The sequence below is a fragment of the Epinephelus fuscoguttatus genome, linkage group LG2 (genome assembly GCF_011397635.1).
Source record: "Epinephelus fuscoguttatus linkage group LG2, E.fuscoguttatus.final_Chr_v1".
NCBI lineage: Eukaryota > Metazoa > Chordata > Actinopteri > Perciformes > Serranidae > Epinephelus > Epinephelus fuscoguttatus.
The window spans coordinates 42,225,604-42,504,243 of record NC_064753.1 but is presented as its reverse complement, the minus strand read 5'-3'; the positions used below and the strand labels follow the sequence as shown (position 1 = coordinate 42,504,243).

The 278,640-nt window shown below is 41.5% G+C and overlaps 8 protein-coding genes across 10 annotated transcripts; 3 read left to right on the top strand and 5 right to left on the bottom strand.

The window, feature by feature from the left end:
* Positions 1-7,550: 7,550 nt before the first annotated feature.
* Positions 7,551-55,648, top strand: LOC125900908 (plakophilin-3-like). Its single transcript, XM_049596187.1, has 13 exons — positions 7,551-7,887; positions 25,776-25,864; positions 28,923-29,542; positions 29,641-29,764; positions 29,938-30,142; positions 30,327-30,486; positions 32,390-32,498; positions 34,732-34,896; positions 40,249-40,428; positions 40,593-40,746; positions 42,029-42,224; positions 42,632-42,719; positions 52,899-55,648. The coding sequence occupies exons 1-13, from the start codon at positions 7,683-7,685 to the stop codon at positions 52,938-52,940; spliced, it is 2,337 nt and encodes a 778-aa protein (XP_049452144.1). The 5' UTR covers positions 7,551-7,682; the 3' UTR covers positions 52,941-55,648.
* A 7,177-nt stretch (positions 55,649-62,825) lies between these two features.
* Positions 62,826-71,476, bottom strand: LOC125900999 (apoptosis regulator BAX-like). Its single transcript, XM_049596354.1, has 6 exons — positions 70,313-71,476; positions 69,214-69,262; positions 68,296-68,457; positions 67,345-67,477; positions 65,559-65,663; positions 62,826-65,428 (listed from the first exon to the last, which is right to left on the bottom strand). The coding sequence occupies exons 1-6, from the start codon at positions 70,383-70,385 to the stop codon at positions 65,330-65,332; spliced, it is 621 nt and encodes a 206-aa protein (XP_049452311.1). The 5' UTR covers positions 70,386-71,476; the 3' UTR covers positions 62,826-65,329.
* Positions 71,477-75,091: 3,615 nt separating this feature from the next.
* Positions 75,092-94,890, bottom strand: zgc:153993 (uncharacterized protein LOC767645 homolog). The gene is made up of 6 exons (XM_049596358.1): positions 94,665-94,890; positions 86,252-86,300; positions 84,466-84,627; positions 82,673-82,805; positions 79,644-79,748; positions 75,092-79,526 (listed from the first exon to the last, which is right to left on the bottom strand). Exons 1-6 carry the CDS (start codon positions 94,732-94,734, stop codon positions 79,428-79,430), a joined length of 618 nt encoding a protein of 205 aa, XP_049452315.1. The 5' UTR covers positions 94,735-94,890; the 3' UTR covers positions 75,092-79,427.
* Positions 94,891-125,827: 30,937 nt separating this feature from the next.
* ano1a (anoctamin 1, calcium activated chloride channel a) lies at positions 125,828-244,770 on the top strand. 2 transcript variants are annotated; one of them, XM_049595212.1, is made up of 25 exons: positions 125,828-125,929; positions 139,873-140,027; positions 157,545-157,886; positions 167,355-167,453; positions 172,526-172,677; positions 185,098-185,152; positions 185,729-185,780; positions 188,637-188,692; positions 189,041-189,082; positions 197,523-197,587; positions 198,108-198,242; positions 204,362-204,522; positions 205,788-205,873; positions 214,473-214,544; positions 217,585-217,659; positions 220,185-220,386; positions 223,710-223,821; positions 224,038-224,095; positions 227,629-227,729; positions 228,709-228,851; positions 233,978-234,130; positions 235,725-235,777; positions 235,987-236,171; positions 236,375-236,480; positions 239,264-244,770. In XM_049595212.1, the coding sequence occupies exons 2-25, from the start codon at positions 139,932-139,934 to the stop codon at positions 239,492-239,494; spliced, it is 2,832 nt and encodes a 943-aa protein (XP_049451169.1). In that variant the 5' UTR covers positions 125,828-125,929; positions 139,873-139,931; the 3' UTR covers positions 239,495-244,770. The 2 variants fall into 2 exon arrangements, with proteins under 2 accessions (XP_049451169.1, XP_049451168.1); XM_049595211.1 differs by lacking the exon at positions 125,828-125,929 and adding an exon at positions 129,263-129,667.
* A 1,398-nt stretch (positions 244,771-246,168) lies between these two features.
* fadd (Fas (tnfrsf6)-associated via death domain) lies at positions 246,169-252,902 on the top strand. The gene is made up of 2 exons (XM_049595534.1): positions 246,169-246,687; positions 250,573-252,902. The coding sequence occupies exons 1-2, from the start codon at positions 246,387-246,389 to the stop codon at positions 250,842-250,844; spliced, it is 573 nt and encodes a 190-aa protein (XP_049451491.1). The 5' UTR covers positions 246,169-246,386; the 3' UTR covers positions 250,845-252,902.
* On the bottom strand, positions 252,789-259,545 carry LOC125900519 (hatching enzyme 1.2-like). Its single transcript, XM_049595568.1, has 10 exons — positions 259,525-259,545; positions 259,268-259,340; positions 258,463-258,466; positions 258,134-258,211; positions 256,964-257,119; positions 256,357-256,477; positions 255,941-256,119; positions 254,749-254,830; positions 254,314-254,438; positions 252,789-253,106 (listed from the first exon to the last, which is right to left on the bottom strand). Coding segments are annotated over exons 2-10 (807 nt in total). The 5' UTR covers positions 259,328-259,340; positions 259,525-259,545; the 3' UTR covers positions 252,789-253,104.
* A 6,112-nt stretch (positions 259,546-265,657) lies between these two features.
* On the bottom strand, positions 265,658-269,131 carry LOC125900510 (hatching enzyme 1.2-like). The gene is made up of 9 exons (XM_049595556.1): positions 268,273-269,131; positions 267,843-267,846; positions 267,667-267,738; positions 267,393-267,548; positions 266,816-266,936; positions 266,550-266,728; positions 266,103-266,184; positions 265,868-265,992; positions 265,658-265,766 (listed from the first exon to the last, which is right to left on the bottom strand). Coding segments are annotated over exons 1-9 (846 nt in total). The 5' UTR covers positions 268,378-269,131; the 3' UTR covers positions 265,658-265,764.
* Positions 269,132-270,167: 1,036 nt separating this feature from the next.
* On the bottom strand, positions 270,168-275,886 carry LOC125900442 (low choriolytic enzyme-like). 2 transcript variants are annotated; one of them, XM_049595440.1, is made up of 10 exons: positions 275,744-275,886; positions 275,569-275,599; positions 275,408-275,473; positions 274,991-275,143; positions 272,902-273,019; positions 272,636-272,814; positions 272,222-272,303; positions 271,372-271,496; positions 271,055-271,116; positions 270,168-270,449 (listed from the first exon to the last, which is right to left on the bottom strand). In XM_049595440.1, exons 1-9 carry the CDS (start codon positions 275,804-275,806, stop codon positions 271,061-271,063), a joined length of 873 nt encoding a protein of 290 aa, XP_049451397.1. In that variant the 5' UTR covers positions 275,807-275,886; the 3' UTR covers positions 270,168-270,449; positions 271,055-271,060. The 2 variants fall into 2 exon arrangements, with proteins under 2 accessions (XP_049451397.1, XP_049451388.1); XM_049595431.1 differs by having other exon boundaries at positions 270,168-270,430.
* Between the last annotated feature and the right edge of the window lie 2,754 nt (positions 275,887-278,640).

Here is a 278,640-nt window from a genome sequence, read left to right as displayed (position 1 = left end):
AGCATTGTTGAAAGTTTTAAATTATCTACATATTCGTGGTACAAATGTACACCAAGTGTATTTTGTGGTGATTGTGCTAGGTTTAGAGTACACTGAAATTTATTTGTCAATGTAGTTTTAATTTAAATTCTGATTTGCGAATAATTATGAAGAATTTTTAAATGAAATTTTTTTTTGTGACTTTTTTTTTCATATATCATGCACACACTAACAGAATTAAAACTGTATTTGATTAAATCATGTAATTTCTACACTGGCAGCCACAAACTTCCAAAGTAGAAACATAAAGAACAAAAATGAAAAGCTGCGTTTGATGTATGTTTCAGAGCTGTTTGCCCCGTGGACGACAAACAACGGTAACATTTATGCTGGCACAAATTGTGGTAACTGAATTACATTCCTTCACCTGCTCTGGGACTGTCCAGCTGAGACCAGACAGTAATGTTGGAGTCACTCTAAACTGCCTGTGGACGTTGGGTTGTTTATCTACTTAAGACTAATTCTTTACAACTGGAAGGAACATAAACCAGACTGCCTCTTTAAAGGTTCATGACTGGAGGAGGACCTGGACTTGCTGAACACTGAATGTGCAGCCTGTCTGTTGCAAGACTTTGATAAGGGCCTGGGAGACCAGTGGGACTCTGTCTGTACACTTCTCAATTCTGAACTTGTCAAACACTGCCACCATATCAGTGATTTTGGCATCAGACACCGGCGCAAAAAGGCACCTCTCTTGGTGCCAGACGGGCTGGTCTGAGTATTTACGGGGATTTTCACACACAACCATCTCTAGGGTTTACAGAGGATGTTCTGAACAAGAGAAAATATCCAGTGAGCCAAAATGCCTTGTTGATGCCAGAGGTCAGAGGAGAATGGCCAGACTGGTTCAAGATGATAGAAAGGCAACAGTAACTCAAATAACCACTGGTTACAACCAAGGTGTGCAGAAGACCATCTCTGAAGCAACAACACGTCCAACCTTGAAGCAGATGGGCTACAGCAGCAGAAGACCACACCAGGTGCCACTCCTGTCAGCTAACAACAGGAAACTGAGGCTACAGTTCACACAGGCTCACCAAAACTGGACAATAGAAGACTGGTAAAACGTTGCCTGGTCTGATGAGTCTGGATTTCTGCTGCCACATTCAGATGGTAGGGTCAGAATTTGGTGTAAACAACATGAAAGCATGGATCCATCCTGCCTTGTATCAACGGTTCAGGCTGCTGGTGGTGGTGTAATGGTGTGGGGGAGATTTTCTTAGTACCAACTGAGCATGGTTTAAACACCACAGCCTACCTGAGTATTGTTGCTGACCGTGTCCATCCCTTTATGACCACAGTGTACCCATCTTCTGATGGCTACTTCCAGCAGGATAACGCACCATGTCACAAAGCTCACGTAATTTCAAACTGGTTTCTTGAACATGACAATGAGTTCACTGTACTCCGATGGCCTCCATAGTCACCAGATCTCAGTCCAATAGAGCACCTTTGGGATGTGGTGGAACGGGAGATTCACATCATGGATCAACTGTGTGATGTCATCATGTCAATATGAACCAAAATCTCTGAGGAATGTTTCCAGCACCTTGTTGAAACTATGCCATCAAGAATTAAGACAGTTCTGGAGGCAAAAGGGGTCCAACCCAGTACTAGCAAGGTGTACCTAATAAAGTGGCAGTCTTTATTGAGAACCAGTATTGTACGGAAATCAAATTCACAGTTCAAATGTATGTTCCGGTGTTTTTTTCTCCCTCCCCACCATATTTTTGGTGTGGTAGAACAGAAAAACAAAACACCTCTTTATCCTAACACTCACATACCCACCTCAAACCCCAAAGTAATTAAAAGAAAAATAACAAAAAATAAAGACTATATTTTAAAAAAAAAAAACAGCAGGGAGATGTACACCATAGGAAAGACAGTCAATATGTTTACTCCAGGAAATTAGCTGCAGTGAGAATCAGACGAGGTCCAGAGATGTGAGAGTATTTAGAGAGGAAATGATTGGCTGCAACACGAAAACTCTTAATATGAAATTTGAAAAAAAAAACAAACCCAAAACAAACAAACTGTTTACTCATAAATACTCCTTTTTAGACACACACAAAGTAAACACTTTAAGAGCACAGCCACATATTAAAGCTGTAATTAGTGGGATAGTGATGATTAAAATGCAGCCTGACCAGCACGTAATTAACCCAAAATGTCAAAAAAAAATTCAGCTGGAATGAATTTATTTCACATTTTTGAGCAGCTTTTTAAACAAGAACAGAGTAATGTGAGTGAGCACACATTCCTGTGTTTATGTTAGTAAAGCAAGAGGTCGTGACCCCTCTGTGAGTGAGCATGTGTGTTGTTTCTAAGAATGTCACTGAGACACACTCCTCATTACATCCACACCCAAACGGAGTCAGTGGTTTCTCTGTAGGTCTGTGTGAAAGCCTCAGGGTCTCTGCAGGATTGTTCCGAGCTGCAGCAATCCCTCCCTGAGCCTCTCTGCTCCTGACTTATTGCTTCTCGTCAGACTCAGACTGAGCTCCCAGACCTCCCTCAAGAATTCTCATGTTAGCTTTAGGAGATGAGGTTATTTCCACATTCCTGGGCTCTTACAAAAAACACGCCATCAACAAGAAAACTGCTTATTTCGCAATCATACTCTCGTTTATTCTCATCTTAAATGTTGGTGAAAGTTGGAGTCAGAGAGGAACCTAACTTCGCTATATTATTAATATATACAAGGACACGTCTCTGCTTCTCCTGAGCTTGCATCACATCGTGCTTCACCTCAGTGACCTCTGGGCGGATTTTGAGATGACGTCAGGTTGTGGTTGTTTCTCTGAAATGTCACTTCAGCTCAGCACGTTAACCCTCTGACCCCGACTCCACCCTGTCCCTCCTGATGGATCCAGTCATCAGTTAGGTTTGGACAAGAATGAAGTTGTCAAGATCTTACATAACATAAACACATGTGACATGATTTCAAAGTTTCCTCCTACTTGGTGACAGATTTTGTTACAGTGAGCGTGACTATTAGTCATGTTTGTGTGACATCATTGAAGACTCAAAAAAGACTCTGGAGGAGTGAAATGGAACATTACTCAGCAGATTCTCGCTCACCTGGAGGCGAATTCTTTCTATTGTAGAGACTCCATGGTGAAACGTTGTCGGCTCTGTGGGTGGTAATGCTGGTCTCTCAGTCAGCCCAAATGTCTACAACTTTTGAAGTAATTGCCTTAAATTTGGAGAGAGTGGGATCGGTTGGGACAAGGGGACGGTGCCTGTGCCATTCACACACCCTCTGTACTTTGGACTCTGAGCCAATTTTGTCCATTTCTGAATACTTTAGATTTTTCCTTTATATACCACATACATTTTTTTTTACCCTACCCATGTTTGGTGTCATTTTTTTCAGCACAACTTCACCTATATGATCTGACAATTACTTTTTCACTTTAACCTACTTTGTTAACATACTGGGCCCAAAAACACCAAAATCATCAAAGCCATATTAAAAAAATATGCTATTTATTACAATAAAAACCACAAACATGCTCAATGAACTGTTTTAGAAGTTTTAAAAGTGAACATGGGTTGCAAATATGAACATGTAAAGGTAAAACTGAAATATAGTAAAACTATATACAAATATTTCCCATAGTATATTTATAGGCATTTTTTTTTTTACCTTGTCAGCTGCAACTCTTCAGTACAAACTATGTGCAATATTACACCCTGTCTTCCTCCTACTTAAACACTCTTACCACTAGCTTCCGCTGCTAGCTCCCGCAGTTGACTTCAGGTGTGGCGATTTTGGCCACGCCCCAATCCACATTAGACCTCTCTACTATATTCACCACTTAGATTAGAATCAGCTGATTCAACCACTTTTTTTCTGTTTTGTAATCTGACAAAAAAAATGACGAATATATCGAAAGAAATGCAACACCTGCCCATCCCGTCCTAATTTTATGCGCGGATAAATATTTATGTACTATCGAATTAAAACTATCATAACTGTATCGGTTTTACATGGTCTATCAACATCAAACGCCGGCGTGATCATAAACCCGACTATTCCTCTCATTTTATTCACAGTTTTTAAATCTAAAGCATGTAAATAACTTTTTGGCTCTTTTGTTGTTTTTCATCTGCCGCACTGTTTTTAGTTATGCCACATACAAACAACATATAGTTGGAAAGATGACCTTCTGGCCTGATCAGCTGATGCTCATGTTAGCAGTCTGAATTTTTGTTGGGTGCCAGCACAAGAGTCCAAAGTGTGTCTGCTCTCCCTGGGAGTTTTCATAATTCATATCTTGTTACAAATTAACAAAAAGTAGACAGAAGCAAGTCAGAGGCTTTCACTGTGAGACCCTCTGTGAAGTAAGGTAAATGTTTACAACATGAACTTTATAATGGCCTACATTTGACCCCTGAGCCAACACATTCTCACTCCCACCTCGTCACATATCAACGTTTGGTCATTGGCTTTTCATGTCAGGATATGACGTGCAAGGTTCCCTGGGTGTGTTGATTGTTGATACTCTGGGACGCTGTGTCAAGTTCAGCCTGTTACATGCATTGTCTGATTTCAAAATACACTTATTTTCTCACAGGAAATTACAGTTTGCATACAGTCTATTTCAAAATAAAAGCACTATGTCAGTGAAACACAGTGAGTTGACTTTTTTTTTTCTTTCAACAATAAAAGCATGTGGTTGGGTTTAGGAAAAAAACAGGGTTTGGTTTTATAGTCTTACGGGAAGTAAACAAAGGCCTCCAGGGTGAAAGTCCGTGGTTGCTGGACCCATCCAGCCACCCTACTTCTCCCTGACGCTGCTGGGTACCGTTACACAGTAATGGCGACCAGCAGTGTATCATGCTGACGTGAAAGGACAGCATTTTCGTCTGTATCTGACGCCAGAAGTCACTGCCCAAGCATTGGATTTTGACGACTTCAGAGTGAGACCGGGTTTTGAATGTGCAGGGTTCAACTATTTAACTTTGTTTAAACTCTCAAGTTGTTTGTTATTGACTTTCTTTTTCTTTTTTTTAAAGTGAAACAAACTCAACATAAATCTTTAGGCTGCAAATAGCCACTGAAATGAAGACTTGGAAGATGACAAAATCCATATCTAGTGATGTATGAAAATATGGTAATTTCACTGTTTTCTTTTTCTCAAATAAAGTGACACTGGAAATGTAAGGTGTTGACATTTACAATTTAGATATATATATTTTATAGCCCAGCACAAGGTGTCCCAGCTGACCCTATCCACTCTCCCAACTGTCCCAGCAAGGGTGAGTTTTGGGAAAATGTACTCCTTGTGCATTTTACAAAATTACACCTTTCATGTTTGGGTTTGACTCCAAAAACTTGTCAAATAAATCGTAAGCAGACACCTTTTATCTGTTCAGGAATCAAATTATTCTCATTACTGTTCTAGTAACCTGTGAGTAATGTCAGGTTAGTTCATGATGATATAAAAATGTCCCCTGCTCTCCCTTACAGACAAACCTGATGCACAGATATGTGACTTTTAATCTATCTTAATCTTAATGTCTTAGAAAAGACAAAACCAAGTCCAGTTGCGTTCGATTCAATTGCCTTGAGATAACTATGACCTGGATGAATGAGAATATCCACAGGTATCTTAATTATCATGTCAAAGACTCTTAAATGAGTATTAAACTGCTATTAAGATAAAACTGGGCTGTCAATGCAGCAGAAAGACTCCACTGGTTTTGAAATTGGTGCTACATGACCAGAGAAAACCGGCTGTGGAACTTACTTTCACTCAAGAGGTGAAAAACCTACACTTACCAGAATGCATTGCACCGCACCGGATGTTATGCGTGATTGGACGTTTTTCTACCCGGAAACAAAATGGCAGCCGAGAAACGGTCCGGAATTATAGTGAAACGGTAAGATAAAATATGTTTCTAAAGACATTTTAAGTGACAAATGAGCAACACAGAAACAGAAACGTGGTTCATATTTGATCAACACAGTTTAATCTTAGTTTTACCGTTTAATCTCAGTATTGTCAGCTTATTTTTCACAATAGAGGAAACAGTATGGTAACCAACTGTTCACAAATTCTGGTGTTACAGCCACAAATAACACTAAAATATTTGAGCTTAGAGGTGAGCAGGGAGATGTGACCTCTGCCAAGATGGCGTCATGTTTACCACAGTTCATGTACTCATACTGCCCACGCTGTTAGGATATAAAGCTGGTTAAAAATGTTTTAGGCTGTTAATAGATATTTCTGTGCACACTGAAACACCTGCCAAATCTCATAGTCTGACGATTCAACATAAACTAATCCTGGCATTATTGCAGTGTATCCTACAGTGTATTTGTTAATATACCACTGGGAGTCACTACAGTCACACATCCTCCAGACACACACAGGGCTTAAGCAGCTTAGCTGTCAGCCTCAGGCGAACATCACAGCACCATGAACATGTCAGTGATCATGTCAGACGATAATAAGTCCCAACAATCAGTGTTTTCACCTAAAGCATCTGAAGTCCATCAGTCCTGCCTGTAGGCTGTCCAACTGTGTGGAACATCAACATAAAGTATGACTAACTTTACACAGTTTACATGAGGTGTTTTCTTACAGGGCACACACTGACTTTCCACCCATGGCCTGTGTAGACACACATGTTACAAACCATAAATATGAGATAAGATAGGCGATAAGAGAACTTTTTTTTTTTTTTACGCTGAGGGAAATTGTTGTGCAGCAGTTGCAAAACAAAGTCAGAGGAGGACTGCAAGGATTGAAATAACTAGCAAATAAAAACTAACTATTAGGGATGCACAGTCATATCAGCACATCATCTGTATTGGCCGATATTGGCTTTAAAATGAACTATGAGAATCGCCGACATGCTGTTTCTTATTTTGCATAATGAATGAATAGGACCTAGGCTACATTAAAAAGTATTGTATTTCAGCCTTGATGATCACTAAATTTAGGAAGATAAAAAAGTGGATATATCGATATCAGTATCAGTTATCGGCCAAATAAGTTGTTATATATCAGCATATCAGATATCGGCAAAAAATCCAATATCATGCATCCCGTCTGACTATAAAACTAACATTAAGGTTCAAAATATAAAAACGAGTGAACAGTAAGGTGCACACAGGTGCAAACAGCATATAGAATAACACAAACAGGTTAACAGTATGGATGGTGAAGTGTGGCTGCTTATGAATATATTTGTGTGCATGGTTAATACAGAATGTTCATGATTAAGTCTATGATATTTGATATTGGTAAAATATGTAATATGGTTGAATAAATAAAATAATAAATAAATGAATAAGATTAAAATCACAACGGCCAGTTGGACACAAGCATTTATACAACATTCACATGTGTATAGTCTTCCTCTTTTCCTGTTGCACATTAGTTGTAGTTTTATAAAACCAACATTTGTAGGAGACATGTTTGTCCTGTCGGTCACTAGGTGGATCCTAGTGGCCCCCCAGCCTCGCAGGTCCCGCCCACAGACAGCAGGGCTGCTGACAGATCTCCATTTCATAGCGGACACACGGACAACGGACCCAGTCACCGGACGAACCGCACCCGCTGTAGGACCTCCTGCTCCCCGACTTTTCTCCCTCTGCCCGGCTGAAGTTTGCTCTCCCCGCTGTGAGGATGAGTGTGGCGGTGGCGGAGGGCTGTTTTCTGTCCGCCCTGCAGCCCAACTCCTCCTGCACCGCTTATGTGCTGCCCTCGGACGGTCCGTCTCCGGACCCGGTGGCCAAAGCAAGGAGGGTCCGAGAGCAGGTCCGGATGCGACTGGCTGAGAAGAAGTCCTCCTCCCTGACCAGACTGGACGACTCGATGATCGGATCAACAGGTGAGACACATCTCGTTGAATAAGTTGGCCTTGAATGAGCTCCGGCTGCTGGTACAGGTTGTTTTCCAGTAAATACACAAGAGGTTGAAGAACCGACTGCTGCAACATTAAATCAACATTATGCAATGGCATGGTCAGGGTCACCAGGACAAACTAACTGAGAGGGGATTAAAGGGATTAAAGTGCTGGAATATAACTAACTACTTTTAAAATCGAGGCAGGATACTTATTCTTGACTATTTCACTTAAATGCATCTTTTTACTCCACTACATTTGTCTGTTACTTATCAGATTACAACTTTTCCTACTCTTCCTCTCTAGTGAAAACAAAACAGGATTTGTTTCTGATAAAACCGAAGGATAAAGTGTTCATTTATTTGTGGAGTAAACTCTCCAAAGCTGAATAAAATCTTTAAAATCCCTTTTGGATCAGATGTAAAATGCATCATCATGAAGCTAAGAACTGTGCTGTTTTTCCTGACACCATGACAAGTCGACTTTTTCCAGATACCAGCCATGCTACAAACATGATGATCTTATAGAATATGATGCACTGCTGTAGATTAAACCACGCAACAGCATATACAGGAGTTAAAATGAGCACAATCTTAAACATCTACCGCGGTAAAATGCAACATACACAATTTTCCAGCAGTAACATTAATCCAAAAACATCAGGAAAACACTGTCAGGAAGTTTTGCTGATATGGGGCGGCACGGTGGGGCAGTGGTTACTATTGTTGCTTCACAGCAAGAGGTTTCCTGGTTTGAACCCAGGGTGGGGGAGCCTTTCTGTATGGAGTTTGCATGTTCTCCCTGTGTCAGCGTGGGTTTTCTCAGGGTACTCCAGCTTCCTCCCACAGTCCAAAGACATGCAGGCTAATTGGTGACACTAAATTGTCCGTAGGTGTGAATGTGAGTGTGAATGGTTGTCTGTCTCTATGTGTCAGCCCTGTGATAGTCTGGCGACCTGTCCAGGGTGTACCCTGCCTCTCGCCTAATGTCAGCTGGGATAGGCTCCAGCCCCCCTGCGACCCCTAACAGGTTAAGCGGTTACGGAAAATGAATATATTTGCTAATACATACTTTTACTCAGGTAAAGTTTCAAATGCAGGACTTTTGCCTGTCGTGGAGTGTTGTCAGTATTGTGGTGTTACTACTTCTACTTAAGTAAAGGATCTAAATACTTCCACCACTGACCTAAATGTAGGCTGAAAATGGTTGCTATATTTTGGTGAATCAATAGGCTTTGAGCTGCATTGATTAGCCTAATTGTTTGGACCACTTGGGCTGTGGAAGACAGAAACACAACAGCAACATATATCGTCTAATTAAGTTGTTGCAGTTAGTGTTAGCAAACAGTTGTCTACATCAGAGGCTCCCAACTGGTGGGTCACGGTCCAAAAGTGCAATGTGTGAAGTTTGTACAAAAACACAGTTTATTTTGAGGCACAGTGAATTTCTGGCACAAGCTTTTATTTGAAGTGCTGTTTCCTGCTGTAGAGTGAGTGACTAACAGACAGCTATGTGACAGAGACAGCAAACTAGCTAGACGACATGGCCAAATGCACGTATGACACTGATTATATTAAACTGTGTGGACCTTGAACTAATGACTAAGGAGAAATCTGGACGCCGTGGCTGGACCAGTTGGGAACCACTGGTCTACGTGATATGATTGTTAAATATTCTGTGGTTTTGGCTCTTGTTCTTATCATATTCCAATCTGAGCACACATTAGTGTATAACACTGTCTGTGGGATCATAACAGGTACATACTTATATGATAATCTGTGTGGTGCTTTTATTCTGAAGGGACTTTGTCTGTGTGCTCAGTAATGGGTTGACAGTGTTGTACATCGTGGTGTTACTATACAGTGTTGTGGAATTTGTTATCATAATATTATTTTCATGTAGGGCTGGGCAACATATTGATATTGTATTGATGTCATGTTATGAGACTAGATAGCGTCTTTTGCTGCCTTTAAAGGCTCCGTAACTGTAAAGTGTAGGGATGCATGATATGCACAGATCAGTTTTGGCCAGTATGTCTGCCATTTTTCTGTTTCTGAAAACAATCATCTGAGTGGTAACCATATCCCCACATGCTGCGGTCTTACTCCACTTTCCAAATGTAATTGTACACCGTCTGAGCACAGAGGGGGCTTCTGGGTTTTGCTGCGGAGGCTGAAGGTTTTGGGATTATGACTCAGTTAGTTGTCAGTAAATAGAACCATTAAACAGTTGCTCACTCTTACTGTGAAAGATCTGGTGTGCCACTGAAATGTTGTCATACAGACCGTAAAAAAGAAAGTAAGAAAAGGTGAATAAGTCAGGAATGTTTCATTATTATTGCACATAACACTCCAACTCCTATGATTTCCAAAATTAGACAACCCTGGTGATGTCATCAGAGGGTTAACGTGACTAAAAGCAGCGTTACAAACTGGAGGTGGAAGAAACTGTGAGGGAGGTGGTCATTCAGGAGGCAGGGAGGGATGAGGCTATCCAGTTGCATTACGGGAAACAGACCATTCCTAACTGGACAGAATCAAACTAATCTTAAATTAACAGTAATTATTTTGTTCTTGGGGCACACTGAAATGAGGAGAGTTGTATACCAAATTAAATATCATGTACCAAACTGTCTGGAATGAATACACACGCCATTTTTTTATTTATTTATTTCCATGTCATGCACACAAGCATGTGCCCAACCCTCATGGGTTACAAGACTCCATTACAAAAACAGCAGGGGGCTGTGGCTCAGAGGTAGAGCGGGTCCTCTACCGATCGGAAGATCAGGAGTTTGATCCCCAGTTCTTCCAGTCTGGAAGCATCCGTGGGCAAGATAATGAACCCAAGTGTATATGAATGCTAGCACGTGGCACCATGTATGGTAGCCTCAGCCATCAGTGTGTGAATGGGTGAATGTGACGTAGTGTAAAAGCACTTTGAGTGGTCAGAAGACTAGAAAGCAGCTATACAAGTGTAGTACATTTAATGATCCAGTGAACAATCCAAAACCTGTGCTATCCCACTGCTCATTATAACGATCATTGTAAGCTCTTTGCTACTAATACTGCTACTGCTGCTCCTTCTTCTTCTTCTGGTTAGTGGCAACTGGTGTTTAGGTGCACCTCTACAGGTGTATGGGGGATTTAATTTAATGGAGAGTTTATCGAACATTTAATATCTCTATTGAAGAAATTTACAAGTATGTGTAGCATACTATGCTAGTGATGTATGTCAAGTGATGTAACATTATGTTATTAACTAATGTAGTTATTTTAAGCCAAACCATGATGTTTTTTTCCAAACCTAACCATGTGCTTTTGTTGCCTAAACCAGTGGCTCCTAACTGGTCCAGCTATGGGGTCCAGATTTCTTCTTAATAATGAGTTGGAGCTCCACACAGTTTAATATAATCAGTGTCATACTTGTGTTTGACCATGTCGTCAAGCTAGTTTGCTGTCTCTGTCAAGTTAGTCTGAGTGGGCGGAAGTTCGCTGCATAGATCAGCCTCTCATTGGGCGGAACGAGCCACTCGCTGAAGTCCCGCCCTACCACCTCCGGTTGTGTAGCAGTTTTCAACCGTTTACTAACTTTTGCGGTGTTTGATCTTGCGGGGATGTAGCCATTTTTCTGCCATTGTTTGCGCCCTGTAGGCGATATTTTTGTGGGCGTGTTACACCAAAACTGTTTCCCCCCGGCAATATTTTTGCCAGTGCACCGTTGCTGTGGCACCGCCCAGAACGATTGTGATTGGTTGAAAGAAATACAAGCAGGCGGGACATTTTTTTCTCCAATCTTAAAGTGAGAGTCGGCCCAGCCAGACCTTTCTTTTTTTGAGAAAGGTCTGGTGAGCGAGACTACTGTCAAGTAGCTGCCTGTTAGTCATTCGTCTCCAGCAGGAATCCATCCATCCATCTATCCATGGGTTGCAGGGGCAGCAGGCTAAACGGAACGAATAAAACCTAAAAACAAAGTATTTTTGCCAACGTTGTGAGTTTATTTTGAAAAGAGACTGCATACATTTATTCAGAGGAAACTGCATTTCCTGTGAAAACAGGAACTTCCAAAAACAATGTTGGAGGGGTAACTAGAGTATCATAGTTTGACTTTTAGGGTCACTGACCAAGCGTTGGTATTTGAAGTGTTGGGAGTGAGTTATGTTGGTTTTCAAGGCTGCTGTAAACTGATGTGATTTTCTGAACTTACCAGACTGTCCTAGCTGTTGTATTATTTGCCTTTACCCACTTAGTCATTATATCCACATTAATGATGATTATTTATCAAAAATATCATTGTGTGAATTTCTGTTAAGCACCAATAGTCAACCCTACAATATCATCACAATATTGATATCAAAGTATTTAGTCAAAGCTATTGTGATATTTTTTGCCCAGCCCTGGTTACAGCACTTGTATCGAAGTACAATCTCATGATGATGTTGAATTTTGAAATTCCAATTCCTCCCTGTTTTTTATCTTTATAAAACCTTGCTCTGATGGTCACTTGCTCCAGTGCTACAGACTTGTGTTCAGAGCTGTGTTGGGCTAACTTTTGCTCTGACACATCACGGCAGGGACACAATAAGAGAGCTGTAGCATCCTCGTGTTGAAACAAGCACATACTTGTTATTGTGGTCCAGTTCATCCCGAGGCTATTCAGAGGATTAATGTCACTTTGGTGGAAAGACAGCTCAGTTTATTCAGGGATGATTACTGTGTCAGTTTGTTTACAAAGCCATCACTTTTGATTGTTTCACAGTTTTCTGACAGGAGATGATGAATGTATGAAAACATATATAAATTAGGTCAGAACAGTTTTTTATTCTCGTATATTGTACACAGGTTTGTCATTGTGGTCTATGAGAATTGATCTACGAGTGTGACTTCCTGGTGGTTTCCTGTTTTTTCCTCTCTGTGGAAACTTTTATTATGACATCACAGGTTCCAGTCAGGACGCAGTAGAGAATATTAAGCACACAGCTCATGGTCTTTATCTTGACATGTGCAGCTTTATAATAGTGGCCACTGGCCAGTCAGCCTCGGAAGTTCGGATGATCCAAATCCGTCTCATCGCCAGCTGAACTGTGACCGCTCATTAGTCTTTTCAAAAGGAAAATAGAGGAGAGGAAGGAAAAATTCCTCCTCCATACAACTGCTACTCCTTCTGTCTGATAAGACAACAGCACCTTAGTTTGACCCAACAGGCAGTCAGGATGTTGTGTGAAAGCTGCATCTGTGAAAACTGATCTTATTTCATTAGTAAAATGACTAACTGCACCACCAAGCCAACACAGATCACTTTTCATGAGAGGTTTCCATCACACACATACACAGTTTTAGTTGGAAAAAGTGGTGGGTCAACAAGAACTTTGGGCAGATGTAACATTACAGAATTACACAATTGTACAAAATGACGTTGCGTGTGTGAGGCTTTTCCCGCAAAGTGGCATCTCGAGCTGCTTGGCATTTAAAACACCATTTTAATTTGATCCAGACACTGACCTTAAATTGTAGAATAATGATAAATAATGGCACCAACTAAGGATGTGTCATGCTACGCACTGGAACGACGCTCTGCCACGTTTTTTTTTCCCAGGTGAGGAAATAAAATAAATGCAGTTAACATAATCTGGTTGAAATGCATATACATTTTTTAAATGTTTAAAGATCTAATCATCACTTAAGCGTATGTCACATTAACATATAAGGTGGCGCACCAGATCTTTCACATGTCTCAATTCATGCTCTAACATGCAAGAAAAAATTCCACCTTAAAAGTTTCTGGTATCTGCCAGGAGTAGCCTTTGAATAGCAGGGTGAAGTTAAGTTATTTTTACTCAGTCTACAGCTGCTGCGAGAGGCAGCAAAACATCCTTTCATTTTATAGTTATAGTTTACTAATATATGAAAAACTCTCCACGGTATTAACAGTCATATAACCTTCAAAACCAGCCACAACCCTGAAAAAGAGTGATGGTTCTCCGTTGACCAGCTCCACATTTTAGTGTGCTAGGTACTCCAGCAGAGGAGTGAACAAGAATGAAAACGATTCTATTGATACCATTGGTCCATCTACACCTTTCACAATTGAAATGGAAAAATAAACGTTCTAATGTGTACCGAACTAAACTGAACTGAACTGGACTGCTTGGTGGAAACGAGGCTTGTTTGTTGTACGTTTTTTTTCCCCTGTTAAAGGGTTTTTTAGGGAGTTTTTCCGTATCCTCTGTGCGGGTCGAAGGACAGAGGGATGTTGTATACTGTAAAGCCCTCTGAGGCAAATTGTTGTTTTTGGGAAAATCCTGCATAGTATATCTTTCAGTTTATGGTGGCTCTCGTCTTCATTTAGCCCAAATAAGCAAAATTCCACCATGAGATCAAAGTTGCCCGTTGTGACCTAAGTTTGGAGTTTGTTTTGTGTGACATCTGAAGTTGAATAGAAGTGAATGAGCCAAAGAGGTTTGGCAAATCGGATAAAGTTTACACATTGTGGTCTGAATTCAGCGTGGTCTGGATTGAGTCCAGCCACGATGAGAATGAAAGGAAGGGAAACAGATGGAGAGGGCGAGTGAAGCAAAATAATGCAGACTGAGACAGAAATGATTGCCGTCTCAAGAGGTGCTTGTATGGATGAGAGTGATTAAAGAGGGGTTCAAGTGTTTGATTCTGAGAGACTCCAGGCTTTAAATTGTGATGTTAAAAAACACGAGAAATTCAAGTTAGCTGACGTCTGGTTCAACGCCCTCCTGAGCTCACTGACCACCTTGTGTGTGGAACATTCCTTTCCAATCTCCTTTTCACAGCATGTTATCAGAGTCTATTTTAGACGGGTCTTTACTTCAGCCAGTGAGGTCAGGCCTGCTGTCATTCTGAGTGTTTGATATTTTCACTGCACTAAAACCACAGGGGTTAAACATCAGAGAAAATTGTTTATACTTAGATTGGATGACATTTGATGGTTCAGAAAAGACTGTTTTCTCAGTTGTGGCACTTCTGGCCTTGGAGGTTTGTAATTGTATTGTCCTGAGATCTGAAATAAAGCATGCTGGATCTGCTGTCAGGAACTCAGAGCCTTGTCTTTTAACCTTGGTTTTTCTTTTAACCACGTCCAAGTGATAGTGAAAAACATCTCAGGAGGAACATCTGAGGTAATACAGAGTTTCTACCGAGAAAAACATCCTTATCCACAACTGTTCGATTTTAAGTTAAGTGAGATAAAAAGCAAAGGGCATAATGACACGAGCAAGGAATGTAACTGTCCTGACTACCAAGGTCAAGCTTTCAATCAGTGTAAGCCAATTCTATACACAGTCTTGTCCCAGTTGTTTTACTTACGGTACGTATGAGCTGTGATGAGAGGAGATGGGAGTGGACATTTCTCGTGTTCACTTGACTTGGCCTGGGTATTTCTTAAAAGTCACAGAATACTGTTAGGTACAAGCTTTTTACGCAACACTTGGTTGGCTGGTTGGTTCTGTCTTTCCAGAGCAAGACACTTCAACAAGTGTTGGTCAGGTTGGTTATAATAGATTTGGTGACCTCCTTACCTTTGGTCTAGTGGTATCTTGGTATCTTGAAATCTCTTAGACAGATTAGGGCTGCAGCCATCGATTCTTTAATTTGTTGAGTATTCTACCGATTATTATTAATTGAGTAATCGGATAAGAAATACTGCTTGTTTTTATTAATAACTTTAGCTTTATTCAAGGGCAATAGTAATATATGAAAGAGAAAATTGTTTCCTTTTTGAAAATTCGACATTTTTATTGCTTTAATTGCAAAATCATTTGTCAGCAGTGCGCACTTTAACGGCTGTAACAGATCAAATGACGCATCTGCAGCAAAAATAACCCCAAAACATTTCACACGCTTAGCGTTTTCTGACTGAACTGGCATCACTCAAACAAAAAGTGCATTTAAAGTGCCACTGGCATATTATCTGTCAGTATTACAGGTTCATGCAATTTAATGCACATTCACTCACCCTACAGGATTAACTTTTACAATTTTTGCTGTTTTTTCAACACTCGGGTCAGAACGTTACAGCATTCATTAGACATTTTGGGAAATATGCTTATTCACTTTCTTACTGACAGTTAGATGAGAAGGTTCATACCACTCTCATGTCTGCACACCAATTATAAAGCCGCAGCCAGCAGCCAATGTGGCCACAAAAGTTCCCAGTTGTGTATCTGTCTATTTTGATCATATGACCCTCTTTTAGTGCAAACCTTTACAACCTTTTAACCTCAAGCAGTGGCACCCCCAAGGGATGGCAAGGGGGCCAAAGTCATCCCGATATAATTGCTGGCCCCCAAAGCAGACACTCCTGTGGATTCAGTGAGCCCGGTTTTATTCATGTGTGATGATGTCAGTCTCCATAGCAGCCATTTCATTGTAGTGAGACCATTTTTTGGAAATGAACATCACTGTATAAATTCACTTATTGTGGCCTCATGAAACTTTACAGCTACAAATTAGAGACCTTGTGCATTCAGAGGATGTGTGGCCTGTATAGGTGTATTAACTAAAAGGGGGTTTTTCAGCAGTTTTCAGAAGTGCTCGTCAGTCTTTAGACGCTTTGCTTAACTAAAGACTGATGTCTTTCTCCGTGATTTTGTGTTTAGATGGGCGGATACAATTTCAAAGTTTAAAAAAACTCCCTACGTTGCAGAACCAATAGTAAATCTGCAGGGCGGTCCTTTGGTGGCTCGCTGAACTCTTGTGCTTGTAAACATAGTCCGACTGCGTTAAAAGTTTTAAACAAAGTTGCTGTAAGTCCTTCATTTCCACAATCTTGTGGACTGAGCACATGTTTGATAAAACGTAGGTAAATATCTTGGCATCCATTTTCAAGCTCTCTGTAGCTGGGTTTCCATCCAAATGTATTGCAAATTTTAAGCGAATTTTGTGAAAATGCGCAAAAGAAAATGCGAATTTATGCACGTTTCCATTCATTATTGTTTTGCGAGTATTGGGAGTCAACAGGTCGAGCAGAAGGTGGCGCTTCTCATGAAAAATAAAATGCAAAAGAAGACCTGTAGAAGAAGAGGGCGCCGTGAGATGACGTCATTGAGAGCGTCTCATGTCCACAACTGATGTAAACAATTACCGGCACATCCATGACTACGGCGAGATGGAGAGATTCCTTGGGAACTTCTTGGCTATTGCGAGAGCTCTCATCACACTCATATCAGCGTTGTCAGCCTACATAATGCCGTGATGTCTGTGTTGGTACACCAGGCAGCGCACATGATGCAGCGGTATTCAACACATCCAGTCTATTCAGGTAAGCTGTGAAATAGCCTACACTCACCTGACACTGGAGTAATTACCTCTCTCTAAGTTCACACAGGTGTGTGTGTGAAGTAGAAGTAGGATTCGGTAGCCTACGTCATTGTTTATTCGCTAAATCTGTTTCCATTGCCAAAAGTCGCATTTTCCTAATATCGATACGCTGACATTTCCACCCCCTCCAAGCGTAAAAACTTTTTTGCGATATTTCGGCCCTTTTTCGAATTTCTGGCGTTTCCATTCAAGTTTCTTTTCGCAATTGTTGAAAATGCGAATAAAAATAGGTGGATGGAAACCCACCTTGTGTGTTTGGGGGAGCGCACATTTCCGGGAGGGCGTGTCCTTTTCAAAAATGCAAGAGGCGTTGCTTTGTTGCCGGCCGTTTTCTCCGGTGTATTAAACACACTTTAGAAAGGAGTGTCCCCAGACTATCAGAAGGCGGAGATCTCTGATTGTCTGGTGGCGAGACTATCCAATTGCTAAAAAATTTTTTAAAAATCTTACAGAAATCTCCAAATGCCACAAGTTTTTGATACCATATCACAGCGTGGATTTTATGTGGTGCTCCTCAAGGTCTTAATCTCCTTTCCCACTGCACAAAAAAGAATGCTAACATCCGCTAACATCTGGCCTTTTAGGTCAAATGACTCTTCAGTAGTCACAGGTATTTATCGGCTTCTGATCATTTTTAATGGAAACACAACATCCGGGTGAATGCGCTAATTATAGCCCCTTAACGAGTGAGATGCAATGACATGCCACCACAAAATACCATCCCTCTCTGCCCTAGCAGTGCTTAAACATCGATCCAAATTAGTCTGAGTTTGAAAGAGAGACTGAATAAGTAACAGATAAATAAAAAGACCACCATATAGTTTTCACAGGCCTCCATGCTGCTTTCTACTGTTTACTAACCTGTTTTCTGGCCTGTCCGTGATGTTGAACATGACACACTAAAGAAAAAACCCAACACACAGAACAGCATACACATCTGCTGCAGAGCCGTGTGCACAGCTCTGGTCTACTGGCAATAGGAAAGGAGTCCATAGCCTATTTTTAGTGGTTTAGAAAACCTGTGCACCAAATTTTGCTGGAAAAGGGGTATTAGTATCCTAATGTTTGACCATTTTAATCAGTTCTCAAGGGTTAAACATTAAGCACCAAATCTGTGTAACAAATACCATCAACCCAAAATTTGCTGCAACAACTTGAGGCATAATTAGGCATGGGAATGGCCATGATATACTACCATCATAATGTTCCGAGTTCTGTACACTCCAAATTTTAAAAGTTTGAATAGGTGCCCTACTCAAACACAATGTTTACAGATTTATGACTAGAAACACTTAACACACAGTGCTGAGCTGCACCTTAAATTAATCTTCAGGGTCCCTGCTTTCACACAGTGTAGACAACTTCTGTGTGGCATTTACTGTTGACCTGCTAATGATCCCTAAAGATCCCCCCAAAAACAGACACCAGTAGGTCTATGGTAGGAGTCTAAGAGTTAAACTTGAGAGGGATTGTTCCCAGTAAATGCTTTGTTCCTTACAATCATTCAATTTAAAGCTGCATTTTAAAGGAACAGGGCAATTAGTCCTCTCCTATTGTCATGGTTTTCAAATAGCCTATATACTAAAACAGCATAATAGACTTCCTGAGGTTCAGTTATAGCTTTTGGTTTTGGTTGCCACCCAAAGATTTCCAGGGGCACCATCTGGCCACCCCTGTGAAAATGATTGTCATTATGTTGTTTGTTTCACCCCACATGTGGAGAGTAATTAATGTTATAAGACTCTGGTTACTTTCTGTGGAGTTTAGACTAATGTTGGAGACCAAGGTGTTGGAGGACAGATTGATTTTTGGATATCATGAGACAAGGACTGGAGCTTTAGTAGAAGATGAGTTTGCGAGAAGTCGTGGTGTTGTGAAAGGCTTGGCTGGGGACCATGACCCAGTAATGGCTCATGGTGAATTAGAGGTCCTGCACACATTCCATACACAATGAATACATAAATCTCTGAGAGGCTTCTTGTTTTGCAGAAGCGAAAGAGAAAACAGTCTCATCTGGGCTTAATCACAGTCATAAGACTTGGAAAGAGGGTTTGATTAAAAACATATGGACACTTCAGATAGCAACACTCCCATATTTTGGATTTCTCATGGCATGTTAGTGTGTGCTTTCTTCACACGCAGCAACTGTGTTAGTAAGATATTAGACTTGTAACCATTTGAATATGTCTTTCAGTCTTTTAGTTGAGATATAAAATGGATATTTGATTCACAGGCCACCAGTGAAAAGCTAACGGGGTAGAATGGAGACAACAGCAGACACCCTGATGGAGGAGTCTGTATATTTGTTAGGCCGTGGGATCAAGGCTAGGGGAGTCCAAACAGACACACAGGAGACACTCCCACTCTCCTGGATCATTGCCAAGATAGATAGCTGCTCCAGAAACATACACAGTAACACTCATGTTATGCTCAATTACAGCTAGTTTGTTTGACATGTTGTCTGACCATGTCTGAAATTAGGAATGTTTATAGTTTGTCCAAACGGACACATTTGAAGGCAGGGTAAAAAAAAAAGGACCACCATAAGGAGGGGGGAATGCATTTAAATATGGAGATAACAGTTTGCCTTTTTAGAAATATCCCCTCAGAAGCATTCATAGTGTTGTACTCATTTGTTCACAGGCAAATGACATGAGGGATGAGAAATAGCTGTGTCAAGAACTAAAAGCGTTGGACAATCACGGTGTGAAGTGGTTGTGAATATTGGTTTTAAAAAGTTACAGAAATCGTCACACACAGCCTCCTTTAATCCAACATCGGAGAGCTGCGAGAGGGTTTCCGAAACTATTCCAAAGCTAGACGGTCAGTTTAAAACTCTACTGTGTAGGATTTAGTGGCGTGTAGCGACAACGTTGCAGATTACAACCATCTGAACTTCTCCTGTGTGCCAAGCGTGAAGGAACGAAACATGAAAATGCAAAAATGTCAATGGCTCTATAGAGCTAGTGCCTGGTTTGTCCATTCTGGGCTACTGTAGAAACAACATGGTGGACTCCTTGGAAGAGGATCTGCTCCATATGTAGATATAAATAGCTAATTTTAAGGTCACAGAAGCACATAAATTCTTACTTTCAGGTGATTACAAATTAATGAAAACAGATATATCGATGCTAAATCCTACATATTGGAGCTTTATGTATTCAGCTGGGATCTATTTGCAAGACTTTTTATCACACCCTCCACCTCTGACAGTGAGGACAACAGAAATAGACAATATATGACTGTAGTCTGGGAGAAGACTCCCAGCTGGAGTTGAGAGGTTGGTCGACTGATTGCCCTTCCATAATGAACTTTATGACAGTCACCACAGTCGGCTGCCCAGGGGGGTCTTAATAGTTCCAGCTGCTGGTACTGATGATTAACTGGTTAGATTAGGCAGTGATGAAGGCTGAAAGATGAACCAAATGTAACCAATATGAGGAAGAGAGCAGTGTATGAGACGAACAAACTGGACGGTTTCTCAGGTTCTGGAAATATTCTTCCCTATGAATATTTGAGTGAACAATTAAAGATATTTAACCTCAAAGTTCTTCAACATAGATAGTTTTTTCATCAAATTACTCACTTTGCTATTCTTAGAATATCTCTGTAAGGCTACACTGTGAAAACTCTAATTAAATAGCTGCCTCTTCGTCTCCGTTTTAGCTCTCCGACGAGGACTAAGGTGCCATCGTATCCCTTTCAGAGCCTTTGTAATCCAACATGGAACAGCAGTGTCTCTTTGAAGACTTTGCAAAACTTTATTTATCTTTATGTTTTATGGATTTTGTACAAAACTTTGGAACAAACTCAAGGCTGTCATACAACATAATTTAACCTTTCCTATTATTTACTTTTAGCTTATCATTAAAATATCATATTAAACTAACATAAAAGTCCAGTCCAAAAAAAAGTCCAGACCTCACAGTGTCTGCTAAGAAAGATTCTGGCCCTCGGACAGATGTCGTTGATGACCCCTGAGGGCCAGGGAAGCACAGGGCCCGGCTGTTCATGCTCTGACCTGACTGAGATTTTAGATAAGCAGCAGTACTTTCTTGTTAGAGCATGCTGTGTTGGCCTCACCTGTTCAAGTGACAGTGGAGAGAGCTGTGTACCTCTAGATGTTGATGAAAATGTCACTGCGTGGATATTGTAGGGTGCTCTTGATTTCTTGTTTCAGCAACAGAAACGGACTTTAAGCCATGTATTAATAATTACTCAAGCTGTTGAATGAGATGGAGATAAGGTTTAAAAACAGTAGAGCATTCCTGATAAAAAGTGATAAAATGGCTGTGCAAATAAATCTGGATCACTACAGCTGATAAGAGGCCCTATATGTAAAGGCATCTCTGTGGTTCTGTTGCAGTGTAAGAAGAGATCCAGGTTACGTGGACTACATTGTTGGTTTTACTTGTCTTACTGTGGTGGTCGTATATGAGCATACCTTCCTCGACCCCTGAACTGGTGATGCAGATGTTGAGGCATGCAGGCCAGGTCCCCTCCCAGCAGCATCTCCTCCCTCCTTCCTTCCGTCCTGCGTGTTGTTTTTCTCCAAGCCATTTACTCCAGGCCCCTTCCTCTCTCCGTGGCAGCTCACTTGTATAATGATTTACAGTATAACATGCTCTTGAGTCTGAGAGTCTTCATACATGTAGTTACAGTGTGCACTAGTCTATATAAAGCCCCTTCACTCACATGTCTTCATGTCTGTGTACATTATTCCCATCTGTGCAGTGAAGTGAATCCATCTGTGTTCTACTGCAGGTCGGTCCAACATAAACAAAGAGCTTTAACGTAGAGACTGTCTTGTTAATGATTTGTGTTTAGGCCATTAACTGAGTATTAGCATGCTTACATGTGGCCTTCATTTGTTTCCTTTGGGTCATTCTTGTGTCTTGCAGAGTCTTGCAGGGCATTGACCTGGTTGGTGTGTAAACAGGGTACACTGTAAATAGTTTGTGTCACTTGTTGTTTCAGGAATTTGGCTTGTGGGCAACACTGTCATCTCACAGGGTCTCTTAAAGAGTTACCTCATACATGTGGAATATGTAACCAGGGGCAAAAAAAGCAGCCCGGAAATTGGCTGTCAAGCAGCCCCAAGTTGATGCACCAGATTCAAACTGACACAACGTGTTTGTCGATCAGCGAATCATTCATTAAGGTTTTGCTTTTCCTTAGCTGAGGGAATTACTTAAGGGTGTTGCTCAGAGTCTCTTGGGTTTCCGTGGTGAAGGAAACATAAATTACTGCACTGAAAGAGCTTTTACAACAGTAAAATTCTACTGTTTCCATTTGTTTGCTTGCACTTGCCAACCCCTTATCGCTAACTATTACATTTAATGAATTCTGATTTAAGGTCAAGCATGTGCTGCTTCACCGCAGTGTTCAGCAGATGGGTGAGGGCATTTTAAACCCGGAGAATGATGTGGCACACCATTTTTTTGTGTACATGAAATACCTCGTCAATATCTGAATTGGAAAGATCCCGTTGCATAAAACCGCAGAGCAATCGTTAGTTGTAACATGGCTGGAAGAGAGCAGCTTAAAAAAGTTGAGTGATCCAACTCCAGACGTTGAGACAAATCATAAATTGACCTTCAGTCAAATTTACAGTACAAAACTAATCGCTTATCATTAAGGGTGTTCATCTGGTTCTCCCAGTCGCAGAACACTCTTCTTAGGATGCCTTCATTGTCCTCATGTATTGCATGTTGCAGTTAACATGCAGCCAGAGGTACCTTATGTGTATGATGTTATCAGTTATCTTATGCGTTAGAGCAGGGGTAGACAACCTGAAGCTCTCTAGCCCCCCTCCAGTGGCTCCCTGTGACTTTGACAAAAAGTTATATGGAAATAAATAAAGGTTATTTTTTTAACGTTTTAAGTTGTATTTATCATTGTTGGCCCTGCCCATATTGATTCTTATATTCTTCAACTGTTAAAATGTGTAGCCTACACTTGGATCAAAGAAATTTTTAACAATCAATCGACTAAAATTTGTCATATGCCTATAACCTGGTGCTTTTTACACTAAATTTTTTGTCAAACCTCATTAGCAGTGGCTACTTGAGTCCCCCTAGCGAGGCTAGGTATGGATTCCAAATCCAAAAGAGGAAAAGTCTCAGAGGAAAATAGAAAATTTAATAGTGCTTGGAGAAATTTGTTTGCTTCCACCGCCAACGCTGCATGTTTTAGAACCAAATGATCATAAATAGCCCACTGATGAGTAGTCAACTTGTGGTCAAACACATCAATGAATGCACATTTAGACCTATTAGTAATGTTAATAAGCTAAATAAGACTTAATATACTGTGTTACCTTTGCTATAAGGCTCAAATATGTGTTGCGGCTCCAGACAGATATTTTTGTTTGTTAACTTTGGGCCAAAAATGTCTCTTTTGATAGTAAAGGTTGCCGAGCCCTGCCTTAGGAAGCCGACATGGAGCCAATGAGTTGCCACAGGGCACATTTTGAAAATAATTGTGGTCAAGCCAGCTGTCATTCACAACTCTAATGAAATCATTACAACTACATTGCATCTGAATACTGACACTCATTGTCCAGAGCCAGTGACAGACTTGGCGAAGTTAGCACAAGGATACACGTGTGACTACATCCGGTTTTCAAAAGGAGGTGTTAACAAAGGGTACATAATGCCGTGTTGGCGGGGAAAAGACCGGCCCACCAGGGAAATTCCCAAACTTCCTGATGGCCAGTCTACGCCTGTATCTAACATAGTGGCGAGATAGTTTTGATATGATAGAGACAGGCATCGTTGCATTGTTCTCTTCAGCTTTGAGGCTGCTTGGAAACAGGTTTGGTCAAACCATCATTGATTCCACGCAAGCACAGATGTTTTATAGATTAACTGTAGTGTGTGAGTGGGAAAACCGTTGTGTCTTAAAAATACCCTTACTTAAAATGTCACCTTTTGTTTTGTTCTGCTGACTCATTTGGATCCTTTTCTCACACATACACACACACACACACACACACACACTCTGGCTCTGGATAAGGTGACTGGAGGTGAATGGAGTGGAGGAGGGCGCTACAATTCTACCTGAAATGACAGCTGATGGGAGCAGAGACGAGAACAGATTTAAATTTGGCGGCAGCAACATGAATGAGTGAAGGAGATGTGCAAAGTTTGACTGGCTAACCGGGAGAGGGAACACCTATAGTCAGCTGATTGGGCCAAAATATACCTGGACAGGTCTGATTCTTGCAATAGGTGTAAAAGTTCACCCACTGATTATGTACACATGTTCCTGCCATGCCCTCAATTATCAGAGTTTTGGCTATGTTCGAGACAATTAGTAATGTAATGGGTAAAACAGTAGAACTTGACCCCCTCGCTGCCCTCTTTGGAATCTCCTCTGCGCCAAGTATGCCCAAGACTGCACAACAAATCCTTTCTTTTACCACCTGACTGAGTATGAGACTCATTCTCCTTAAATGGACACACTCCTCCCCCTGTTCTCCTGATAGATGGATTCATGAGATACTGCAATGCACCAGGCCCGAGAGGATCAGATTCTCTTTTAGGGGATCCCTTAAGGCGTTCTACAGAAATTTGGCAACTGTTTTTGATATATATTGACTCATTAACTCTCAGTAAAGTATCTTGGATTTTGATTTTGTAATCCAGTCCAGAAAAACGTCAGTGACCCTCACTCATTATTGAACCACAACGCTGCAACAGGGCTGTAAACATTTAGTCTGTCTGTTTGTTTAGGGTCCTGCAGTCGACTCAGTGGTTAGATTGAAGAGGTTTAAACTGATTATGTTCAGCTGATACTCCAGTAGTGCTAACCCTAGACTGACCTTTGGAGTTTAAAGAACGGCTTCGCTAAAGCAACACATTTGCTGTAATTCCAGTTTGTTCTAGACATAATTGGGCACTTGACACTGAAAAAAGGAACCTGTTCCTGTTCAAATCTGCACACATCTTGATGCTAAGCTCCCAGCTTCTTTTAGCAATGACTGCTGATTTCTTCTATTCTTGTTCAGTTGTTGCTCAGAACGAGTTGTTGTCTCTTTCAGTTGTCAGTCTGGTTGAACCATTTTACAGCATTTTGTTCTGCGTGTACAAAACAAACCCTTGATACAAAATAATATCTATTTGTAAAGAAGACTTTTTACAATCTTAAAGAATGAAAGACAGTTCAGAAATCTAGAGTAGCCATCTGACTGGACCCAAACTAGCTTTGTAGCAGGAGATTCCTATCTTTTAAACAGTAGCTTATGTACTGTATATATGTTGCTTCTCTGACTGTTACTGTAAATCCCCAATTGTGTTTAAGAGTCATGAGTTTAGGTTAGAAATAAATCACCTTTGCACCACTAAAGGTTTCGTCAAAGTGTCTCTCTGTGAGTCATTTTTCATCTGAACTGCACTCCCCTATCCATCATTGCAGCTCAGGAAAACATGAGGTAGCATTCTGCACATGAAAATTATATATGTTTTGTCTCAGTGACACAAAGATCAGAAACACTAACATTTTATCTTCCTTCTTTTTGTCCAGACTACAGCTATCCCGAAGTGAAGAGCTTAACCCACACCCTTGGTTACAGCTCCAGATCCATGATAAACACACCCACCCGCGTCATGGCTGTGAGTATCGCCTGCCAGTACTGCATTACACCATAACACATGCAAGAAGACATTTCAAAGAGCTGTCCAGTACAGATCAGAGCAAAGATACTGTGGGTTTGGGATAGGTTTAGTGTAGCTAAGGTCAAAGACTGGAAACACAACAACTTAAAACTTAAAACTAGAACATTTAAAGTTTCCTGTAGGTTAGTTGATATTACTGCAAGGATTGGTGGTTTGTTCTTGTATTTTATACTGTGTGAACTGAGCAGGCCCTATGACTCTATCGTGGAATTTGACAATAAAAATGGAATCAGCTGTAAAAGCGGGATGTTATGGAATGTGCCAAAATGTGGATATAATTTATAAAAATTCAGCTTTTACCTACCATTATAAGCGTTTTTTCACAGCAGCTAAGCCAAATGAACAGAAAAAAAACTATGCTTCTATGTTTCGGTGTCATTTAGAGGCGTCTGTCCTCTGCTCTTTGTGTTGATATCATGGAATCTTAAGAAATTAAAAATTGATTTCATAGGGCCATACATAAAAAGGTGGCTTTGCAAATTCTTCATTTGAAATCTTACAAAAACGCACGTACAATAATTGGTATATAATGAATTAGCGCCCAAGGAATTAGTGTCCCTACCAGTAAGGTTCGGGTAAAGAATCATGGTTGGGCATCGTCACTCTATGTACTTAACGTAAAGTTATGTAGGTCAGGTTTAGGAAAGTAAAGTTACATAAGTTATGTGAATTAGGATAAGAAAAGTAATGTTACGTAGGTTAGGTTTAGATAAAGAAGAAGAGAAACATCTTTCGGCATCATAATGTTACATATTCAATATACCTTATAATATAATATAATGATAATGATAATGTACCTTGAAATAACTCAAAGTTCAGTTATTTCAAGGTACATAGAAATAACTCAAAGTTCAGTTGCTTGCACACAGGACACAAACACAAGTATCCCAGGGAAAAGTCCTGCATTTGTTTGACCCAGCTACCACCCCAACATACCTCCATACGTGGATTTTTGCTCTTTGTACTACTTTGTTCTTTACCCCCATCAGTGCGTTCATCACGTGATCGCAGCCGATGACATGGGTTATATACAAATTCTGGCACATTAGTTTTCATTTCAAACAGCCTGTGCCCTGTGAGGATTCACTGTTGTCTCCCAGCCAGAAACTTATCAGTTTGACTGTTGGTCTTCTATGTGGAGTTTACTCTTGTGGTACAAAGATAAAGTACACATGCAATTTGGTTTGAAGGTTGTACTCACTAAGTTATTCACCAAGATCTGCTCCTGAGCCTGAATTTTAGAAATACCAGGGTCATGAGCTGAAGTGCTTCCAATACCTCTCGATAATTAATTTCAGTTTGTAGCATTGGGTGTTGAAAAATTTTAAGTATTGAATTCTTGGCGAAGTTTCTTAGATGTTTCTCATTAGGTATATTTAAATCATGTTAAGACACACCTCAGGGTTTTTTATGCCCAGGGTTTATTTGTTACATGTAGTGAACTGTTTAAATCACAAATATCCGGCTTTGCATAAGTTTTAAATTTATGAATCGTATCTACATTGATTGATCGGCTCCCAGTCTGTCTGTGAGCAGCAGATTCCTCTCAGTAGCTACAGTGGGCTGGGAGATAAAGTCAATGAATCAATAATTAAAACCACTGCTGATTTCTACCTGTGTTGCTGACATGAAAAATGTTTTGGTTCTGTAAATATCTGCTGTCAGTCAGCCTGGTGAAGGCAGGTCAGAGTCGATGTGGGTGAAAACTAATCACATTGTGTGATAAAATACAGGGGTGCCCACAACAAAACAAAGAGTAGAGTGTCAAGTGACACTTTTTTCAGTCATAAATAAATCATCTCTGTTGACCGACACTAATCAAGTGTCGAGCGCTCTACCATGAATCAGACCTAATGCACTGAGCAGTTCCATATATGAAAAAAAGGGGCCAAATATTTCTGTATGACTCAAAGTAAAGTGTCGTACAGTATCAATATTGATACGCAGCCCAGTCCCTGCATAGATTTGTTTTGTTGTGTATGTTGTTGCCCTAACACGACCTCAGTGTCCTTGGTGTTAGCTACAGCCCAGATATGTGAGCAGCTACATCGCTAATGCTTAAAGAACAAGAGCAATCAGACTATCAGACACACCCAGGGTAGCTAAAATGAGTTGGAACAGAAAATAAAGTCAAAAGGTAAAATGTCACCCAACCTGTTGTAAATGTCACCCAACAGTTTACAGACAGACTGGATTCAACTTTGACCTACTGGGCTGCATTGTGAGTGCCGATTTCCTGAAGGTTTCCTGTGCAATGAGGGATTATCAGCAACTTCTCTCTTTCAGTTTTACCTTCAGATAAAGTGGTTTTGATAATCTGGATAGACTGATGGCTTGTTTACAACACGTCTGAGTCACATTTCATGTCTTTTGCTCCCATTTATACAAATTTCCGTTTGTTCCAAGATGTCAAAACTCAGACAAAACTTTAAAAAATAAAACCAAAGTTTAACTAACTTTAACTGTAGCAATGTAAAATGTAACTTTTTCCTGTAAGCAGAGTACAGCAGCATTCATCACTATTCATTCTTAACTGGAGACCTGTGAGTCAAGCACACTGGACAGCACTGAGCCAGTGTTGTGTATGAATCACGTTTCCTCTGAGGTCTAATTGTCTACCACTGCTGACCGAGTTCAGAACAATGCAAAGACGGGAAAAAAAATATAAACAGGACGTTTGTCTGCTGCTTTTATCTGGCCCGTCTAACAATGCAGAGGCTGCAGGGAGCTTCCTGTAGCGTACAGTAGCCAGCCTTTAATGAAGGAGAGGTGAAAAGCAGTGGAACCTTTTTGCTGTCCGGTACAGTTTCCCAAGTCCTAAGCACTGTCCCTGTCCCTGTTTTGTTTCCCTGCCTGTACAGTAAGCTCTTCTCTATAATTATTTCTTGCACTGGTGAGGAAGTTATATTGAGATTTGCCTTTTCAGATCATAAATTCAGAAAAGGTATTTGTGTCTGCTAACCTTTTATTTCTCCCCACACCACCCACCCTGCAGGTGCCCACAGCGCCTCTCCGCTCCTCTGGTTTCTCCTCTCGCTCTGCAGTGGAAACCAGTTCCAAGGTGAGCCAAAGAGGAGCCAGCGTAGCCCACAGCAGCTTCCAGTCCTCACAGACACACAGGAGAAGCAGACGCTCCAAGTCACTGTGCCAAACAGACCAGGAGGCACTTCCTCTCACTGTGTTGGTTCCTCCAGAGACCACTACCTGCCCGATCCCTGTGCCGGCCCCCGGCACCCTAAGGCGCAGCCTCAGTGGGACGCTGGCCCAGGATAGACGCTTCTGGCAGGAGGAGGAGCTGCCGTATCAGTACACCTACAAAGGCCCCTCCCACCGCACCATCAGCCGCATCGCCAACCGACAGCAGCACTACCAGCAGCAGAGTACTGGCTTCGGCCAGGAGGGCTGGGTGGGGACTACCAGAGGGGTCCCCATGGCAGGGGACGGCTGGGGGACACAGTGGCAGCAGCATGTGTCCAGAGGCAACCATGTCATGGGGACAGGGCAGTATCAAGCCTCCCTCCAGCGGGCGGCCTCGCTTCGCAGTTTGAGGAGTGTCGGGAAAGGAGTGGATGTGTTGGACGGAGCATCGATACACAGCAACGACCCACTGGAAAAGTGAGACGTGTTATCCATTCATTTATCTTTATTTGTTGATTTTACTTATTATTTATTTGTGTGTGTGTGTGTGTGTGTGTGTGTGTGTGTGTGTGTAGTATACAGAGTCTGGACATGGCCACAGCTGTCAGATATCTCTCTGAGTCAGACACTGCCTTGCAAGTTCTTGGAGCTGCATACATCCAACACCAGTGTTACCATAGCAACGATGCCAAGAACCAGGTAACGTGTAACCTTGTTCTGTTTGGTCGCATTTCTCTTATTTGCTATATGTGCTTCTTTATCTATTTAATTGTCCATTATTCTTTTCATTTAGTCTGTCATGTGTTCATCACCAGCACCTCTCCTCCATATGTGTGTATTTACCATGTATGGTGTTCCTCCCTCTTCCTCAGGTCCGTGCTCTGCATGGCGTTCCAGCTCTCGTTCAGCTTTTCTCCAGTGACAACTTAGACGTGCAGCGTTACGCCACTGGCGCCACACGGAACCTCATCTACGAGAACGCTGACAACAAGGTGGCGCTCATAGATGCCGGTGGAGTGATGCATCTCGTCAGCATCCTGAGCAAACCTGACGAGGAGCTTCGAAAGACCATCACAGGTAGTCATGGTCTTTGCTTTCAGGCTGGTTTGTCCCCTGCTTTTGTCCAAGCACTGATATTTACCTGTTGTTTAGTCACATAATCCAGGTGTTGTTACTGTCATATCTTTATTATTTATATATTACTGATGAATTACTCAGTTATTCAGACAACAGAGTAAAAACCTGTTTGTCGTGGCTGCAGGTGTCCTGTGGAATCTGTCCTCCAGAGACAACCTGAAGGAGAAACTGTCTAAAGAAGCTTTACCAGAGCTGACAGAGAAGGTGCTGGTTCCTCTGTGCAGCAACTTCCCACTGAGCCCATCTGAGAGAGACATCTTCTACAACACTAGCGGCTGCCTCAGGTGACTCCACAGAACAGGCAGCTCAACACATTACCCTGCACCTCTGTTAAACACAGATTTTATTTATTTATTTAACCTTTATTTAACTAAAAAAACCTCGTGTGTCCTGGCCGAGACTGGCAGCAACATAAGTTACAGACAGACAACATAGAACAAAAATACAGAATAAAAATGTATAGCTCTAAAACAAGCAGTAAGATTTTTACAAAGAAAAGCCAGAAAGTATCTTAATATATACTAGAAGTCAACCATAAAAACACAAATAAGGGCAGCTACACATGCTTACAAAGGGCAGCTATGACACACTGTGACATTGGCATATAGAAGATTGTGTACAAAAATCCTGCAACAGTGCTTTGAAACGGCAGAGAAGAGCCAAGAGTGCAACTTCAAGTCCTTCTGCAGAAGATCCCACACATAAGAATAATGTTTCACATATATAATTAATGTTCTGTGGGTCAGACACTGTCATCATTCACACAGTACAGCTGACGCTGATGGGAAAGTCAATAGTTGTGCAGGTATCGGACAACTCAAAAGTTTTTATGTGATGACGCTAGATAAAAGGTCAAAGGTTTGACTGACTGAAGTTATTTCAGTTCATCCTGAGGGGGCGTGAACATTTGTTCCAAATTTCATGGCTGTCCATCCAAAGTTGTGGAGAGATTTTACTCCAAACCAGAAACGTCAACCAGCTAGTGGCACAAGAGTTTAAGTCGAGAGAGCGCCAAAGTCATTAGGATTCATCTGCTATATTTCATGATAAGCCATCCAGTAGCTGTTGAGACATTTCAGTCTGCACTAAAGGCATGAACCAACCGACTGAGCAATCAGCTGGCACTGCCATGGCTTGAGACCTGCTGCTGGCACAGATTAAAGATTAACAATCATACTCCCAAACCAAATCTCTGTGATGCGGGACACCTACTAGTCAGTGTGAAGTGGTGGACTGATCATTCTTTTGGATGCTTTTTGGTGCCAGGGTATGTGTCTGTTATTCAGAGACCTCATCCGCATTAATATATTTTAGATAACACTAAGCTAAGCATTCTATACTCCAACACAGCACACTGTTCCCTCTCACTTGTGGTTTCAGCTACATCTCATTTCAGGAGATTTCAGGATGAGACTTCTGTTTGAGTGAGACTTAGACACATTAAGAAATAGATAAGATCATGTGAAAGATAAAGAGACTTCAGACACTTACAATAACAATCTGAGCCCCTTAGCGACAAAAACGCCACTTTCAATGACCGTACAGTGACGTGCACAGTTGCCCCATCTGGTTACATTGCAGGCTTTGTGCTGCTGCCAGCTGCAGCCCTCTCTCTCAACACTGGACCAGCTTCAATAAATGTGGTTCACATCAGTAACCCAGACACAAAAACGTTGAAAAATATGGTCCAGGTTGAAAAAGGCCCAAGTTACCTTTTAAGAATAAGGGCAGCACTTTGTTGCGTCTATTGGAAACAAAACACCAGCGTGATTTAATGAACCAGTCCTTAATCCATTAAAGCATATCACTCACAGGTACATTTACATGGATGATCTTTTTATGCTGACTTTACAGAATGCTGCTTTCACGCACACGTAGCATAAATTTCAAGTGCTGCTGTTATCTCAACTTAGATTAGATTGGATTTGATCACATAAGAGATCGTATAAACCTAAGACTTCATTCCCATGGCATGGAACTGAAGTTACCTTCAGGTTGCACCTTATAAAGCAGTGTCTGAGTCTCTGAGGAATGTCCTGACAGAGATAAAAGAACATGTGAGCTCCAAAAATACCTGATTTTTCCATAGTGGTGATGGTGCTACTGAAGGGGCTTAAGAGAGCTTCATAAATTTTGTGCGTTCTAATAATCTAGCGTGGATTTAAATATCTCTATCTGTGTGTGAAGGAACCTGAGTTCAGTGAACGAGAGGACGAGACAGAAGATGAGAGACATGCGAGGCCTGGTGGACTCTTTGGTGTCCTACATTCAACAAGAGGACAGGGCAGATGACAAGGTGAGTCTGACCTGCACTGTAATCACCTGTGACATTTTTATACACTCTAAATAACAACGTCTGATCTGAAAATCACTGTGGTCATAATGGCTACAGCGCATCACACTGGCAGGTCCTTTGAACATCAGTAGCTACGAACACTAACCACCAAAATAAAGACAGAAAAATTAAAGACTTGACTGCATCTTATGTATTCAAGTTTAAGGTAGAGGCCTGTGTTTCTCTACATTTTTCTGTCAACAAATCCCATAACCCAAGACCAAAACCACTGCTGTGTTGTGAGATCCCGATCCAAGTCCTAAAATATTGACAACCTGATGAGTCCAAGCAGATAGTAACCTAAATGTTTAATAAATATATCTGACCCATTAAAAATGACAGCTGTAGCTACTAAATGTGTCACACTGTATTTTTCAAGTGTTTCAGAGAAGGAGAGGAAATGTTGCTAACAGTTTAGCCTGCTAACTGGAGTCAGAGGTTCACAGTTGTGGCTTTAAGTTCATGTTTATGCAGCTAACGTTGTCTAGACTCTCGAATCACAGTGTGTCTCCGCCTCACTCCCCACCGCTACAGACCACCTCACCAGAAGGAGAGCGGGCAGCAGCTTACAAGACTGACCCACGGTCAGCAGCCACAGCAGCCCAGACCCAGCCAGTGCTGCAGGCACAACGTGATTTATCCATGTAGGACATGTTCAGCGCAAACCAGCTCTGGGGTTTGAGCCGCTACGCAAGCTGCTGCCTGCACTCCTCAAGGGAAGCAGTCCACAGTGGTGGGGAGCGAGGCGGAGGGACTGAGGGGTGGCTAGTTTGCTAATCTTTTCTCATTTGTGGTCTAATAAACAGAGAGAGAGAGAGCAGGGCTGGTCCAGCCATGGGGTCCAGATTTGTCCGTAGTCATTAGTTCAAGGTCCACACAATTTAATATATTCTGCGTCAGACTTACATTTGGCCATGTCGTCGAGCTAGTTTGCTGTCTCTGTCAAGTAGCTGTCTGTTAGTCACTCACTCTACAGCAGGAAAAGTCAAACCTCAAAATAAAAACTCTTGTCAAGTAAAATGTTTTTTACAAACTTGACACGTTTGCAAGTCACTTGAGGTCAGGGTTGGAAATGAACTTTTTTGTCCACCTGCCACTGTGGCTAGTGGATTCTAAAGTCTACCAGCCACTCATCAGATTATCATTATTTTTTAGGTTAATGAGTGAAGTAAATTTAGCAGCCACTTGCATATGTTATCAAGATTTGGCCGGTAGCTGGTGCTGATTTGCGATCCTGCTTGATGTCCATTCAGAATGGACCGGTGACCCACCAATTGGGAACCACTGCTATAGTGATCATTGAAAGCAACACGACTGTGTTGGTGGGATTGAGTCAGAATAAACTAGTTTGTATGTTCATGGTAATGAAGGAACATGTCACTCAGTGCAAAAGTGTGGCTAATAGATGTGTTTAAAGGCACAGAGAAAGACGATATATCAGACTTTAACCACTTGGGTTTGGGTCATTTCACTCTTTGTCGTAACTGAAAAACAGAATATCACCACCAGTATTCTTTAAACGTGCTACACGTGGGTTGTTTCTTCAGCTCGCAGCTCCACTTGGAATGCGTACAGCTAAGGAATGTTAGCTTGTTGCTCAATTCTTTATCTGTCAATGCTTCATACTTTCTGTGGCTCATTACGAGGTCCAGGGACCTGCATGACTTGTTACAGACCGTTCTGCTTACATTCTTCTTCGCTCGTTGTGGTTTGGCACGTTTCACCAAGCGTTGACTTTGGTTAGGAGCGGAGACCAAAATTACTTTGCAGACATGTTGATAAATCTTTAACCAGCTGGCAGATGATTGATAAACACACTGCTTCCATTAGACGTCAACCTGAATCCTTCCTGCATCTGACTTGACGAATATTCCACAGGGGATGTCCTCGGTACAAGGAGATTAAATCCAGATCCTGACGTCCCCAATGTGTTGCTTACTGCCATGTTTAATATTAAAAAGTCCTCATAATGCTGTGTTGGTTCAAAGTTGACAAACCTATAGTGACAGCAGGAAGATGTGTCTACGCCTCAGTGACCTGTTACACATTAGAGGACATCAGATTTCATATGATCAGAGCTTACAGGTTTATTCTACCAGCTGACATGTGTCAGCATCTACTCAGGTTACTTAGTTGTCCACCACAGCCCTCCTCTTGTCAAACCCTCATTCATCTCCTCTCTGTCTGTGTTCAGGGTTTGGAGAATTCATTGTGTGTGATGAGGAATCTGTCCTACCAGCTGTACACGGAGCTTCCTCCCTCAGTCCGACTCCGTCTGGAGGGCCAAACGAGAGCCTCTGCCTCCAAGGAAAGTGATGCCATCGGCTGTTTTACTCTGTATAACAAGAAAAACAATGAGGTAAAAGTCACACTTGCAGAATTACACACCGGAAACACGACTCCAAGCTAATGCTAATGTTGCTCTGTGTCTGCAAGTGTGTCAGAGACAACAGTTAACTAACATGTTCTGTATACTATAAGGACTCTTATATATGAATAGCATACTGACATACTAACTATAATAAGCTTGTTTATACCTGGTTTGAACATGAATGTCAGGTGATCTGATCACAAGTGGACAGCTCTAAATACAGGTGTGAAAGACCACCAAGACGCATTGTGATCCGATTGCTTAGACCACAGTCAGAGGTGGTCTGCTGGGCCACGTATGGCCATATTCTTTGAGCAGTGTGACGGCTAATGTGTCCATGGCCTCCACCTAGTCACCTGATGTCCTTACCTGACCATATAAGAAAACTTTTGCTGGTACAGTTACACAGATGCAGAGCTGAAGCACTATCTCTGGAGAAACTCTACTCGATGTGATTGGTCAGTTAGGGCCTACATCATGTTTTTCCTCAGCAGAAAAGCGGTGGCAGGGCGCCATGGAGCCCATCATCCCAGCTCTTCAGAAAAAAGCACTCCCAGCGCTTTGTGTTTTTTATTGATGCGCTGCACATGGGTTTTGTTTCTTTGACAGCAATATCTTGACATCACCGTTAGCTTGGTTGCTCGCACAATGCTACATTAACAAAGGGTTGACTACACAGTTATCAACAAGCTACAACGCACACGGTGATGAAAGCACAACACTCGCCAGCAACATCCAATATCTGCTGGTCGATCTGCTCCCACAGACGGGCTCTTCTGTCTTTGTTGTGACAGTAGTCTCGCCAAAGGATTTTTGAAAATGCTCAGAGTGGCCGAACAAAAAAGGGGCAATGCTCTGAAAAAAGACGTAGGGCACGGCTCTTTTTCTCGAGGTGGCTACATACGTTCTCTACTCATTGGATACAGTTTAAAAAAGTTGCAGGTGCTGAGAAAGAACACTGTGTGGACACAGGCCCTTAAAAGTCTGCCAGGTTAGCACGAGCTATCAGCAGCAGCAGCAGCTGTTAAAAGGTCCCAACAAATTCACTTTCATTAGTCTTTCATTAAATAACCATTGCGTAATGATAACAGTGTGATGCTAGTCTTCTAGTGGCACTTGTCTCATGATGAACAGAGAGAGAGAGAGAGGCACAGAGGGGCTGTCAAAAGATTTTACTCATTTTAAATAGTAAAGGCTGTATGTTCAATTCAATTTTATTTATAAAACCCAATATCATAAATCACAATTTGCCTCAGAGGGCTTCACAGCACACAACATCCCTCTGTCTTTGGACCCTCACATAATAGCACCGAATAGCATGATAAACCTGTTGCCAGTTAAAAACAACAACACATTTGGTCTTTGCAAACAGAAATGATTCACACGTCTCTTTGCGTGTAGAGCGGCTATGTGAGGTCAGGTTACAAGTCGTCACCTGAGATGCATTCTGAGGTCAGATGTGAACAGACAGTCTGAGAGCTGTCCACGTGTGATCAGATCACCCAAGACGCATGATATTACCACGTGTAGACAGGCTCAAATACTAGTATGTATGGTTAGGCGATGTATAGTTCTTCAAGTAGGCTGGTTGTCCTTTTCCTTAAAAAGACAAATATACTGCTTCAATTTGAATGAGTACATTGATTGGGTCCTCCAATTTTTTTCAATTATTTTCGCGAGGGGAGGTAGCGGGCCAGCAGCTGCATCTGGATGGCCTTGCCCTCCCGCCACCTTTCGAGGATGCCGCTGTCTTTATGTATCTGTTTATTTTTATTTATGCGTATCCACATTCTAGATCCAAAGTTTATATAATCAGAAACATGTTGGATATTGTGTCAGCCTGCGAGCTCGTCTGCGGCAGCCACACCCGTCACGTCCCTCTGTGAGGCATAAAGCTGTCACGCTCTCATTCACTTGGTGCTCTGTCACTGCTATTCCTGCCGCTTAGCAAAAAGCTGTGTGCCAGTGTTTTTCATCTGAATACTCTTTGGGCAACAAAATCTGCTCGTATATTTTAATGAAGACGTTAGTTGTCAATAGTAGAGATTAAAAACATTCAGAGAAAATGCAGCTCTACTGTTTTCTGCTGATTTACTTCTTATTCTCTTCTGGAGACTTACAGGCACCTCAGCACTATTTTTTATCCCGCTCTGCGGTGCAGGCTCAGTAACATACTCATTGTTAACATATCAGGGGACCATCTGATTTTGCCACCGGGGAGCTGCCTGCATTGTATACAGGTTGCATGTATCCAGGTCATATAACTGCCCGTCTGGTATAAATGATGCAGCCAGATCAACTTCGGACCACATTATTCATGCATCTTACCTCACAGGTGCGCCATCATTATCAGATCCATTATCATGATGCATTCAGCATTACATCGTCATGTTACTGAGTCATTTTTGTACAAGTGATTTTAAAGGTATCTCCGTTATGGAGCTTCAAAAAGTCAGGCGCTGACATCAAGCAGGTATCTCAGTAATGGCCAGATAATAAGTGGCCCAGCAGATAGAAACTCTAGAAGTGGCCTCAGGTCCACGGGGAGGATCAGCTTCCAATACAACACACACAACCAGCAGATCACATTACTCATTTCAATAGGGAGCAGTAGAGGCTCATGGAGAGTAAACCTCAGGCCCACTGTTACATGTATGTTCTCATAGTCACCCCAGAGTGAGGAGAAAACGACCTCTTTAACTATATATAACCTGTTTTTTTCCATGTGAGATATCCTCGCTCAGAGCAGATCATTATCCAGGTTACATGGAGGGTGAACAGGGAGGATTTTTATCCTGCTTAGTGAAGCCTGAGGATACTGGTCTGTCCGTCTGTGTGTTCATCTAGCTAACACTTCAGTCAGGAGATAGATATCTTGACAGCTCCTGGCTGGACTGCTGTGAAACTTGGTATGAATATTCAGCGTCTCCAAAGAACGAAACCTTATTGTTCTGGTTGGAGTTTTTCCCTCGATCTGTCTTTGGTCCATGACAAAACATCTTTAAAGCCAATGGCCGCACTGACTGTATGTTAAACCCCTCCTCTGAGCAGTAATCATAGCTTAGCAACAGTAAGTGGCACTGCAACCATGTCAAGCTTTGTATTTCCCCCATGCAGTAAAGCAGTGTGAATGGGGCTGTGCTAAGAGTGATAACCTACTCTGCATTTAAAGAGTTTGGAGGGCGGTGTCTTTTTAAGCCTTTCTTCAACCAATAACACAAGAGCAAAAGTGAGAGCAGTGGATTAAACAGTGTGTTTGTGTGTTTATCTGCTAATGGCCGAAGTCAAAAGCAAGGTTTATGAAACAGTTCACTCCAAAATGAAAAGTTCATATTACTCTTATTACTTGTAGAGCTGTTTATCAGTCTAGATTGTTTTGGTGTGAGTTGCAGAGTGTTAGAAATATCGATCGTAGAGATAACTAGATGGCACTCAGTTTGTGGTGCTCAGAGCAGCAAAAAAGACGTTTGAAAAACTCAACATTAATGTCTCTTTTCAGAAATCACAACCCGGTTACTCAAGATAATCCACAGACTTTGTTGTGAGCAGTTTCATGTAGGAACTATTTTCTTTGTACCAAACTACACCCACCAACTGTAAAGCCCCTGACACACAAGGCCGACGGTCGGCCATCAGCCAAAGTCGGGCCGTCGGTGAGCGTCTGTCTCCCTAGTTTTTGCAGTGTGTCCCGCACTGTCGGCACTTTGGCGTCGGCGGCTTTTTGACTGACTGAGCATGTTGAATCGGCGGTGGAGCTTGTCGGTGAGAGAGATCACTTCGATTGGCTGTTCAGGTTTTACTTCCTCGCCCCTGTAGCGAGTGAATCTGCCTGTAGTGAAACCGGTGCTTCCTCCTCAGGCTCCACTTCACTTAGCAGCCTGACAGATCCGCTGCTTCTTCCCACTTTAACCTGAATAACAAACCGGGGCTAGCTGGGAGGCTAGCAGAGTGTTAGCCACAGCATGACCGGAAGCACAGCCAGTTAGCCCCGGCTCTCCGTTTGGATCCAACTGGAGCACCGAGCCCCGGTTTGTTATTCAGGTTAAAGTGGGAAGAAGCAGCGGGTTTATCGGGCAGCTGAGTGAAGTGGAGCCTGCGGAGGAAACACCGGGACCGTCTGGATGTAATAGTCCGTGGAGGTGCTGCGGTGCTCGGCTGCACAGATAGGAAACCCCTCAGCTGACAGGATGTACCACTCTCTCACTCCGCTACTTTGTTTATCTCATGCATTCCTCTGACTTCCGTTTTCCCTTTTTGCGTTATTTCCTCACACGCAGGCGCAGAACATACGTGCCACTTGGCCGTCGGATGTAGTCCGTGTAGTGTGTTCAAATGCAACTGACACAGGGCGACATGAGGCGACGTAGATGACACAACAGTTGGATTTCATCGCCACTAGTTCTTTGATGTTGGTTTGGTGTGTCAGCCCCTTAACACTGTAGGAAGGAAGTGTGTGTCCACGGCTAGCTCACCCAGCACCACTGCCCTGGCTAATGTTAAAGCACAGCTGAGGCGTTTACATCTCTTCATGAGCCTCTCGTCCATGAGTAGATGCACACTTCCTTCTGTGCAGTGATACAGTTGGCAGGTGTAGTTCAGTAGAGAGAAAATAGTTCCCATATGAAACTGCTCACAACAAGGTCTGTGGATTATCTTGAGTAACTGGGTCATGATTTCTGGAAAGTGACATTGCTCTTGATTCAATGTATTTTTTGGCTCTTTGAGCACCACAAGCTGAGTGCCATCTAGTTCCATTGTATCAGAGAGAAAGCCAACACTCTGCTGCTCACACCAAAACAGTTTAGACTGATAAATAGCACATCAGGTTAAGACCAAAAATATGTATTTTGGGGTGAACTGTCCCTTCAAAGCTAACCTCAGCCTTTTGTCCAAATATGTAAGCTACGTCGTGTTAGAATGACATAAGTATATTTTGCCTGATCTTATAATACCAGGACTAAGTAGCTGTACACTGCAATACAAGTACAAAGCTGAACGTGAGCAACAGCTGATGAGGAGGCTGACTAGTTTCTGCCAGGGACATGTAGATTTAGCATCAAACCTTCAAGCACAATATCATGTATGTAGCCATCAAGTGCATATTTAAGACCCCGACTGACTCAGTTGAAACATTAAATAAGTCAGACAGTTGTTCCAGCCAACTAATGGAGCTAACATTAGCTTAGTTAGTTAGCTACAACGGATAAAAGCTGAAACATGAGAATAAATTGTATCAGAAAACTGATGTGAGTAAAATATAATAAAAAATCTCACAGTTGTGTAGCTACTGTACAATAAATGGAAGTGTTCTTTCTCTGTCTTTCTTCTCTTCCACGACAGCGCAACCAGACTCTGTCCATACTGTCGGAGGTGTCACGACAACCTAAGGGTGCTGAGTGGCTGTGGCACCCTCATGTGGTGGGGCTGTACAAGCTTGTTCTGCAGAACAGTGACTGCAGCTCCACCAGCCGCGAGGCTGCCATCGGAGCCCTGCAAAATATCACTGCAGGAGACGCCAGAGTAAGATCTCATAAGTTATAGGAATATGAAATGTGCATGTATATTCCAAAATTAACTGATTTTTTTGTTGCTTTGGAGTTTGATTCTTCAGCAGTTATACCAACAATAGCACACAATTGAACAGAACTCAGTGCATGTTCATGTTTCTCTGCCCCTCTCATCAGTGGTCGTCAGTGATGAGTAATGTGGTGATCGAGCAGGAGAGGATGCTGCCCACCCTGCTGGATCTGTTGGACACCAACAATGACATGGAGCTGAGGCCTCTGACTGGCCTGCTGAGGAATCTGGCCAGACACGCCACCAACAAAGACCACATCGGTGAGATGCAAACTATGGAAACTGTGTGTGTGTGTGTGTGTGTGTGTGTGTGTGTGTGTGACACTAACAATAGCTCATAATTACACTTAAGTTCCAGCAGCTACAGAGGCAGTTTATCAGTTAGGAGGCTGACGTTGCTTAGTCCTACAAGCACTCCATAGATTCCTTGGTGACTTCATATGTAACTCTGTGTCGTGATATGAGTATGGTGCACTGGGCTGAGGCGGTAAAAGAACAAAACACTCCAGTGTGTTTCCATGTATAATGTTGAACCAACCGTAAACGATAAATACCGCCTGGAGACAATCAGTACTAAGTTAGCAAGGCTAATTAGCTTCCACTTTCCTAGTCAAATACAAAGTTAACAGTATAGTTGACCCTTCGCTAAGTCCTGTCCTTGGACGCAGACTGGCCAATCATAACGTAGCATACGGCCATCTCAGAACAGGGTCCAACAACAACACAGCTGTGCTCCATTGACTCTAATGCAGTCGTTTCAGATTTCCTTCATTTGCAGGCTGGTTTTGTGGATTTGGAGCTAAATGTTGTGCCTGGGGCACGTCATGTATTAATGATACTTGTTACCTGCAGAGGTTGGAAAAAGATATACCTTTCTTCCCTGTTCCAAAACCAAAATCAAACCCTGAAAAGTGTAGGGTTAGCTAGCTAGCTACTGAAGATATAGCCTACTGAATGTATACACATGCTGCTTTTGCTTTTTAATGATTAGAATAGTGAAACAAAGACCGACCCTGCTGTACAGGAACCAGTGAAGGGAAACAGTTAGTTCCAGTGTGGGCTTCATGCTTACTCCGACAGCTCACAAAAGGGCGAGACTTAGTTAAAGGTCAGTTAGCTTCCTCTTTTCTAGTCGAATACAAAGTTAAAAGTTAATTGGTCTTCCCAAATGCTGAGTGTTATAAAGGAACAGAGGGCTGTGTTGGATATCTAACACTATGTTGATCGTTTTGTCCTTTTATGAAAGATTGCTGTATGAATGTGCTTTGAAACACCAAATCGACAGAGGCTGATCTTGCAAAGGTCAGAGCAGTGGCAGACTCACACTGTCAGATAGGCAAGGGCAAAAAAATAAGAAGGTAACAGCTGCAGAAAGTTTTCTAGCATATAGGGTAGCGCATATGGTATTACATCTGGTTTTCTCCATTTGAAGGGCACCCTGGAGGAAACTTTATGTTTTATCTACCGAAGCGTCCAGAGGGCACTCTTGCATTATTTACAAACAGTCTTAAAAGAGAGCCAACCTCTCTCTTTGTCCCTGCAGCTAAGAACATGGTGAATGTTCTGGTGTCCAAGCTGCCCAGTGACGGCCATCAGAAAACTCCATCTAGTGAAGTGGTGGTCAACATCTGTGGAGCCCTCAATCACCTGGTCACCTGCAGCTCCTTGGCAGCCCGTGACATCTCATACTTCAACGGCCTGCAGAAACTGATGGGCATCAAGACATCCCATGATAGCAGGTAGGACTGCCTTCTGTCACCCTCGTTTATCAGTGTCGCACAGTGAGAAAACAGAGCTGCTGCTTCAGAATGCAGGGGGAGTAGAAGTTATTAACTCACCAGTAATTTTTTATCCAATGCAACACTAACAGTTCATATCATGCTGCTTGTAATTGGTTAATACTTTTTAGCTCCTACATTCTTTCACTTTGCAAACTGTGACCTCTGTTTGGTGTTAATGACTTAAGTGTTCTGGAACTGTTACTGCGCTCCCCTCTGACAAAAAATAACCTCTGACAAATATGCAGGTCATTTTAGAGTGTTTATCACTGGACTTCTCCCCTCTGTTTATGCTGTGGTATTTCCTCCTTGTTAGTTCTTTTCGTTTGTTTTTGTCTCTAACCATCAGTCACTGTGTCTTGCTTTAGTTCCGGGAGTCTGAAAGCTGCCAGAGCGGCCTCGACTGTCCTCTGCAACATGTTCCAGTACAACAAACTGCACAAAGACTACAAACTGGTGAGACTCACAGATGCTGATGCCAAAAAACTTTGTACAAAATCCTCCAAATATTGTGTACACAGCTGCAAATGTCACAAAGCACATGACAGCAACAAGTACTTGAAATCTAGGTTCAGGGCACAAGACAAAGAAAATTATCGGGGCTGCAACTGTCTTATTTTTCTTTATTGAATCATGATTTTTTTTTAAATTCATTGTTAAGTCTATAAAATGCTTTCCATAAACTCCCAGATCCTAAAATGATGTCCTTAGATTACTTGTTTTGTGAGTCCAGAACCCAAAGATACTTTATTTTTAGTGATATAAAAAAAAAGCGCAGTTTCGTCACTATACTCGAATAACCTTGAAAGATATTCAATACCACTTTTGATACCCAGGGAAAAACTGATGTTGGAGGGCATACAGTTTTACATTTTCATTACATGATAAATACAAAAAGGTTATAACATAACAACAACTTTTCTTTTCTTGAGAACAGCAGAATGACCGCAGCTGACGTTACTATAAAGAGAGAGCGAAAAAGCTGGTATCTGTGTGTTGATGCTGCGGAAAATGAGCATTGAAACTGTTTCAAATATTCGGAATTGATATGAATCTAGAATTCGGAAGAGGCAGATACTGTCTTACAATCTTTCATACATTCAAATTAAAAAGAAAAAATGTCATACACATAAAAAACAGCACAATTGAATAAACTGATAAAAACTGGTAGAACTGGGCTTTTGCACAAGTCTTACTCTCACTGTCCTTTTTCCTCTCTTTTGGTCTCCACCAGCTCTTGAGAAATATCTGGCTCTTTAAATGCTCCGCTTTGTTTACCAGCTAGCTAGGTGGTAACTTTGTCTGGCACACACAACAACCATCGGGGGATGTTTTTACTAGCGTTGAAGTGGTGGAAGTGGAGCTGTGTGGATAAATGAAAAATGAAAACAATGAGCAGTTTATTACGGATAGTAACACGTTGCTTTACATTATAATTGTAATAATATTACCTGAATCCTGTTGGTAACGCATTATATTACTTTGTTACTGCTAAAAGTAATACATTACTGTACTGCTTTACTTTCTTATACCCCCAGCACTGGTCCTAGGCAGTGGGGATCAGCCTGTCTATGTTTGGCTGTACTATCTAATAAAAAAAAGGCAAAAAGCCCTCAAACAAACAAAGAATAAAAACATAGAAAATGAAAGGGATAAACTGAAATCACAGCTCCTTATTACCAACAGCATTAAAGGCTGTAAGCAGAGGGCTGACAAGCTTTAACTTGACAATACAAACTGAGATGTCAGCTGGTATCTGGAGATAAGGCTCCGTGCCACAGAGCACCTGCAGGTCCACGGGACGTCACAATGCCGTAGATTTTTGTGCACTGGAACTAAGTGTTTTATCTCTTGCTGACAGAGGAGAAGCCACAGGAATGAAGCATAGCAGAGTTTGCTTGGAAGAGCTCAAATGCTCCAGTTTGTTTAAACTGCAACAGCTGAAGAGTTTCTGTTGGGCGGCAGCAGCGGGGGGGTGTTATTCCTCTCAGTGCTTCTGGATCCTCGCACCAGTGATTTGACCGTGGTCTTCTCTTTTACAATGTTTTGAGAGAAGGACCACATTTTTAAGCACATCCATCATAAGAAAGAGGGATTACAGTAAATCAAAGGCCTTTGGCTTCGGTCCTGAGTGTTGGAGGAAACCAGGACATCACTAACTGTAGAGATCATTGTCAGTGATCTCTACAGGACTGTTTCTGACCTGTGAGCTGACAGCCTCCCCTCTGAGTGGTTCTGGGTAAACTCAAGAGGCTCAGAAACTAGATCACAAAAGTCTTCATTAAAATAGTTGATCCTCAGCGTTGTAAGACTCAGGACATTTACTTCAGCCAATACGCCCCCAGTTAGTCCTGTTTACTCCTGTTTACTCTCTGGTCCGTGACACGGTGCCCTTCTGCTGGGCTGGACAGTATGGGAAAACATTTTATCAAGACTGTTTTGTCACATCAGTTGCTATTAATATGCAGCATGTTGTAAATTGAAGCACATAGTAGTGTTACAGCAGGGGTCTGTGGCTCACACCCTGTCCCAGGGGATCAGTCTGTTTTCTAGTATTTGAGAGTGTAAACATTTTAATACTGCATGCTTATCTCTTCTTTCTCCTGAAAAGATTTTTTCACATAGATATCATTGTGAAAGAGACATCTGTAAATCAGTGGATTAAGTCTAGAACCAGGGTTTCCCACACATTCATTTATGTGTCAGCCGGCCATGATTCATCAGCTGCTGCCTTTTGATTTTCTATTTTTGAAGCTGAACAGGTCATAAGAAGCGCTGTTGGAATATATGTACCACTCAATTATTCATTGCTCCTGCAGTGAAAGTGAATCTTAAAGGGAAATTTCGGTTTATTTCAACCTGTCTCCTGTCGTCCTAAATTTGTTTCAAGTGACTAGTGACATAAAAATAATAGTTAGCATGTTAGCCGTTAGCCTAGATACAGCCAGCGCGCGTAGTAGCATCACACCTGTTAAAACGTAAGTGAACGGGCATACTTCAAGTGCAAAGTCCACTAAACAAGCTTTTTTTCCACAAAGACCGCCTCATATCGTTAGGATAAATGTCAGAGAACATATAGAAAACGACATGTAAACGTGTTGTCTTACCTTACCGGTGTGCTGCCATGTTTGTTTACCATTTAGCTCTGCTTTCCCAAGTGCGGCTGAAATGTATCTCGTGAGCTCTAGATAAAGCCCAGCTGGATACTACTCCAGGTGGAGGTGTCTTGTCCTCGGTCACATCCAGACCTTGAAAATAAGGCTGCAACCGGTCCCATTCCTTGCAACAGAGGTATTCCTCTTCTGTGGGCACTGGGGTACAGCATTCACAGGTACACCACCAATCTCCAGAGCTACGCAGCCTTGCAGCAGCCATTCCTCCCCTCTCGTCCTCTACCTGTTGTGCCTCTCTCCTCCTCCGTTCTTCAATTTCACGAAGCTCTTCGTCAGTGTATTCTGGCTCAAATAAATAAGGGCGGCCATCAAACTCTGCAAAATCAAATTCCTCCTCCACAAAGTCGAAGTCTGGCAAAAAGTTAGCCATTATTCTATAAATCTTTCATAAAATAAATGAATGAACTTTTCAGGCTACTGTCCGGTCCTGCCTTCCAGCTGTTGCTGCTTGTTCTCGCGATATTTCGGCCACACTTTGGAAAGCAGAGCTAAATGGTAAACAAACATGGCAGCACACCGGTAAGGTAAGACAACACGTTTACATGTCGTTTCCTATATGTTCTCTGACATTTATCCTAACGATATGAGGCGGTCTTTGTGGGAAAAAAGCTTGTTTAGTGGACTAACTTGGCACTTGAAGGTTGCCCATTCACTTACGTTTTAACAGGTCAGACGCTACTATGCGCCCCGGCTGTATCTAGGCTAACGGCTAACATGCTAACTATTATTTTTATGTCACTAGTCACTTGAAACAAATTTAGGACGATAGGAGACAGGTTGAAATAAACCGAAATTTCCCTTAAGTGTTCATGCCTCTGGAGCAGCTGCTCCTCTCATCCATCAATCTGATCTGATCAGCTCTGATTGATCGATTAATTATCCACCTCGCAACTCAAAACCCACAAGGAGTTCCGCCTTCTCTGTGTTCAAAGACACACAAAACAAAAACGTGTCAGCGAACGCCACACATAAATTCTAATTCTGTGGGAAACAGTGACAGATGAGGCGCAAGATTTAATCATTTTATCCCCATTCAAATTAGCAAGGGCATACTGGAGGAAGTCTCTAGTGTGCTTGCTCAGTTTTATACCCGGGAAGTTGAACTTTTTTGGCTTCATGTGCCATTGAGCAACATTTATAGGATGAACAGGGCTCTGCCTTCAGTGCTGACACACTGCAATGAAACCACTTGGGGCAATATACACCCTCAATGGACGTCCACTAGAAGTGCTTGTTTTTGCCACTGACAAGTTCAGATTGTTTTTGTAAGTGTCTGACAACATTATGGAAAGGATCCCTACAGAGACAGAACTTTTTTTTTTAAAGTGTAAGTTACATTTTAACCAGAAACAGCCCTGAAATCACCAAACCCACCACACTCCATTAGAATAAACCGTTATTTTAGCACCGTAACACACATCATTCAGAGTCGACAGAAAAAAATAAAACTCAGAAAAACTGTCTTGATTCATCTTTTCACTGTTCCATGAATCACCAGCTCAGGTTTGGTTGAAGTAATCCCTTAACTCACCCAGTTAGATGTGTAAATATGCTGCCCCTGTGCACGCTAAAATAACTGTTTATTTAAATGGTGTCTGGTGGGTTTGGCTAATGGATTTCAGGGCTGTCTCTGGCTAAACAAAAAGGATCTTACTCTTTAACAAAGAGGTCTATCTCTGTATGGATCCTTTCCATAAATTGTCAGACACTTAAAATAACAATCTGAGCCTGTCAGTGGCAAAACCAAGATCTTTTAGTGGACGTATATTGACGGTGCCGAGTGATTATATTGCAGCCTGTTTAGCTGTAGCTGCAGCCCTCTTTTTTAACACTGGATCAGGTTCAAAAATTGTTGTTCCCATTCATCAATTAGACACAAAAACATGGGAAAATAGGACTGCAGGCTTAAAAGAAAACAATGCTACTCTTTAAGTGTATTAAGCTATTGTATTGATTTTGATACAAATATCTTGGAGCATCCAAAATGGTCTCATATGATGGTTGTTGTGTAAAATTGTTACTGACTGACAACCCTGTTTAACCCCAGCAGACCCCCTGTGCTCTGTTGCAGTAAAACTGTCAATACATAATCATCTTTTAAAAGTGATACAAATACATTTCAGTCACAGATCTATAAACAGTGTTGCACTGTTGATGTGATATGTGACATTGCTGCGTGTGTGAATGAAGACATGATGAGCCTGAAGTCAAAATGGAGAGCAGAATGTGTGGGTGTTGTCTGACATTGTGCTCCAACTTTTGTCTCGCACCAGATGGTTTTTTTGTCTACGTCTGCACACATCTGTTTTTTTATTTTTTATTCCATTTGACCTCCACTCGTCTCCTCCCATTGGTCTTCTACTTCCCTCCTTCATTCTGTTCTGAAAGCCTCTTGTTCACGTCTTATCTGAGGATACTTGGCACTGCAAATGCAAATATTTTCTCTGTAGCTGATAGCAATTAGATTGCAGAGTTACAAAAGTTCTTCTCTGGGTCGGGGTGGCTCTCAATCTGCCATCCCACACATTGGGAAACCAGCAGTGATGCAATTTTTACTTTAAACATTCAGTTTTAAATCTTGTGATTCATGACTTTCATTTCTATTAAAAATACAGACAGGATAACTCTCAGCAGGATTCAGAGAAACCACACTGCATTAACGGCAGATCTAAAATGTCCAGAAAATATCTAGTGAAATTATTTTGATGCCAAATCAGTCAACCTTTTGTTAAAGTAGGCAGTAACTGATTCATAAGTTTAAGCACTTGCTCAACATAAGCTACAAATTTAAAATAATTTAAAACAGTATGAACTGAGCTATGAACGCAACACTGACATATTATTACAATATAAAGTTAATATGACACATATATTAGCCCAGTCACCAGATGAAAATGTTGTCATTGAACATTTCTGCAAACCAAAAGCGTTACATTTGCACACCTCATGCGTATCATATTAACGTTTCTAATGTGATGTAGTATATGAGCTGACTTTGTCATGGGGGGATTGAGGGGATGGTGGATGGCGTCACCTCAGCAAGACGCCTGCCAAGCTACAGGCCACTGTTTGAGACCAGCAAACAACAAAACCAGTACTTTTTTGCAAGTCATTGCTGTGTTTCCAGTGCAGACTGCACCCCCCACACGGGGTTTTTTAAGCCAAAACGATATTTTCCTAACCATAATCAAGTGTTATTTGTGCCTAAACCGAACCACACGTTAACCACAGCATTGATGAAACATCAAGTTTCAGCATATCTGCAACAAGAGGGGTCCTCAACGTTTTTCAGGCCAAGAACTCCTGAGCTGAAAGAGAGACAGAGCAGGGACCCTGAGTTGCATATAAAACAGGGTCTACAATAATTTATAAGGCGACCTAAAGTATCATGTATTAACATACCTATATTTATAAATCATGGATTCATTTGACAAAGGATTTTGGCATTTGCCCCCCCAGCAGAAAAATGAGCCATGCCACACTGCAGAAACTGCTCAGGAACATGACAAAAAACTCAAGGCATCGACCTGGCCTCCAAATTCACCAGATCCAAATCTGATCGAGCATCCATGGGACGTGCTGGTACCTTAGAGGTACACCTAATCCACGGTGGGCCTCCCTGGATCGGATTTGGCTCTGACATGTCAAGGCATGGACACATGATCTCTGGAGGGTGTCCTGTGGTGTCTGGCACCAGGGTGCTGGCTTCTGATCATTTGAGACCTGTCAGTTGTGAGGTGGGGTACCAACACTTCCCAAGATGCTCAATCAGATTGGGGTGTGGGAGATTTGGAGGCCAGGTCGACACCTTGAGCTTTTTGGTCATTCCTGAGCAGTTTATGTGATGTGGAAGCAGCGATGTTTGGGTGGGTGGAGGGCGTCAACCAAAGGTCTCCCAGCAGAACATTGCACTGTAACAAAACAATCAATGTTAGTCACTTCACCCCCCTCTGGTTTGAATGTTTAGGCTGATCGGTGTACAAAGAGATCACAGTTAACACAAAGACATGTGGTTAAAGCTCGGGAAAAGAACAAGTACTTCACTTTTTTCCACCTGCTGTTGCCAGAAACACTGAGAGCTGTGAGAATCAAAGCTGTGGGCCATTAACCAAAACAATGCTGAAACACTCTGTTTAATCCCAGTCTAAATATAAAAATATTTCTCAGATCAGCTTTAAAATTGCTTCCTTGTTGCAGTCTGTTGTTGCTTTTCCAGCAACTGTGCCAGATAAGGAACAGTTCAGTTTAAAACATCAGCTGCTCAGCGAATGAAGAAGGAAAACTACAGGCAATGCTTGCAAGTAGTGAAAATGAAAGTATGTTAAAATACAGTGAGGAACAAGCTGGTTTTCCGCGGCTTATGATTTGATAAAGATCCAAAGTGAGTGGCTAATAGGATTACAGCAGCCTGGGCACGAACAAGAGAAGCAGCTCCTTTTATAGAAGGATGTTTTACCAATCTCCTGTGGAATGCTTCGCTGATTTTATTAGATAACACAACCTCTAATGGCTGCTGCTCAGGGTTTGTGATTGAGATAACACAAGAACAAACTAAACTCCACAAATATAACTGAAGGAAACTAACAATCCTAAATCCCTATATTTATTGTCTAACACAGTGACAACACTCCTCCTCTCTCCACTCTTGTGAGGACCCCTGCTTTATCTCCTGAATACTCTACTTGTGTCTATCTCTGCCGGTGTCTGGCCTGGGTTTTGTTGAGCTTTAGTTTCTTAGTGACTGCTCGCAGCAGGAATGCAGAGAATCTGGCTCAGATATTTTGGGTTTGTCTCTTTTGTGCCTTCTGGGGTGAATAAAAGAAGAGTTTGGTTAGGTGGACTTGGCAGTCTCTGAACACTGTTACGTTTCTCCTGTACGCTTCCTCCCCCTCCACGCACACGCACACACACACACAACAGTCCCCGCCGATCGGAGCCTCACACAGCAAACAAAAGCCATGTGTTTATCTGACTGCTGGGTGGCCATGGTGAAGTTATTACATTTGATAGATATCCTGTTGTGTTTCTGTCCTCAGCCTAGTCTCATGCAGTTCACACAGAGCTCTCTGGGCTGTCTTCACAAGTCACAGTACAAACAAACTCAACCAAAACGATATATCTGGAAAACGGCTGCACAGAATGTCACGAAATTTGCTGCTTTTTGTGGTTGCATGGTTTCATGGTTCCCAGAGGACAAATCCAGTTTAACTACCAGGGAGTTTTTGTCTAGAGCCACCCTCCGGAAAAAAATAGTGTGGACAAACATTTCCTCGTCTAAAACACACCGACCTAACATTTCCTGAGCTACCCTGAGAGGAAGAGCATAATGATTGGATGGGGCAGGTGTGGGCTGTTGTAGGCTTGTCGCTGTTACCGGTGTTACACGATACTTGGGCACACTCCAATTACATTACTCTCCCACCACCCCACCAACGTTTTGCTTTTTTATCAATCAGTTAGTTGGACGCAACAATTACAAACTGAAATTGTGCTCCGTGCAGCAGCAGCAGAGTCGCAGCAGTCAGGTTTACCTCATGAAGATAGCGGAGGATTTGGTGTCAAAGGGAAAAGCAAAAGTGCCTATTCTGCATTATTTTTTTATTTAAACCCCGATGCTAATAGGGAAGCTGATAATATTCATGAGGGAAGAGGAGTTGGTTACATAGCTAAGAAGCTGGAGGTGTGCAGCTCTTTATCTAACAGCTCACTGTGGCTTCTACCTCTTTCATCACTCCCTGCAATATTTCAAACTGATCTGCAGTCAACAAATGTCGAAAACGACCAAATGATAGCCACACTGCTATTCTCACTGAGGAACAGTGCATTTCCTGACTGTTTCATAATCAAAGTCAACTCATGTTGTACCAGTTAAATGCTTTAATGTGAAGCTGCAGCAGTAGGAAGTGTTACGTTCGCATTAGCAGTAACGTAATACAGCACTCTACAGATACTGAGCATCATCTGCAAATATCTTTCCTTAAAAAATGTCCAGTGTTTTCTGTAACACCAGAATTTTCAAGAGTTTATTTAGTGATGGGAAATCTTCCTCACCGTGGCATTCCTAGGCTGCTGCACTCGGCATTTAGTCACTAGTGCAAAAAGGATTTTCAGCCTTGGTGCGGTCTCTCTTTAAAGTCGTAATCATCAGTATTTTGACTATTTCTCACACAAAAGCTCTGATAGACCGATTATATGCTACTGACTCAGCATCAAACAGCAGACAGACACAGTCAGAGACAAGCTGGTGAATGTAGTGGGTTCACAAGTGCCTTGTCATGCACTGCTCATCAGCAGTCACCTGGCTGTTCACAACAGAAGCTCATATTTCCGCGTCGGTTAGCAAGCGATTCTGCTCTCTGCTGTGTGTGTGTGGGTGTGTGTGTGTGGGTGTGTGTGTGGCTCTGCTCGTCTCTCTTGCTCACTGTTCAGACACAGCTGACAAATATGTGGATGCATGGAATGAATATTTTATAATTTATAATTTGATAATTATATAATTTCTATAATATCTAATATACGCTTTATGTCTTTCAAAGAAAGATGTGTGTTTTCCTGCCAGATTTGCTCGCAGCTTGTGTAAAAAAATAGACCAGACACCGCAAGTATCACGGCGATTCGTGAGCCAGTCAGGGAGCTTGGCGCCAAGCTGTGTCCAGTGTAAGGAGACCAATCGGTTAACGTCAGTGCCAAAAGCAAGCGGGCAGCACTCTAATGGAGAATCTGAGTGCTTCGCTGGGCCTCTGCATCCAGTTTAAACCCGGTATCAAGCAGCTAAAGAACCAGATCTTTCTGTCAGGCGTTGGTGGAGACCAAAAATGGAGCTAAAAGAAAGTGACTATTAAACTTAGATGTATCAGGTATCTGAAAAAGTGGTTCCAAATAAGTGCTCATGTTGCTCCGTGTCTGTTACACAACTGATTGCAAACACATCGGCTAAAACGACTTTATATGGTGACAATACCAGAACTGATCTAATGAAAGAAGAAGTAGATAAACAAAAGTAGTATTTGTAACTGTTAAGTAGGTGTGAGTGTTAGAACAAGAGGCCGACACAAGTCCTTAAATGATCAAACCACATATATGGTAAGCTGCTGCAGGGCCTTTACATTTGAGGAAAGTTTAGTTTGTGGGAAAACTTGAAGGTACTGGTGTGATGACTCAACATTTAGCATGGATTTCACCAATTAATGCCTTGTAGAGGACTCTAACAGAGAGTGTTAACAAGTATAATGATGTTATAATCAGAGCAGTGTAGCAGCAGAGTTTTGAACAAGATGTAGGTGATGGTAGAGTCAGACATGCAGGTGAAAAGCACATTACAATAAATGTAGCTGGAAAGTTAGAAAGGTAACTATGTTGACGTGCTGCACTGCACAGAGTGTGGACGGAGCGTGCAGCCAATAGTGGATGGCAGCTTTCACATCGTTTGTCAGTATTTATATTGTGTCTCTCTGTTTTTCAGAAAGGATTTGCCCGACGAGACTTCACAGATTTAACCATCTAGGCTGCAGCGTCCGAGCGTCTGACCTCAGGATCAAGGTTGCTGTGAGGAAGACGAGGAACATCAGAGGGATTTAATGAGCAGATTTTCTAACTGTGGCGGAGCGACGGGAAGAGGAATGGACTGGAGCCAATGAAACCATGGACTTAACGTTTGTCCCCTTTAGTGTCTGACTTGGCTCAGCTTGCAGCAGAGAGCCTTTGATGACAGGAACCTGATGGCATCCACACTCAGTGGACTTTACCCGCAAAACTACCATGCTCTGTGTGTAAGAGGGTTTGACTGATGACTAATGTTGCTGATAGCTGATATATGATGCTCACATTAGAGCGACAGACAGACAGTAGTGCCTGGTAATGTGTTGTTCCTGGTTAGATGGATATGGGCTGAAGGGATCGCAGTGTCAATCCGTCGGCTGGACTGGAATGTCTCGACAGCTATTGGATGGATCGCCAGATTCCCGGCTTGAATCATTATCCCAGCGCCCTGACTTTGGTGATGATCAGCTGATAATTCTCATTCATCCAATACTTTGATTGATGACCAAATACCTGCAAAACTAATAACTTTTCCATCAGCCTCAGCAAATGTTAGCATACTAACACGCTAAACTAAGAAGATGAGCATGGTAAACTTCATCTGATAAATTGCGCCATGATAGCATTGTCATTGTGAGCATGTTTGCATGCTGACATTAGCATGTAGCTCGAAGCACCAGTGTAGCTAAATACAGCTTCTCAGAGTAGCTAGCATGGCTGTTTGTAGTCGTTTTAACCAACAGATTGAGATGTGTTTTTCTTTCAGATGTTAACCGACAAACTTCCTGTGTAGAAAACTTCATTAAAGAAGCATTTCACCGCTGGAAAGGTGGTCTTTTCATAAACGGGGCAGTCTGTGCTGTAGAAAGATGCAAATACCTTTTGAAATTGGTGCTACATGACCAGAGAAGACAGAGAAAAGGGGCTGTGGCATTTGCTTTTACTCAGGAGGTAGAAAATCTACAGCTGCCAGAATGCGGAGAGTGCTGATCATGTGGGTAATTTTATAGGCTTCATGAGCAACTTGAATGAATGGGTCTGTATCCAGCTCTCTTTATACATCCATGGTTTTGACACAGAAGACAATATGTCAGCCAGCTAGTAACAAACAAACTTGAATTACAGTTAAGAGAAAATTTTAGGTGAGAAACAGGCAACGCAGCAACAGAATCTTGGTTCGTATTTGATCGGCACTGCTTAGTTTTACAGTTTGATCTAAGTTTTGGAGCCAGAAGGGCGGCTCTCTCTGTAGATGTGCTCTATACTCTTAATGTCTGTGGTGTCAGGCACACAAAAGTGGGAAGTACAATACGTAATTCGAGTAACAGCCCAACAGCCAGCAGAAAGTTGGCGGATTAGAGCTGGGAGATGATGGTTACAAATTGGCATATTTTCCCTTTAAAAGTCCAAGAAGTGAGCTAATAAGCAGTTAGATGAGTTTAGATGAGATTAGTTAGATGATTAGATGAGTTTATCAGCAGGAAGCAGCAGTTTAGATGTCAGTGATTCATATCTTGTTCATCTGAGGTCTTGCATTTGTTTATCTACTTATTTTTACTTGCATGTCTCCTGGAATTGGGGATGTTCTTATGCACGGGAATACATACTTTTAATTATTAGTTTGAGAAAAGAATAACCGAGGAGACAACACGAGGGGCCGCCATGGCTGTCTGAGAAAGGATATCAAATTATTGGCCAAACAACTTCTTGTTCAGTGTTTGATCTCAGGAGAACTGAGCAGAAACGCCACTTGCACTGAATGTGGAGTCAAAAACAAATAAACCAAAACAAGGCAATTGTCCTGTCTTCACAATGTAGTATCTTCTACTCATAATGAGGTAAATTATGACCTTGAAAATATACTGTGTGTGCAGTGGAATAAGATCAAAGACCTGAGAAAATAGTGTGTTACTTAAATAAATCAGATACTCCTGCTGTTGTCTGTATAATCAATCCTGTCAAACAAAATGTGATTAAAAGGAGAAGCCTTACAGTAACGTCTGCTGAGAGGCCGGCAGGAGCCAGTGAGGGGATTTCTCTGGAAGGACATGTGGGAGAGAAGTGTAACCTTCAGACCTGGAGTTTATCTGAGAGAGGAAACTGCAGATGAGCAGCAGCCTCATAGCAAATAGAGGAAGGGAGGGGCTCAGCCTGACCGGGAAATGAAAGGCTGAGATTTGCAGTGGGGAAACCTGGAGGGACGGGCTTCAACATAAAGAATGTGTGAATGCAAGAGTTCTATAAAGGGAAATGATTTACGTTATACTGCTGAACTTTCACACCCAGTCTTGGCAGAGTTCAGGGCATCGAGCATGAGTTGGAGAGAAGAGCGTCATGGTTTATGGAGTTTGAAGTTGTTTTAAATGTGTTTCCCTTTTTTTTCTGTTATGAATTGTATCCCCTGAATTGCGCGGTTGGGGTTGGGAGAGAGTTTCTGCTGCAAGTGAAGGAGTTCAAGTATCTTAGAGTCTTGTTCAGGAAGCAGGTTTAACAAACTGGGTTCAAACCTGAACTCTGAATTGCTGAATTTCGAATTCATTAACATTGTATACACACAAAATGAGTCCTGAAAGAGGTGTACGCCACTTCCCACGCAAAAGTTGTGATCTACAAAAATGGAGTTGATGGGTAAAAATTAGGGGTGCCTTGATGCTCTGTGATTATTTGAGGGGGTGCGTTCAAAGAAATGACTGACAGTGCAAAAAAGATATATATATATATATAGTTCAGAATAAAAAAACTAATATCCAATTTTGATTCTGACAGACAGTAAATCACTAAGCACTCAGAGTTTGTTGAAGAAGACCTGCCAGCGAGAAGGTTTAGTGCACAGTAACCACAGTAACTGACCCAAAGTTTAAATTACCTCAAAAAACCCGATTTCTGAAACATGGCTCAGATTATATACTGCTGTTGCTCTCTATACTCACAAGGCTGTGTTCTCTCACTGCCCCCAGGTGGTGGTGTGTTTGCCACTTGTACGGACCCCACAAAGTGGCCGAAGAAAATGATAGAATGCTTTAAGTCGTGTGTATGGTGTAACAATATTGTAATAATCCTAATAAATATTTGCATTGTTAATACTTTGCTGATTAAGATAACTGACAGCGACTTTGTTCATGTGGAAGCTGACGGGGACATTGTTTATACAGTGGTGGACAGGAACTTAGCACATGACAACCAAGATAAAGTACAAGTATCAGAACTGTACTGTGAGTGTTTCAATTTTAGATTTCTAATCTACACAGTAAATATATTATCTGTTGGGAATAAAAGTACAATAAAGTTGTACCTACATTAAATAAACAAAGTCATAGTATAGCATGTCGTCAAGAATCAAATGCAAAAAAAGTCAGAAGAGAATGTTGTCAAAAATCATGACAAATCGTAAAGTATATCATGTCAAAAATCATGAAAAAAAGTCATAGTATAGCATGTTGTAAAAAATCATGAAAAAAAGTCAGTGTAGCATGTCGTCAAAAATCATGAAAAAAAGTCATAGTATAGTATGTCGTCAAAAATTATGTAAAAAAGTCAGTATAGTATGTCGTCAAAAATCATGAAAAAAGTCATAATATAGTATGTCGTCAAAAATCATGAAAAAAAGTCATAGTGTAGCATGTCGTCAAAAATCATGAAAAAAAGTCATAGTATAGTATGTCGTCAAAAATTATGTAAAAAAGTCAGTATAGTATGTCGTCAAAAATCATGAAAAAAGTCATAATATAGTATGTCGTCAAAAATCATGAAAAAAGTCATAATATAGTATGTCGTCAAAAATCATGAAAAAAGTCATAATATAGTATGTCGTCAAAAATTATGTAAAAAAGTCATAGTATAGTATGTCGTCAAAAATCATGAAAAAACATAGTATAGCATGTCGTCAAAAATCATGAAAAAAAATCATAGTATAGTATGTCGTCAGAAATCATGAAAAAAAGTCATAGTATAGCATGTCGTCTATAAGTCAAAAATCATGAAAAAAAGTCATAGTATAGTATGTCATCAAAAATCATGAAAAAAGTCATAGTATAGCATGTCGTCAAAAATCATGAAAAAAACGTCATAGTATAAGATGTCGTCAAAAATCAAGAAAAAAAAGTCATAGTGTAGCATGTCGTCAGAAATCATGAAAAAAAAGTCATAGTGTAGCATGTCGTCAGAAATCATGAAAAAAAGTCATAGTATAGTATGTTGTCAAAAATCATGAAAAAAACGTCATATAGTTTGTTGTCAAAAAACATGAAAAAAAGTCATAGTATAGTATGTCATCAAAAATCATGAAAAAAAGGTCATAGTATAGTATGTCGTCAAAAATCATTTAAAAAAGTCAGTATAGTATGTCGTCAAAAATCATGAAAAAAAGTCATAGTATAGTATGTTGTCAAAAATCATGAAAAAAAGGTCATAGTATAGTATGTCGTCAAAAATCATTTAAAAAAGTCAGTATAGTATGTCGTCAAAAATCATGAAAAAAAGGTCATAGTATAGTATGTCGTCAAAATCATTTAAAAAAGTCATAGTATAGTATGTCGTCAAAAATCATGAAAAAAAAGTCATAGTATAGTATGTCGTCAAAATCATTTAAAAAAAGTCATAGTATAGTATGTCATCAAAAATCATGAAAAAAACGTCATAGTATGTCGTCAAAATCATTTAAAAAAGTCATAGTATAGTATGTCGTCAAAAATCATGAAAAAAAAGTCATAGTATAAGATGTCATCAAAAATCATGAAAAAAGTCATAGTATAGTATGTCGTCAAAAACCATGAAAAAAGTCATAGTATAGTATGTCGTCAAAAATCATGAAAAAAGTCATAGTATAGTATGTCATCAAAAATCATGAAAAAAACGTCGTAGTATAGTATGTCGTCAGAAATCATGAAAAAAAGTCATAGTATAGTATGTCGCCAAAATCATTTAAAAAAGTCATAGTATAGTATGTCGTCAGAAATCATGAAAAAAAGTCATAGTATAGTATGTCGTCAAAAACCATGAAAAAAGTCATAGTATATAGTATGTCGTCAAAAATCATGAAAAAAGTCATAGTATAGTATGTCGTCAAAAAAACATGAAAAAAAGTCATAGTATAGTATGTCATCAAAAATCATGAAAAAAACGTCGTAGTATAGTATGTCGTCAGAAATCATGAAAAAAAGTCATAGTATAGTATGTCGCCAAAATCATTTAAAAAAGTCATAGTATAGTATGTCGTCAGAAATCATGAAAAAAAGTCATAGTATAGTATGTCGTCAAAAATCATGAAAAAAGTCATAATATAGTATGTCGTCAAAAATCATGAAAAAAAGTCATAGTGTAGCATGTCGTCAAAAATCATGAAAAAAAGTCATAGTATAGTATGTCGCCAAAATCATTTAAAAAAGTCATAGTATAGTATGTCGTCAAAAATCATGAAAAAAAATCATAGTGTAGCATGTCGTCAAAAATCATGAAAAAAACGTCATAGTATAAGATGTCGTCAGAAATCATGAAAAAACGTCATAGTATAAGATGTCGTCAGAAATCATGAAAAAAACATCATAGTATAGTATGTCGTCAAAAATCATGAAAAAAAAATGTCATAGTATAGTATGTTGAAAAATGTGTAAAGAATTCATAGGACAGTATGTCAAAAAATGTTTAAAGTCATTGTGTAGCATTTCAAAAAATGTCATAGTATAGAATGTCGAGAAAGTGTGTCAACAAAGGTCATGTATAGTATGTCATAGAAGAGTAAAAAAAGTCATAGCATAATGCATTGAAACAATGTTAAAAAAAAAAGGTCATATAATAGTCTGTCAAAAAGTGTGTAAAACAAAGGTCATAGTAGAGGATGTTGGAAAAAGTGTAAAAAAAACAAAAGTCATAGTATAGTATGCCGGAAAAAGTGAGTATTGTACTTCAAAAGACATAGTACAGTTTGTCATAAAAACGTAACAGTATAGTCCATCAAAAAAATGATCGTATAGTACCTTAGTATGTCATAAAAATGTAATAGTATATATAGTATGTCATAAGTAACGGCATCATATGGTATTTCAAAAGGCATACTATAGTACATCATTAAAAAAGTAATGGTATAATGTGTCATATAGAAAAAAAACAATAGTATAGTTTGTCATAAAATAGTAATAGTGTAGTATGTCAAAAGTCAAACTATAGTATATCATGAAACAGTAATAGTATGTTATGTCAGAAAGTAAAAGTATTGTACGTCAAAAATCATACCACAGTATTTCGTAAAAAGGTGAGAGTATAGTATGTGAAAAAAGTTACACTATAGTATACAGTATAGTAGATAACAATACATGCTATAGTACGTATGTATGTATTAGTGTATCAAGTCATAGTATGGAGTGTCATAGATAAAATGCACAGTATAATATGTCATGAAAAGGCATAGTATTATATGTAATAAGAAAGTAATTGTGTAGTATATCATAAAAAATAATAGTATAGAATGTCTTAAAATGTCTAGAGTATAGTCTGTCATGAAAAAGGAATGGTCGTCATATATCAATCAATCAATTTTATTTATAAAGCCCAATATCACAAATCACAATTTGCCTCACAGGGCTTTACAGCATACGACATCCCTCTGTCCTTTGGACCCTCGCAGCGGATAAGGAAAAACTCCCCAAAAGGACGGACAGACGTGCAATAGATGTCGTACAGAACAGATCAACATGATAAATTAACAGTAATCCGTATGACACAATGAGACAGAAAGAGAGACAGAAAGAGAGAGACAGAGAGAGAGAGAGATGCAGGACAGACGGTAATGACAGTAGCTTACAACAACATTAATGAAAGTAATTATAGTTCTGGCTACTGTGGTACAATATGTTGAAAGTATATATTAATATCTGATAGTAAACATGTGTGACAATAATCATATGTGTATAATAACAGTAGAAGTATGACTAATGATAACAGCAGCAGCAGGAGGCATCTGGCAGGACCACGGCAGCAACACAACCACACACGTCACGCTGTCCAGGCAGCACTGCAATATGAGTTAATCTGAGAGACAGTGGAGCACAAAGGCTCCGGAGAAGAAGCCGAGTTAGTGACATCCAGAATGGCCGAGTTAGCAAGATGCAGTAATAGGATACGAGAGAGAGAGAGAGAGAGAGAAGGAGAGAAGGTGCCCGGTGTATTATAGGGGGGTCCTCTGGCAGACTAGGCCTAAGTCAGCCTAACTAGGGGCTGGTACAGGGCAAGCCTGAGCCAGCCCTAACTATAAGCTTTATCAAAGAGGAAAGTCTTAAGTCTAGTCTTAAATGTGGAGATGGTGTCTGCCTCCCGGACCGTAACAGGAAGATGATTCCACAGGAGAGGAGCCTGATAGCTGAAGGCTCTGGCTCCTGATCTACTTTTGGAGACTTTAGGGACCACGAGTAACCCTGCGTTCTCAGAGCACAGTGTTCTGGTGGGATAATAAGGCACTATGAGCTCTCTAAGATATGATGGAGCTTGACCATTTAGAGCTTTATAAGTTAACAGTAGGATTTTAAATTCAATTCTGGATTTTACAGGGAGCCAGTGCAGAGAAGCTAAAACAGGACAAATATGATCACGTTTCTTAGTTCCTGTTAGTACACGTGCTGCTGCATTCTGAATTAGCTGGAGAGTTTTTAAGGACTTACTAGAGCTACCTGATAATAGAGAGTTACAGTAATCCGGCCTTGAGGTAACAAAAGCGTGGACCAATTTTTCTGCATCTTTTCGGGTCAGGATAGGCCTAATTTTCGCAATATTACACAGATGAAAAAATGCAGTCCGTGAGGTTTGTTTTAAATGAGAATTAAAAGACAAATCTTGATCAAATGTTACTCCGAGGTTTCTTACGGTAGTGCTAGAGGCCAGAGCAATGCCATCTAGAGAAACTATGTCATCAGATAAAGACTCTCTGAGTTGTTTGGGGCCAAGAACAATAACTTCAGTTTTGTCTGAATTTAACATCAGGAAATTGGTGCTCATCCAGGTTTTTATGTCTTTAAGGCAGTTATGGCATTATAATTTATTTTATTTATAATTTATATAAAAGGCATATAGTATGGTATAGTGCGTCATAAAAAGTAAATGTACATTATGTCACAAAAACGCATGGCACAGAATGTCATAAAAGTCATAGTATAGTATATCATAAAATAGTAATAGTATAGTATTTCATTAAGAAAAAAAAGGTCAGAGTATAGTGTGTCATATAAAGTTTTTATTTCTACATAAGATGATGAAAGGCTTCTGCAGCCTGCGGGATTTGTGGTTGGATCTTTCCTGCCCTCTTGTGGCAGTACTGCTGACCCGACAGTCAAGGATGCTCCACAAGGTTGTCATGGGGTTTCCATATCACCCCATAAACATCCCAGAGCTTGAGTAAGACATAGTAACGGACTAGATTTTCCATGACCAAGATGACTCAGAACATTCACACAACAAGCAATGAGTGGTATAACACATTTTTTTATTTATTCAGAAATGGAGTCCAATGAGATTCTTTTTGAGCAATGAAATAATCATTAGCAGATAACTACAGATAAACAGCATGTAAACAGTGTTATTACACATTGCAATAAGCACAAAGCATTAGTTTAAATGATAATTATTTCTTTATCTATTAACTTCAGAACTATGAAGAAAGATTTCTTGTGCTAAACAGTCTGGTCCTCTCCTCATGTGTTCACCTTATGAATCTAAATTAAGATCATTACAAATTTAGGAAGGACATAGAGTTTTTTGCTAACACTCACTGAGGTTTTACATGTTTAAAAATCTACCAGGATCTGTTCATTAAAAAAATCCATTCTAGAAGTACATTAATATGAAATAATGCACATAGCAACCAAGCTAAAAATAAAAGATAACTCGACAGTGATGTTAGGCGGGTTGGCCTGTAATATCATGAGCAAAAGCAAAAAACTTTAGATGGTTAAATGATGAAATGCAGCTGATTTCTCTGCGCCCAAGTTCATCTCAAACCGACTGACATGAAGTGGAGAAGTGTCCTGCAGTCTGTCGAGTCCATATTTCAGACTGTTCATGGAAATCATGGATATTGTGTCTTCCAGGCTAAAGAGGAAAAGGACCATCCAGATTGGCATCATAGCTAACTTACACATCTGTCAAGGCACCATGAATACTGAAAGGTACATAACAGGTTTTGGAGCAACACATGCTGCCATCCAGACGATGTCTTTTTCAGGGACGTCTCTACTTATACAGGCAATACAGCAGCTGTGTCTCGATTCAGGGGCTGCTGCCTTCAAGGGCTGCATTGGAAGACCAATTGTGTCGCATTGGCACGACCAAGGCTGTCCCATTTCGTAGACTCCTTCAAATGCTGCCAAGAAATCCAGCCTTCGTGGCCCAGCCTATTCCAAGATTCATTGTGCGCCGGTGATGATTATATATTAAGTTAAGTTAACTAACAGCCAGCAACAACCAAAAATGAAAATTCAGCCATTATCTACTCACCCATATGCTGATGGAGGCTCAGGTGAAGTTTTAGAGGCCTCACATCACTTGCAGAGATCCAAGGGGAGAGGGGGTAGCAACACAACTCCACTAATGGAGGCTGACGGCGCCCCAGATTCAAATGTCTAAAAACACATAATTGAAACCAGAAAAATATCTCCATAGTGCTCGTCCATAGTGATCCAAGTGTCCTGAAGCCCTGACATAAAAAGTTGTTTGGAAAAACGTCATTTGAATCTGGGGCACCGAGCATCCATTAGGTGGAGTTGTGTTGCTACCCCCTCTCCCCTTGGATCTCCGGATGTGTTGTCAGGACTCTAAAACTTCACCTGAGCCTGCCTCGGCATATGGATGAGTAGATAATGGCTGAATTTTCATTTTTGGGTGCACTATCCCTTTAACTAGCTAAACGTTAACTGTTGCTAACATTACTAATAGTTACAAGCACACAGCTTAAACATTCTTAATTTAATAACTTTACCTGAAAACGGTCCATCAGCCTGAAATATATCAAACAGCAATGTCTCCGGTGGTGAATAATCTCCTCAAGTATTAAATTAAAAAAAATATATAATAACAATCTCTGGGTCCATGATTTGGGGCTAACTAACTTACTAGCTTACTCCTTTTTTCGTCAAGCGCAGGTAACAGGAACGCCAATGGGTCGGAGTGAGAATAACTGGTGAACCAGGAAATCCTCTGTCTACCAAACCGTCCCATTTCGGAGACCATTCGGTTTGGCTGACACGGTCTTGAAAGGACGTGGCCGACGTCCACTGCAAAGGCCACGTCTTTCAAAGGCTGCAGCTCCAGAATTGAGACACAGCTAATGACACACATTCTGCATGTGTTACAACAGCGTGGCATGGTAGTAGAAGAGTCTGGATACCAGACTCGCTTGCCTTAGGTCTAGACCTGACTCTCATAGAAAATGTGTGGCACATTATGAAGCGCAAAATACCCCGGACTGTTGAGTAACTGAAGTCGTATATCAAGCAAAAATTGGAATGAATTTCACTTCAAAAATTCAACAAACCCTTACTGAGTGTCTTTAAAAGAAAAGGTGATGTAATACAGTGGTACACATGCTCCTGTCAAAACTTTTTTGGAACTTATTAAAGTTAAAGTTTATGAATCTGGACATTAACTTTCTTGTGTTCGTACTGTATTCAACTGAATAGAGGTTTGCTGATCATTGCATTCTTTTTTTTTTTTGCTTACATTTTACACAGCTTGCCAACATTTTATGGAATTGTGGTTAAACCTCTTCCACTTTACAGCTCTTTTGGATTCTGTTGAGATAGCTACATATATGTCTTCTCAAGACCAAAGACTGTTCTGGAAAGGGCCTGTGACTCTGTTTGTCTATCAGATATGTCCAGACACCGTGGTACACATGAATTTGATTCACAATGATGTATAGCACTTGCCTTTGTTACTTTATCCAGCTTTATATATACGTACAGTGGCATGCAAAAGTTGGGCACCCATGGTCAAAAGTAAGCAGATGAACTGATTTCCAGAAGGCATGAAGTTAAAGATGAAACATTCCTTCAATATTTTAAGCAAGATCACGTTTCAATTCGATATTTTCCAGTTTCAAAGTAACAAAAAAACAAAAAGGGCCTGAAGCAAAAGTTTGGGCACCCTGCATGGTCAGTGCTCAGTAGCGCCCCCTTTGGCAAGTATCACAGCTTCTAAACACTCCTTGTATCCAGCTAAGACTCTTTCAGTTCTTGTTTGGAGGATTTTCGCACATTCTTCCTGAAAAAAGCTTCTAGCTCTGTGAGATTCTTGGGGCATCTTAATGCACTGCTCTTTTGAGGTCTATTCAAAGATTTTTAGTGATGTTTAGGTCGGGGGACTGTGAGGGCCATGGCCATGATTTGCCTTTCTAGACATTCCAGGAGCAGCTCGCTCAGAAAGTTTTCTTGGTCTTCAAGACCTCAACTTGACCGCCATAGTTCCTGTTAACTGCCATGTCTTAATGACATTACGAACTGAGGAAACAGCTTCCTGAAAACACTTTGCTATCTTCTTATTGTCTTCTCATACTTTATGGGCATCAGTTATTTTATTTATGGGAGAGAAAAAGTTCATCACCTGGCCTTTCCTAACGATGGCTGTGAACAAGCCAGAGCCCTAGCAAGTTAATTAAGGTCTGAGACCCTGGTAAATGTTGTCCGAGAGCTCAAATGTCTTGGGTGCCCAAACGTTTGCAGGGTGTTCCTTTCATTTTTTCACTCTAAAATTGTACAAAACCAAAATAATACACTAATCTTGCTTAAAATGCATGTTTCATCTTTAACTTCATGCCTTTTGGAGATCAGTTTATCTTCTACTAACTTAACTATTCACAGTAAACCAGGGGCAGACTGGGACTAAAAAACAGCCCTGGACTTTGACTCGGCTCAGCCCACAACAACCGGTGCGCATACGGTACGCTTCCTTCTTCTTCAATTTGACTGGCGGCCGGCTGGCTCATAGATATCTATGGGCCGGCTGGCATCCAATTTAAAGGCTGCCACCTAGCGGACTGGACGTGGAACAGTAGATTGTCGGGGAGAAAAAGATAAAAAAAACATTAAAAAAAAAAACGGTGATGACTGCGTGGCGGCCGCCGGCCGTTCTGTGATTCTCCAGAATCTCCAGATGGCCAGTCCGCCCCTGCAGTAAACAAAATTTTGACTATGGGTGCCCAAATTTTGCATGCCACTGTAGTTGGAGGAAACCATAATGGTTTTAAAATCTTGCAATCTTGCAGCCATGCACATGTCTAAAAAACAGTACAGGCCTGGTTAACAACTATTAATGTCCAGCGTTTATCCAGGAGACGGGACTGCAGCCCTGGTTGTGAGGTTGTAAGGTCCGGTGCTCTCAGCGCGTCCCTCTGTAGTAAACAATAGCTACTACCATTGCTAATGATGCTACTAAGGCTGCTGTCCTCCACCAAGGAACACGAATGATCACACCAACCTGAAAAGATCAAGACAGCAAGATTAGGAGCTTTGGATCCTACTGACAAGTCGTTACATTAGACCATAATTTAATTGTAGACGAATAGAGCACACAACTGGCAGATCCTTGTGGAAAATGCATCACTCACCCAGCCTCCCTGCTGTACGAGCCAAGAGTAGAGATGCTCTCTGATGAACTGGCGAAACCACCTTATAATTGGCCTGATGTTCTCTGGATGGTTGGTGATCAGTTCCTTTAAAACAAAAGCCCTAAGACCTTAAGAATATCCTGAAACTCTGGGCTACTAGCGACAGATTTCTGTGCGTACCCAATGTAAGAATTAAATCTTACACCCGTCTTCCACCAAAATTAACATGTAATCTATATGTTTTTGAGTTTTTTAAACACAGGAAAACTTGCTAAAAATAGGCAATAGACCTTTCTTACTGCTGGAAGACGAGTATACATTTCTGTTTTTTTGTGTGTCACATTTGATATCATGACATGCCAGTAAACAGGGTAAGTAAACCATATAAAAGAGCATGGAGGCCAGTGAAAATGTTACGGTAGTTACTTGTGTTTTATATTTTTTATATCTGTTACTGATCTCTTTCAAAGTTGGTACCGACTAATTTGGCACAATGTTGGAGTGCTAGTTGGACAGAAACTGATGGAATTTGTGGCGGCTTGTCATTGAAATGCGCCGGAAAAGGAATGAACATTGATGTGTCCACCCAGGAGTCATGTTTCCATCACTGTCAATTGAAGCTGGATCTAATAAATACTCGTGACTACAGCAGAGTCAATTCTCCTGGAACTGAATGCTGACTGTAACCTTTACCACTAAAGACAAAAGCCAGATGGTAGTTGGTGTTAGTGTTGTTTTTTTATTTATATATTTGTCCAGTAGGGAAGAGACTTTAAAGTGGCAGTGGGGCTGGGCAACACATCTAAAGCATCTGACGGGGACAGACTAAAATTAGAATTACTGCCTCGTGGTAAGCTATCAGTTAAAGTTTACATCCATGTCTGTCCAGACTCATATGTGGCAAGGACAGTTAACAATGCTTCAAATATGGATGTTGTTGCAAAGAAGATACATATTTGTATTTCATCATACTTAGGTTATGGCCAAAAACATTTTTTGTGAGGTCACAATGACCTTGACCTTTAACCACCAAATTCTAATCAGTTCATTCTTGAGTCCAAGTGGACGTTTCTGCCACATTTGAGGGAATTCCCCAGAGGCCTTCTTGAGATGTCATATTCACGAGAATGACATGGACATAAGGTCACAGTGACCCTGACCTTTGACTACCAAAATCTAATCAGTTCATGGTTGGGTCCAAATGGACATTTGTGCCAAATTTTAAGAAATGAATTCAAGGTGTACTTGAGATATTGTGTTCATGAGATTGAGATTGACGTAAGGTCACAGTGACCTTGACCTTTGACCACAAAATTCGAATCAGTTCAACATATTTGAATCAGTGGACGCTTGTGCCAAATGGCGGGATTTTTATGCCTCTGCCACTGCTGTCGCTGGCCCAGAGGCATAAAAATCCCACGTGATCTTTTGGGAGCTCCGCAGCACCCAACCCTGAAAAAAATCAAAACTATATTCAGGCCATTAAGTCCAGCGCTAAGTGACAGTGGAGTAAGATATTTTTCTATGAAAAACAAAAAAGTTCTTTTCACTTCTGAACTGCACTGTTTGACTCAAAGTGCTCATGTGAGGTGGAGGAGCACTGCATGTTGCATGTCACACCGTGGAAAACAGCTCTGCTTATGAAAACATGATGTTAAGATCATCAGTTGAACCCAAAGGGGTATCAACATCTTAAAAAATGGTACCTGACTTTAAAAATCTAGAATCTAGAATGCAGCCCTGTTAATAAGCGCTGCTCTGTGAAGTATCTGTTTCTGTGTGTTACCTTGTGAATGAGTCTGTAGGCCAGATGGAAGAGAGCCGCCACTCGACCCCAGTTGATGCCATCAGTAAAGATGCTCCTGGCCACCTTTATGAAGATGTCCTGAGCACAGTTGCTTGGAACCTGGTTGATCAGTCTGACAAGAAGAAATGGACAGAATCAAATGTGCTGATGTTTGGATTGGATTTCACTTGCATCATGAGTAGTGTTCACAGTAGATAAGTTCTGGTACAGCAGTTTTACGATATATTATAGGGTAGTCAATTAATTGAAGGTAAAACTTGCCAAAACACCAATCATTTCCATTATTACCATAGCTGTCATTGTTTTAGATGGCAATGTGAACAAAGCACAGCACTCCTTCCTTTATAGCATTTTGATTTTGATTTTTTTTTAAAGTATTTTTAATTTTGGTTATTTCAGAGAGTCCAACAAAGTTGCTATAAAATCCAGTGTAAACATGGAACATTTTACTTTTCATTTTACGTTTCATTGAAATTGTTACACTTCAGAAATTCTGATATTGGCACATCCCTAGTTCTCAGATGACTTTGAAATGGATGTGGTCGGTCGTCATGAAGAATGTCTCAATGCCCATATTTCTGTTCAGAGACCGGGGCGGGTCTGATTAATAAAGGAGGAAAACTGGCGGATGAAAACACATTTACAGATAGATCTGCATTTGAGTGTTGGTGTGAACAAAGGTCATTCCTCCTCAGTCAAGCAAACAAGGCTTGTGTATTATTTAAACATCTGCTTTACATAATATGCAGTCAAAACTGTGACCAAACCAGAGACTGAGGATTTTCAGTCTGCAATCTGCCTACGGCTGCTGCGTAAAAACTATGAAAGAGCTTCTGTTGACTGACAGTACTGTCAGGTACTGTGACTTATCAATAAACAACGGATCTGTTGACCGATGGGGTCTTTGTGTTTGTATGATGCACAGCTTACCGTCGGAGCTCAATGTTCTTGTCCATGTCATTTGTCATCTTGATCAACTGTTGCACCACTTCTTTGATTTGTGGATCCTGTTGTTCATTTGGCTTTCCTCCCAGAAGCTCAGAGGAAATGTGTCGACCAGGCTCCTCCGCTTTACAACATTCAATCACATACCTAGGACAGAGAAAACTGCTTCACTAAGGAAACACCACATATTTGAGCAGGAATTTAATATGAAATTACTAACTACGACTTTTCTGATGTACATAAAGACATGTTAGTGTTGCTGGACTTGGAAAATGGGAGCCTAAAGTATCCTATTCTTTAAGGTACCTACGTGAAGGCTGGTGGCAGGTGACATAAATGATCTGCACCCAGAGCGGCATCAATTTGAAAAAGGGCACAAAAACACCAGGGGGACCCTCAGAAAGTCGAGCTAAGCTAAGTTTTCCAAATTGAAGTTAGTACAACTGAACAAAATCCTCAGTAACATTAAACTATACAATTTTTGTTCAGTTGTATTAGCTTCAATTTGGTAAACTTAGCTTAGCTCTGAAGAAGCGCAAAGAAATTTTGAAAGTAGCACAGGAGCAGCATACTGATGATGTCAGAGGGCTGTGATTGGTTGATTGCAATGTTGGTCCAGGAATGCGGTGTGGTAAGTTGATCTGGGAGCATGTCCTACATGGCAAAATCACGTTGTGCAAGGTGCTACATGTTCTCATATCATATCAGTTAGATTTGTATTCTAATTCAGTGTTATCCCTGGGTCAAACATGTGAAGCATTTTGTTACTTTGTTTTGAAAAGTGCTGTATAAATTAAAAATAAATATAAATTATATAAGTATATATACATATATTATATATAAATATAATAGATTATTAATATTATTCATATTGTTGTTGTTGTTGTTGTTGTTGAGACTTACCCTCTAAAAATAACTTCTGCTCGCTCCAGGATGCGGTCAACAATGACATCTGGAACAATGAGAAGACTGATAAATACCCACAGTCATTTCATTCATCTGCACTGTTTGTTTAAATGCATAGAAAAAATGTATTATATTCCTTCCATACTCAAAATGGCAGAAGGTGGCATATCCTTTGAGTGCTGTGGGTTGTGTAGGGTACCGACACGTCCCATGGATGCTTAAACGAATTGGGATCTGTGGAATTTGGAGGCCAAGTCTGATGATTGATCCTTGAGGGGGCACTTTTTGCAATAAACTTAACTGAGTGACAATTTTTGCTAGCATGACACTTTTTTATATTATATTTTTTTTTACAAAGTAATGTTAGTTTGAGCTACTAAGTAGCTTCAGGGACTGTTCATTATTTATGAGAAGGGGAGAGGGTTGTGCAAAAAGGGGGAGGCATGTCAAATAATTTTTTAAGCACTGAGGAGGGACTTGCGTATTTTTATTTTGGCGTAAGGGAGGGGCAAAGAAACTTAAGTGGTTGTATTTTGTATTTATTGATTTTTAAAGAAAACAAGTCTTCCAAATACAGCAGGTTTGGAGGGCAACAAAAGTACACCATTTATCACAGCGAGAAACTGTAAAAACAGAAATACTCTTGGAATTTCAAATTTCAGATGGTTCTTGGACACATCATGCTGACGAACACTTCCATCAAAAAGAATTCAAATAACACATCACCCAATCTGAGCTTAAAATTGTGATATTTCATCAAAACTTTACTTTACTATCATCACTTTATTTTATGTCTGTTCTAAAATCAGGCTTTTTTCAACTCCGGGATTACATCTTTAACTTTAAACTTTCAAATGCAAAAGGGTACGTTTTATAAGTCGAATAACTTACTAACTAACTATAAGATTTTCTGCCAGTCACTCAGGGAGGCTCATGATAAAAAATATTTTTAGCTTCCACCCCCTCCTCTGGTAAAGGAAGAACAGTCCCTTAGTTGGACAAATACATTTTTTAGTTAGATATTTAAAAAGTTATTTAGTTATTTAGTTAGTTATTGAAAAAGGCTGCTCTGTACACCTAACATGGGTTCACATACCTTTCCCACCCATGGTGCCCTGGGGCTGCTGGTTTCCTTCTTCTCTGTCCACTCCCTGTCGGCTGTCAGCCATAACTTCAAGCTTCTTGTCAGCTCAGAGTGATGAATGAAAAATTAGGCTAGATATTTGGTTCCAAGATATAATGCTACTTTGGCCGAAAATAACGTCACCAGTCCGAACGTGTCTCTTCTGTGAGAAACTTTTTACCTTCCACAGTGGAAACAGGAAGTGACACTAGTAACACATATCAGGAATGAAAGAAAACTTGTTTATAAAAAACAAGGACATGCTCAGACATTTTGCGGGGAAGGTGCCAAGCAATACAAGGACACACCTCGGAATTATTCAGTAGCACAGCTTTTACTTACACATGTATATATTGCTGAATGTGCTCTAGTGATCTGCTCCAAAACATACAAGCAATCAGCATTACTGAAGGCCTCTTCTTCCCTGCCACGCCCAAATGCTCAAATGAAGGCTCGGTATTCAAGAGGAATCCCATCAAATACTGGAATGTCTAGCTGGCATAGATACTGAACGTGGCTGTTGAACAAGTGCTGCTGTGATCTCTTTCTGCCTTTGCATTATGTTGTAGCCACATCCAAATGCTTCCTCTTTGATTTGTATTTGTTCTGTTACTTCCTTGTTCCTCTTTGGAAGGCATCAGCACCAGTAACCTGGCCACTTTATAAGGTAGTGATTGTGTATTTCATATTGCATTTTGTACTGTGCAGTGTGTTCTCACCTGCACTGGCAACCTGGTCACTTTTATATATGAAAATCAACATTTCAGTAAATCTGGTGTCAGGTTGGGTTTTCTTCGGGTACTCCAGCTTCCTCCCACAGTCCAAAGACATACAGGTTAATTGGTGACTCCAAATTGTCCGTAGGTGTGAATATCTGTGTGAATGGTTGTCTGTGACCTCCTGAAAGAGGTTTACACTTGTTTGTAATGGGATTGAGCAGTGGCGTTGTTAGGCCTGGGCGTCCAAGGCTTCAGCCTCAAATGTTTTAATGGTCCCGGATCTAAATGTAATAAAAACAAAAAGCTCCCGATCTAAAAAGCTGTCATTCCGTTCATGCATTAAAGGATAACTTTGGTATTTTTCAACCTGGGCCCTATTTCCCCATGTGTATGTGTGCGTATGATTCATAGGTACAACTCGTTCTAAAATTGGTTCAGTATTGAGGGAGGCCGATGCAGCTGCGAAAGAAGCTAAAACGGTAACGGGGGCAAATGCGTCCCGTATAAGTTTGCGCATTAAAAGTGCTTTTTTTCGCCACTGACCGGTTCAGATCGCCAGTGTTATCTCTGTAGATAGCATACTAAGCATTTCCCTTACCTCTGGGCTGTGATGTCATCTCGCGAGAGCTTTGCTTGTTGCCGGAAGAAAACAGAGGAGCCAGTTGTCCCGGAGTACAGCTGAGAGTTTTACTGCATCGATTGAAAACAATGGTTCGTGTTTGTGCTTATCCGAATTGCAAGAACAGGATGTTGCGCAACACCCTGTACAGCTTTCATAGGCTGCCTTTGTCAGATGGTGAGTTGCTGAAGTTGTGGCTAGTTGTGCTACAAATGGATGCTAACACTCCTCTCCAGACACTGCGCCTTGCAGACCATCGGGTCTGCAGTGCTCACTTCTCCCAAGATGACTACTGCCAGCCGAAGAAGAGAAGACATCCAATCCCGAAACACCTCTTCCTCAAGAAAACGGCTGTCCCACGAGTAGAGAGAGCTACAGACACAGTGGAGCAAAGCTCTTGCGAGATGACATCACACAGCCCAGAGGTAAGGGAAATGCTTAGTATGCTATTTACAGAGATAACACTGGCGATCTGAACCGGTCAGTGGCGAAAAAAAGCACTTTTAATGCGCAAACTTATACGGGACGCATTTGCCCCCGTTACCGTTTTAGCTCATTTCGCAGCTCCCGGCTGCATCCGCCTCCCTCAATACTGAACCAGTTTTAGAATGAGTTGTACCTATGAATCATACGCACACATACACATGGGCTCCCCCATGTGTATGTGTGAGAACATGAGAACACACATGAGAACACACTGCACACAAGCTCCCGTAACGCAAGTTTTGGATCCTCTGTGTCATTTAAGCAGCACATTTCATGTGAGTGCACAACAGTTATCACTTTAATATTAAAAGCTGCCGTCAGAAAGAAGCAACATCCGTTTCTGATGACAGTACCAGATCAGGGTTTGACTCCTTATCCGGTATGTACCCATAGGCAAGGCTCTTAATGCTACCAGCCTACCTCGGGATGAGTGAAACCGCAAACGCCAAGAGTAATACTGGCTCAGATGTTGCCTGGGTCAACAAGGTCAGCGTCAGGCGTTGAGAAACCAGTGCAACCTGATGAGAAATGAGCTATTGGAAGAAGACATAGATGGACAAGAGCAGAGAATATGGACCTGTTGGAATGTTACTATACAAGTACAGTTGTGTTCAAAATAATAGCAGTCCAACATCACTAACCAGATCAGCCACTGTTTTGGGTAGAAATTATATTCCTACATGGCAAATAATTTACTAGTGGGTGTAGTGTAATAGAAAACTACAGTCATGACATGCATGCTGCTGATTCTGTGTAACTGAATCATTAATTGAAAGGAGTGTGTTCAAAATAACAGCAGTATGGAGTTCAATTAGCGAGTAATTCATTATGTAAAAAACAGGTGTCAAACAAGTGGCCCTTATTTAAAGATGAAGGCAGCAAATGTTGTTCCTGCTGGTTATAGTGAATTTCTTTCTAAAATTTGAGCAAAATGGGTCGTTCCAGACATTGTTCAGAAGAACAGTGTACTTTGATTACAAAATTGATTGGAGAGGGGAAAACATATAAAGAAGTGATGAAAATGATAGGCTGCTCAGCTAAAATGATCTCAAACGCTTTGAAATGGCAACCAAAACCAGAAAGACGTGGAAGAAAACAGAAAACTACCATTCGAATGGATTGAAGAATAGCCAAAATGGCAAAGACTCAACAAATGATCAGCTCCAGGGAGATCAAAGAAGGTCTAAAGTTACCTGTGAATACTGTAACAATTAGAAGACGCCTATGTGAAGCCAAGCTATTGGCAAGAAGCCCCGGCAAAGTCCCATTGTTGCAAACACGCCGTGATGAAGAGGTTACAATTTGCCAAAGAACACTTTGACTGGCCTAGACGTAGGCGACGGAACCGTCGGCTTCATCGCCGCTAGTTCTTTTGCCGTTGGCTTGGTGTGTCAGGGCCTTAAAGAGAAATGGCACAACATTTCGTGGACTGATGAAAGTGACACTGAATTCAAGCCACAGTACACTGTGAAGACAGTGAAGCATGGCGGCGGAAGCATCATGATATGGGGATGTTTTTCATACTGTGGTGTCGGGCCTATTTTCAGTATCGCATACCAGGGATCATGGATCAGTTTTAATACATCAAAATACTTGAAGAGGTCAAGTTGCCTTTTGTTGAAGAAGAAATGCCCTTGAAATGGGTGTTTCAACAAGACGACCCCAAACACGCCAACAAGATTGACTTTATGAAGTGGCCAGCCCAATCCCCAAACCTTAATCCTATAGAAAACTTGTGGGGTGACATCAAAAATGCTGTTTCTGGGGCAAAACCAAGAAATGCAGAGGAATTGTGGAATGTAGTCCAATCGTCCTGGGCTGGAACACCTGTTCACAGGTGCCAGAAGTTGGTCAACTCCATGCAACACAGATGTGAAACAGTTCTCAGAAACAGCAGTCATACAACTAAATATTAGCTCAGTGATTCACAGGAAATATAAATCTTAGAGAATTTTTCAGTTTATATAGTAAATGTTTGAGTTTGTAAAGAAAAATGCTGACACTGCTATTTTTTGAACAGCCTATTATTCCTTCTTTCTTCACTTTCTGTGAAGTAACAACAAATTTGATAAATTTCTCTTCATATATTAATTTGGGATTGAATGTGCGGTGTTCCCAATGCATTTGCGTGTATGGAAATAAAAGCTATTGTAAGGACTTTGGGTTTTACTCACTTTTTTAAAACACACTGCTATTATTTTGAACACAACTGTAACCCCAGCGAGAGGGGCTATGTGCAGAGGTTGACATCTAGGCTGACAAAGAAACAACTCCTAGCCCAGTGTTCTGACATCCACAAACGGCAACTGCTATCACAAGTAGAGACTGATGAAGTACAACAAACATGCTACAGTGCTACGGCAAGGGGGAGCCAGGTCAAAGTGGGGATGTCATCATACCCACACTCTGAGAACAAGCCTTAATGACGCAGATTCCCTTACAACCACTACGAATGATCCTTGAATTGAAACTCATGGATAAGCTGGTAACCCGGCACCCTGTAGCCGATAACCAAGTACCCTCTGAAAGTCCGCTAGATGATGTGAATGCAGTACTTAGTACTATCCCTGCTAGGACCATAACTGAGACCAATCAGCTGTCTGTAAAAGACTTCCGCGAAGGCTGCACTTGAGTATCCTTGCTTCCAACTCCTCTGAAAGCCTGCTCTCCTCTCGACTCCTCCAACTTTGGACGTCCTACAAGACCGATGGATTACCATGTCAAACGATGGAGGACAGAGGATAGAGTAGTTGAGGAGGGACATGGGGATGAACCCCTGTATGCTTCCCCTGGCCTGCAACATGTGGCTGTATTTACCCGTCTGTATAAATGCAATTCCACTGTAGGCTACTGCCACCTAGTGCACAAAAGTGTGTTACAACAACATAAAGGCAGCTGACTCGTAACATCCACACAGCAGGCGATGAGTGTTATAACATGTTTTTAATTTATTCACAGAAATGAAGTCCAATGAGATTGTTAATCTAACAATAAAATAATCATTACATTAAAAAAAAAACACACACCACAGAACAGCAGATAAATAGTGTGATATCCCTCTCAAAAGTACACGATCAATCTGGAAGCAAAAATACCTGACAAAAGCAAATGTGGCACTAGGTAACAGCACTGAGGTCCGCTACAAGCCACTGACTGTTCCCCTAGAAATCATCCATAAAATCATCTGACCCTTATAAACTGCAATAAGCACAAAGCATTACTTTAAATAATTATTTCTTTATCTATTAACTACAGAACTGTGAAGAAAGATTTCATGTACTTAGAGAAACTGGTCCTGCTCCTCATATGTTAAGACTCTAATTAAAGATTATTACAAGTTTCGAAACTAAAAGGCATAGTTCTTTTAGTCTTACAGTCACAGAGGTTTTACAGGTTTAAAAAACTACCCACATCTGTTCATTATAAAAATCCGTTGGAGAAGTGTGAGATGATAAAGTTGAAATACTGCAACAAGCAACCAGGCTGGAAAATGATAATCAGACCGTGAAGTTGGAGCTCCTGTCATATTCTAAGTAAAAGCAACTCTTACAATGAGCTTCATGTCTTTACATGCAGATAGTTAACTATCTCAATCTGAGAAGTCAACTGTCGTCCACTTAAGCATTTTATGATTGTTCCTTAAACATCACCAAATGGAAAAGAAAGATAGAAAAAAGTCTCTACTTCCATCTCTTGTGCAATTTAGTGACAGGACAACATTCTGACCAACAGCTGCTGTAGGTTGTTGCTCAGTTTGCCATTAGCAGGTTAGAGTTTGAACATTTGTTCTGCTGCCTTTGCCTCTCTTAGTCGTCTGTACTTGGTGCCGTAAATAGCATCTTCCTGTTTTGGTGGTCAGACTGATTTGACAGTGGGTCCTAAATCTGCATCCAAGGCTAACAGTAGTTTCCAGGCTGCTGAATTCCTCAGTCAAATGACTATCATGCAGTACTTGGACAGTATCACAGTATTACAGTATACCAGGGTATTCAGAAATCCTAATGGTATGATTTCCAATACCGTCAAAAATACAGACACTCCTTAAATAAACTGATAAGGAGATGCTGTATTGAGGATGTATTGTATGTAGTGCACGGCATGCGCCACTAGAGGTCAGTGTCTTTCGGTGGAACAGGCAGCTGACTGCAAGTGGTGGGGATAACGCAAGGCCAAAGGAAGTGCGCTGGGCTTTGAGGCCAATTTTAGAAGTGGCAAAACAGTGGAATGACATTAAGCGTCCCGTCACGTGACGCCATTGGGCCTAAGAGACTAAGATAGAGAAGATACATTTCTTGAGCGTGAAAACCCCCACGAAACTACTCTTTTGACTATCAGGATTTAATCTGATTGGTCCGATAACCTTTGGAAAGTCTAAAAGCCTCAAGAATAAATTATTTTTCATCCGCACTGAAGTTAGCAAAGCACTAAACCGGAAGTAGCCAGCTTGGCCGGTGGAAGTCTCTAGTGTGCTTGCTCCTAGGGCCCAATGATGCGGAAGAGGTGCTGATCAGCCAGGTTATTTCATACAGCAGTTATACAGCTTTTTTGGCTTAACGCACCACTGAGACAGAAGCAGCAGAAATGAGCTTTCTAACCGCTGGTACAGAGGATTACACGACCTCGGCTGTAAATGCTCCAACAGTGTTTTTAACAGCCAGTGTGCAACTGAGGTGTGTTCACAGCACAGTGATGGTCAGCTGATCACAGTTCATTAGCTACTAGATTGAATGTAAACACAATATCAACACCAGCAATAAAGTGACTCACCCTCTAAAAGAACTTCACCACACTAGTTGTAGGAGTTGTGTGGTGGGAGAACTTATTCCCAGTGCCATGGCTTCTGGAAGTCCCATTTATTTTCTGCTTAAACAACATTAGATGGTTGAATGATGGACATGAAATTCTCTCATTCAATTATCAGTAGAAAAGTTAGCAACCATGATAGAAAATATCTGTATTTTTTATAGATAGTCAAAGGCAAATAAAAAGAGAGCGCACATTTCCATTCAAATCAACATAGCTGGAAAGACTGGCAGCCATTATTATGTGTACTGTTGCCTATTCAACCATTGTAGCGAGCTAACTTCCGTAAAACCAAACCAATGTGCAGCAAGTCGTGAACTCACTGAGGTGAGGTTTTGCAGTAACGAGCAGTGGAGTACGTTTTCAAATAAGCAATCTGCTACCTTTAAAATAATATTGTATTTCCCTTTTTTTTTTTTTAAATTTTGTTGCTCATGTTTGTTGAAACATGATTTACTTTGGTTGCCTCTGAAGACTGAGTAAGAGGCGCTGCTCAGTCAGCAGCTGCTGAATTGACAGCTGAGTGACAGAGAGAGACAGCAGAGATAAACAGTGTGCTGATCTGCAAATTTTCATATCTAACTTGGTAAATAAACATTTTATTTTGACCAAACCTGAGTTGGTGATTGTTGAAACAGTGGAAAGACTGCTAACAAAATCAGTTTGGGTGAGTTGCGTTTAGTTTCTCTTGAGTTTGAATGAAGGGTGTTTAATAGTGAGTTGGGGGCCATGTCCACCAAAGCGTTTTTTTTCTGAGCCCGGTGAATTTTTTTAATGCTTTGCAATGGGGGCGCATTGTACTTATGCTACCTTACAAACGCCAGAAGCATGCTGAGGCACTGAGCGCTGAATGTTGAAAAATTTAGGTAACTTAAGGTAAAACGCTGCATTCGTCACTGTCACTTTTTACCCAGCTGTTCCATCACAGTGAAGGGGAGACAAATACCACGAAGACAAACCGAACAACAACAATGGAGGAGGAATATGTTAATATGCTGAATAGATATTAATAAATGTTTCCTCTCATGAACCCACACAGGCTGGTGGGTCCTGGTGGGCTTCACCTTTCCCCTCATCCAGAGCAAGTTCTCCACCTTGTGCCGACGTGTATACTTCTGCGGATATTTTGTATCATAGCACCCAGACGCAACCGCGCTCCCAAACAATCCCAGCTAGGCATTTCCTGAAGAGTGCCTGGCATTTTCGACTTGGAAAAAAACGTTGTGGTGAACACATGGCCTTAACAACTAATGTGTGCTGTCAGCATGGCTACTAACAACAATCGCCATTTTCTTTTGAACTAGTCAAATTACCACAGCAAATAGATCGATGTCCTTTCTGCTTATTATATTTATATGATAACTGAAGGAGGCAAGTCGACAACATCCCTGAAGAAATATTTCAGTAAGAAATGCCCAATAACTGAGCTTGAATTTAAGATTACGTTTTGTAAAAAAAATCTGATAATACCGTAAGCAGTTAAAATTATTTCACTCTCAGATTCAGGCTACTCAGACGCTGTGTTTTGTTGGCAATGGAGCTTTTTGTGTGCAAATCATTTCATTAACAATGTAATTAAATGATGCAAGGGCCCTGGAATGAGCAAATGGTGTGCAGCCATTGTTAATGTGGCACCAGTGCTTTTTGTGCTATGACATGCCAAAGAGTGTGCTGTTAAAAAGGTCTGCTGCAACAATGAAGCGCTCTGAATTCACCACATCTCTGATTTGTGCCTTTTGGCTTTCTTTTCACAGCCACAGTGACTGAGGTTCATCTACTAACCGATGGAAAAACATGGTTTCTTAAAAACAAAGCTGATATAATTATAGCTGATGGCCACAATATAAACCTATGGTATCTTTACATTAGCTGGGACATTCATGTGGTTTCATGTGAGGGATAGTATAACAAGAAAAATTTAAAATGCGAATTATTATACTTCTTTTACCAGTGTGTTTTTCCACTTTACAAGTCGTTTGGATTCTGTTGAGACAGCTCATTTGAGGTCTTCCGAAGACTGATAATTTGTATCTGATCTAAAAAAGGCTGTTGTTATCAAACTATTTTTCAGGTATATTTATGTCTTCTCAGGTCTAGTTCAAATTTTGCTTAGACCAAAGACCCAGAGAAATTTTTACGCCGAACCCCACCCAGAGCTCCAATGTGGCTGCTAGAAGGTGTGCTGCAGCAGCTCTTGTACTTCCATACAGTTGCTGGTGAAGGATGATGGAGATCCCAGTAGACCGCTAGTTGTAAAGGCACTTTTTTGTTCTTGGAATCCTGAGAAGAGAAGAGGTTTCCCCCTCTGAGCACAGTACTTGACCTCCTCTGGTTGAAGAGATCATGGTTGAGGAGTGGTTGTAATTAATATCCAAAAACTCTTTAGTCTTTATCAATGAGCTGCGTTTATCCAGTAGACGGGACTGTAGCCCTGGTTGTGAGGTGGTAAGGTCCGGTGCTCTCAGCGTGTCTTTCTGTAGTAAACAATAGCTACTACCAATGCTACTGATGCTACTAAGGCTGCTGTCCTCCACCGAGAAACACCACTGATCACACCCGCCTGGAAAGATCAAGAAAACAAGATTAAGGGCTTTGGATCCTACTGACAAGTCCTTACATTAGACCATAATACCATCTTGGAAGAATGATAGATCTTTATGGACAATGCATCACTTACCCAGCCTCCCTGCTGTACGAGCCAGGGGTAGATGTTCTCTCTGATGAACTGGAGAACCCAGCTGATAATTGTTCTGATGTTCTCTAGATGGTTGGTGGTCAGTGCCTTTAAAACAAAAACCAGACGACCTGTAATTTTAACTCAGGAGGTAATAGCTACTGAAGCCAGACTTCTGTGTATAATGTGAGGAAGACAAATAAAGAGGCACAGGGACTAAATCCATTTAATCAGATTTTTTCTCTCACAGAGTTTACGACTGTTGTGACTCCAAGTGGCGAGCTGCTCAGGCTATCTCACAGTGAATTTAGTACATCTAAAGTATCTGAAGGGAACAGACTGCACACTGGTCTGAGGCCTCAGTCTGTTTGTTGACTAGGCTCTAGGCACTAGGCTTGGGCGGTATGTATGTTTTGGCTGGACCGCAGAGGCAAGGCCAGTGAGTGAGTGAGTGAGTGAGTGATGAAGCTACACCATTGGTTGGAGTGAATGATGACGTGAGAGTTGGTGTTTCCCCATTGGCCATTGCTCTTTTGAAATAAATAGGCGCTGACAAAGTCGTGGATGCCGACAGTCCTGTGCTGGGGACTGTAAACACGCCGTGTCGAACTGCCTGGAAAATGCGAAGTCCGGCGCTGGGTGTTGCTCTTGTGCTTACTTTGTGCCAATCTTCAAGAGGGCAGAGGCACGTTACGTCTGAGTTTGCTAAGCAATGATAACTAGCATTGAATCATAGCTTACTTACCAGAAATACCCTTACCATTTTTGAGGGCACAAAAAACATGGCATGTGTACAGCCCCTTACTGTATTCCTCATTTTCTGTAACCTGTGTGGCTCGATATCATGGTGGAATTAGTGAGCTAGCTAACTAGCCAGCTGCTGCAGGAGTAACATCAACTTAATGTTTCATTCACACACTCTTGTCACAGCATAGGGAAGGACAGGTGAATGACAACTTTGTTCAGCTCATCTTCTGTAACAAGCCCTTTGAAGCCCATTTCCTTGAATTAAGTGCTGCGTTCCCCCTGATTCATGGGAACAGTTGATGTTTTGGTCCAGTTATAATACAGTTTAAGAGTTTAGGGAAAATCTTTGCAGATCCTACAGAAAGCAGAGATGATATGACACTTTACATGATGCATTTATCGGTCCTTCCTGCTTTCAAAACACCGAGCTCTGACAGTATACAGCTGCTCTGTCTGGCTGTGCTGGTTAAACCTTGAAAAATATCAAAGGTAAACTTTGCCGATTTCAATCAGATGAATGCTATTCGGCTTCGCCCGTGCAGCAAGCGCCATGAGCTCATTTGCTAAGTCCGTACACACACACCAACCCTAGCACCATACCAAAAAGTCAGTGTTTGTAGTTTTACCCTCCAACAACTTCATCCTCCATTATGTTTATCCATTAAAAACCACCTGACTCCCAGGCCATCCATCCTTGAAGCCGAAGCCAAGCTTGTCTATTAGACCCAAGGGGCATCACTTGGTTTTTATTTTGTTAGCCACATTTTATGTTAAGTCTCAAACTAAGTAATTTAGGGCTACTCCTATAAAGGTACTATAATTTGATATGTACTTTCTTGTGTGTGACAGGGGTTAATTACTTCTTAAAATTGTATTAAATGTTCTTTCATATTTCAATTTTAATATCTGAATATTCAAAAGAATTAAAAGGTCATTACTCTTGATAATACACACTTCCATTGTCATGCCATTATATTACCATGATATCAGAGGCATAATGGTCTGTCAATATCGTTTATTGCAATTATTTCTGGGACATTATATCGTCCAACAAAAGTAGTTACTCTGACCTAAAAAAAACATAGCTCCACTTATGAAAACATTAGGGATGCACCGAATATTCGGTAACCGAATATATTCGGCTGAATATTGCAAAAAAAACCCACACATTCGGTATTCAGTGGAATAAGTTTAAAGCAAGGCCGAATAATAGTTTTTGAATGAATAGTTTAGAATTTTGATAACGCAATCAAACAGCGTGCTGTGACCGGTGGAGTAAAATGTCGGCAGTGTGGCAATCCGTCCATCACCGCACTTGCATTTGCGACTAAAAATAGTTTTGAGCGAGCAAAATAGGCTTAAATCATTCAGCACGCTGTGCGAGCAGCCTACCGATTTCAACAACCAGCAGAAACGAAAGGTGAATCCCATCGGTTGTGGGTTGAACGGGGGTCACAGACACAGACAGTAATGTATTCCTGTCAAATACGGTGGCCATAGGCTTACTGGCGATGGAGGAGTTGGCTCCAATAATATCCTCTTCTTGGCGTGTGGACTGCCCAAAAGTACCTGAACAGCCGAGCCAGCTGAACACAGGTATGTGACGTGTCAGAGGAGAAACGAGCCGTTCACAGCCCACAAACCTCACCGCACTTTAGGGACTGTTCGTTACTTATGAAGGGACTTGTCAGGGGAGGAGGGTGGCTGGTTGATTCTTATTTTATTTATTTATTTTATTTTGATCCCCCCTATGTTCATCACTTATTGATGCTGTTTTTGAAGTATGAATAAGTCAATAAGTAATTTATTCCATTGAAATATCATTGATGTATTATAGAAAAGTGATTTATCTTTTTATAAATGACAAAAGGCACATCTGCCTCATTTTCGCTGTGGTATCGTGATACTACTCAGAATCATGATATTTTCATTGGTATCGTACAGTGGGATCCAATTTTTGTACCGTGACAACACTAATCTGGAGGGGGTTCATCTGCAAAGACTAATGAAAAACTAAACAACAATATTCAGTATTCGGTACTCGGTATTCGGCCAAGCATTTAATATTATTCGGCTTTGGCTTCGGCCACAAATTTTCATTTTGGTGCATCCCTAGAAAACATGCAGTGAAGATCATCAGTTGAACCCCAATAGGTAACCATCGGCATACCACTGGGTAATAGCATCTAAATAAAAAAACGGTACCTTACTTTAAAAATCTAGAATCTAGAATGCAGCCCTGTTACTAAGCGCTGCTCTGTGAGGTATCTGTTTCCGTGTGTTACCTTGTGTATGAGTCTGTAGGCCAGATGGAAGAGAGCCACCACTCGACCCCAATTGATGCCATCAGTGAAGATGCTCCTGGCCACCTTCATGAAGATGTCCTGAGCACAGTTGCTCGGAACCTGGTTGATCAGTCTGACAAGAAGAAATGGAGAGAGTTGGATAGAAAAATGCATTCAATTTCACCTGTTGGCAGATTTCTCTGAAATTTGTTCTGCATCACAAGTAGTGTTTATTGTAGATGTGTTCTGGCACAGCTGTTTCACTGTACAACAGATAGGTATTCAGTTAAAATACAAAGAGGTCCAGTTACTTGAATTCCCTCCTAGCAAAGGTCCGAACCTCATAAATTGCGTCCTATAACCTATCTCCACGTCCATCTAACTATAAGGCAACAAAGAAAGGTAGGTGGGACTGTCCTTTGCACATATCGAGAACCGGTCATCCAGTCTACTTCACACTTGGCAGGTTTGTTGTTGGGGACCCAAGGGCATGCAGTACAGATGTGCCGTATCATCTCATTCACAATAATACCAGTATAATTTTTAATAGGATATGAAAAATTCATCTCATGATACTCGTAATATTTCGAATTATTGACATATTGACGTCATACTGTTACCCATGGCAACAACAGCGAAATTATTACGGACTCCTTGGTGGTTCCAAAAAGAGGAGCAGCTTCAGTAGTGTGGAATAAACTGTGGCGTCCTGAATGTTTTATGAACAGCCCCGGACCTCTCAGACTCTTAGTGAGTTACCGCTCAGAGGGAACTCATTCAGCAGCTTCTCTGGCAGCAGCACAGCGTCTCTCCCTCTCCTCTCTCACCATGCGCACATGGGAGTCGGTGTCATCGGCCGGTTTGAACAGGTGGGTTTCGAGATGGGATTTGAAGAATGTTATGTCTAAGCAAGTGACTAATATGCCTATTTAGAATGAATGCCCCCACTAAGTGTACTTCACCTGTGCTTCTGAACAGGTAGCCGGTCAGTGGACTTGAGTGTTTTCCAGTGGTGGATTTAGTGATTTTGGGTCCCCAGGCATCTCGCTTTACTTTTCACATTTCACTAACTCAATGTTGGTATCAGGCAGAGTTAGAAGTGATCAAAAAGTTTTGTCCTGAAACTATGATAATAACAATTATAGAAATACAATAAAACTATTTAAAACCACACTATAAAAGTCCTGCATTTGAATTTTTACTTAAAGTGAAAGAAAAGGTAAATGTTTTCCTCTGAAGCAGCAGTACAAGTACACAGTAAGTAAGCATTATACTGCTGAACTGCATACTTTGGGAACCTTCTGCACATTATTTCAAAATACAATGAAATAGAAACATTATTCATTACTTTTCATAGATAAACATCACAGTTAATGTGCAGCTGTTTAGGGCCCGGTTGTGTTCCATACTATTTCAACAATACTGTCAATTTTCAAAGTAAGATACTTTAATCATACAAAAAAACTGAACTCGAGAGATTAATCCTGACAGTGACTGATAGATTTCAAGTAAAGACATCTTGAAAGACTCAGAATTCAGTATTTTTACTGTTTAAATTTAGAGGTCCTATATTGGCACCTTGAAACAACTATATTTCTAACACTTTAGATGTTATTAACATTGGTAAGCTCCGCCATGTTCCCAGCTAACACCAGCAAACTTGCCCCTCCACTCCACAACATTAAATTGCCCTTAGTTTCCCTGAGACTCTGTGTGTATGTTTTGTCTTGTTTAAAACTATTTAACAGCTTTTGAAGTGTCCACCAGTTGTGTCTGTATGATGCGGAGCTTACCGTTGGAGTTCAACGTTCCTGTTAATGTCATCTGCAATCTTGATTAACTGTTTCACCACTTCTTTGATTTGTGGATCCTGTTGTTCATTTGGCCTTCCTCCCAGATGCTCAGCGGACACGTGTCGACCAGGCTCCTCTGCGTTTATGCGTTGAGTCACATACCTAGGACAGAGCAAAAAAAAAAAAAAACTGACTTTGACAGATTCCCACTTGATTTATGTAATTCAAACTGTTACGGACTCATTTTCGCTTCAGAATGCCTTTAACTCTGAATGAGGACTGTGGATTTGGTCCTCCATCACTAACACGGAAATCACTTTAGTAAGGGGTCTCTCTACAGTCAACGTAAACAAACGAAGTGACTACAGAAACCAATAAATCTTTGAAGTACAGATGGACATGTTAATATTTAGGACTTGGAAAAATGTAAACTTTCAGTCTCATGTCCTTTGAGACACAAGCATACTTATTGATTACAGTGAAAGTCTGAGACTGGAGGGGCATCCAATATCTGGGTGAAGGCTGGCAGCATGAGAAGCACATTATCTGAACCCAGATCAGCCTAAACTTGAAAATTGTTGCAAAACATTCCTGCAACCAGTGCTTCAACCCTGTAGAAGCAGTAAGTAGGCACTCACGGGAGTGGAGCCTATCAGCTAACATTGGGTGAGAGGCAGGGTACACCCTGGACAGGTCGCCAGACTACCGCAGGGCTGACACATAGAGACAGACAACCATTCACACTCACATTCACACCTACGGACAATTTAGAGTCACCAGTTAACCTGCATGTCTTTGGACTGTGGGAGGAAACTGAGGTGGCTCCTCGACCCCAGGGTTCAAACGCCCCACCCCAGGTTCAAACCAGGAACCCTCTTGCTGTGACCCAACCCAACCCAAGTGCTGTATAAATAAAGTTTATTATCATTATTAAATACTACTACTACCAATATAGATAATTAGGGCTGTCCCCTAACAGTCAACCAAATGTTAGTCGACCAGAAAGGTCATTAGTTAATAAGATTTCATTAGTCGCTCAGTCGCAGGGAAAAAAAAAAAAAAAAAAAAAAGAAAAAAAAAAAGTGCCTTGCCAAAATAAGCCAAAACCTATATGACTGGACCATGTGAGAGGTCAGGTTACAAACCAGTCACAGACAACAGATATCTTTCCCTTCTTCTGTAAATATTCAGTCTGATAAGTACGGAAAAGTTGATCATGTTAGTGCAGGGCTACCCAGAGCTTTACATCTGCCCCCCCAGACGACAGGCCTACACACTTATAAACAGCTCCTGGAAGAAGATCAGCTCTGCACTAGGGATTTCAGGTAAATAGGCTATAGGATGCTTGTTAAGGTTGCTTAGCAACCTCTGACACAACCTGCCGCAGCGCTCTTGAAAGCTGCCACAAAAGAGCCACGAGAGTAGCACCCAGAGCCTGACCTCGCGTTTTCTAGGCAGTTTAAGACGCAGCATGTGTATGGCCCCTAATTTCCAGGGCTGGTACCTGCGGTTATTCCACAGGCTAGTTAATAACATGTCGGGCAGGAAATCCAAAGTGTGGGATCATTTTGAGAAGGCGAAGGACGAACCCAAGGTGATATGTAAACTCATCTTCATTGGTCGACTACAAACATGACGTATCATCTGAAACATGGAAGTAGCTACATGCCCATTAGCCCACAGCGTCATTAACAGGCGGCTCGCTCAGTGTGTGATGTGCACTTGGAGATAAAATATAGGCCTATATGTAATACAATTATAATAAAGTTATTATGATGAGACTTACCCTCTGAGGACCACTGCTCCTTGCTCCAGGATGGGATCATCAATAACATCTGAAACAATGAGAGGATGGGTTAATTTCCTGCAATCATTTCAATCACCATTTAACTGATGTTTAAATGTATACAAAAGTTTTACTTTGTGCAACAACTTTAATAAGTCTGCTAAAATATTGTTTAGGCTATAATTTAACAACATTTTACAAACAGTTTGCTATTAAAATTACTGACGCTGAATATGATTTTTTCAGATCTGTATCAACAAAACTATGTACATCATTTATACACTGAAATTATTTTAAAAAAAAAAAATTATTCAACACAGATAAAACGAAAGTTATGTCTACAACTAAAATACCATAAGAATACAGACTTAATGTAACATTTGGCAGTGCAATTTCCATGTGATTTAAATGCTCTTTACCACAACTTTACCAACTTTTTCCAAAAATGGCAAAATGAAACATGTCTTTTGATTACAAGTACATAACAATGTCCGATAGTTGGGGAAATAGTAACGTGTTATTAAAAGGTTTGGAGTCTGGTCTGCCAAACATTCTCTCAACAATTTAAGCTGTCTTTGTTGCCTTTATTGGCAACTCTTTTTTCAAATTATGAGTGAAAATTCACAACTGCAACAGCTGCTTTCAAAAGTTTCTCTTTTTGATTTAGGCTATTGTTAAAAAGTTTTCCACAAATGTCTCAGTGTGACGTCGCTGTCCCAATTATATCATCGGCAAATCACGTGCCGTCATGAGTCCAGTCTTTAACCCCATAGACTCACAAGTCAGTCTTTCGACACTTTGCTTCACTAAAGACTAATGACTTTCTCCGTGATTTTGTGTTTAGATGGGCGGATACAATTTCAGAATTTAAAAAAACTCCCTACGTTGCAGAACCAATAGTAAATCTGCAGGGCGGTCCTTTGGTGGCTCGCTGAACTCTTGTGCTCGTAAACATAGTCCGACTAGAGACACATGTAGCGGTACAAAATGGCTCAAGTCGCGCTCGCAGAAAACGGCATCAAAGTTAGTGGATGTTTGTCGCGTTTGCGGCAATCTCACATTTTTCACATCACTGTATCACCGTTTAGACTAATCCGATGTTTGTAAAGTCTATAAACACAATGATTGAACAAACATTACTATTTCTGTGTGCACGTTTAGCTGGGCTAACCGTTAGCTGTTAGCCCTGTTAGCTGTTAGCGATGTCTGTAATAGGTAATAACTCATTACACGGTCCGTGAAAAAAAAATCTTGTCCAGCGGATATCATAGTTACAACATGATTGAGCTAGCAAAGAAGTTTTGTGTTGCTATGTGTGGTATTTATTCAGTTTTGGGAAATCACGATGTCTAGAAAGCATCAGTGGCTGCAGCGGACAGGGACAGCTAACACTAGCAGCAAAGCTAACATCAGGACGTCATCTGTTAAAAGCCTCCCGTTGTCAGATACGACATGAGACTACTGCAGTTAGCTCAATCATGTTATAACTAAGACATCCGCTGGAAAAAATATTTTCTTCACGGATGAGCACACGTTTGATAAAACGGAGTTTAATCTCTCGGCATCCATTTTCAAGCTCTCTGTGTGTTTGTTTCCTTGCGGACGAGAAAAGGGGGATTGCACATTTCCGAGAAGGCGTGTCCTTTTCAAAAATGCAAGAGGCGTTGCTTTGTTGCCGACCGTTTTCGCCGGTGTGTTAAACACACTTTAGAAAGGAGTGTTCCCAGACTATCAGAAGGCGGAGATCTCTGATTGTCTGGTGGTGAGACTATTAACCCCATAATTAAGCCGTTTTCATTACTTGAGAATCACACATTTGTTTTGTGTATTGAAAGGAAAAGGTTTTGTTGCAGTTGTACCTTAAATAAATTCTGAAACCTCGTCCAGACTTAAGCGGGCAGCTCTCTCAGCTCCAGCAGACCTACAGACTCACACTGTCCTGACTCAGGCAAATATCTGCCTGTTTTATTGCTTTGTTTGTCACCAGCTGCACTTTAATTACCGGGTAGAGCAGACAAAAGGCCTTTAAGGCTCTTTATAATGCTCACGTTCAATCGACATATATTCAAGAGCTAATCTGAAAACCTGACGACAGTAAGTTAGACCAGCAGCACTGAACCAGCTCTAAGACACAGCATCTTGTGTGATGTTCTCTAACAATGTATTTTTTTTGGCAAGTATATGAGATGTTTTGAGCAGAATAATGCACAGATGTAGGGGTAGTCATGTGGTGCCTGACAGATAGGACACACACTGCATTGCTGGTGTCCAAGTGGCAGTGCAGCCATAGGTTGCAGGTCCACCTTACTTGTTGTTTCAACAGAACAAAATGAGGCTTGGGATTACTTATTTGCCATCAAGAGTAAAAAGGTCCAAAAACCTTTTGGTTTATGATCCTTGGGGAAGCTAACATCATCAACCACCCTGACGTTATTAACAGATTCTGTCACTGAGGAGGGAGTGTTTTTTTTTTACCGTGTTTAACCTAAGAGCCAGCGAGATCTCTGTGGTGTCTCCACATCAGGGAGAACATTTGATTATTTACACAGAGCATAGACTGTAAAAATAATGGACATATCATCCACAATTTTTCAAGATGAAAATGGCAAACAAACAATTTAATGTGTACCAAACTGAACAGAACGGGACTCCTGATGAAAACAAGGCTTTGCCACTCTTTGGGGTCTGGTGGATCACAAGAAGGGCCTGCTGCAGGCATCATCCTTATGTGGGGCTCTGCTGTGTGGCAGTCAATTAGACGTGGCTGCTCTTTACAGCGCTACCAAACTGGGAGCAAGATAATATTGTGCTCAATAAAGACTGTAAAAATAATGGACATAGCTACTGTAATGTCACCCATTGGTTTGTGGACTCTATCAGAAAGACAGCCTGTCAGTCAAAGGGGCCCGCCCTTAATTATGCGCAACTTAATATGTCACGATGTCAACCAATGATAGGCAAATGTTTGTCTGCAGAGTTTACATATCACCTTTGGTTCGTCCTTCACCTTTTCAAAATGATCCCACACTTTGTATTTACTGCCTGACCCGACTCCTGTCTGACTGCTGAGCGTGGCCACTTCTTGTGTCTGTCCTTTCAAATTTAACTCCCACTAGGGGTGAGTCCGTGTACACGTTTACACGTGTTTGAGATCATAAACGGTTATGAAAAATTAGTACACGAAAAACATTTTTTTTAGTTGACTAACTGTGATAGACTGTGAAAATGACAAGAAATGGTGTGAGACCGCGTTTAGCAACAGGCGTAGCGTACGTGCTCCGTTCTATTAAAAAGGCGCAGTTGTTAAGGGGGTCGTTTGCCAGTGGGCTACAATGAGTACCGGGCCATCAAATCACAGCATCGGCGGTGAGAGGACACGGAATTGTTTGCGCTTATACGCACAAGTTGGTGGTGAAGTGGCGCACATGACTACGGACAGTCGGACGGACGAGCCACGTATCTCGGTGCCGCTTAAAAACAGCTAATAAATCTGGCTACATCTTTCCCACATCAAATATCCGTAATCGCCTTGACCCGTGTGCGTAAAAGCGCACACAATTCCGTGTCCTCTCACCACAGATGCTGTGATTTAATGGCCAGGTACTCATTGTAGCCCACTCTTATAAGACCCAATAATAATAACAATAATAATAATAATAATAATAATAATAATAAGTTACTGTGGACCTATATGCCATGCCTTTTAATACAATTACCAGAGGAGTTCACTGAAAAACAGGTAATGTCAGCCTGAATTACTCGCGTGCATCCCCGGGGAAAATCGCTGACATGCATGGGAAATACTGCTTCTACAGGCTCGCCATAGCTTACTGTCAGGACTCAGGGACCAGAATTTGGGATGGCGGACCGTCAGAATGGCGATATTTCGGTGTGGCGGCCTGTAACCGTTGGCTAAATGGCCCGTTCGATTGGTGTTCGGATAACTGGAGCTTTACTGGTATAATGCAATAGCACCACCCAGCGGTGAAACCCGTGTACACGTGTACATGAAAAAATGACCCACTCTAAACGTTAAAAGATTTTTGTACACGAACTCACCCCTAATTCCCACATGGTCCAGTCACATAGGTTTTGATTTATTTTGACAAGGTGCAGCTCCTAATAGAGTTTTACGTTTTTTTTTCCTGGGACTAAGTGACCATTGGAATTTAGCCGACTAGTGACCTTTCTAGTTGACTAACATTTGGTCTACTATTAGGAGGCAGCCCTAAGCAAATGGCACTGCTTTTAATTTAACGAGAGTTCTTCTTTGAACACAGGTATATTTTCAAGGTGGCAATCTCTCATAAGGGCCCATTCTCCACCCAAAACATTGGCTGTGTCTGAAATCATTCACTCATTCCCTACTGACTATGTAGGGAGTTCAGTAGAGGACTATATAGTGAGCTCATCTGTAACATGAAAAAACACTATTTTTCTACAGTTGATAAATAACATTACAAAGTACTTTGGCTGCTTGTGTTGTGTTGCGAGATGTGCTGCTCTGCTCACATTTAACATATTACTAACATAACAGTGGCAGAGAGACAGGTGGAGACAGAGCAGCATGTCCTACTAATGTCAGTAAATTTTCCGTTTAACCTTTAATGTGTTGAAGTTTGTTTTAAGAGTCACTTGAGAAAATCAACTGCCAATTTATTTTAATTTTTTCAGGGACCGACAACTACACGTTAAACAGACAGTTTATTACACGGCAATGAAAAACTGGTAAAACAAACTTAAACGTCATTGTAAGTTAAACATGTACAACAGGTTGTAACGGGTTGCTCTCTCTCCCCTCGTCCATCCTTAGTCCGTCTTAGTGTCCGTCCCATATAGTCCGTTCATTCCTATGACGCAATGCATGATGGGATATACTGCCTGGTTAGTAACCACTGGTTGTACACTACTTTTCACGGTGGATTGTGGGATACTTTGAGTCCACTATATAGTAGGGGTGTAACGATCCATCGATGTAGATCGATATATCGATTCAATGATCAATGTTTCAGTATAACCGATGCAAAGTGAAAACATAGATCCATATTGTCATCTTTAGGATACGCTTTTATTTTGAAAGTCTGTGTCACAATCAAACAAGAGTGGGCAGATTGATGAGGTTAGCGTATTTTTACTTGGGAATATATCAGCAGCGTGGAAATAATTTGGATTTCAGAGAACATACAGGACAACAGACAGAGCATGTTGTACATAAACAAAGTCGTTATGAGAATAAACACGTCGTAACGTTACCCGCCTGCACGGCTGTCTCACTCCGCTAACTTCTCACTACAGCAACATTAGCTGCTCTGTTTTAACAGTGATCACCTGAAAAAAGAAGGAGTAGTTTGCCTTCAGGGTTTTAAGCCAGATAGACCTGAAGTTTAAGGAAAAAGATGATGGTTTGGGTTGAAACGCTTTGAAAGCCGAAAGCAGAAAGCCCTGAAGGCTAACTCATCCCATGTGCTGTTTACTGTGTTAGCTGGAGTCACTATAAAGTAAACCTTACTGCACTTAAGTGGTTGCAATTATTTACATTATTTATGTGTTGTTTTTTATCTTTTATGGCCAAAAGCAAAAAAGTAGTGATGGGTCGTACCATGCTGGTGCTTCAAAGCGTGTGTCGGGAAATCCTGGAAGTGTTTAGTGAACGCGTATCAATGCTTGTGTCACTGATGACGTTTGAAGCCTCGCTGGTTCAGGAAGTGGTTCGAGTATTGGCGCGATTTATGAACATATTTAAACCACTATGGATCCGTTCACACTTTGTGGGTTAGTGTTGGCGATTTGTTGGTTTGTGTGTGACACAGAGGTGCATTTTGTTATACTGCTGCTTATTTTGATGTGAGAAAGAGAAAGTGTGGGAACATTTTGATCTAACCTCTCCCAATAAGGTAAGTACACTTTCAGTAACATTATGACATGTGTTTTATGTTTGTTATGCAATGTACTATACTATAGTTTTCACCAAAGCAGGAGAAATTGTTTCTAAAAGGAGGAATCATCTGGACCCCAGCACAGTTGAATATATTTTGTTTCTGAATAAAAGGAATAAAGTCCCTAAGTTGCACAAACAAATGCACTGCCTTCTTCATGTTCACGAGCACATTCACCGCCCCATACCTTGTTTAAACACTGCAACAGTTTGAAAACAATTGTTCCCCTATCATGAGTTATTCAAAAGTTGACAAAACTATTTATTGATAAAAAAAATTGACACGTAATATTAGATTCCATTGTATTGTCATGTTACAGACCCATAATTCACTAAACAAAAATAGAAATTTCATTTATATGAATGAATACATGAAGGATACATGAAATGCATTTATTAAGATGAACTGATTTCTTTTATTTGTCATTCACATGGCTGCACTGTTGAAGGACAGTCTTGAGTGTCTCAATATTATGGATAGATTAGTGGAGCCCTGTAATCATTTCAACTTTTCCTACTTTATATTTTTGAATATTGAGACTGGTGTGTGTTAGGTTCTGACTATTCAGCTGGGGTTCTCTTAGTCCCTAGTTGAGTTATGTCCAGTGACTTAAAAGCTTTTTTCAGCCTTTTTTTCAGTCACTTTAATTCTCCCCTTTTCCCATTCAACTAGTCAGAGTCTGTATAACTTGTATGTTCTTATGTTTTCAGTGTATTTGCATGTTTCTATTAATGGACTGACTCAGGTGCAACAGCCTTGACAATTGTTCTGTGTCAGCCTGTCATTGGCTGCAGCTGCAACACAGATGGTTTCTATTGCCTCTCATTATACCTTGCATTGTGATTGGTGCTAGAACTTTACCAGTGTATATAGCAGGCTTTCAGTGTCTTTGTCTCTGTTTGATACACTGAAGAAGGCTTAGGCCGAACTTTTTTTGTCTTTTGTGAGTGCTGTTGCCCACAAGTTTTTTTTTAGTCTTGAGTGTTACAGATTGATAAAATTACCTATAATATATCTGGCTGTTTCACATGCTGTGTCTCGAATCGCATACTTCTGTACATACACTTAATATTTTGAGTGCATAAGTGCGTTCACACTGAGAAGTATGGAAAAATGCAGCGCACTGTGAGTACCCAGATGGCGCACTCAAAATGGTCAAGAAGTTGAGTGTGGAACTATGGACACTTCTCGCACTCAATGGTCGCCATCTTGGCTACGTAGCGAAAGGGGAGGGACCACTTTTCAAACTGCAAATAGGACTGTGCGACCGTGAACCCCGCTTCATTGTACAAATACATGTGTTTTTTGTACTAAGCACCACTATACTGTTGTCGGGTATAAGCCAGCAGTATGTTTATTAGGTTCATTTAGCAGTCTGTAATGATTTGGTACCGCGAACGATAACGTTAATGCTAGTTTGCTAACTAGCTAATTTGCGGTCGTCATTTCCGGTGAGTGCACAACGGCAGTGTTTGGTTTGAGACAACACTACCCTGTTGAAATCTGCGTACAACCTACGCCAATGAATACATAGTGCACATAGTATACTACATGGAAGTATACTAACGGAGGTATGTGATTTGAGACACACCAACAGTCTTTGATCAGCAGGGGGGTTTGTGTGCACATGAAGCCTTGAGAAATGAACCTTTTTGTGAACCATTCGGCTGAAAGGCTTCAAGAAGCTTCATCTCGCCATCACTACAAAAAATAAACAGATGGCGGCTTCGTCTGTGACAGGCTGTGTTAAATGGTCAGATGGTATTGTCTCATATCGATCGCAGGCCCCTTAATCGCATCAAATCATATCATGGCAGACTTTGTAATATCAGCAAATATCATATCGTTGTCCAAAGAGTCAATATAATATTGTATTGTGATGTAACTGGTGATTTACACCCCGGCTACAACTACTGCACCTCCCCCGGGGCCCCAGTGCAACCTTACTGCCTGCACTGGTTATACTTACTTACTTACACCCCTGACTGCTATGTCATAAGATACACATCAAAAGAACCACAGTCATATTGTTCAGTGTTTGATCTCCATTTTGGGGGTGGGGGTAACCACAGGAACTGCAGTAAAGCTGTCTCTCTCACCAGGTAACGTGATAAATGTCAGGTAGTCTTACACAACACAGCTGACGCTAGCTCAAGGTTCAAATACACCTCAGATACAGCCCTGTTCCTCCTCAGATACTGCGGTTTCCTTCTGTATGCACGGTGGTTAGGTTTTGGGTAGCTGTGGCACAGATACCTGATTGACGTTAGGGTGAGGTTTGGGCCAGGGGTGAAAGTGAGGGTGACGAGAGGAAGCAAACTTCGACACAAACGTCTCTCCGTCCTTGATAAGATAACATGACGTCACCAGGAAGTTAAATTAGACACTAACGTTCAGAGGAAATCCAACAAAGTTCGGTTTTAGTGAAAAAATGGTCGCTTCAGCTGGTCTGTTACACCTGACATGGCTTCACATACCTTCCCCACCCACGGCGCCCTGAGGCTCCTGGTGTCCTTCTCGGTCCTCTTCTTCTCGGCTGTCAGCCATAACTTCTAACTCTGTGTCGGCTCGGAGCGAGCTCGGAGCAATGAAGGAGGAATTAGATGTTTGGTTACAACATTTAACGCTGGCTTCACCGAAAACAAAGTGGCTACCCCGGACGTCTCGGACCCGTGAAAAGTTTTCGCCTTCCACTGAAGAACAAGGAAGTGACGCGGAAGCGCGCAGCGGCCACCGGGTGGCACGCCTCGTTTTCCCCCGGTGGGAATCAAGCTTCGAGGAAATCACACAGAAAACAAACAATCCCCATGAGTACCGTCCACATTAAAACCACACTGTCTCTGCTGTTATCTAATCTGTTTGAAGTAATAACTTTGCGGACATACCGGATGTCCATGTTGGCCCATATGGTGTCAGGGAGATGCAATGAAATGTGAAAATACTGCATTCCTACACTGTTTATTCCTAATGGGAGTGACGTCATCATTGTTTTTGTGAATGAAACTGTTTAATATGTTTAAGTTATTTGAAGGTTTTTATGTGTCTGTCTTTATCAGTGGTGCACCCAAGGGATGGCCAGAGGGGGACATGGCCCCCTTGATACAACAGACCCTTTCAGTGCCGGAGTCACGATGATGTCATTTCATTAAAGACAAAACACGACTCTCCAGCACAGGGCTGTAGGCTACACAGGAGTCTCAAAATGTCGTCTTGCTGTGTTACTGAGAGCCAGAATAGAAGGAGTCATGGCTCAAAACTTAAATTTTATCGCAAACCAGCTGCCTGTCATAAACAATCACAGCTAACATGCGATAAGATGTAAGGGCTGGACGTTCATATCAGGTTGGGGGAAAGTATTTCCTGTTGTGGGGATGAATAACGTTATGTGTATTCAGGGTTATCATGTCCACCTCATCAGAAACTGGGGAGGTATTAACCCTGTAAGACCCAGATATAGAAAAAAAATGAGCAGATATTGTTTTAGGAGGCCTCTGATGTAGAAATTAGAGAGTTTTCAAATTTTTTACATTTTAGTAAGTTTTTAGGGAAATGTTGTAAATTTGCAACGTTGGGCACAGTTGGGAGCAGAACTTCTGTGTTTGTACTCACTATGTTTGAACATTTAAGTATTCATTTGCAGGGTTGATTGCTTACTAAGCCCCATAACAGTATATATCATGAGTAATAATCACACAACAATCATAGTTTTATGAATAAGCATTTATTAATAAAAATATTGGAGAAAACAATGTATTTACAAAACTTTTTCCTCCGTCACTTTCAATGGGGTTTGAATGAAGTCTGTGTTCACTTGCAGTGACAGTCCCTAAAACTGTTCTTTTCATCTGTGAAGCACAGGCGAACATTGCACTTGCTACACAGTGTGTTTGTGTATCCATTATTAGAAAGAATAGACAGGGTGGTAGACCATGTGTCGAGGGTAGAGATCTAAGTATTACCATTAGTATGTCCATAAGTATTATCATTTCAATACAAATGCTTATCAAAATTCCACTACATTCAAAAAATACTGTCTGGCTGGCCTATTATGCTCTCTGCTTATCATACTAAAAGAAACAAATGCATCCCCCCAGAGCACTTACAGGTTCACATTCAAGACCATTCGCACCTGTCCCTGAACAATGCAACAGGCATCCCCCCAACAAATCCAGAAAATTCAGAACCTGTTTTTCTATCTCCTAATGCTACAAACTGCTGCTTGGGCAACACTGAGAAAAATAGCTCAGGATCATTTAGAAGTTAAAAAAAAAAAAAAACTACAAAGATACAGGGAGTTTCAAATACTGCTATAGATGCTGGAGTTTCAAATACCCCATACAATTTATTCATGTGTTTAATTATGGTCTAAGCTAAACTAAGTAAAAATTTAACAGAAAAGCACATTTAGAGCTTAGTTACAATGAATCATCTAATACTTCAAATTTCTACTACATTTTTTTTCAATTTGTGACCATGTGAGAAGTGCAGTGACCTTATGTAATGTGTAAGGAAGCACAGGCTATTTTGACTACCACACTGACCCAACGTTGTAGAATTACAACACAGGCATAACAAGCTATAAATCAAATTTGATGAATGTTTTCCAAAATAACTAAATATGTACATGTTCTAGTCATTGTAAGAAACACACAAAAAAATATTTAATGAATTTTACTTACTTTAATCCTGACAAATCCAGTCATGCAAAAAAAGGAGATGAGCTCAACGGGAAGTTTGCAGGTAGAGTGAGTTCATGGCCAGATGACCAGACCTATAAACACTTTTTCTATCCAATAGCATTGTGAGGACAAACAATAGGACCCATTAACTATGTAAATGTGGTCTTGAGAAAAAAAAAATATTTGCAGGCCTTTTTTTTTAGAATTGTTAAAAGTGATGTTGTAAATTTGCAACAGTGGGTTTTACAGGGTATTAAGAGGAATATTGGATTTATCCGTAACGCTTTTTTAGCGCATTAGCGAACGTCAGCTTCAATAGCAAAACAAACTGGAGGAAAGTGTGGTCCTCCTTTGTGAGATTGGCGTAGTAATCAACCACAAAGCTTCCTGTGACATCACCCATCCACTGAGTGAGAGCATACGGGTCGTTCAGTCTGGTCCTGTTGGTCTGTGTTTACATTTTAAAGTAACACTCACGATCCCTGAGAGTGAATGACCTGACATGGTGCGTTCGTAAAATCAGTGTGATGCTCTATACACTAAAATGAGAGCCCTGTTGGTCGAAGAAACGGAGCGTTATATTTCTACATCAATTAATGAATGGTTAATTTAATCATACATTCACTCTGCTCAGCTTTCTGCTGCTCCGTCTTCATAGACTGAATTAGCTTTGAATTTACGAACGGTCCAGTTTGTGCCAGAACGGAATGAATAAATGAACATTTCCTAACGTACCCCATTCAGAGAGGCTTGTGTCATCTTCCTCCAGTGTTGAAATCAAGCCAACAGAACAATGTCTGTGGAGAATTGTTTTGTCTCCAGCTAAGCCCCGCCCACCCAAAAACACCATACTGTTCATTAACAGTACAAGGGTCTTATCGTTGGTTGAAGTCTCACTTCAGGATATCTGAATCAAAATGAGTTGTAAAGCCCTGTTTTCACCAAACACTTCTGGTGTGGTTCCTTTGGACCCAACAATAACCCTTCAGACATGGTACCTAGACCCAAGCGTTTCCACCGTAAACAATACTGTTAAACGTGGGCGGGGTTGTTGTCCAGCACTCACTGTGTTTCCTCATCACTGGTGACACAGCACCTCATTTATCGTCCACTGAATAATGTTGCACCCTGATGTTTTCAGAACAAAACAGAACAGGCTGGGATATGTAAAAATAGCAGGAGTGTGCATTTAGTCCTTCTCAGGCAAGCTCAGGGGTTTAGTGTTGCCGTAGCCCACAGGAACAACACCCTGCAACACTTCTTCAAATGAGGATTAGAATATATACAGTTTGCGTAATCCGGTCGAACCTGTGTGCTAGGTACCCCAACGGGGGGGGGGGTCCACCCCTATGGGGTCCACCCCTATGAAACATTTCTGGGGGTACCACTGATTGTTTTCTGTTCATCTGTTTATGTCTGTGTCACCACTATAAAGATACAGTGGTGAGTCACATGACACTGGTGTCTAAATATGGGCAGTAGGTTGACCCCTGATAGGACTTTGTGTTGTTGCATGAACCCCTACAGCGCTGAAGTGAGTTTAGAGCTTTATAAATGGGCAGCAACTAGGTGCAAGACTGTAAGCAACAGGTATCCAAGAAACACAGCACTGAAAAAACACAAATATAGTGAAGCAAAACACCAGACAAGTGAATGTTTTGAACCCATTTATTCAAAAAAAGAGATGCTCAGTGGGGGCATATACATCAAAAAAACTTTTTCAGTGTTTCTATGTTTTGGGGCCATAGTGCACATGCATTAGAAAGCTCCTCTGACTGTGGCTGGAGCTTTCAACCTTTTATTAGATATTTTTTCTCAAATTTAAATAAATGTCTTAGTCTTTGTAATGGAATTGCCATCATGTACATTTGGGCTCAACACAGGATACTAGACGTTAAGGATGACTGGCAACCCAAATAGGACCCATACAAAGACCATATATGTTGCTCTAAAGCCATAGTGGGCTACAAGGACATGAACACAGGCTCTTTTTTAATCTCAAAAGTGGCATAAGCAGTGAGAGTCATTAGTAGTTGTCGTATTGCAATTTTGGTGTCAAAATTTAAGTTTTGCGCCACCCACATCCTGCACAGGCTTATCAACACACCCGTGGTCTGGACTACTTTCGCCACAATTTGTGGAGGCACACCCACACAGACCCATTTTATTTCTCTTTTTCTTGTCGGTTTCACTTTCAGTATAAATTCCTCAACCCAGTACGCACCTTCTAATCTCACATGATGAAAACAGTTTGACTGAGATTACACAGTGGTGTCAGGATGGCAGTGTAAAGTTTAATGTCTGAATCTGTCCAGCGTTTGTCATCCACAGCAGCTGGCATGTATTGTTCTTTACTTTCAGCTCACTAACTTCCTTCACAGTCGTCTGAAGCCAGCAGGTGCAGTATGTGTCCCCTCTGCTGTGCGTCATTGGACTGACTCACATTGTCAAAGTGTGATTATGTGGTCCAGATCCACTGGTCACTTTGATGAAATCAGATTCATGGCTGTTCATTATGAGTATGAATGGCAGCATTAATTCATTTTTTACTATTTTCTGTAACTGCTTATTCTGTTAGGGGTCGCAGAGGGGCTGGAGCCTATCCCAGCTGACACTGGGTAAGAGGCGAGGACCCGCTCCCTATTTAGATATAAACATATACACTGAAGAAAATATACTTATGATATTATATTCCATTTCTGCCAATATATCCCCCTAAATCCTACACACTGGACCTTTAAAATTAAAAATGTGACCCCCCTGTAAAGCTCTGGCGACCCCTGTAGTGCAGGTCAGGCCCCCCAGGTTGAGATTCCTCTAATGGAGGAACAAGCAATAGATGTATCATGTAGTGTCACATCATACCTGTCTGTATGGATCTGCAAAGATAACCACTGCCAGTTTCGGAAAACTATTACAGAGAGGAGAGATGATGATATTGGGCTTTATAAATAAAATTGATTGATTGACTGATGATGTGACACTTTACATGATACATTTATTGCTCATTACTCTTTTCAAAAGGCCGAGCTCTGACAGTGCAGCCACTGACAGCTGCTGCTCTGCCCCAACACTTCACCAAAGTGCCTGCTTAGGGCCTCTGTGGCCAGCAGAGGGCCCCCAAGAGTGCTTGAAATGACCTGCAGACAGAGCTGGGTGTCCCTCCATGGGCCCATCAAGGGCCCTGTCTACCCCTCGTCTTATGGGTGTTAATGTGTACAACTTCATGAGAGGATGAAGTGGACTATCCTTTAGGTCACAAAAAGAGAAGACAAAAAAACACCATAAGAGGAACAGCAAGTTTGATGTCAGCAAATAACAGTAACGTTAAGTTGATGTGCTGCGTTGCAGTGCAGCTCTCTCTGGTCTGTGCAGTGCAGCTCTGTTCCTTTTTGGTCACCAACCATTCCCAGAATAGAATAGAACAGATAAACTAGGGCTGCTCTGTGTCTTTGTGACTGACAAAGGGTTGAGGTTGGATAAGCTGCAGCTTGGAAAGGATTCCCTCGTCACGCATGAACATGCCTTCATATGTATGCGGGCACAAAAAATGAATCTCACTCTTTCCAGTATCAGCAGCCTGTTGGGACCAGCCCAGACAATATATGAGTGATATGGCACTCCTCATTGGCACTCATGGTTTAGAAAAAGTCAAGGTCAAGGTTCAGTTACAACTTTGGACTAATGCAAGATGAAAAGCAATGGATTCACATCGTGTGTTGATTAAATGTTAAATTTAAACTGACCCTACTGTTTGTGTATAAAGCACTTTCAAAATTAAGTTTGGAAATGCTTTACATGGTTGAACCAGGTTTTAAAACATTGCAGGATTTAGGCAGATACAATCAGACAATACATAGAGTTAATTAGAAAGAAAGATAAATACCAACAATAAAACAAATAAATGATGTTGGCAATTAACCACCCTGGAGACTGCACTGAGGCACAAAAAAAATCAGACAATTATAATAATACAAAAATAAAAGAGTAGAATACCCAGAGACAAAATAAAATCAAAACAATAACAAGTATAATGAACGAATAATATAGTAGTAATAGTATTGTTATGGATAATTTACAGGTATATTTGTCAGTAGAAAAGATGCTGGATCATAAGCCTGAACTAACACTGACCCAGCACAGCTGTCTTCAGCAAATACCAACACTATTAACATATTTTACCTGACAGTAAGCAGCCAAACGAAGGGTCACCAAACAGTTTCTGAGTTGTCGGACATATTTTATTTGATGAACATGGATGATGTCTGCCATAGAGTGTTGTTCCAAGCAATTAAAACCAAATTTAATAGATACTAGTCCATACCTATTGAGTGCACAGTTGCCCACGTACAGTTTCACATGGTGTGTGTTTGGGATACAGGTCATAGGAAATTGCGGATTAAATAGTCAACTGAACCCATTAAGAAGAGCAATGTATTCAGACAGAGTTTTTGTGAATTTGATAGTACGATTGCTTTATTGAAAGTACAGTAGTACCATTGCCAATAGTGGGATAGTTAGTGGGCTAAAACTGTACATTAGTAGTTGAGGTAGCACGTTGAAAGGCAGATAGTTAAAGTGTTTGTATTGACTTAAAATTGGGGCGCACTGGTAGAATGACTGACTGACAGAATGACACACTGACAGTTTCCGTGATTATGTACAGCATGCCATACCATGACTTAGTCATACCAAACATTAGAAAAAACCCAAGCATTGGTCCACAGGGGGAGCCACAACGATCAGTCGCATTTTAGCCATTTTTAAGTATTTTTCTGTTGTTATAGCGCCACCCAGTTGCCAATTAGAGTTAAATTTCTCCAGTCACCTTGAGGCGTCCTGTTCTACACGTCTACCAAGTTTAGTAAAAATCCATATGGCGGTTAGGCCTACATAAGAAATTAGCTCTCTAGCGCCCCCATTGTGTTTGATGGGGTCAATAATGGAGGGGTCCCCTCAGATTATGTGTGGTCATATGCCTACAAAGTTGCGTGGTGATGGGTGAAACCCTTGAGATGTTATACACCTTTATGTGATGAGCCACGCCCTCCGCAATATTCATTGCCTTATAGAAGCTCAGTTTTAGTAAGTTTTCCAACTTTTGCCAAGAGGGAACTTTAGATATTGGTCCCTAGATTATGTTCACCGAGTTTCATGCAGATCGCTCAAACTTCCTAGGAAGAAATCGATTTGAAGTGTTTTTCAAAAAATTCAAAATGGCGGAAAATCTATATAACCGGGAGTTATGGGTTCTTGAGGCAAATGTGTTCCTCACGAGGAGAGGCATCTCTGTGCAAAGTTTCATGTCTCTACGACATACGGGGCATGAGATATGCCCATTCAAAGTTTGCAATTTCAATCGGTTGCTATAGCGACCCCCTTTGGCCAATTGATGTAATATTGCTGCATTTGGTGACCTTGGTGCTGGTGCTGCAGGAGGATGAGAATGTAATGAAAAAATGATACCAAATGAAGACAAAGGAAAAACTGAGGAGTTTTAAGCAGAGAGCTCAGTGAGATAGCTCTTAGTCCTGTTCTCCGCAGCCTTAGAGAATCAGACATTGATGCCATTCTTACTGTTTTGGAGAAAAAAAGATAATCCAGACAATTTTAAGAAACTATTCAGCTCTGCTGCTGTCTGTTCAGCTTGATGAATGTGCAGACGTAGAGAGGAATGGTGAGGAGAGCTCAGTGCTCACATCCTCTGAAAGGAATTAGATGTATCCTTTAAGGCTCATTTTCACACTGCTGGGTTTGTACTCTCGACCCTGAAGACAGAAATCCACTCATCGCTGCAAAGAATGAAAACAGTGTCTGTTAGGGATGCACGATATTGGATTTTTTGCCAATATCTGATGTAATGATATGTAACAACTCATTTGGCCAATAACCAATACCAATATCAATATATCCACTTTTTCCCCACCTAATTTAAATGATCATCAAGTCTCTTCTGTAGTGGAATTAACATACTGGTGATGTGCATCACTAGTGTGTGAGTCACAGGGTTCATAGACCTGTTTCCTATTCTTAAGACTTCCAAGCTAAATGGTTCATTCCCTGCAAAGATAACACAAGCCTCATGCTGGACACAACATGCGACTTTTAAGGGGTTGAGAATGTTAGTTTCATTTAAGTTTTCTGATGAGTTGCAATACTGTCTGTCTGGACATAGAAATGAAGAAGCTATTGTCTGGATGCGTCCGCAGAGGGGTTCAGGTTCACTGAAGCTGCAGTGTTTCACTGTTGGCAGTGGCTGAAGGTAACAATGTAAATTTACTCTAGTGCTATAGTATATCCATTTTATGCTACTTTTTACTTCCACTCCATGTCATTTTAATTGTTAAAACTGTTAATTGCAACAGGTTTGTTTCTTGCCTGACTCAAAAATCTATCAATCGACTCCAGATTTCAGCTGCCAGGCTTTTAACCAAAACAAAGAGACGCGAGCCTCTTTACACTGGCTCCCAGTATGTTTTAGAATAGATTTTACTGATTACTTTTAAGGCTCTTCATGGTCTCTCTCCCAGCTATATCTCTGACCTCTTAGCACTGTACGCACCAGGACATACGTTAACACCCTCAGGCAGAGGTCTTTTGTCTGTTTCAGAGTCCTGGCTGAAAACTAAAGGGGACAGAGTTTGCTGTCAGGGCCCCAAGACATGGAAACAGTCTGCCTGGGTAAATCAGGTATGCTGGGTCAGTGATCTCTTTGAAGTCCCTTATTAAAACAAACTTTTATCAGAGAGCCTTTCCTGATTTTACTTAAAACAACTCTGCTTAGGGAGTCTGGCGCCCCCCGCCCCAAAAAATAAAAAAAATAGAAATGTGAAAACTTATTTCCTACTTATCATAAGCAAGCACAGCTACACAATACACTATATGGATATACAATAAATGAAATGAAATAAATAAATTACTGACACTTTACTCAGACTTCACATGGGCTAACTGACAAAAATAAAGTAATTAAGACATTAATGTTGAATATGCCTGTGAGCCGTGTTCTGGTGGGTTACAGTAACACCACTTGGACAAACCATATGCAGAACTGCAGCGCACCACAATATTATGTTGTTGTTGTTTTTTGGCGTATTTGACTATCCCCCAATATATATGATAATTACTGCCTTGATACAAAATATAGATAAACTAATAAATTATGTCATAGGGTTAGCTACATGACAGTATGTAAAATACATGAAATTAGCTCCATCTTCGTCAACATTAAATTTTTAGATTTTTTTAGATTTTTATACATAAATGCATCATATATTAATATCCAGTAATTTAATGCACATTATTCTGAAATTAGCCACTCTGCATAATGAGTACTTTTACTTTGGGTACTTAAAGTATATTTTGATGCCAATACTAGTGCTTTGGTTCTGTTGCTTACATAACATTTTGAATGCAGGACTTGTACTTGTAACAGAGTATTTTTACACTGTAGTATTCTACTTTTACTTCAGTAGAGGATCAAAGTACGTCTTCCACCACTGACTGCAGGACTGAATATGATGATTCTGCATTTGTGGAGTTGCCCCAACCCCAAATATACTATGATCACATAAGAATTTAAAATAAAATGTTGGTTAGCTGATTTAATTAGAGCAACTTCTCTCTCTCACGGGAAGTCAATGGTCTACCAACCTTTAGAAATGTACAGAGCACACTTAAAAAACTTGGGGATACTTAACACTGTTTCAACCAAGCTGCTTTTTCCATGATACTTTGACTTCACCAATTACTATAATATTTTAAATGTGACAGTAAAACAAGTCTGGTTCAGTGGGTTTGAATTTAACATCTGTTTTAGTAGCCACCACATGATGGCGACAATGAACCACATATATACCTCTGTCCTGCTGTCACTTCTGCACCCTGCAGACTGCAAACACTTTGTTTTGACGGAATGAATAGCCAGAGGGTGAGTAATAGGTGGAGCAGTGTAATGTGGTGTTGTAATGAGCCCTCTTCCCACCACACCCACCACCATCCCCACCTCCACCTCCACCTGCAACACACAACTAAAACCTGCCTGTCAGGTTTCTGCTCAGCCACATCCCAGTGAATGGACTGATAAAGAAGTGTGTGGTCATGACAGGCTGGTAGTTTTCCACTGACACACTGATACCAAAACAAACTGTCAGAGTCACAATGACTCTTAAATGTAAATAATGGGTGGGAGTAACAGGTGACATCAGTTATTACCGTGTAAAATGTCAGACTTTAGTTCAAGAACAAAACTAACAAGTCCCCATTTCAGTACCTTTTCTTTACTGAAATGAATTCCATTGTGATTCTAATGGGTGCTGTTCTTCTACATTTGTCTACTTTAGTCTAAATTTTGAATTAATAATTCAACATTTTAGATAACCACTATTTTTCTGCCCGTGTGTTAAGAGCAAAGCTGGAGTCAGGACATGCTGTGTATAAACCCAGCTTAACTTAAAGGTCCAGTGTGTAGGATTTAGGGCGGGATGTACTGGCAGAAATGGACTATGATATAATAATGTGTTTTCTTTAGCATATAATCACCTGAAAATGTTTTTGTGATTTTGTTACTTAAAATGAGCCGTTTGTATCACACAGGGAACAGGTCCTCATTTATGGAGCTCGCCGTGTTGCACTGCCATGTTTCTACAGTAGCCTAGAACTGACAAACTAAACACCTGCTCTGCAAAGGCATCTGTAGTTAGACACCTCTCCACAACGAAGTGTCGGAAAAACAAATTTTTTAACATAAAACTGCTTTATTCTGTCTTTTTACAATTACTCGTTGGCAAAATCACTGTGTCCATTTGTTTTGGAGATGAAAAGACTTCTGTGGATAATTTGGCTCCCGGTGAAAACCTCCCGAACATCTGGATCTTAAGGCATCAGAGAAAAACGGTGAGCACACATGAGCAGGTGTTGGGGTAACGGGCTGTCTCCAACAGGCCGAACAACATCAGAGAAACACTGATTTGTAACGTGAAACTGCTTTATTTAGTGTTTTTACCGGTTTAAATCCCCAAGTTGATTCAGCAGTGATTCAGCTCCCAGTAAAAATCTCCTGAACATCTAGATCAGAAGTAGATGAACACACATTAAGTTATCAGAGCAAATAGGTGAGCACACATTAGCAGGCGCATGGCTAGCAACTTATCTGCGACGTGCCAAACAGTGAAAAAGAAACACTGATGTAATGTGAACCTGTTGTTTTGATTACCTGGTCCGTTTGTTTTGGAGAGGAGGAGACCTCTGGGGATAATTTGGCTCCTGTTAACAAACCTCCCAAATAATGAACGCTTAAGAAACTGGAAGAAGTTTCAGCTGGTTGCAATCTGAAATCCTCACCACATGACGCCACAGAATTCCTCTAAATCTTACACACTATTAACAGAAATGTAATGGAGACAGTTTGGTGGTGAAAATATTTCCTCACTGATAATAGATGGGTGCCACTTCCTATTTGTCAGAGTGAGGTTGCCAGGTTTAGCTTCATGTGCCTGTACAGATACAAGAACCAAACCCGCACTATAAGCAGACGGAGTGTGCAGAAGTAGTGGGCATATGGGTGAATTGTTGTTTAAGGAAAAAAACTTCAGCATGAATAACTTCTCCTTAAACTATATTGTTTTCCAACAATTGTAAAAGGTGTTTAAGCATTTTCCATCTCCAGCTCTGCACAAAATCTCATGTGACTGATATCAATGATTTCCTCATCTCTTGCAAAAAGACGCAAGTAAGCATATTAACCCAAATGAGGAACCGTTCAAGCCACAGATCGAGACTTTAAAAAGTCCAGTGTGTAGGATTTAGGGGCATCTATTGGCAGAAATAGTGTATAATATTCATAACTATAATTAGTTTATGATCACCTGAAAATAAGAATAATGTTTCTGTTACCTCAGAATGAGCTGTTTATATCCACATATGAGGCAGGATCTCTTCCACAGACTCCACCATGTTGTTTCTACAGTAGCCCAGAAAGGACAAATCAAGATAGGGCCATTTGTGTTTTCGCATCGGCAACTGTAGTTCTCCTACATGCATGGCACAGCTAATGAAAAGTTTCTGCCTTCATAAAAAAATAAAAGATTACCACTATTGGATAAAGTTCACAGTTTATGTACTGTAGTTTTGTATGACCTGTATCTGGACCTCCTGTATCCTCTGTCTGCACACACTGTTTACTTTTTACATACATCTACTGGATGGTCAAGTTAACTCCTTCACTCACAGTACATTCACTGTTATTACAGGTAAACTAATACAGGCCAAATGCAGTGCATGTTTGTAACCTTACCCGTGGGATATCTTTTTCTGCTCTTTCGTGTGTTGAAGTCAGCTGTATTTCTTAAAACATACCTGAGAGCACAAACAGCCTGGCAACGGCGGACTCTGCAACTTGAAAACTGTGGGAGGGGTCCAGAAAGATGACCCCACTGACCCCACTGTCTCACTGAAAACTGATGCCTGTCTTAATGTTTTCATTTGCTTTAACAGTACTTGTAATCCTCTAATCACCACGCGTGGCTCTGCAACCATGTAAGCTCTTGAAGTCATGTGTGAAGCCAAGTAATATCATTCTTAGCCCAGGTAGTGCTGGACTACAGCAACTCCTTAATATCTGCACCGAGTATGGAGTAAAACATGATATTAAATATAATGCTAGCAAGAGTGCTGTGTTAATATGTGGAACCAAGCAAGGTAATAAGTTCACTTTTCCTGGGTTCAAACTGTCTGGCAATAATCTTGAGGTCTATAGAAGGATTAAATACCTTGGACATTTTATAACTGATCAATTGAATGATGATGATGATGTATATAGACAATGCTGTAAATTATACGCCCAGGCAAACACCATTGCACACAAGTTCAGCTTCTGTTCACAACAGGTGAAGGTGGCCCTGTTCAAAGCATATTGCACACCGCTTTACTTCAACCATTTGAGGTCAAGCTACAAAAAATCTAGCATGCAGAGGCTGCAAGTTGCGTACAATGATGCTATGCTCATTCTTTTAAAAATACCCAGAGGGGGGAGCTCCAGCCAGATGTTTGTCACTGCAGGAGTGAGCACATTCAGTGCACTTTTAAGAAACCTAATGTTTAAATTTATGCAATGACTGGAAGAATCTGGGAATGGTATCATAATGGTACTTGTAAATCCCACTCTGAGCTGTGCCCGCTATACCTCCAGTCTGAGGGTGCACTGGCTGAAATGTTTATATATAAACTGACTTTTTATATTTTCTGTATTTTTTTTTTTAATTTTCTGTATTGTACTTGTCTTGTGTATTTATGGACTTGAGTCTGGAAATAAAAGTTTCAATCAATCTCATCCAGACTTGATTACTGTAATTCTCCGTTCACCTGCCTCAACAAATCATCTGTCAGCTAACTTCATCTAGTTCAAAACGCCGCTGCTAGACTGCTCACCGGGTCCAAGAAATCATGTCACATCACCCCCATCCTTGCTGCTCTGCACTGACTTTCAGTCCAATTCAGAATTCATTTCAAGGTCATGTTATTTACCCACAGAGCAATCCACGGTCACGCCCCCTCCTACATATCTGATCTCATCCTCCCATATTCCTCCAGCCGATCACTAAAGACCAAAGGGGGCCGAGCCTTTGGGGTAGTGGCCTCAAGGCTCTGGAATGCCCTCCCTGTGGCCCTGTGTTCAGTCCCATCTGAGAGCACTTTTAAACAGCAGCTGAAGACTCACCTGGACAGGCAGGCTTTCGCCCACTTACAGCCAACCACCGTCTTCTTCTCTTCATATTTGTTGTCTTATTCTACGCTTTTACCTTGTTAATTTCTGAGTCTTTATTTCATTTTATTATCTTGTATTTTATTGTATTATTTATTGATGTAAAGCACTCGTGCATTCGTGCTGGGAAGGGCGCTATATAAATAAAGTTTTACTTACTTACCTACTTAAAATTACACATAACTCAGAGCTGCCCCTCGCTCCTCGCCCAAATATGGTCACTTCTGCCCCCCCCCAAAAAAACAAGTTGGTGATGGCCAAAATGCTGAACTTGAGGATTCAAAACAAGAGTCCACAAACCAACTGGTGATGTCACAGTAGCTACATCCACTATTTTAAACAGTCTATAGATGAGAGACACCTTTTACATCACGCATCAGTTTGACCTATTGATATAAAATATTGATGAGAGCTTTAAACCCAAGATTACTCCCAGATTGTATTTTATGTATTTTATCTGTATTGTATTTCTGCATTGCCTCAAGCCTGCCTGAGACATTCCAACATAATGTCAGCCAATGAAGCCTGTTGTAAACTAATAGGTCACCATATTGCACCAGTCTATGGACCACTGTCAGGTCCTGACATGCTCCCACTGCTGACAAGAGCTCCCGTGAACCCTGACTGCTGAGTAGTTGCACCCCCTTCACACACCCACAAACACATACACATGCTTAAACAAGTCTTTGTTTGATTTTCGTCCACTTACTTTACCTTCAGGGCATGAGTATGAGAAACCCCCCACAACAAGCCTTTATAACCTGGCAACTGGACTTAGTTTAGCTTTAAATTGAGCCTGCTGCAAGAATTGACTTTTACGCAATTATGTCATGATCCCTGTTATTTTTATCATTGTATGTGACAAACCACACACTCATATCAGCCAAGTTGTATCCCATCACACCAGTCCGCCACTGTCTGTCCACTAAGACTGTGAGAAAATGCCCCTAATCTCACTGTCGGCTTCTGGAGGGGTCCAAACTAACAGCCTGTTTTAATTTCAGCCTTGTCATGACAGGAAGTATGTGTGTACGTGTGTATATGTACGTGTGTGAGAGAGACAACGAGCTGGAGAGTGTGTGTTTGGAGGCGTGGGGGGACAACAGGAAGCGGAGAGGATGGTGCATGGGAAACAGTTAATGGAGTTATTTTTGCTGGGGACACTGGTGTGAGGAGGACTGCTTGACCTAGGTCCTGCTCACACTGATGCTAAATATAGCAACCAGGACTAATATTAGTGTTAGCAGTCATCTGTCACTGGATGTTGATAGTTCAGTTAGAGATGAAGATGAATGCAAGATAAGGGCACAAATAAGTTATAAAATACGACATTAAATCAGTAGGACAGACCTCATTTATTATTGCATGCTTAAGGGCTAATGCAACAATATAATTGAATCAGATTACAGGAACTGGGATTCATCAGAAAAATACAGAACTATCCTGAGCCAGTTTTTCTTTCCTCTTTCAGTATTTGTACTTGAGTGTACACAGTGAACAGAAAGCCAAAGGGGAAACTGTACAGTTCTAATTACAGCGAATGCGTGTAACATATACTTTTTGCAGAGTCACTGTAGTTTGTTATCGGTGTCAAAAATAAGGAAGACTGGAACCATGTATTAATGTGTGTGTTGCTTGGCTGGAACAGAAGTACAGTACAGACATGGACAGAGCTTTTCTTCCTCTTCTTCTTGTTTATTATACAAGATAGTTTTTTGGCTCTTATGTAAAGAAAGAAAATAGTGAGATGAACATGTTTCTTACATGTAGGTTACTTTAATTTCATGTCTCCAATTCATGCCACATTATACAGTGGCATACAGTGGCAGTTTTCGCACCCCTGGTCAAAATTCTGTTTTCTGTGAGTAGTTAAATAAGCAGAAGATGAACTGATCTCCAAAAGGCATGAAGTTAAAGATAGTGCATTTCTTCAATATTTTAAGCAAGATTACTGTTTTCAATCTCTTAGAACAAAAGTTTGGGCACCCTGCATGGTCAGTGCTCAGTAGCGCCCCCTGTGGCAAGTATCACAGCTTCTAAACACTTTTTGTATCCAGCTAAGACTCTTTCAGTTCTTATTTGGGGGATTTTCACCCATTCTTCCTGCAAAAGGCCTCTAGCTCTTGGGCCGTCTTCATGCACTGCTCTTTTGAGGTCTATCCACAGATCGTTAATAATGTTTAGGTCGGGGGACTGTGAAGGCCATGGCGAAACCTCCAGCTTGCTCCTTTTGGGATAGTCCACTGTGAATTTGTTGAGGTGTGTTTAGGATCATTGTTCTGTTGTAGAAGCTGTCCTCTCTTCATTTTCAGCTTTTTTACAGATACTGTGATGTTTGCTTCCAGAGTTTAATTAATTCTTCCCTCAACCTGTGACATGTCCCCTGTGCCACTGGCTGCAACACAAGCCCAAAGCATGATCCATCCACCCCTGTGTTTACCAGTTGGACAGGTGTTCCTTTTTCCTCCAAGCATACCTCAAAGTTCTATTTTAACTTCATCAGTCCACAGGACTTGTTTCCAAAAAGCATCAGGCTTGTTTCGATGGTCCTTTCAAAACTTCTGCAGGTCTTTTGCAGTCAAAAGGCGATTTTGATTTGCCTTTGCTCAGAAAGTTTTCTTGGTCTTCCAGACCTCAGCTTGACCTCCACAGTTCCTGTTAACTGCCATTTCTTAATGACATTACAAACTGAGGAAACAGCTTCCTGAAAACACTTTGCTATCTTCTTATAGTCTTCTCCTGCTTTGTGGGCATCAGTTATTTTAGTTTTCAGAGTGCTCGGCAGCTGTTTAGAGGAGCCCATGGCTGCTGATTGTTGGGACAAGGTTTCAAGAGTCAGAGAATTTATAAAGCTTTGATATTTGCATCACCTGGCCTTTCCTAACAATGACTGTGAGCAAGCTAGAGCCCTAACAAGCTGATTAAAGTCTGAGACCGTGGTTAAAGTTGTCTGAGAGCTCAAATGTCTTGGGGTGCCCAAAGGTTTGCGTGGTACTCCTTTTGTTTTTTCACTCTAAAATTGTACAAAACAAAAATAAAACACTGATCTTGCTTGAAATGTTGAAAAGTATGTTTCATCCTGCACGTCGTTTTTGCCAGGATAATTTTCCTAAGTCACAGTTTTCATGTGTAAAAGATGAAAAGAAAGAAAGATGATAAAATGCTTTGTAGAACTGAAGGAAACTACAGGGCTGAGTGTTACTTCTGTGTGGGTTTGTCACTATGAATGAGCCATTTCACACATTTTTAATATGAACACATGAAGAAGTATACCTTCATATTGAAATGCAAACAAGTAAGACTTTTTTATGATCTCCTTAACACTTACAATACAAACACAGATTTTACTGTTAAGTGTCAAAGAAAAACCACAGGTAATGTCTGTGGAAAGTGGACAGCAGCAGGAAATGTTGGAGGGTTTTAGGGAGCGCAGCAACAGGAAGTATATGTTAATAGTTGTCTTGCTCTCCCTCTTGTCTCCTGCCACTTATCTTCAGTTGATGCAGCTGAGAAAATAAACAAATGTTGGAAAAGACCATCTTCAGAAACAAAACAACACTGGCAGCGATCAGTGTGTCCTCGAATGGTCTTTTCTTACCTCACATGGCTGAGCTCTTACACCACACCTCCATGCCTGTAGAAATTGTATATACCCCACAGCATTGCAACATCACTGGAAAAGCCGGTCTCATGTAAACAGGGATTTGGGCATGAACATACAGGACCCCAGACAGATTTTGTTGCAGCATTGCAGCTTTGAGACAGTTTGTTCTGTGGAGTCACATCAGGAAATGGTAGTTATAGATCATCAGAAGCAGGGTTAGGGGTCCCCCCTTTTCTCACCACCCTCACTGTGTCTCTCAGTGTGTGGCTGCTGTTTCGAAGCTTTTCTAAAGACCTCACACACACATATACCCTCAGATGACTGGCTTTCACTTGTATTGATTAGGAGCAGGGAATCATTAGAATTTAATTTTATAAATTCATATTAAATAACCTAATAAATATAGTTTCATCAGCCCTGCCATAAAACATTCACTAATATGCATTTAGGCCACGATTTCTAGGTTTCATTCAAAGATCCATATGACACTAGTGAGAGGTGGCTCTGCTCACATGGTTTCTTATTTTCAGTACTCCATTTAAAGGGATAGTGCACCCAAAAATGAAAATTCAGCCATAATCTACTCACCCATATGCCGAGGGAGGCTCAGGTGAAGTTTTAGAGTCCTCACAACACTTCTGGAGATCCCAGGGGAGAGGGGGTAGCAACACAACTCCACCTAATGCAGGCTGGGCGCCCCAGATTCAAAAGTCCAAAAACACATGAAACCACAAAATATCTCCATACTGCTCGTCTGCAGTGATCCAAGTGTCCTGAAGCCCGAGACCGTGAGACATGGGCACCGTGTTCATGTGTGTCCACGTGCTTTCGCTGGTCTCGCGTGCAAGCGCGAACACGTGAGCACGGTGAACAGAGACACAGTTAGAGCTACAGGCTACAGTGAGGCAAAAAACGGAGTTCAAATGACATTTTACCAAACAACTTTTTATGCCGGGGCTTCAGGACACTTGGATCACTACGGACGAGCAGTATGGAGATATTTTGTGGTTTCAATTCTGTGTTTTTGGACGTTTGAATCTGGGACGCCGTCAGCCTGCATTAGGTAGAGGATGCTGCAACTCTGTATTAAAGGTCTACTGTTTAAAATATAAGGAGATTTTGTGGTTTCTAGGTGAAGATTACAGATTGCAATCACCTAAAACGTTTCCCGGTTAGAATATTTTCAGTGTTCAGGAGGTTTTTTTTTTTTACTGGGAACTGAATTATCCACAGAGGTCTCTTCCTCTCCGACACTAACGGCCTAGGTGATTTAAACCGGTAAAAACACTGAATAAATCAGTTTCATGTTATACAATCTGTGTTTTCCCCATGCTGCTTATCACAGAGAGGCTTTCTAACTATGGTGGCTGGCCCGAAAACGCAAATGGCCCTATCCACAGCCAGCATTTGGTTTGTCCATTCTGGGCTACTGTAGAAACATGGCAGTGCAACATGGTGATCTCCATAGGCCAGTCCCATTTCCATTGTAGATAAATGGCTCATTCTAAGGTAACAAAATCACAACATTTCATATTTTCAGGTGATTAAACACCAAAGAAAACACACTTAATATATTCAATTTCACATGTGCATACTGATGTAATCCAAGTGCAAATGTTACACTTAATGTATTCAGTTTCACAAAACATGTGCATATTGATGTAATCTGAGTGCAAATGTTATCCTTGATCCTTCAAGAAGGATCATCATAAATATGTATTCATGTGTTTATGCAGAGCATGTCCTGCACATCTGCTTTGCACTGATGATCACAGTCATTTGAGGAATTCTGCAAATGAACAGGTGCAAACAATTATTGCATGAAGCTTTTTATGGCACTGGAATCCATAATTTTTTTCACCCATATATAAATACAAAACATGAACATTATGAACTCCCAATAAAATTACTTTCTCAGAGAATTTTGATGAACAGGGTCTATTCAGACGAGCACCACACAGCGATGTGCTGTTTTGTTTTTTCCATTTACACAAAGAAAATGACCGCCCACAGCGACAATGTCAAGCTGTTCAGCTATACGGATGATACGGCTTGTAAACTGAAATTTATGTGGCCAAAATAAAACAACTTATAATACAAACAAAACCAAATGGAACCAGTTACATCCTCCGTGGTATCCTCAATAACCATCTTGTAGGAAGAGTCAAACATTTTAAGTACTTGAGCACAGTTACTGATCAGACCCGAACATTTAATGGAAACTCAGAGAGCGTTTTAAGAGAGCCAGTTAACCGGGAAGCTGAGGAGCTCTGGTGTCAGCCAACACATACTTGGCATACAGAAGCCTGGTTGAAATTATTTTATCATTTTATCAGGGCAAAAAGCAAAAACAAGTTCGCCAAGATTGTCAACATTGCAGGGGAGGTGATTGGTAAGTCACAGAAACAACTTTACAATTCAGTATTTCACAGTAATGTACACAGGAAGGTTAAGGATATAACTGCCGATACGTCACATTACACATTACACTCAGAGTTTGAGCTGCTCCCATCTGACTTCCTGTCTGGACGCAGGGTCCCAAAGACCAGCCAGAACATATTTAAAAAGTCTTTTATTTCCTAAGCCATACAGGCATTGAACACAGAATGACCCCAGCTGGCACTGGATGTCAATATGACATCAGAAAGATGTTGGACTCTTACGTCGAGTAGACGTTAAATTTTGTTTGGAATGAAAATCAGGATCAAGATATTTTTTAATTGTCCAACGACATTTCACATATGGTAATGGGAGAGCATGAGGGAGGCAGACAGGAGGTGATGTAAGAGGAGCATGGGGTCCATTACCAGGTGAACACACAAGGGAAGGCAAAACACCTGTGTGGAGCCGACTGTAGGTTGATCAGAGATCGCACACACAAAGGCAGAATGTGCAGCCACGTGGCGAGGTAATACACAGTAGTGTTCGCGAACAAATCACTCAAAAGAACAAATCTGTTGAGTGAACGTGAGCCATGTATTCTTTTTGCATTTGGGTTGGAAGCCCTACCCGAATAGAAATGCTCACTGTAAACACCTCAACCCGATTGAAAACAGCCAACCCGATAGACAATCTAATCGGGTGCACAGGGGTGGAATATTCCTTTTCAGAACCCAAATGGAAGAATTTTTCTGTCTTGTATACACCTCCTACCCGATTCCAGCCATTGCGTTCTTTCTGCACATGCTCGTTTCCTTGCCCTTCTGGCACGATGACGTATACAGCATGCATAGCAACGGGCTGAGATAGAGGAGTCGGACTCATTGCACTCACCGGTTTCCATTCGCCACAACACAGTTTTCTATCTCCCTTCTTCAACCTTCTACCTCTCTTCTCCTCCTCAACAAACAAAGTATTAGCAGAACAAGGTTGTTGTCGTACTGCTGCTTCAAGAATATAAGCGAAACTAGCCCGAAAAAGGCAAGAACGGCGGCGTCAAGCATCTTGTTATCTGGAGCGAGGACCACAGTGTTTTCTTCCAGTACACGTAGTATCCGCCCTGCCCCCTATCCAATCAGAAACCTTCCCTGCCCCAAACCTTGCGCAGACCTAGCCTCGCGTCACCAGGCTCTTCACGTACGGGGAAGAGCCTGGTTTCCATTCACTCTGAATTTTGTCTGGATTCTGGTTCTGGTATAGAGAGCAGATCCGGAATTCACCAAATTCACCAAAGTAAAACTTAAATTCTGACGCACCATCGATTTACAGTAAAGGCAAAAGGTTAACTTAATGGCTTGGGGCTCTTCTTGTAAATTCTATTCTTTAAATTAAAAAGTTTCACCGCATTTTTATTAGCTTGGTGCTTTTATTTTGACGGAAAGGTGCATCCATCGAATTCCGGATCCTGTCTCTCTTGCCCTAGTTACAGCTCCTTACCAAAATGGCCACTAGCGTAGACCCAAATAAATTTAATAAATTTATATAAATTTAATTTAATTCCGAATGATTTCATTCAGATTTATTTCATTCCGAATGAGAAGCCATCATGTAACCGTAGCCAATGAGAACATGTTGGAATTTTATGCCAAACCACGTTTTATTCTAAACCTAACCACACACCTTTGTTGCCTTAAAGTAAACCTAAATATGAAGGGTTTTACCTATGTTTTACTTTTATTTTGACAAAGACTGTATGCACGTGATGAAACTGTAGAAACTGTACGTTTCCTGTAAAAACCAATGTATATAAAAGCCCTGTGCTGTGACTGAATCTAATCTTGGCTTTGGCAGAATTGTCCAACTTTGATGTTTCTGTCTGGTGGTTGGCAACAGTTCCTCAAAATTCTCTTGTCTTTGACTTGCCCATCCAACCTCAGTTTCACTCAAGGTCTCTCTGAACAAATTTCCCAGCCAAACAAAGACAGTAGTGAGCACTAAACCCAAAGCCAATTTTTTTTTACAAAGTACAGTAGAATCTCCATGGAAAAATAAACCACTTTCTGTGCTGTAGGTAAATCAAGATGATTCAGAGGTGCACATACTGTATCACCCTAAAGATTTAAACATTCCTGGCAGTGTGCGTGTCCGTGTGTCTTTTCACAGTGTACAAAAACAGGCACAAACAATGATCTTCTGTTCCAGTGGGTGACAGCCGGGAATCTCCGAAGCACTGATGTCATTAAAAAGTAAAAATGAATGCACCTCACTGACAAGCACATTGAATTAAAGTAGTAAAAAGGTTCATTTGAGATTCAGAAGACTCTGGCAGGATCAGAGCACACACACTGTGTTGAGGTCAGCAGCACAATATCGCTGTGTTACCGGTCCAACAATTCCTCTTCACATTTGTACCAAAGGTCCAGAGCACAATTTGTTCTGTGGTGAGAAGATGTAAGCGCACAGAGGTGAGAGACACTCACATTTTCGTCCTGTGAGAGTCGACCAAATCTTCAAGTATGTGTGTGCATGTTTGTACAGGAAGCAGCCTCATGGTCTTAATCAAAGATTTGGAGTGGTTTTTTTTGGCAGTTGATGCTGCAAGTTTGGTGGGAAAGTTTTACACCAAGCGCGTCACTTCTATGTTACCTGTTCCAGATGTTTTTAGGCTATGAGGCAAATGAAAACAATAATTGATGATAACACTTGGCTTGCATCTACGGTGCCAGGACAACCTGCAGTTGTGGTTAGAATAAAGTCATGTTGAAATTAGTGTCAAGAGGAAACTGAAAACAATCTGTGGCCTCCAGACTCTTCGCACGCATTACCAACCACTCACCCCAACATTGACTCTAAGGGATTTTTGGACACTTTCACTTCTGTCTTTACCTCCAAGACATAATTCACATGGCTGTAAAGGCTCATTCATGCTCAACTTAGATAAGGAGATGGAGATGGACAGAGCCCTCTACATTAATTTCGTCCATATTTGTGCATGTTTTCTGAGAGCTTAAGGCTCATTCATATTCTCTTTAAGTGCGAAAATAGATTCATTCGTCAAACGTAAATGTCACTACCTCATACTTCCACATGTCCTTTATGATGGCACAGATACAGCATCTCCATCTCCGTCTCTGTATCTAGCACTGAGCATAAATTAAATCGCTGTATATGGATGAAAGGGAGCAGTACCACTGCAGATAGTGGAGGCAGTGTACCATAGATTAAGCGAGATACGACCGTAGAAATTAAAAAGAAGGAATTTAAATAATGGCAGAATGGAACCAATCAGTAATATAGTGAAAGAATTATCCGTCCACATGCTGGGATGTATCTAATGGCCTCTCAGAACACCACTTCTTCAGTGCTGCCTATGCTTAAAGGTTCAATATTATGACCTCCTCCATCGTTGCCTCCAGTTTTTGAACAAATGACCAGTGCTGTTGTTTTTCTCGTGGGAGCAGTCTCAGAAAGAAGCAGGACAGTTTTGGGGATATACTGTGTGGATTCACAGAAGTGGTGCTGCGTAATCTGCAGCAATCATTAATATGTATTCCAGTTGTGTGGTCCTTGAAGTGTTTCACAGCCTCCTTGTGCTATTGACATATATCTGTCCATGTCTATTAAGAATTCTTGATTTTTATGTTTTATATTTGCATGTTTACCTTAAGGTTCTGACACACCAAGCCATTTGCCAGCCATTTGTCAATTTCAGGCCATCGTTGGGTGTCCATTGCCCTAGTTTCTGGATCTAGCTGGCCTCTAGGCTGCTTTTTTTTTTGGCCAATTTAGCATGTTGAATCAGCGTTGGAGACAATGGAGCCTGTTGGTGAATAAACTCTAATGGCCACTCAGTTCAATGCACAAGAAGAGAAATGGAAGTGAGGAAAGTAAACAAAAGCTAAAGTCAAGAGGTCGTGAGATCGAAACAAACTTGTTATAGTAGGAAAGATTATGTTTTTAGTCAATGAGCTCTTTAACAGAAACAGTTCATAACAGTTTGTGTAACTTTTTGCCAGCGCATGATAAACATGATTAGTTCTTTCAACATGAGATTGTGTTGTTTATGTGCTAACTGGCTAACTAGTGACTATTAGCTTCAATACAAATTAGCTGCTGGTCAGCTGAAAAGGAAACACATCTTGCAGTGAAATCTACCCTGTGGCGATGCTGAGCAGTTCTGTGGAAACAGGACTTGAAGCGTTCCCACCTTGTTTCACCAGAACTGGTTTGAATGCTACAACTCTTGGCTCATTGTCACTCTAACTCTTAGACGTGTTAGCAAACATGTGAACAGCTATGACTCATAGGGTGGAATATACTCTACATACCTATAGTGACAACAGGACCAAAGACTTTCCTTGGAAATATGCATGTGTGGGATGATGTATACACTCGCAGGTAAACATGAGAGTGCTTATGTTGAGTGAAGAGCTGTGCAGAGCTGTGACCTCATCTAAGTGAGCTATTGGAAACCCCACGTAGAAGCACATTTATGATCTTTTCAGAGTTTATATTTCAACTTTTCTTGCATATTTTTGACAACTTTGTTTCTATTGTTAGCCATCTTCTGTAAATTTGAGCTGAATAAAATAAACTGCATTAACCAAATGTTTTGTTCTTTTAAATATAGAGCTACACAGTGTAATTAAACTTTACATGCTGTGGCCATTTTGCCAAACCAGTGATGCAGCCCTCGCTCCTGCTCTGCATGGAGTCTTCTGCAAGGTTCGGGTGTGGTGTGTAAAACAACACCCAGGGCTATGCAAGTCTTGGTATTAGTGGAAACATAATAGGTGCTCTAAGCCCATGCAAATGCCCAAATCCCTCCCCTCAGACCATAACCTGCTCCAGCCTTTACCTGCAGCACAGAGGAGGCTTAAATTTCAGTCTCCCGGAACACTGTCCACACTGACACCTATTTGGGAAATATTTTGCAAACAGCACTCCCTGGTTTTGATTTGCCACTGTGTGTGAAAACACACAGAGAGCAGGTAACAAAACCTGAGAAGCTGCAGACTGACAGCAAACTTTTTTAACTGTTGATTTAAACCACGAGCAGGTTTGGTTGCATTCTGAAATGCACTCTTTCATATGAATTATAGATTTGCCAGGACTGTATAGATGACTCTATAGGTCTGCATGAGTTTGCTCTGAACACAGAGATGCAAGCAGCAAACCTTACCCACTCACCCCCGACCCTTCCCCTGCATAACCCCCCAGCTTGTTTTCTTTTTTATTTGACTGTAAGTTCATGTAAAATTCCACACCAGATTCTAACTTCGACTCCAACTGAAGATGTCTTTCATGACCTGACGAGAGAAACTCTTTTGGCTGTGTGAGGACAGTTGAACCGCTATCAGCTTCTATACACAGTGGTCCTGCCGAGGGGTGGCCAGGGGGGTCACCCTGGATGACTGGGGGACTCAGCATGTAAACTGTACCGGTATCACTCTATGCATATCAGTAACATTAACTTTAATAAAAGAAACCAACATATATCAGTGTGATTCTTTAACTCTCATATTAACATAACTAGTGAACGTTACAAGCATAATAGAACATTATTATTAGGATTTGTTCCACCAGAACTACAACTATCTTACTATATCTTGTCTTATCTTATCTTACTACTGTATATAATGACGAAAACTTGTCTGTGTGTGTGTGTGTGTGTCTGTTCCACGTTTTTCTCCTCACTGACTTGGTCAATCCATGTGAAATTTGGCACAGTGGTAGAGGGTCATGGGAGGATGCGAATGCAGCAATATTACATCAATTGGCCAAAGGGGGGCGCTATAGCAACCGATTGAAATTGCAAACTTTGAATGGGCATATCTCATGCCCCGTATGTCGTAGAGACATGAAACTTTGCACAGAGATGCCTCTCCTCATGAGGAACAAATTTGCCTCAAGAACCCATAACTTACAGTTATACAGATTTTCTGCCATTTTGAATTTTTTGAAAAACACTTCAAATCGATCTCTTCCTAGGAAGTTTGAGCGATCTGCATGAAACTGGGTGAACATAATCTAGGGACCAATATCTAAAGTTCCCTCTTGGCAAAAAAAAAACTTACTAAAACTGAGCTTCTATAAGGCAATGAATATTGCGGAGGGCGTGGCTCATCACATAAAGGTGTATAACATCTCAAGGGTTTCACCCATCACCACGCAACTTTGTAGGCATATGACCACACATAATCTGAGGGAACCCCTCCATTATTGACCCCATCAAACAAAATGGGGGCGCTAGAGAGCTAATTTCTTACTTAGGCCTAACTGCCATATGGATTTTTACTAAACTTGGTAGATATGTAGAACAGGACGCCTCAAGGTGACTGGAGAAATTTAACTCTAATTGGCAACTGGGTGGCGCTATAACAACAGAAAAATGCTTAAAAATGGCTCAAATGCGACCGATTCACAATTCACAAAAACTCTGTCTGAATACATTGCTCTTCTTAATGGGTTCAGCTGAGTATTTAATCTGCATTTTCCTATGACCTGTATCCCAAACACACACCATGTGAAACTGTTTCTGGGCAACTGTGCGCTCAGTGGGTATGGACTAGTCAACTACAACGAACCAGTCGCCAGAACAAATGTTGGCATTACATGTTTCTGCAAACCAGTACATTACATGTTAGATCTTATACAGTGGATACCTTAAAATTTATGTTTCTGTACATTTCAGCAACTCTGTGGTTATTGTGTGATAAGGTTTAGGCATAAAACACACTTAGTCATGGTTAGGAAAAGATCCTTTCTCTGCACAAATGTAGGGATGTTTTGGTAAAGATCAACTGCTTTTTATCCCCGCTAGATATACAGTGACGGGTCGCTATGATATACCCATGTCTGGTGGCTAAAAAGTTGCCCGAAACACAGCAATGACTTGCTAAATCACAACTGGTTTTGTTGTTTGTTGGTCTTGAACAATGTTCTGCAGCTTGGCAGGTGTCTCATCTAGGTGACATGTCATCTCTTCCCACCAACTGATGACAAAGACAGCTCATTCATTATGTTGATATGATACGTATGAAACATTTCAACATTTTCTTCTGGTGACTGGGCTGGAAATAGAAACAGTAGTATCAGTATTAGCAACAGTAGCAGCAGTGGTAGTAGTAGTACAGCTGCTTCTGCTTCAGTTGCAATTACCACAGCTACTGCTACTGTACTGCTACTGTTGCTGCCACCACTGTTACTGCTACTGCAAGTACTAATACTACTGCTGCCACTGCTGTCACACATACCAGTAATTCCCTGTTACTGCTGCTGCTACTACCACAGCTGTTATTACCACAACCACAAATAACTGAACATAATAAAATGAGCATAATAATCATACAGGCATACAGGCCCCTCTGTGTAGAGTTCACCTGTTCTCCAAGTGTCAGCTTGGGTTCTCCGGTTTCTTCCACAGTCAGAGACATGCAGGTCAGGTTAACTGGGGACTCTAGAAATTGCCTGCAGGTCTGATTGGTTGTCTTTTTCTAGTTGTCAACCCTGATATTTTCTAGCGCTCTGTCTAGGTGTACCCACCTCTCACCTAATAGCCTCTTACACTAGCTGTTCAAGGCAGGAATATCATGCTGCCTCGCCCCGCTGTGTATAATGAAGTCAATATGACTCAGGTGCAGAAACAAGACCATGCTCCTCTCTCCCACTAATTCTAATGACCTACAACTCACTAATTCAGCCACTTGCCGTAACCTATGTAGTTTTGTCCAACACTTTCTCCTCTGTTTGTCCCAGTTCTCACAAACCCTCCCCCTCAAAACCTGTTCTTCTCCTCTCTTCCTTCCCAGCAGGACAGCAAAGTGGCTCAGCCACTAGCAGCAATGCCTCACAACAAGATGGTCCGTGATAACCTCGGGTCCACATCCACAGCACTGAGCTCATTGAGATGTATCCCCCACCCTGAGTCGAGACCCCCGGGTTCATAAATGCTCCAGCCTCATCACTACTCCATCTTTCTCCATCCATTCATCCCCCTCCTCTACCCCCTTTTATCCCTCCACTTGATCCCCGTCATCTTATCATCCCATCAGACTTGACCCTCTCCCTGTCATCCCTGATCCGCAGAGTTGTCTCACCTTTAAGCCACCAAGGGAGGTAGTAACAGCACCAAAAAGGTGTCTGTATAAACAGGACAGCCGGCAGAGCTGGACCATGAACAGGACAGATGTGACATTTTGACAAAGTGTTATGCGTGCAACCCACCACAGGAGATTTAAAAAGTAGCTGCTAGCAGTTAGCAGCTAACTCAAAGAAGAAGAACAGCTGTAAATGTCTGAAAATTGGGAAAACAATGAGATTCGGGAGCTCCTTGCTCTTCGAACAGAGGGTGAGATCAGCTGCCATATAGCAGAGACAGTAAATGATTGTAATCACCATTTTAATGCCATTGTTATTGTTTGTAAAGTGCTGCTGATGCATATGTTTTATGTCTAAAATCACAGACTGGAGTAGGCTATGCTGCCATCGTTTGGTTCTGTGTAAAAATTTGACGAGGCATAAAGTAGGGACTTTGGATTTTGTGCGATTGCTGTATAAAAGGCCTTATGTTTTAGTACTGTGACAGTCTGGTGACCTGTCTTAGGTGTATCCTGGTTCTCGTCCACGTCATCTGGGACAGGCTCCAGTCCTGAGGGGACCCTGTACCAAGATAAGTGGTCACAGATAATGACTGAATGAATCATAATCACACATTTTAGTCCATCATTCCCCAATAAGAATGCTGATCCAGTATCATAATCCCTCTGAATCTGATGCCTGAGGGTTCCAGATTACTCTTTCCAAACCAGCATGGTAATAAAGGGAACAGACTGATGTCTAAAAGTCCCACATTTTGTCCTCAGATGACAGCTCTGCAGACACAGCCAAACTTTGAATATGCAAATATGAATGCTGTGAAAGGATTTGGTAGGAAACACTCACGGGGTCTGCCATATTGTTGTTTGATTGGTTTGCTCAGACACATTCTGCTCTGCCACGTACACCAGATGCTCACAAGCAAAGTTTACAAGAGTGAGCACATCCAGACGATAATTACTACACTGTAGTTACTGGACAGAAGAACAGGTGAAAGATGGAAAAGAGAGCCTGCACACTAGACAGTGCTCCCATGAACATACACTCACCGATCACTTTATTAGGTACGCCTGTTCAACTGCCCATTAACACAAATAGCTAATCAGCCAATCACGTGGCAGCAACTCAATACATTTAGGCATTGTCAAGACGACCTGCTGAAGTTCAAACCGAGCATCAGAATGGCGAAGAAAGGTAATTTAAGTGACTTTGAACGTGGCATGGTTGTTGGTGCCAGACGGGCTGGTCTGAGTATTTACTGGGTTTTTCCGCACACAACCATCTCTAGTTTACAGAGGATGGTCCGAAATTGAGAAAATATCCAGTGAGCCAAAATGCCTTGTTGATGCCAGAGGTCAGAGGAGAATGGCCAGACTGGTTCAAGATGTTAGAAAGGCAACAGTAACTCAAAAAACCACTGGTTACAACCAAGGTCTGCAGAAGAGCATCTCTGAAGCAACAACACGTCCAACCTTGAAGCAGATGGGCTACAGCAGCAGAAGACCACACCAGGTGCCACTCCTGTCAGCTAACAACAGGAAACTGAGGCTACAGTTCACACAGGCTCACCAAAACTGGACAATAGAAGACTGGAAAAACGTTGCCTGGTCTGATGAGTCTGGATTTCTGCTGCCACATTCAGATGGTAGGGTCATAATTTGGTGTAAACAACATGAAAGCATGGATCCATCCTGCCTTGTATCAACGGTTCAGGCTGCTGCTGGTGGTGTAATGGTGTGGGGGAGATTTTCTTAGTACCAACTGAGCATGGTTTAAACACCACAGCCTACCTGAGTATTGTTGCTGACCGTGTCCATCCCTTTATGACCACAGTGTACCCATCTTCTGATGGCTACTTCCAGCAGGATAACGCACCATGTCACAAAGTTCAAATCATCTCAAACTGGTTTCTTGAACATGACAATGAGTTCACTGTACTCCAATGGCCTCCACAGTCACCAGATCTCAGTCCGATAGAGCACCTTTGGGATGTGGTGGAACGGGAGATTCTCATCATGGATGTGCAGCCGACAAATCTGCAGCAACTGTGCGATGTCATCATGTCACTATGGACCAAAATCTCTGAGGAATGTTTCCAGCACCTTGTTGAATCTGTGACACCAAGGATTAAGGCAGTTCTGGAGGCAAATGGGGTCCAACCCGGTACTAGCAAGGTGTACCTAATAAAGTCAGTCGGTGTATATTTACCAGCAACAGCATAAGGTAATTACAATGGGCCACAGTGCATGCTATTATGACAGGCCCTAGTCACTAGTTATGAAGCGCACACATACACACACACACACACACACACACACAGACTTTTAGGCAGATATGTATTTTACTAATAGTGTGTTTTGCCGCTACCTAAACTAGCTGCTGTGAATTGTATCATCTTGTTACATGATTAAACAGAGACTTGATATGGGACAATATCAACATACATATCACCCAGCACCCACCACGCAGCATCATTACCTATCTGTGTATGACAAAAACTACAAAAGAAAATAAATCATTTTGTTATAGACTGATACTATTTTACAAAAACAGGCCCCTCCACCCCACGGACCCCACTGCATCTGCACTGCCTGCACTATCTATATATTTACGTCCCTGTTTACCTGCACGTTTTGAGTTTCAAGCCTCAGACAAAACAAAATTATTTCCGATGTTTGACATATGTTATTTTGTGAGTTCTGTGTCATTCTGGATGATCACTCCTTTCCTCAGGGTTCAGAGAGAGGTAGGGGGTCTGAAAATTCCTCAGCAGTCTCCAGCAAGTCCTCACATGCCTACATGGGAATGTCTGCCTCACCTGAGGAGACTCTCTGACTGGCTGAAGTCATGTCGTCTGAGTGCATTAACAAAACATAAAGAAAAGAATTCACTGCAGATGTCAGATCTGCTCCTAAAATAAAAGATAAACAGGTCCGGAACTGACAGGATGCACGTTGTGGGTTTTTTGTATGTTGTCTTTGGGCTCCTGGCCAATCAGCACTCTCGTGTCTTTACATTGTCACGTTGCATAACCCACCAATGACTTCACGTTCTCCCGGAGCTGCTGTGTGGGAGGAGAGACTTTACCTGAGGAGGCCAGAAGCACTTCCTCCTCCGCCCCATCTGCACACAGGTGAGTGGGAAGTGTTACCTGGCCAATACCTGCATTTATTCCTTTTTGCCTTCTACCCAAACGGCTTCTGTTTAACTCCGGAGAAAAAGGTAAATATTATTTTTATATGTTAATCATTGCGCTCCCTTTAATTAATCTGAAACCTGCGTCTGTTTGCTCTTCTTTCATTCATTTGCTCTGATGCGTGTAGATGGCAAGGAACAGGTTTTTCCCCTCAAGCAGTGATCTTAATGTGTCGTTACTTCAGCTGCACATTAATTAAAGCTGACAGTAATTTAACTGCAAGTTTTCCACTGATATGTGTTTTAAAAAGAGGGAAATATTTGGTTTGAGTTTCTCCTTTACGCGCCCGGTAAGCCTGACTGACGCGCTGTGTCCTGAGGCGCAGTTTGAACGAGGAGGTTTCCAAGTGTGTTTTTATTACACCAGACGATGTCTATTCATCGGCTGATCAATGAGTACACGCAGGAAGTGCTCTAGATATTACGTGGCACCTGCCATCAACAAGATTTAAGTTCTCATTATTTATTTTACGCCTGGCTGGTTTGAAATATGAAAGCAATGTGCTCTCCGTATCTCTCACAGTAAGCTCCGGCTCCGGCTGAGGAGCGCGTCCTCGCGTCTAGCAGCCGGCAGACACACAGTGGAACAGATAGTTGTCAAAATAAAGGAAAAGGAACCACCTACTTAAGAAAACACTCCCTTGTTGTCGTTGTAGTGTTGGGAAATATGTCTGCAGATATTTTGGACATTTTGCGGCCATGCAAACTGTTCCCTAATGCAGCTTCATTCATTTATCCGAGCTGAGAGATTTGCTCCACACCGATCACTCAGTGTTGCTAATCAAAATCTGTAAAGTGATATTTGAGCAGGTGTATATGTGTGTTTTATTCTCCCTTTGCTGTGATGTTGTTTTTACGCGACACCGCTTCAGTATTCGCTCGTGCGCTCTGATCACCTCGCGCCTTCTGGAGGACCCCAGCGCGAGTGGGCGGCACCAGCTGGCGCAGTGATGCTGGAGCACAATGCTGCATTCACGTCCCATAGGAAAGGACAATTTTTACATGTTGGATACGTGGAGCACCTGGAAGAGTGCGCTCCCCACAGTTTTGTCAGATTCCAACGCTTAAAATGATCCCGTCACTTGTCACTTGTCACTTGTGTGAGTAGAGATGTCAGCAACCTCCATCATGCTTGAAAAAACAGGGATGGTGTAGATCAGTGATTCCCAACTGGTCCAGCCATGGGTCCAGATTTCTCCTTGGTCTTTAGTTCAAGGTTCACACAGTTTAATATATTCAGCATCATACTTGTGTTTGGCCATGTCTTTGAGTTAGTTTGCTGTCTCTGTCACGCAGCTGTCCATGCTTCACTCACACTACAGCAGGAAATGGCACTTTTGAAAGACAAACTGTGCCAGAAATTCGCTGTACATAAAAATAAAGTGTGTTTTTTACAAACTTGACATGTTTGTGAGACTCTTGCGGTCCATTCAGGTCGCAGACCCCCATATGATGTCATTTCAGGGACCTTAATCTGAATAACATTTTGGGTGTTACATACAATTAAGACTAGAACTCTGTCAGCCACAGGTGATACCTGTGGAGGAGGTGAGGTCAAAGATCAGAATAGTCACTCTTACTCACATTGAGCTCACTTCTGTAGTGAATTAAACACAATGCATTCTCATTCCGACCTCGTTTTGTCATGGACTTTCCACGTCCCATGTGCAAGGTACCCTGGGTATGTTGGTTGTTGACATTTTGGGACACAGTGTCAAGTTAAGCCTGTTACATGCATTGTCTTCTTTCAAAATACACAGGAAATTTATGTCAGTACAACACCGCAAATAAACGTGGTTAGGTTTAGGAAAAAGAACTGAGTTTGGTTTTAGAATCTTGCGGGACGTGAACACCTCTCTCTTGGGGGAAAGTCAGTGTTTGTTGGACCCATCCACCGCCCCTCCCGCCTGCCCCACTCAGACTTTCGTCGCCTTAACTTTCATCCTGTACGTACATCCTGTAAATGTATATTTGTAATATTAAGTAATATCATCTCGCAAAATTAGTCTCAGTTGTTATTACCTGACACGCTCAGGCCTCTGTAGTCAATAGGTGGAACGTCTGATACTCAGTTTCTGTACCCCTACGTTCACCTTTGGGGGCACCCCACCTATAAAGGGGTGTCTCCCACCTTACCTCAAACCTTTTGCTGTTGTGCTCCATGGGAGAGGAGCTCAAGTTATGTGGTTGTTATTGACAGAGGATTTTGTTTTACCTCTTGCTGTCAGAGTTGTCAGGATGAACGCAGATCACCTCCAAAGATATCCACGATCTGGACCTCTTCATATCAACAACACTAGAGTCCACCAGTTACATGAGCATTGTTCCAAATCCATCCATCTCTTTGTCTTCTAAACTGCAGTTTATTCTTTATTCTCAATCAGTGGAGGCTGTTGCTTACAGGCTTTACTGCTACAGAAAAAGACAATTTTACAAATTTGTTATACACCAAATCTCTTGTTGTGGTCTTCTGAACTTTAATAGATTAGAAAAATTGGGAATGTAAAACAGCTGAGATGAATAAAGCACATAGAACGACAATAAGGGCATGGATGGATGTCATAGCTGCTCTTAATAATCTGTAGATTTTAACGCTTTAACCTCAGCTGCCCTCACCTCTTAATATGGTGATTAACTTTGTCGGTACACTTTGGCAACATAAAACACTTCCTGTTGGTCTGACGGTATTTCCAGAATCCTCATCCAACCATCTGGATGAACCAGTTCCCCAAGTTAGGCTGTAGTTTGTAATTCATGCCCATGATGACATAATTTTCTTGCTTATTTTTTGTGAAACATAAGCCACTATGAATGCCAGTATCTTCTGACTCCTGACTTCTCAAAGATCTTAGTGTCTGTTATTTATCAGAAAATTACACTTGAAATGAATGGTGATGAATGAGAAGTCCAAACTGGGGCGACCCTCCTCTCTAACCCTGACAAGAACGGCCTAATTTATGATTATGCAAAACAATTTACCAAGATTGTATCAGTTTTATTCTAACTAGGCAGCAAATAGATGACAAAGTAATGCCACAGGCAAACATAAAAGTTGATATAAGTCTACAAAATGCCTGTGCTTTTCAATTAAATTTATAAGAACAGTTAATTAAATTAAACTTGCTTGCTATAAAAAATGTAAGACCAATCCTCAGCTCTTGTAGGAACAACTGGTAGAGAGCTGAGGAGAACGGTCTCACTTCATCACCTCAAAACTGAGCTGAGCTGTGGCCAGGTAAGGCAGAAATCCACATTTCCCTGTTTTCCTATGGGACTTGAATGCAGCATCATTCTCCACCGTTTTGGCACGATTTTCGCTCAGCTCCTCTGCGCGTTATCACTCCTGCTGTGTGTGAGTGGATCATCTCATTTAGACAGAGAGCGTCCTCACACACGGACGAGATGTTTTAGGATCTGAACAGTCTCATTCTGACAGATAATGTCATTTAATCAGGATTTATTCAGACCTGAAATATCTTTGGAGGAGTAGCTTCTTTTGGACAGATTCTGCAGGGAAGCAGTTTGACATTAGTCTCTCAGCTTTCCAAAAAGAATGAATAAGTGGTAGCTCTCCGGCCAGCGTTTCTATGCAACAGCGCAGGCGGCTGTGAAGCCACGGAGCACACGGAGGGATAGATGCTGTAGCAGAGAGCGGCTGCACTGTAGATCTGGACTCAGAGCGCCTTTTAAAGCCAATGGAGCGACGAGATGATGGAGACGAGCTGGTCGGGAGCGTAGATCACCATGATAGCGCAGAGGAGCCCGGTAAGAGCGCGCTGTATCCAACATTTTGCAGGAATCGCAGGAATATGACGATGATGATGGTATTTTGCGCGCCCTGGCTGCGACGTAGAAAATAAAGCAGTGTGTGTGTCTGCTCTCAATTTTCTATTTGTCAGAGATGTCCTTAAATTCCCCATGGTTAGTTCAGGGTTGGTTCAGGTGGATTGTTGCTGCTGATAACGCACATGGGCGCACTGATACTACCAGATGTTTGTGTGGGGGAGCCCTCACATCAGTGGTACTCACCACTGTCCATGAGATTATCTTTAAACATCAAGATGCTGATGGGTTTTACTGCTGCAGACAAGATCTTAACATGCATGCTGGTACATGATATCCTGCAGCTTTACATACCATAAAGGGACAGTTCAGTTCAAACCTGACCACAACCAAAACACTTAAAGTGATGGAAACAGTTTACCCTTAACCTTAAAGGTGCACTTGAGATTTGTTTTCACAAAGGTTAGTATAACTCCATGTTTTGCTCTACCCAAAAGACTCGTAAGAGGCTAAATGCTCCACTGTTATCACCTGCTGTAGTTTGTAACTTTGTCTGTGCTGGGCTGGTAGTGCACAGTCAGTTTTGGCTGAAATCAGCTGCCTGCTGCTGGAAACATGATGGATTAGGATGCTTTCACATCTGTAGTTTGGTTCATTTGGTCGGCACCAGAGGGAAAAAATAATACACTGTTGCATTTTAGTTTTTGGTGCAATTCCTTATGAATAGTGACGAACACAAAGACAGGATGAAAAGAAGGCATCTTGCACAGTAGTGATTCAGGGCTTAATACTGTGGGGTCACCGTCACACACTTTTTAATGGACTTGATGAACAGACAGAGTGCACGAGTCGGATACGATGATGGCAGTCTTATCAGTTCTTTGCAGGGAAAATAACCTCACTGTGTATGTGTTACCATGGTTACATGTATGCATCAGCAAAAATAGGTTATGTGATATATGTGACCTTTGTCAAGATCAGTTATGAGATCGTGAACAGATTTCAGGATCAGCAGATGGATTTATTATTGGATTTATTCAAATCCTGTGGTTGGTTCGTTTTCTTTCACACCACAAACGAAATGCACCAGAGTCTGTTTGGAAGCAGACTGAGACCCACCTTTTCAAGCGGTCTCAACCGGTTAGGCATACGTGTAGATTTTAGGGGGCAGCACAGGGGACACGTCCCCCTCGATATTTAGAACAAGTGCATTTGACCCTCTGTGTCATACGTGCCCACCCCCCAGTGCTGCAATGAAACCTACGCCCTTGGAGTTTGGTAGTAAATATTTGTGGGTGTGTCACTACAAGCCACACCTTTTACATTTAGTCAGTTGATCCATTGTTTGTGTTTGTGCAGCTATAAACACAAGATAACCATTTGAATCAGTGTGTCACAAACATGAACTTTGGCAATTAATAAACGTGTCCATCCCCCCGCACTGCCATAGCCTCACCGATGATAACTGTAAACCCCACACTTGTGCTCTAACATGTTCTGACTGTGTTGATCACTCACTGACGAAGACATGAAGGTGAGCTGCCAAGGCGAGAGGTGGTACCCCTGCTACTGACCAACCGTTAGCGTAATCATTGTTGGATCATTTTACCTTTATGTTTGATCTACCCAGACGGCAGCACCCTCAACAGCTGCCTATGTCGCCTATAGGAAGATCCACCTCTGACCCACTTAATCATTGTGTCCACATTACTGATGATTATTTATCAGAAATATCATTATGTAAATATTATGTGAGAGCACCAGTGGTCAATTCTAAAATATCAATGCTGAGGTATTAGAAAATACTGTGATATTTGATTTTCTCCATGTCACCCAGCCCTGGCTGAAATGCTCATTCTTACAGTAGAATCATGTGGCAGTATCACTTTCCCATGAACAAAAGAGTGTCAGTGTTTTGGCACACATAGTGTGAATATTTGTTGTCAATTGATACAAGCTAGAAGTTGTCAGTTCACCTCACCCTGAGAGCCACTACTGTCAGCAGGTGCCACTACATACTGTTTGATTATTTTTATAATTCAGAGTGAACCACACCTCTGTAACAATGGACATGACAGGTTAAACACCAGGTGACTTCAGCTGGTTGGTTAATTATCTTTGTGGGTATTGAGATTCCTTACTTTCAAATCATTATTGCATGATCCCAGTCCCTGTTCTCAACCCAACATGCAAATGATATTCCAGTTATTTGCATGGAGATATTATCTCCTCACTGCATGTCTCTGGTTACGCTCTGCTCTAATTAGCCTGCACAGTAGAAACTGATGATTATTCTTTGATCTGTGGAGCATTGTTTTTGCTAAGCTGTTAACCAAACTTACACTGATTTTGCATATTATATAAAGTAGACATAAATAATAAAAACACAGCCCTGTGTGTGCATAGTCAGGAACAGTCAGGTAGACTGATCGTCGTGGTGAATGTTGATTTAGAGTAAAAACATTTCTTGTTGCTATAGCAAATCCAAGAACCACACTGGGTGCCGCCTGTCTAGGCTTTTTGCCAAGACTTTTGGCAGATGCTGTTAAATCTTGGGCAGGGTTGTGCTGTCATGGAATACCTGTGCCTACATATAAAACACCCCAAATCTGCTTTATATTATTGTACATTACATAGAAAATATGTATCCTGATATCTGAACACTTAGAGGATTTCCTGTGGCAGTACCAAGCAACTATCTCAGAGCACCATTAACCTACAAATGCTTTATTAATGCAGTGAGATAAACATGAAATATAAAATACAAAAACAGACACAGACGACACATTTGGTAAAGAACGCATGCTTGGGTTTATCTGAAGCAGTGCAATATGGCTGCACTACAGTACTGTACAAAGTCAAACTTGCCATGTCACATCAAGTTCACTTCAGGTATTTGAATCTGCAGATGCAAAACAAGCCTGCATGTTTACAGTACGCCTCACCTGAGGTGCTGTCGCATCTGAGCCAATATTCCCTGAGAGCTGGGAGGTCAAGGATTCATGTAGCTACAACAATTCTGGGATGAAGAAACAAGGCGAAGATTTTCTTAGTGCTTCTTTAAAAAAGGCCACATAAAAACCTAAAAACCCCATCGCTGTCTGACTTCCCAGCTTGTTACAACTTTGGTGCAACAGGTCATCTTACCTACGGTGTGAACGGCATATACATTTTGTGTGCCCAACCTTTGCAACAGTTTAACAGTAGCACGCTACCCTGCAAGCTGCAACCACTCGAGGCAATAGTGCACCATCAATTTACATCTACTAGAAGTGCTTGTTTTTTTCCACTGACAGGCTGAGATTGTTTTCCTATTTATCTAAAGGATCTCTACAGAGAGAACAAAAGTTTGTCTTTACCTTCTGCTTAATCTGGTTTGTTTTTTATTGTGTCTTTATTGTATCAGTGAGAGTTGGAGAGAGGAGTGTTGGAAAGAGTTTGTACAGAAATTGTAGCTCAGTGTTATCTGAAAGATTTTCAATGTCATGACTGAACATTGAGCCGATTCTGATGATGTGAAAATGAATGACACCTCTCTTTGAGTGACACTTGATTACACACAATACCAAACAGCCACCTCGAGAAAACGTGCTGCACCCAGCACCCTTTTTTCACAGCGCTTTGCCTTTTTTGTGCGGCTGCTCCGAGCTCTTCTAGTTAAAAATCTCTGAACTCTTTAACCAGGAAGTCCCACTGAGATTGAAAATGTCTTACAAGAGAGACCTGGCCGTGGTGGCAGCCAATTTAAAACCAATTTAAAATGCAACAAATACAACATATAATACAAAAATTCACAATAAAACAACAACTATTCAAACAAAGTGGCCTCTCAAGAAAAAAAAGCACGTCTCTGTTACGACGTTCTTCATCTTCTTCTTAGATCTTTTTGAAGATTGTCCCATGTCCATGTTGCGGAGTAGGGGAATGCAGTTTTCCCTAGATCTGTTAAAACCCAGGGTACTTTAAAAAGCAACCACTTGGGGGAGTATAGCTGGAAACTACGAGAGCTGACACACAGAAGGGTCTGTGCTAGCTTTAGCTGGCTCACTATCACAACAAAGAGAGCAGTGAGAGCAGATCGGTCGGTGAACAATGTTGCAGATTGTTGCTAAGGAGTGTTGTGCTTTATCATGGTACAGTTATAAGCTTCTTGTTAACTGTGTAGTCAACCCTCTGTTAATGTGGCATTGCATTAACTTCCTAGCTAACGTTAATATCAAGATATTGTTGTCATAGAAACAAACCCATACATAGCATGTCATTAAAAAAGCGCTGGGAGTGCTTTGTTATGAAGCACTCGTCAGTTTCCTGCCACCACTTTACAGCTGAAGATGAGCACTATGTGGAGACAGACCCTTATAACAACAATTTGGAGTCTGTCAGTGGCAAAATCAAGCACTTTTAGTGGCTGTACATCGATGGTGCATAATTGCCCCAAGTGGTTATATTGCAGCCGGCTGCATTGCTCCCTTTCAGTACTGGACCACTTTCAAAAACTGTCATCTCCATTAGTCATTTAGACACGAAAATGGGAAAATAAGGTCCAGGTTGAAAAACAACAAAGTTTTCCTTTAAGGGAAGTTGTTTTTCTTGTGGTTTAATTGAAGGCTTTTGCTTCTTCCACCACTCTGAAGCTCTAAATGGCTTTCTGTGTTATAAGGAAACCCAGCCACAGTTACCCACTGGAAGGCAGCAGGCTATAGAAGCCATTAAAGGCTGCAAATACTGGAAACTCAGCTATGGTGTCATGTACTTTAGACAGCTTTATCACAGTAACAGGACTCAACATACAAGGTTGGTCTGGATGAAACTCTTTCTAACTCTTTCTGCTGGGCCGTATGAGCGGACACTTTCAAAATCCACTTTTCAGTTATGCTAATTCATTGTGGAAGGTATATTAAATTGTGGATAACCATAGAAACAATACTCAAGCTTGGTCATGTGATGGTGAGCCAGTGAGGGATTTCGTCTCACTGCAGTAGCTCTTACTGTCCATCAGCAGAGTTATCAGTAACAAGAACTGCAGTTCAGAGGAAACTGAGCATTTAAAATTCACTCTGTCGACAGGATGCAATGTGTTGTGCCCTCAGATTTAAAAAAAAAAGTCCATTTGTAATTAGCGCAACATCATATCCTTTGTATCTTGCATTAATGTCACCTAGTTTTTGCTCATTCAGTACGTTTACATGCACAGCTTAATCGAGCTATGCTCAAAATTCGATTCTGGCGTCTAATCGGACTTCTGTCCTTGTCCCAGTTTACATGCAACTGAGAAAATCGAATTACTGACGGGAACTTGTCCTCCTCAACACTAGGTGGCGATATGCTTCGTTTCAGCGGGTTAATACGGCCCCCTTTCCAGTTGACCTATTACGTCACTTAATAATAAACAGCTGGAGTCAGGCAGCAGAACGGCATTTTCGAACAACAACAAGATCGATAATCGTACGGCTTTGTTCATCTCGTATGTAATGTACGCATTACTGATTGTGCAGATAAGGTGCACGCTATCCCTCGTGGTCACGTTGATTTCGAGAGGCAGACAAGAACGCAGTATGCTGTTGGAGGGCTACAACAAGAGCATGTCTTGTCTGTTCCGGGGTCATACGCCAGCGCGGGGGGTGTGGAGCATGCGCACATGCATTGTCTAGTTTAACTCCAATTAAGGCGTATACATGCTGGAGAAAATCGAATTCCAATCGTATTATCTGGGTGTCTTAATCGGAGTTGGAGAACTCTGATATTAGTCTGAGTAACGCGTTTACATGCACTTCAGTTGTCCAGTTATAGTCGGATTAAGGCAATAATTCGTTTTTTTCAAGTGTCATGTAAACGTACTGATCGACGGTGTCAACAGCGAGGGAACAAACCACACAACAAGCTGCTGTAATGAGGGACCAACGTGCGCAGACTTTAGCATCAAAGTAAGACGTCACTTCTTATGACTTTTGAAATTCTTCAAAAGACACATTTGTAGCCATAAGCACGTGAAGCTGTCTAGTGCAGCTTTAAAGAACCACACATCACTGATGGAGTTGTGTTTTCGCCCATTATCTACAAACCACTTCACTGGCAACACTTGAGATTCACAAAGTCATCACCAGATTACCACTGAAACAGTTACATCCACTGACATGAAGTTGTCAAGTGCAGCTTTAATGACCACAGTGGTGGTTTTGTGTATTTGAGCCCATTAACGAGTAGCTCATACTTTACGTTATTGCCATAGGGGAGACCGGGGATGGTTGTAACAACACCACTTTCACCATGAAGGGATGACCCATGAGTCATGCATTTAATATATGACCCCTTCCTTCCTGACCTTGCATGTGAAATTCCATAGCTGTGCGAAGACGTGTGCAGATTTGACAGCCAAAATACTGAGTTGCCGCTCAACTCTGCAGTTACCCTCAGGTCTATGAAGCTTTTTAGTGTCTTTAATATAATTGTTTTGGTTTCAGGGCAAACAGCTTTAGTATTTTGGTTCAGTCTCACAGCTCTCATCAGTGTTGTTTCCAGCAGCAGCAACTGTGCTTCAGATAATCTGTGTTAAAGCCATTGTGCAGTGCACTACCTGCCCAGCACCAAACAGTGATAATTCAAAGTTAGCATCTAGCTGGTGAACATAGTGGAGCATGTAGCTGCTAAAGAGTCAGATTTTTACGGGGTGTCGGTAGTGTAGTGGATAGTGCCGGCGCCCCATGTACAGAGGCGATGCCTCGCTGCAGCCATTGCAGGTCTGACTCCGACTTGCGACCATTTCTGCATGTCACCCCCCCGCTCTCTCTCTCACCCCCTTTCACTCTGTCCTATACAATAAAGGCAAAAAAGGCCAAAAAATAATCTTAAAAAAAATAAGTGAGTCAGATTTTTCCCACAGGAGTTGGTGGAGAAACACTAAGCCAGCTTATCTTTTTCCTTGAGAGAGGAACAGAAGACTGCCCTAGAAGCCTTTGTTTCCAGGAAGGACGTTTTTGATGTTTTGCTGACGGGATAAGGCAAAAGCATAACAGTTAGCCCCACTGTTCGGCAAACCAATGGGGCTTATTGCAATGAATATGTCACCATGTCTTTTGTTCTGATTGGCAATCATGCTATACAATTGCGTGCAGCGGCATTTGAAATGCCTCAGTTAGTGCCACCCCTTGGGTAGGAAGGGTGTATCGGTGAGGGCCAGACTCAAAATCTTTCTAGATTTGAGTCTGGATTTCCAAGCTAACATACAGTACATGTCAGTTGGCACACACCCAGTTTGGAGAAGTAGGCACGGGTGCCACCGTAGAAGCTCTTGTGCTGCTGTGGACAGGGTCAGTCACAAACATATTTAAGCCACTTAAAAAATCAATTTCAGTTTCAGTGTACAATATATTTAGAATGTTTTCACTGCTTTTACCATTGCTTTGCTTCCGTGTCGGACTCCAGCCTGCTTCTCCAAACTGGGGTAGTGCCAGCCGCCATCTACTGTATGTCATACACTGACTATGGATAAGTACCAACCACACTTCAAAAAATCAGAGCTATCCCATTAATCTCTCCTCTGTTGCTTTCTGAGGTTTCTTCCCTTTTTCCCATTAGGAGTGTTTTTGGGGAGTTTTCCCTTATCTGGATCACAAGGACAGAGGGTGTGCTGTGCAGATTGTGAAGCCCCTTTAGTCAAATTTGTCATCTGTGGTGTACATATTTGAATAAAACTGGCTTTTGGCTTTTGTGGTGTTGAAGGGAAAATCCATTTTGCTGCTTTGACTTTGCTGCAACACTCTTGCTTCTGTCATTAGATACTCCCTCCGGTGTGACACAGATATAACACCTGCTCTCCAAACATTAAATCACAGAAACGTTCTTGTGCTGCAGCAGTAACTTATATGATAAATCCATTTCAGCAGTTATTTGTGTACATTTCAACTCAGTTTTCCCACATGTTTCAGTCCTATAGAGGAACATCCAAATGTAAACACACAATATTTATTTGTGCTGGGAGAAAAGGGTCACAACCTCTAAATCAACCCAAATGTCAGAACAGGCGAAGGCAGCCGCCGCACTGATCACAAGCTTAAACATTAGGATGGTCTTAAAGATCACTTAATGTCATCTTATGACTGGTCGTGTGACCTTCTGTGCCGTCAGACACACACCACACACAGCGACATTCACACGCATTCATAAATATAGTGGCCACGTCTGGAGGTTGTGACTGTAGTATGGTCTTCATTCAGCATTTGAGAGGTCAGGTTTCCCTGTAATTTGAAGTTTGATGAGATTTTGATATAGCATACACTTAAATTGATATTGGTTTATTTAGATGGGACTTTTTAAGGTGGCTAAAATACGCTTTGTTGCAGCCCCCATTCACAGCAGTACATTGCTTAGCTTCCATGTCGGACTCCAGCCTATTTCTCCAAACTGGGGTAGTGCCAACCGCCATCTACTGTATGTAATGTACTTCCTATGTAAAAGAACCCCATATGACTCTAATCTGAACTATCCCTTTAAGGGACAAGGACTTACATCTGAAGTGACAATTGAAGTGACTGTTTTTATTGGACCCAAATTGGTCGCTCTGCCCATGCATGCTGCCATCTTGGTAAATATCAGATAAATGAGATATCTATTCCCACTTTAAACGTTGAAAACATCAGGTAATGCAATCAGGGCTGTGTCTTGCAGTGTGTAATAAGCAGTCATCCAGTGATGCTGACTCTCATTACAAAGACCCAGGAGATGCACATTAAACTGTGCTTACTATAATGGTTCCTCCTGAGCTTTTATTAATTAACAATATCCATCAGAGCTGTTGTGAAATTTGATTATTAGACTGTGGCCCAGGTAGAAGTAACTGTGTGTTTCAGCTTATTGCTGATAAATTCGTTATTTGGTCAGAGCTTCATTACACTGAGGAAGGTGTGGTGGAAAATGTCCGTGCCATTTGTGCTCCCTAAAGAGGGAACTAACTTCATAAATCCTCTCTCTGCTGCGATTGTACAATAATGACACCAAACAAATCGCATGTCAGCTGCATCAATGCACAAAAGGCACATGTTCATTTTTGGGACATTATAGGGGGACAGCTTGTAACATAACTGAGGCGTCTGTCAGCGTCTATGGTGACAGCTGTTTCCTGTAAGTGGAGGAGAGTGGCGAGTGCATCCCGCAGTTTATCTGTTTATGTCTACCCTTCCTCAGTGCACAGAGACGTTCCATAGTGTACTGTGATGTGTTTACTGCCATCACATCAAGTCTGTGAGGGCTGCTATCGGGGATAAAATGTGCTGCAAGATTAGATTTAAGAACCAAATTGTTTCCATGGGAACAAAAACTTGTACTCCATCTCAAAGTGCATTCTGAAAGGTTCTTAATGGTACTTATATTGGCAGTTTATGGAGGGTATGTGGAGAGGCTGCTGCTTTACATGATATAACAGGAATGTAACATTTTTACTTTATGTGCTGCTGATATTCACGTCAAAGCCTCAACTTAAGATTCTCACGCCGCACATGGACAAAAAACTATCTTTGCCTCTCTAACTTTGCAGATTATCATACACAAATGATATCCAAATGTGTGCAATATAAATCCTCCCTGCATCAATAAACATATGACTCAGAGCCTCTGTTTGAAGTGACTGCTAATATTTTTGTTTGAAAGCCACAGAGCTCACTGGGGATGTCTTTTAAAATAATACTTTGCAGATTATTTTAACCAGCTTTGTATCATGAGGGTAACATGTTCATTTGCTAGAGGGACTAACTGAAGAATCAATGAGCTTTGTATGCTGGGAATATTGAGCACCTGTTTTGTGGTCGATTTATTTAACCGTTACTTTTGTTCCACACCTATGTTCCTTTTGTCTCAATTGAAAGAAGCAAAAGTAGCAATGCACAATGTCATTTCCCGGTCTGACTGCGTCTGAGTCATTCATCCAAAATTTGAAAAGATGCTTGGTATGGTAGAGGACATACGTATGTTGCTCACATTAAAACATGGTTACTCTAAATAAATGCATCTCTGTGCAAAGAGTGAAATCCTAACATTTTATACCTTTGTCCCCGTTTTACCCCAATAATGAAAAAATCTAGAAGAAACAGGATTCTTATCAGGCAGTAATTAAAATGAAATGGCTTGAAATGCATCATGGGCAGAGCTACGATACTTAATCACATGGCGAATCCATCTCTCTGTGCCTCTGCCAGGTTCTCCTCCCCTAGCTCGTGAGCACTCAGGCAGCCCACAGCAGGAGGAGCCCGCCACAATGAACCGGAACAGCAGCTACCTGCCAGTCCCTGGCGATGAGAACAACCTGGATGTGGACTTTGAAAACACCAAGCCCAGGAGCAACGAGTCCATAGTAAGACATTACATTCAATCAGTGTGTGTGTGGAGAGGTGCCGAGTTTCATTCACTTTGCAGGTCACTACAAGCACAGAGAGTTTCTTTGTGGGTACCTATGTTTTAGGTCTGCTGTTTATTGTGGTAAAGTTGACACAACTGTTCTTAAGCCCTAATATAAGGGATGCATGGTATTGGAATTATTTTGAAGATATCCGATACGCTGAAATATAACAACTCATTTGGACGATAACCAATACCAATATCGATCTACATCCTCTTTATTCTGCACCTAATTTTATTGATCATCACATCTCTTCTGTAGTGGAATCAACATCATATTATACATGCATACTCTTATCATGACGGCCCACCAGCAGATGGAGACATGAAATATACTACTTTTCAATATATGTAACATTCACTCGTTGTGCATAGTAAGAAATAGCATGTTGGCCAATTCTGATGACGTGCCGATAGAAGCACGGAATATAGCAGAGCGACATATCCTCATACAATGGTTTGTATATTCATTCATCCATTGCCAACCGCTTATCTGAAGTTGGGTCACAGGTGCAGCAGGCTGAGAAAAGTATAGTATCCTACAAAATGACATTACGTACTTAACGTAAAGTTACTGAGGTAAGGTTTAGGAAAAGGAATGGTATGTGGACTTGCACTTGTACAGCACCTTTCTAGTCTTCCAATCACTCAAAGCGCTTTTTACACTACAATCAAACTAACAAACACAAACTGCTGATCTTCTGTTAGTAGACGATCCGCTCTACCTTCTGAGCCAAAGCCATCCAAAACATGGCGACAACGTTCCTTAAAATGACTCAAAGTTCACTCCAAGTTCGCACAATGTCGCATCCTCGTCTCCCGAGGGAAAGTCCTGTGTTTTGTGACCCATCCACCACCCCAACCTCCAACCGTACTGGAACGCTTCCTTCTTTGCTCACATCACTACAGTAATCTCAGCCTTCCCAAATATGGGGTTTTACATGAATTATTAGCTCATGATCACATAGGATATGTTCAACTTTTGGGGCATTACTTTTTGTAAGAAAACAGTACACGAGAGCAGACTGACCAGAGTCAAGAACAGGACTGTGAGTTGTGTTTACAGCCACCAAAGAGAGAAAGATCTTCTGTTAATGTACAGTGGTGCCCCTCTTCCTGTGACTGTGAAGGCTCATTAACATTTGCAGATCGTTAATATCACAAGGCTGAATTAGAACCAGAGGTCCAGAGTCACCGTCTTGACAATAAGACTGGAGACTAATCTGTTGATACATGCAGTATATTAAAGTTATAGATAGTACGAAGGTCCAGTGTGTAGAACAGAAGGTGATGAAGCTTTTATCATGAGAAATACATTAATTTCCCTGTTTGGACTGATAGTCTCATAAGAAGTAGTTAGGAGCCAATGGAGTCTGTTAAGGCACATTTTAATTTAAATCTAGTGTCTGTGAGGGAAAAGTATTCATTAAAATCTTGTTGCCACATACTGTACACACAGTCAATGTGCTGATGCAACATTTACACACAACAGTTTGTGTATCTGCCTACACAGCAATGCGGCAAACAATAAAAATCGAACCATTTCCTGAAGAAAATTCCTACTGATAGCAATGTATCTTCAAGTCCATCAAATCATTGTTCACCCTGAAAAAGAGCATTGTGTTAGGACTGATACAAGGTCAAGAGCACACAGGTGGGCCAACATACATACTCTATGTCACCCCTGCTATGTGAGTGTGTTTTATGATCAGGCTCCACACAGTCACCATGGAAACAAGTGATGCTCTGGAGCTCAGGTCAGTGCAGTAGCCAGGAGAAAATGCTGGTATTGTACAAATGCATTACATTTGCACGTTTCATATGTATCATATTAGTGTGATAGTGACAGTTTATGAGCTGACTTTGTCACCTGGAGGTGGAGGGGATGGTGAATGGCTTCACCTTGGCGAGATGCCTGCCAAGCTGCAGATCACTTTTTGAGACCAACAGATAACAAACGCGGCTATAATTTAGTGAGTCATTGCTGTGTTTCCAGCAGCTTGTTAGACACCAAACATTCGTGTTTTGGAGCAACCCATCACTGTTTCCGGTGGCTTTCTAGGCACCAAATACAGGTGTTTTGTAACAATTGCCGTGTTTCCAGTGGCTTTTCAGGCACCAAATCAGGTGTTTTGTAGCAACCTGTCACTGTTTCCAGGGACTTTTTAGGCACCAAACATAGATGTTTTGTAGTGAGCTGTTGCTGTGTTTCCAGTGGCTTTTTAGGCACCAAAAATGGGTATTTTATAGTAACTTGTCACTGTTTCCAGGGACTTTTCAAGCACCAAACATAGATGTTTTGTTGTGACCTGTTGCTATGTTTCAAGCAGATTTTTAGGCACCAAACATGTTTTTTTTGTAGCAACTTGTCACTGTTTCCAGGGACTTTTTAGGCACCAAACATGGTTATTTTATAGCAACCTGTCACTGTTTCCAGGGACTTTTCAAGCACCAAACATGGATGTTTTGTCGTGACCTGTTGGCTGTGTTTCAAGTAGATTTTTAGGCACCAAACATGGGTTTTTTGTAGCAACTTGTCACTGTTTCTAGGAGCTTTTTAGGCACCAAACATGGGTGTTTTGTAATGAGCTGTCGCTGTGTTTCCAGTGGCTTTTTAGGCAACAAATATGGGTATTTTGTAGCAGCTTGTCACTGTTTCCAGGGACTTTTCAAGCACCAAACATGGATGTTTTATTGTGACCTGTTGCTATGTTTCAAGCAGATTTTTAGGCACCAAACATGTTTTTTTTTTTGTAGCAACTTGTCACTGTTTCTAGGAGCTTTTCAGGCACCATGGGTGTAACATGGGTGTTATATAGTGACCTGTTGCTGTGTTTCTAGTGGATTTTTAGGCACCAAATACCGGTGTTTTGTGATGATCTGTTGCCGTGTTATCAGTTGCTGTTAGGCACCAAATCAGGGGTCCGTTTCACAAAGCAGGTTTAGTGAAAACTCAGAGTCTGTTAACCCTGAAATGAGGGAAACTCTGAGTTTTCCGTTTCAAAAAGGGAGGTAACTCAAACCAGAGAAAGAGGGGTACCTCTAGCCTGTTTCAGAGAGAGAGGTAACTTAAGCTTCCGGTCAGTTGCCGTAGTAACAGACTCTATGAACCTAACCTGGTCGAGACCAGGTTTTTCTGAAAGAACCTCGAGTTTCTCTCTGTCTCCGCCCTCTTTCAGAGCCACACACTCCATTTGATTTCCTCATTCATTCAGTCAGCAGGCGAGTTTTGGCGTAGCCTAGTTCTGCCGTCTGTCTTTTAAAAAAATCATTTAAAAAATCCGAGTCAGTATATTATAAGTCCATTAGGCACAGTAGGTGGCGACTTTTTTCACTAACATGGCATCTCCTTTTGAAAACGATCCCGTGGATGAAGGTGCAGCATTACTGCGCAGAGAATTAAATGTTCGTCAGGAGATGGTTATCAGGCCGTGCATAGATGTTTTAGCATTTCCAGACAATTATCTTTTTGAGCGGTACCATTTCACGTCACAGTCCATCATCTACATACACAACCTAATCCGTCCTTACATTTGCAACATTACCAGTTGTAGTCATGCTCTCACATCCCAGCAGATATTGTGTGTTGCGCTGCGTTTCTTTGCAAATGGAAGTTTTTTTGTACAATGTCGGAGATGCTGAGCACTTGAGTAAGGCAACTGTATGCAGGGCGGTCAGAAAAGTGTGCTCGTTTTACAGGCATCTGCCTTCTTTCTGTTGGCTGAGTAGAAGTCTGTGTTAGTTTAAATAGGCTTAATTATTTAACAGAACATGATATAGATAAGAAGACATTTATGTGTGTGAAAACAGCATTATGTTGGGGGTAAAACAACTGCACAGTCAAACAGCCACTTAATATTTACTTTACAATGTAAAACATGATCAAAATGAGGTACCCATATGAGATTATGCCGAGGTCTTACCTGTTTGAACAATGTTTTTATATTTAATCCTAAACTGCTGCCAAGTGCGCTTCTCCCCCGCGGGATTGCGCCCAAATGAAATAAATGAATAGGCTACCATTCAAGCAGTTTTCCCTGTAATATTATTGTGATTGCAAAGGACTACATTTAAATTTACGCATTGACCCGAGCAGCAATGTTTTCCCACGCCGTCTCCCTCTCTTTTGCAGCTGCAGCGATGTTTCACTTCTTTTTGAAAACGTGTGCAAACTCACCGTACCGGTGAGTCGTCGAATTGAGGCTCCATTGATGCTGGCTTTTTATAGTCGTGGTGCATGCGCTTAACTCCAGGTGAAACTACTCCGAGTTGATTAAACTGATTCAAATCAGCTGTTCTGGAACCGGAAACTCAGAGTTTCCTATCTCAGAGTAGATCAACTCAGAGTTCAGGATTAGACTCAGATTTTGTTGAACCTGCTTTGTGAAACGGACCCCAGGTGTTTTGTAGCTAACTGTCACTGTTTCCAGCGGTTCTTTAGGCACCAAATGCAGATGTTTTATAGTGGCCTGTTGCTGTGTTTCTAGTGGATTTTTAGGCACCAAATACAGGTGTTTGTGGTGAGCTGTTGTGGTGTTATCAGCTGCTTTTAGATTAGCTTTTACATGAGTGTTTTATACCAACTCGTCACTGTTTTCATTGGCTTTTTAGGCACCAGTCGTCTGTGTTTTGTAGTGACTCGTTGCTGTGTTTTCAGTGGCTTTTTAGGCACCAGATGTTGGTGTTTTGTAGCGATCCATCACTGTTTCCAGTGACTTTGGGTGTATTTCAGTGGCTTCATGGCTGATTTTCTTGCTGGGATTATGGCACAAAAAGAAAAAAACATTGCTGTGTAAACTTTCAGTGTCTCCACAATGTGATCGGGTTGCTCAGGTATGTTGTGCACAGTTCAGTTAGGCATGTGAGATTGCTGCTGCAGGGAAATGCTGTTCATACACATGGCGACCACTGGGAATTACTCAGCGATGTGGTGCACAAATCGTTTGAAACAGCCAACAAACAACCATCAGTAATTTCATGCGGACAGTCTTTGGACTCATCCCTTGTTAGTGTTTCTTTAGTGCACTCATAAAATTAATTTGTTGATCCAGTGCCTATATAAATGTGCAGTTTTTTGCTCTGTTTGATAACACAGCAGTGATTTGGACAACAGTCAACTCCATAGTTTTCACATTTGCTTTTCTAATCATCCAGTGTCAGGGGAACAGGAAGTGTTACATATTAAATGATTAAAATACAACATAGCTCTTGGATATTGAGCTTAAGCAGCAGTGCACAGCCTGTGAAGAGAACAACACTTTAAGTGCCACTTGAGCTGAAGGATATTCTTCCAGCTCAGCACCTCTCTTTAATAAACCTGCATATTCAATGTCACGGCAACCAGCACTACAGAAATCATTCATACCGGAGAACAAAGATCTAAATGAAACAACACTAGAGAATATTCATTAAACCTCACAGTGCATCTGTTTTAGATTTTTTTTACGTGAAAAAGGTTGCCTGAAGGGGTTGAGAACGGCTCTATGAGAGATTTGAACCAAGGTGCAGCCAGACAGCTAAACAATGAGCTTGACATGAAGACGTAATGAAGGCTTAGTCTTGGAATATGAATTTGATAAATATGAATTTGATATCATTTAAAACATAAATATGAGCACAGAAATGCAAAATTTGTAAGTAAAGAAGATAATTCAGATTAATCAATACAAGGAAAATGTACATATAGCACATTTCATACCCAAACTGCAATACATATTTCACAGATCAAAGCACAAGAAACACATGCTAAAAACAATAATAGCAAGCAATCAAAAGCATACAGAGTACAACAACAAACAACAAAATTCAAAAAAAAAAAAAAAAAAAAAAAAGTTTTCTTTGTCCAAAAACAAGATAATTAAATGGTAATCTTGGGATGATGGGCTGGAAAAAATAATCTATAACTAGGACTGAATATTACTTAAATCCTAAATTGAAAAGCAGCCGCGGCCAGTCTCAGTGGATATGAAAATAGGGCTTGAAGGTTCATTTGCATAATTGATTGTACATGTGGTCGAGCTCAGAGGAAGTTTTGGTCCCAAATGGACTTCTGCTTTGCAGCAAAATGAAAATTGCTTCTCTTTTCCACTGGTGCGATGAAGTATTTTAAAAGGTCTATTTTTTGCTTACCTCTTGTGGTATTAAGCTGTGGAAATACTTTCAGTTAAAAACTTTGAAAACACTGATGTCTGCGGAGTCAGGAGTAACAAGGACACGGTTTATGGACAGATGTGTTCCACTGACATTTTTTTAATGTTGTGAGCCCCACAAATTAAATTTACTGTGTAATGGTGTAAAGATATCTCAAAATTTGGAAACAGTTTATGTGCATCAAAAAGCGTCAGAGGGAATCATTCCCATACAAACACAAAATTTTCTTTCAGTGATCAAGTAGTTCGCTTACAGTATCCATTGGTGAATTTAAGGGCATCATAAAGAATGTGGTGACAGAGACATGTGCTTGTTTTCCTTGAGAGGCCTTTATGTTTGAATAGCTGTTGTTTGATTGTGGATTTCTGTATTATATGTTGTATTTGTTGCATTTTAATGTGTTTTGATTGGCTGGTACCTCGGCCAGGTCTCTCTTGTATGAGATTTTCAATCTCAATGGGACTTCCTGGGTCTTTTCATACATGACAACATGTGAAAAACCAATTTAAAACTATTTTAACTGTATTTTTTTTTTTTAACTTTACTTCCATGATACTTTGCCTCAAGATAACCTGTCTGCTTGCAGCTGGTGAGCTGAGGCTGCTGCTGCGTGCACATTCAAATCAAATAAGGAAAAATTAAGTCAATTTATCTTCATGAATAACGCAGTCTCGAAGTTTATGACAAACTGCCAAAAATGAGCCAGTGAGATGCAGCAGTGAAACTTTTCATATGGCTGCTAGTGATGGAGACAGAAAATGTGTATAGGGATCATGTGGATTGAGTACTGTGCTGTAGTGTACTTGGATAATACACAGTACAGTAGCCTAATTTGATTTGTGCTGTAATTTGAAACAGTCAATAAAATTCGGTGAATTGCAGAGCTTTCCATTTCATTACTTAATACATAAATGTCAGTTAGATAGTAATCTGCATGAGAAATAAAGAGATATTAATGATTATCCACTTATAGTGAACAGTTTCACCCCAACAGATGTGATCACTATAAAAACAAACTTATCTGCATGGACACTAGGGGTGAGCGATATGGCCCTAAAATAACAATAATATCATGATATGTTCATGTCATATGACAAATTATTCTCCTCTAATCATCACGCTGTAACGTGTGACAGGCTGTTATGATACCACAATTATCACACATTTACATATAGGTAGTTTTTGTCAAGCCGTGAGTGTCATGTAGGTTTACATTACCAATGTGACAAAAGGTGAGAGAGGAGAGGGAGAGACGCTGTGCTGCTGCCAGAGGAGCAGCTGAATGAGTTCCCTCTGAGCGGTAAGGGGGCGATCACACAGAAATGAGATGCTAGAGACACGGACGCTTCAAAGATGCTTGAAACGCTGGGAGCGCTTATTCAATGCACGCTAGCTACTGGCGTCTGACGCTCAAAAAGTTGAAAATATTTTAACTTTTCAGCGTCTACGCGCGTCTAAACACGTGCGTTTAAAAAGAAGCATCTACAAAAACGCCCGTCTAAAAAGATGCTTGAACGCCGGTCAGATGCGCCGTATCATAGGAAAACAATGGTTTTACTGGCGTCGCGTTTCTGGCGTTTCATCTCGGTGTGATCGCTCCCTTAGTCACTAAAAGAGTCCGAGGCTGTTCTTAAAACATTCAGGACGCCACAGTTTATTCCACACTACTGAAGCTGCTCCTCTTTTCTGAACCACTGCAGAGTCTGTAACAATTTCGCTTTCAGCCATGCCTGTTGCCGTGGGTAACAGTATGACGTCAATATGTCAACAGGTCAAAATATCGCAAGCATAAGTAAAAATTATACTGGTGTTATCGTGAAAGTGATGATGTGGCACACTCCTAATGGACACCACTAGAAGTAAATGTGTTTTTGTTCATTTAGGTGAAACGACCCTTTAAATAATCTCAGCTATGCCAGATGCATTATTGGTACTGGGGCCCGACAGTTTACTGAAATAAAAATGATTTAAAGCCCTGAACATCGAAAACCTGACTCCTCCAGCTGCTACATGGAGCCTTACTGCTGCTGTGAAAAACATTATTGACTTGAAAACTGCTGGTTTGTCTCGGCCTTGAGCTTATTATGGCTCAGATATGTGTGTGTGTGTGTGTGTGTGTGTGTGTATGTGTATGTGTGTGGGTGGCTGTGTTCATGTGGAAGCCCAGAGGAGAGGAGAACCTCATTTCCCGGTGGCTTAGTGAGAAAACAGTTCCTATTGGTGAATGATGCGTACACCACCACATCCTCATGCGCCCTCTGAGAAATGACCTCTGACTTTTGTAGCTATGACTACTTCCTGTTGAGAGACGGCAAAGGATGAGTGTGTATGTGTGTGTGTGTGTGTGTGTGTGTGTGTGTGTGTGTCTGTGTGTGTGTGTGGTGGGGATGAGGCAGGGGGCTATATGCAGTATACACATTCACGCACATACCAGCTCCTCATGATACGTCTTATCACACACAGAACACACACACTGATGTGTACACTGGGTCGGTGGCTGTAAAGAGAGAAAGCTGTTCCTGCTGTGTCAATATTAGTGTTCTGATTCATTGTTGATCTATGACCATGAAGGCAATTCACCTTCATTTAGCCGGAGTTTATGACTTTTTTATTGACTCATTGAGTCTGATCTTCAACATGTTATTGTCCTGTAATCGCCTCTTTATCACATGTAAACATCAGTGTTGTATACCAGCTGCTTTTATTGTGGTCACAAATTCCCATGCAGGAAGTGCTGTCTCCAGACTCCCATGTCTGTCATTGTTACATACTGCATACTCTCTAGTCACTTTATTAGGTACACCTGCATGTAGTCTGTTTTATTGAGTCATTACTGATGACTGATAATGAAACAAATGCACAGAACAGTGAAAATGCTATGATCAGATTACCCTCTGCAATGTGAGACCAGTATTTGTATTTAGGGATCATACATTGGAGAATCTAATGTCCTTATCAAAACTGTATTTCCCCTGAGTTCAAGTTGAGACCCTAATGCAAACACAACCAGGAAACTGAATGGTTAAAGGCAGGTTATTACGATGGCTGTTGTGGGCAGGGAATGGTGAAGCAGAGCAGTCTGAATCAAGAGGCAGAAGACGAGAACAAAGCTGGACGTGGCGGGTACTGGTTGAGGCTGGCGTGGTGAACCTGAGACACAGCACAGTGTGAACTGATGTCCAAAAGCACAAAATGACAAAGTGTCAAAAAACTAGAAGTTGGTCGTGATGTCTGTGTTGCAGAGGAGACTGACCACTCTGGCAGAGTCTGGATGTCTGGGCCGGGGTTTTATACTGCAGTGGCTTGATTGTACAAGAGGTTCAGGTGTGCAGGTTCAGCAGCTGCTAGCCCTCAGGAAGATTGGCAGGAGGAGGGAACCAGGAGGCCACATCCAGCAAATACACATAGAGAGACTACAAACAAACATGAGACACTAGTGGAAACAGGAAACACAAGGGAGAGGGAAAGTGGACACTCTAACACCTTGTTGGTTCTGCACACTGCCTGTTGTAGCGCCATACCAACCTGGCCTGTTATGAAAGCCCTGCTCGAAGAAGTGCATATTTAATGGATTCAGAGTGGACAGAGACAGACTTGTTTGCTGTTCAGACATGATGTTACACCCACATATTCTCATAGGGAAATATTTTGACTCGACACAATAACCAGAGAGATTTAAACAAGTTGGACTTGAACAGGTGTCATTTTCCTGGTTAAAAAAAGGATTACACAGGAGGGGAAGAGAAGGTGGAAGGTGGACTATTACACAATGTTTCTGTAAGTTATTAATTACTTACTCAGAAGGCTGTTTTGTCACTAAGTGATCCATCCGCCCAAACTCGCTTTATTTTCTAGCAAGCTTACTTGAACTGCCAACATAAGGCAACCTAAGGGTTTTACATGTGTATCTTAAAGGTACAGGAGGTCTTTATCATGAGCTGAATTATCGGCAGAGGTCTCTTCCTCTCCAAAACAAATGGACCGGGTGATTATAGCTGGTAAACACACAGAATGAAGCTGTTAAACATTAAAATGGAGGAGGTGCTAACTATAGTGGTACAAACACAAAAGGTCCTATCGAGAGTCGGTGTTTGATTTTTGTCCATCTGGGGCCAAACCTCTGTAGACGAGCACCCACAACTGTAGTTCAGAGGCAGAGCAGGTCATCCACTTATCGGAATATTGGTAGTTCGTTCCCTGGCTCCTCAGCTCCACATGTTGAAGTATCCTTGGGCAAGATACTGAACCCAAATTGCTCCTGATGGCCTCTCCATCAGTGTGTGAATGGGTACTGAGCAGGTGGCAACATGTACGGTAGCCTCGGCCACCAGTGTGTGACTGTGTGTGTGTGTGAATGGGTGAATGTGACATGTTGTATAAAAGTGCTTTGAGTGGTCAGAAGATTAGAAAAGTGCTATATAAGTGCAGTCCATTTACCATTTACCATCCCCATGTCGATATAACGGCTCATTCTAAGGTAACAGACAGAGTATGTTTCTTATTTCTGGGTGATTATACTCTAAAGAAAACATACTTATGTGTGTCCCCCTAAATCCTACACGCTGGACCTTTAAGTTACGTACCAAATGTAGTTATTTGAACCCAAAGCATGATCTTTTCCTAAAACTAACCAAATAAACTGCGACTGCTTCACAACATGAGTGCATGTGTCTGTCACTTGTACGCTCTAACAGTCAATTATGTGTTTAAGGAGTCATTGGCAACCAGCCTATTCTGTCATTTAGGTATGAGGACATGTTGGAAGTTTCAAGCCATAAAACCAAAACAATGAGCTTAAAGATGCTTAATCATCAGCAAGCTACTCCTTTTACATTAAGGCTCAGACATACCTCCTGCACAGTCACTGCATAGTTGCGGTCATGTAGACATGCAGGTGGTTTTATTCATAGTACAATTGACGGTTCGCTTCAGACCTCAGCAGTAAATGGGAGGTGAGCTTACTATCTTCCTGCCAACATCAGGTGAACGTGAAACTAAAAGGTGCAGTTGTGTCTGGAGTGAATGGCTGTCAAATATCCAATTTAAAACTAACTCCACCGTTGTGAGGCGGCTGCGGCTGGCTTGATAGCAACATTTTGGACTGGACTGCAGTGTGAAACAAGAGACTGGAACATGTGCAGTCAGCATGCTTGCTTTGCCTACAGCCCACGTGGTCTGTGCTAGGGGTGACCCCGAATAGTCGATGATTCGGTGATTCGATTCGGAGAAGTCTGATTCGACTGCCAGTCTCGCCGTTGAATCGTTGTAAAATGTGGTTATGAAACAAGACCGTACCATTCTGACTATATGGGGGTGCTCACTGCTGCCGAACATCTTGATTTGACATAGAATGTATTTGTTTTCTAGTAATTCATGATATATAGCCTATTTTGATACAAACATCAGCCTAATTTCTGTTAATAAAACACTGAAAATGACGCGTGTGTTTAATCAGTAGGCATAATCATTACTACGCATGAATAAATCACCCAGTTGCTCGATCCAAATAAGCTGAGGTGAGCGAGTGCGCTGCAGGACCATCAGAGCAGCATCGAGGCCTGCGGTGATTTACAGTGGCGGAGCGCATAAACAAACACTTTGGAGGAGGTATGTGCTTTCAAATCAAACTTTTTGAAGGATTATTCGTTTACCTGAAGTGTCTTGAGACAAATTTCTCCGCTGATTGTTTTCTTGATAGACTCTGATTTTTTATTTGGTTACTTTTTGTCCGACATGCACCTCACGGCACAGGCAGACTTCACATGGTGGCTTTATTATATGTCCCTAGATGCTCCTCTGCTGGAATATTACCAGCCACAGGTTTATTTCTGGTCTTTCCGTTAAACTGAATGTAAAACTAAATTTTGACATAAACTCCCTAAAGACAAGAAAAGGCTGTTTATCCTGTCAGTTAATTAAGCACTTTAGTGGTGCACACTATCCAAAAAATCTCAATCAATCAAATTACCACAAACTAATTGCCACGTAGTGAACATGGGGCCCTCGAGGCCCCTGTGGGCTGGCGGCTTTGCACAGATAGAGATCCAGCTGTCTCCATGTGTTTGATTAGGAAATACACAGCTCCAGGGATTTCTTTGTGCAGATTTAAATGATCTACTAAAACCATTTCCAAACTATATTCTGATTGGTCAACCTCTTTGGTCCAGACTGAAATATTTCGTAAAATATTCAACAAATTGTTATGAACTTTGGTACAGATGCTCAAGGTCCCCTGATGATGTATCCTACCGACTGAGGCGATCCCCTGACTGACTAGCATCACCAGTCGGTTGATATTTGTGGTTCAGGATGAAAAGTCTCAACAACTATTGGATGAATTGCCCTGAAATTTGGCACAGACAATCATTTTCCCAACAGGATCAATTACTATAGCTGGTGAGTCCTTAACCATCGATGAAAGCAATCATCAATTAAGTTCTTCATTTATCCAGTGCTTTGGTTTGTGACCAAAAACCTGAACTGAATTCCATCTGCACCAGCTGTACTTTGTTTTAGCACTGATTAGCATGTGCTTTGTCCACAAATTATAGCATGCAGAACTAAGATAGTGAACATGGGAAACATACCCTCCAAAACATCAAATCTATTTCTGCATTGACTTCCTCATAACTGCTCAAATAAACAAACTTTAGACCTCAGCTTGTCTCTGTCTTTCAGTTTGGTTTACTTTACACTGGAGCTGCTGTAAACTCTTAGTCTTGTTTTATTTTGTTTAGACACAAATTAAGTGAAAGACTTTATATGAAGCACATATTTAATTTTAAGATTAAGTGTTTATAAGCCCACAGTTGTTTATACTTTATTTTTATGTCTGTGTTCTATTTTTTCCCTCTTGTGTCCTTCAGTGTTTTGGTACCTCATTGACATAATTTCCCCAAAGCGTCGTAAATTCCCATGTAATGTAATCAAAATAAAGATTTATCTGTTAGAGTTTACCCAGTGTGATAAACAGCGAGCCTTCTGGACTGCATGTCAGCTCGCTGGGGGTCAGCGGCAGCAGCTGAGGATCTGCGTGTGTTTGACCGATGTGTGCCTTGTGGTTTTGTTAGATAGCCCGCAGAAGTGTGTTACCATAACCTCAGCCAGCGCGCACACTCGCAGGGTTACAAGTACAAACAGCCTGGAGTTCAATTCATCAAGTGGCAGGATACTACACTCAGCTGTAATCAGGCAGATAAGACACGACAAGGTCAAACAGACGGGTTATTTTTAGACTTACACTAGATCACATCTGAACATAAATATGGAAATCAAAAATTCAACGTTGCTGGTTGTGCTTTAGTGTGTTGTAGGCATGTAACAGAAATGAGAATAATAAATGTAGTCAAATTTCCATATTAGAGGTCATCTTCCACAGTGCTCTTTTGTTGGGCTGTAGTGGTCGAGTCCTAATGGTAGTCTAAATCCTGCTGGAGCTGTTTTCAGTGTTAACAGTGCTGGAGTACAGTACACTCTGTGCTTTGAGCCTGTTCTACATGTAATTACCCCACAGTCAGTGGGCCAGACACATGAGCAATCAAATAGAAAAAATGGTCCTGATATATGAAAATAATAAGAGAAGTTAAGCTGAAGCCAAACTGGCGCCACATATTACTGTGTTGTATGGGTTTCAAGTTTGTAGACCTAATCTTTCTGTCGCTGAAACACAGAGTGATGTTTTTACTCTAAAGGCTGATTAAAAAAGATAGACTTAAATTGAAGATTTAGATTCAAGACTGGAGATGAATCTGCGGTTTGGTGCAGCTCCTGCAGTGATGCGGGTGTTGCGCCGGACAGTCGAACTGAACTTGAAGGCAAAGCTTTGGATTTACTGGTCCATCCACGTCCCAACTCTCACCTACGGCTATGAGCTCTAGGTAGTGACCAAAAGAATGAAATTGTGGATCCAAGTGGCCGAAATGAGTTTCCTCGGTGGGGTGGCTGAGCCCAGCCTTAGAGATAGAGTGAGAAGCTCGGACATCCAGAGGGAGCTCGGATGCTCCTTCGCATCGAAAGCGGTCACTTGAGGTGGTTCGGTCATCTGATCAGGATGCCTCCTGGCCGCTTCCTGTTAGAGGTGTTCTGCGGACATGCTGGAGGGATTACGTATCCCATCTGGACTGGGAACGCCTTGAGGTTGCCCAGGAGGAGCTGGAAAGTGTTGCTGGGGAGAGGGACGTCTGGGTGCTTTGCTTGGTCTGCTGTCACCGGGACCCAGCCCTGGATAAGCGGTTGAAGATGGATGGATGGATGGATGGATGGACTTCAGACAAGACAATAGCCAAGAAAACTGTTTGCAGAAAACATTCTAGTTCTTTATTTTCTTAGGGCCTTGACACACTAAGCCGAGGGTTGACCGTTCGTCAATATCAGGCCGTCAGTGATCATCTGTTGCCTCAGTTTTAACATTGTGTCCCTTACTGTTGGCACTAGTTTTTCTTTTTTTTTTGGCCAATTCCAATGTTGAATCTGTGGCAGAGCCCGCAGAGCCTATTAGGGAGTGACATCACTGATTGGCAGTTTAGCTCAGTGCAAGAGCAATTGAAGTGAGGAAAGCAAACAAACAACTTAAGTGAAGAGGACGAGATCAAAACAATCAACCAAGTAACCTCAGAGGGGCAAAATAACATCAACATGAAGCTACTGTTTCAGTGTCAAATAATACTTAATTAGTGCACATAAAATTAAAGCACTAGCAAAGCGCTTAATATGCTTTCAATTATGAACGATTCTCTGCCAAAATCAGCAGGTGGAAGTGTGTACGAACATTTGTTTGTGGCATGAATCTCTCTCTGTCCTGTCACTTCCCTGTTGTTCCTTTTTTTTAAAGCATCTGCCTCTTTGAATAAGGTCTGCCTGTCTGTTTATGTACTGTTTAAGTCAAGCTGTTACCTTAGAAGCACTGCCCTCCTTGAACATTTTAAAGGTCTTTTAAAAACTGCGTTGAAGTAAACATGTTGCTGCTCTATACAGTTTTTGGCCGAGGTGGATTGTGTATGGACGTCATTGGTTTGGTCTGTATACTACTCTTCTCTTACGAGTTTTTCTCTTGTGTTTTAATACATGACATGGGTTACTTTTTATACTTTTGAGACTGATTGTGCTGCAGTCTTGACCAGGACTCTCAGGAAGACGAGATCTTGCATCTCAATGGGATCTTCCTGGCTCAATAAAGGATGAATAAATAAAAGAATAGGAGAATAGTGATTGCCCATTCCTCTTATATTATTGATACTGTGTGTGTGTGGAACAATCTAAATCAGTGAACTGTAGTGGCGGACGTGGGGCAGTACATGCTTGTGTATTGAGCTACACTCTGTGGACTCATGTTTTGATATTGTTGCCGCTGGCCCAAGAAAGTATTGTTGTAATCATGTAGTGTAATCCCAGTATAATAGAAGATATCCACAGGTGTTAATATAAATATAATTATAATATTGTCCTTCAGGTTGTGATCACATGCTTTCGTCGATGCGTGTAAATCCTGCATAAGCTACAGGTGTTCCCAACAGGTAGTATGCTTGACTAATAACCTGTAACAGTAGAGTGAGATGACAGGATTACAGGATTACAGGCAGCTCCAACATGTTGTGGCCTGAGGCCTCTGCATTCTTAATCCGTGCCTGTTTGATGTATCATCAGAATTGCCTTTTGATTGTGTGCACACAGCCTGTTTAGGGCCTGTCGGTGTACTGCAGAGTTTAATCTTCAGCTCCCTGGTTTATGGTTTCTTATTCCGTGTTACATGCATAACCAAAATGCAGAAGATGTATGTGACATCTGTGCAGAGATACTGCCTATCAACATGTTTTAGGGCTTTTTAATCCACAATGGGACAAGGACAACATGACCTTTCATTTAATGCAGCTGGGAATTGTACAACATAAATAGACCATGCAACATGCGCATCACTCTGTGGACCCTACGTGCTATGTAAATTAAATATTTCATGAAATAGCGAACGTGATTCAGCTGGAGAGGCACATGTTTGTTGTTTTTTTGCTTCTTGTTGAACATCATGTGGTGCACGAACGGCACTATGTTGTCTCTGCTGGCCTTCTCCACTGAATGCCTCTGGGGACAGTAAATGGTGTTACACTGCAAGTGTTCAAATGTATGGTGCCCAAGACTGCATTAGCCCAGTGAACCATCAGGTGTGCACTGCAGAGAATGAATAGCCTGAAGCGCTTATACAACCTCCAACTATGTTATCCATCTCCCCGCTCTTATTCGGCCTGTCAGTCTCAATCTTTGTTTGAAATGTTTTTATTATTTCACAGATATTTCCACAAGTACAGGCCACTTTATCTTCACATTGTGTGTAGATATTTACTGACGATAAACCCCAATGTCTCTGATGCACCCCTGACTTTTCTGTTCTGCACATAACACATGTAAATAAGAACGTAACAGGCATTGGATTGGGATTTCAGTGATATTTAGACAGCATATTTGGGCTCCTCAGAGGATTAACCCCTAACACTGTGGGCTTCTCTAACACCACCCGAAGGACACTCATAGTCCCAGTGCTGGTGAGGCTTTTAAACCAGCACTGTGTGGCTGCTCTGTCGCTGCTGCTGTATGAGAATGGCTGAATTAGAGGCAAATTGCAAAGAGCTTTGTCTTTTGATGTAGAAAAGCACTATTTAAATGCAGCCAGTTTATCAATTACCATTTCTCTGCCAGCTGCCCACACTAGCTAACGGTCAAGTGCATTTTAAAATGATGGGAATGGGATTTAACAAGTCATGCCAAATCTTCTGTAATTGGATAAATTTATGTAACGGCTAAGTTGAGTCATCAAAAATATTTTTAGACTGTACAAGAAGAGAAAAGAAAGAGTTTCATATAAAAATACTTAAAAATAACACAATGACACACAATTAGAACTTGGAAAATATATTTCTCAATTTAAGCCGACAGGTTACCAACAGGTTTCCTTAATTGGGGAAAAGGTATTGAATAAAATCAGAGTGGCAGTGTAGCTGGAATAGTGTTTCATGCTTCACGGTGTGTGTGTGTGAGTGTGTGTGAGAGTTCAAGGAAGTTATGCTTGCGTGATGGAGGATCGCTCTCAAAGTGAATTCCTTTCAAGGTGACTGCCGGCCAAGTGATCGCCAAGAATGATTGCATGTAAGAGATGATCCCAATCTGCAAAACCTCAATACAACCGACCCATCTCACTACATACAGTCAAAATACTGTAGAGACTGTCGACCTTGTAGTGTTTGGTCAAAATGATCTTTGTTCTTAAGGAGTGAGAAATGTTTCTGTACATACACTAATCTGTGATATTTTGTCTCTGTGCTTGTCTTGCTTCTAGCCGATGAAAAATCTTTATTCGGATGACGGCTCGCCTCTGAGGTTAGGCCCATTCTTCTCTGATGGCCGGCGACGGGTGGACTACGTGCTCACTTACCAGATCCAGAAGCCCGGCGGCATCCGGCGCCAGTCCTCCAAGTTTTCAGGAGACAATTTCATCCGCCGGCTTCGGCGCAGCCTGAGCTCGAGAAGCAGCCGTGCCCCACTGCAGCCAAAGGAGGACCCGGAGATCGCCGCCCAGGAGCAACGGAGTGACTATCATGAGGATGACAAGCGCTTCAAGCGGGATGAGTTTGAGGAAAAGCTCCTGGAGACAGGGCTGGAGCTGGAAAGGGATGAACGGGTAAGAGATGACTATGATGTGGTATTGTGATAACTGACCTTTTACCCACTGTTGCTACACTTGTCAAGCTTTCGGTTCTAGCACTGAGCAGATAAAGTGTACGATGATAACAGTGGTAAATTTATCACTTGGAATTCTTAGTCTTTCTTTTTAAACAAAGGCTGCATGTGTAGAGACTGATGCAGAGCATTAAAATAGCAGCGAACCACTGTATGCTTTATGAAGATAGTGGAGTAATGGCGTCCTGAGCAGAGAATGAAGTCACGCTCCCTCTGTGCGTGTTGTAATCTGAGCTTCCTTGTACTTTGTTACAGTCGGCCCTGTCACAAGTACATGCTATTGTGTGTGTGTATCCCACTGGCTAGCTCATCACTGGCACTTTGCACTGTGTTCATACAGTGGCTCCACTGATATTGGGACGGTGTGGTCGCAGAGAGTCATGCCCACCCTTTGGTTCCCCCCTGGTTAGCAATGTTAGCTCTGTCAGCACTGTTGCTGTTGTTTAGCACTGTTTATAGTGTTAGCACCGTTAGCTACCACCTCCATGTTGAGAACCGTGTCCAGAACAGGCCCACAGGAAGTGTGGTGTGCTTTGAAACCAGTTTTCACGACAATCAGTGGAAGCAAACAAATCCAACAGAGATGAGGCAGAGTCAGAGTCAATCAATAGGACACTGGGAAACAAAAGGCTGGAACATTAGACACAAGGAGTTAAGATGAACTGGCAGAAGAGAAAACAGACACACACTAAATACTCTGGTGAGGGGAAGGATAACGAGACACAGGTGAGGCTAATCAGGGAGTGACAGACAATCAGACGCAGGTGAAGTCATCAAAAGGGAGGAAAAACACTCAGGGGGTTTAAAAGGAAATCAGAAAACAACATGACTAAATGAAATAAAAAACATAACCTATGAAACTTGAGCTGTGACCTGCACGATTAGACCCCATTGTGATGTCAAATATTCCAGGAGAGGTAAAGACGTAGTAGAATAGGGAATAAATAAGGGAGCCCCTGTAACACAGCCCCATATAGAAGAACCTGAGAGTGACAGGATTGGATCTCCTGAGAATTTGAATGTCTGTGAGAGATACATTTGAATCCCATTTCCATCTCTTTCTCTCTTTTGTTTCGATCTCTCTGGAGTTCAACTCTATTACCTTTTAAACCCAGCTGTCACCCTGCTACTATCAGTGTAATGACTTTCCCTGATTATCTCGCGCCTCAGAAGAGGGGCGACCTGCTGTAAAAGAGCTGTTGTCATCCGTTATTCATGAGCTCATGCTTCAGGTACATTTAGGATCAACAGGGATGGGTATTGATTTTTATTGGTACTGCTGCTCTTACTGATACTGCTTATTGTTACGGTATGTTTACTGGTTCTTTTCTTTCTTTTTTTTTTTTTTTAAAGAAAAATGAAACAAACTAAAAACAGAATTAAATGTTAATTAGATGACATGTTTACTTCACACACTCATCGTAGCGTCGTAACCTAGCAGTACACGGCTGGAATGTAATTGATAGCCAATTAGCTAACAATCTGTCCAGCTCTGAAACTTGGTCTCAGAATTTCTGAATGACAGTTCAGATGATGCTTTGAGCATTTTCAGATTGAATCATAATCACACCAATATTTATAGCTAAACAAACAGCTGGCTAATGGTCACATTTAATCAGTAACCCATGCTCACAACATTTAGTTAACTCTGTGTGGGCTCTAGGCTGCTAGCAGGGAACTGCCCATTGGTCCCGACAGCCCATTGTTCCGACCATATTAAACCCATTGTTCCGAAGTCCGTTCCGAAATCATCATGATGCCCTGTGGTTAAGGTCTGGTTAGGTTTAGGCACAAAAACCACTTGGTTAGGGTCAGGAAAAGATCATGGTGTGGGTTAAAATGAAAAAGAAAGTGGCAAACACATAAGCCGTGAGCCTGCTTCGCCTCAAGCCTTTCCCAGCTGACCCAGAGCCGGTCGCAGCGCACCATCAAGGCAGAAATACGCCCGCCGGGAGCCATTTAGCACCGCGGACCGTCGGACTAATGGGATGTCGGACCAATGGGCTGTCAGACCAATGACATGGACCCTTGCTAGCATACTAACATCCCTGAGGTGTATGGGACACCAAGAGATGAATTACTAGCATATCCCTGCCTGTATGTGATGCATTTTTGCTTGATGTTTTTAAAGATTGCTCATGTTTCTGCTAGACGTCAACTGATTTATCAGTTTGGCTGATTAATTGGTGCCGATAGGATGTTCTGCAAACCAGCATTATTGGTGGAACTTGCCTACAATAGTGGCTAATGGCTGTGCAGCCTCCACTAGTCGTGCAGATGTGCATTACCGACTGGAGCTGAGGAGGAGAGGGTTGTGTTGAATGGAGCAAAAAGGTGCTGATTAGTGGGTACAGGTCCCTTCTGCTGTGTGAGTGTGTCTCAGTGTATTGTTCAGGCAATTGATTAATCGGCTATCGTTTTTTTCCTGTTCCACTCCAAATCCAATATCGGTTGAGCTCTAGTTTGCACCCTTACATAAAACAGGCTTGTTGCACTTGTGTCAATGAGCATTGTCAGTATTGACTTAAGTGAAGTGTAACCAGAGTGTTTATTTCTATTTCACTTTGTCACTAATTGTCATTGTCACTAAGAGAAAGGCAGAGAGCCTTGCAGATACAACAGGCTCTGAGAAAGAGATCTTTCTTCAGGAATAGCAAAAATGCATCGTAGACAAAAATGTGTTATCTTATTGCAAATGAGAAATGGAGCCGATACGGCAAAAGGTGCATTATAACTTTAAATGAAGTCTATATCGGAAATCTATTATCTTATATCTCCAATACCGAAAGCAGAACCGAAATCACAGGAGCTTATCAATACTACAATTTTTAATAATTCAGCGCACCGGCCTGATTAATACTGGGTGTCTGTACACATCCCTGTATTGATCAAGCACTGAATTTACTATTCTATTGTGGTTACCTCTGTGGTTTGAATCAATAGATGTGTCCGCTTAAATGAATGGAGGTTAAGCTGTATAAAAGGAGGTGAGAATAGTTCATTATGTTGTACATATGGGCTCAGCTTGAGGACCAGTCTGTGATGCTGTGCACAGTGAGCAACAGAAGGTGCTCAGTGTGTTACATGAGTCTTTGTGTGTGAGTGTGCGTGCATCTGTGTGTGTAGGACAGCATATAATTATACATCAAAGGAAAATAAAGGAATTAGGGAGATATGAATTAACTATGTGTAACCAGAAGCAATCATTTAATCACTAAAACAATGGTTAGACTTGAGCTAAATTCTCACATTAGCACGCTAATGTGTACAGTAGTAAAAGCTAGCATGTTGATGTTTAGCAGGTATAGCATACCATGTTCATCATGTTGGTTTAGCATGTCAGTATGTGCAGTGACTTCCGGTGTCAGACACCGACGAAAAAAGCTGTCCTTCCACATTAGCATGGTATGTGGCCAGTCGCCGTTATTGTGTGATGGCATCCGGCAGCGACAGGTGGAAATGCAGCGGGACAATAACATAAGTTAAGTGGGCGAAAAGTCCAAGTGGTGGTGGATGGGTCCAGGAACCTTCGACTTTCACCCAGGAGGCCTCGCTTCCCGTAAGATTAAACAGCCAAACCTTGTTCTTTTGTCCTAAACACAACCACGTGCGTGAGTTGGCTAAATGTAACCATGTGTGTTTGTTGTCAAAATGTGGTCTGTTTATTTTGAAAGAAACTATATGCAAACTGTACATTTCCTGTGAAAGCGGCAGTGAAACCCTGTAACACACAAGATTAGCTACAGTCCATGAATGGAAAGCTCTCTGGATCACCAGATTGTGGGCAAACATCTCCTCCTGAGCTCCTCATTTCAGATGGCTATTGCTGGCTGAAATAATGTAAACGTTAGGTTGCAGCGGTGCTACTTCCTGCTGAGAGCCACCGCTAATGATTGGCTGTCTTAATATGATCTTTTATATCAGTATTTCCACTGTGCAACCAAAAATGTGGTCTTGTAGTCTGTGGAGCTACATGAGGGTCAAATGTTCTGTACTTGAAAAAATAAAATTTGAAACTGAAAATTCATGTGTTGATCTTGAATTTTGAAAAATACAACAATGTATTCAAAATAAAAATAAGTGTATGAAATGTTTTTTCAGGTTAAATATAATTTTGATTCACTTTGGTAATTCTTTTGAATGAATAATTTATTTTCACTTTTCACTTCCATATATATTTTAACATTTGAGGTCTTATTTTTCATTTGCATGTTTTATCTTTTCAGATTCCGATCTTATTTTTTCACTTTCAAATCTTTTTTTCACTTTCAGATCTTTTTTTTTCAGTTTCAAATCTGTTTTTTGAGTTTCAGACTTTTGACCCTGATGTGGCGTGGGGGGTGTAGCATCAACTGAGAGGGGTGTGGAATCATGAGTGACAGTGCCTTCAGTGAACGTAGGAACTAAAAAAATTCTGACTCAACACTTACATACACCATATTCATGTGACTGGCAGTGTAAAAATTGATGCCAGTGACAAACTTCCATTTAGAAATCTGTTTTAGACAGTACTGAGCACCAATTGCGGTATAAGAGCGATAAATTATGCCAGATTTTGCAGATCAACAGCCACATTTTAAGTGCTGATATGTCCGATTTCCACATAGCACTGTGAACGCAGCGTAGTGTCCACTTCGCTTGCGATGATGGCGGTCGGTCATGAGTGAGGGTAGAATGGAGCGTAGGATGGATCGATGGTTTGCACCGGAGCGTTGTGGTGAAGAGAGAGCTGAGCCAGAGGGCAAAGCTTTTGATTTACTCGTCCATCTACGTCCCAACCCTCACCTATGGTCATGAACTCTGGGTAGTGACCAAAAGAATGAGGTCACAGATACAAGCGGCCAAAATGAGTTTCCTCTGAAGGGTGGCTGGGCTCAGCCTTGCTCAGCTGCTGCCCCCGCGATCCGGCTTTGGATAAGCGGCTGAAAATGGATGGACGGAGTTGCTCAGAAGTTCTAGCCACTCATATTCAGTGTTTGCAATAAATTACTGTGAGAAAAAGAAAAGAGAAGAAAAGAAAAGAAAGAATCAATTTTCCACTTAATGTTAGTGCATATCCAATGTGTCAGTTTTATTTGCATTGTACTAAATGAGACAAATTCTGTTTTCATGTTGCCTCCAGAGTCAAGTAATCCAGGCAGTTTGGTTTATCTACTTAATAACCTCCTAAGTGGATGCTTACATTTTAATAATATAATAAAATAAAAATACATTCAGATTTTATTTAAAAAAAAAGAAAGAAAGAACTGGCTGATCTAAGTCAGATCTGTTGACACTCAGATGATTGTTTTTTTAGTTGATCCACATCTTTGAACTGACTCCAGAGAATTACTTTGAAGTTTATTTTTTAATCTTATCTCATTTTAACATGGAAGTTTGGGAGTGTATATTCCTGGTAGTTCTTATGTATTTGCTACGTGAGTGGACCCATGAGCACAAGGAGATTTCTTTTTATTATTGGAGAACCAGAGCTTTTGGTCATTTCTCAGCCATTTTTCCGTGGAAAAAACAAATGGGGATAAATTGACTCCTCACACAGTGAATCATCCGTTAAAACCTCTATGAGCGAACCTGTGACAAAACATATCTTGTTTCTTATTATGTTCTGAAAAAGGCTTTTACCAGCTGGCAGTGTTATAAGTAAGATGTCACTCTAAGTGACTTGAAATGTGTGGGCAAACTTCAGAGACAGTATAATATTAACAGCTGTGGAGGTTCGAGACTGTCTGGATGATTATCACAGACTTTCTCAGTGGGTGAATGTACAGGATGTGGTGGCCTTATTATGGTTATAATTAAGGCCTAGTCCACAGGTACATGGGTATATTTTGACGCCACTTTTTGGCAATGGGGAACGCGTCCAAAATAATGCTGACTTTGAACTGGCTAACAAGACCTTTGACATGTTTATACACAAATGTACATTTACTCTATGCCACCACTGTGGCATCTCAGTTGAAAAAAAACAAGTCTGGACTAATGATCTCAGGCAGTTTATTCCATTCTCAGTTAACTCCGTCAACCTGAACAAAAATTAGGTAGAACAGAAGACAAAACATTATATTAAACTTAGCTCATGAAGTAAGCAATTATATCAAATTATTAGACACATAGAAATACAGATAATACCTTGTTGCCCTCTCGACTGGTGCTAAACACCGTTAAACTCTCTCCATTCGTCCGTATTTCTTCTTTATTTCAGTGTTTATCGCCATTTTACTAACGTTACTGCACTGTTTACCTTTCCTCAATTTCTGTCTTTCCTCTGTGTCTATAGTCTCTCTAAAATAAAAGCACTCTCTGGTTCACGGGAAATAAAAAAATAAAGGCAACAAATTAGAACTGCTAACTTAACACATCGACTACTGAACATTGGGGTCATTTACAATGACTGTAGAGGAGCAGAGCTACTGTGGAGGTCACTGCTCCAGGAAGCCTTCCGGTAATAATGGACCGTAAAACTTCAATTAAATGCTCAGTCCCTTTTACTAGCCCGGTGTGGCCACACATTTTGACAAATAAATTCCTGTCTCAATTAGAGGCCTGGTCTGGTCGCCAAGCAGTTCATTTTTCTTTTATAGAAGTTCTTCAGATGTATAAAAGAAGCTTGTTAGCTACCTCAAATTATGTGTCCATTCCTCGATTACCCTGTGTTATTCAATCATCAATCAAAAGGGTTTTTCATGAAAATTAATCCAAGTTGTGAGGATTTTTTTAACAGGATAATGTGGTGTTGTGTTGTTTCGCCGGGTGCTGTAACGCTCTTTCTTTGTGATACGCCGTCTATCGGAGCTACAACAAATAAATGATTCATAATTAATAAATGAAGGTGCCACCTGATACTCAGCAGCCATTCTCATGCACTCACACTGACGGAACAGGCATTGGGAGAAATTGGGGGTTCAGTATCTTGCCCAAGGATACTTTGACATGCGGACTGGAGGAGTCGTGGATCGAACCGCTGATCTTCTGGTTAGTGGATGATGCGCTCTACCTCTGAGCACAGTCACCCCTTTTGACAGCACCTCCATTGTGTTTTCACATTGGCAGAGATTTTTTATAACGGTGCTTTTGTGGACAGGATTTGTTTTTTTGAGAGTGATGGAGGGAAAAAACTCCCCGTCAAAAATATCAATGTACATGTGGACTTGACCTAAGTGTCCTCCGTAGAGTCTAATATTTTCTCATGTCAGTGCAGCTTGACCATCACAAAATAACATGGTCACTCAATACCAAAGGAAACTAAAAGCAGGAAGCTGTATTTCCATTTTGTACTTTCATGGTTGAGAACATTTAACAAGCTGCTTGTGTTTGTTTTGTTTGTGTGGACTTAAGCATCTACCAAGGGAATCAACACCATACTTACTAGTATAATATTGTAATTTAATAATAAATTATGAATATGCTGGGTGATATTAAAGTAATAATGAAGTCTGATAAAGAGCCGCTGGCTCGAAACATTATGCAGCAATAAAATCCTTCTAATGTGAGCTACTTGGTGCGGGGATCTATTTGTTGCTACTCTGCCAGATACTGTATGTCATCGATCCAGCACCCACTCCTGGGCACACTGGGATGTGTGTGTCTTTTTTTTTTTTAACTCTTTTTTTTAATAACCCTAATAACCCAGAAAAACTAATGACTACTCAAAAAAGAAATTGTAATCTTATCAGTCTGATGTTGTCCTTCTGCACAAATTCAGCAAATATAGCAGAGATTGTTCAGTGAAAGTTCAACATTTGGGTAAAGTTAAAGTCCTTTTCTTCTGCATAGCACTAAAATAAACACAAAATTACATCTCAGGTAACAGAATAGTCAAATAATGAAGAATATTTGAATTTAGAGTGCTTGGTGTTCATGCAACTTCTCCAACAACAAGCTAACATTATATTTAGGGGTTTTATCCATTACAGTATTATTTTATCAGATTTTATCATTTCCACAGTTACAAACTTTATTTACTGAACACCATGGCTTCATCACACCGTGACCTCCAGCATGCACTGGGGCGGTTTGCAGCTGAGTGTGAAGCGGTCAGGATGAGAGTCAGCACTTCTGAGCAAATCTGAGTTCATGGTTCTCAGGGTCTTGTTCACGAATGAGAGTAGAATGGAGCGCGAGGCGGATTGGTGGTTTGGTGCAGTGTCTGCAGTGATGTGGGTGCTGTGTCGGACCGTCGTGGTGAAGAGAGAGCTGAGCCAGAAGACAAAGCTTTCGATTTACTGGTCCATCTACGTCCCAGCCCTCACCTCTGGTCATGAGCTCTGGGTAATGACCGAAAGAAAGAGGTCAAGGATACAAGCGGCCAAAATGAGTTTTCTCCAAAGGGTGGCTGGGCTCAGCCTCAGAGATAGGGTAAGGAGCTCAGACATCTGAAGGGAGCTCGAAGTAGAGACACTGCTTCTTCCCATCAAAGGGGTCAGTTGAGGTGGTTCGGGCATCTGATCAGGATCCTCCTGGGTGCCTCCCGTTAGAAGTGTTTTGGGCATGTCTCACTGGTAGGAGGCCCCAGGGCAGACCCAGAACATGCTGGAGGGATTACATAACTCATCTGTCCTGGGGATGCCTTGGGGTCCCCCAGGAGGAGCTGGAAAGCATTGCTAAGGAGAGGGACGTCTGGGGTGCTTTGCTTGGCCTGCTGTCCCCGCGACCCGGCCCTGGATAAGCGTATGAAAATGGACGGAGGGATGGATGGCAAGTGTTTTAGACATAGACACACAGCTAGTTTTCCCACAATATCAGTTCAGAGCAATAACAGATCAATAACACACATTCTCATTAGTAGTTCAGTTAATGAATCATGAATTTATTGAACACCAAATGAATGAATAATTGACCCACACCTGTAGTGGCTGTTTTCAAAATGCATATGCATATACCCTGTTGGTCATACACCTATTAACAGTATATTCACCTTGGCTGTATCATTCCTGCTGCAGCACTTTATATCACAACAGTTAACAAGTCTTACTATCAGCAGACAGGAAAAAACATTTTGATTTTATACTGAAATACACAGAATCTCTGTGATGCACAGTTAGTCAGCTAGTTTGAATTGGCTGTTATGTATTTCTGTATCCAGACAGGTCAGTGTGCCGAGCTGGAGGGTGTGAAATGAGTCTGGCAGTGTATGAGTGGTTTTACATAACCGCAGAGGCTGCAGAAACAATCCCGTATGCAGCAATAAAGATGGGAGTTTGTGCTGAAATGGATGCTGAGGATTCTCTACCAGACAGTAGAGATATCAATCTGACAGAAGAGCTACATGCTGCTCTGCAAGCTGGGATGTTTGTTCCTATTATTTGTCAACCAGATATGTACTGTTTATAGATGTAGTTCATACATTATGGAATGAATTGACCCATGTTTGTCCCAGTGTTTAAATATCCAAACCTTGTTTTTATTTCAGACTAAGATCCCAGGAATCGGCTTCTTGAAGATCCATGCTCCTTGGAACGTTCTGTGTCGGGAGGCTGAGTTCATGAAGCTCAAGATGCCGACAAAGAAGGTACCATTTGTCAGATTTATATTTACTGTATTTTTTTCGTGTCCTGAGGCTGATTGAACTCAGAGCTGCAGTGCTGACTGCTGACAGGTGTGAAGATAAATGTTTCCTGTTCTTCTGTGCTTTGCATTCATGTAACATTATAGCTCCTGATGAGGCCAAGTTGTGGTGACAGCTCAAATGAGCCTTGTGATGAGATTTTGATAAAAATCTAATGGGAATGCAAAATGCACGAATAACCATCAGCCACTTGTTAATTGCTATAATGTACAATTTCTTCTGTATTTACAAGGGAAGACTGTGCGGCCAAAAACGTCACTGTAATCTAGTTTGTAGTTAACTGTCAAAAATCAGAGGTATCAGGTATTGGCACGACATCAGCTGACTCAGTCCAAAAATACCAACCACATTGTTTGAACCCTTCCCTGGAGTCATTAAGGAACTGTGTGCATTTCTGGAGACAAATAACTGATGGCAACCTCAGCAGTCAGGATTTAAACCATGTCATAGCACACTGTCTTTTTTAGGACTAGATTAATACATTAAAAAGTTTGAAGTGTTTGAGTTTCTAGTGGTTCCAAGTCACATGCTGTTAAGCCCAGTTCAGACCAAAGCTTCATGACGAGACAAAACCATTGCAGGGAAAAGTTGCAGTGGTGTTAACTGTGCGCTGTTCATATGTATACCTGTGCACTAGAATTTGTATTTAACCCATGTAGTGTTGTCACGGTACCAAAATTGGGACCCACGGTACAATACCAGTGAAAGTATCACAGTTCTGAGTAGTATCATGATACTACAGCGAAAATGAGGCAGATGTGCCTTTTGTCATTTATAAAAAGATAAATCACTTTTCTATAATACATCAATGATATTTCAATGGAATAAATTACTTATTGACTCATTCATACTTCAAAACAGCATCAATAAGTGATTAACATAGGGGGATCAAAATAAAATAAATAAAAAACTTCAGCCGAAGTCCCTAATAAAATAAAAATCAACCAAAAATCAACCAGCCATCCTCCTCCCCTGACACGTTAAGAACAGTCCGGTGAGGTTTGTGGAAATGTGAACGGCTAGTTTCTCTTCTGACACGTCACATACCTGTGTGCCGCCACAGCTCGGCTGTTCAGGTACTACTGGGCAGTCATGACACCAACTTATTCACCTGGAGCCGGGCTTCTCGGTCACTGGTAAACTGTGTTATCTTGCGGTGGCCATAGTGCTCCGCCATATTCCTGTCTGTGACCCCCGTTCAACCCACAACTGGTTGAAATCTGTACTCGCACGTAATGATTTCTTTTGCTCGCACAAAACTATTTTTAGTCGCAAATGCGAGTAAAATGCTCGCACCAGCTCTGTGGAAAACAAATCACTGTAGCATATATAAACAAATCTATCCTACAAGTAAAAATAAATAAATAATAACTTTCACTGCTCAAAGATACTCAATAGCTCAGCTAATACCTGAAATGTCACTAGAAAACAAACCACTGCAGCAGCATACTGAGTGCCAGGTGGCCAGCACGCGCCGTTATTGGACGGCGCATGGACACTCACCCTCTTGCGATTGCACTTTGAACTTATCCCACAGTAGTGGTGCCGTGAGGTACCATAGTACTACGGTACTCCAACATTATGGTATCATATGTCCCGTGGTGTTTAAGTACCGCGGTCTACCGTTGGTACCAGTATATTGTGCAACACTAATGTAAGTGTGAAGGCTGCAATCATGTGATGAATGTGCTGAAGAGAATAAAGAAGGAAATAGTATAAGGGGCAAAAGTCCAAGATCTGTGTGGGTACATGAGACCAAAAAAGAGGGTGGATCATGGGGAGTACCACCAGTTGGTCCAGGAGCTTCACCTCCATGATGGTCGTTTCAAGTACTGCTCTTATATGCTTCCACACGTGCAGTTTTCTATTGAGATATTGAGACTGGTAACTGCAGTTTGTAAAGTCATACAGCTCTGGCTATCCAGCAACTGCTACCACCAGTTTCTCCTCCATTGTTTACCAACTGTAAACTTGTTGTCGTGACCACCACAGAAGGCCCGCCTCTCAAATCATCTGATTGGACAATGGGAAGAAAGCAGAGATGATGTGGGGTGCTTTTCTGCTCTGAGTTGAAGTTTTTCAGAGCACTCTGGCAAAAACGCTAGGCTCCTAGAGCACTGAGACACGAGGCACGTTGCAACATGAAAACAGCGAGCAAAAAGCTTCATTCCCATTAAAACAATTACGGAAAGCTGCCTCCAGCTGCTAAAGTGCTTTCTGTGTAATCTGGGCCTGAGGACACAGGTTGGGGTGGTGGATGGGTTCAACAAACACACGTCTTTCCCCCAGGACACCAGTGATTGTGTCCCATGTGAAACCAGGTGAACTTTGTTATTTGGTTTTTACATATATATATATATATATATATATATATATATATATATATATATGTATGTATATCTCATGTGATAACTTGATTTCTGTTGCTTACTTTATGTTTGCTTATTGACTCTTTGGTTCACTTTTTTGTTTCTTTTTCTTGATTACATTACTTTTGTATTTCCCTCTTATGCTTTGTGAGGTGAGATCCCTCAGAAGCCCTTAGGGGTTTCTTAAATCTCACCTGCACAACTTGTTCTTCTCGTTGCTGTATTTCTGTTGTTTTTTTTGTTTTGTGCAAATAAACCTAACCCTAATTTACCCAACCATTTTCTTTTCCTAAACCTAACCTATGAACTTTACCTTAGTAAAGTAAGTATGTAACTTTTTATTAAGTATGTAATGTAACGATGGCCCAGTTTGGATTCTTTTCTTACACCTAAAGTAATTGGTAGGGGTGCTTATTCGATGGCCACCAATTTGTTAGATAACATATATTGTATGTGCATTTTTGCATTTTTGTAAGATAACATATGGACCGTTTTATAAGGATATGCTGCACAAGCCGGATGGTGGTGTCGCCTTCAATTCAGCTTGTCCAGCACACTCAAGTTGTCACATATTACCACATATTGTCGGTGGCCTTTCACATCTACAAATGAGGCACTGGGTATCCTCCTGCATTTGCTGTTGACGTTCTGGGACACCGCTACATTTGCCAGGACGTCAGCACAAGCACATGGTTAGGTTGAGGCAATAAAAGCATGTGGTCAGGTTTAGAAAAAAATATCATGGTTTGGCTCTATATTCATACGGGAAACAAACACCTGGCTCCCAGGGGAAAGTCCCGAGTTTGTTGGACCCATCCACCACCCTACCCACCTGCCCTGTAGGGACTTTTAAGCTCCTTTTCCGTTGTTACAGGCAGTGTTTTAACCTAACGCTGTCCTGTGGCGTATCATACCAACACGACAGTGCCATCTGACTGCATTATGGAATGACGCCACCTGTCCACCTATCATACTGCTGCAAAGGGTGCCGTCCGGCTGTCCGGTGGCATATCATAATGCTGCCGAAGGTTATGTCCAATTACATTACAAACTGATGCCTCCTGGTGGCATATCATACCACCCCAAAAGGTGGACAAAATCTAGGACAACGCTGCGGTTTTCAACAACTTTGGAATGAGAACAGACTGGCTTGTAAAGTCACCAGCAGCTGGTTTTGGCAAAAGGCATGTCGCCTTTTTCCACATCCAATCAGCCTGTAGCAAAGTCAGATAGTCACATTTGTCACAAACTGTCAGCAGATGGCATTTTCACTTGCTGTGGCATTCTCCAACAACAGCCCTCGGCCCCCACCGAGCTCATCTCATTTACATTCCCATGGCTTTTGACATGTGTCACCGTCGTACAGTCAGGTGAACCCAAGTGCAGAGGCTACAAGCAAGCGACAGGAACTTTGAGAGATATTTTTTATCAGATTCTGGGAACACACAAACAAAGGCAAAACAGAACTGGTTTGCTTCTAACATGGGGAGCCAGGACGACAGGCAGAAACAAGAATTGCAACACCAGGACACACTGACCACAAACAACAACAACAAAAGGAAACACACAGGTATATACACAGAAAACTAATCACAAGAACAAGACACAGCTGGAGTAAGTAGGCACTGGCGAAAGGAGGGAAACACAGGGATTGATTAACAGTGGAGACACGGGTGTGGTAGATAACAGAGTAGGGCAGAGTGAACAGGACTAATGGACCTTTTTCACAGCGGACATTTTGACTTGTGTCCATTCAGTGTCCCAGTAAGCTAGTAACATTTAGCTAACATGGACAATACCAGGGTCTCCCCTAAGTGGAACGCAGCTGTCATTAGTGTCATTGAACACACCTGTGTTGCTCCTACTCTGACGTGTCAAAATGTCTGCTGTGAAAAAGGTCCATACAAGACAGGTGTGCTAGGAAGACTCTGGAACAGAAGGACTGAGAAGACTGATACAAAGCAAGTGTGTAAGAAAACAGGCTGGAAACAGACAAAGTAAGGAAGTAAAACAAGACATGACACATGAGGAGACTGACTCTCAAAACAAAAGCAAGAAACAACCAACACCCAGGATCATGAGAGACGCTCATGTCGGTCGGTATCGCACGCACCGCATTGCATTGTATCGTATCGTTTTAACTCATCTCATTGTCAATCTATTGTCAGGCCTTTAGCTTAGGTGTCCCTCAGGGGGTCTAGTTTAGGTCCTCTTCTGTTCATTATATACATAACCAATATCTCTTCTCCGAATTTGGCCATAGCAAACCTACACTTTGCTTTTGATGCATTTCAAGTCACTCTTATCAAACATATCTTTGTTTTAAATGCAGACAAAACAGAATATGTTATTTTCAAGAACACAGAAGAGAATCCTACCTACAGTACTGCCCACATTCGAACCCTTCAGGGCTCTCAAAGTGAGTAAGCAGAGCCTTATAGATATAAGCTCTATCAGAAAAACGGACAACTTACCTCTGATCACATCTAAATACAGCAGTTGTTGGATTATAGGACTTTATAACCTGAGCGCTTGAAAAAGGAATTCTGATGTCATTGAGACCACCTGTTTAAATATAAGGGGCAGAGGAACAACATGTAGTCCTCTAATTTGCATTTAAATGCATTTCTTTTGCTTCCTCTGCAGGTTTATGAAGTGAAACAAGGCAGTAATGTGGTGGAAAAGATTCGACTGTTCATCCACAAAGTCACAGCTCCTCTACACCCAAATGTAGATGGCAACCGGCCACAAAACGTCAAATCCCTCTCTCACCCTTTCTCCAGAGAGAAGCAGCATCTGTGAGTAAAATCTCTTCTAACTCTCCGCTTGCTGTTGTGAAGACAGTTAGTCAAACTGACTGCAATGTTTCTCACATGTGTGGCTTTGTGCGTCTTTGCTTAGTCATGTGCAGCACAAGCAGTAGAATCTGCTTGCCAAAGACATTTTACACATCTGAGCTGTTCACCCTCTGAAATCTGTAGACAGAATGTTTACATGGAAACTAATGTTTTAACTCTAATTCTATTAAGGTGCTCATTTTATGATATGAGTTGTCAAGTGGCTGGTTATCTATAATGGACTGCAGTCATAATATTAACACAAGTATCTCAGGGTCTTGTTCACAAGTGAGGGTAGAATGGAGCGTGAGATGGATTGCAGTTTGGCGCAGCGTCTGTAGTGATGCAGGCACTGTGCCAGACTGTTGTTGTGAAGAGGGAGCTGAGCCAAAAGGCGAAGCTTTCAACTTACTGGTCCATCTATGTCCCAACCCTCACCTATGGTTATGAGCTATGGGTAATGATGGAAAGAATTAGGTCATGGATAATGAGTTTCCTCAATGAGGTGGCTGGGTTCAGCCTTAGAGATAGGGGAAGGAGTCCCAAGTAGAGCCACTGCTCCTTAGTGTCGAAAGGGGCCAGTTGAGGTGGTTAGGGCATCTGACCAGGATGCTTCCTGTGCACCTCCCGTTAGAGGTGCACAGGCATGTCCAACTGGTAGGAGGCCCCAGGGCAGACCCAGAACATGCAGGAGGGATTACGTATCTTGTCCAGCCTGAGAACGCCTCGAGGTCCCCCAGGAGGAGCTGGAAAGCGCTGATAGGGAGAGAAGGATGCCTGGAATACTTTCCATAAATGGATGGGTTAACACAACCTGGTTATCTGTCAATCCGTCCTTTTATTGAAAGTGTAGGGTTCAGAGCCAAAGCTTTCCCACAGTTTGGTACACTTTACATTTGCAAGTAGCAGTATTTGATATTTCAAATATATTTGCTAAACATGAAAATTGGCAAGAACAGATCAATTAAAAATGCTTTGATCAGCTCTGATTTCAGTCCTGCAAATCGGTTCCGGACATCTCTATTTACTGATGTGTTTCATGATGTATGCTGTGACGTCTGTAGGGGTGTGCGATATGGACAAAAAATAATATCTCGATATTTTGGGGGATTTTGAAGGTAACGGTAATTAGACGATATTCTTTTAAATATGTGTTTTTAACAGCCTGAGTTATAGCTCATTAATTGTTTCTCATAGATGATATTAATGGAAAAATGTTCTTAACATTTCTTGCTGCTTTTTTACCTGCTTTCTCTGTTTGACTCTGGTGACGGCCTTTTGTAGTGTCAATTCCGGGTCCATTTGCAACTGTTCAGATAGGCGTTTGTCGCGCAGACTCACCACAAGCCTGTCCCTCACCATCTCATCATGTAGAGCCCCATAACCGCAGTGCTCCGCCAGGCAGCGCCGTAATGAAACTGTCGGCCGTCTCGCCCGTTTCTTGAAGCCACTGATTAAACTCTGCTCTCTGAAAGATCACATTCCTGCGATTCTCTTCTGCTTCGGTCTCCAGCCTTCAGCCTTGAAGGTGAACTTTTCCGGCAGGGAGACTTGAAACTGTGCCATATTGCCGCTTCGTTCAGCTAACTGTGGCTAGGCTAGGTTGCTCCGTAGACGGTCTTCCGGTACTGTGAACTTTAGCCTGACAGGCTGGGACCTATCACTACAGTTGACCCACGTCTTCTGAAGCTGCTGGAGCATCCGTGGGCGGTGTTGCTATGTTGTCTCACTAATGTTTGTTTAGCAACAGGCTGACCTGCTGGGAAGGTGCCAGTGAGAGATCATGTGACCACCTAGGCATACTGCGGCGTGCTGCTGCACGCAAGTTACGTAACTCTTGTTCAGTGAATGTGTGGGGTTTCAACCTTTCAACGTGTGTTTTCAGTTTTTGTGAAGTCATTTGCATACTCGATAACGTAAATTTGCACATCGTTAAAACAACAATGACGATATTATCGTTAACGATATATATCGCCCACCCCTAGACATCTGTACACAGTACTAATGCTGCAGAGTTAAATAACATGGATCACATACAGTGGACCAACACAATCACACTCTGCAGTCAACATATTGATTATTGTACCATTACAGCTCAATACATGCCCAAGTCACAATTCTCTTTTCTTCTTTAAAGCTGCACTAATCAGTATTCTTATGTCAACAATGGGCCAAATGACAGTGAGTGATGTGGAAGGATTTAATGTGAGGATAAACCCTCAGAGAATTATCACTCCATCCTACAGCTCCCCTCAACTCTATGGAGTTTTTTAGCTGAATTTAGCTTGTTCTTTTGGTTTTACTGTGCTTTCATCGACCACGTTTCCAGCAGCAGGCAGTACAAAAACTCACTGAACACGATCTGCTCAGCAACAAACAGCGCAAAGACACCGTTTCAGCTAGCCTGTGAACGTAGTGGAACATTTTGCTGCTAAAGAGCCAGTTTTTCTCAGGAGTTGTTGGAGAGCAAAGCTGAGAGGAGGGTGAATATTGGAATTAAATTCATCAGTTGGCCAGAGGCATAGTTTGACATGAATGCTAATGTTGCTCTGTGTTTGATGGATGTGTAAATAGGCAACTGTTTACTAACACAGTAGGCCATAACTACTCTTTACAGCTTGTTCCACTGCCTAGTGATGGGCAGACAGATTGTTTTTACGGACTCGGTTTATTTGAGTTGATATATGTACCAAACCTTTTGAGTGTTTACAAAATATTGAGCATTTTTTTCTGTGACACTGTGTGACATTATCAGTTTTGAATAAATAAAGATAAAATATTCATTTTAATGCATTGATTCAGCATCCCATTTGTATGTAGGTAGGCTATGTAAGCTCAATACGATGTAACAGAAATCTGATTTGGTAGCATCGATTTGTCGTTCTTCCTGGGCAAGAAGCAGACATCTCACTTCAAGAGAATGCTTCATTCGGACTCTTTCAGTGAGTGTAGCTGCCTCGTCATCTGGACTTGAGTCTGATTCAGTTGCTTCTTGTTCACTCACTGTAGGAGGCAGCATGAGCAGTAGGCTTGGGTGGTATGGCAGTATTACATTATACCAGGGTAATAAGAAATCCTAAAGAAAACACAGATGCTCATTATTTCTATTAAACTAATACGGAGGGGCTGTATTGAGGATGCATTGTATGTAGTGCACATCAAGCACCACCAGAGGTCAGTCTCTACTGGTGGAACAAGCAGTGCAGCTGACAAACATGCGGACTATGAGCAGTGGGGATAATGTTACAGGACTGTAAACAGTCAGGCAGCAATGGCAAAGAGAGACCAAGGGAAAAAAACATGCATGTTTTCACATTTAACCATGTGAATTAAAGGTTTAATTCAACAAACCAGAGTTGGTGATTGTTGGAGGAGTGGACTAACTAATTAGATGACTAACAAGACTAACCCTGAGACTTCTGGTGAGTTTTATTTTGTTTCTGTTGAATTTGAAAGAAGTGTTAACTGGGCAATTAAGCCAATGTAAATCTTAGTTTGATGAGAGAGAGAGACACTTGAATTTAGAAGGTGCACTATTGTATCTCTCTGAAATAAGTAAGAATATTGCCTTTCTTGACAATTAAGGCCAAAACACACGAACAGCAAACACTGCATGTCAAAAAATACAACCCTATTATTTTAAGTAACCCCACACTGGCGGCTGCGAAACATGCATTGCCACTCCTAAACGTGCCACCCCGTGGCACTTCACGACACTGTTCTACTTCCAGCCTCACCACCCCCAGAATGAAATGCTCACTCTCTGCTTGTACATACCAGCTTCCATCGCAGCTCTTTTTCTCTGCTCCTGTGGCAGCTCAACTCCTCTCCTCACCACTGATGTATGTATAAAGAGAACGCTGTGTCTTGTGTGCAGACGTTGTGTTAGACGTTTTCGTCGCCAGTCATTTTGACCGACAGGGTCATAAAAATCCGGTCATAATCTATTTTTACCGGTCATTTTAATTTTCGTTTTTAAATGATAATAAAGATATTCAAAGACATTTAGTTATCAGTCATTCATTCGATTTTAATAAATCCAACAAGCAAGTTATAAAGTGTGCATTAATAAGGACATGAACGAAAAGATGAACAGACATCCACACACCCGTGCCATTAGGCTTCGCCCTGGATACACCGGACGGCACTAACACGTCACTAACGCGTCCGGTGTATCCAGGGCGCTATGTAGTTATGCCTGTAGGCTCGATGACACAAAATTAAAATTGTAATGAAGTGATTATGGTGTTGAAAAATGTGTTCGATTATGCACTGTTGTGTTATTTTAAATTATAAACACGGTATTTTCTCCTCACGTTCCTCACTCAGTGCGTGCTGTTGTTATTTTATTTTGAAAATTGGCCGGATTCTATCATCTTTTCTGTGTCCGACATCCTGTTTGGTACGATCCGCTCAATCCAGCTTGACAGAAGCGCTCGCAGCTCCCGTGAAAAATAGACCAGACGCCAAACTGAAGCGCTGCCTCTGCGGGCGCTCCGCTCTGCTCAGCAGCCTGTGTGGACAGTCAGATAGGTTAACATGGGCGCTGACTGAAAACTGTCTCCACTGCTAGGCGCCATGCTTCGGTTCCGCGTCCGGTGTGTCCAGGGTGTTATGTCAACATCGCTACATGAAGCAGATGAATGACTTTTTCTCTGCAGTGTGAAAAAGGCAGCCACTTAAACCACTGACTGTGCACTCCGCCGCCAAGTGGGCAGGGGTGGTAATTGCAGCCGGTCAAAATGACGGACGGCCTTCAGATTTTCCGGTCATTATTGTAAAAAAAACGGTCAATGACCGAGAATATCCGGTTAACGCGACCCCTGCTTGTGTGTGACAACGAATAGTTGGGGAGAGACTTGTTGTTGAGGTTGAGAACTAAACAACCCACAGTCCCGTCAGTATAGAGACAATGGCAAAAAAGATGTTGCCTGGCAAGTCATGGCTCTGGAGATCAGCTCTTCAGAAAAATCAAGTTTAAGTAGGGACTGTCCACACATGATTTTAAGCTAATGCAGAGGTGGAGGAGGTACAGATCTTTCAGTAAAAATAGTAATAACTTTGCATGGTCATCTGTTGATGAGCAGCAGCATGAAGCGTCCACTGTGTGCTAGGGGCAGCACTTGAAGCACATTGCATGATGCGGCAGTGCCAGTGTGTTTTCAACTTAAGGCAGCTTCAGGAACAAAGTGAACTTGACACTCAAGGGGTGTGGGAGATTCACACACAAATACAGTCATATAACAAATACCACAGTGAATTTTCAGGCAGGTATAAAGGTATCAAAAAAAATAGATAACATCCAAGCCGAGTGAGCAGTACCATACGACAGCCAGTGGGGTTGTCAGGCTGACTTGGTACATACCAGACACTGAAAAGAGTAATAGAAATTTTGGTTTGTTCCTTTCCCCATCAATACTGCTGCACCCATGTGGCTAAAAGTATGTTTAGCTTTAAAACTTGGATCAAAGAAAGAAGTCACCATGTGGCGAAACAGACACCTGAAGTCTCCACATGGATGGCTAAATTATTCAGTGTTATCAAGGCTGGTCGAGAATCAACGTCTCTCTGTGGATGTAAACATTCTCATAAATAAATGTTGCTTCAAGCAAATGTATGCTCACAGTCAGGGACTTTAATGAAAGAGACATGTCAGTGGTGTTAAAGATCAATAAGCAGAGACTATACAGCACACTGCAAAGGTGCTGTATAGCAACTGAACCAAATTCAGCATTTTCAATGAAAAAAATATCCCATAACTACCATAATAATCTCACAGTGCAGTTAGATGTCCTGAAGCAAGAGATCGTGATCATAAAAATATTCTATTAGATGCAAGATATTTTTCTGTGATTGAGTCTTTTACAAAGAGCAAATTAGATAACCAGCAACTCTTAAACTTTTTAATTTCCAAAATGTTCTTCCATGTATCATGTTGTTTCACCTCTGAGTAAAAGCCAAGCAGTTTTACCCACACAGACAGTGTGACGAGGTAACAACCACAGAGGTGTAAATTGGACCGAGAAATCCCTCAGCAGCATGGCAGGGAGGCTGAAGCGTGACGCTCTCCTGCTGCATTCTGCTGGAGCTCCTATCCTTCAGCTTTCTCTCCCGCGAGGAAACAAACACAGCGAGCCTGAATCACAAAAGTCATTTACATTTTCTCAACACTGTGTTGGAGGATATGGAAAATAGCAAAAGAAAGCATTTAGACTGACTTATGGGATTAACTACAGACAGAAGTCATGACTTCATCGACACTTCCGGCTCAGTCCCAGCAAGTAAAACCACCTTCAAAGGCGGTGATCAGAGAAGAAGAATGTCTTAGCATAAGCATCAGCTTGCTGGGATGTATGGAGGAGAGAGTGGGCAGTGGGCAGCTATATTTACAGCTCTGACTAACAGCTAGCAGGAGATCTCCCTCCACATCTTCTCTGTCACTTAATCTTCATCAGTTCTGCGAACACTCCAGGCCTGTTCCCTGAGATTAAACCTTGATATAGATTACAGTGGGAAGTGGCTTTCAAACCACATTAATTCAATCTGGCTTCATCAGACATAGTGTTCAAGAAAGGTCTTAAATATAATTATGTCCTTTCAGAGAATGTTCAAGTTTCTCCAGGACTAAATAAATGATTAAGTGAAACCCCCAAATTGCAGATTTAACTTCAGATCAATGCTGCCTGTCAGCAGAGGCACAAGCACCATTTGGACTGTTTCAGTGAAGGCCAACAAGCACCACCAGCAACACAAGTACTGACTGAGTGACAGGAGCTGCCCACTCAGTCAATTTGATGAAATGCTTTCAGAGCACGCATTTCTAAGTGCTTTTCTTCGAAGAGTTACGTTCACATGAGTCGGACTGGTGGTTTTAAAGAAGTACTTCACTGATGGAAAGATGGTCTTTTCATAAAACTGTGCTGTCTGTGCAGTAGACAGATGGAAGTACTTTAGAAATTGGTGCTACATGACCAGAGAAAAGAGAGAAAAAGGGCTGTCACGTTCACAACCTACAACTACCAGAATGCACTGTGCACTGCACCAATACAAGCCCCTGTTGGTGGATGACATAATGTCAGTTGCCAGCACGCTCTCGTCCTGAGTCGTCACATATTGACACTTTGTCTGTGGCCTTTCATCACATTCTCACTCCGACCTCGTCACATGTTGATGTTTGCTCATGGACTTTCCACGTCCACATACGATGTGTAAGGTACCTTGGGTATGGGACACCTAGTCAACTGCCAACTTCTGCCGCGTATCATGCTGACATGAAAGGATGCCTTTTTTCGTTGGTTTCTGACATTGCAAATCACTGCCCAAGCACTTGATTTTGACGACTTTGGAGTGAGACCGGGCTCAGCCTTTCATGTCTACATATCACATGCTAGGTGTCCTCCTGCGTCTGCTGTTGATATTCCAGGACACTGCTACCAATGCCGGGACGTCAGCACAAGCACATGGTTTGGCTCTACATTCATACAGGAAGTGAACAGCAGCTTCCAGGTCAAAGTCCGGGGTTTGTTGGACCCATCCACCACCCCTCCTGCCCTAAAGGGAATTTCTAGCTCCCCATTTTATGATATTACGTCGTTACTAGGGATGCACTGAAATGAAAATTTGTGGCCGAAGCCGAATAATATTAAACGCTGTCTGTGTCTGTGACCCCCGTTCAACCCACAACCAATGGGATTCGCCTTTTGTTTCTGCTGGTGGTTGAAATCTGTAGGCTGCTCGCACAGCGTGCTGAATGATTTAAGCCTATTTTGCTCACTCAAAACTATTTTTAGTCGCAAATGCGAGTGCGGTGATGGACGGATCGCCACACTGCCGAGATTTTACTCCGCCGGTCACGGCACGCTGTTTGATTGCGTTATCAAAACACGCCGCTATTATTCGGCCTTGCTTTTAACTTATTCCACTGAATACCGAATGTGTGTTTTTTTGCAATATTCCGCCAAATATATTCGGTTACCGAATATTCGGTGCATCCCTAGTCGTTACTGGCAGCGTTTCAATCTGACACCATCCTGAGGCATATCATACCAATGCAACAGGTGCCGTCCAGCAACGTTATGAACGGATGCCACCCATCCGCATACCATACTGCTGCGACAGGTGCCGTCCAGCCAACCTGCGGCATATCATAACACCGCAGAAGGTTTTGTCCAGCTGTGTTACATAGTTACACCGCCCGGCAACGTATCATACCACTGAAAAGTGGTTTTTGGCATTGGGTGTCTCATAGCAGAATCACTGACAAAACGGTGGTATTTGACAACTTCAGAGAGAGGGCGGGCTGGAGTTGCTCCTCTTAAAAACAATATGGCAGATAGCTGGTAACAAATGATCTCATGTTACGGTTGAACAGTAAGTTAAATATGTTTCTGAAGGCGAACACGCACAGCTTCACCACCAGGTGAGATAAAGCCCAGGACCCCGACACCCGACAGCTTGGGTGTCAGGTGAGGGGGAGCCTGGTGTGCCTCCAGCAGCTGAAACAGTTACCCAGTACAGTACACTCTGTCCAGTGTTCTAAAGTGGTTTGTTAAAGGTTGTTGTGCATTTGAAATGATAAGCATCCTCACTATGAAGGATGTTTAAAATTCACCTGCTCTGTGCTGCAGGAAAGGGAGCCACTCGGAGTTAGCTGCAGGGGGGCCTTGTGTTTGTGTTTCATGCTGTCTTTCCATCCGTGGTGGCAAGCAAACAAAAATGAAGAAGTGCAGTCTGTAGTTCGAACAACAGCCTCAGAGCCAGCGAAAATGTTTGCTGGCAAATGAGCAGGGAAATTTGGGCACTGACAAGCTGGAGGGAGTTTTAATACAGTTCATTTACACATACTACCCACATTATTATGAAGCAAAGCTGATTGGAAATATCTCGCAGGGACATAAATAAGTAACTTCATGTCAGATTAATGTAACAACAGGAACTGAGGTTATAGATTGTTGGGTCATTAAGTTTGTCAGGGAAATACACCTGGAGCAGCTGTGTTTTGGTACTGAAGTGCTTACAAGAGTTTATTCTGTCATTTTAATATTTTATATTATCACATGAATTGTTAGCAGTACTGTTTAACACCATGTTCTGTTTATTCATGCACACATTTTTTCTCCTTATGACACCTGCAAGGCTCTGCAGTGGCAAAAGAGTTTAAGGGGGAACTGGAAAACTGGAAAGGTCCAGTGTGAAGGATTTAGGGGGATTATTGACAAAATGGAATGTAATGTTTTTAGTGTATAATCACCTGAAAATAAAATTGTGTTTTCCTTACCTTAGAATGAGCCGTTTATATCATGCACACTGCCATGTTGTTGTTCCAGCCGGGAACAACGAATTCTCACTCCGGCTTCGTCGCATATTGACGTTTGGTCATGGGCTTACCATGTCAAGATATAACGTGCAAGGTGCCCTGGATGCGTTGGTTGTTGACGTTCTGGGACGCCATGTCAAGTTCAGCCTGTTCCATGCATTTTCTGCTTTCAAAATACACTGCAGCTTTTTACAGGAAATGTACGGTTTGCATACAGTCTCTTTCAAAATTAATGCACTACGTCGGCACAATACAGTGTATGGACATTGGACATCAGCATATCTGGCAGTAGATTCACACTGAATATTTTAGCAAAATGTTTAAGGTCAACATTTTATGAAGTTTGACTCCTACAATATCTGCCCAGGGCAACTAGTTAAGTCATTTATGGCACAAAAGCACAAATTACAAAAGTGCCTCGAAGGGTTTTACAATCTATTCTATCCTTTGTTCTTAATATTAAATTTATGGGCACATCTCTGTCTAGAAGAGTCAGCACAGTTGATTGTACAATAGTATTGTACTAAATTAAGTGATATACAGAACCCTTATCCACCTCCCTGAGGGGAGGTACATTTCTGTTTTTGTCAGTGGACTCAGTTTAAAGAGAGCGCAGATAACTTTCAGTTTAGTTTCCCTCCAGAGAGAGCTGTCTCTTTGAGAAGTACTGAGTGTACGACTGGATAACTGAGACCTGGATTATAATGCACGAGTTGTGTGAGTGGTGTAAACACATGTTTTCATAGTGATTGATTTGATTGCAGATTTCTTTACAATTTGGGTGTTTAAATAGCTTGTGAAAAGCATCTGAACACAGCACAAGAAAACTAATGTCGATTCATTTGTCAGAGGCCTTTATGTTAAGATACTGACTCCGAAATTCGTTGAAGTTTTTGAAGCAGGTTCAATTTTTTGGCAGCATCCACAACAAGAGAGAGAAACGGATTTGATAACAGTCAAGACATCCTTTCTTAACTCAGATAGCCTACTGTTAACAGGTCAGATACTAGTATTCAGTTGGATGATGATAACGAGGAACAGGATGTGGACAGAGAGACAGTTACAGTGTGGAGACAGCTCAGCCCTTCAGCTGCTCTGCCAGATGCAAGACACCAGCAGAGAGTGGTGACAGGCAGGAAGACACCTCCAGTGGAGAGAAGCACAGGGACAAATGTGCCTTGGCATTTTGTTCCTTATTGTGAATATTCACATTTGGAACAATAAAACACGTCTGAGTCAGTATGCAAAGGCCTAAACATGGGCAGAATAATAAATATACAAGTCATCATTTGTATTCCTTTAATTCACCTTGGCCTATATGAACATCACGCTACAGTAAGTCCTGAATGGCAGTAAATATTCCCACTGAGGCAGAATGCTGTTAACTACTCCTGACCATGATTAGCAGGAGACAGGGCGGCTGGTTAAGCCAACCAGAATTTATAGAGCTTTCTTGTGCCTCCTCCCTTCATTATCTTTTTGTTGTGATATTGCACCCTGCATTGTACTGAAACATAATAACATACCCTCCGTTTTACTCTACTTGTGCATGAACATACATCACATGACTTTATTGTTATTGTACTCTTGGTCCTATTTATGGAGGTTGTTTTGGGAACATGAAATGTTCAGACTGTTATCCTGTTAAAAAAATCAGGTTGGGGCTTTAGGCGGTAAAATCTCTGTTCATTTTGTGCTAGTTGGACAGTAAAAGCCACTTTAGCGTCATATGAACAATATTAGTCTGAATATTTACCTCTAGAGAAGTGAATGTTATTTGTCTCACCTCTCCTCTTTTTTTCTCTCCACTTGTACGAGCCACAATGTGTGAATATATGTTAATTTAAATATGCAAAATTCATTTCCAGACATTGTATAAAACGTAGTAATGTAAGTGACTGCTCCCTTTGTGATTTACATCAGATGCAGTTTAGTTGACACATAGATTTCCTCTGTAATTTTAACTTTTCAGTAAATGTTTTAAACGAAATCACATCCCTTGTCCTCGCATCAGACTTAAAGGGTAACTTTGGTATTTTTTTAACCTGGGTCATATTTTCACACATTGTTATGTCTAAGTGACCACTGGGAACAACAGTTCCTAAACTGGTCCAGTATTGACTGAGACTGCTGCAGGCCGCAGCTGCCAAACAGGCTACAGTGTCACCACTTGGGGCAATTGAGCACTGTCAATTTACGTCCAATAAAACGTCTTGGTTTTGCCACTGACAGGCTCAGATTTTTGTTTTAAGTGTCTGACAACATCATGGAAAAGATCTCTACAGAGATAGACCTTTTTGTAAGAGAGTAAGATCCTGTTTGTTTAACCAGAAACAGCCCCAAATTCACTATTGCCAAACCCACCAGACTCCATTTAAAATTAACAGTAATTTTAGCGTGTATAGAGCCAGGGTGTTTTCACATCTAACTGGGTGAATTAAGGGTTTATTTCAACCGAACCAGAGCTGGTGATTTTTGAAACTGTGGAAAAGACACACAACATGGCCTTTGTGTTCTGTTTTGCGTCTGTGGACTCTGAATGAATGAAGCTTGTTTTATGATGATAAAATTACAGTTTTTTAAAATGGAGTCTGGTTGGTTTGACGTTTCTGATTAAAGAAAAGGGATTTTACTGTTAAACAAAAAGGTTTATCTCTGACAATGTTGTCAGACAATTAGTATAATATTTTGAGCCTGTTAAGTGGCCAAAACAAGCACTTTTAGTAGATGTAAATTGATCGAGCACAATTGCCCCAGTGTGACTACATTGCAGACTGTATCGCTGCTGCTGTCTGCAGCAGTCTTACTCAGTGCTTGACCAATCAAATCTTGTTGTTCCCATTATTCACTTATACACAAAAACATGGGAAAAAAGGGTCCAGGTTGAAAAGTAGTGAAGTTTCCCTTTAAGTTACTGTGCCTACAACTCATTAGTGGCTTTTTTGATATTCAGAGGTAACGCCACTACAACACTGTCTACTGTGATGTAAATATGCTACAATCAGTCTGCATGCTTTCTCTGGATCTGTGACTAAAACTACATCTGTTTTGTTCTTTGTTGCCAGATTTGATCTGTCCGACAGGGACAAGTTCTTTGACAGCAGGACCAGGAGCTCAATAGTAAGTATTGGTTTTAGCAGAGAGGGTGGTTCCCTCAGGAGGCCACAGCCAGGTTTAACCCGGCACAGTGACAGCATGTGTATGAAATGTTACATTTATGGTTGTCCCCTCCCTTAGTATAGACAGATGCGTATTTCTCCATAGATCTAACAACAAAGACGTGACACCCTGCACTCCCTGATGTGCACTTTCCTTTAATAAGACCCCCTCACTCCTGTGTCCTGTGTCATGAAAAACAAATACATTCTGTGAACATGCATCATACATGTGCTGCTGCATTGACATTAACACCTACACAGCACCTCGCAGTGCTCCACTAATGACTGGATAATGTGATTCTCATCACTGGATGGAGCTCCTCAATCGTTGGCTCCAAGCTGAGCCTCAGCTCTCATCAATAAGAATCTGTGTTTTACACTGACCTCATCAGGGCCTCCCTGAGGACCGACTCACAAAACTCAGCAGTTTGCCTGCTTCATTGTCCCTCCAACAGTTTCACCTATGCTCTTATTGAATATTCAGCTCATCCTCCACATCTCCATGATGTTAAGACTGAATGTTTTCTTCTGTCACCAGGTCTATGAGGTAGTGAAGAGGACAAAATGCACCAAAACCAAATACTCCATGGGTAAGCCCTCTGCCTGCATCTGTAATACAAGAGATAAATCAATATGCAATTAATGTGGGACCTGTTTTCATCAGCGTATAGTGTAATTACCACACAGAAGAGTGCAGCGTGTGCCATTCTTTCACCTTATTTCCAAACCTAGTGCTTAGATTTGCTTGAAATGGATTGAATCTTGATGTTGGTGACCATCTGAGCTAAAATTTATGTTCCTCCTGACTCTTAACTCAAGCAGACATCATTTGCCGTGCAGATACGTGATCCCTAGAGAAAGAAGTCTCTCAAGTACAGTGACTCTGTGACTTTTCTTCTAGTGCTTCCATCATGTCAAACATGGATTAATTAGTGAACAGGCCTCGCGGGCACAGGCTCAGGGGGCCAAATTGTCAGGGCCCCACCAGAGAAAGACTAAAAAAAAAAAAAAAGAAAAACAGAAAAAAGACCACAGAGGTGCAAAGGAACTGCAAAGAGACACAAAAATAAACTAAAAAAAGGACAAAATAACCACAAAAAGACAAAAAACAACCTCAAAGATGCACAAAACCACAAAAACATGCATAACAACTACAAAGACACACAAAAGACTGCGTGACAAGTGGTGGGGCCCTTTGCGTACTTGTGCCCAGAGACCCATTACCGTATAACCTGCATTATGTATGCAGCTTATTTCTCATCCACACAGTACAGCGCTGACTGAAAGTGACAGCTAATTGGAGAGATTATTGAGCCGTGGCTGATTACGGCGGTCTCTTGAGGGTTATGCAGTCGAAGTCATTTGACGAAAATATAACAAATACGTTCAGGTTCGTTTTTGAGGCATGAAATGCAAAATAAATCCAGGAAAAATTAAATTATTTCCAAAGCAAAGAAAGCCCAAAAGCTGATGGAGAAAAATCAAGTCAAGTCGCACACTTTAGGGTTTGATCTAACAGAATACACATGTGTGTCTTCATCAAGTGGATAAATATTTGCTCCTCTGGTTCTTCAGGAGCCTGTAAAAGCAATCACACACATTCACTCAAAATGTACTGCCTGCATGATCATTGTTCCTAATGATGCCTGACTTGTGCTCTGATTTGCATTGTGCCTCATGTTAATCTGTTTTTTTAAAAGATCTCCCCCTGGTGTGTAACAATCTATAATTTACCTTCTGGGGATCAGTTAAGGTTTAACATATCTTTTAAATGGGATGTGATTAGTCTGTCCTATGTCAGGCTCCATCTCATCATCTTACAACCACTGGGACACTGTCATTAAGACAACATTTCATAATTAGATGTACCTTTTTAAACCTGTATTATACACCAGTGGAACAAAAGTACGGGGTTAGGTTCAGAAAAAAACATCATGGTTTTACTATTATTATTATTATTATTATTATTATTATTATTATTATTAAAATAGCTTTTGACTGTTGGTTTCACACGGGACATGAACAGTAGGCTCCCAGGTGGAAGTCCAGAGTGTGTTTGACCAGCCACCTCACCTCCCGCCTGCACTATGTCGACTTACTCGCTCTTACTACAACAGTAGCTGCTAGGAGCGTCAGAAAATGTGACCTCCTGGTGCGTCTCATACCACCACCAAAGGGTGCCTCTGTGCGTCCGTGTCTGACGCCGAAGGCAGCTGGCCAAGCGTTATTATTTGAAGAAATGGGAGTGAGACCGGGTCGCTAATGTCCATGACCAGAGGCATTATGTTTTCAGGTTGTCCGTCCGTTCCATTATTATGAATGCAATATCTCAAGAGCGCCTTGAAGGAATTTTTTTCAGATTTTGCACGAACGCTCAGTTTGATGCAACTATGAACTGATTTGTTTTTGGTGGTCATAGGTCAACGTCACTGTGACTTTTTCTGTTTCATTCTCGTGCATGCGATATCTCTCAGGACACCCGAAGGGAATTTCTTTAAATCTAACACAAACGTCCACTGGGACTGGAGAACAAACTGAATAGAAATGTGTGCTTGAAGGTCGACAGTAAAGGTCAGTGTGACCTCATAAAATATGTTTTTGGCCATAACTCAAGAATTCATACCCTAATTATGACAAAACTTTGCACAAAGGTCTAACAGGATAAAATAATGAAGTGATGACATTTTATATCCAAAAGGTCAAAGGTCAACTTCACTGTGATGTCATAATGTTCTGTATAAATCACTTTTTGTGGCCATTACTCAGCGTCATATCTCAAGAACAGAAGGGGAGACATGAATGGGTGACACTAATCTTGGGTGCCAGCCTTGAAACTGTGGTGATTGTAAAGCTCTTCTGTGCTGCCCGGGGAAAATGTGTGTGAAGCACCCATGTTTTCACAGACATGGATTTAAACTCTAAGTGCAACTTAACCGGTGCACGGAGGCCTACAAACGTGGGACGGTAATTCTAGCTGTAGGGCAGTTTACCATCATTCCTATCAACCACTTTATACTCACAAAGTTAATGGCGGAGATCTGAGAACATGGCAACATTGATAAAAAAGAACTCACAGATTTTAAATATTCCACAGTTTATTTGGATGAGAAAACAAGCACAGTGCAATATCCCCCAAACTGTCTCTTGTAAATGTCAGTCACAGTTTACAGACAGTCATCTGCTGTACAATAGGAATGATGGCCAGAGCTCCAAATATACTATCTTGTTGTAATAAGGTGAAATTACCCTTTAAGATAAACTACATCTACATGTAATTCTTCACTGTGAAATTTTGAACCTCAGAGAGGAAATGTAACATCTGTCATGTCTGGGTTTAACTCACTGGCTCCAGAGCTCTTCTACTGAGTTTCGCAGTGTGTGTGTGTGTGTGTGTGTGTGTGTGTGTGTGTGTGGGATTATAATCCTGCCTATATGCCTTCTTACAGGGATCACCAGTCTGTTAGCCAGTGGTGTCTATACGGCTGCTTATCCCCTGCATGATGTGAGTATTACCATCACACTTTATCATCACCTCTCCTCTACTGGCCCGAGAGCAGCTGATAAATCGCAGTTTTTTTACTGTGAAAATTTTCCCATTCAGTGAGTTTCTAATGTGAAACTCAACAAAGCGTCCGCTGCTTGCACTCTTTAATTTACGATAAAGAATCTCAGTTGTGACCTGATTTACTCTCAGGATTCTGACAAATGGGAAATCATAATTTCATGTTTAATTAAAGGCATTATTCACCACATGCATGATGAACAAAGTGTAAAATTAAATCAAAATGTGTGGTGGTTTATGTGTGTAATTATATATATATATATATGTGTGTGTGTGTGTGTGTTACAGGGAGACATCGAGGGTGTGAACACAGAATCTAACGACAGGAAAGTAAGTTGAGCATCTCCACCAGTCGATAAATTGAATCAGTCGTCAGCACACTGACACTTTCAATCAGTTTACAAATACTTTGTCATCAGTTAGCCTAAACATTTAGTTTTAGTAAACCAGCTCAGATTAACTTCATGCAGACTTGGCAGTCTCGGCAAGAAACCAGGGCTAATTACTTTTGTTCGGCTCAACACTTTGACCAGGCGTTGTTGTTCTCGTCTTCCCACTGTGGAGCTAAGGCATCTGTGTGGCAAAACTGGACGTGCACCACCAGCGCGCGGGGGGGCAGTCATCCAATCAGAAAGATAGAAAGATAGACTGAGAGTTTGAATTTGAGTTAAGATAATTAGTTGGTTAAAAAGAAAAACAATCAAGGCATTGAGGATGGTTGTAGTCCAGATTGTCCGGCTGGCCAGTGCCAGCTTTTTCGTCACATTTTTACTCGTCAGTTCATAATGAACAGAGATTTTGTTTTCGTTTTTGTTGTCAGTACTTATTAAATTTACGTTCTCGTTACAAATTAGTCACGGAATAAATGGTCGTCACCGAAAAGTTTTCATTTAAGTTTTAGTTGACAAAATTAACACTGGCTGTGTTGAGTTTTATTTAAACAGAAATGAGGGTGTGTTGAACCCGCTGTGTGTGTGTGTGTGTGTGTGTGTGTGTGTGTGTGCGTGCGTGTGTGCACACCGCCTTTTAATACAGCAGAGTTTAATGAACTTCAAGTTAAAGGGACTATTACTAGCAAGGACCACACCACAACAATATGTCCTTTGATTGTTTAATTGTAATTCAGAAAGTGTTTGTTTCTGAGGAGTGATGATTGGATGTAAGTGGGGGTGAAGTTGGAAGAGGGATGTCTTCTGATAGTGTGGTCTGGGACGATGTACTGAAGATCAGGCTGAGGGAGACTCAGTGTGGAGGTTTTGTCTTGTATCAGTAGCCCCTTTTACACTGCCAGATTTTCGGCGAATGTTGGGCCGTTTTGCCGGCAAGCTGCGAGCGTTTAGACACACAGAGCTGGATTGGCAAGTTGATCCAAGGTGCCCAATTTTCCTCCTCGTCTTGGCGTAACCCTTTTAGTTTAAACAGACAGATGCGACCTTCCGCCACGGGAGGGGCTGTTGATGACTTGTGGGAGGAGCTGTTGATGACGCTGCACGTGCGACCCACTGGTGGTGGATAAACAGGAAACAGCTGATAGCAGGAACGAGCAGCTAGTAGCAAGAGGGAAACGCAAACCTGTGACAGACACTGTAAAGATGAGCAACTGTGGAGACAAGGAATTGTGCGCCCTACTTGCCCTCGCAAACGAAGAGGCCATTAACCGTCAGATGACGGGGACGATGAAGAACGGGCCGACTTACGAGAGAATTGCCGAAGGACTGACCAGCTGCGGCTTCTCTCCCATGTCACTGTTTACATCACACGCTGAGCTACACCTTTTGTTACTTGCTCACGCCCCCCATTGCCCCGAAAAAGGTGAATTCTGTATAAACAAAAGTAGGCAGGCGGCATTTTGCTGCACTCCCCGATTTTGTTTTTGTACTGTAGAAACATTACGGGGCAACATGGTGATCTCCGTAGACGAGGATCCACTCCCTATGTAGATATAATCGCTCATTCGACGGTAACAAAAACATGATGATTCTTATTTTCAGGTGATTATACACTAAAGACAACACACTTTTACACAATTATATCATATTCCATTTCTGCCAGTATGTCCCCTTAAATTATACACACTTATCCTTTAAAGGGAAATCATTTTACCAACTAGAAATTTTCTTTTTACAAAGTGTCATTTATGTGCGCATTATATATTGGAACAACTGCAGGAGAAGTACAGAAGGTTACAGGTTTAATTTCACCCCAACGATGTTTTCACTGCTTTTATGAGGAACAGATCAAATGACAGAAGCAAATTGCTTTCAAGTTAATTAAACATTAATTTGTTTGAAGTGTCGCCAGTTAATTCAAATGAAGTTTGGACGCTTGTCTATTCTTCATGCTGAATGCATCACAACAACAGAATATCTGTAATTGACTAAAACATGCCACTCAATTAGTCATACCTTTGGGGTTTATTTCCAGAAGAATGAGTAATAAAGCACGACAGACTCTCGTGCTAACCTGGCAGCGTTTGTGCATGGCCGAGCCTTTGCCTCCTACTGTACAAGAATAAAATCAACCAGGCAGTTGGAAAGAAAATCAGAGCTCGTGCTGAGTCTGAAGTCATCTCCTCCCCTGCTAACACTCTGCATAATTACACTGTAGGCTGTGTGTCACTAAGGCAACAGCCTAATAATTCCCCCTCTGTTGTTCTCAAACATCAGATAAGCTTCAGCTCGGTGCTTTCAAGCACTTTAGCTGCAACATACCTTTATATTTACCACAATCCCACTTATACATGTGCGTATAAGAAATGGGTTTTCCTCGACTGTAGGAATGAGAATGTTGAGTCTCAGTCTCAGAGCTCAATCCGCTGCGATCTGCCTCCTGAACGCTCCTCTGGGCCTGCCTCCCGTGATTAAAAGCCTTGGTTTGTTGCCTTGCTGCTCTGCCTGTAAATGTGTGTGATTGTGTTTGGAAAAGCGTTTCATGGTGATTTATGTGCTCTTTGGCTCCTAGTAGTAGGAACAGAGCACATACACAGTCAGCTGTTTCATTATCATTGTAGAGACTGTATCATACAGCAGTGTTGTGCACATAAACCACACTGGGGAACACACCAACACCCCCACACCTATCAGTGTTGTTTTATTTGTCATGAGCATTTATCAAGGTCTTAAATGCACCGCATAACATAAATTATACATGACAAGAATTAACAGCACATTGAATTATAATTTGCTAAAATACTGATATTAATAAAAACTTCAACAGGCACTGAAAACTAAATGATACTTAAACAGTAAATGGGGAAATATGCAGCTTTAGATTCATAATTCACCGCAGAATTTCCTACAGGTGGTGATGAGATGTGCATCAGTACCATATTTCACCTGCCCATGTTCTCACTCTCAGCTCATCAAATACAGCGGCTTGGTCAGTGGCCCTGTGCTTCAAACTACGACTCTCTAGTGTCTTTTCAAAGTCCATGTTCAAAGAAAACACGTTTGTCACCACACCACTTTAGGTTAAGGCAACAAAACGACCGTGGTTTTTTATATAACCTAACAGGCTGTTCGCATACAGTGTTCATATGTTTTCCTATGAAAAGTAATGCACCAAAATACACATATACATGTACATATCCCATGTAATCATGGGCCAGTAATTTGTGCATGACCCGCATATTTTGGAAGGCTGCGATCACGTGGCTAATGTGCTGACAGCAGTAAAGAAGGAAATGGTCCCAGTTGTAAGGAGGCAGGTGGGGTGGGATTTTCTTTCCCCTGGAGACATTGACATTCGTGGGGCACCAATTTATAGGATATCATATGAACTGTTACAGGTGCATTTTGGGAGGATGGCACACAAACTGTTCTACATTTAATAAGTTAAACGTGCAATATGTAATTTTCTGCTGCTAGGGGTCTAAAACCAAAACAATAACAGAAGACGGAGTTGGATGACGTCACGAAGTAGCGTGGGATCATGGGAGTTGTAGTCATATAACAGATACAGATCTGACGTTCCTCACTCCATGAATTTACCGGCATCAGCTCAGCATTATAGAAACCTATCGTTAGATGTTGTGGTTAGCCAGCCTCCGCTCCACACCGCTCCGCAGCAGAAGCCGCCGGCCGGAGCGCTGGTGCCCCAGCGGGCAGCAGTGCTTGCAGTACACTGGTGGAAATGATTAATATTTCGATAACATCAGCCAGATGTTTGCTTACCTGTCTAGTAGAACACACGCAAGATCGGCGTCGAATTGTAGTCCTAGATTTTCACGAAGCTCTCTCCATCTCGGAAAGGCCACACCAATATTTATCCTTGATTTAGCTCTCTTCTTTTCCCAAATTCTTCTGGGATCGCTTGGTTGACCTGTACGTTTCCGTTTCACCGGCTTGTTTACCAGGACAGCTTCGGTGTCAGAAGGTGCAGCAACAGTCAATGCATAATCATGATCCATGACGAGTTAGCTTAGCCTAGCAACAGTAACATTCATTCTCTGACGTCTCATCCGGTCTGCTTTTTCTTCTTCTCCTTCATTTAACGGCTATGGTAACTGGAGTTACGCCGCCATTGCGACCTAATGACACGGTCCGTAACTTTTATTAATATTTCATATTTATCTGGGTTTTAAAAATTGTTGGAAACATTTCTGATAATCAAAGTACACAACTAAACAAAATATATAATATTGGTTTCGTTGTTTTTAGACATTTTTATGTGGAAAAACTACATATTATACCTTTAATGATTGTGTCGTGACAAACAGCGGTGTCCTGTGTCAAAGTTCTGCGTTTGTTTGACCCTTCCACCACCCGTCCTTCCCGCCCTATTCAGACTTTCTCACTCTTTTTATTACATCATTGCCGCAGGGTTTGCTTAAATCCCAGTGTGTCTCATGCAGATGCTAAAGGGTGAAGGGAATCTGAAGCTGATGGCCACTGACCAATCTGCCATATTTGATGGCCCCAGAATGAAAAAGGACTAGTCTATGATACAACTCATATTTTGCTGTATTTATATTATTACATAATAATTCTAATGATGCACATTTTCAATGAGCAAATCCTCCAACCCTCAATGACTGAAGGTTTCTTTTTACTAATTTCTTGCACGTTCTTTAGGTCATTTCTTCTTTCGATGCTCAACGCCCTCGTACCATGTTTTTGAGAGAAATCGAGCCAACTTGCTCAGCTTTCAAAGGGTTAAATTTGTGACAGAAATCCCTGCTGAAATGGAATACAGTCTGTCTTTAAGATAAATGGTGAAATGTTGTTCAGCCTGCAGCTTTTATTTATTTATTTATTTGTTTTTTGTTTTTTCTTTTTTTCTTTTTTGACTGCATTGATTTATTGCCACCCAGCGTCTCCTTTGGATGCGTGACCAGAAAACTGTTGTGGCCTCACTGTACAGCACAAGCTTGGCACTGCTGTCTGAGAAAAACCATATGTTGCTCTGAATATGCTGCATCAGTGGATTTATAATACATTATGCAGATTTATTTGCATATACATCTTTAGTGCATCAGAGAACTGGCTGTGATGCATGGTGGTGCGTAATACCATACATTAGCAATCGCCAACAGGCAGCTTGCGGCCACGCATGTCCTCCTGAATATTAATTCATTTAGAAAATGTATTGAAGTGAAGCAACCGCCAAAGACAGTTGATGTGGAAACAGTTTTATTAGGAATGATTTACCAGCCCTACACATGTGCTTTTGACCCACAGGTACTAAAGATGTTAAAATCCCTCTGTCAGCTTATTATTAGCTGCAGTGACGAGGCAGGTTCTATACGCTTAACATCAAAATATCAAAATGTTGAAAGGTGACAAAGCAGCATCCTGAATAAGTTGTTAATAACTCACAAAAACATTGCCTGTAATTGTCCATCTTCTCTGTCTATCTCTTGCATACATACACACACACACACACACACACACACACACACACACACACACACACTCTGCAGCACTTTGTGTCTCAATGCTGACAACTGTGCTCTTATAATGCATAAAAGTCATGGTGTGCAGGTTGTGTTGGGCTCAGGTGGTGTATTAATATATATTTTGCTGGTTGGGCGCTGCAGATTGGATAAGTGAAACTGAAACTAATTCTTTTATAAATGGGATGCTGCTTTGGCCATATCTTCCTGCAAGACTGGGGACAAATTCATGGATCTTATTTAACCTTTATCTTCCCCGACATGCTCTTAATAAACACACCATCTTATTTAAAAAGTAAAAACCTGTGATTAAATAATATCTGACTGATGACCAACATAAAGAAGTAAACTAGCTGGTCACTGATAAAATGTGAGTCGATTTAGCTGACACAGTAAATTCATCATCGTCAACACCGTCATCTGTTACTCATCTCTCTGCTGCTCTGAGTTTCTCTTTTGAATCCCAATTCTACTTTGACGTTCTTTCTATCCGTGTGAATTTTCTGTTAATGACTCTTATGTGTTCTGCACACGTCACATTAAAGGCTCTTAATGTGAAACATATGTGCAGGATGTTTCATTGGTAGTATAGTAGCTGAACACCAGAGCTCAAGTTAACTGATTGATCAGTGTTATTAGCGTTATTAGTGTCATCCCAGACGAGCCCCCATTTGTCACAAACAGGCTCAGTGGATTTGACAACTAAGACAAACTAAGATTAACTCGAATAAACAATGGAGTGTGTAGGTCAGCAAAGTCCGCTATGTGTGGATGTGTGTCAGGTGTGCTGTGAAGGTGTTGAAGGTGCACATCGAAAAGCAGTGATGCAGGGAGAGAGCGAGAGAGGGAGAAAACACAAGGCAGCTTTTATAGCCTGGAAGGTCCAGGTGAGCTTAATCAAGGTAACGACCCTTCCATGTCAGCCAACTGCCTGATGAGGTTGTCCGGCACATCCTCCAAGACAGCAGAAGGTGTGTCACAATCACACACACACACACAAAAAAAAAAATCCTTTATAATCGACCAACTATATAATGTAGGTACTTCTGTAAAGAAACAGTGTGTAGGATTTAGGAGGATTTAGTGGCATATAGTAGTGAGGACTGCAGATTGCCACCAGCTGAAACTTCTCCTGGTTAGAATTCCTCCAGTGTTCATTGTTCAGGAGGTTTATACTGGGAGCTGAATTAGTCGCAGAGGTCTCTTCCTCTCCAAAACAAAGAGACCAAATTATTTAAACCGGTGAAAACACTGAATAAAACAGTTTGACGTTACAAATCAGTGTTTTTTCTTGCAATGTTTGGCATGTCAGAGACAGGCCGCTAGCCCAACGTCTGCTAATCTGTGCTCACCTTTTCACTTTCTAATTTAAGATCCAGACGTTAAGAAAGTTTTTACCAGGAGCTGAATGATACATAGAGGTGTCTTCCTCTCCAAAAAAACCAGACTCGGTAATTTAAACCAGTGAAAATACTGAAGAAAGCCCTCGTCGTGGAGGGGCTGCTAACTACGGTGGATGCAAAAATGCCAGCGTCCATATCTAGAGCCAGTAGCATCTTTTACGCTGCCAGATTTTCCGCGAATGGTGGGCCGTTTTGCCGGCAAGCTGCGAGCGTTTAGACACACAGAGCCAGATTGGCGAGTTGATCCGAGGTGCCCAATTTTTCGCCTTGTAGGATAGTCATATTGGTGGAACCCTTTTAGTATAAACAGACTGAGGTGGCCTTCCGCCATGGGAGGGGCTGTTGATGACTTGTGGGAGGAGCTGTTGATGACACCGCATGTGTGAGCCACTGGCGGTGGATAAACAGGAAACAGCTGATAGCAGGAATTAGCGAGCAGCTAGTAGCAAGAAGGAAACACAAACCTGACAGACACTGTAAAGATGAGCAACTGGGGAGACAAGGAATTGCGCGCCCTCCTTGTCCTCACAAACGATGAGGCCATTAACTGTCAGATGACGGGAACAGTGAAGGACGGGCCGACCAGCCGCGGCTTCCCTCCCTTGTCACTGTTTACGTCACACGCTGAGCTACACCTTTTGTTACATGCTCATGCCCCCCATTGCCCCGAAAAAGGTGCATTCTGTATAAACAAAAGTAGGTAGACAGCATTTTGCTGCACTCCCCGATTTTGTTTTTATACTGCCAATGCTGAAAAAAGACTGATTGGGCTTTCCTGCAAATTTGCACAACTCCTGTTTAAAAAGGGCTAGTGTTTGTTCTGTTTGTTTTGGGCTACTGTAGAAACATGGTGGTGCAACATGGCGATCTCCATAAACGAGGACCTCCTCCCTATGTAGATATTAACAGCTCATTCTAAGGTAGCAAATAAACGCAACAGTTTTTCTTCTCAGGTAATTACGCACTAAAGAAAACATACTATTATATTATATTCCATTTCTGCCAATACATACCCCTAAATACTTAACACTTTAAAGTAACCTAACAAAAACTCTCACAGCCTCTCTTGTGTGTATATTCTCTGGTATTGTTACCTCTACGATAGTAAACAGAATATCTGTGTGTCTTGGACACTTGGTTGAACGAGACAAGTCATTTAGAGCCGTAATCTCTGCCTCTGGGGTCATGTGATTGTCTTTTTTTACTATTTGCTGACATTTTATAGACAAAACTAAGGGTTGATTTATTGAGAAAATAATCAGTGGGTTAACTGATCATGAAAATAATTTACGAGTTCCCCCAACGTAGAAAGATCTGAAAATAATTAGAGGATAAAAATTGATTCACGGTACACTGAATTAATTAAGAATAACAGGTAACAAGAAGTGATTTTTTGCATTAACAGCTGCCTGTGGTGTCTGATATATGATATAATATATGAGCATTAATTATCGCCTCCTGCTTCTCTTCACAGCTGCTGTACGAGGAGTGGGCCAGCTACAGTGTCTTCTACAAGTACCAGCCTATCGGACTCATCAGGTCAGATCCACAGCAGTGCTCTTAGTGTCACAGCCGTCAGGTGAATTACAGACGCATTAGCAGACCTCACATGCCTGCCATGGCTGGTGCTCTCACAGCAGCTTTAACTGCCGTCACCAGCCTGAAGGCAAGAAAGACAGATGAGGACTCTCACAAGCAGATTGATGCTCCACTGAAGCATGATGTTCCTCTGCAGAAACAATAGTCATGTGCTGAGCTGAATGTGGTCCAGGAAACAGACTGGGAATGTAAGCTGAATCTCCTGTAGCTCCTTATCAAACACACTCTGCTCAGGGACTGCAAGCTCACGATCATCATGTCGTCACGTCAGCAGACATGATATGATCTTATTTTAAAGACTGCAGTCAGTGGATGAAGGGAAACTTTTCAGCATTCCCTAAACATATCAACCGTGAGCTCATTTGGTGTTATGATGGTAGTACGGTGTCATAGTTAATTTGACAATGATGTATTGATGTTGTAAATGTACCTTTCACCTTTGGTTTATCATCTTCAACAGGAAGTATTTTGGGGAGAAGGTTGGACTGTATTTTGCCTGGTTAGGAGTCTACACACAGATGCTGATCCCTGCAGCCATCGTTGGAGTCATTGTATTCCTCTACGGCTGTGCGACTGTCGATGATAACATACCGAGGTACACCACACACACACACACACACACACGCAGAGTGTGAACTACAGGCGAGCCACTGAGAGCTTGGCATGACATGAGGCATTTTTCCCCACATTTCTATTTTCCTGTCTTCATCATCCCGGCTCGTGTGTAATTTTAGGCGAATATTAATGTGTGATTCATACATGAAGGTGATTCAGCGCTCATTCACTTTAATAAAGCTGCTGTATACCCGTGTGGAGGTTTGTTATGGGCATTAACTGATTATTATGTATCAGATGTACTGATAAAGCAAGTAGGCCTACATGCTCGCAGCTATGAATGTTCCTGTGCAACATGAGTCACAGTCTCTCGTTGAGGCACTGCCCCCCCACCCAACCACCCCAACCAAAAAAAAAAAGTGAGCTCCCACAACAGAGATGGTATAGTTCATACGCTGCAAACACACTCTCACACAGACACATATATCTTCCCTCATGTATTCTTTTTCATCTGTTGCCAGACTTCTATAATTTTCTCTCCTTTCTATCTAAAACAGAAAAGCTTTTCTCTCCTCCTACTGAAGCTGTCACTCATTTTTTTGTACTTTCTGTGACAGTAAGCCATAACTAATCGAATCTAGCAGGGTTTAAGATACAGTTGTTGATGTAGAGGGTGGCACGGTGGTGCAGTGGTTAGCATTGTCGCCTCACAGCAAGAGGATTCCTGTCCTTCTGTGCAGAGTTTGCATGTTCTCCCTGTGTCAGCGTGGGTTTTCCCCAGGTACTCCAGCTTCCTCCCACAGTCCAAAGACATGCAGGTTAATTGTTGACTCTAAATTGTCCGTGGGTGTGAATGTGAGTGTGAATGGTTGTCTGTCTCTATGTGTCAGCCCTGTGATAGTCTGGTGACCTGTCCATGGTGTACCCTGCCTCTCACCCAGTGTCAGCTGGGATAGGCTCCAGCAACCCCATGACCCCAACAAGATAAGCAGTTACGGCAAATGAATGACTCAATGAATGCTGTTGTAGAGTTCTTTCTTGGATCGATTAAGTAATCTTTTAATGTAGGCTCTGTGTTGTTAACTTTCATGTTTTTCTCCAAACCCTTTGTTTTATCTAACAAAAGAAGCCAGAGTTCTCAAATGTGAAAATGTTGTCTGAACACAAGCAGTCGTACAAGACAACCTATCATCATACAATGGTTCGTATGAAGTAACGAATTAGCACTCAACATAGGCATATTTAACATCAAGTTTTGTACTTAACATGAAGTTACATAGTTTAGGTTTAGGAAGAGAAAATATGGTGACAACCTACCTTAAAGAAGTGGCTCCCAACTGGTCCAGCTATGGAGTTCAGATTTGTCCTTAGTCATTAGTTCAAGCTCCACACAGTTTAATACATTTAGCATCATACTTGAATTTGGCTGTGTCATCAAGGTAGTTTGCTGTCTCTGTCAAGTAGCTGTTCGTTAGTCACTCACTCTACAGCAGGAAACAGCACTTCAAAATTAAAGCTCTGTGCCAAATATTCACTGTACTGTAGAGCAGATTGTCCACTCATCGGAAGAGCAGTGGTTCGACCCCCGGCTCCTCCAGTCCGCATGTCAAAGTGCGGTCAAAATACTGAACCCCAAATTGCTCCTGATGGCTGTTCCATTGGTGACTGTGTGTGAATTGCTGCTAAGTAGCAGGTGGCACCATGTGTGGTAACTTTGGCCACCAGTGCGTGTGAATGTTTGGATGAAAAGCGCTTTGAGTTGTTGGAAGACTAGAAAGGTGCTATCCAAGTACAGTCCATTTACCGTTTACCGTTTATTTGTTAGGTATTCAACTAGCCAGCCAGCCATGACAACTGGTCTAAAATAGTTCAATAGATTAATTAAACCTTCATGAGTTCACCTGGTCACTGCTGTTGGATGAAAAGATAAGGACATTTTCATCTTTGCCCAGTGCATTTTTATTTGTCTCATTGATCACTGCTGACATCATGTCCATTTAAACAAGTTATTGTGTTTATTACTGAGTCTGAAATAGTATATATTCCAAAAATATCTGAGCAAGATTGTTTCACCTGTTTTTCAGTGCAAATTAGATTGTTAAAACATTTTTTAAGAATCACAAGTCCGTTTTATGTGAGTCTAATATAGTCATGTTTTTTTTAGTTTGAAACATGGTGAACTCATTACAACACATTCGCAGTTTTTTTGTTTTGTTTTGTTTTGTTGGTGGTGTGAAGCTCGATGGTAAACACCAGGCTTAGTCCACACCCTGACTGCACCCATTCACATAAACACATGTTAAAGCTTTAGGTTTGTTGCAACACCAGGTCTTTGCAGACTTTACTTGTACAGAGAATGTCAGTTAGTGTTTGGCAATGTGATGAGGCAGTATATTTCATGAGGCAATAGACACCATTCACACTGAGGTTGTCTCCCCGTAATGTTTGTGGGGAGTAGATTGATGTGTGACTTTGGCATCAGTGTGATGCAAATTATATCTAAATCTGGTATTTTATCAGCCTGGTTTTCTCATCCAAAAGTAATTTCATCATGATTGTCTACAAAATTGGTTGATATCACATTGTAAAGTCACACAGACAGTGACAGATTATAATGTCCAGATCAGTATAATCAGTCTGAAGCTATCTCTAAGCCTCCACATCCTCCCTGCAGCAGTGCTCCATATTAGGTCGATGTGAGTGGAAGGAATGTAATCTGGATATTTGGAAATACAGTCAAAGGTAGCCAGAAGAAAATGTTGGCATTGTACATTTCTGCAAACCACGGATACGTTACATTTGCACCTTCCATATGCACAACGTTTCAAAAGTGAGGCAACCCAGGGGAGACACCTGCCAAGCTGCAGACCTCTGCTCAAGACCAAAATACAACAAAACCAGTCATGATTTGGCGAGTCATTGCTGCGTTTCTAGTGGTTATTGAGGCACCAAACACGGGTGTTTTGTAGGGAATCATTATTGTTTTTCCAGCAGGGATAGCGACATAAAACGTGGTTGTTTTTAACCGAGACATCGCTGCATTTCCAGCATATATTGTGCCCTCACAACGGGGTATTTTAAACCAAAAGATGATCATTTCCTAACCACAGTCAAGTGATTTTTGTGCCTAAACCTAACCACACATTTACCACCTTATAATAATGTGCAAATGTAACATGTCTGAAGTTTGCAGAAATATTAAATGGTGACATTTTTTCCGACACTTAGCGTGCATAATTCAGAACTTCTCAGCGAAAACAGATGCTGTAAATAAAAAAGTTTTGTCATATCATTGATCATCTATTTTAATTTTTGATAACATTTCAACGCATTAAAAAAAAGGACATTATGTTGCAATAGAAAAGCAATGTATCTCCATATAACTGTTCAAAATACATCGGTTATGCACAAATTACTTGGAATATGGACAAATTTGGTGCATTACTTTTTGTAGTAAAATATGAACAGTACATGAGAACCACCTGGCCAAAGACATGACATTCACATTTGCTTGTTGTCATAGTAACACAACTTTCCACCTCGGGAGTTTTTCAGAAGCTCAGCAGTCAGAAAAAAATAGTGACGGTCAGAGCAGCGATGGAAAGATTTGACACCAGAGCTCAAAGACGTGCTGATATTTCTCAGCCCTCAACACGGTCTGACAGGGCTGAATCTGAGCCTACAAACATAATTAAAATCACACTCAACATCATTCAGCGAAAGACTTAACAGACAGGTTTTAGCTGCTGGTGGTGAGTCCCCTCTAAGTGGAGTCAGACCTACAGCGTGTGCTCTCTCCACACATCAGCTGTAGCCTCATGTGTCACATTAAAATGCCTGGGACCTTCGTTTGTTCCTTTGTCCTTGTAAATATAAAAGATGTAATAAAATATGATTAAAGGCTCTTCTGTGTGGGGTTTGCATGTTCTCTCTGTACCAGCGTGGGTTTCCTCCCACAGTCTAAACACATGCAGGTCAGGTTAATTGGCCCGTAGGTGTGTGAGTGTGAGTGTGAACTGCTGTCTGTCACTACTGTATGTGTCAGCCCTAAGACTGACTTATGATCTGTCCCAGGGGTTCCCTGCCTCTCACCCAGTGTCAGCTGTTCAAACAAATTAGCATCTGTGTACGTTGAATGAACAAAAATCTAAAGGCAATTCTTATGTTTTTGCTCCCTTTTTTCACAGGTCTAAAGATCCAAGACTTTTTTGTGCACTCAGTAGTTATATTTCTCCCAAATTTTGGTCACAGGTTTGTTAAAATCTGTGTTGATGAACGCTTCTCCTTTTCCAAGATGATCACACAACACAGTGCCACAGATGTTGCAGGTTCTGAGGGAGCGTGCTAGAAGACTGCAGGAACGTCCACCAGAGCTGTTGCCCGTGACCTGAATTTTTATTTCACTACCACAAACATTCTCCAATGTCGTTTCCGTGGATTTGGCAGTGCATCCAACTGGCTACACAACTGTAGACCACGTGCAGCCACACCAGATCAGAACCTCCACATTCGGTGACAGCCGATGCAACGACTGGTTTGCACAACCAAAGAATTTCTGTACAAACCATCAGAGTCCGTCTCAGGGAAGCCCATCTGCATGCTCATTGTCCTCAACAGGGTCTTGGCCTGCAGTTGGTTGCTGTAACAGACTTGTGGGGTTGAGATCAGTTAGTTGGACTACCAGTTCCTTAAAAACCATGATAGTAGGCACTTCTCTTTTCCAAGGTAATCCATCCACCTGACAGGTGTACTTTGGGATGGTCTCAGTAAAAGGTCACTCTAAAATGTGCAGTTTGATGCCACAGATGTCGCAGGTTTTGAGGGAGGGTGCCTCCGGAGTCCGTCAGGGGTGTTGCACATTAACTGAGCGTTCATTCTACCATAAGCTGTTTCCAGTGTTGTTTCTGTGGATTTGGCAGTACATCCAAGTGGCCTCGCAACCCCACAAGTTGGTTACAACAACCAGCTGCTGTCAGGTCCAGACCCTGGTGAGGACAGTAAGTATGCAGATGATCTTCCCCGAGACACTTCCTGATGGTTTGTACAGAAATTCTTTGGTATTACAAACCAAGCGCTGCATCAGTTGTCTGGTTGGCTGGTCTCAGAAGTCCTGAGCTGGTGTGGCTACACGTGGTCTGCAGTTGTGAGGCCGGTTTGATGTACTCCCAAATTCAGGGCAACGCCACTGGAGAAGGCTTTTTGTAGTGAACAGTTCTGACGGACATTTCAACGCATTCTCGCTCCAACCTGTTTTGGTCATGGTCTTTTCTACGACGTGCAAGGTACCCTGGGTGTGTTGGTTGTTGACTTTCTGGGACACCGTGTCAAGTTCTGCCTGTTACATGCATTGTCTCCTTTCAAGATACACTTCTGTCTTCACAGGAAATTTACAGTTTACATACAGTCTCTTTCATATTAGACACACTACGTCGGTACAACACCACCAGTTGACGTTTTCTTTCTTTCTTTTTTCAGTAAAAACATATGGCAAGGTTCAGGAACAAAGAACAGGGTTTGGCTTTAGACGGGATGCGAACACCGCTCTCGAGTGAAAGTCTGTTTGTTGGACCTATCCACCTCCCCTTAAGCTCGCCCCATTCAGACTTTTGACTCCTTAGCTGTTGTCCTTGTCCCACCGCGTTTCGCCGTGATGCCGCCGGGTGCCTCTAAACTATAATGGCAACCGGCAGCATATCATGCTGACGTGAAGGGACAGCTTTTTTTGTTGGTCTCTGACGCCGCAAGTCACTGCCCAAGTGCCGGATTTCAGAGACTTCAGAGTGAGACCAGGCTCGACATTCCTGCAGTCAGCTTGCCAATGGCAGGCTCCCTCAAAACCTGCAACATTATGTTGCATTATGTTTAGTAACCAATGTGCAGAGAAGCTTTTTATTGTATCTAGTGAGTGCATAAAATAGTCTTTACCTTAACCCCGTGAAAAATGCGAGCAAAAGCAAAAGTGTTGCATTTAAAGTTTTGCTCAGTATATGTGGCTGTTACGGGTGGTTACGCCATGACAAAAAGAAAAGTCCTCTGGGAACCACCGTTCCAGAAAGACAACATTCAGAGGCTCTTTTTCGTTTCTGCCATGTAGCCTGAATCCAAACTCTTGTTCTGATCTCTCTCCAGCATCATTTTCCTCTCTTCTCTGTTTGTCAGTATGGAGATTTGTGATCCCAGGAATAACATCACCATGTGTCCACTGTGCGACCGTGCCTGCAGCTACTGGAAGCTGGTGACAGCATGTGGTACAGCCCGAGCCAGCCACCTGTTTGACAACCCAGCCACCGTCTTCTTCTCCATCTTCATGGCCCTCTGGGGTAAAGAACCATTTGCATCCAGTCACACAAACAGAAATCAAAGACTCAATAAGGACGAGTAGACGACGTTACAAACACAGGAATAGACACTACCATTAAATCCATTCAGTACTTTTTTGGCAGCATACATGGATGCTGCAACTTAGGCCCACATAAATTTACAATAGTAATCCACAAAGGTAACTCTTGAGTAAACACAGAGACAGTCCTCCTCTGATGTCCTGCCAAACCATGCTACCATCTGTTAGTAGCAGCAGGGCTTCAGATCAGAGAGGTGCTATGTGTTTAGATGAAGCTAGTGTCTGACGGAGTCACAGCATGCCTGCCATCTGGGTTCACGTGCTGAAGACCTGATGATGGAGAATACCACATACTTCCCTTTGTCGGATATTACTGCATCAGCAAATCACAACCTGTGTGCATGTATACAAATGAAAAGCACTTCATTATGCTGCAGGTTATTGCCGTTATCGTCAGCTAATGCATTGTGTGTGCATCAAAGGCTGATATATCTTCTCCCTCTGTGCTGTCGAGCTTCATTGTTGTCTATAAACACATCGGTGAGCCACACTGCTGCACTGGGTTCCTCTATTACAATGAGCACACACTGTAGTTTATTTTGATTCAATTCCACATACACCATCCTGCTGCCACAAATACTCACCAGAGCCCCAACTGTGGATTAATCCGAAATAATCACTGAGCCTTTTTTAAAAAATGAAGCAAAGACACGTGACCAGCTTTTAAAGATTTGCATCTTTATTAGGAACCAGCAGGCTCGGAGCTGAGAGCCACAGACAGTAGTGAGAGATTAAATATTCATTACTGGTATGGGATTTGAAAGAACAAAAAAACAGTATTTTCAGTTTTATTGCCAGTGTAATTGCAATTGATGATTAATGATGAGTCATGACCAGGACGCCCTGTGGCTCAGTGGGTAGAGTGGCCCCTTGCTACATGCCGTTCCCTCTGTCTCCCCCGATCATGCCTCAAACTGTCCTGTGATTAAAGGCAAAAAGCCCCAAAAATAATCTTAAAACAAAGACTAGTCATGACTGGTGTCAATCATATTTAACATCAACAAAATAACCCTTTATATTAGAGTCTAAAGTAATTTTGTGACAGGAACCCTGCATAGTTGGCAAGTCTTCACATGACCATACCACTCCATATTCCTTGTAATTCAAAGATGGCGGTGGTAGAGACATGTGTTAAGTATGTGTTTGAGCCTGTGTTAAGTCAGCTGTGTGTGCTTGGTTATGTAGCGGTCCTCTTCATGGAGCACTGGAAGAGACGACAGATGCGACTCAACTACATCTGGGACCTGACAGGCTTTGGAGAGGAGGAGGAGGTGAGATAACGCTACACATGACTTTTGTTACTAAAGATATACAACCACGAATGAATAGTTGGAAACAGTTGTTTGACGTTTTGGTAAATACAGTTATCCACGTCACTGCTGAGAGTTGAGAAGATTGATACCACTCTAATGTGTGAACGCTAAATATAACACTACAGACATGAGCTAGTTAGCTCAGCATGAACACTGGAAACATGGGGAAACAGTAGCTAGCACGCCAAGCTTTACCTCTAAAGCTCCTGAATTAACGTTCAATACCTTGTTGTTTAGTTTGTACAAAAACTAAAATGCAAAGATGACTGAAAAAATTAGATTTAACATGTTAAAGGGGAGCTACGTCCATTTTTGAAACCCATACATGTTATTCCTATGGTCTAAGACAGTGGTTCTCAACTGTTGGGTCGTGGTCAAAAAGTGGGTCACATGTCCATTCTGAGTGGACTGCATGTGACTCGCGAACATGTCAAGTTTGTTAAAAACACACTTTATTTTAAAGTACAGTAAATGGCAGGCACAGAGCTTTTATTTTGAAGTGCTGTAGAGTGAGTGACTAACGGACAGCTGCTTGACAGACAGAAAACTAGCTTGACAACAATGACAAACTCAAGTACAACACTGAATATATTAAACTATATTAACTAGAGTGCTACATTTAAAACTGAAATTCGTGATGTCATGTGCCGCGGGTCCAACAAAGCGTTTTTCCCCAGCTGAAAACTCTAGGTGCTCCTCAGGAAGTGCCAAGCAGAGAGCGCTTTGGAGGCGCAGCGTTTTTCAGCTGAGACGCTTTGGTTGCGTCTGGTTGCAATGACATGACAATAGCTAAAAATGTCTGTACAAGAGTTCTTGCTCTGGATGAGGGGAAGCTGAAGCATGGACAGACCCGCTCATCTGTGTGGGTTCATGAGAGGAAATACAACATATACAGTATATGTACGTTGGACATTTTCCAACACTTAGGGGAACAAAAACACCCAACAGTTCATCACACAGTGTAAATACGCAGTGCTTCCATTGCAAAGCATTAAAAAAAACAGTGGCCTCAGAAAAAAAAAACTGATGGACACGGCCCCATAGACAGGATCGAAGGACTGGAACCCCCCACCAGTTCCTTGCCTGATCAAATCACTTTTACGCTAATCCTTTCTTTGTTTGAGGCACCATGTATAATTTCTTGTGTTACTTAACTTAAATGCTGATGACATTTTTAAAAAGATCATATTCATATTGATTTCAGTCCATCAAACATTAGAATTAACATTATGCATTAGAACATTTTTCGAACGTTTCCTCCTTTCCAGCGAAACCATTAGTTTCCATTGAATTCAGATCACCATACGGAAAACATGAGACTTGAAACTTGCTATCAGACAGTCATCTATCATGTCTGTTTTGTATAGCCCCTTCCAATGAATCTGCCCTTTCAAATGCATTATTTTTCAACAGTGTGGCTTTGACAACAATCAATACAAATTACGTAAATTGAAAGTCTCTGGAAGTTCATTTCCAGCTCATTGAAATGAATGGAGACAAATGGCCGCCTGGAAAATTGGAAATTATCCCAACAACTTGCACGGTCCTTTTGAAATTACAGCCAGGAAGTTACAGATAAGCATTGTATATTGTAGAGTTGTGAAGTGGCCGCAGCTGTTGTGGGTGCTCCTGACTCTGGAGCTCTTCTCCAGCTTGGAACAGCATGAAACTCTCCTCGTTGTATTTGTACACAGGATTAACAACGATGAAAAATATCTGGGGCCAGATGCATGAATAATGCGTATGCACAAAACACCTTTTCCCACACACAATCTGGTATTTATGAATGAAGAATGTGCAGTGACCAGGTGTATGCATGCACGGTTTTAGCTGAGATAGCTACGGGTGATATGATGAGGAGCAGATTGAATATAAAGTGGTTAATGGCAAATGGACCTGGTGGCAGAGGCTACCGTACAAAGTGCCACCTGCTACGCAGCCTTAACACACTCACACACTGATGGAACAGCTATCGGGAACAATTTGGGGTTCAGTGTCTTGCTCAAGGATACTTTGACATGCAGACTGGTGGAGCTGGGGGTTGAAATGTTGATCTTCTGATTAGCGGGCGACCCGCTCTACCTCTGAGACACAGCTGCCTCCAATGAGAGATGGATAACACTAGTCGACCTAGTTGAGCAACAGTCGTCATTTAGGGCCAATAGTCAACTAGTCGCCCGCATGTTTATGATATTAATTTGATTATTAAAGGATATATTTTGGGCGGGGTAACACAATGGTTTGAGTTGAAGGTGTGAGAAAGAATAGTATCAGTAACATTGTTAACACTGTGCTACATTACAGAGAAATACAAAACCGTACTAATGAACCTTCATTAATATAGGCCTATATTTTATCTCCAAGTGCACGTCACACACTGAGCGAGCCGCCTGTTAATGACTCTGTGGGCTAATGGGCATGTAGCTACTTCCATGTTTCACATGATACGTCATGTTTGTAGTCGACCAATGAAGATGAGTTTACATATCACCTTGGGTTCGTCCTTCACCTTCTCAAAATGATCCCACACTTTGGATTTCCTGCCCGACATGTTATTAACTAGCCTGTGGAATAACCGCAGGCACCAGCCCGTAGGGGCCGTACACGTGCTGCGTCTTTAACCACCTGCAAAATGCAAGGTCAGGCACTGGGCGCTACTCTTGTGGTTTTTTTGTGCCAGCTCTCAAGAGCGCGGCGGCAGGTTGCGTCTGAAGGGAAAGATATCTGTCGGTTGTGATTGGTTTGTAACCTGACTCCTGTCTGACTGTTGAGCGTGGACACTTCCTGTGTCTGTCCTTTCAAATTAAATTCCCACATGGTCCAGTCATATAGGTTTTGATTTATTTTGACAAGGTACAGCTCCTAATAGAGTTTCACGTTTGTTTGTTTGTTTTTCTGCAACTAAGCGACCAATGAAATCTTGCCGACTAATGACCTTTCTGGTTGACTATTAGGGGGCAGCCCTAGGATCCACAGAGTTTAATGCATCTGGTCCCTGGTTCTTTGATTAAAAAGTGGCAGGTACAGGACTGTGTATGTAGAAACTTGCTGGGTAGAAATTAAATACAACTCTTGAGGCATTTCATTAAGAAACATCCAATCACAGAGGTTAAAATTCTGTTTCTTGAGGCGCCAATAGCGAGTGCAAGCTTATGATAAGGGCACTGAGAAAATGTCATTCCAAAATGACAGACCAAACATGAATTTTCCGACATGAATGTTCAGAACATACACCTGAAGTCTTGTGTTTACATATTCAGTAATATTGAGATTGAGATACTGATATTTATGAAATAAATTATAAAAAAAAATTAATAAAATTGCGATGGGAATACAGAATTCCAGAATCAACTTAAAAGTTAGAAAGTAATGACGATGACATGAAGGTCAGGAAATGCATGTGAATGTACCTCCTCTGTCTTTTGTGTGCGCTCTGTAGTGACTCAGCCCTCGGCAAAAATGTTCCCACACAAACATCACTATCTTTTAAAGTCAGAATGAAAAGGAACAAAGCACGACTGTCTTCTTTTATGAGGGATTCTGTTGTTTTTATCCTCTTTCTGCTGCCTTGCTCTTAAAGTGGCATGGAAGTGTTTTAATCCTCAGAGACAATGAGCGCTGACTGACATCTCATCCCTTTGTGTTTGTGTGTGTGCTCTATCTTACAGGAGGAACATAAGGTTTGGATCCAACTTGATTTATTTTACTTTAACTTCGTTTTCTTTTGACTGGTCGTTTTAGATCCGTTCTGCAGCTGCTAACACTAAACCTTTCTCCCTCAGGGTGGCTAACAGTCTGCCTCAGGTCTTTTCACTTCACACTCTCTTTATCTCTGCAGCTTTTCTCTTTCTCTCTGAGGTTCATCCTGATGCTGGCCATCTCTGTGGCCTCTTGTTGGTGTGGCCTCTCGACACACAATTGTCGCTGTTGTTTGTGTTTAGTGACGGCAGCAGAGATGACAGGACAGTCTGTTGACTCATAGCTCATGTCTCTGTCCTCCTCTTTTTCCTTTGTTTCTCTTTTTTTTTTTTTTTTTTTTTAAATATTTCCCTGTTAAAGTAGAGACAATTGTGGCCTCCATACCCATACGTCAGCAGCACAAAGACTCCCAAAGTAAAATGAAATACCTTTAAATTGAAGAAGTGGTGCAAACATATGGGTTAAGCACCTTTTTAAATGTTGTAAGAGGATTAAAAACTGTGTTGCCCTGGTGAGTCTGTTAATTTTGAGCACATTCTAGTACTTCAGCAAATGGATTAATATGATTTATATAGCTGGAATGATAATTTTATCCCGTGGTGAGCTGAGTTTCCAATATTGTTGAGTAATGGCCCAATGAAAGAAGTCGCTTCCAAAAGGGACCCTTTATCCAATTTTCTCCTCACCCACTAGAAACTCATAAAGGCCCACACAGTCTTGTAGGATCAGGTGTTGAACCCACTGAGCCCCACATAGTTTACACAGTCCCAGCCCTCTCAGCTCACTCTTAAAGGACAACTTCGGTATTTTTCAACCTGGGCTCTATTTCCCCATGTGTATGTGTGCGTATGATTCATGGGTACCAGTCGTTCTAAAATTGGTTCAGTATTGAGCCGCAAAACAAGCTAGAACTGTAATGGGGGCAAATGCGTCCCGTATAAAAGTGCTTTTTTTCGCTACTGACTGGTTCAGATCGCCAGTGCTATCTCTGTAGATAGCATATTGTAGCGGCCTGAGGCAGTGGTGAGTGTGAATGAGTGGAGTCAGCTGTCAGTCAGTGTTGGAGCAGAAAGGCGGAGGGCGTCCCCGCTTGGTATTGTAAATGAGTATGTGTGTGTGAAGTGTGTGTTTTTTCGCCACTGACTGGTTCAGATCGCCAGTGCTATCTCTGTAAATAGCATGCTAACTTAGCCTTTCCCTTACCTCTGGGATGTGTGATGTCACGAGCTTTGCTCCACTGTGTCTGTAGCTCTCTCTACTCGTGGGACAGCTGTTTTCTTGAGGAAGAGGTGTTTCGGGATTGGATGTCTTCTCTTCTTCGGCTGGCAGTAGTCATCTTGGGAGAAGTGAGCACTGCAGACCCGATGGTCTGCAAGGCGCAGTGTCTGGAGAGGAGTGTTAGCATCCATTTGTAGCACAACTAGCCACAACTTCAGCATCTCGCCGTCCGACAAAGGCAGCCTATGAAAGCAGTACGGGGTGCTGCGCGACATCCTGTTCTTGCGTTCGGGAAAAAGGCCCGTTTATTTGAGCACTCCAAAAACTCCGGTAACACTCCAGGGGGTATCACATAAAAGACTCCGTCCTCTGACTCTTCTAGCGTAACACACACCTCACACACACACTCACTTACATTACCAAGCGGGGACACCTTCCGCCTTTCTGCTCCAACACTGACTGACAGCTGACTCCACTCATTCACACTCACCACTGCCCCAGGGCCGCTACAATATGCTATCTACAGAGATAGCACTGGCGATCTGAACTGGTCAGTGGCGAAAAAAAGCACTTTTATACGGGACGCATTTGCCCCCATTACCGTTTTAGCTCGTTTCGCGGCTCAATAGTGAACCAATTTTAGAACAAGTGGTACCCATGAATCATACGCACACATACACATGGGGAAATAGAGCCCAGGTTGAAAAATACCGAAGTTGTCCTTTAACTTTTATCTTATTGGGCCCACATGTACATGTTGGCTGGGAATACAGAGGCATGTCACGCGCATACATTTTTAAAATGCGTGAAAATATGTTTCTCCGAAGTCCTCACAAGCTAAAAAAGACCAGAGGAGATCAAAAATGCAGGGTAGCTGGTTCTGATTTTACTCTGAGATGAGCTTGAATCTGTGTTTTGAATTATAAAAACAAATTTAAGCTGAGCTAAAAGGTATTTTTATATTACCAGAGGTGTAATGAGCGTGTCATCTGAAAGGTGTCGCTTGCAGTGATGAAGACAGAGAGTTATCACCTGGCTCTGCAGTTACCTCCAGCTCTCTGTTTTCTTCTACAGCCTGCAGCTTCAGTGTCTTGGTTCTGCTTTCAAGCATTTAGCAAATGATGAGTTTGTGGAGACCAAGCCGGAGATGGAAAGGGAGTGAATATTATCAGGTCATCAGGAGGCCAAACATAATTCATAGTATTACTCTGCATCCGCTGATGCATACATAGCCATTTGTTTACACATTTACAACGCCAACTTGGAAGTATTTCACTGCTGGAAAGATGGTCTTTTCACAAAACGGAGTTGTTTGTGCAGTAGAAAGACACAAATCAATTTTGAAAGTGGTGCTACATGACCAGAGAAAACAGAGAAAAGGGACTGTGGTGTCTGCTTTTACTCAAAAGGTAGAAAACCTGCAACTACCAGAGTGCACTGTACCGCACCAGACCAATAAACACTCCTGCTGGTGGATTACATAATGTGAGTTGCTTGTCGAAACAATATGGCAGTCAGCTGGTAACAAACAATCTCAAAATCCAGATAAACAGTAAGATAGAATATGCTTCTAAAACATTGCAGAGGAGAAACAGGCGACTGTTACAAGACACCTAACGTTATGCCCGACTCATTACCTAACACTCCTAACGCTGGTCATTGTAACTTTTAACTAAACTTCGTTATTTCCCTGCAGTGTGACTTGAACGTATGCCTCACTTACCTAATGTAGATCTCTGAGCTGTTAAGGGGGTAAATGGGTTACTCACCCTTCATCAGACCCGACAGCTATGGTAGGCGGCCACCCCGACCCGACGCTTCGGGCATCCCCTCCGGTCGACAGCCAGTCTGGGCCAGCACAAGCAGCGTTGTTGTGATTTTAGTTCATAGGGAGGTTGAACGCGACCCCAGATCAGGTGAGGTGTGTAGTGGCGTTCCCGGATTGGTGGATTTTGTCTCCGGATTACTGAATGTCTGTCGGAATCTTCTGCAGAAGTGTAGCATGGTGTGGCAGTCTGTCGGCGTCTCCAGCAGCCAGCCTCGCCTCCAATCAACCGCCGCCTTTTCAGGTGTGTGAGCTCCTAGGAAGGGGAGTTACCCAATACCCCAAGTGGAACATCAGCCTGTCCCTGCTTCCTAACTCCACCCCTAACCATACACATAGGCCTCCTAATTATATGCCATAACAGCGACTCAGTAACAGAAACTCTTTAGCACGTCCCCACCTATGGTCATGAGCTCTGGATAATGACTGAAAGAATGAGTTCGCTGATACAGGTGGCCGAAATGAGTTTCCTCAGAAGGGTGGCTGGGCTCAGCCTTAGAGATAGGGTGAGGAGCTTGGACTTCTGGAAGGAGCTCGGAGTAGAGCCACCGCTCCTTCGCGTCGAAGGGGACAGTTGAGGTGGTTCGGGCATCTGATCAGGATCCTCCTGGGCGCCTCCTATTAGAGGTGGCAGACCCAGAACACGCTGGGTATATCTGTCTAGCCTAGGGACGCCTTGGATCCCCTAGGAAGAGCTGGAAAGTGTGGCTTAAGAGAGGGACGTCTGGGGTGCTTTGCTCAGCCTGCTGCCCCCACGACCTGCCCACATTTAAGCAGCTGAAAATGGATGAATGCTTAGTTCTAGTGTTTGTTCTTAATATTTTCACCCTCCATTTTTACAATAGGGGGCTGGCCCGAGTTCACACAGGGCAACACCACTGTTTACTCTTTGTCTCAGCAGCTTTAGTCTGTATTTGGGTCTTTTAATGTCTGTCTTCACTCTGTCTCATCATCAGCTTAACACGTGGAGCTTTAGGGCAGAAGTGACTGACTAACCCTCAGCTTTGTTTTCGAGTTACACAGTTTCCTCTGTAAACGCAGCACCTCTTCATTCCTCTCGGCTCACTGCAGACTGCGTCACTGTGACATGGGTACACGTACGCTCGCTTCCGACTGCAAATGACATGAATGTTAAATGTTAACTTTATATTCCTCACCATGAAAGGATTGTTTGACGACAGTGCAAATTCGACACGCCACACCGCAGCGCTTTGTGTATTCCATGGTCAGTTTGGCCAGTTTGCAGTTTGGCCTAACGTGCATGGTGGCTATATCAGTCTGTGTGTCCGATACACACACGTACAGGGATATGTTTAGCATAGCATAAAGATTAGAGGCAGAAGGTAACTGTTAGCATAGCCCTTAGCCTGGGCAAACATTTCTGCACAGCCACAGTGTTTTGTAACAACTTATGTTTGATCATAAACCTTTAGTTAAACACTTGAACATGACAAGCTTTTACATATAGTAAGCCGCAGCAACAAACACAGTAGTCTGAGTGTACATAAGTTAAAAGTTGACTTTGGGTGATGACATGTTATTCCAGTACCAAAGTACAGTTTGCTGTTAGTTTTACGTCTTTAATCCTTTCATGGTGGGTCGATGCATCTCTCTCTTTCCTTGCACAGAGCGCTTTGAGCTAATTTTAACAAACTATTTTGCCAAACTTCACGCAAACAGGCTGGTTGTTTAGTTTCCATCTCCATTCTGACACTCCTTAACGATCTTCTCTGCCAGTACATTTACTGCTTACTAACATATCAGGCATCTACTGTACATCAGTAACTGTAACATCCAAACTGATTTTTCTTCCAGGACCACAACCGAGCGGAGTACGACTTACTGCTCCGGCAAAAGGAAATGAGACTGGAAAATTCAGGCAAGAAGGTAAGCATACCTGCACAGCCACCCTCTCATTCGTCCATCCTGATCTTACGTTTGCTGTTGCTGATTGTGTGTATATGTATATATAATAGTTACTATTTCATTTCCTGACACTTAGAGCCTGTTTACACTTGGTGCTAACATGCGTTTTTGGTGATCCACACATAAGTAGACAGCTGAGACATGCCGCCATTCACACCTGTGTCTGTTGTGCGTCTCCAGTTGACCACTTGTGTTCAGATTTTGTTACTGCTTACGTCACTTATGCTAGAAGGTTAAAGGCCTCCATGCAGAGCTATTATGTCCACACACTTGCTAGCTGCCCACTAGCGGTTATCGGTAAAGCTGGAGATATCGCTGTCGGCAGAATTCAACCTGGCAAAACGACGAATGGTCACACAACACTTCACCCAGCTCATCATAAAATGAACAGTGTCACCAAGACATCCACCACATCCTGCATTAGTCACGTAATCCTTGTCAGGGACGCATCAGTGCACATTAGCGTTTACACTATAAAAACTATGTGGTCAAATGTGTCCCAGACGAACTGGAGTGATTTGTTTACATTGTGTCTCGATGCTTGTTTACACTTGTACTTAGCGCAGTCCACCTGTGATCAGATCAGCTGTTAATACCAGGTGTAAACAGGCTCTGAGTGCACTCTGAGCCACATGCTTTATTTGTTACACAATGTGTTACTGAAACGGCTCCCTAAGTGTTGCATTATTTGATAATTAAATACTTAAATATAAATGATAGCTACTTTTCTGCGACTTAAAGGTTAAGGCGAAGGACTATGTGAACAAATCCAGTTAAACCAGTGAGGTTCTGATGAAAATGTCTCAAAAATACAGTGTCACATAATGAGCTTTTTGTCATAGCATATATTTACGTCATTTAAAAGTCCGGTGAGTGAGATTTAGGGGATTCAGTGGAATCTAGCGGTGAGGATTGCAGATTGCAACCACCTGAGACTTCTCTGTTTTTGAATTCCTTCAGTGGTCATTGTTCAGGAGTTTTTTTTTTTACCGTGAGACAAATTATCCGCAGAGGTCTCATCCTCTCCAAAACAAACATTTACAGTACAAATCTGTGTTTCTACTGCTGTTCGGCATGTCACAGATGGGACGCTCACCTAGTACCTGCTAATAAATGCTCACCTTATTTCTGATCCAAAAGTTTTGGAGATTATTACCATGAGCTCAATTATCTACAGACGTCTCTTCTTCTCCAAAACAAACAGACCAGGTGATTTAAAGTGGTAAAAACACTGAGCAAGGGGTGTCCAGTGGCTTAGTGGTTAGAGCAGGCAACCCATATATGAGGGCAGTTTCCTTGCCACAGGCTTAATTCTAGCCTGTGGCCCCTTGCTGCATGTCATCCCCCTTCACACTTAGACTGTCCCATCTAATAAGAAAGATCAATCAAGAAAAAACACTGAATAAAATAGTTTCACATTACATAACAGTGTTTCTCTGATGATGTTTGACATGTCGGAGTCAGTCGCTAGCCCAGTACCTGCTAATACGTGCTCAACTTTTTTCTTTAAGAACCAGACGTTCAAAAGGTTTTTACCGTGAGCTGAATTATCCACAGAGGTCTCTTCTAGGTGATTTAAGCAACTACAGTAGCCGAGGCAAAACCATGAACAGCCCTACCTTTACTGGTTTGGTTTGTCTTTTCTGGGCTGCTGTTGAAACACCTCCGCAGACAAGGACCCATTTCCTATGTAGATATAAGCAGCTCATTCTAAGGTAGCAAAAACACATTGACTCTTATTTTCAGGTGATTATACACTAAAGAAAACATACTTATTCTAGTATATTCCATTTCTGCCAATATATCCCCTTAAATACTGCACACTGGGCCTGTAAAACTCCACAGTACTGGTTTTGATCATGTAGAAATTTGCCTTAAGACTGCGACTGCATTTGTAGTTTACAATACTGCATCATTTTCTAAAGCATGCCATCAGTTTTACACTTTCAGTTTCACTTTAGGCAGCCGTTCGTTTCAGTTTATTTCAGTGCACTTTGGAAATGAACTTGCAGAGAAAAGAAACAGCTCAATCATCACAGTAAATAACCAATAATTTTCTCATAATCCATTTATCTTGGAACTGTTCCTCGTGTTACCCAGGCTTATTAGACCTATTTCAGGATGCATATTCACCATAGTGGTAAATTATTCAGCCACAAAGAACAGGATTCTTTGTTTTCAGGTTATTTCGTTTGATTATCCAAGAAAAAGATTATTTGTATGTTTCATAAATGATTTCTCAACCCTCCAGAATTATTCCAGCAAGTTAAAATAACAGCTGCTTTACTTCTTTAACATATTTCATTGTGATATTCTCTCAGCTCTTACAGTATGCTCTCTCTCTCTCTCTCTCTCTATATATATATATATACACAAACACACACACAGTAACAGTTAAGAAACACACACTGTGCATCAGCAGCTTACAGCTTTCAGGAAATACGCAACATCACTGACTACTGTCGGAATAAAATCTAATGTCAGCCTCATCAGCATTTTGAAGAGAAAGTGCTGAAACACTGAAACATGTTCGTAGTAAAAAGCTCAGACACATTTCACATGACGTGTTCTCGAGGTTCAGAGTCGAGCATGTTCATTTTGAGTATTAGCCTTTTGCCTTCTGTCTTGTGCCAAGGTCACGTCTTTCTTTTCATCGAATACACAAGAGAACACACACACACACACACACACACATAGTCACACACAGTCGCTTGAGCTCTCTGACCCAATTCTCAGTAGGCTTGAATGTGACATGATGGCTCGGGGTGGAATTAGCTGTGCTCCACTGCAGCCACATAGTGTGTGTGTATGTTTATGGTCTGTGTGTGTGCATCTGCGTGCCCACGGCATTAAGAGCTGCTACTGACAGAGAGACATGACACACAGGTCCAAACAGCTGGAGAGGACGTTAATGTTCCAGACATGCTGTGTACTTGATGTCCTTCACATAACCCTGTGTGTGTTTGTGTGTGTGTGTGTGTGTGTGTGTGTGTGTTTATAGGTTGAGAAGGTGAAGGTGACCTGTAATGACAGACTGCCAGCCTACCTGACTACTGTGGTGATGATGAGCTTCATGGTGAGTCTCAACAGTCTCCCTGCGGTGTTACATTGTCAGCCTTTGTATTTTTAACACGTATGACATTTAAACAGCGATATATAACATTTTTGAACTCCTTTAATTCAATAAGACAGAAAGAGTAGCATTCTCTTTCCAAACTTTTCTTTCAACTAGGAAGAGGAGGAAACTTTCATGCAGTTTTTTTTTTTGGCTTTCAAATAACGTGCTTAAACACACTGTGAAAGAACACACAAATGTAAAGTTTATCCCTTCGAAAATGTGTAAATATTGTGCTCAGTGCAAGCCTGTGTCTGAGCTCAGACCCTAAAAGAATACTTCACCCACAAAATCAAAGCTGGCCTGACACATAAGTGAACTAAAGCCCCGTTCTCACCAAACACTTTCAGTATGGTACCTTTGGATCCAACAGTAACCCTTCAGACATGGTACCTAGACCCTAGCGTTTCCACCACAAACAGTATCCTCAAATGTGGGCAGGGTTGTTGTCACTCACTGCTCCGTCCAGCACTCACTGTATTTCCTCATTATCGGTGACACAGATGGAAGTCTGCACCTCGTTTATCGTCCACAGAGCAAGGCTGAACGCCGACATTTTCAGAACAAAAATAGAACAGGCTGCAGTGAGAGTCTCTCTCCATGGGACATTTAAAAATAGCAGCTTTGTGCATTTAGTCCTTCTCAGGCAAGCTCAGGGGTTTAGTGTTGCCGTAGCCCACAGGAACAACACTCCTTTTTAAAATCAACTGGTTAACAACTAGACCAGGCGTCTAATTGAGACAGGCCTATATTTGGCCCCTTTTCCACCAACACTTCCAGGAACTTTTATTTCCAGAAATTTATTCACCTGGGTAAAAGAATTCATGGTAATCTGTGTGGTTTGCGTTTCCACTGCACCTCAAAGTTCCGGAAAATTTACTCAAATCAGACTGATGACGTAGATGATTCTGCGTGTGCCCTATATTTAGCTCCGCCAGCTTGTCGGCTATTCTTCCATAGACTCGGCAGTTTTGAGTCACCGATTCAAAGTCCTGCTGAATTTCTTCCTCAACAAATATGCTCAAAAGAGCCTGGATCTCGTCGTCCGTCCACTTCTTGTAGCTTCTCTTCTTTGGCTCCATTTTCCAAATGATCAAAACACAAATGAAGTGAAGGTTGTGGGAATGAAATAAAGTTTGCAGCCACACTGGGACGAAAGTGAGTGTGTGCTCCACCAATCAGAGTTCTTCAGCACACAGCCCTGCCCCTCAAGAATTCCAGGGAATCTGAAAAGTCATATCTCCCTACTAGGTACTTTTTTCAGGGAAAGTTTGGAGTTGAGGAAAAGTTTTTTTCCTCGGGTAATTTTGGTGGAAACGCACTGAGATTTATCAAAATCCCAGGTAAATGATAGAAGTTCCTGCGGTGGAAAAGGGCTTTTGTCAAAATGTGTAGCCACACCCGGCTAGTAAAAGGGACTTGGCATTTAATTGGGATTAGGCTTTTAATTGCAGTTTTACGATAGTTTTGCTGTTGTTGAATGCGGTCCCCATGAACTTTAATTCATGAAGAATGTTCACCTTTTTTGGATTCTTCGTTCACCATGATGGCAATCAAGAAAATCCAATTTTTGTTGACAAATTTAACGTAACAAGCGGCGATATTCATATATAATTGGCCATTTTGCGTGTGAAATCTTTAAAACTTGACCACAAATTAAAAAACCCTATTATAATTCAAACCAATGTTACATATGTTATTCCTTATTCTTTGAAGTCGCATGTTCAGCAGCAGTGCCCTCACTCACTCAGATGCATCTTAACATGATAAACTATAGGCCTCAGCTGTGAGCTGAAAATGTCCGCTCAGTGTCATAATCCTCCAACAAAGAAGAAGACATCCCTGATTTGCTGGAAAAAATTTTCCCTTTCGCAGCTCTTTGCTTTGTTTCATTCATTCGTGGCCGTTCGCCTGCCAGGCAAATTCAACACATACAGTGGGTCAGCCTCGTTCTTTTCCAGCCGCCCACTGCGGGTCCAACTTGGAACACACACACATACACAGAGAAGAAAGGCAGAAAAACAGAGAGAGCAATTTCTTAATAAATTACATTTGAAAGTAACGAAAACTGAATCTGAAGCAAGCCAAAAATTTTACATAACAAACCTGACCCAAACGCAGATTTGTCAGGACTTGTTGGGGGTGGGTTGGACAGCAGGAGGCTGTCGTGCAGCAGAAGTTGTTGCTATGCACACAGATGCATCGGTTTAGTAAATACAGGCTGTGGTAACGATGCATGTCAGAACAGCTGCCCTTATTATTCTCAATGTATACAACACCTGTAAAGACGTGTGGCAAGTTTCAACATCCTGGACTTTAACTTTGTTATATAACCTACAATACAGACTCAAATACACTATATGAGAGTAAAGGTGTAAATGTATAACTGACAATATTAAAGTACAGAGTTCAACCAATAGGCTTTTTAATATGTCTCACCTGCACTGACACTTTGTGGCTCTTCTGCCCCTTGTCGTTATTTTTAGATCCTTTTGACGTTTGTCATCGTCTTCGGGGTCATCCTGTACCGGATTAGCATTAAGGCCGCGCTGCATATGAGCACCTACCCTGCAGCACGGTCCAACATCAGAGCCACCGTCAAAACCACCGCCGCCATCATCAACCTCATCGTCATCATCATCTTAGATGAAATCTACGCCGCCATCGCCCGCTGGCTCACCACACTGGGTAAGGCACATGTCACTGTTGCCCCCTAAAGGCATGATTGATCCACTAACTAGATATCAGTTATAGATTTTGTTATGGCAATTAATTAAATTTTTTTGTGTGAAGATACAAAGCTCATATCTTTGTTTTTGCAGATTGTTTTCATATTCTTCTGCTGAAGGAAAAGTTTCTCCGATTAACACGAGCATGTTCAATTCACTTCAGTTTAATTTCATTTACATAAACCAGTATCACAAATCACAATTTGCATCAGATGGCTTTACAACATATGACGTCCCTCTGTCCCTCTTAGTGGGGAAAATAATGGTAGGAACTAGGCTGGGTGAGTGGTGTGTAAGTGTGAGTTGTTAGGCTCATTAGAGATGAACTGCACCTCGCCTGGAAAGTAGACGAGATCAGGCGGCTGCAGCAGCAGGCGTTGACAAAAAGCCGCGGTGAAGTTGGACAACTTCTAGACAGTTTCCAGCAGCCTTCAGTCTGTACAGGAAGTTACATAAACACTCACATCCTGTCTGATATGATGCTTCATCTTCTTCTAACCGCTTCATCCTCTTGAGGGTCGCGGGGGGGCTGGAGCCTATCCCAGCTGACATTGGGTGAGAGGCGTGGTACACCCTGGACAGGTCGCCAGACTATCACAGGGCTGACACATAGAGACAGACAACCATTCACACTCACATTCACACCTACGGACAATTTAGAGTCACCAATTAACCTGCATGTCTTTGGACTGTGGGAGGAAGCCGGAGTGCCCGGAGAAAACCCACGCTGACACGGGGAGAACATGCAAACTCCGCACAGAAGGGCTCCCACGCCCGGGATCGAACCAGCAACCCTCTTGCTGTGAGGCGAGAGTGCTAACCACCAGACCACCGTGCCGCCCCTGATATGATGCTGATTTATTAAAATATTGTCAGACTCATATATCAGTTTGTTCTCAGTCTCCAATTGTTTTAATCATGGTAAATTTTAATTTGTTAACTTATTTTACAAGCGATCTGTGATTTATATTCATGGTTCAACCTCCATTTTTCATGAACTCTCATGTAAATCAGGATCATATCAGTTTGCTGCTGCAGAGCAGACCTGTTGCCTCAACTACACAGGCTAAATATGTTGTGTCTGACTATAAGGTTTATATTTTCAGAGGAAAAAAATAGATCAGGTGAGAGCCAGGCGTTTCCCATCATGTCCAGGGTCTGAAAACTGCGGCCGCCGTGCTCTCACAAGATTACCGCCATCCACTTTTGTGTTATGTCAGAACAAGTTGGGATGAAGTCGGACACAAAACTAACCAGTGTGCATTGTGCAGCGATCGCCTGTGATCAAATCTGCGCAAGCCTGGCTCATCTTGAACGAGCCTAGTGAGGCAATAAGGCCAGGCTCAGTGACCGAGAGGAACGAGAGTTCAGAAGGTGTAAAGTTGTATTTCTCTGTTTAATAAAGAAAAATAGTTTTGGGAATATTACTTTTTTCAGCACCACACACCCATACCGTCACATACCATATACCAAAGTGAAATTTCAGGAAGGTTTGAGGATATAAAAACAATTAGATACCACCCACGCCTAGTAGAAACCCTAAGAAGGAACAGCTGAAGAGGGATCTGTCTCCCAGGACAGACATGCAATAGATGTGGTGTCTATAGAACAGATAAACATGATAAAACAATCCATATGACACGTTCCAGCAGGATTTTGTGACATCACAGCTTCTTTGGAAACTAATCAGTCTTGTATAAACCTTACAGGAATGTTTGCGTTACATTTTTCCACTGCAGATGGGGTGTGGACAACTGGGGGGAAATCATGGAATCAAACAAAGATGAATGAGTTTGATTCATGCAGGGAAAAAATCAACAAATGTTTTTATTTTTTTGTTAAAGATATTTTTGGGGCTTTTTGCTATTATTTGACAGCTATTGTGTGGGGGACAGAGGGGGGAATGCCATGCAGCAGAGGGCTGTGGGTTGGAATTGAACCCGTGGCAACTGTGGCAGGTACACAGCCTTTGTACATGGGGCACCTGCTCTAGAAAGTGAGCTGTGGGCGCCCCTTTGTTCCCAATTATTAAAAGTGAAAACGAAAAATTGTGGGGCGTACGCTTATTTCGGCTTCTGCAACAGGGCATGACAGAAAGAAGTTTGAGTGAAACAAAAAGTATTTTCATATTCATAGATTCTTCTTCATTTAGGGAGAAGAAGGAGATGTACTCTTTTTGTTTTTGTTTCAGTTTTGTTGGAAAAGTTTTGTGGAAAAACCAAATCAGACACGAGTCATTATTCAAAGTATATTATATGCCTTCAAAACACGTCTGGAAGGCATCTTTAAGTATTTATCAGTTTGCATAAGAAATGGACGCTACCTCAATACACCACTCTGCATAAAAAATAACCCGAGGCAATTTAAAGCACAACTTTGTTGAAGTTGAAATAATAAGAAATTAATCACAGTCGGCCATTTCACTACACTCAGGGGTTTTGCTGCTGCAGCCTTACTTGGTCTGGTGTGACCAGTGTGTCAGTTCAAATCAGAAATAATATTATATTGTTGACATTACTTTGTCAGTTTGCTGAATTTAAGACTCTTCACTAATTGTTGGACTGTCATGCTGCGTTTTGTAATGACACAGTTTAACATTTTAATGGTGTTATTACAAAATGAAAAGAGATAGTACACACACTCTGTACCTCACCAGGAGACACATTTGTTGTTGTTAGTGGCACTTGTAAATAGGATGCAATTAAGTAATAGAAATGAAAATAAAAACACATAAATGACTCATGCAGGGGATTACAGCCGGACATCAAACCGTGACACTATTTTCAGTTTACTGAAAGTTGCAGCAGTCTTTTACAAAACATATTAAAGCTGTATAACACTGCAAAGTCAGTCACAGCAAGAGGGTTCCTGGTTCGAACCCAGGGTGAAGGAGCCCTTCTGTGCAGAGTTTGCATGTTCTCCCCGTGTCAGTGTGGGTTTTCTCCAGGTGCTCCAGCTTCCTCCCACAGTCCAAAGACATGCAGGTTAATTGGTGACTCTAAATTGTCCATAGGTGTGAATGTGAGTGTGAATGGTTGTCTGTCTCTGTGTGTCAGCCCTGTGATAGTCTGGTGACCTGTCCAGGGTGTACCCTGCCTCTCACCCAATGTCAGCTGGGATAGGCTCCAGCCCCGTCCACGACCCTCAACAGGATAAGCGGTTACAGATAATGAATAAGATATATAAAGTCTTTAATTAAAGGTATTAATGCTACTGGATGAACTGGATGGGAAAGTGTATGTGAATCAGTGAAGTCATGCATTGTTTTGCTTTGTTTCTCAGAGGTTCCAAAGACAGAGAAGAGCTTCGAGGAGCGCCTCATCTTCAAAACCTTCATCCTGAAGTTTGTCAATGCTTTCACACCCATCGTCTATTTGGCCTTTTTCAGGGGCAGGTAAAACAATGACTTCCTGTTTCTCTTTTTTTGTACATTTTTATGTTAAATCAAACTTCTGTGGGTCATCAATACTTCAAATACCTGCATCAACTGCTGCCATTTGGTCGACACGTTTATCTAAAACACTGTACCATGAGTATGTGTACATGATGATATAGTAAACTGATTTCCTCGTCTCACATACAACATGTGATGCTTGTGTTTGCTTCACAGGCTCGTTGGACGGCCTGGAAACTACTTGTACGTCGTTGGATCGTACAGAATGGAAGAGGTAATTCACACTAAACAGAGTGCCACTTCAAGGTTAAGGCTGTTATTTTATCATTTTTAGCTGCGTTAGTCTGTTTCTCAATAGTTTCCCACTTTCCTGTCTGTGGCACTCAGCCCACTGCTTCCTACTCATGACATAAATGTTAAAAATATATTGTGCTACCGTATAATACTGCAGTTTTTAACAAACATTACTCGGATAGGAAGAAATAGTGCAGTTGTTTGGGACTATTTTCAGCAGTGGATTAATACACATTTGGTCATGTAGTGAGTGACAGCAGAAAGGTGTATGTGGAGAGGGGAGGAGGATGAAGCAGGGGCTGGGTGACAGTGTCATTAAGGGCTGGGGAGGCCAGTTATTTAGAAGATATATCGAATTTCAGGAGCTTGTTTCTATCAGCGAGGGTGAGCATGGTGACAGCAGATAGAGAAGTGCAGGAGGATGGGTTCAATAATGTTTTGATACAGAGGGAGCAGGAGGTGGGGTTTGACTGTGAGAGCCCTTAGTTTGCAGTTGGCATTGATATTTAGTTGGCAGTGTTTACGGATGTCTGCGGTGTGGTGAGCAAAGCTCAGTGTATTGTCCAGGATGATGAAGAGGTACTTAAAGCTCTCCACCATATCCACTGATTGGCCGTTGATGGAGGTGAGGCAACGGGGTGTGGTGAATTTATTGCAGCGCCTGGTGTCAAAGATGAGCTGCTTCATCTTGGTGATGTTGAGGAGGAGGAGGTCAATGTCTGTACACCACACCACAAGCTGTCTTGAATGCTTCTGAGATGCATTTGCACTTAGCTTTACGAGGCAGAGGATATCTGATCTGCCCAGGATGCAAGAAGTGACTCAGCAGACTGTTTGTCAGCTGAGTTTGGGAGCACACACATCAGAGTGCAATTCCATCGTTAAAGGATCTTTTAATTTCACTTTTTCAGTGCACAATTTGATTAATAAGACAGTGTGTAAGATTTCAGAAGATTTCTAGCAGTAAGGATTGCAAATTGAAAGGTGGAAACACTGAATTAAGCAGTTTGACATTATAAATCAGCAGGCACGTGCACAGATAGACCCCAGGTGATGCTCAAGCACCTGCCCTTTTGCCCTCTGACTAAATAAGAGCTCTTTTGCAAGACGTTTTTTTTTTTTTTCTCGGTTTCTTTTCATCATTTTACATCTTTTCGGTTTTAAATTTGACTCATGGCATCCATTCTCAATTAAAAATGTGTTGTATGTCCCTGCCCCTCCCTCTTTAACCTCCCCCGTCAGAGCCACCCCAGTTAACGAAAACAAATTGAGCGCCCTGCAGAGCAGCATCCACGTCTAGATAATTATAACAACTAGTGTGTGACTATTTTTAAAGGAGAGAAGAGGAGAATAAAGTGAGAAGAGGAGGGCAGAACACACTTTTAGCCTGATTGCTGTAATTAAACACAGGCCTATTTGTAGTTTGTAGGGTAGATTGGTTTGTGGATTATTTTTATTTATTCATAGAACAGTGGTTTTTTTAATTTTGTGTAAAGATTTGTTGACCGTAAATGGTTATTTATTGTATAGACCACTGAAGTCTACACAGTGTGGCACTGTTTGTTGTTGCCTGATAAAAATAAATTATAAATGTCAAAGGTGTATGTGTAGCAGCTGCTGGATGTTTGATGATGACGTAGTACAGATCTTGAGACACCTCAGACAGACATTTCCGCTGCTCATTTCTGTGCTTGAATGTACTTAAGTCTCAAGAGCTTTTCTGGTGCCAGCAGACACATAGAAACCTCCTGGCAGGGCACGCTTTGCAGCAAACTAAAAGAAATCTGCATGCATTTTTTTTTTGAGGAAGGGATGCCCTTTTTTCCATTTGAGCACCTGCCCCACAAAATGTGCACGGCACTGTAAATCAATAGCCCGTTTTACGCTGCCAGATTTTCCGTGAATGTTGGGCTGTTTTGTTGGCAAGCTGCGAGCTTTTAGACACACAGAGCCTGATTGGCGAGTTGATCCGAGGTGCCCAATTTTCCGCCTCGTAGGGTAGACATATTGGAGGAACCTTTTTGGTTTAAAAAGAACGAGGTGCCCTTCCGCCACGGGAGGGGCTGTTGATGACTTGTGGGAGGAGCTGCTGATGACGCCGCACGTGCGACCCACTGGCGGTGGATAAACAGGAAACAGCTGATAGCAGGAATTAGCGAGCAGCTAGTAGCAAGAGGGAAACACAAACCTGACAGACACTGTAAAGATGAGCAACTGGGGAGACAAGGAATTGCACGCCATCCTTGCCCTCGCAAACGAAGAGGCCATTAACCATCGAATGACGGGAACGGTGAAGAACGGGCTGACTTACGAGAAAATTGCCGAAGGACTGACCAGCCGCGGCTTCCCTCCAACGTCACTGTTTATGTCACACGCTGAGCTACACCTTTTGTTACTTGCTCACGCCCCCCATTGCCCCGAAAAAGGTGCATTCTGTATAAACAAAAGTAGGCAGGCGACATTTTGCTGCACTCCCTGATTTTGTTTTTATACTGCCAATGCTGAAAAAAGACTGATTTGTCTTTCCTGCAAATTTACACAATTCCTGTTTAAAAAGGGCTAGTGTTTGCAATGCATGTCGAGGTGAGCCGTTAGCCTAGCACCTGCTAATCTGTGCTCATCTTTTTTCTCTGATAACTTAAGATCCGCATGATCAGGAGGTTTTTACCTGTAGCCACATTGTCCACAGAAAACAAACAGACCAGGGATCTCATTTAAAAACATTGCATACGCACAAAACGAGGCCTGAAAGAGGCGTATGCCACTTCCCACACAAAAGTTGTGATCTATAAAAACAGATTTGATGGGAGAAACTTTGACCCATGCTTATGAACATTTTGGAAACAGGAAATTGGTGATACAGATGGTGAGGTGGAGGCCTGATCGTAGAAATTGTCAAATATTTTCGGGCGCACACCATTTTTGGCTATTGTCCATACGTACATCTTTAGTATGGACCCTACGCATTGTTTTTTAAATGAGACTCCAGGTGATTTAAAGCAATAAAAACACTGAATAAAGCAGCGTCACATCTAAAAAAAAAATCAATGTTTCGCCTGGAGGGGTTCCTAACTATGGTGGCCAATGTGAAAACTTGAATGGCCCTATCTAGAGCTAGTGTTTGGTTTGTCTGTTCTACTGGAGAAACATGGCAGTGCAACATGATGACCATCTCTGTAAATGAAGACCCGCTCCCTGTGTAGATATAAACGGCTCATTCTCAGGTAATGAGTCATTATTTTACATTTCTGCCAATATATCCCCTTGAAATCCCACACACTGCACCTTTAAATATTTTTTTGTACAATTTTATTTCTAGTAGGCATGTAGCTTTTGCCTGTGTATTCTTACATAAAGTCACAGTGGTCTGTTTTTCTTGCTTGCACTTTCCACATCCCACTGTCAACTCGTCACCCCTTCACCCCCTCCCTCCCTCCCTCCCTCCCTCCATGCTCTTCTGCCTCGGTTTGATTCCTGTCACTTTCTTACACTTGTTAACTTCTCTCTCTCCAGTGTGCCCATGCTGGCTGCCTCATGGAGCTGTGCATCCAGTTGTGTATCACCATGCTGGGCAAGCAGCTCATCCAGAACAACCTGTTTGAGGTTGGCATACCGTGAGTGCAGAACGTACACCGTGTAACACACAGAACACAAGCTGAACAACAGTTCAGCGTAGATCACAATACGTGGGTTCGGTGAGCCACAGAACAAATTATGCACACCCACTCAGTTGTTCTTGCGCCTGAGAGGAATCATTTAAATGACTGTCTGGTTTTCAGACACACTTACCTGCGAACTAGACAACACCTTGATGAACTCTGTCAGCCTGCAATTTTCTCTGTCTTGCTTTGTCCTTTCAGTATACTGTAATGGAAGTTCCTCAGTTTATTGTACTGTATGTTTGGTTCTTCCTCTTTATCACATCATCCATCAAAAGCACAGTTCTATACAGTGGCACAGATATAATTAATATACCTAATATGAGTCCAACAATTACAGATATCCAAATGATTGATATCCAAAAATGAGTTGTACTATATTGACTTAAACAGAGAGGTGTTTTTATTATTTTGTCCACCCCATTCATATCAGATAGGGTAGGCTAAATAACAGAAACAGTTATCCATATAATGCAGTACAGTTCAACAGCTCTAAAAGCCCCCAAACCTTCATAAGAGAGGATTTCTTGCAAGACTGATTTATTAGACTGCATTCATTTTAGCTAGCTGGACTGAGGTCAATTAGAGCAGTGTTCCCAACTGGTCCATTCTGAATGGACTGCAAGTGACTCATGAATGTGTCAAGTTTCTAGAAAATATACTTTATTTTGAAGTACAGTGAATATCCAGCACAGAGCTTTTATTTTGAAGTGCTTTTTCCTGCTGTAGCGTGAGCGACTAACAGATAGCTGCTTAACAGAGACAGCAAACTGGCTCAACAACATGGCTAAACGCAAGTATGACGATGAATATTTTAAACTGTGTGGACCTTGAACTAATGACTAAGGCGAAATCTGGACTCTACCAGCAAACATTAGGCCCCAGTGAAAAGTCTAAATGTTTTATTTCCATCCTCGGCTGTTGGTGTTTACAGGAAGCTGAAGAAACTGCTCCGGAGGAGGAAGTCGACTTTGGACTCAAAGCAAGAGGAGGCGCTGAACAAAACCCTGCTACCCCACGAGAAAGACCACATCCTGGGTCCTTTTGTTGGCCTCAGCCCCGAGTACATGGAGATGAGTGAGTCTAAACATGACGCAGCTGTAAACAAATGCTTTAACGTACACAACCAACACATTCTCACTCAGTTCCTCAAATACAGCAGCTTGGTCAGTGGTCTCACGCTTCAAACTATGATCCTTTAGGTAACCCTCACGCACTAGTTTTCCTGGCACGTCAATGTCCACTTGTTACTCGGGCGTCCCCTTGAACGTCGGAGATTCAAATCATTAGTCAGAGTACCTTCAGTCGACTGAGAATGCTTCAAGTTGAACAGTCGACTTTCATGATACACTTTGGTGTGATCTGGGGTATCCTGTGGCGTTCCCAGGCCAGATGAGATATGTAATCCCTGCAGCGTGTTCTGGGTCTGCCCCAGGGCCTCCCACCTGTGGGACATGCCTGTAACACCTCTAACGGGAGGTGCCTGGGAGGCATCCTGATAAGATGCCTGAACCACCTCAACTGACCCCTTTTGACATGAAGGAGCAGCGGCTCTACTCCGAGCTCCCTCCGGATGTCGGCTTTCCTGACCCTATCTCTAAGACTGAGCCCATCCACCTCATTTCGGTCACTTGTATTCGCAATCTCATTCTTTCGGTCACTACCCAGAGCTCATGACCATAGGTGAGGGTTGGGGCGTAGATGGACCAGTAAATCGAAAGCTTTGCCTTCTGGCTCAGCTCCCTCTTCACCACAATGGCCCGGCTCAGCACCAAACTACCGATCCATCTCACTAGTTGAAAGGCCAGTACATCTTTAAAGACGCCTTGTGCATTGGAATCAGATGCTGACGGCCACTGATCAAACTGCCGAATGAGAACAGGTTGTGCTAACATACACACTGCTGCTCTGTTGTGTTTTATTTGGTCTGCACAGGTTATTGAACGTCATTCAGACTTTTGGCTTTAGTGATTTAATCATGTGCTGAACATTTAATATAACCACGTCTGTGTTTTATCCTTATTGATGCTGCTTGTTCTCCTCAGTAATGCATTTTCCAGCTTGCCTGGTGATTACTAACAGCAAAGGTCCTGATCCTCGTCTGTTGTGTCAGACTGGTGTCTTCTGTTCAGATTCCAAAATAGATCCCGAAGAAGTGCTCGCGCTCTGTGTTAATATCAACCTCTTTAACACCCTGACCTTTGCAGAGCATCTCATGTTGAGGTCAAAATTAATAAGCATAATGGCTTCGAGCACTTTGAAACAATTATCTTAATGCTCAGTTTCTCTGTACCAACAAACACACTCCTGTGTCAAGTTGCTCCTGCATCGTGCCGGACCTTTGCTTGACATCGCAAATGTCAGCTCCTTTCAGCACTATTTGTTAGATAGCACACATATCCTTGAGAGCTGAAATGCAAACTAATGTCCATGTTGAGGTACACTGTGGTGACCTCTAATTAAATTAAAACCCAATTTCACAGCTCGCAGATTATCAATCGGTGGTGTGGAAACCTTAGATAGATCTTCATGTGCACCACAGATTTTTCTACATGTGTGTTTATTAAAGCTAAGCAGATTAAAGTGCCTTCTTTAATTTAGCTGCTCGGAGCTTGTGACTGTTGCGGTCGTGTAATTACTCTTTTTGGATCTATGTTATTAAGCAGTTGAGCTCACAAGGGAAGGAGATCTATAGAACAAAACTGGGGGAGGCTTATCCCAGCACTATTGTGGGAGGGTTAATGCTTCATCAAGCTCAACCCTCTTATTTCTTCATGTCCTTGATCAATATCATTAAGAAGAAAGGTTGCTTCAGTAGCTGGATTCCATCTTTAGCTGTGACCAGTCTTGCATAACTAACCCTCTGATGGACAGTGTAAATCCAACCGCTGCACAGATTCAGTGCACACTGAGCATTGCACAAGATGTGGTGTAGAGAAGGTGGACACAAACACAGGAGACAGCAGACCACAGGAGCTCAGAAAGATCACTCTTTATTCCAGGAACCAGCAAATGAACATCACGCAACCAAATCAAGGCTCCAACAAAGACTGAACTAACTGAAAATCAGGGCTTTTATACAGATGATGAGGGGATGAAGTGTAGAAGAAGGGCAGAGATGCTTAGGTTAGGGGAATAAACTGATGAGGCAGAAGAACAGGGAGGGAGCTGATGAGGAAAAAATCAGGAGCAGGGAAGGACCAAAGAGGCTAACACAGTGTGTAGCTGGGTAAACGAGGGAATGGCACTAACTGAAGGAGAACTAAGAACAGGTGAGTGAAACTAATCAGGGCGGAGCTGACAAAGGGCCTTGCCCAAACTACCCCCAACACCCTCTCCCTACCCACTCTCACTGGGTCCCCCACATCGAGCGCCAACCCTAAACCAACAAGCTATGAGTGGAAGTGAGTTATAAAACCCTCCGACAGTGAGCCTGCACATACAGATTAAATACAAGTTCTACAAGTACATATGAAGAATAAAGAATGGGAGAAATTTTTATTTTTCTTTATTATGAAAAACATAAATTTGGATTGAGTTTTATTCCTCTTCATGGTTACGACAGTTCCTCTCTCCATCAAATAGAGAGAAGGTTGTCCCACATCTTGCCTGTATTTATCCCCTACCGCTCAGCTGTGAAGGTGACCACAAATGGAGCGACACTCAGAGACTAAGTGGGAGTGAAAGGCCCAAAGACCACAGCAGGAAAACCCACAAAGACAGGAAATAAACGGATTAACGAAGGAGTGAATCTACAAAATACAACAGGAAACAGCTTGAACATGAACAAACATGAAACAAGGTAGAATACAAACAGAAAATCTGACAAACAAAATCCTAGAGATAAGAGTAAAAACTAAAAACCTTGGATCAAGACAGATGTAGAGTGTATAAGGTGTCCCAGCCACAAAAATGAATGACAGGTTCAATAAGCCCTGACTCCGCCCTCTTGTCTAAACAGAGCAATACAAATCACTTCTCAAATGGCTCAGCATTGATTGTAGTAATTCGGGGTCAGACAGGTGTGACAAACTGTTCTGTGCCTGTGTGATTTATAGTATATGAACATATCGATCATTCAACCGTTCAAACTAATGAGTATGGATTGACTGTCTTCTGCATTATTTCAGTCGTAAACACAAAATGATCACGTAAATACAGTATTTGAAAATGTCATGGATATTATTAGGCACTGTCACTGGATATAAGCTGGAAGTGGATCAAATGTCTGCGTGTGAAGTGAAAGGATTCGTGAAAGGACTCATAGTGACAAACCCACAGACATTTAGCACCAACTCTGCAGACGGCTCAACGTGCAAACTGTGAAAACCAAGTACATGTTAGCTACATAAAACAATGTAGCCTGACTCCTGACTCCTGTCCGACTGCTGAGCGTGGCCTCTTCCTGTGCCTGTCCTTTGAAATTGAATTCCCACATGGTCCAGTCATATAGGTCTTGATTTATTTTGGCAAGGCACAGCTCCTAATAGGGTTTTTTTTTTCTTTTTCTGCAACTACTACTGTAACAACCCACCTCTACTCTAACATTTTCACATTTCACATTTTTACTAAACTTGTTTCCAGAGGGGTTTGTGACATCAAACACGACACACCAGAAAAAGAAAAGAAAAGGCATACAGCATCTATCGCCTATTTTTAACAGGTTTTCACGCATGTGAAAAACTGGCAAATCCTCCTGAGAGCCAAACCTTTGTTTCGTATGCATTTTTCCTAGCTATTTGGGATCAGTAGGACCCAATAAGTAGAAAAAAACTAAACATTGTCAACAGTAATAAAGTCCCAATCTCAAAAAACAAACAAGTTCCGACCATAAAATGTGATCAGGTTTTGGACCTTGTCCACTTTTGTCTCAGGATCGGCTGCAGATTGACTTGGCAGAGATGGCTGCCATCTTGTTTTTACATGGATTAGTGTATTGCGTTCTTACTACCACTAGATTGCACAAAAAAGTGTCCACAAACAAGGACAAACCGTCTAAGTTAAGTAGAATGAAGTATAAGGTCAGGAGCATATATGTGCTTATCACGGTGGGAGAAGGGTATAACTGCACCACTTGTGGTCTTCCCTGGACATGTTGCCACAGACTGGCAAGGTGGTGGAGTGGTTAATATTGTTGCCTCACAGCAAGAGGGTTCCTGGTTCGTACCCGGGATGGGGGGGGGGTTGAACCCCGGAGTGACAGGGCCTGGAGTCTGTATGTTCTCCCTGTGTCAGTGTGGGTTTTTTCCAGGTGCTCCAGCTTCCTCCCACAGTCCAAAGACATGCTGGTTAACTGGTGACTCTAGATTGTCCATAGGTGTGAATGTGAGTGTGAGCGTCTCTATGTGTCAGCCTTGTGTTGGTCTGGCCAGCGTCAGCTGGGATAGGCTCCAGCCCCCATGCAACCCCTGACAGGGTAAGCGGTTATGGAAAATGAATGAATGAATGAATGTTGCCAGAGAAAGCCATTTGGTAATAATGCAAATGCAGCGGCTTTCATCAGGCAGCCATAGGGTTAGTCACCATTGTGCTACCCATTTAGCGCTACGTATTGACTTATAACAGGCATTATTTAAATTAAATTCTTCAACGTTATTACTTCAATGTTCCAAGATAACAAATTCAACATCACTCTCTCTGTAGTCACTATTTTTTTCTTGATTGCCTCTCCAAGGGAGAGCCTCAACAACCTCATGAAACTGTATCATTATGACAAGCATGGAAATATCTGGCTGCTGGAGATTTCTCATCATCGTTCCAGAAACACGACTCCAAAGGAATATTAATGTTGCTCTGTGTCAGCTGGATGTGTCAGTGGGCAACTGATTCCTTTAAATGGTGATAAAATGTGTGTTTTTAGTGTGTTGTGCTGCTCCTGAGTGACCAGAGAAATGAATGCAGCTTTAGTTTACCTGAGATTTCCACCTCGGCTGCAGCTCTCAGAGCTCCAACCTGCATATCTCATCAGCCCAGCTGCACAGTAGCTCCATCTTTTCCATCAGGAAAACTATAACTCTTCAGAGATACTCATCTGAACATGTGCACAGCAGAAATTAAGCAGATTTTTCAGTTATTTTACATGTTCACAGCAGTGGAGCATTCAAACAGCCTTTTGGCCTCATACATTTCACCCAGTTTCCCTTTTAAAAGCAAAGCATGTGCACATCCACTAACTTCTGCTAATTTCTCGTCTGTGTCTTTAGTCATCCAGTTTGGGATGGTGACTCTTTTCGTGGCCTCCTTTCCTCTGGCTCCGCTCTTTGCTCTCCTGAATAACATCATCGAGATTCGCCTGGATGCCAAGAAGTTTGTCATGGAGCTGCGCAGGCCGATCGCATGCAAAGCCAAAGACATCGGTAGGTGTTAACTCCCCTGGATGATTTCAGCTACATCGACTTCATAAGGGTGAAAAAATCCAGGAGAAAAGCCCAAACAAGAAGGAGAAATGATATACAGTTAGTTCTATGTTCAAACTGGTCTTCACCTCACTCTGCGTGGACTCTCTGTATTATAGACTAATCTACCTCAGACAGGTTTCGACATACATACAGGCATGTAAATACTGCTTGTTCAGACTTGAACTGAGGGTGCCAACATCATGACTCTGAACGCAGAGTGTCCTTAAATGCACCAGACTTCTGATGCCTTTTAAATCATAACACTAATTACAGCCTTTATTTGTGTAGCACTTTCAGAGCAAAGTGACTAAGTGCTTCACAATCAACAAACAATCACTGACTGAGAAAAATTGATCGGTACATCACAGAGAGTTTAGAAAATAAATGAGTTTGTAAAGCAGAGATTTAAAGGAAGTTACTGACACAACGATCCTCATGTCTGCAGAAAAGTTGTTCTAGACTCTCGGCTCAGCAAATGCATTATCTGCTTTAGTTTTAGAGGGGAGGTGCAGGCACCAAGGCTCACACATGTGTGCTGTGGTCAGACCAGAGTGTCCACAGGGAATCAGCGTGAGAACCTGTGGTACTGGTCAGCAGCTCTGTGAAGATTCTTGAAGACATTTCGCCTCTCATCCAAGAGACTTCTAATGAGGATGAGAGGTGAAATGTCTTCAAGAAACTCAAGCAAGTCCAGTTGCCTATGATACAGCAATTATCATAAGGATTACTGGTCAGCAGTAATATTAAAGGGCAGTTAATGGTTAACCAACATTCCTACAGTACAGCACAGTCTCTCTACAGATGTGCTTGTGCCATCTAGTGGTGGCAAGCAAGACTAACAGGTTATGAAATATACAGATTAAATAAAAAACAATTTGGTTCATAAAAACTGAGGAAAGAAAGGAAGTTCAAAGGAAATTCAAAGTCAAGGCAAATCAGGAAAGACTCTCTGATAAAAGTATGTTTTAAGAACATATTTAAAAAACAAAGCTGACTCAGCCAACCTGATATCGTCGGGCAGATTGTTCCAGAGCGTCAGGGCCCAGACTGCAAACACTCTGTCCTCTTTCGCTTCCAGCTCAGCCTCTGCTTAAGGATGTACGTGCTGGGGCATACGGTACTTCGAAGTCAAATCAAATAACCAGAGCTGCCTTTTTACGCCTAAAAACACAGCACGTCTCCAGCATATCTCGCCAAAACTCTGATCCATGCCATCATGGACTGACTGCTGCTACAGCATTCTGTATGGTCCATCATCCAGAGTCCTAAATAAACTCAGAACTCTACTGCTCGATTGCTCACCTATTCCCGCTCTTGGATCACGTCACCCATCCTCCAGAGCCCTCTGGGTTCTCCTCCTCGCTCACAAAGCCCTCCTACCTCACCGACCTGCTACCACTCAGGGCCAGGACCTCAGGCTACAGAGCCTTTTCAGAGCCGCCCACTCCCTCTGGAACTTCACCAATCTCTCCCCATGAAAATCATTAATACAAGCTCACTCTTGGGTCTGATTGAAACCCTGGTAGCTGACTGTGTCTCTGTCTTTCTGCAGGTATCTGGTACAACCTCTTGAGAGGCCTCAGCAAGGTAGCAGTCATCGTTAATGTAAGTCTCGTATCTTTACAGTCACTGTTTAATTGTACTTCGAAAACATGTCTCAAGAAATGAAAATGTAAATGTTGCCTGTAAAAATTGTGTCGCCTCTATGGAGTTCTTTTTCCTGTAAATCGAGCAACCAGGAAGGAGTCATAGTCGAAGCTGTTCATTTGATTGCATGATGACATTCAGCAGATACGCACTTCTCTCTCCTCCAGGCCTTTGTCATCTCCTTCACCTCGGACTTCATCCCACGGCTCGTCTACCAGTACATGTACAGCCCTGACGGCTCCATGCACGGCTTCGTCAATCACACCCTGTCTTACTTCAACGTCAGTGACTTTCAGCCGGGCACGGCCCCTCTCCAGCCGTTCCACCTGGGCTACAAGGTGGATGTCTGCAGGTAAGATTTCACTTCACAGCCAGGTGCACGTGATATGTCTGCTGATATATTTATATTTATCTCTCTAATACAACCATATTTCATCTACTGTCGTACAGTGTCATCATGTGTTACTGATTATTTTAATGTAGAGCACTTTAAAAATGGACATCTGTCAAACTGTAAAGCATAAAATTGAATAAATCTCGTCTTTCTATCTCCAGATATAAGGACTACAGAGAGCCTCCCTCGTCCAACACACCATATGAACTCTCTAAGGAGTTCTGGGCCGTTCTATCTGCTCGTCTCGCCTTCGTTGTTGTCTTTCAGGTTCGAAACAACACACTGTTAATTAATATTAGAGCAGACACACTGCATGCCTCCACATGCTCTCAAACAGGCATGTCGTTCACTTTAGCCATTCATATTTTATGTGGGCAAAGCAAACAAAAGTGCAAACAACTCATTCATATTTAATGAATTCATGGCCTCTGAGTGACGTAGTTCATTGAGTGGAAATGTAATGAAGGAGGCTCTGTAGACTTGCCTGTGAGGATGTGTTTGAGAGGAGCAGCTTGAACGTGACCTGTGGCTGTTTGCTTCTTCTCCATTGGACTGAATTTCCTGATTTGACTGATTTGATCAATTTACAGTCACAAGACCTGTTAAAGGAAACTTTCACCTGCTTATCTTGATCAGTCTTATTCTGTGGGGTGCCATCTATGAAGTGGCTCACTCTGAAATTAACTGCAACAGTTTGCCACATTTAGCTTCAAACTACATTTAAAAAAAACCTTTTACCACATTTATAGCAATATTTGAAATATGTTAAATATAATATCACAGTTCAATCTAAATGTTAAATCTAAATCTAAATGTTAAATCTAAATCTAAATATTAAATGTTTAATCTAAATGTTAAATCTAAATATTAAATGTTAAATCTAAATATTAAATGTTTAATCTAAATGTTAAATCTAAATATTAAATGTTAAATCTAAATGTTAAATCTAAATATTAAATGTTAAATCTAATGTTAAATCTAAATATTAAATGTTAAATATAAATGTTAAATATAAATCTAAATGTTAAATATAAATATAAATGTTAAATATAAACTCAAGATTTAACATTTACATTTTTACATTTAGATTTAACATTCAACATTTAGATTTAACTGTGACATTATATTTAACATATTTCAAATATTGCTCTAAATGTGGTAAAAAGTGACTTTGAAAAATTCAAACCTCTTTTTTAAGCTAAATGTGGCAAAATGTTGCTGTTAATTTCAGAGTGAGTCACTTTACAGACGGTACCCCATACTATTTGCTGTTTACCACTGTTGCTTTAAAAAAAAATGGCGCTCAATCTAACCACTTGGATTCTTTTGTTCCAGGTGTATATTGTTTACTGTCTGCTCTGCCCTCTTTATTTCTGATCTTTATTTTGTAGATTTGAGCCTCTTGGATGTTCAGCTTCTCTGATGGCAAAAAAAGTACCTCACTGATTGTAGGGCTGGGTGATATATCCTCAAAGTTATATCACAATGTTTTTCAGCCATATCTTAATACACAATATATTAATATTTTTAAATCTCCTAGAAAACATTTCAAATGATGCGACAAAGTTGTAGGGATGAATATTGTTGTTTTTTTCTCTAGAACATATCAATACAACGAGACTTTGATCAGTATTTATGCCATATCACGCAATAAGACGATATATAGACTCGTGGACTGGTACAATCAGTAGCTTATGATGATTAATGTTAGCTGATGTATAACCAAATCATCAGAATAAATGTTGGCATTGTACCTTTCTGTAAACCACAGATATGTTACATGTGTATGTTTCATACGTAGCAGTTGTGCCGCAACTTTACTTTTCTGTTGTGACAGTGTTGTGGTTGTGTTTATGCACAGCAACCATTTGGTTGAGGTTAAGAAAAGATCATGGTTTGGCTTCAAATACCTGCTTTTGTAGCCACGATCTCATTAGGAAATGTCCTGACATGTCCATAAAAAAATACCCGCTTTTGTTCATTGTGGTCTGCTTCAGCAGAGGGTGTGCGTCACAACTTTGTATCTTTTTCAGTGCATGTACTAACAGGTTAGAGCAGCCAAAGTGCAGGAGTGAGCAGCACTGCTGGGCTGCAGAACATCTAGAGATCAGGAATCTGGCCTCTTTTTTCCATGTGATGTTTCACTAAAAAGAGACATTTGAAATGTGATTTTTTTTTTTTGTAACTATACTAATATCATTCCAGCTTTCACTACTTTCAGTGTCTAGATCACTCACAGACATGAAAAACTATCAATATCTATTATTAACTGAACACATCCTGTTTCCACTTCATTATAAAAGCCTTCTGACAACGTTCCTCTGGGCAGGGTTCCTTTTTTGTGGACAAAAGGCTTTTTATTGTGAAATATTTGCATGACTGTGTTAATAATTGTGGTTATAGATTGTGGAAATTCAATAGTTGCAGCAGCAGGCAGCTCTGCAGTAGTGCCGCAGCGGTGCCACAGCTGCAACGCTGTCTGTGTGAACATTGCACACATGTGCGAGCTGCAGCAGTTCAGTGAGGTAGCTGTCACACGCTGCTCACGCAGACAGTGTCAAACAGCGGTCTGCTACTGTGTGGTTACAAGCAGATGTCTGGAAATTCAAATTCTGGAAATTCTGAAGTCTCAACCATCCTCTCCTCCTCCTGTAGAGAAAGTCAGCTCATATACATGTCATCTGAACTATGTTCCTTTAGAAAAGTCGACTTGATAGGTATGAAACCTGTACAGAAGTGTACAAATGTGACATGACTGTGGTTTGTGAAAACATACAGTGCCAACGTTGTCTTCTGGTGACTGGGCTGTGATGCTTGCAAACTTTAGATAGCTTACTGTGTAGATGCTTTGGTGACTCTTCTCTTCTTCTGCCACTGTTACAGTAAATTTCAGCATGTTCCAGAGAAACATTTTATCATTAAGCGATAAAGTAAAACACGATGACAACACAGCCACAGTTCAGCAAAGTAACATAGTCGTGCTTTAGGCTAGAAAATCTGTGGTGTCTGAGGTGTTCTGACCTGGTCTGTGTTTCCTCTGTCCCGTCCAGAACGTTGTGATGCTTATGAGTGACTTTGTGGACTGGCTAATCCCGGACATCCCCAAAGACATCAGCCTCCAGATCCACAAGGAGAAGATCCTCATGGTGGAGCTCTTCATGAAGGAGGAGCAGGGCAAAAGGCTTGCAGCGCGGGACCACCACAACCAGGACAACTCAGCAGCCAGTCACAGCCCGCTACAGCCCCGCTCCCGGCCCGTCTCACACGCAAACTGCTCCTAAACCGCTCGCTGCTGGGTGGGAATGAAACCAAGCGCAAACACAGCAACTGTATACAAACTGTAAATAAGTTAATCAGCTGCTTAAAGCTAGCTGTTAGAGGTTAGGACAGTTATCCATAAACACATGGTAGGTTTTTATTAATCAGCAGAGCTTTGCTGTGTTCATGCTGTTTAGGATCATTTGCAGAAACAACGTGAAACACACATTAGAGTTTCTTCACATTAAAACTCTTTTAACACTTTTCTCATGTTCAGGCAACACATTTTACAACAGACATGAACCAAAACTGCAGCAAGCAATCTGACAATACTCAACACATTATTTATTGGATGTACTGTATTTGAAAGGAACAAGCCATTTGCTTCATTTGACTCTGGGAAAGAAAATCCTCATCAATCAATGAGATCATCATTCAAGACGTCTGAGAAAACAGTGCCAAACCCCGCCTGCAAGCTAATGAATCATGCTTATTCAACCATTACCTGCCGCCTCTCCCCCGGGAACTGAATGCAGCTTGTGTACTGAAGACTCCGTCCAAACCGTCCTTGTGAGAAGAATTTCCTCCTGATATCTTACTGGTGAGATGCAACACAAAAGGAGATTCTCCCTCTTGTCATCGATGTGTAAAGCTCAGATAGGCCTTTTTTTTAGCACAATTAAATGCAGGAATTTATTGATATACTTTTTTTTATATGCAACATGGTCAAGCACATGTGCTTTGGTTGTTGGGATGGAGGTTTTGGAAGACCTTCTGTGTCAAGCGGCCTGAATTGTACTATTCTCTTGTATACGAGCGTCATTGTGCTCACTGTTACACTTGTTACATTTTGAGTACAACAAACTGCCTAACAGTGGCGTTAGTCCTGGAAAGCACAAGTCACATTATTGATATTCATTCCAATGAACTGGAACTCTTAAAGCTGCGATTGGCGAGATTTACAGCGTAAAAGTGATGTCATGCTGCATCTCACTGCGCTGAGATGCTGTACTGTAAATACTCACTGTGTGTCCTGTTACACACCTATCAAACTCTGGGATTGGGTATAGAGAGACATATTTTCCACATATGAAATTGTAAAATAAAATTTAAAAACCCTCTAAGTATCTCTTGACGCTGCAGCAGAAAAAGCTGAAAACACAACATTGTCATATTGTCACCTGAAGCTCCGTTTTACGTTTCCACTGTGAAAAGTTGTGGATGGTACCAATGAAACTGTTCCCTGCTGTCCCCATGTTTGGTCCCCCCTCTGTTGGGGTACCTAGCACACAGATCTGGTACTAAAAGGTGGAGCTGTGAACACTGCAGTCTGATTGGTCAATAGAGGATGGTCACTCTGCTCAGGGCTGAGTTGTGTCTGGTTTTGAGGCTCATGTAACCACTGTTCATACCGTGGAGAGTTTTATTAGTAAACTATAACTATAAAATGAAAGGATGTTTCGCTGCCTCATGCAGCAGCTGGAGTCTGAGAAAAAGAATTCACTGGGCCGACTGCCTGCGACTTTTAAGGTAGAACATTAACTTGTAATGTGACTCAATGCATGAGTTGATGATGTGAATCCATCAGCACACCTTAAATGTCACTGTGACAACTTTGACCATTACTTTAGTTTTTATATGACATACACCTTTAGTAATAAGTGGATCTTCAAGAGTTTATATATATTCATTTCATCCGTATTATGTGAACTGCATTTATTCTAATCTTCACTCAGAGGAAAAAAAAAAAGCGGAGCGTCGTTCCTGTGGGCTACAGCAACACTAAACCCCTGAGCTTGCCTTAGAATGACTAAATACACAAACCTGCTATTTTTAAATATCCCATGGAGAGAGACTCTCATTGCAGCATGTTCTATTTTGTTCTGAAAATGTCACCGTTGTGTGGATGATAAACTAGGTGCAGACTGCCATCTGTGTCACCTGCAATGAGGAAATACAGCGAGTGCTTTACGGAGCAGTGAGTGACAAAAACCCTGCACACATGAAAGCGCTAGGGTCTAGGTACCATGTCTTAAGGGTTACTTCTGGTTCCAAAGGTACCATACCGAAAGTGTTTGGTGGAAACGGGGCTTTATAAAACCACCATTAGTGGTGTTACACTACACATAGTGGTTAATATTTTAAATGATTAGCTGCTATAATCAACAGGACTCTAAATGAATGCTCATGTTCCTCTGTGTCTGCTGGGTGTGTGACATGTTTGCTAACAAGTTTGCCATATCAACGTAATAAGTGATAACGTCAGTGTTGTGTTTTCAGCGTGCATCTGCTGCCCCCTGGGGGCCAGAAAATCAGTTAATGCAGGATTAACTAATTGCAAGCGATCAAGAGACTCCATCATTTAATCTTTTGCCTCATTTGTTCATTTGGATCATTGACAAACTGACCTTACAGAGAAATTCCTATAACTTATGACACAATTCTTCATCAGTCACTTTTGAACCACCAATGGGAAATGTTGGCTTATGCAGCTTTAAAGAGCCCAGAAGATGTCGAGTTTTCTGTTTCACTGATTAAAACCATAAAAGCCATTCACACCTTTGTATATTGTTAAGATGCTCAGCTGTATTTATTAGAGGGTTTTGCTGAGTGTAAAAATTTATGACAGGTTTTCTTATAGATTTAAGGTTGTGCACTGAAAAGTGATCCTAATGTACTCATTTTTAAAGTCACATGTAGTGGTACATGTATGTGCATACAGTGTGTGCCATCATGCTACTTTAACATCAGAAAGCTGCATCTTGGAGCAAATAGGATTGAGAATTATTTCCCATTGAGACCCTAACTTAAAGGCATGCTATGCAGGATTAATCGCTTACTGTTTGCAAACACAACATTCAAACTTGGCCACTCCTCCTGGAGGTCAAGTATGCTAGAGAGTGAATGATTGGGGGGGGGGGGGCGTAAACGAGAACAAAGCACTGAATTAGAAAAATGAAATGTTATGTTCTTATTGTTTTACAGCAGTTACATTCCAAAACACAAATAAAAACCCACAACGTAGCACAACCCTGCAGGGCGGTGCTGTATTGCTGGATTTTGTGTGAATTCAACTGAAGCGTATGCTACACCCTGTCCGCCTGGCTTCTCTGCTCTGTGTGTGTGGCTCAACCTCACCCTCTGCTAAAGTTGTGCTAAATTTATGCTCTAATATCTATTTTGGAAGTGTTGGTGGTGCTTTTTGTGGTTGGCTTTGGACATGGGTGGCGCGTGGCAGAGAGTCGCTCATTGGGATGTGGAAATCAGCTCAACAGTCTGTAAACTCTCCCTTTGCCAACTTCTAGCTAGATGCTAACTGCCAATTTGAGGTTTCCAGATGTAAACATTGAGGAAAGATAGAGAAGATGGCACCAGCTGAACGAGCATCCATGATAGCTGTTGTTTAAATAAACTAGACGATCTCGACGTGTCGCATGCCAGGAACAGTAACTGTAACAGGAACTGTAATATCCGTTGATTTCACCAGAACTTAGCTAAATCCTGGAAACTGCCAGGACGCACTTTACGGTGAATCAGGACTGGTGTGTCTGTGGGAATGTGAGGTGCTGTCCTGTTCCTGCTGTGGATCACTGAGGTTACTGCAGTGCGGCACTGTCCTTGTAACTATGTGCTGTCTTATTGAGGTCAGATGTTCGGACACTTTTACAACCAGAAACCATTAGATTACCAGGAACATCCTGAAACATGGACATTAATAAAGCAGCAGCCAACGATGTAAGAAGAAACAATAAGGTCTAAATTACAGTGCACAAGTTAAAGGAGCTGATGGATCACATTTCACTGGAGTTGTACCTTGTATATTTCCATGTGAAAAGTAAATAATTGAATGATTTAAAAAAAGAAAATAAAGGCAGAGGACAGGTTCTCTGAAGGTACAGACACCACCACACACTGCTAGTGCGTCATAAGTGCTGATTGAGAGTGATTACCTCTGTATGAGTCAATATATGGATTTTTTTGTAGGAGAATCCTGCATAGCATGCCTTTAGGGGGTTTCTGCATTTGGCTTTGGCTCAAGTAGGAATTTTCAGCTTCTTGATGACTCTGGAAAGCAGCGCCAGCGACTTGCCTAAGGGCACCACAGTGACAGTTGTCGAGGCGACAGCTTTACTGACTGACTCTTAGCCTGCCTTATATCCTCCCAGCCGCTCCAGGGATTACCTAAACTGTCACTGGCTCATTTAAAATTTACATTTAGCAGTTTTCACACAAAGGGATAGTCAAACCAGGAAAGGCCACACTGTTTCTATATTATTATCATGCCTTATATTATAAATGAATTTGGCATTTTCCTAAAGCTGCAACTCTTTAAATATTCAAGCACAAAGACTGAATGATATTTTTTTGTATTTATCAAACTGCAAAAACTCGTTGGGAGTGACTGGATACCACTCTGGAGATAAATGTGTAAATGTGCTGTCGGCTGTAATGTGCAGTCACACGTACAGTCTACACTCATCGATGTGTCACATCCTGCCCCCTGCTGTAAATATATTGAACTACCCCAAATTTAAGCCCTCAACCCAGACTGATAGAATGTATTATTAATATTATTATTTTTAATTTTCAGTGATTTGTAATCACTGTTAGGTCAAGATATTGTATAGCTGTTTTTTTGTAGTTTCAAGATAATGCATTTCGAAGTGCGTTAAATGTGTTGAAAGGGTTTTTTCAGCCCACAGGGGACCACTGATCTGATATACGTAGTGTCTTAATTTTTATTCATTATTTAATGTACTAAAAACTAATAAGGACCTATTTCGCTGTACCTGGATGGAAACATCGCCCACTACAGACTACAAGGACATTTTTATCACAAAAGACCTTACTTCTTCCTGGGATGTGACCTGCTCTTCTGAGCAAAGACTGCACATTTTATTTTTACCAAATCTTAATACTGTTGATACTCTGTTTGTAAGTAGGGTTAGTGTTGATATTCAGTGATAGATGACATGCTGCCGCGGGGCCTGCGGAGCCTGTTTTAGCTACAATGATCTTTTCCTGAGAATCTCTTATAACCTGATGTCACATGTGAAGACCCTCCCTCGATGTCCCTCATGAGATGTCCTCCCGCCCTCTGTGGCCATGTTGTATTTACAGCATCAATAAAACACTGCAAGTTGTTGTGACATGCTGATATCTATTGTAATGTATGTCAAAGCACATTTCACAACATGCGTGAGTGTATATGCATGTATAACTGACTCGTCTGTCTCTGATAATTTGAGTCTTTTTTGTTTAAACTAACTGCAAATAAATGAGAGATGAACTGCCTGGAGTTTGCTTTTTTTTTTTTGAAAATGTCTGCATTTCATTTTGAGAGATGGGCAGCACGTTGTTCACTCTCGCATGAAGTTAAGGTCTAGGCTACTTTATGCAAATCAGGGGTATCCAGTACAACTCACCACATCTGGAAACTCCCCTAAACCTTTAAACTAATCTCTCAAAAAAACAAACAATGGGAATAAGGAATAATTCATTACATTGTAAAGTTTTTATAGGTTATTTATTTGAGATTGTGGATACTAGCAGCTGAAATTAATTTCCTTCGAGAGGTGGCTGGGCTCAGCCTTAGAGATAGGATAAGGAACTCGGAGTAGAGCTGCTGCTCCTTCGTGTTGAAAGGGGTCAGTTGAGGTTGTTCGGGCATCTGATCAGGATCCTCCTGTTAGAGGTTCCAGGCACGTCCAACTGGTGAGAGGCCCCGGGGTAGACCAAGAACACGCTGGAGGTATTTAAATGTATTACATATCTCACTGGGCCTGGGAACACCTCAGGATCCCCCAGGAGGAGCTGGGAAGTGTAGCTGTGGAGAGGGATGTATGAAATACTTTGCTCAGCCTGCTGCCCCTGCCACCCAGCTTTGGATACGCAGTTGAAAATGGATGGATGGATAGATGGATACTTATAGTTTATGGAGAGTAGGCATATATTTTATAACATAAAATGGCTACTTTACAAAAAAGAAAAGAAAAACATGATGGAGAAGGGTTTGCCTTTTCAGAGGCACATTTGAACACAGGCATATTTCTAAGGTAGCAATCCAAAGCCCCATTTCCACCAGGCAGTACAGTTCAGTTCATGTCCCCATGTTTGGTCCCCCCTCTGTTGGGGTACCTAGCACACAGATCTGGGACTAAAAGGTGGAGCTGTGAACGCTGCAGTCTGTTGATTGGTCAGTAGAGGACGGTCACTCTGCTCAGGGCTGAGTTGTGGCTGGTTTTAAGGCTCATGTAACCACTGTTCATACTGTGGAGAGTTTTATTAGTAAACTGTAACTATAAAATGAAAGGATGTTTTGCTGCCTCTCACAGCACAATATACAGTACATTTCTCAAAATAAATGATGGCACACCTACTCCTTAGTAAGGCCAAGAAATCTAGTCTCATTCAGGGAGTTATGCTGTACTTTGCCTGGCTAGTAACATGTCCTCAGAATATTTACAGCGCAGGGAATAATGACTCCAGCCTTACAGTGGATCAAACAACTTGGGGAGAAGTTTGGCAGATGGCGAGGTAAATCTCAATATGTATATTATATTATTACATCTATATTATGAAGTAAACACGGTCATAAAAAATAAAATTTGGGGTGTGGGTGTTCCCACAGACTTCCCTGAAGGTTTGGGCGCCTCTTATTCTGCACCTGACATCTTACGTCATCCAGGTGTGACTGAAAGCAAGCAGAAACCAAACAAGAACAGGGATCGACGCAAAGTATCAGATCAGCACCCACAACAGGCAGCTGAGCAGATCCACATCTGATTCAGGATCTGAGCAACAGTGAGAGATTTTCACCGGAACCTGTGAAGGAGATAAAGTCAGAGACAAACAGGCGGAAGTGAAAGTAAAACCCAAGTGCTTCCTAGTTCATAGACGGAGCGGCACAGAAACATGAGCGCTCCAAAGTTTAACAGTGTTTTACTGGAGATTTCTAACCAGCTGCCCGCCGAACAGCTGGAGAAACTAAAGTTTCTGTGCCGAGACATGATCGGGAAACGGGACCTGGAGAAGATTAACAGCGGAATCAGACTGTTTCAGCTCCTGTCGGAGAGAGGCAAACTGTCAGCCGACAACACGGAGTGGCTGTGTCAGCTCCTCATCGAAATTAAACGACAGGACCTCTCCGAGAAGTTGAACAATTATGAAAGTCAGGCTGGATTTAACGACAACCAACCGGACGAGGAGGAGAGAGGTAGGTTCACGGTAACGTTATGAGACACACGGTGCTGTGGAGCCACAGGGGCGGTGTTCAGGAAACACAGTGTCTCGAGGAAGTTACTGCTGTCACTAAGTTACTACTACTATTACTACTAACCTACTACTAGTACCAGGCTACTACCACAAACACCAGTTACTATCCCACTACTATAAAGCTACTAACTAAAAGCAGTGGCGGCTTTAAGGGGGGGCCACAGCCTCTTGATACATTTTCTGGCCCCCTTTGTAAAAATAATTGGAGACTGACATGATTGCTTTTAAGGACGCAATCACACTGGGTATTTGGTCCGCTTTAAACGAAGCCTGGTCCGCTTCCACGGATAGTTAGGCTCCTTTGGAGTGCTGTGAACGTTCATTCGAACTCTGGTGCGGATCAAACGTACGAACCCTGGTCTGTTTGAAAACTGGGGGTCTCGGTTTGCTTACAGAGGGAAATGCAATGGGACTATTCAGCAAACTAAAGCGAGGAAGTGACGTAGAGCGCTGTGCATTTTGGGAAGAAAAAAAAAACAAAGCCAACAGCGTGAATCAGGAGAAGCGGGTAAAAAAGGAAAAGCAGCTTCTTGTGAAAAAACAATTAGGCTTGAACACCAAATTTAAAACAGAAATCCCTGCATAAATTTGGTGTTGCTCCATTGTTTTTGTAGTGACCAAGCCGGCTGAAGGGGATGGATTTCCTTTTTCGGTCATGTCCAAACTATGAGCCGGGTTTTCTTATTCCTGTTGTTGAGCAGCTGTTGTAACTGTGTGATGTTGTCCAGGTGGTTTGGTTGCTTTAAAAGTTGCAGTGTGAAAATGAACCGAACCAAATGAAAGTGTGAAATTTTCCAGCATTCCCTGCCCTAAAGGTATAGACTCTTCTACTGCGACTAAACAGACATTAGCTAGTGCTAGCTAGCTAGTTCTGCTGGCTTGTTTGAGGTTACATTCGGACCTAGAATTGTCTTGCTTTGGTCTGAATCAGGGACTAATTTTGTTACAGAGTTGTATACTTGTCTAGAGTTGGTTTGTGTTCTCACGGCAGCATTTACAAACGGACCAGATAAAATACCTTGTGTGAGAAAGCTGCTCTTGATTGGTCAGAATTTCCATGTGGGAAAAATCCAGGAAGTAAAGCAAACGTTGAAGAAGAGTACACTTGCAAGATAAATGTGACACTTTCTAATGTCACAATGGAGGGACAACTACGCAGGTTGATTTTAGCGCTGCTCATCGTGGACTATATTGCTGTCACTGTTCATTTTAGTCAAACCATACAGTTTGAAAACGAGGCGCGGCTCCAACTAGAAAACAATGTTTTGATGCATTGGATGTGCTGAATGTGCATATTAAGGCAGTACAGGAGGAGGAGCACATTAATAATCCTCCAGGACTGTAACATGCTCATGTTTAACCCAAACAATGTGTCATGTGACTGCAGTTGGTTCGAAGGAGGAGAGCGTCTCTGTTGACAGTGGCAACAGAAATTTTATTGATCCGGCGGGGCGTTGTTCATAAAACAATGCGTAGCATCCATACTAAAAATGTGCGTACAGACAAAAGCCAAAAATGGCGTGTGCCAAAAAATATTTGACAACTCTACAATCAGCAATTGCATCGTCTGCGTCGCCAATTCCCTGTCTGCAAAAATGTGTGAAAGCATGGGTCATGGTTTCTCCCATCAAGCCTGTTATGAATCACAACTTTTGCATGGGAAGTGGCCTACGCCTCTGTCAGGCCTTGTTTTGTACATAGGTAATGCTTATAAAGGAGACCGCAGATCCCCAGCACAAGAAGAATCGTATTCAGGTATTGTTTGACTGCAGGCGTTTTGAAAGATGTAGCAAATCAACACTGATTGGCCGTGTCAGAAAACAGAACAACATCAGGCATGGGTTTCTGTTTCAAATCTGTGGTCTTTTAACCACAGATTTGAAACAGACATAACCCTAATAGCATCACCATGACATCATCAGGGGTACTTTCTAAAACTTGACAAAGCTCCTTCAAAGCTTCTATAAAGCTGTTACTACAGTCTGAGTTGCACTCATGTTTGGATGAGTAATATGAGTGAAATGCCCCTGTAAACTCTGGGAACTCCACAGTGCGCTGAGCAAATGTGTAACTCATACATTTCACAATCCATCAGTTCCTTCTCTGAATTTGCAGTTTCACATTGCTCTGACAGATACAGTACATGCTCTGTTACCAACACAGTCACTGTAAACCTGTAGGTGTTGTCTCAGTATATTGATGCATATACAGTTCATTGTTTCTGGTGTCAGTTTGATATATAATTTCCTGTGAGTGTCAGGGCAGTCTAGTCCAGGCTCTGACTCAGTGCAGGATTACCATGAGTTGTTATAGGCACAAGGTGTGATGCAATAAGTGAAACCAGTGTCGCTGAACTTGCTGTGGCATGAACACATTGTGAATGCCCAATCTTAAAGCACCTGGCAATGATAATGCATCCATACTTAATATGAATGGTATTTTTCCTGTCCTGACAAGGTGCAGCACATTGACAGGTGCCTGTTGTGTAACTGGAGCAGAGCGGTTTCAACTGGATGCAAATAAAGTCTGCGAAAGTAAACATTTATTGTCTGTGACGAAATGTTAAGTTTGGCTCATATTCCACATGTAGTTTAGTAACGGAGACATTTGCAGCTGTTTAAATAAACAGCTCCCAAACACAAAAAATGTCCCCTGGGATCTATGTATGTAAATCAACAGGTGAATCCTAAATGGTTGAGTTGTTTTTTCCACCTGGACCTTTATGCTCTGCCATTTCTCCTCTAATCATCACGCTGTAACCTGTGACAGGCTGTTATGATACCACAACTATCACACATTCACATATATGTAGTTTTTGTCGAGCCGTTAAGTCACATAGGTTTACATTACCAAAGGTTTATGACAGAAACATTTCACGACACTGACTCCTGTGTGCGCATATGTGCTGCTGCCAGAGGAGCCGCTGACTGAGTTTCCTCTGAGTAGTAAGTCGCTAAAAGAGTCTGAGAAGTCCGGGGCTGTTCATGAAGCATTCAGGACACCACAGTTTATTCCACACTACTGAAGCTGCTCCTCGTTTTGGAACCACCGCTGAGTCTGTAATAATTCCGCTTTCAGCCGTGTTTGTTGTTGCTGTGGGTAAGGGTATGATGCAGGTCTGGCCATATCACTACTGTACCAGACACAGATAACAGCCCACATTTTGTCTCACCTTTTCCTTTTCCTTGTTGAACAGCCAATTTAATTGCTTGAAGCCGAGGACAATCGCTGTGCTGAGGATACTGACCTCATTCGTGTCTGACACTTGCCACCTCGTTTCAATTTCCTCCATCATTTTAATAGTGGAAAAAAAACAACAAACACTCAAATACTGTGTTGGACGTCGATTACCATGGCAAAGACTGAGGCCCTGAAGCATTCTGGCCGGTCCTATTGATGCCCTCAGTGCCAGTATTCCCCGGTGGTATCAAAAGTTGTGTCAAATATTGATATTTACAAGGTTTTAGAAGTTCATGTATTGTGACAACACTTTACTGTACATACAAATTTTTTAATTCTGATATTAACACTAAATGAACCTCAGACATTATTTTATTTACAGTAAGAAACTGAATTGTAGGTTTCTGATCTGCTTGGCACAGCTGACTATGTAATGACCTACTTCTAAATCCACATATTTAGAGCAGGAGTTGGACGGACCTTTTTCCTAAATTAGCCATGGACTGTTCCCAGCTCTTCATCTTAGCGGCCAGTTCTCACTGTTAGCCTCAGGGGGAAGGGTGTTTGTTTTTTATATTTTGATAAAGATGCTTTGTTTTAGAGTTTCCAAAATTAAACCCTCTGTCTCCTCCTCCTCCTTTGTCAGCCAAACTGGACATTGCCACAGAAGTGATCGCTGAGAAGCTGGGAAGGAACTGGCGTAAACTGGGCCGCAAACTGGGACTGAATGACGTGAAGCTGGAGTCCATCTCCAGGAGGCATCCCACAGAGCTGGATGAAATGGTGAGGGAGCTGCTGAAGGAGTGGAGGAAGAGTCAAGGAGCCGAGGCCCGAACAGAGAAGCTGATACAAGCCCTGAGAGCCTGTGACTTCAACCTGACTGCTGATAATGTGGAGGACGCACTTGCAAAACACTGATATGGGTGGAGGTTTACAGATCATATAAGACTGAGATGAACTCTAGGAATGAAATCGAAAACTCTGACTAACCTTCAAGAAAAGAAAATTAACTTTCAAGAAAGTTATACAAAGATATATAAACGTATGCAAAAAAATATCTTTTGATCAATAAATTGACTTTCTGAATGTCAAATAACATGATTCTGATTATGTTTCATGGTTTTACCTGAAGATGAAAACAAACAGGTGAACTCGGACATATTCTGATTAATCAAATAATGATAAAGCAACTGAATGGTGAACATTTAAACATTAGTAATTATAATGCGTCACCTAATAATCATCCGGCAACAGGGAGACTTCTGCAGGTGATTGTGGACACATTTACCAATTAATAATAAGTTTCATTATATTACATGTTTCAAAACTAACATACAAAATGCTCAACAGTAAAAACAAATAATGAAAATAAATAAAATCCAAAATTGAAACAAATAGCATCAGTTAATAAAAAGCCTTGAGATAAAAGTGAGTTATAAGAAAGAGATGTAAAAGTGTGACTTCCTCAGCTGAAGGGCCGGGACAGGAAAGGTCTTAGTGACACTGTGAAACCATGAGCCTGACCATTCAAGGCTTTTAAAACAAGCAGTAAAGGACTGGTGTGGTGTGGTGTGATGTGCTGGTGCTCGGTGATGACATGGCCCCCACAGAATAGTCCTGTAAGTCTTGTGCGTGATTTATCCTGACTTCATACAAGTAGAGGAAGTCTGCTAGCCACTTGGCTAATTTACGCAATGGAAAATGCCTTAGGCTCATGCTAATAATGTTAGCATGTTGTATTTGTAGGTTTTGAATGAAAGTGTTTTGTCTGTGAACTAGGCTTTAGTGTCAAGGCCAGCAGGGGAACCATAAATATAAATTGAAAATTTATAATTATAATTTAAAATTTATAAAACTGCAGGACATTTTTGGACATGCGTGTATAACATCTAAAAACAGCAGAGAGTGAAAACCAGATTGGATTTTTTAAATAAGTGTTGTTCATAAAAGAAACCAGTGTGGAGACAATTTTTTTCTAAAATCTTTGATAAAAATGCCATCTGAGAGATATATCTAAAATGATATAAAACAAAGGGATCTTCCTCTTAAATTGGAATAGACAGAGCTGTTAAATTATCCAACTGTCTGAAATACTGCTTTTTAAAACTATATGGAAAAGCAATCTGAAGGGCAGGTGAATGGTCAGGGAGGTGCCACAGTGTGTTTCAGGGTTAACAGAGAGATTTCACTGAAGTGAGTTAAAGGTGGGCAGCAGTCAACATCAAACTCTCAGGATACTTTGTTAATGTGTTGTTGAATCTCTATCTCTATTTTGTTGTGAAAGTAAAGAAGAGATTCTTAATTTCTCTGGATAACTGCGGGACCACTCATAGCTTATGGTTTTAAGGAGGATTCTGGGATTATGATCCTGTTTCAGCAGAGTTAGCTGTGAAAATACTTTGCTTCTTTGATTACACACTGTCATATCAAATAGCCATTAATAAACACAGGGGGAAAGGGAACTGTGTGAATATAGATCAAAGTTATTTCAAGAACAGGAACAGAAATCAACTTGTTCATTTTCTGGCTGAGAATTATTTACTTAAATTATTAATTATTATTATGTTTGTACTGATTAATCAAACAAAACATAATGTGCTAATCAGTGAGCATTAGTGGTGCTGATAGGCAGAGTTTGTGACCTTTGGACAGAGCCACGCCCGCTGTTTCCCTGTTTGCAGTCTTTGTGCTAAGTTAAGCTAAGCTAACCAGCTGCTGCCGTCACTTTAGTCCATAGTTTACAGATGTGAAAGTGGTATTGATCTTCTCAGTTAACTGTCTGCCAGAAAATGAACATTTTCCAAAATGGTGAGCTGTCCCTTTAAGATTATGTTTTCTGACTCAGAATAAAATGAACAGGAGTGAATTGTAGGAGAAGAGAGAGCTTTATTTTTTGATCAAAAGCCATCAAACTGTAACATCGATGATTGATTTTCATGTGATATGAAAATAAAATGAGATCGTATTTGAAATAAAGAGTCTCATTTACATCTCCAGAATCTACAAAGTGCCTGTGTTCCTTGCCATTTCATGAAACAGTCAGGCAGCAATCAGCATTTAATGCTTTTGAAGTTTGCAGGTTTGTTGTTACAGGACAATCTAAACTGCCACCGCCCACATCTGCTTCATCAGCGTGCTCTGATGTTGTCAGGACGGCAGGTCAAAGGTCACGTGCAGTTTCTGCAGAAGGAATGCACACTGTTAAGGGAATGTTTTAGAAGGATGATTGATAGAAGACATCCATTTGTTACATTTCCAGAGGAAGTTTTTGAGACAAAACCTTGTTCTTTGTAAAAATAAGAACAAGAGCATAGAGTGTGTTTCACCTTGGGCGTTGTGTTAGTCGATTGTCTTTCTTTTAAGCATTACATTGAACTACGTGTGAAAAGGCTGGAGCTGTAACTGGGTTTTTATTTTAGAAATAGACACTGCTTGTCTTTCTTGGCCCAAAAAAAGACTGGTCTCTGCTTCTTGACTGTGCTTGATTATGGAGATGTATTATATATGAATGCACCCTTCCAGTGTTTGCGTGCTCTGGACTCTGTATCATACTGCATTGAGATTTATTACCAACTGTAAGCCCCAGACTCATCACTGTATTGTGTGTGTTCAGGTTGGCTGGCTCTCTTTAAAATTTCGTAGACTTTTTCATCGGCATTCTTAGCCTACATCCACCAAGAATTGAATATGGCTCTGCTCTCCATTCACAGAACATTTTTTATTGTCTTTACAGAGGGTACATACAGAGTTTGAGCACTTATGTATGTAGCTCTCTATATGTGGAATATTCTGTAGAAGGACGTAAAGTTGCACTCATTGGTTCCTCTCGGCTGTTTCAAAGCATGTTGCAGGACTTTGCACATAATCTTCTATACGCCAATGTCAGGGTGTATTTTAGTTTAGCTTTTCATTGTTGTAATCTCATTTTGTGTTTTATATTGCTTGTTTTAGAGCTGTATATTTTTTATTTTTCTTCTGTGTTGTCTGTCCGTAACTTATGTTGCTCTCTTGAAAAAGATTTTTAATCTCAAGAGGCTAAAAAACAAATGTCTTCCAAAGTTTATCTGAAGTTGATGCAACTCTTTATGAGTCTAAATTACAAAGTTATAGTCTTTTAGTGCAACATTCTCTCCCTGTGTGTCCCTGGACAATGGGTCCTTATATTTAAATGGCACAATACGTCATTAGAATGAAACATAGACAATCTGACACCTCTGTTCAACACCTCATCAGGGCCAGTATGGAGAATAACTGTGAGCAAAAATTGTTTCAGTGCCTATATGTGCACCTGACTGTTGTTTGAAGACTGACTTGGAAAAAAAGGTTTTACTGTATTAACTGTTTGTGTAAGTTTGTCTCAAATCCAGCTGAGCCACAGTATACTTACAGCACTGATACAGCCTGTTCAGCCTCTCAATGTCGTTCCTGCTCATCTGGGTAGCCTGGCCGAAGGAAACGTTGTTGTCGGGAATGGGCAACATAGTGGGACGGTTGTTCTTGGAGAAGGCGTACCTGGAGAATCACAGATACCACAGTGCAAAGCAGGTTGAGCTTGGGTTCGATTACCTGAAGGGAAACAATCCCTGAAACCTCAGGTGATTTTAGTCATTTGATGTGTAGTGTGATAATGTTTAAAAGCAGATTCACACTGGTCAGTAGCTCATATAGGAGCATACGCTGCTCATGTGATCATTGTCAGAAACTTACAAAGAAACACTGGAAAATCTTCACAGACACTGATCAGAGTCACTTAGATGCAGTTGGTGAAAGATAAATGAAAATGTGATGAATAAAATAAATGACGTAAGCAAGTTATCCGTACCTCTCATATTGCATGACGGAGTTGTAGTCGTAAGGAGTTCCCTGGTTCAGAGTGGCAATCTTGTCGAAGTTGTACGCCATGCCTGCAGAAATGAGAGAAAATATGCAGGATGTAAAATCACTCATACACTGTTTTAAAGTTCGGTAAGAAGATCTTGGTTTAATCCTTTATTGCTACAGCTGGTATTGGCCTCCAGGAGCGGCTGATGCAGTGGGAGTTCACCTGTTATTGACTGGTAGTGATATCATTTAAGTTTTGATGTGGCATTGGTACAGCAGTAGTGTGGGTGTTTTTCTGTTGGAAAAAGGGGTTTATTTTGTGTGTAGTTTTGGTTACCCACGTATAGTATACTTCCAGTGCACCAGCCTATAGATTGGTGGCCACACCCCCTGCAGCAAGATGCTCTAACGTTTAATTGCTCTTATAAAATTGCTGTTAGGGATCCTGAATTTTTTAAAAGCCTGTAATGGCATTTTGACCTGCACTGACCATGGGCTTCATTATCGAAGTTCACCTGTAGATATACAACAGTTAAGTTGGGTGTTACAGACTATTAGCAAAACTATACAAATAGTATTTTTTTAGGTGTAAAAAGGACCGAATGTGGGTATTGTTTGACTGGAGAAATTTGGTCAATATCTCAAAGGTAAGAAAAATTGTTCAGTTAAAAGAGGTCTTTGATTCATACATCTTTGATTCAGAAGTTGCCTGCACACCTTCAACATTGTGCTAACAGTGTGAACAGTGCCAACAAGGGCAACAGTGCTGACAGAGCTAATGGTGTTAACTTGTGGGCATCTGATATCAGCGGTAACTGCCATATGAGCGCAGTGCAGAGCAGCGGCGATTAGCTAGTCAGTGGGATGCTCACATGACACTCACATGCACAAACATGCATGCACAGCTGGGCCATCTACCACAACAAATAACAGAAAAGCTCGGATTATAGCACACACAGCGGCAGGGTGCCATTACTCTACCATATCTTTCCATAGCAAATAGTGGTTTGCTGCTATATTGTTGCTCTGAATGTCGTATAGTGCTCCTTTGAGAAAAAAATTAAGGCTTTAAAGGAATGATGTTTTCTCCATGTGTTCATTCAGGTTTAACTCAAACAATTAAACTATTTCTGCCTCTGAGAACATATTTAAGACTAAACCAATGCATGTAACAGAAGGTGAGCCCATCTAACCATCGATGATGTTTTCCCATAACACCCTGATGTGATTGTCCCTGTCGGAACGAGTCTGTTCATGGTTGAAGCCGAGGGCGTGGAGCAGCTCATGCTGGACGGTGCTGTGGTACAGGCAGCCCTGACGGCTCAGAGACACAGTCTGACCTCCACCCTGACGACCCACCCAGGAGTAGCAGCTGTAGACACATGAACATAGAGCAGTTTTAAGGAATCATACAAGTTATCACCACGTAGAATTGTGAAGGAAAGTGCTGTTCTGCAATCCTCGTAGAACAACAGTGTGACAAGTGTAATTACGGTGCGCTCTGTCCGATCTGGTTGAAGTAGTACATTTTTGGAGTTAGAACATAAGTCGTCGATGTGTATGGCTTAAACCCTGCAGTTGAGCAGTGAACCTACAGCTGGACTCTTACCCGTCCCTGGACTCAATGCTCAGCCACTCATGATCACCGTTCTGGTAGGGTCTGAAACGGATGCAGGAAACTGCAGAGAAAGACTCCAGTCCACGAACGATGATGGCCCGCTCACGGGAGGCTGCAGGACAAATAAGGCAGGTTTAGAAAATCTGTAGCAGTGGAGCGTTTTCTAAATCCACCGTAACCTTTCCTAATCCATTCATGTTGTGTAATCGAGCTGTAGAATGCATTGTGGTTATATATAATATTGTTAGTGGAAACAAATCCACTACATTATTTTGGACTGTTGCAGAATTAAGTTTTACTATTATCAAAAATAGCAACGTCCTTAAAAAAAAAGTTTTGCATTCCTGTGCATCAGTAATTATATAATGTTTAAAAGGCTGAGTCTTGGAAGTTTTATATTGATTTTATACATAATTGCTTTCTATTAAATACATATAGTGTAACTTATAGAAGTGAATACAAAGAAACTCACAGTTGTACAAAGATATGAATATTCAAGTCCATCTAAATTAGCTGTGACTGTGGCATCGGTCTGTTCTCTCAGTAAAATGCATCTGCCTCCATGAGAATAAATCCAAATGAAACAATTCATGCTTACAGTAGTGGTTGGCGATATAGTAGGGGATGTAGACCTTCCCATCTGACCACTTTTGCCACAGGCAGCCTCTGGCGGTGCAGGGGTCGGCGTTTCTGTCAGCCAAAGACTTGACAGCGATGTCTCCTTCAATCAGGATGGGCTCATCTAAGTCAGGGGCTGCAGACCAACATAGGTGTGGGTGTGAGCGAGAACTACATAGAAGGTAAGAGATAACCTTTTGTTTCACAGTTTGAACTGCCGAACTTTTCTTTGAACAACACATTCTCACTCCAACCTTGTCACATGTCAACGTTTGGTCATGGATCTTCCACGTCCAGATGTGACGTGAAAGGTACCCTGGATGCGTTGGTTGTTGACGTTCTGGGACGCCGTGTTAAGTTCTGTCTGTTACATGCATTGTCATCTTTCAAAATACACTTCTGTTTTCACAGGAAATTTACCAATTACATACAGTCTCTTTCAAAATAAAAGCACTAAATTGACTTTTTTCCCCTCTAACAACTGGTTAGGTTTAGGAAAAAGGAGCGGGTTTGGCTTTATAAATGTTCATGAGAACATTGCTCTCTACACTGGAAGTCGGTGTTTGTTGGACCCATCCACCAACCCCCCGCCCATCCACCTGACTTGGACTTTTGCTGCCTTAACTTTCGTTCTTGTCCCGCTGCATTTCCCCCTGATGCTGCCGAGCGCTGTGAAACTATAATGGCAACTGGCCGCATATCACGGCGATGTTAAAGGACAGCTTTTTTCGTCAGTGTCGGACGCCGCAAGTCACTGCCTTGAAATTCTATTGTCATTGACTTGTAGCAAGGGTCCAAACTGAAACAATGATAGCACCATCCTCACCCTTGCACCACTTCTGCTTTTCATCAAATATAAACACTGACTTCTTTTATGTGGTGACTTGTTCAAAATGGCTGATCTAAAATGCAGGCAGATTGTTTGCTCTTTAACAGATAACTAACTTAAACAAATTAGTACTACACCTCTTTAACTATTGTGTATGTAATATTTCAGTAATACACTTTTGGTGCAGCAACCCATGCTTGCAAAACAAAGTGCTGCATTTGGTGACAGCATCTTTTAGTTAATTGGTCCACAATATGGCCACTACAACATGTTTAAGGTCTGGTTAGGGTTAGGGAACTCAAATGAGAAAGCTGGACTCACTGCGGTCTCTGTTGGCTCTCTCCAGCAGTTCACCAACAGAAAGCTCCCTGGCTGTGTCCTCCTCAAGGGTAGCAACCTCTGCACAACACATTGTGTGTCACACTGTATGAACTGTGTAATCATCATTGTAACTTAAGAGCTGAGTGACTTCAAGGTTACTTCAAGGTCCAACATGGCTGCTCATTTACAATTATTATATATACAGTCATTAAATATCCAATAATACAAAAAAGGAGATTCTACCAAGTATACAAAATATATAACATTACTCTAACACTGGTCAGTTTTTATTTAAAGCTGGTAAAGAGGGGCTGTAATTTCAGTCTTACCTTCCTGTAGTCGCCCACAGTGACATGAAAAAAGAAGAGCAAAATGTTATGGAAGCTCATTCACAAAGACACAACACAAATCAGCTCTGCCTGCTTTGACGTAGTGAAACCCTCTTTCTTTGAATGCCTGAAATGTTAAAATATGAAATAATGACATTGATAAATACATATTAAATAAGAAATTCATGTATTTTTTTTAACTTGACTTGAAGTTTTTATTTAATAACATTTTTCCCCAATGACACTTTATTTCTCATCACTTTTTATGTCATAATGTCAGTTCTTTTGACAGTGAGTTGTCACTGTAGAAAAATAAGTGTTGCACACTCTGGCTCAGTATGCATTTCTTTTATTTGATGATATTTCGGCCCTGTGTTTCTTGATCTTGAAGAAGGCCCAATGGCCAAAACGTCATCAAAATAACAACGTTCTGTAGCTTTATACTTGAACTTCAAACTATTTTAATGTCAGACTTAATCTATGCTCAGCAATTTATAGCTTTTTATTTTCAAATGAAGTTCCTTATGACAATTCCATATTTTATAAGCCTTAATTGGGGCCTGACTCTCTCTATTAGTTGATTAGACATTAACTACTGAACATTCTTGCCATTAATTTTCCTCCCTCTGGATCTGCTTCAACCTGACAACATCACATTTCAAATAAAATAAGCTTTGTAACTTCTTTTTGGAGTGTCTTAGGTGTGTCATATCGTATGATGTGAATTTCTGATTGTCTTGTTTGAACCCTACATGCAGGCCTTGTGTCATGTCAGTGAGATGAGGTGGTTTGTGGAACATTTTACCTCAGCCCAGGAAGAGGACACCAGCAGAAGGGTCACGAGAGACCAAGAGAAAACCAACATGGCTGCAACAGACCTGTGATAACCAGAGAGGATAAAGAAGGGGAGGAAAGAAAAAAAGTCATTAGGAATATGTAGCACTCTGCATTCAAAATATCAATGTAAGATGCCTGACTGAGGCATTAGATGACACCTAAATCACTGGCGCTGTGTGTAAGAGTGATGAAGTGTGTGGTGTTAAAGGAGGACGGGGTTCTTACCTGAAAGCCTGAAGAGAGAATGTCTCGCTGTCACCAGTCAGAGTTTTTATACGGTCCAGGTACTGTGAGGGCGAATAAACAACATGATCAAAATGCACAAACACAACAGCACACCTTTATCACTGCCAATGGAAACTCCTGAGTCCTCGCAGCCTGTGTGAAATATTTCACCTGTCCCAGGTGTGTCAGTGGGTGTGTGTATGGAGTGCAGTACTGCCCATATAACTATAAAAATACTTTTAAATCATTTGCAAAACACAAGAAAAAATTACTAGAGAGGTCCAAAACTGATGTATGCTGAAAAAGTCTGGCTCACAGTCGTTCCTCTTCTTCACACAGGTGTTGAATGTTACAGAATCCAAGAGTGGCCGTGCTTGCAATAATCTTTTTTAATGCTGTTATCTTGAGATAACAAAGTTTGTTTTCTCATAACAGCAGTTATTTATATCAATTCTTGAGAAATAGGGTTTACAAAGTAGGCTTTACTGAGAGGTCAAGTTGAATGGGCGGTCCCTCTACCAAAGCAAATCAGTGTTACATCATCAATTTGACTTTATTACTTGCCAAAACATACATTCATGAATCAAACTTTTCCGCTCATAAACCGTCCTTTTCAGTTATTGAATCTGAACTCAAACATTAAGTCAATTCTATTCTCAAAAAATAAGAAAGCTACTAAAACACTGAACCTGTGCGCCCTGTACATAATCTCATGACCTGATATATAAGATTTCTGTCATTTCTGGATATAATTTTATAACATCTGTATTGTTTTTATGCTATTTATTAACTGATTAATTGATTTATTCATTTTAAGTTGAATGGGTGGTCATTTCCTTGTAAAGGTGTCAGCCAATCATGGGAGCAGAAGAAGAGGAAAGGTCAGCAGCAATGGAGTTTGAGAGATAGCAACATGGAGAGGTCAAGCAGGGAAAGTTAGTAAAAAATAGTACTAAATAGTGATCTGACAGGACCCTCCTATGAGCACGGGAGCATACAGAGTGTGGGGCTTTTGTTTCGTGACTGTGTATGACTATAAAAGACGTTGCTACCAAGCCCGCTAACACCTAGCTAGCTAGTTTAGCATCTTTAGCCGTTAGCTAGCTTTGCAGTTTGAGTGAACCGTCGTTCGGCGGATCAAGAGGAGATATGTTACTTCCGGTTACACCTGAGTAGGGCCAAAACAACACTGGGGGAATCAGTAGTGGGACACCGTGATTTTTTATGTTTAGTCCGTTTTTCTTTTGGCACCGGACTTTGGATTTAACACTGTTTTTTGTTGTTGTGATGGACGCCATGATGTATCGGCCTGATGTACCTGGACAGGACGGGCCAGTGTGGTAAGTTACTCTGAGCTCCAACATTACACGCTACATATACTCTAAGTGATTGTGACAGTGAGAGCTTGGCAATATATCAATATATCTTTTTATGGGAGCACATATTATGTACCAACCCATTTAACTGATAACGATACTGATATTGAGATATCCACTTTCTTTACCAACCTAATTTTAGTGATCTGTAGTGGAATTAGCATCACATTATGTGTGCATATTCTTATTGTGATGGCCCATCAGCAGATGGAGACATGAAATACAATACCTTTCAATTGACATAACACTCATTCATTTTGCAAATAAAAAAAGCAGATTGGCCGATACCAATGACGTGCCGATATTGTCATACATCCCTAAGATTGTCTAAGATTTTGGATATCGTTATACACTCGGTGTTGTCTTTATTTGGTTATTAAGGCTGCATTATAGTAATGTGATGTAATTTTTGTACCGGACTGTTCCAGCTGTTCTATTTTTTGCTTTTACTCACACATAATATCCACTTTAGTGATGATTATTTATCAAATATTAGAGATGTACCGATACCTCTTTCTCCTTCCCGATACCGATTCCGATCCCTGAACCTTAGGTATCTGCCAATACTGAGTACCAATCTGATACCAGTGCGTAAAATAAAAATGGATGGGATATGAATTGTTGTATGTCTCAACTCTTAAAACTCTATGTAAAATATTAAGAAATAAATACATAATAGTAGAATGAATGCCATAAAACTTTTTTTTATTATTAGTATAATCCAGTGTTGACACAGATCAAGACACAGGTTAAAGTGCAGCCACACAATTTGGTGAAAAAGACATTTTAAAGGCTACAGTATAATGCTTTTTGAGCTCCATTTCGGTTTCGTTTGCCTGTAGCGTGCGTATGCGTAATGACGTGAGGCATTACGTGGTATTGGATTGCTCATAGGCTGTACTCGCCGATGCCCGATACCGCATTTTAGGCAGTATTGGAGGCATTTCCGATACTGGTATCGGCATCGGTACAACTCTATCAAATATGTCTTCGTGTAAGTATTTGTGAAAGCACCAGTAGCCAACCCTGCAATACTGTTGCATATCAATATGGAGGTATTTGATCAAAAATACCATGATAATTTACTTTGTGGGCCCAAGTGGTTTTTGTTTTTATAACACTACATGCAAAACAATTTCTCAATACACTGAAACTACAAACTTGCATTTTGGTGGCTGTAGACATTTTATCTTTGGTTGATGGCCCTCTCATTGTTATATAGAAGCACAATAGAGTTAGTTCTTTTCTGCTTTCTTGTTCTGGTGGTTATCAGGGCGTAGGCAAATTCTGGGCCCTATGCAGAAGCAGTCTACTCTGCTCCCCCTACCCTTCGTCCTTTGGTCCTTTGATGTACATGTGGGCCTCTGGTGGAGGACTCAAGCTTGAGGAAGACACACGACCACCACACCCTCATGGGGGTGGGGTAAAACGGGATTTTTATATATATATATATGTTATAAAGGCAGTTTGCATTCTTTCTCTTTCCTCCTTATTCTCTTTTTTGAAACCTTGATTTCCCTTTCTTGAGGAAAGACATGACGGTGTCTTGGTGCAGCAAAAAGTATGATTTAAAGTAGGGAGCTTTTGGGTTTATTTCTTATAAATTAGATGAATTATATTAAATTACTTTAATATCATTACATGGTCCTTATCAATAGAGTTTGTCCAGTTGGTATTATATAAGATCACATTGAAAGAAAATATATATCAAATACTATTCATACATAAAAAACTATACTAATGATATCCACAGTTTCTAATAGGGGTTGCACTGGGGACATGTAGGGAACATCAGTGTTTCTAAAAACCTCCTATTGTCTGTATTCATGTATATTGTCCCCAGCAGAAACTTCACTGTGTCCTCCCCAATGCTTAAATGTTGTGTTGTAGATCTGACAGTCTGAGCTTGAAACATCTGTCACATAAAACACACTCCTCTGTCCTTATCAGTGTGGGACATTCAACACACTGTTGGCAATATAAACCCGCCCACAGCAGTCAACTGTGACAAGGCCACTATATGTAGCCAATGTGTGGTGGGGAACGTTCATTCCATCCACAGCTAATGTGATGATATATCAACATTTATCCCAATGTATTGATATAAATTGTGCTTCCTGTAATGACTCTAAGAATTAACCACTTTCAAAATGCAGCCTGATTTTAGTTGTAAGTCATTAAAACATACAAACACAGCCTGGAGAGTGGAAACAGGGGAAAACAGCGAGCCTGATACTGTCCAAAATTTAAAAATGCGCCTACCGACACCTCTGAAGCGCACTCATTTATATGTTTACCTCATTTGTGTGCTTGAATCTCACTGACTCCAAGAAGCTGCACACAGTGACTGCAAAAATAGTTACAGCATGTAGTTGTGCCCACCCTAAAACGCCAAATGATTGTGATCAGCTGGATTTTTCTGTAACTCTGAACTGTGTGTGTGTTTGAAACTTTAATGACACATACAGTGTGGGAATTTTGAGCACAACTTGTATTTATTTTTAAATTTTTTAAGCACTTACAAATCTTTTTTACACATTCTCACACATTTTTTTTCTCACATTTATAAAGTATTTTTTACAGCTATTGTTTTGCAAGCTTTAAAACTTGCACACAATTAGATGTTCTTGTACACAATCCCAACTCTCCAAATGTTCTTGGCTCCATAGTCACTGTGAGTATTGTAATTTGTGACTGTGTCCACTGGAGGGCAGTGCTCATTTCTGAATGTGTCCATGCTGAAGTTTTCAGCTAGTCCAGAGAGTCAGTCACTCCAGTAACAGAATAGTGATAATAAATGTAATTGTCATCATAGCACCTTCCACAGAAATAAAATTCACAAAGTGCTCCACAAAATACAATCAAACTGAGGACCCAAAAAGAAACACACCAAGAAAGAAGCACTACACAATTTAGGGTAGGACAAAGGCCATTTTCAAAGATGGGTATAGTGATACTTTAATATTGTTAGAAATACTGTTCAAGTTACATGTATTGTTAATATTAACGTGAAAGCATTTTTACTGTTAAACTGATAAAGACTGAAACCTTTCTGTGTCATCATGAGGATAGTGACGCCCTCCAGTGGAGGCTGTCAATAACTACAACTCTCTACACAGAGCACTGATAATACTGTTGATATCAGTACCCAGATTAATACACATTTAGTTTCTTACTTTAGCACTAATATAAATGAACATGATCATGACACTACAAAAATATGTCTGACCAAATTTTGTATTAATCTGCTATAGTGGTTTCAGTAGTTACCTGCTGAAATTGGAAGCATAAAGAAATACTACCTTATAGTAAGTCATTGTAACACTGTGCAACATATTTAAACCAATATATGTCTGATAGCATTACTTTTATTAGTATTAGAATGTTCAAAGCACTGATATCCTGAGTGAACAGAACTTAAATCAATAACAGAAAGATGGTAATAGTTTCAATAATATTCTTTATCAATATTGTAGTTTTTTATTGTAAAAACACATTTCTTCTAAAAATGTCAGCAAGCCTGATAATTGACCTTTCACTAAGTCTCGCCTCCGAACACAGACTGACCAATCATAATGTAGCATCGGGCCGGCTCAGACCAGGGTCCAACAACAACACAGCTGTGCTCCATTGACTCTAATGAAGTCGTTTCAGATTTCTTTGATTTTCAGGCTGGTTTTGTGGATTTGGATCTAAATGTTGTGCCTGGGGCACGACGTGTATTAATGATACTCGTTACCTGGAGAGGTTGGAAAAAGATATACATTTCTTCCCTGTTCCAAAACCAAAATCAAACCCTGAAAAGTGTAGGGTTAGCTAGCTAGCTACTGAAAATATAGCCTACTGAATGCATACACATGCTGCTTTTTTTTTTTTAATGATTATAACAGTGAAACAAAGAGCGACCCTGCTGTACAGGAACCAGTGAAGGGAAACGAGGTCGGGGTGCTGTCAGCAGCATGGGGGTGAATCCAAACACCGTTCATCTGCACACACTGCGATGCCACACAGCTGGTTCAATATGAGCAAAGTTTCCCTTTATATTCATTGTCTTGTGTGGCGATCAGCAGTGATGTGGTGGTTCACTTTTACACTGTGATCTGTAGCCTATAGTTCGGCTTTAGCTTCTAACTATCTTTGTCTTTTTAACCTGTTGTTGCTGCTGAGTCAGTTTGACATCCTGGATATATCCTTCAAACACAGACTGTAGACCCCTCTGTCTGCTTCTCTCTGGAATCACTCTTTCATTTGTCCAAAAACATGATAATATTTCTTTAGGGAGTGCAGTTAGTGACAGTGTGGGTACCATGCTTACTCTGACAGCTTGTCGGACCATTACAAAACGGCGGGGCTTAGCGAGAGGTCAATTCAAGTATTTTTTTTATAGGAAATGTGGTGATATGGAGAGGGACAGCTACTGACAAAACCAGTCTGTAACTTTAAAGATATTTCACCTCCCCAATACCTAAAAGAAAGTTGTAGTCCATGTGTAAAAGTAATAGTAATCTACTGTAGATCTATATACTCAGAAAATGTAGGTTAATAAATTTACCAACACATAAGACAAAGTTACACAATATTCAGCATTCATCTGCATTTGCTTAATGAAACTACCAGATTCCCAGAAACTATAAATTTTTGTATGAGGTTTGTTTGAGCAGAAGATTTTCACACTGTTATTCAGTCATGTATGGAGCTTTCAAAGTGGCTTGAGAAGGGAATGAGTCAGGGAAATCATTTTTTTATTTCACTCAGAGTAACTTTATAGTTTGATCATGACTGGTGTGCTGATGAGTTGAAGTCCGCAGCTTCTGTTGTTCAGTCTTCCCTCTGATCTGTCTGTCAACACATCTGAACGGGCTTCCTCTGTAACAGTGATCAGCACACAGGTGGGTTAGGTCAAACTGAGTGTAACAGGCAGCATGTGTGTGTGTATATATTCATAATATGCTCATGTGGACACTCACAGCAGCCGTAGAGCGTGTTAAGCCTGGCGATGTCGTTGCGACTCATCTCCTTAGCGTTACCAAAGGACACGTTGTTGTTAGGGATGGGGAGCATGGTGGGCTGGTTGTTCTTGGAGAAGGCGTACCTGCAAGAGGACACACAGCAGTTAGGCTGAACCACAGCACTTCCTGCACGCACAACACACACACGTATGACGACACAGAGCAGGGCTGAAGTGAAGCCAGTTGTTCTCACTTGTGGTACTGCATGACAGAGTTGTAATCGTAGGGAGTGCCCTGGTTCAGGGTGGCGATCTTCCTGAAGTTGTGCTCCATTCCTAAAAACAAAAACAAGAATAGCATTAGTTTAAAGTGACATTTGTTTGCTTTGAATTCACTTTGACTCTGGACATAAAAGAGTCCAGCTGCTGGAGAAAATCCAGTCTACATCTAATGGTTTTATATTTGGAAAACTGCAGTCACACAATGAGCTTCTGTTTTGTCTGATACAATCTTGTCTGTCCGTAAGGTTGTATGTTCAGTGTTTTTGTTCATAAGGTTTATTCATTAAATATTAAACTTCAGGTCTGCATGTTTTTAGGAAAACAAATCATATCAGTGTCTCTTATCTGAATAGACTCGTCTACACTTTCCTGGGTCTCCTCTCTAACACTCCACTCTGAATAATAAACAGCTCCATTACCAGACTGAACGTTCTGCAGCAGGACTTTGATGTGGTTGTCCCTGTCACTGCGGGTCTGTTCGTGGTTGAAGCCCAGAGCGTGGAGCAGCTCGTGCTGGACGGTTCCATGGTAGAGGCATCCACGACGGGCCAGAGACACCACCTGCTTACCACCACGACGGCCGACGTAGGAGTAGCAGCTGGACAGGATCAGAGACGAGTTGAAGAACACAGAAGTCTGAGAAAAGCTTCCGACTCAAACTCACTGTGTAACATCTCTCTCTTACCCGTCCTTGGACTCGATGCTCAGCCAGTCGCGGTCGCTGCTCCTGCTGGGCCTGAAGCGGATGCAGGAGAAGGAAGAGAAGGACTCCAGTCCACGGGTGATGATGGCCTTCTCACGGGAGGCTGGCAGGACCACACCACACAACAGTTAGCTTTTTACCAACACGCGGCACAAGGAAAACTGATGTTAGAGGAGTTTCTGACAGCTTCTGTAACTTGTGTTGTTGCAAATGACTGATGAGTGAAAGCGTCTTGACTGACTCAGTGGTTTGTAATTAATTGGTTGAGTGAATCCTGACTGTGTTGGATTTGACCTTTTGCTGACTGTTGTTTTTGTCTTACATCTGTTTCAACTTTAGTCATTCATGTTGTGACTCAGGGGACCTGACTGCTGCTATTAATGAGTTTATTATCATCAGTGAGCATCAAACAGGCCCCTGTCTGTTAGATTCTGGTGTATGAACAGTTAGCTCTCTGGTCACTCTCACTCTCGAACCTTTTGCTGCTACAACCGGCTGCATTAAAAATGAAGCTACTGTATATGGACAGAGCATATTTGGACCTCTGTGTGACACTTACAGAAGTGACTGGCGATGTAATAAGGAATGTAGACCTTTCCGTCAGTGTATTTGCCCCACTTGCAGCCACGGCTGGTGCAGGGGTCGGCGTTTCTCTCGGTCTCGCTGTCGATGACGATGTCTCCCTCAGTCAGGATGGGACCATCATCAGAACGGACTGAAACACATCACACAGCAACTCAGAAACCAGCTGAACTGCTACTAATAGAAGAGACAATAGTGACATATCAGCAGTTTTCATGGGAGACATGGTGACTGCAGCAGCTCACACTCACGCAGATTACTGTTGGCTCTCTCCAGAAGTTCAGAGACAGACAGATCCCCTAAGTCCTCCTCTGCAATCTCCTCTGCACAGTGACATCGACACAATTTCACTTTGTGTGAAAATAAACTTGTTACAATACTGTGCACGTCAGTACATCAGGTCTGACTGTTAGAATACATTACATACCTGCCTGCAGGTTCAGCGTGGGATTGGAGGAGGGAAAACAAACATATCAGAAACAGAGAGAAAAACATGAGTTAAAATTACAGCTAAAAGTTAACACAAGAACTTTCTGGCCAGTTAGCCAAATACTGTGTCTCAAAGTGGGACGTTCATATTCAAACTGTTATATAAGGGAGTTACAAGACACATGTTCATTATCAAAATACTGCTAAAATAAAGCATAAAAACTTAATTAAAATAAAAAATTAATGTAAATGTGAAGAAGTTGAGCAGCTTCATATGTGAGACAGGAGTCGTTTCCTGTTTGACTGTGGCAGTTGAGGCTTAACAGGTATTTTATAACATCTGGAAGTGCCACATGATGCAACATGGCGAATGTCCAGTAATCATTCTGCCTCCACTGGCAACTGTTTCTCTTCCACTATGATCCTACCTCATTGTCAGCCCAACAGCAGGCAGACAGCAGCAGCAGAGCCAGAGCTGAGAACCTGAAAACAGACATGCGAGCCATACCAGCAGATCTGCAGGACACAGACATGAATCAGCTTCCACTCAGAGGAAACACAGTGTTTGAACCCCCCAACAAAGACAGCTGAAAGAGCGTGCACACTTCTCCATCACACTGTGCTGCAGACATCTGCAGCTGAACTCACCTTGGATCCTCTGTGTGGACTTGTGCAGCCGAGGTTTCACTCCAGGTTTTTATATACGTTCAACTGCGTCAGTGAGCCCTAATATGGATTATCTGGGTACTAAGAAAGCCCAGAATCAGCTAAACTCACAGGCTTATCAGTCACATATGGTTTGAACACGTGTATAGACAGAAACATCTCAATACCACTGTGGGTGGGAAAAAGGACACTTGATGCCTTTACCACTATACAGGGACAGAAACATGTGGAAAAGTCACTGTTTCATGGCCTGTATTCATCTAACACTGGGTTGCTAAAAAGTGTGATGAGTGTCAGTTGACCTCTGCTGTCATCATGAACCCTTGAATGAAACCATATTTATGTACTATGATTACACAGGTGAAGTTGGAGTATGATGCCTCACACAAAAGCAGCACCTGTGCAGCGTAATGAAACACACCCTCCCAATTAAGATAGACAACATAAAAGGATCACTTTACAGTCTATTAAAAACCACTACAAATGGCCATATAGTTAAATAAACTCCTGTTATAACAAATGTATTTATTAAAGGTATTGTATGAGATAATAAAATCTTTTGCAGGATAGTATTTGTTATTTTGTTCACCCTACGTGTTCTCAATATCAAACTGAGACTCATTCCCACAGGTGGACATATGTGTATGTGCTGAGTCTGGCATTCAGACCAAGGCCATAAACAGGTTTATCATCTCCAGTATGTGCTACATTTTATCACCTGTGTGTGTTTATGAAGCAGCTTCACTGGGCTCTGTTCATGAAGGCCAACAATGTGAGTGTCCTGGAAGAATTATTGAATGTGAACATATGTATAAGTCATCACAAATAGTCATAACTCCAGGAACGTGCACGCATCTATGGTCATGGTTAGATATTTTTGGAGGCCTCGGAGTCCTTCACAGTCTGCATGCAGGCAGACAGTGAAGAGGTGAAGAGAACTCCAGGGTTTCTGAAGGTTAAGATATGGTAAGACGAGGACCTTGTGGATGCCTAGACTCCACTGTGTCCAAACTTTTTTTTAAAAAAAATAAGGGCCAAATAAGCGAGTGTGAAAATGCTTCTTGCATCAAGTATGTTGCTCAAAATAAAAATCCCATACAAATGAGACCGAGCGACTGTTTCATCTTTCAGTGAAAAAGTGTTCAATTTTCCACTGCTCCTGAAAGCAGCAGCCCTCGCTGTCAACTTAATGGTTCTTTGCTGTGGCCATGTCGGCCAGAGGGAAATGTCTGTCGTTAGATAACCGTTCATTTGCTTGTTTAATGTGTGTGTATGAAAACAAAATAGTTCCACTTGCTCAGGTCCTGCTTGGTTCATCTCTACGAACTGTGGCCAAAAAAATGCAAAGTGATCTTGCTTGATAAACCAGTATTGTGTGGTCGGCCACATGAAGTGTATTTTGAACAACAAGCCGTGGGTGTCAACTGAGACTCATTGAGTTTATTCTATTCACCGAAATGAACCAAGAGTGACCGAGAGTACAAGATTCTCTGCATCAGTGAGAATGACAGAAAGTGTGAATATTGCTGATCACCTGGTTCACACTGAGTTCTGCTTCTAGATGAAAGAATAAGCCTTGTTTTTATAGTCACACTTGTACAGCTTATTTCTTTTCAGGTCAAAGTGTGTTGCAAACAGACACAGGCTGAGGCTGAGATATGTGAATATGCATTTTTATTCATTATATGTATTCAATCAGACTCACAAGCAGTTATTCATCTACATGTACATATATCAGGATGCTTTTCATATCTCATTAGTACGCCGCAAAAGCTCATTTAATCAACTTGTTAATTTCAATCAATCAATCAATCAATCAATCCTATTAATAAATTTAATCACTTTCATTAAGCACAAGATGCGTTTCTGATTTTGCTTGTAGATAAAAAGATGCATCAATCAGCTTCATTTCCTCTTGATCTGTTGGAAAAAGAGGAGACTGTAAAAGAATATTAAATGAATATGAGGATGTGCACACACACACACACATACGCATACATACAGCACATACATAAAGTTTCGAAGTAACAGGTGTATTAACAGGTGTATTCCTAGTGCACGAAGCTATGTGAACTGGTCTCTGCCTGATTTTAAAGCTCTCATAAGAACAAGGATGAATTAATCTGTTGGGTCTTGTCATTGTGTGTAGGTGTTCTAATATGTTTTTTATTGCGTGGATGTTTCGCTGTTACTTTTTTGTATGCTGCTGTTTTGGCCGGGTCTCCCTTGAAAAAAGAGATCATTGATGTCAGAGGAACTTACCTGGTTAAAAATGGGTTAAATAAATAAAAAAATAAATATCATAGATCAATGTTTGACTTAGAGGAAACATGGCTGCACAAATGTACATTAATGTTTCCTGTCTGGATCAGTGACTATCTTACAGTGGCAAAATGTCACAAAACATTTAAAATAAAAAAAAAAAAATCAGTAAATTAAAGTTCCTAAAAATGAAAGTGATGGAAACTCTTCTCTACATCACACTGAGGATAGTGTGTACATAGCAATTTCCAAAAAAAACATCCAAACCCACGACCCACTTACTTTGATTCAGAGGACATCATTCTTCTGCTTGTGTTCAGGGTTGCTTCTGGAAGCAGCCGTATCTGACATGGATTAAAAAAGACGTCAAAGTCTGTAAATGCTGCTTGATTTCTTTATGGCACGGCTACAATGAACATAGTTTTTGATCTTCGTGTTCAGCCTGACTGAGCGGGAAGACAGTATGAGAGAGTACAGTTAGGAGACAGGTAGGGAGACAGGTGAAATGTTATGTAGCTCAGGAGAAATATACTGCAGGTATATGTAGAAACAAGTGGGAAGTTTAGGCAGGGAGGATTAGGTTTGAAAAAGGTACTTACTGCAGCGGTAAAGGCGGTTCACCCGAAGGATGTCAGTAGGACTCATCTGGGTGGCCCTACCAATGGCTACATTGGGGTTGGGGATGGGAACGATGGTTGGCTGCCTGTTCCTGGAGAAGGCGAACCTATGGTGCCAATACACAGCAGTGATGAGAGGTTTAAACTGTACACCTGTATTGTAGAGTGACCACTGACAGCTGAAGTATGGACAGTCTGCAAGCTTAAAGCTGCATTAAGAATCTTTTGGCCACTGAAAATCAAGCTGTAATCTGACATAGTATAACTTTTTTCAGTCGTTGCAGCTAGTGTGTTAGCAAACAATTGTGGATTCACACATCCAGCAGACACAGAGGGACATTATCATTTATTTGGAGTTGTGTTTGTGTCCACCTGATGAATGGAAATCCAAATTATAACGTATCAGGTATAAAAATAATCTGCAGATACTCAAGTTTAAAATGAGACCAAACTTTTCTTTGGATGTCAGTTTTCCACCATGGAAAAAACTGTGGCCTGCAGTAGACGGTATTGCATGATTTTTTTAGCCAGGCCAATTCACAGAAAATTTACGCCCCCTATTGGTCACTTAAGAAGCGTAAGGAGTCAGCAATCAATGACGATATGAAACAGTCAATTAAACAGGATATTCAACAACTGTGAATCACTGCAAGCATGAGAGGTCCTTGAGCAGAGAATCATACATGTGCACACGAAATGTTAGGCTGATTGGTCCAGTAGTTTGTGAGATCAGATGCGGACAGACATACACACTCACAAAAACACATGCACACACACACAAATGTAAACATGACCTTGAACTTTAAATTTGGTGAGTGAATTGAGACGCTACCTTCCATAGTGCATGACAGAGTTGTAGTCATAGGGAGTGCCAAGGTTCCTCGTTTGGATCCTCCTGAAATTGAACTCCATTCCTGCAAGGGATCACAAGTCTCTGTTTTATTACAGTTTGCCAGTCAAGAAAGAAATGTGTGATGAGTTTTATCTGCAGGAAACAACACTATTCCTGTACATATGGTTTCTCATTTTAGAGAGCGTGATAAGCACACAGTTCACATCCCCTGTCACTACCTACCTGTTAAAATGATATGATAATGTCAAGTTATGTTTCACATCTATTTATTTGTCCTTAAAAGTGATGAAGGTCAAGTTGTATGTGTAAGACCCTGTTTTAGTTGTTTATGTCTTCTGCGTCAGTATCACAAAGGTTCCATGTATATTCTACATAAAGAAAGTCTGGACGCACCACGAATGACGTTCTGCAGCAGGATGCGAACATTCTGGTCCCTGTCAGACCGGGTCTGCTCATGGTTGAAGCCCAGGGCGTGGAGCAGCTCATGTTGGATGATCTGCTGGAAAACACAGCCCTGGCGACTCAAAGACACTACCTGGCCATTACCCCGGCGGCCGACAAATGAAAAACACCTGAAAGAGAGAAGTAAATAACACTTTGACTCTTGAGTGCATTCAGGCATGCATGCATATGTGGTATGTGCATTGTGCGGTCTGTACCCTGAGCGAGACTGGATGTCCACAAAGTCTCTCTGTCTATTCAAAGGGGTGAAGCGGATGCAGGTGGACGCAGCAAATGACCGCAGGCCTCGGATAATGGTATCTCTCTCTCTTTGGGCTTGATAGTAAAAAAAAAATAAAAATAAAAAAAAAGCTGAACATTTATTATCAGTTTGTTGCATTCTTCATTTTTCTTTATGACTTTGCCATTACATGAAGCAAAATCACAGGGCTGACACATAGAGACAGACAACCATTCATGCTCACATGAATGTCCACTTTAGAGTCACCAATTAACCTGATGTGCATGTCCTTGGACTGTGGGAGGAAGCCGGAGTATCCGGAGAAAACCACTTTCGGTTTAGTTCCTCACAACTTGTTTTCATTAACAAAGAATTTTAAGTTGTTTTTGATATCGGACACATGTAGGATGTTTGTCTGAAAATATTACCCATGAAAGTAAAAAATCTCTAAGTAAAAGAGTGAAAAATGTTACAAATATGGCGACTCTCCCCTACTATTACAACAATAATAATTATTATTACTAATCCATACCCATTGGTAGCTTTGTCACCTTCTACCTATGCCAATGACCATGTCAGTGAGTAGAAAAACGTGGGACAGATAGAATGACACACTGACAGTTTCCATGATTATGTACAGCATACCATACCATGACTTAGTCATACCAAAAATTAGAAAAAAAAACAAGACATTGGTCCACAGGGGGAGCCACAGCGATCGGTCGCATTTTAGCCATTTTTAAGTATTTTTCTGTTGTTATAGCGCCACCCAGTTGCCAATTTGAGTTAAATTTCTCCAGTCACCTTGAGGCGTCCTGTTCTACATATCTACCAAGGTTAGTAAAAATCCATATCGCGGTTAGGCCTAGATAAGAAATTAGCTCTCTAGCGTCCCCATTGTGTTTGATGGGATCAATAATGGAGGGGTCCCCTCAGATTATGTGTGGTCATATGCCTACAAAGTTGCGTGGTGATGGGTGAAACCCTTGAGATGTTATACACCTTTATGTGATGAGCCACGCCCTCCGCAATATTCATTGCCTTATAGAAGCTCAGTTTTAGTTTTCCAACTTTTGCCAAGAGGGAACTTTAGATATTGGTCCCTAGATTATGTTCACCCAGTTTCATGCAGATCGGTCAAAGTTCCTAGGAAGAGATCCATTTGAAGTGTTTTTCAAAAAATTAAAAATGGTGGAAAATCTATATAAGCGGAAGTTATGGGTTCTTGAGGCAAATGTGTTCCTCATGAGGAGAGGCATCTCTGTGCAAAGTTTCATGTCTGTACGACATACGGGCATGAGATATGCCCATTCAAAGTTTGCAATTTCAATCGGTTGCTATAGCGCCCCCCTTTGGCCAATTGATGTAATATTGCTTCATTGGCATCCTCCCATGACCCTCTACCACTCTGCCAAATTTCACATGGATTGACCAAGTCAGTGAGGAGAAAAACGTGGAACAGACACACACACACACACAGACAGAGTTTTCATCATTATATTATTCTACTAGTGCCACTATTACTGGTACTGCTATTGTTCTTCAAATAGGTTAGTTGTCCTCTTCCTTTAATGACAAATATACAGCCAATCAAGGTAGCTGGGGCCATTGCACTAAAGCTATTACTACTAATGCTATTAGTGCTAAGCATCTCCTGTTATTGCTGAGACTACTATCCTACTTTGACAACTTCCACTGCTCTTACTGCTACTACCACTGCTAATACTATATTGTTACAAGTCCTAATATTTCTAGTACTACTGCCATTGCTTCTAATATTACTACATACTACTACTGCTACTACTATGCTGCTGCTATACCACTACCACTAAATCCACAATTGCCTTTATTACAGCTACTGCTACCTATTTAGTATAGAACAGTAATAGTGCTTCTACTGTAGCATACTGCTACCACACAATTACTCTACGACTAGATTATTTACTCCTACTACTAGCCTTGGAGTATTGCTGCTAAAATACATACAAAGTGAGCATGTTATGTTGGTGAATTATGAACACTAACAGTTTAAAGAACCAAATGAAAGCCCAGCCTTCAGTACTTACAGTACTGGTTGGAGATACGGTAGGGTACGTAGACGTTGCCATCGGTGGCTTTAGGCCACAGGCAGCCTCGTGCTGTGCAGGGATCGGCGTTCTGGAAACCGTCTGGCACTGCTATGTCTCCATACATCACCAGAGGATCGTCAAAGTTCTTGCCTGCAAAATGACACGAAGATACTCAAGTGTCCTTTTTTTCCTGGCACTGCATTTCATATTCTTGATCTTGCTGTGTTACAGGCAGGTCAAATCTGGGTCTGATACATCCTCTCCTTCCTCACTGATGGTTCTGTTAGCATCTGCTGTATACTTCCAGGTATGAACTGTAATACCAGCTTTGTATTTTTGTCCTACATTTAAGTTTATATTATCATAACTGTACATTTGCTGCTGAATGATAAGTTGCCATGGAGATGAACATACCAACATTAACATTGGCCTTCTCTAACAGCGTGGAGATACCGAGATCCTCATCCTCATTGTTGTTGCCTTTGGAACAGAAACAATTTGTTCATGCGTCAGTTACATGATGTACAACTATATATTTACAGGATTTTACGGTCTGAAAAGCAGCCGTGTCTCACCAGACGACTCGTCACCCTTTTCAGAAGAGTCCTGTAATACGACACAGAGTAAAAATTAAATTTGAGGCTATAAAATTTCAGATTGTATCACATTTCATTGCAAATTGTGGCATTGAAAAATGCATGTATTCATCCAGTTAGTGTCAGCTAATGTAAAGTGTGTGCTGATGCTTACCTGTATAGTAAAACTGTGCACGGAGCAGAGGAAGACACTGAGCACAGCAGCCTGGAGGATCATGGCTGGTTATCAGACGGCAGCAGCAGACTGAGACAAAGCCTGGGGAAACAGACGTGTTACAACTTATATAGGTGGCAGTCCCAAATCACTGTCATCCTATAAGGCATGCTGGTCACTAAACGTTGACAAATTCAGCTCAACTGGAACTGGCAGTTATTGCTTAAAGCGGATTGTGTAAGATGTGGGCTTTGTTTTGTTCTTTTCTTTCCTGTTTGCCCCTGGACCGGAACAGCTCACACATCTTAGTCAATGATATAGAAGAAAAAGGTCAAATTGATCAACTAAAGGCTAAACATTTATCTGCTTTGGGGCTAAAACATGTATTACTCTCAAGGTGATACTACTGTCTTTAGGAGGCTGCACCTTTTAAAGCTAGTGCAAAGGTAGTGATATCTTAGGAAAGGAAACAATCTGAGGCACGTATTGGTACCAACCATGTCAGCATAGCTTGTCATGAAGGGGGCTAAATAACACTCCAAAGTTAAAAGGGAACAACTGGCGTAGCCATTTTCAGTAGAGTCCCTTGAACTCTCACCTCAAGATATCTCAATGAAAATGGGTTCTGGGGTTACCCACAAATCTCCGCTAAACTTGAGTAGGCTTGTTCCCTTTCAATGTTTTGTTCCTTAAAATCAATGTACTCAAATTAAAGCAGTATATTTGTCTATTTCAGGACAATCAGCCTATCTGAAGAACAATTAATCATCTAACACCTGCACATACATATATGCATTAGAAAAGGACTGTCGTGGAACTCAAAATGTTAACTGTACCAGTATTAGTCTATGCACATCAGATAATTAGTAACATTAACTGCTGTTTCTTTTAGCGGGATTTATACTTGTGCGTCAGCTCTATGGAGAGCCTACGCCGTTGTGAGCATTTATACTTGTGCGCTGGTGTGTCTGTGTCATTCTGCAGTTAGACCTCCAAAACCCTAGTTGGTGGCTGTTAAGTGCTCTCTAGTTTAGTTGATTCAAAACACACACTAAACATGGCTTAATAGAGACAGTTTCAAACACAAGTACACAAATAAGCTTCACTATAACTCGCAGCATTCACAGACAAAGTGTTTGTCTGTTGCTGGACACATTTTCTCCACAAATACAACATGCTAACGCTTTTAGCACAAGTATAAATTAGCCTAGCTGCTAGCTGACTATTCCTCTACTCATATGAAGCCAGGGACAACAGCAACATTTAACAAAGGTAAGGTTACAAAATTCAGCTCCATTACAACTCGTGAGGTTCACTGACAAAACAAGTGTCTTATACTAAACACGTTTTCCAAACAAAAATAACATGCTAACATTATTAGCACAAACCCATGGCAATTTTTACACTGTATAAACTAGCCTAGCAACTAGCAAAGATTTACTCTACTCAAATGAAGTCAGTATAAATCACACACAAGACTTAGTGTTATTTTTGTGGAGGCTTTATTGTCTTCACAATTTAGTGTTTCTTATTTGTGAAATTAAAGTAAGTAAAAGCTTTGTAAAAAAGAAAAAAGGAGGAGGAGGTTTGTGTTGCTGCAACATGTAGTTACATTTCTAGGTAGGTGGATGTCAGGCAAGTTTTTATTACTTTTTTTAAGGAAAGGTTTTATATCCCGTATCATCCATAAAACACTAGAAATACTCCACATATTTTGTGCATCATTTTATACACACTTCCCCAAAATTCAGCTAAACATGTACTGTATTTGTTTGTACCACATGCTCTCCTCTTTAATTATGAAAAAACCTCTTTGGGTTAAAACTTTATTTAAAGATGTAATGGTAGTGTTGGAGTCATGGGTATGGAGCTACATTAGGGTCAAATGTTTTGTATTTGAAAAAATAAAATTTGAAACTGAAAATTCATGTGTTGATCTTGAATTTTGAAAAATACAACAATGTATTCAAAATAAAAATAAGTATATGAAACATTTTTTTCAGGTTAAATATAATTTTGATTCACTTTGGTAATTCTTTTGAATGAATAATTTATTTTCACTTTTCACTTCCTTATATATTTTAACATTTGAGGTCTTATTTTTTTCAGATGCATGTTTTATCTTTTCAGATTCCGATCTTATTTTTTACAGTTTCAAATCTTATTTTTTCACTTTCAGATCGTTTTTTTTTTTTCAGTTTCTGTTTTTTGAGTTTCAAACTTTTGACCCTGATGTGGCGTGGGGAGCGTGGCATCAACTGAGAGGGGTGTGGAATCATGAGTGACAGTGCCTTCAGTGAACGTGGGAACTAAAAAAAATTCGGACTCAACACTTACATACACCATATTCATGTGACTGGCAGTGTAAAAATTGATGCCAGTGACAAACGTCCATTTAGAAATCTGTTTTAGACAATACTGAGCACCAATTGCGGTATAAGAGCCATAAATTATGCCAGATTTTGCAGATCAACAGCCACATTTTAAGTGCTGATATGTCCGATTTCCACATAGCACTGTGAACGCAGCGTAGTGTCCACTTCGTTTGTGATGATGGCGTCCAGTCGGTTGGGTCAATCTGCTGGAGCCCATACATCCAGCACACAGCTGAGAAATCTTAACTAAGCTTAACTGAGCTTTGGGAAAAATGTTAACTAAGCTTTGGAAAATCAGATCAACACGTGAATTTTCAGTTTCAAATTGTATTTTTTCAAGTACAAAACATTTGACCCTAATGTAGCTCCATACATGGGAGGGTCTCGCAGAACTGAAAAGACTGTGGAAGTTCAGTATAAAATAAGCGTGATAACAAGCTCATAATGCTTCAAATCAACACACATTTTGATAAAGAAAGTACTTGTGCATGGAAAAGAAAGGCCCCAGTGATTTTATTTTTA

Coding starts and splice junctions, on each gene's coding strand:
- LOC125900999 (XM_049596354.1), bottom strand. CDS start 70,385: ATGGCTGACAGCCGACAGGGAGTGGACAGAGAAGAAGGAAACCAGCAG. Junction 69,263..70,312: donor GGGCACCATGGGTGGGAAAG/GTATGTGAACCC, acceptor TCATTGTTCCAG/ATGTCATTGTTGACCGCATC. Junction 65,664..67,344: donor CCTACAGACTCATTCACAAG/GTAACACACAGA, acceptor TTTGTTTTAAAG/GAACTGATCACCAACCATCC.
- zgc:153993 (XM_049596358.1), bottom strand. CDS start 94,734: ATGGCTGACAGCCGAGAAGAAGAGGACCGAGAAGGACACCAGGAGCCT. Junction 82,806..84,465: donor AGGAACGTTGAACTCCAACG/GTAAGCTCCGCA, acceptor TCTTCTTGTCAG/ACTGATCAACCAGGTTCCGA. Junction 79,527..79,643: donor TCGTACAGCAGGGAGGCTGG/GTAAGTGATGCA, acceptor TGATCTTTCCAG/GCGGGTGTGATCAGTGGTGT.
- LOC125900908 (XM_049596187.1), top strand. CDS start 7,683: ATGAGTGTGGCGGTGGCGGAGGGCTGTTTTCTGTCCGCCCTGCAGCCC. Junction 29,543..29,640: donor AGCAACGACCCACTGGAAAA/GTGAGACGTGTT, acceptor GTGTGTGTGTAG/TATACAGAGTCTGGACATGG. Junction 30,487..32,389: donor AACACTAGCGGCTGCCTCAG/GTGACTCCACAG, acceptor CTGTGTGTGAAG/GAACCTGAGTTCAGTGAACG.
- LOC125900442 (XM_049595440.1), bottom strand. CDS start 275,806: ATGATCCTCCAGGCTGCTGTGCTCAGTGTCTTCCTCTGCTCCGTGCAC. Junction 272,304..272,635: donor GCTGCAGAACGTCATTCGTG/GTGCGTCCAGAC, acceptor GATCCCTTGCAG/GAATGGAGTTCAATTTCAGG. Junction 271,117..271,371: donor GAACCGCCTTTACCGCTGCA/GTAAGTACCTTT, acceptor AATCCATGTCAG/ATACGGCTGCTTCCAGAAGC.
- LOC125900510 (XM_049595556.1), bottom strand. CDS start 268,377: ATGTCTGTGTCCTGCAGATCTGCTGGTATGGCTCGCATGTCTGTTTTC. Junction 266,729..266,815: donor AGCATCGAGTCCAAGGACGG/GTAAGAGAGAGA, acceptor GATCCTGTCCAG/CTGCTACTCCTACGTCGGCC. Junction 266,185..266,549: donor GCTGCAGAACGTTCAGTCTG/GTAATGGAGCTG, acceptor TTTTGTTTTTAG/GAATGGAGCACAACTTCAGG.
- ano1a (XM_049595211.1), top strand. CDS start 129,598: ATGGAGCGACGAGATGATGGAGACGAGCTGGTCGGGAGCGTAGATCAC. Junction 220,387..223,709: donor CCGCTGGCTCACCACACTGG/GTAAGGCACATG, acceptor TTTGTTTCTCAG/AGGTTCCAAAGACAGAGAAG. Junction 227,730..228,708: donor CTGTTTGAGGTTGGCATACC/GTGAGTGCAGAA, acceptor TGGTGTTTACAG/GAAGCTGAAGAAACTGCTCC.
- LOC125900519 (XM_049595568.1), bottom strand. CDS start 259,327: ATGTTGGTTTTCTCTTGGTCTCTCGTGACCCTTCTGCTGGTGTCCTCT. Junction 256,120..256,356: donor AGCATTGAGTCCAGGGACGG/GTAAGAGTCCAG, acceptor ATGTGTCTACAG/CTGCTACTCCTGGGTGGGTC. Junction 254,831..255,940: donor ATGGGAAAACATCATCGATG/GTTAGATGGGCT, acceptor TCATTTCTGCAG/GCATGGCGTACAACTTCGAC.
- fadd (XM_049595534.1), top strand. CDS start 246,387: ATGAGCGCTCCAAAGTTTAACAGTGTTTTACTGGAGATTTCTAACCAG. Junction 246,688..250,572: donor ACCGGACGAGGAGGAGAGAG/GTAGGTTCACGG, acceptor CTCCTTTGTCAG/CCAAACTGGACATTGCCACA.